The 202600-nt window shown below is 42.3% G+C and overlaps 7 protein-coding genes, 1 long non-coding RNA gene, 1 other non-coding gene and 2 pseudogenes across 21 annotated transcripts; 3 read left to right on the top strand and 8 right to left on the bottom strand.

The window, feature by feature from the left end:
- Window positions 1-237: 237 nt before the first annotated feature.
- LOC118678673 lies at window positions 238-332 on the bottom strand (annotated as a pseudogene).
- Window positions 333-5693: 5361 nt separating this feature from the next.
- Window positions 5694-27423, bottom strand: ZCCHC8 (zinc finger CCHC-type containing 8). 8 transcript variants are annotated; one of them, XM_036353586.1, is made up of 14 exons: window positions 25785-27421; window positions 24477-24519; window positions 22382-22456; window positions 20456-20561; window positions 19034-19111; window positions 14868-14971; window positions 14686-14751; window positions 14060-14120; window positions 13460-13602; window positions 12909-13051; window positions 10097-10218; window positions 9050-9136; window positions 8678-8789; window positions 5694-7422 (listed from the first exon to the last, which is right to left on the bottom strand). In XM_036353586.1, the coding sequence occupies exons 1-14, from the start codon at window positions 25981-25983 to the stop codon at window positions 6641-6643; spliced, it is 2121 nt and encodes a 706-aa protein (XP_036209479.1). In that variant the 5' UTR covers window positions 25984-27421; the 3' UTR covers window positions 5694-6640. The 8 variants fall into 8 exon arrangements, with proteins under 8 accessions (XP_036209479.1, XP_036209486.1, XP_036209484.1 ...); XM_036353593.1 differs by having other exon boundaries at window positions 24477-24514; window positions 25785-25887; XM_036353591.1 differs by lacking the exons at window positions 24477-24519; window positions 25785-27421 and adding exons at window positions 21658-21753; window positions 24842-25738.
- On the bottom strand, window positions 6292-6419 carry LOC118678666 (annotated as a pseudogene).
- A 1801-nt stretch (window positions 27424-29224) lies between the features above and the next one.
- RSRC2 (arginine and serine rich coiled-coil 2) lies at window positions 29225-46854 on the bottom strand. Of its 2 annotated transcripts, none has more exons than XM_036353713.1 (10): window positions 46699-46854; window positions 41542-41698; window positions 40354-40397; window positions 37757-37968; window positions 36553-36756; window positions 34930-35052; window positions 32491-32570; window positions 31821-32053; window positions 30961-31050; window positions 29225-30183 (listed from the first exon to the last, which is right to left on the bottom strand). In XM_036353713.1, the coding sequence occupies exons 1-10, from the start codon at window positions 46702-46704 to the stop codon at window positions 30004-30006; spliced, it is 1329 nt and encodes a 442-aa protein (XP_036209606.1). In that variant the 5' UTR covers window positions 46705-46854; the 3' UTR covers window positions 29225-30003. The 2 variants fall into 2 exon arrangements, with proteins under 2 accessions (XP_036209606.1, XP_036209607.1); XM_036353714.1 differs by having other exon boundaries at window positions 37757-37947.
- Window positions 46855-47053: 199 nt separating this feature from the next.
- On the top strand, window positions 47054-112025 carry KNTC1 (kinetochore associated 1). Of its 3 annotated transcripts, none has more exons than XM_036354010.1 (64): window positions 47054-47192; window positions 50510-50678; window positions 54558-54678; window positions 56622-56737; window positions 57091-57169; window positions 58242-58319; window positions 59715-59749; window positions 59992-60102; window positions 61210-61303; window positions 61642-61694; window positions 61920-62035; window positions 62464-62515; window positions 63265-63363; window positions 65404-65447; window positions 65554-65619; window positions 65718-65793; window positions 65910-66035; window positions 66125-66214; window positions 66592-66645; window positions 68972-69033; window positions 72824-72935; window positions 73961-74104; window positions 74297-74353; window positions 74444-74545; window positions 76429-76545; window positions 76632-76775; window positions 77306-77404; window positions 78173-78276; window positions 78431-78530; window positions 79426-79560; window positions 80094-80213; window positions 81283-81355; window positions 81937-82004; window positions 82569-82843; window positions 83217-83389; window positions 83823-83920; window positions 84883-85021; window positions 85247-85303; window positions 86228-86394; window positions 87391-87495; window positions 88358-88486; window positions 89563-89679; window positions 91034-91143; window positions 92587-92794; window positions 94198-94287; window positions 95631-95802; window positions 95889-95947; window positions 96075-96291; window positions 98647-98720; window positions 98998-99208; window positions 99328-99437; window positions 102027-102073; window positions 103311-103389; window positions 104479-104597; window positions 104997-105132; window positions 105517-105612; window positions 105977-106033; window positions 107072-107126; window positions 107210-107273; window positions 107810-107939; window positions 109297-109386; window positions 109807-109952; window positions 110733-110823; window positions 111804-112025. In XM_036354010.1, exons 2-64 carry the CDS (start codon window positions 50550-50552, stop codon window positions 111822-111824), a joined length of 6618 nt encoding a protein of 2205 aa, XP_036209903.1. In that variant the 5' UTR covers window positions 47054-47192; window positions 50510-50549; the 3' UTR covers window positions 111825-112025. The 3 variants fall into 3 exon arrangements, with proteins under 3 accessions (XP_036209903.1, XP_036209900.1, XP_036209902.1); XM_036354007.1 differs by having other exon boundaries at window positions 76426-76545; XM_036354009.1 differs by lacking the exon at window positions 47054-47192 and adding an exon at window positions 49277-49299 and having other exon boundaries at window positions 50515-50678; window positions 76426-76545.
- On the bottom strand, window positions 54024-54130 carry LOC118678671. Its single transcript, XR_004974965.1, has one exon. It is a non-coding gene; the product is annotated as a U6 spliceosomal RNA (small nuclear RNA).
- Window positions 109991-119927, bottom strand: LOC118678380. Its single transcript, XR_004974876.1, has 2 exons — window positions 119745-119927; window positions 109991-110350 (listed from the first exon to the last, which is right to left on the bottom strand). It is a non-coding gene; the product is annotated as an uncharacterized LOC118678380 (long non-coding RNA).
- Window positions 119928-131773: 11846 nt separating this feature from the next.
- On the bottom strand, window positions 131774-134083 carry HCAR2 (hydroxycarboxylic acid receptor 2). The gene has a single exon (XM_036354103.1). The coding sequence runs from the start codon at window positions 133973-133975 to the stop codon at window positions 132863-132865; it is 1113 nt and encodes a 370-aa protein (XP_036209996.1). The 5' UTR covers window positions 133976-134083; the 3' UTR covers window positions 131774-132862.
- Window positions 134084-142296: 8213 nt separating this feature from the next.
- Window positions 142297-144333, bottom strand: HCAR1 (hydroxycarboxylic acid receptor 1). Its single transcript, XM_036354350.1, has one exon. The coding sequence runs from the start codon at window positions 143862-143864 to the stop codon at window positions 142845-142847; it is 1020 nt and encodes a 339-aa protein (XP_036210243.1). The 5' UTR covers window positions 143865-144333; the 3' UTR covers window positions 142297-142844.
- Window positions 144334-158212: 13879 nt separating this feature from the next.
- On the top strand, window positions 158213-169284 carry DENR (density regulated re-initiation and release factor). 2 transcript variants are annotated; one of them, XM_036353913.1, is made up of 8 exons: window positions 158213-158366; window positions 159129-159243; window positions 162313-162332; window positions 163022-163106; window positions 163989-164072; window positions 166887-167003; window positions 168743-168882; window positions 168987-169284. In XM_036353913.1, the coding sequence occupies exons 2-8, from the start codon at window positions 159138-159140 to the stop codon at window positions 169029-169031; spliced, it is 597 nt and encodes a 198-aa protein (XP_036209806.1). In that variant the 5' UTR covers window positions 158213-158366; window positions 159129-159137; the 3' UTR covers window positions 169032-169284. The 2 variants fall into 2 exon arrangements, with proteins under 2 accessions (XP_036209806.1, XP_036209807.1); XM_036353914.1 differs by lacking the exon at window positions 158213-158366 and adding an exon at window positions 159378-159539.
- A 2717-nt stretch (window positions 169285-172001) lies between these two features.
- Window positions 172002-197543, top strand: CCDC62 (coiled-coil domain containing 62). 2 transcript variants are annotated; one of them, XM_036354245.1, is made up of 13 exons: window positions 172002-172527; window positions 176060-176252; window positions 176838-177004; window positions 180246-180347; window positions 182780-182951; window positions 184924-185025; window positions 186680-186768; window positions 187129-187244; window positions 187834-188553; window positions 191140-191287; window positions 191741-191866; window positions 195444-195533; window positions 196951-197543. In XM_036354245.1, exons 1-12 carry the CDS (start codon window positions 172492-172494, stop codon window positions 195489-195491), a joined length of 2019 nt encoding a protein of 672 aa, XP_036210138.1. In that variant the 5' UTR covers window positions 172002-172491; the 3' UTR covers window positions 195492-195533; window positions 196951-197543. The 2 variants fall into 2 exon arrangements, with proteins under 2 accessions (XP_036210138.1, XP_036210139.1); XM_036354246.1 differs by lacking the exon at window positions 180246-180347.
- The last annotated feature ends 5057 nt before the right edge of the window (window positions 197544-202600 follow it).

Here is a 202600-nt window from a genome sequence, read left to right as displayed (position 1 = left end):
TTGGTATTTTTGCCCCAGTCATTCTTTCTACACTTTAAAAAATTATCTCAAACTTTAAAAAATCTAAAAAAAGATTCAGAAAGAAAACCTAAAATATAGTGAGATTGGGGCACAGGAAGTGCCCAAATTTGGACAGGAATTAGTAAAATCATCTACATGAAAAGAAACTTAGTTGTAAGGGGATAGTTTTACTCAGCACATTTAAATCATGGGGAGAGAAGTAATTTTCCGTTTTTTAAAATAATGCTTCACCAATTTGCATGTCATCCTTGCAGGGGCCATGCTAATCTCTATTGTTTCAATTTTAGAATATGTGCTGCTGAAGTGAGCACAAAAATAATTTTTCAATATCAGCTTTAATCAATAACCACATTATTGGATATCAGATGGTGAATTTGCAAAACAAAAATGATTTTGCAAAATAGATCATCACACCAAAATGGCCAATTGATAAAGGAAAAGATTCAAAGATTTGACTCCTAACAATTTGACACATCTGTACCTCAAAAGCCATCATAAATAAGTAAAAATATACATGACAAATCAAAAACATAAGTTTACAGTGTACTTAACAAAAGGTATATATTTTTAATAGCTCCTTTAAGTAAACAAATAGAACAATGAGCAAAGGATATAAAGCCAAGTCACAGAAGAAATAACAATTGCAATAAAAACATATTCAATCTGATAATATAGTAATGCGTCCTATATACATTTGCACAAATATTCAAACATTTGCCTTTTAAAATGTTTGATGCAGCAATCATTGATGTATCTCTCTCTCCCTCTCCCAACCTCTCTGAAATCAATAAAAATCTATTTAAAAATAAATAAAATGTTCACTGCAGCATTGTTAACAAAATATTGTAAACAATCATATATAATAAAAGGCTAATATGCAAATTGTCCCTACGGACTGGAGTTCGACCAACTGGGAGTTAGATGTGTGCTGAATACCAGGAGGTGGCAGGCAGCAGTGGAGGTGCTGCCGGCCCAATGGGAGCGGCACCATGGTGGGATGGTGGAGCAGGTGAGTGGGCGGTGCCAGGCCAAGGTGGGTGCAAGCGGGCACCCCGATCGCCCCACCGGTCACCCCAATCGCCCCGCCGGTTGCCCCACAGATCAGCCCCGATTGCCGGTCAGGCCTAGGGACCCTACCAATGCATGAATTTCATGCACTGGGCCTCTAGTATTGAATAAAATGTTGTATGCTATTATGCAGCCATTAAAAATAATAGATTCGTCCAGCCAACATGGCTCAATGGTTGAGCATCTATCTATGAACTAGGAGGTCATGGTTTGATTTCTGGTCAGGGAACATGCCCGGGTTGCGGGCTCCATCCCCAGTGGGTGTGGAGGCCAATCAATGAATCTCATCATTGATGTTTCTCTCTCTCCCTTCCTCTCTGAAATCAATAAAAGTATTAAAAAAAAAAAAAAAAAAAAAGGATTTCAGCCCTACTGGTCTGGCTGTGGTTGAGCATCAACCTATGAACCAGCAGATTATGGTTCAATTCCCAGTCAGGGTACATGCCCAGGTTGCAGGTTCGATCCTCAGTGGAGGGCTTGCAGGAGGTAGCTGAGCAAATGATTCTCTCTTATCATTGATGTTTCTATCTCTTCCTAAAATCAATAAAAAATGTATTTTAAAAAAATAGATTTCAAATACTGACAAGGAAAGTGTAGCATAATCTCACTTTTATTAAAACACATACTTATAAGACTTATATATACAAAATACTAAAAAAAATTCTTAGTATTTGCTCAGAAAAAGTTATACCAAACTGTGAACATCGAGCAAGGGGAACTGAAACTTGTGATTTTATATATATAAAGGACTTTTACTTGTTTGTTTACATTTATGAAACAAATATATATATATATATATTACATTTATATTCAGCAACAAAATCAAGAATTTCCATTTTGGGGAAGAAATAAACATTTTGGGTTTAGAAAATGTCTTGCTGAGAAAATAAATTTGACAAGTAACTATTTGGGTGTCCTATCTATGGGTTATTTTCCTTCAAATGCATGGCTTTGTTACTCCTTCCACTTATAATTTAAAAAGCATTTTAAGTAAAGAAAAATAAAACATTTTCACCTTAATTTACTCTTTAAATGGTTATAAAAGGGTATAAATTAATTGCAAATGAAAATGCACTAAAAGTGGGACCTAAAGCCTAGACATTTAACACCAGCTAATGGGAGGGTATGAGATGTGAATTTTACAGAAACGCTGTTTTCTAAATTATAAAACCCATAGATTCAAATCCAAGTGTGAATTACAAAGACGTGCTCTACAACACTATAAGGAAGGATTTCTTTTTACTCTAATTTAATCTTATAGCCTCATTCTCTGCCCCCTACCCCAATGCAGTTATTTCTTTTGGAGACAAAAAGGAAAAAAAAGATCCTGTTTTTTGGACAGCTGCACTTTTGATATTCCAATATTCTAGCTAGATTGCTGGAGACTTACAAAGCATGCTTGTTCATAGACTTCTGATTTATTAAGAATACAGTCATGGCTCTGTAATTGAACACTATAAACACTTTAACAAAATAATTTAATCCTAAACATTTAAAAGTGAATTTACACCACTAATTCCAACAAATCTATTAAGTTGAAGGAAAAAATAATTCTAAATGCTGAAGAAAAACACAGCTTGTGTGGACATGGGTTCTTGAGAACAGAGTCACGCCTTACAAGCTACTTGGGTAGTCACAATTGTTACAACACCCTTGTTTGTTTTACCTTCTAATGACAATCTACACAGCAGGAGACAGAAGGGACAAATGATTCCAGCAGAGAACCTGAAGAACAGAACCAACGAGGAGGAAGGCTCTGGTTGGTAGAAAGTAGACTGAATCTTTGAGCACTTAGAGAAATGCAATCTTTTGAAAAAAGAAGTCCGCCATTTGGTAGTTCAGCAAGGCTTTCTACTTACCTGTGCAAGGAGGTGGCAAAGAGCTGGCTTTGTTTTAGCAGCCTATGTATTACAGCTCACATTCCTTTCACCCCAAGGCAAAGATTAGAAACTGGTCCCCGCCCCTGAGCCAAGTCCATCCTGAAGTACAAGTGTTTGGTTATGACCTCACCTACCACACCTGGAGCCCTGTCACAGCATGGACAAGTCTAAACAGTACCTTGTTCCTCCATCCAACATTCTTCATATACTCAAATACAGCCAAGAGAATAAGTTTTAAAAATGGGGCACCTTCGGAAGGCAACTACTTCCCATTTTTCTGGGCCCCCTTCTATAAAATGTCTCCTCTCTCCAATTTATTCTGAATTCTGCTTCAGGATTTCTCTTCCTAAAACTCCTCTTGGATATTTTCAGTTAGGTCACTGCACTGATAAATCTTTAGGTCATTTTCCCTAATAAAATTCAAACTCCATAGTAAAGCATCAAGAGTTCTTACATCAGTGAACTTTTCTACATCAGTCTTTTTTTCTACCATCCTACAATTCTTGAGTGTCTGCTCGTTTTTGTTTTTAATGATTTTTAAAAATTGTTTTACAGAGAGAGGAAGGGAGAGGGAGAGAAACATCTATGTAAGAGAAACATTTCCATATGGGACTAAACCCGAGACGCAGGTACACTAGTATGGCCTGACCAGGAGTCGAACTGGCAACCTTTCGGTGCACAGTGACACTCAACCGAGCCACTCCAGGCCCAGCAAGTATCTGCTTGTTTTAATCAGGTGATTTCCTGTACATTTTGATGCTCATTGTCTATGGAAATCCTCCTACCTACGCTTTTAAGGATTAGCTCAAAGGCTCTCTCTTGACAGGAGTCTTCAAATACCCTCCAAATGAACTTAAACCCATGGCCCTGTGAATTTGAAGCCAGTCCTCCCTAAGTGCTTCTCCCATCACCCTAAAATAACCCAGGTACCTTCCCTCCTCACATGGCCACTTAGTGAATCTCGGAACTAAGAAGTATTTTCTCCCACTAGTGTAGAAGCTCCTTAAAGCAGAGTCTATCACTGCCTCAATATGTAATTGAATGAATCAAGAATTAGAAGCCAATTTTTGGAGAAACCAGGGCTTTTGGCAAGGAGGCAGGACAATGGTTGTAAGAGGATGGATGTGGCGATCAGAGCGGTCTAAACTTAGATTTACTAGGTTATTTACCAGCTGTGTGTCTTAGGCATTTCCTCTAAAAAAATGAAGTTTACAAAACATGCCTAATATGGTGATTGCGTAAATGGGGTAAAGCACAAACATACCTTAACATTTCATCTGTGGCATATGCTAAGGAGATAATTGTTAGATATCTCTGTTGTTCAGATTCTGCTAATGCAATACTTAAAGGGACATTTAGCCCCGGTTGGTGTGGCTCAGTTGCCAGTCAGGACACATGCCCTGGCTTGATCCCCGGTGCGGGGGTGCAGGGGCAGCTGATTGATGTTTCTCTCTCCCTTCCTTCTAAAATCAAAACTTTTTAAAAAATATATTTTTATTGATTTCATAGAGAAAGAGAGAGGGAGAGAGAGCTAGAAACATCAATGATGAGAATCATTGATCGGCTGCCTCCTGCATGCCCCATACTGGGGACGGAGCCCACAACCTTGGCATATGCCCTGACTGGGAATCGAACCATGACCTCCTGGTTCACAGGTTGACGCTCAAACAGAGCCACGCCGGCCAGGCAAAACTTTTTTTTTTTTTAAAGGCACATTTAGACAACCACTTCTGCGATTTAGGGCAGCAATCGCCAACCAGTGGTCCACGGACCACTGGTGGTCCATGAGGTCTGAAAGGTTGGCGACCGCTGTTTTAGGGAACAGGCAAATCTCTGGTTGAAGACTGGCCTCTCCATCACTGCTGCTTGGATGTTGACGAGTACTTTAACCTCTATGCCCCTGAAATTTCCTTATGTTACATACATAACGTGGTGACAATATACTTCTCCGATAGAATTACTGAGTAATAAAGATCATAGAAGAGGTTACTTTTATGTACTTCAACTCCTAGAGAAAAAAGCCCAAAGTATTTAACATTTTATTCAATTTCTACCATGTTCTGTGAGGGCTTTGAAAATAAATTTTCCTCTTTCATATATAATTTCCTTTTCCCTTTACTGTTTATAGAACAACTGGATGACTGAAGTTGTCAAAATGAAAACTAAAGCCAGAATGGTTCTATTTTACTCCCTCTGCTGGCCTAAGAGCAGGATAGTACCAGGTGGGGCAAAAGTAGGTTTACAGTGTATGTGAGTTTATTCCTGTATTATTATTTATTAATTATTGGATTATTTTTCATACAAACTGTAAACCTACTTTTGCCCCACCCTGTACTACTTGAGAATAATAGTTCAAGATCACTTAAATATTTATTTTCATGAACTTGACTATAAAGATGTAATAGTATTGCACATAAAGACAAAAACCCCCTGCAAAAAACAGATTCAGATCCTGGTGGGGTACCTCAGTTGATTAGAGTGTTGTCTCCATATGCCAAGGTTGCAAGTTTGGTCCCCGGTCAGGGGACACACAAGAAGCAACCAATGACTGTGTAAATAAGTGAAACAACAATTCGATATTTCTCTCTCTCTAAAATCAATAAATTAAAAAAAAAAGGGGGGGGGGGACACACACCCATTGTTTCAGCTCTTATAGACCTGATAATTAAAAGCAATTTTTTTATGTCTACTTTCTACTTTTAACTATTATTTATCCTGGGGTTCAAGTCCAGAAATTATTATCATTTTTTTTTTTGGTACAAAGGCTAGTTGCCCTCCATTATTTTCAAAATGATTAAGATTCTGCTCCTTTATATTTAAGGTTGAAAACCACTGAAAACACCCAAATTTTCCAATTTCTTATATTTCCTTTGCTTTTTCTTCCATTTATAGTTCCACTAATTTTTACAACCACATAATTTAGTTCCAAATTTACAGGGTTTTATTTACTAATTTAACTGTGAATCACCTTTTTGTATTCAAAGTCTTAGATTATGATTTGAAAACTAATTTATTAAACCTTTGTACACAAAGATGATCGATCATACCTGTGTCGCAAGCTTATATGAAGAATGAAGTTATAAAAAAATAAAAGGGTCATTAAAATTGATGTATGTAAATCACTTACAAAAATACCCCAAGTGGGATAAAGCTGCTCATCCCTGATTTTTCTCATTTGGTTGTTGAAGTTGAAATGTGAATTTAAAATGGTTAGAATTTTTTCTTTAAAAAAGTGATCTATTAAACTTATATACAAGATAATTAGCAAAATGTAGAAAGGGAAAACAATGTACAAAAGACGATAAAAACCATCACTCTGCACGGACACTCACAACCCAAAAATAGTATAAGCAAACTACCTCTAAAGCTCTATACTTACATTCCCCCACGTTTTTAAACTGATAAGAACAGATACTACACTTGATCTTAGCCAAAAGGCCGAGAAGCGATCCCCCACGTTTTTAGTAGTGAGAATAAAATACGGTAAACCAGCGAGCCCGATCTTTCCATTCATTAAAAACAGGCCTGACTTTAAGCCACAAATAAGCCTCGGACAGATTTTTAAACATGGGAGGGACAAACAGGAAGACGGTTCATCTGTCCACTTAGTACTAGTGACCAGGACACAAAGGTGTAGATCATGAACTAGGTCTTGGTGCTGTGTCAAGCAGTTACTCAGAAGTCTTCTTGTTTTTCTGCTGGTTTCGGGGTGAGTTCTTTAACAAGTTTCTTATCCTGAGGTACATTCCAGTCGATTCTGCCATATTCTCAAATTCAAATGGCATTATTCCAGTTGCGAACTTGCTCATATCAGGGATAGGACTGTGAGTTTTAGTGGCTGTGGAAGGACTGGGGTCCAGGGGCAGGAGCTTCTGGCTGCCTCCGTTCCTGATGTCACCGTTCGATACCACACTGCCGTCATCGAGAGGCGCACCTTCAGAGCCTCCCTCGGCAGACTCCTCCTTGTCCTGCCGACAAAGCAATGTCGCGTCGGACTCTGGACTCTCTGGATGTTCAACTTCTGATTTCTTTGCACAAGTGTCCTGTTCCTCGGGCTCAGGCTCATCTGGCACCTGCTTTTCAGATGGTTTTCCCTCTGGGACAGGCAGCTCTAGCTCGTTTGGACAAGGGGAAGAGGCAACCGAATTTCCAGTTAAAGGTGTGTCAACAGGCATGTCAGAATCGCTGTTGATGCTCTCAGCCTGCTCCAGGGCTGCCCATATCCGCCTCTGCTGCTCTTCGAGTTCTTCCAGAGTCAGTGTGTCCTCCTCCGTGGGCGCAGGTGCTGTCCTGGTCTGTGGTGAGTCACTGGGAGTCAGTGGTGGGGTGCCCTTGGGGAGCGGAGGAATGAAGGTGGGCGAAGTTCCCCGTGGTAGTGGAGGAGTGTCAGGGGGCAATGGTGGCTGAAACCGAGTAGCATTCCCACTCGGAGATACATGCAGGGCCTCCGCATCTGCAATAAGAAAGGCAAGAAACTTTCAATTGTCAGAGCACTTGGCTGTACTAACATGTATTACTTGAACTTGGGGAGAGTCAGAGATTCAATGGCCAAAAATAACTGGCTTGAAGGGGAAAACCCTGTGGATTCTCATACATGACGTTCACCTCATCCTCAAGCCACCTGAAAACAGGGACACCTGCAGGGGAAGCTGCGGGACCTTCCAGTGCCAGGAACATTAACCAACCCCTTGGCAAATGTTTTCATGCTGTTACATCATGTTAGAGCTAGACACTACAAACAACAGCATGGAGATACAGGATAATTTCTAGGTTGTCTCCTGTAGCTGAAGATGGAATTCGCGAAAGAATGCAGTAGAATGCTTGGCTGGAATTGTAGGCTGGCTGGACTGCTGAGTGTGTGGAAGGCAGGAGGAAACACAGGTAGGCAGACGCGGCAGAGACAGCCCTCGGGCTTATTTCTAATTCTGTGTCTCTAGTCAAGACTATTTGCCTGATCGGTGGGTTCATATAGCTAACTGGTCACTGGTCATCACCAGATGGCTGTCCCCCACACACAGCAGATCCAATCTGTGCAAAACAAAGGATCTTCTTTCAAAATTTGGACTCTTCTCCAATTTGCTATTCTCGCTAATGGCAGCACAAGTAGTATCTGGCTAAAGACTCCAAAACTGAACCCTGCTGACCATCTGAGAGTCCTCCTTTCCTTCTGCCGCACCCAGGTCCTTGGCTCTCCAGGGTCCACCCTTTCCTGAAGATTGTCATAGTCACTACATTATTTCAGGCCATTCCTGTTTGTCACTTCAATAAATTCAATAAAAATTAGAAACAAGACAAAAAACCACACAACACAGTTGGGAAGAATAACTGGGGAAGCTTGGCTTGGCTCTGCCTACCTCCTTGGACCAAGCTGCCACTGCTGGTCTCCGAGCACTGCCCCATCCGAGGGGCCAGGCCAGATGCAGGACTGCTGGGGCGCAGGGGGGGGTGGGGGTGGGGGGAAGAGAAGGTGATGAGGCATCTAGGTCTGCCTAACTCAGGAACCCAGCACACTGGCCCATGCATCTCTCAGACCAAGTATGTCTTCCAACCCAGCTTTTACCGCTGACAGTGGTGATGCTCGGATCTCCACGAATAAAATGTACTATTTAGCTGGTGCTCACAAAGAGCTTCTTCTTTCTTACGGAACTCAGGAGCATGCGAATCTGTTCCACCTTCTCAATAAAATCACAAGACGAGGTGAGACCTACCCGAGTCGAGCTCCATGTCCGCAGGGGAACCCGAGCTGCTCCCCTTCTGCTTCTTGGGACTGCAAGGGCTGGACCGGGACGAAGACCTCTTGGAGCCAGACCTCACACTCGGCTAACAGAGGAACCAAACCAGTTACAGCGGGCAGACAAGAAATGAAACTTCACCCATCCCTTCACTTAAACATGACGCAGAAAACCAATCCAGAGTCAAGTCCATGTCACTGGCGAATCAGCTACCTTCTCCTTTTGATTCACCAGGAAACAGCAAGAGCTTTTATACAGAGCAAGCGAGGCAATAAGATGCTAATGCATTACAGAATCCCACAGCCACATGCAATACGTTTCTATAGAAGACTCTGAAAGTCTCTTTACCGCTTGGAAGTTTGAAGTAAGGTAACTGGCAAACACGTCCTTCTGCTGATAGGCCTGCATTGGTATAGAACCAAACATCCTCCATTCCTAACGACGAGAAGAGAAGGAAGGAATAAGTGTGTACCTAGGAAACGCCATGCTTTGAGATTTCTGTTCAAAGAAGGTAAAGTGGAGGTATCAAATTACATTTCTGCTTCATACGTGACTTTTCCTTTTTTGGGGAATTAATGAAAATAATGGTGCATCGAAGGAAAAAAACCCCTCAACTCTGCCTACAGAACAGTCAGGACTGAATACTAAGAGCTACTTGACAAAAATCACTTGGCCCCAAAATGTCCTGCTTACTACAGGTAGAAGTTATAAGCAGTACCAACAAGGGCTCTTATCCGACCTGGCTGGCTCAACCCTCCCCCGACTGCTCACTGCTCATTCCTCCTGACACATTTATTTGTGCTGTTTTCTATCTTCTGTTCTTTCCCTTTCAAAACTGATTACTTCTCTTTAAGGTCCCACGTTTCTCATCACCAATAGCACATTCAACAGTGACTGTTACTAAGAATCACTCAGGGCTCTTGTCAAACCTGTAGATTCCAGAGACTGAGTCCATTACGTCTAAGGGACTCAGAATGTGCATTTCCTATGAGGCCGCAAGGGGATTCCCATGTGGGCCAGGTCTTGGATCCACTTTCAGAGGCTCTGATGGCTTGTGCAAGGCAATTCAGCCCTTAATTTAGCCCATGCATTTTTTAAATTAAAATACTACTGCTACCATCACCACCACAAGAGTTAATTGTTGAATTTTGAAACGTAAGAGTTGGAAAAAAAGTGTAGAAATCATTCTCATATAAGATGAAAAATTTTACTTTGAAAAAGAAAAACACCACCATTTTTTTAAGGTATATAAGATTTCACTTAAGATTCTAGTCAACATAAAGAAAATTTAAAAGTTGAACACATTTACTCCTTTATGTAACAGTAATTGCTAAATAAAGCTAACATTTTGAACAATTTACACAGCTCATAAGAATAAAGAAACAATACACTTACATCTGGAATTCCTTTGGGAGTAGATATATTAAAACCTGGATAGTTTACCAATTTCGAGAGATCATAAGTGACATTTTGATTGTGTTGTATTTCTCCAGATTCTGTTTCCCCATCAGCAGCATCTATTACAGACCATCAAAAGGGTTAATATTGCTAGATGCCAATATAAATCTCTCTCCAGACCAAAAGCAGACCTGGAGGGTGCTTACCTTCATGGCAAGAGCATTATTCTGAGAAGGACCTTAATTACAGTATGTCCAAACCACTAGGTCAAAACTGTTCAACAACATGCATGTGTTACTTTGATAAAATATTTAATATCTGGCAAATCTGGTTCTTCTACGGGTTGCTTAAGTCTATTTTGCACCTGGCTGGAGTGGCTCATTTGGTTGAGTGTCGTCCTGCATACCAAGAGGTTGCTGGCTCAATTCCCCTTGTCAGGGCACAGGCCTGGGTTTCAGGGTCGATTCCTGGTCTGGTCTGGCCTCTTGATGTTTCTCGTTATTTTTCCCTCCATTTCCTTTCCCCTCTCTCTATTATCAATAAAAACATATCCTCAGGTGAGGATTTTAAAAAATAAAAAATAGCCTGGCCGGTGTAGCTCAGTGGCTGAGCGTCAAACCAAGAGGCCACTGGTTCGATTCCTGGTCCGGGCACATGACCAGATTGCGGGCTTGATCCCCTGTGTGGGGCATGCGGGAGGCAGCTGATTGATGATGTTTCTCAGTCATCGATGTTTCTATTTCTCTCTCTCTCTCTAAAAGTCAATAATATATATTTTAAAAAAAAGAAAATAAAAATAAAGAGATTTTATACACATGGGATAAAATAACATTAGACCATTGTCAATTGAGATGGAGTAGCCATTTTATCTCTTCTAGACCAGCCGTGGGCAAACTACAGCCCTCGGGCCGGATCCGGCCCGTTTGAAATGAATAAAACTGGAAAAAAAAAAAAAGACCGTACCCTTTTATGTAATGATGTTTACTTTGAATTTATATTAGTTCACACAAACACTCGATCCATGCTTTTGTTCCGGCCCTCCGGTCCAGTTTAAGAACCCATTGTGGCCCTCGAGTCAAAAAGTTTGCCCACCCCTGGTCTAGACAAATGAAAATAAATAAATAAATAAATAAATACATAAATACATAAATAAATAAATAGATTTAAGAAACTCTGAATTAACCACAGCCTTTTGTCCAAAGAATCGCTACCCAAACAAATAAGCTAAAAAAGAAAAGAGTTTGAATATTAGCATGACCTGAAGATTTATTAAAAGGACTGTGCTAAATACCTCTTTGGTATTGTGATAAATTTTCAAAAAATACTTTTATTTTTAATTGCCTAAGTAATATATAGAAACATTTTCATTTAAAAATATTTAGAGCATTAGAGATAAAACTAAAATCTGTATCCATCCTTTTTCCTGTCTCAGTTATTGATAAGCACTGTTATGCTTGAATAAGCACTGACTATTGGTTCAGACATTTGCATTTTATAAAAAAAGATTTATTTACTAGCTACCATGTGCCAGGCTGGCACTGTGCCACATGCTGGGGATATATTGAATACAATGGATATGGTTTTAGCAATTGTAAACCTTACCATCTAGTTGGGAAAATATATACCACTCAAGTAAAACAGAAATAAATATAAACGGTGACAGGGTCTGCAGGAAGCACACAGGGCACAGTGAGAAAAACTGGAGGACAGTGGGTGAATGAGGTGGTCGGGGAAGGCATCTATGTGGCTAAACCCTAAAATCTAGATGGCTCTTGGTCAAGATCTTTTAAAAATATTTTACATAAATAAGTCCTTAGAGAAAACACAGGATTGTTTCATCCACGTGGATTTCTTTCTTTTCACAACATGAGATCAATGATGTCGCAGTGTGTAAGCAATCCAGAAACTTGCTTTCCACTTGGCATTGCACAGAGATTTTGCCATGTCGGCTCATACAGGTTTATTCCACTATAAATATTGTAGGGATTCCACAGACCAGATCTACTGGGGTTTATTTAGCCATTCTCCTGTGGGGCCTTCATGTTGTTTTTAATTTTTACTATCATGTTCAATGCAAAAATATATACACACCCAAGTCCCCTATGCACAAGTGTGAATATTTTTAGAGTAGATATCTAAGAGAGGAATTCTAGATTATAAGAGGCGCTATATATATATATATATATATATATATATATATATATATATATACACACACACACATACATACACACACACACACACACATATATATATATATATATTTTTTAAATATTTTATTGTTTTTTTACAGAGAGGAAGGGAGAGGGATAGAGAGTTAGAAACATCGATGAGAGAGAAACACCGATCAGCTGCCTCCTGCACACTCCCCACTGGGGATGTGCCCGCAACCCAGGTACATGCCCTTGACCAGAATCGAACCTGGGATCCTTGAGTCCGCAGGCCGACACTCTATCCACTGAGCCAAACCAGTTAGGGCGATGCCATATATATTTTAACTTTTATAGATCTCCTGGCATTGGTGGGTATATCTGTTACCATTCCTGAGAAAGGCAAGAACTTAGGGGCACTAGCTGGAGAGTTGGTACTCTGGCCTAGGCAGTCATTGAACAGGTCTAGATAACCATCCGACAATTCACAGTGAGACTTTAGTTCCTTCTTTGCAAAGCAAAGAAAATGCCATCATGTTACTTTTTGTTGTTGTTAACTCAGCACACACTAAAGAAGACATTCCTATCACATCTTATTGATTCCTTTAATTTTAAAAAAATAGATGGCACTGAAGTTGACTTATCTAACCTGATATTACCTTTTCCATCATAGAGCGCAAGCCCTGAATTCTCCAGTTCAGCCTCTTTGAGCCATCCTGGTGGGTATCCTAGCTGGCGCATTCGATATATGAACGGTGGCAGGCTCTTATCTGTCACACCAAGTGCATCCTGAAGTTCCTCACTAAGTATAAAGAAAAAGGGAAGATGAAATACTTTGTTTGGATGAAAACACACACTATTCCAATGTTTTAAAAGAATTCTTACATTACACAGCATGTGGCATGGTGTCTATCAAATATACACAAGGTGTCCCAAAAATACATATACACACGACGTCTGTAGATTCTATTACATTTTGAAAATGAAATGTATTTTAATAAACACCACCTTTATAATTATTCAAAGTGTATGTATACATTTTGACCTTGTAGTTAAGATTTCAATGAACGTTTTCAAATGACTTGATGTATATTATCTAGAGCCTTGCTAGAGAAAACTTACATAATGATAATTACCCTAAATACACAATGTCTCAAATACGTACTGGGGAAACAGAAATGGCATTCTATGGGAAACTGACAACAAGTACCTAATAACGCCTGGCTTGAATCTTCCAAACCTTTCTTCGACTTCGTCTGCATGGTACCGCTGCTGAAAGTTCTGATTGTTCGCTTCACCACAGGCATCCAAGTACTCTTTTCTCTTTTCGCTTATTCGAGCATTATTTCGAGGCTGAATCGTAATGTATTTGAAAAGAATGGTATCAAGCACTTCAGAAATATTTCAGAAATTAAATAAATCTAAGCCCTTTGCTTAGGTCAAGCAGATTATTTTAGTTCTTAATGTATAAGGAACAAGTATAAAAGAGGCTGGATATTTTAGAAAAATAAGCCAGAAAGAGAAGCAGTCACTTTAATGTTTTATTACCTCAGTATTACCATTAACATAAAATCAAGTTTTAAAAATATTGTCTAAAATTAACTAATAATCTTCCATTCATTTCAAATACAGAGCACTGTAATCAAGTTTTAAAACAATCTAATGCCTTAGAATTTAAGTAAATTTTTCAAAATCCAAGACCACAGGAAATTAAAGAGGAAGTTTCTTCATATCACACAATGCCATAAATATGTTGAAACACTAGAAAGCTCTGGTTCAAAGATATTTTTTTCATGGGAAAAAACTTTACCATTGAGCAATCTTTCATTTGATGTTCTTCGGAACCACAATTGAAACAGTGAGGCCTTGGCCTATTTGGTCAAAAAACAAAGATTTTCACAATGTGAGTGAAACTATAAAAGCAAATCAATAAAATACTAGATGACAGCAAAGTGTACCAGAACTTAGAAAGTGCACTGATCACAGATTACTAAAATCTGCAATGGGTACACTTTCAGCTCCCGTACTTGGTGATTTAAACAGCAGCACTTTTAACCAAGAACTGGATGCTCCTGCTTGATCTGTTACCTCTGAGTTTTGCCAGTGGTTCGTACCAAAAGCACCAAGGCAAACAGATCATATTCCTTTAGGCCACATGGAAAGGGGCAGATGGTTTTAAGGCAGCAATCACAGTGACAGCAACAATTTAAACCTTTCCACCCACCCAGACACACTAGGCATGAACCAATGAATTCCAATCAATACCAATTTAAACATTTAATACAGTCTCTATATTAAAATTATAGCTTCATCTGTAATTTATTTACAGTAAGCCAGCAATAAAGAATATTAACTTTTCAAGCTAAAGGAGTTTATGATTTGTGTTTGTTTTTTTTTAAAGCAGAAAACAAAATAAAAACAACTCCCCACACAAACCTTTTGGCCTTTACTTGTATTTCTTGCCCTTCTAGAGAAACAATGTGGCTGAAGACTTGCTGGTACCTTTAGTAAATTTTATTAAGGAATGGTTATCATTGTCTGCAAAATTTGGTAAAACTTTTAAAAGGTGAACTTAATGGCAAGATGAATAAAAGATCTTCATTCACTATGTAGGATACTTGGGTATTTCCCATCCTTCGGTAAGCTGAGGGTTTTCATTTAGTAGCGGTTGCCCCAATTTATCAAGGCAAAAATTAGTAAAATACAGGACACTTCCTACAACCTGCAGAAAACAAGTCAAAAAATATTGCTATTGAAGCAGGAAAAAGAAGACATTGAGTAATGTAAGACTATGATTAATTGTTTTAACGATTTATTTTGGATGAAGTTATTAGAAATAATCAACTCCCTCGTTAAAGGAGCCAGATTTTGATGTGTAAGTAAAAGCTACATGTTTATATTTCCCTATGCCTCCACGATTATTGAGCATTTTCTCTTTGAATCATACTATCAGCTGTACCCTCTCCAGACTTAAAAAATAAAAACTTGCTCACAACTCTCACTTTTCCTTCCAATTCCCCATTTCTCTGTTTCCCTTACAACAAGACCCTCAGAAAAGTTGTCTGTATATTGATTCCATTTCCTTTCCTCCCAGTCTTTTCTTTTCCCTCCATTTTTTTTTTTTTTTGGGGGGGGGGAAATCTCATATAGAAAAGTTGAAGAAATGGTATAATGAACACTCATGTACCCTCCATCTAGATTTAACAATTGTTAATTGACATTTTATTTTATTTTATTTATTTATTTTTAAAAAATATATTTTATTGATCTTTTACAGAGAGGAAAGGAGAGGGATACTTAGAAACATCGACGAGAGAGAAACATCGATCAACTGCCTCCTGCACACCCCCCACTGGGGATGTGCCTGCCACCAAGGTACATGCCCTTGACCGGAATCGAACCTGGGACCTCTCAGTCCGCAGGCCAACGCTCTATCCACTGAGCCAAACCGGTTTCGGCATTAATTGACATTTTAGTACGCACATCTGTTTTCTCTCTCACACACATACTCTCATTATTTTTTCAGATTTACTTTTTACTGAGCCGTGTAAACAATGTAAGTCACCACCACTATCATCACAGTATAAGCCATTATTTTATCTGGCCTGAGATGAGTACAATAACTTCCTAGTTTCCAGTTTCCGATTTTTATACTTCACCCCTACGTAATTCAGTATGGGCCTTCTAAGAATAAGAACATTCTCTTATAAACCATCTCTCTACATTCTGTAAGGCCACCCCTTAGTCCCCCTCTATGTGATTCCAGACCTGTGTTATGAAATATAATTTAAATGATGGTAACCCCCAATGTCGTCTGACTGCTCCTAGACTCCGACCTTGTATATGCCAGTGCCAACTTGACAGCCCTCACTGGACATGTAAGAGGCTTCTCAAACTCACCTATTTAAAACCGCACTAGCACCCTATCCTCTCTATACCTGCTCCTCCCTCCAGCCTTTCCCATCACAGAACAGGCAACAACTTTCTTCCAGTTGCCAAGGACAAAAGCTGGAGTCATTACGACTACCCTCATTCTCATATTCTACATCCAGTTCATCAAAGTATTTGATCAGTTCTACTTTCAAAGCATCTCCAGGTTAGAAGTCACTTCTTATCGCCATCATCATCATCTTGGTCTAAGCTATTTCATCTCACCTGCGGTAAATGCATTAACTTCCTAACTGGTTTCCAGCTTTCATATGCAACCAGCTACAGACTCTTCCACAGAGAGCCAGTTCTTTTATAAATTCAAGTTATATCACATCCCATTTCTACTTAAAATCCTCCAATGGCTTCTCATCTTACTCAGAGTAGAATCTGAAGTCCTCACTGTGGCCTGGAAGGCAATGTAAGGATCTAGATCAGTGGTTCTCAACGTTCCTAATGCCGCGACCCTTTAATACAGTTCCTCATGTTGTGGTGACCCCCAACCATAACATTATTTTCGTTGCTACTTTATAACTGTAATTTTGCTACTGTTATGAATCGTAATGTAAATATCTGATATGCAGGATGTATTCAGGCGACCCCTGTGAAAGGGTCGTTTGACCCCCAAAGGGGTCGCGACCCACAGGTTGAGAACCACTGATCTAGATCATCTGCTGTGCAGTCAGAAGCATGGATGAAAAGCCTGACTTCACCACTTCCTAGCTAAGGGGCTACTGGCAAGTTACTTAGTGCCCATATCTGTTTCCTCATCTGTAAAATGAAAAGAACGACAGTATCCTTAGGAGGAACATCTGCAGTGAGCTTAGAATAGACAGTACTGGCTATGTACAGTGGGCAATGTATGCGTGCTTCTGCCCGGGGCTTTCCACTTCCTTCTACTGCCTGGAACTCTCCTCTCTCAAACTGCAGTGAGGCTCACTCCCTCAAATTACTCACGTCTTGGTTTAGAGAGGCTCAACCAAGTACTCACTACACAAACCAAATACCCCTCAGGTACTAACTCCTTAGCCTGCTTTATTTTCCTTCAGAGCATTGCCTTCCCCACTATAATGCCATGTTCTCTCAATCTAAGTTCTGTGTTCTAAGTTCTGTGTTCTTACAACTGTATTTATACCAGTTGATTCCAATCCTATCAATCTCTATTACAAATGTTAGGGCGTTTCTTATCTTCATTCCAGGGAGTAAAGATTATGTAGCTTAAGCATGATTGTTCGTAGTTAAAGTGATTAATTACCTGCCTGGCACTTAGTTAAGAGGTTTTATTCCCTCCCTAACTTCAGGGGAAAATCCCTACCTGGGGAAACAACCTTTCTCAGAGAGGAGACCTTGGTTAAAACACATAGTGCCAAGAAGGTGAGCAAACATATTAAGAACAGTATGCCATATGTGCCAGGTCCCTTGAAACAGCAAGCATGGACCGGCTCCCGGCAGAGGGCAAGGACTTTGCCTTTCTTAAAATTTTATTACTATGTCCCTGAAACCTACAACAGTCCATAGTACAAAGGAGCATTTAGTAAATATTTATTAGTATTTATTAAAGAACAACGTTAGCCCAGCCAGCCTGGCTCAGTGGTTGAGCCTCTCTAAACCAAGACGTGAGTAATTTGAGGGAGTGAGCCTCACTGCAGTTTGAGAGAGGAGAGTTCCAGGCAGTAGGTCAGGGTTCAATTCCCAGTCAGGGCACATACCTAGATTGTGGGCTAGATCTCCAGTTGGGGGCGTGAAAGAGGCAGACGATCAATGATTCTCATCACTGATGTTTCTATCTCTCTCTCCCTCTCTCTGAAATCAATAAAAATATATTCAAAATAAAATAAAGAATCAAATTAACAAATGTGTACAATTCCCATTTTCCAGGCAGGTGCCACTAAATCCCAGAATCTCAGTTTAGAAGAGAAATGAAAAGTGATCTGGTTCAGAAATCTTTCTTTAAAGTGCCCGATAGCATCTCAGTCTTTGACTCCAGTACCATGGAATTCGCTTTTTTTTAAAAAATGAGACAAACCACTTTGTTTTTTACAAGCCTGATAGAAATTCCTACGTACTAAACGTTTAGTTGAAATGTGCCTTTGTTCTCAATCCAACCACTGCCCTAGTTCTGCCACTTGGCACTGCATAGGATGACCTAAAATGACACCTTTGCAAATAACAGCCTTCATTGCATTTGTAGAGATGTGACCTCCCTTGTAAATCTTTTCAATGAGATGTGTGGGCTCTTCATCACCCCAGCAGCCCCATGTTTTTAAAGCTGTGGTTGATCAATGGGACACAGTACTTCATAAACAGGAAAACTAGTCTTCCTCTCATAGAACCCAGGCTTACATCATCATCTTAAAAAAATTGTAAGTTGCAAAAAAATCACACCAGTGCATCGCATTGACATTGCTCAATTCCGCACAGGTACTGAAAAGGCCTAAACATAGGTTCGTCCCTGTTAAGCTTCTTCTATTTAAAATGTTTTCAATTTCATATCTGCCATCTGTGATATTAACTATGTACCCCTCTCAGCTTCAACCATCTGTAAGTTCAACAGCATGTTTTCTATACCTTCCTCCAAGTTCTTGAAAATAAACACAGAGAGGTCGGTCAGGATGAATCAAGTCCTCCAGGCAATGTTGACTGTGCCTCCAGGTCACAGTAAAATAGTCATTAAAAAGCAAACTATAGTATTTAAAAGTTGGAAGTCCACACGGTTGTTTGTAACAAATGTAATGAAAGAATGTGTGACCGTCTGATGACATGTGACTATCCACATTATCATTTAAATGCTGCCCAACTGACACAGGATAGGAAATATGTACCTTCAGAATTCCAAAGCTAAAATGTCCAAACTTACACTAAAAGCTTCCTTGTTGTTTTCAATGGTACAGGATTCTTCTACTTTATGGTCCTCTTCTAGCATAACACTGGATGGCTGACACAAAGAAAAACACACATTACAAACGGTAACCAAGTTTCAACTTTAAAACTCAAATATTAGCAATTTGGACACACCCACTTTATTTTCTAATACATACAAAATGGTATCATATGGTATATAAAAGTTTGAATTCACTTGGTCATACTAGGGTGAGTTAAGTTAAGCTAGGTAGGAATGCTTATGAAAGAAATTTCACAAGTAGGGAAATTAAAAAAGATATACAAACTGTCTTCTGAAGCATTAGCATATACTATGACTTTCGTGTTAATAAAGTTATGGAACTTTCAACATTTGAACTGATAAGGCAGACTTTCGTTTCTCTTGAAATCAGATAACCAGAAAGATTAAAATATGTAAATTTATATTACTAGGCAATTCTACTATCATCTTCACTGACCTCAAGCCACCAAAATATTCTCAAGTGTACCTTGAATCAAAACGTTAATATTATTTAGTGTTTTCTTATTGTTAACTGTATTTCCCATTTCTTGAATCTTCAAAAATTGTATATAGCCCGCCTGGTGTGGTTCGGTGGTTGAGTGAACCAGGAGGTCACGGTTCAATTTCCGGTCAGGGCACATGCCTGAGTTGTGGGCTTGATCCCCAGTAGCGGGGGTGAAGGAGGCAGCTGATCAATGATTCTCTTATCATTGATGTTTCTATCTCGCTCTCCCTCTCCCTTCTCTGAAATCAATAAAAATATTTATTTAAAAAATTGTATATAGGTGAAAACTAAAGGTGATTTTAAATTTAATCAGAATACTGTTCTCTAACTTCAGATAGACAGCTCAAGATCCTTATCTGAGAGACTCACCTTAATTTCTAATTTTAAAAAGGCCCCGCAAACATAATTCTGATCTTTTAAACATAAATTCATGCTCTAATATTCACAGAGTAAAATGTCTCCCATTTATTTGGGCATGCTATTTATTTAACGTGTGTGTGCGGGGGGGGGGGGGGGGGGGGAGAAAGGATGGCACATGTTGGCTTTAGGGAAAAAGAATCCATATTCTATAAACTTAAGAAATACAGATTTTGGAGGAGCCTAAAATTAGTTTTCTACACAAATCCCCATGTCCAAGTTAGAAAATGAAAGAAAAGCCTTCAACTTTTCATACCGTCAGGTCTGAATCTGACTCCCATGAGAAAAGGAGCCACGATCCAAAAGAAAGCCCATGGCTGCTGGGCGGACCACAGAGAAAGCAGCCAGGTGAAAGACTGGTGGGGAACAGACCATCTTCATCATTTTGGCTTTGATTTAAGAGGATCCTGGTGGCCTAATAATGAGCAGTGAAAAGCATAATCTACTAATCTGAAAGTCTCTTAAGTTTGAAATACCTGGGGCAAAAGATTAAAGGAAGTCTTTTCCACATCATTTTTCTGCTGTTCCTCAAATCTTTTTACTAAATTTGATACAAATTCCTCTATTTCTTGATGATATTGCCTGCATGAGAGCACAAAATGGTCAGAATTCAGAAAGAGTAAAACAAGGAACAGACTGAAGTCAAGATTATGCCGCGTGTCATTTTGTTACTTTGTGTTTCAGGTTTATCAAATCATTAACTCTGTAACACTCAGGATCTATAGTTGGTGCCAAGTTCACGAAACAATTATGATAACCCAACATAGTGCTTGGCTCATCTGCGCTAAGAATAAACGGACTTTTAAATAAGTTTCATGTATTAAACTTCTAAATACATAATACATGCAAGTAGTTCCATATCCAAAAGAAGTGAAAGGGTTACACAATGAAATGCCTCCTTCCCACCCTGTCTGTTAGCCACCTATTTCTGCCACACAAAGGCAACCTATGCATTCGGTTCTTCCGCATCCTCCTCCCAGAGATTCCCTATGCACACATAAGGAAATACAATGCATAAATATTAAACTTGAAAAATAAAACAAAAACGCAATGCCAGCAAAACTACTGAGGTCTACTTCCTCCAGCTTTCCAGCTCAAGAACCACATTCATAAAACTTCTTCAGTCTCATGCGGGAGGTCCCGAAGGAACCCAGCTTAGGCTGCAGTTGGGCAGCCAACTTCCTCTTCTGATTCAAGGATCTGTTAAGTCTCTTTAGCTCTGACATTCTAAGATTTCTGCAGGTGGGTGGTGTGCAAGTTAGACTGCCGCAAGCTAGAGTAGATGCTGATTTTAATCTGAAGGTGACAATGGTGTTAGAGCCCAACTGTGCTGGGCATCTGGCTGCTGCTACACTCACCATCCAGCTTCCCCTCCTCTCAGACCCTCAGGTTCCTCTTCTGCTGAGACAAAGAAGGTAATGGACCTGCCCCACAGGTACCATTCTATGTATGGTTCCCTTTACCTTCTTCACTTTACCCAGCACATAAGAGAACGTGATTAAGTGACATGGGACGGGGCAAGCAACTGTCTGAAATGTCTAGAACCAATCTTTGAGGAAGGGCCTCAAACCATTTCAGAGCACTAGCAAGCACTGCAGGAATGCAGTCATACTAGACTCAAGCATGCTGAAAGGCTTTCTGCAAAGGTCTAGTTTTGATATTAAAAAATATATCATGCCTGGTCGGTGTGGTTCAAGAGCTGAGCATCGATCTATGAACCAGCCAATCAGTGATTCTCTCTCATCATTGATGTTTCTTCTCTCTCCTTTCCCTTCTGAAATCAATAAAAATATATTAAATAAATATATATGTAATGTAGGGAAGCTTTGAAGATAGCCAACAGGGAAGACTGTTACCTGACGTGGCAAGATAAATGGCTAACATTATTGTTGCGGTGGTAGTGTTTTTTTTAATTAGGCAGTGGTTCTCACCATTCCTAATGCCACGACCCTTTAATACAGTTCCTCATGTTGTGGTGATCCCCAATCATAAAATTATTTTCGTTGCCACTTCATAACTGTAATTTTGCTACTGTTATGAATCATCATGTAAATATCTGATATGCAGGATGTATTTTCATTGTTCGCGACCCACAGGTTGAGAACCTGAATTCTTACAGGTGATCACTTCGCGACCTAGGAGGTGGTCACTATTAATATCGTGTTTTCCAGTGAGGAAACTGGTATGCAGAGAGGGTCAGTGACCTGCCCAGGTTCAGATATGCAGAAAGAAAGAAACCAAATTCAAGTTTACATGATTCCAACGTCCTCGCTCTTCATCAGGATTCCATAAATTTTAAGAATAAGGATGGGAGAAGTACAAATGAAAACAGCATTCTTATAGAAGACATTGTTTCATAAGCACATGAATTCATTATATTTAGAAAAGGGAAAATGACTTACTTTGAAATAACATTGTTCATAAATAGAATCTGTAACAAAGGTCCATCTAACTTAGTGTTGTTCACCAATATTCCACTAAAACAGAAGTTAAAACACATTCTTAGAAGAGTTAAAGCAAAACTTGCATACATACATATATAAACACATGACCTATATAATTCCCAAGTACCAAAGATAATAGTTTCCGTATAAGACCAGGAACACAGTTTTCTCAGGAAAAACCTGTTTCACCATTTACCTACTTTAATGGTTTTCCACAGAGGTATCCCTTACATAACATGTCTTTAAAATGTATCACAAAAAATTAAAAACCAGTTAACCTTTCAGTTTTCAACGACAAAGTTTCTTTACCTGATGGCTGTTTCTTTGTAAATTAGGGAGGAGGAGGGAAGGGAAGGGATGGGTAAACCAGCAGATTACAAGAATATATTTCTAAAAGAATCAGAGTGAATTTGCCTTAGAACTATATAGGAAAAATACACACTTTATAAATAAATGGATAGGTTATTTTCGGAGGGCAGAGCACATTGCACTAAATATCTCAAATCCAAGATTGTAAAGTCGAGATGGAAAAAGCATACTGTTCTGGATTTCACTTTCAAATACTGCAAAACAAAGTGAAAAAAAAGCAACCTGGAAAACTGCAATATATCCCGTCGGGAACCTGGGACCAGTTGAATCTCTGATTCCTTCTCACCTGCCTCATATTTCTATATGAAATACATCAGTCTGTATTTGGAATTGTTCTCATCAAGTAGAGAGATAAATTTAAAATATAAAGTTGTTTTAACTTGAGCAAACTTCAGTTTATAAAAGATACATCCTATGTGTAAAACCCCATGTAACTGCATGGTCTTTGGTTGGAGCCCAGCTTGAACAATCAGCTATAAAGCCGGTCAGTTGAGGAAATGTGAGTAGGTACTGGGCTGGGAATGTTATCAAGGAAATCATGATAATTACAAGGTGTGATAATGGTGGTGTGGTTATGCTCGAAAAAGTATTTTTTTTTTTTTAAAGATACATGCTAAAATATTTGGGGTGAAATGTGCGCATGGGATTAGAAAAAAATATGGCAAAATAGTCACTGGGAATGTAAGTGATCAAAAATGGGTATTGATTCTTCTTTTCATGTTCTTTGAAATGTCTCATAATATAAAGTAAAAACCAAACAAACGCAATGTTAATTGGATAAATAGAGAAACTTCTGATCCAAACCAAGAGACTTGGGGTACAAATTTCCCCTAAATAATTTTATTTCTTTTTCTTCCTTGGTTTTCTGTAGAATGCTTTATCAGACACTATGGAGGGCACTAATTCTAAAAATAAATTCCTTTTTCACTATTTTAATGTTTACTTTTTATAAATTGGCATAACCCATGACACCGTAGTCATCTGAACACAGGTGATTATAATCCACTTTAAAATGCTTAATGTTTAAATAATCAACTCTATTGGAAAACGTGCTTATCTAAAGTATATTTTAATATATAAAAATTATGATTTTTGAGGAATTGTAGTTATAGTCAATAGTTAATAACTAACCAAAAATTAGTTTAAATCCATAAAGTGTGCTCACATAGATGAATAAAAGTAGGGCACAGGGAAGTTATTCTGAAAGGCATCTAAATTCTAAAATTTTAAACTTCTAGTCACCAGGGAAGCCAGTTAGTTACTCCAGCAGATACCATGCATCCGGCAGCCCAAAATTCCGAAAGCCTGAAAATATTTGTACTTTAACTAATATTTTAGATTAATACTGTAATTTTAATTCTGATTTCCCAGAAACATTTGTTGACTAACCAGCTGGGTTGACAATGTGCCTGTTCTGATCATTGAGTCAAAATGTTCTGGATTGTTCCACAAATATTTTCGCCCAGTAAGTCAGTTCAATGCAATTATGAGAATGTCAAGTGTTACCCCCATAAGTTAAAAAAAAAAAAAAAAAGGATTATTCTGATTTGAGTAGGCTGAACATATAAAAATGATACAAAAATCCTAAACACCCTTTTTATAAAGAAACTATGATTAGATATTAACATCAGGATTAAAAAGAAAAAAGGACTACTATGGTGTAATTTCAAGATCTCATTCATACCTTGGTCGAGTCAGAATGTTCAGTTTTCTTTTAAGTTCTTGATGTTATTACGTGTTAAGGAGTATAAGCCCTCATTAAACATTCATAAAGGTCATAAAATTCAACTACTAACTCTCACTTTTGGTGACAGAATGTTATACGGTTAAAAGACACTTTGAACTACTTTGAAGATGACACGGTTACTGAGCTTCTTTAGATTAATACTGGAATTAACACTGGAATGTTGTTGCAGGGTCAGGCATTTGGACCTGAAAATTCAAGTACAGTTTTCATTCCGTCCAACACAGACATTGCAAAGGCACCGTGCCCTGAAGCTGGGAGGAGGCTCACAGGCGGGGCCGTCCCCCCCACAGCTCAACACTCACCCACTCAGGAAGACGGCCCAAGGCCAAGGCATCCTGACATGCGAAACAGTAAACGCGGCACAACGAACTGGTAACGACTTTTGTATCTTGAAATTTTTCATAGTAACACATTGAAGAAAAAGGCATCATGAAAAAAAAAAATCAGACTTCGGAACCTTAACAGATAATTTACCAACCGCTTTTAGGGATCTTAAAATTCCAAAAGGAAAAAAACCCCACCCGAACCAAAATTACATATATATATATATATAACCAGTACAGTTTCTTAAAAAATCCCTAAGACCGTAAACAAACACACTAACAAGTCTTGCTAGAAAGGCTGTCATCATGGTAAATAAAGCCAAATGGAAACATTTGGCGCCTTTTCCCTACAGGTTTGCAACGCACCTTCACTTCGGAAGCGATTTCAAAGTGGAAGAACTTGAACATGAATCCCCAATCTCACTCAGGCCATTAACCATGTCGCTTTGCACCCCACGACTCCTCAAGGCCCCCAAACTCTACAGCTTGGGACCACTAGCTCTGCATAGGCACACGCACAAATAAGTAAAAAATACATGAGGTCTACGCCGAAGTCTCACTACCCGACATCCCCCAATACACAACGGTAACAGGACCGCAGTAACTAACCGGGCTGCAAAGAAAATGAAAGCGGGCGACTCCAGAAAGTCTACCATCGAGCAGTGGCGAGAGTCCGAAATGACCCTAAAAACCGGCCCCGGACCGGGTGACGCGAGAAGCGAGTCCGGATGCGGGTCGCCGGGAGGTCGGCGCCGAGGCCCCGGGGCAGCTGACGCAACCCGAACCCCCGCTTCCCAGCCCGCCCGAGGGGGCGAGACCAATTTACACCGGGTTCCGGCCCCGTGGAATCTCCGCCCGCGTCCCGAGGGGCACGGCCCCCACCCCACGCCCGGGCGCCGGGCCCAGCGGGCGGGAAGGATATTCTCGGCGCGGAGCCGCTCGATCGTTTCCTCGCTCTGCCGGAGCCGCTCCCGCGGCCCCGTGTCGCCAACCCCGTTCTCGTCCTCCTCGTCGCCGTCGCCGTCCTTGAAGCGCGTGTGAACGGGCTTTGGGAGCGACTCCTCTGGGTGGTCAAACGCCTCGAACAGCTCCAAATCCCCAAAATCCACCTCTGCCGCCATTTTGGGCTGTGGGAGAGATTCGAGAAGAGGAGCTGGACACCCGGGCCGGGGTCAAAGGTCGTAGGGCGGCACCTCTCTCGAGGGCGCTAAGCCACCCAGTAGGGTTTTCTTTAAACGTAGGCCCCGGAAGCGGCACAAGGGGCGGGCCAGTCCCGAGAGACTGCAACTACCAAAATGCAATGGCGTCCCTCATACCCACTTCCGAGGTTGCTGGAGAGCATGGCATGCTGGGACATGTAGTTTCTGACTGACTGTTAACTCATTGTTTGCATTGCATACTGGGATTGCTCCTTATTAAACGTTAACAAAGCTAGAGTAAATCAGAATGTGTTGAAACAATATGGGTTGTCCTTGTTATGCATCTAAGGCTGAAAAGTCGGAACACATTCTGGTGTGCATGCCAAACAACTATGGTACTCCAGTTTTGCCACGGACTATCTTTGTAATCTTGTATAGTCATTTCCGCTTATTGGGCTTGTTTTACTTTTTCATGAAGAACTAGCTAGCTAGTCCTGGCCAGGTGGGTAGGTTGGTTGGAGCCTGGTTCATACCTAAGTTGTGGGGTCTATCCCTGGTCAGGGTGTAGATGGGAAGCAACTGATGGATATTTCTCACATCAATGTCTTTCTCTTTGTCTCCCCCCCCCCCCACTTTCCTCTCTAAAATCAAACTTATCCTCAGGTGAGGATAAAATAAACTAGCAAAACTATTTTAGATGTCTTGTGCTCAAAAACGGGGATCACATACTAATCCTGACAAGCTCAGGGGAGGCTTGGGAGACCTAAACTACATAAAATGAGCTGAAATTAAAACTTAAAAAAAAAAAAGACCCAGGGATTGAGGATATTTTTTCCCATTGATTTTTAGAGTGGAAGGGATGCAGAAATGGGGGGTGGGGGTGGGGAGTGAGGAAAAGAGATACGTCAATGTGTTAGACATCCATTGATTGCTTCCCAATGCACCCAGACCAGGGCTGGGGATTGAATCAGCAACCGAGGTATGTGTCCTTGACGGGGAAACTTAACGCATGAACCTTCCACTGAGCCAAACCAGCCAGGGCTGAAAATAAAACTTCCTAAAGGTTATTTACGGCATGTAGTCTTGTCCTGGACTGGTATCATTTTGTGACAAAGGTCAATCTTTACCTTAACTGTGCCTGTCTTTTTTTTTTGGATAATGTACCTTTGGAATGTCAGGGTTAATTTTTTTCCAAATTCCTCAGGGCACCATCTCCCAGGAGACCACAGAGCTCCTCATTGTTATTGTTGTTAATTATCCTATACCCACTTAAGTAAAAGATGTCTCAATTCAAGACCTATAGTCAAGGCATATATAAGCAGCAACCAATGAATGCATAAACACATGGAACAACAAATCATTGTTTCTCTTTCTGCTCTCTAAAATCAGTAAGAAGTTTTATCCCAGCTGGTGTGGCTCAGCAGTTGAGCATCAACCCATGAATCAAGGGGTTGCAGGTTGGATTCCCAATTAGGTCATGGGTCAGGGCACATGCTGGGTTTCTGGCTCGATCCCAGTAGGGGGCAGCCAATCACTGTTCCTCAAATCCATCTTTCTCTCTATCCCTCTCCCTTCCTCTAAAATAAAAAACTTTTAAAATTACATTTAAGTATGTAAATCTTTTGGCCGACCAAACTCTTGATTAACCAGGAATGATATATAAACAACTTATTTCCATCTCTTCCCAACTACTTCTTAAATGGTATTTAAGTTTTCTAAACTTAAAGTAAAATTCATCCAATAAAACCTCATCTTAATTTGCCGTTTTCCTCAACACCTATACACAGCTATGAAATCCTACCCTACCTTCCAAGTTAGCCTCAAACCCACTTGCTCTCACACTGTTCATCATACATTGTGCCTCAGTGTGGTTTAGTTTTACTGTCCTGCTTCCCCCTCAAGTATCTCCTGGACAGCAATCCTATCCTGTTGCTTACAAAGGTAAAAAGCCATCACGGAGCACAGGCCTTGAAATGTAAAGCACAGTAACATACAGAAAAAAAGGGGTAGCAAAAGGTTTAATAAAATCAAATCTACCGAGTATGCCTCCCATATACACGTATTTCCAATTGTGTGAAGCAGTTAACTGGCCTCCCAACCCTGGACTCCAATAATTGCTTCTTAAAATTTAATTATACAACTGACAATTACTAATCTACCTCCCTCTAGATCTGCAATTGGATATGGTTGCCCATGGCTACATATGGCTGGTCCCAATTAGGATGTTAAGACAAAATACACACTGGATTTAAAACACTTAAGTATGAAAATATGTAAAATCTTAACTAAAAATACTGATTACCTACTGAATTAGTTTAGATGTTGTAATAGTTTCATTTGTTTAAACTTGGATACTAATTTTTAAAACGCTGCACTAGATGAGTGCAAGATGGACCATGTCATTCATTAAATGGCAAGCTCCTAAAATGCTGTAGAGCAGTGGTCGCCAACCTTTCGGACCGCATGGACCACCAGTGGTCCATTGACCACCGGGTGGCGACCGCTGCTGTAGAGAAATACAGGAAGCAGTCAGTTACTGTGTGCTTTTATATCCACTATGCCTTAAAGCTTATGAAAATTTTTAATGAAATTAGAGAAGGTATACATAAAACTGAAAAATGTTCCTCTGTGATGCCAAAATAAAAAATCATTGTCATTGATTTTGTCACTGAAGCATGAAACCATTTCTCCACAGAACGGTTATACTCTGGGAAAACTAATTTAAACATTTACCAAAATCCACTAAAAATCTTATAATACAACCACTTGATTTTCCTGTATCACAAAAACATGCCTAACAAGCAAGTTGATCAGACTTAGTAACTCTGGTTTTTAAACATATTGTCCCTAACTGGTCTTGCTCAGTGGATAGAGCGTCAGCCTGTAGACTCAAGAGACCCAGGTTCAATTCTGGTCAAGGACACATGCCTGGGTTGTAGCTTGATCCCCAGTCGAGGGCGTGCAGGAGGCAGCCAATCAATGATTCTCATCATTGATACCTCTCTCTCCCTTCCTCTCTGAAATCAGTAAAAATATATTTTAGAAAATAATAAAGGTTTAAATTTTACCACTATTCACAGTATTGTGCTACTACATTGTGGCAATCTTTCCCAGAGGATTTTTCTAGGGAAAGCTAATGAATTACAAGTTCTGTAGTCCCCTCCCATCACCAAATTTTTAGTACTTTACTTTCTAATGGATAATGAGCAAAGGGAATACAATGAACTTGTTATAAGGCACTTTATTAAAATAAAAGTGCTTACATCCCTTTAAAGTATTAATCTATTTCCTGAATAACATACGGAATATTTAACAAATACTATACACCAATTCTGGCCCTTATAATAGTAGGAAAACAGTATTATTTTAATAAGTTTACTTGCTCCCAACTTCCTTTTACATTTTTGCTCACTATGGTACTGCCAAAAAAATTAAAAAAAAGAATTTTTAGCCAGTGTTTTCTAATAGAAATTGCAAAATGCTACAGAAACCATAAATTCAAATAATTCCAGGTAACTGAAATTACCACCAGTTTTGAGAAAACCATTTTTATTTTCATCACCACCCAGCTTATTTGTGCTGGTATGTACCAAAGGCCAGATCTTCTAAAGAACATCTACATAACATTTCTTTCATGTTTCAAGAGATGAAAATAACTGTACAAGGTTAAGTACAAAAGTACACAAGACAGCGGACACGAAAAAATCCATGTATGAGATTTTTATCCCACCTGCAGCTTTTATATATATTTTGAAAGTAGAATCCATGAACTAAAAAATATTGTCCTTCTATAGTCCTGTCAAGTTTAATGGAAGTGGGTTTAACCTAATTACAACACTAACACCAGTATCACTGATCTGATATTTACAAAAAAATCGTTATTTTTCAATAAATTAAAGTCAATGCAACACCCATGCAAGCTAGAATGCTAGCTGTTTGGTGAACAAGGACCTGACATCAGAACCAGAAGTTTAGAAAGTTCCAAACATTAAGCGATCTTTTTCAAACTGCATCCATTCCTCGCATTGATGATGTAAAACCCAATCCCATTCCTCTTTGTGTATGGGTCTGTGACCTTGCCATTTCATACTGAGCATCTAGATTCCTAAATACTTCTTCCTGTTGCTTCAAAGTCTTGTAACTTTCTTCATCAACTGAGCTACATCCAGCTTCATCTTCACTCTAAACAGACAGAAAAGTATTATTAAAATGAATTTAATAGGAATAAAAAGTGCTTCTTTCACTTGACAGTGCAGGTAAATTACATTTTTTGGATACATATTTGACTTCAATTACTTAGCTTCCTTCCTTCCTTCCTTCATTCCTTCAGCATATGTGTTCCTTCTAGGTATTGGGATGTAACAAAAATCAACTTTAAGTGGATGGGCATGATGAAGAACGGGCAGCACATGCCAGACAGTGTAAACAGCTAGCTCAGTGCAGCTTAATATCCCTTTAATGAAAAACTAATTTCCTTAATAATGGCCAATGTCTGAGCATTGGGGAACTTTCCATGAAATCTAACACTGTACTTGTATTACCCTTAACTCAGCAAAAACTCAATGTTCTAAAAAAGATAAAAAAGCTTCTTTTAAAACTTTAAATATCAAAAGGGTCCTATTCCACCAGGTAGCATTAACCTTAAAATGAGAAGTGTTTATTCTTTTTAAGCAAATCCATTATTCCTTTTCATAAGCAGAAGCTTATGAACTCAATGTTCACCTAAGGTACAAATACACAGTAATAATCAATAAACCTGTTAATTTAAGTAAAATAAATTTGTGTCGTCAACCAGTGATAACAATATTTTAGTTAATTCTGTAAAATTAATGTGGAGAACATAAACAAACAAGAAAAGTACCCAGAGTTGATACATCACTGAAATAACTTTGAAGTTGAGAATCAATGTTACCCTGAAAATATGTTAGTATGATTTTAATAGAAAGTATATATACTCACCTTAATACCCATTAGTTTCCTAAATTTGACATTTTGGTCCTTGTTTCCAAAATTCAACTTTTCCCATATTTCAGCAGACTGGGATTTGTCCTATTAAGAGATGGTGAACTTTTAGGATATGCAAAATTTAAATACCTTTTACTAGGGTATTAAATCTTTCCATAATATAGTATAAGTAAAAGGAACAATAGCATTTACGACATTCTATCAATGGAATTTATAATTATACTAGAGGTGCGGTGCACAAATTCGTGCACCAGTGGGGTCCCTTGGCCTGGCCTGCGACATCGGGCCAAAATCGGCTCTCTGACATCCCCCAAGGGGTCCCAGATTGCGAGAGGGCGCAGGCCAGGCCGAGGGTCCCCACTGGTGCACGTTGGGGCTCGGGAGGGACTGCAGGAGGGCTCCAGGGCGTGTCCGGCCCATCTCGCTCAGTCCCAATTGGCCAGACCCCAGCAGCAAGCTAACCTACTGGTCGGAGTGTCTGCCCCCTGGTGGTAAATGAACGTCATAGCGAACGGTTGAAGGCCTTAGCATATCATTAGCATATTAAGCTTTGAATGGTTGACTGGACACTTAGCATATTAGGCTTTTGTTATATAGGATTAAGATTTCTATTATAGAATGAAGCAAAAAAAATTAAGTACATCATAAAAAATAAATATATAACACTATTGGCTTGCTTTGAAAGCCTGACCTAGATGATGCATTTTCCTCCAGTAATAACTATGGCAAATTTAACTATTCTAATCAGGTTCTCAGAAGAAAAATCCAGACTAATTTTTTCCAATTCATATTTGTTTTCTTAAGCAATTGCTAATTAGGAATAAATGACAGAAGAGGGGAATAGAAGAACTTACCCCTTCTTTCTTGCCTTGCCAAAGCATTTTCCTTTTTTTCTCTTGTTCAGCAAATTTCATTGGATTCACAGCTGCTGGGTTATAATAGCTAGGTACAGCTATTCCGGTTTCTGCCAAAGCTTTAGCTTGCAGGGCTGCCATCTGAGCTGCCATTGCTATCTGAGGAGTTACCTGCGTTCCCGATGCCAACAGGGCAGCCACATTGAGAACAGAACCCCCAGTAGCTGCAGCTGCTGCAAGATGAAAGAAGTATGACTGGGCATTAGGTTACAAAGCAGAAACATTCACCAACATTCATGGAATGTATTTGTTGATATATACATATATTTCTATATATGACCCCCTATATATACTATAACTTCATTTACTTCTTGAAAAAGAAAAGAATTCTGCAAATAGTAAAAAGTTCGTTTCAAGGAAATGAACTTCGGTGCTTGTATCTAAACTTATAAACACAATAAAAACTTTTATTTGTATGGTTCTTCAGTTTACAAAATTATTTCAGACATTTCACAAACATTTAAAAATACTAAAACAAATATTACGCACATTTAACAGATACTAAACAGAAAGACTTCTAATTACATTTTTCTGTCAGTCCAGAATACAAGTTTAAAAAGTTCTCTAAATTACTAGCATTATTCCCACAAATGGTAAGTGTTAAAAGTACCTGCAGCTATTTCTTGTTGTTTCTGTTTTTCAACCATTTCCTTTTCTCGTTGTTCTTGTAACTTCTTTGCCCTTTCCAACCTGTCAGAGACCATGTAAATCAATTTAAAATGATATAAAACCAATATTTATCTTTGTACTTCTCTGAATGTGCACAAGTAGACACAAAACACTTCTAGAATTTTAAGTTTAACACTTTCCCAAGTTGAAATCTACACGTGGGAAAAAAGGGTAACCAGGAATCACTGTTCAGATGCTATCAGTCACAGGTAAATATTTTAAAACTGGTTTTAAACATTTTTAAATTCACTAAATAGCCCAAAACTGGAATAATTTTCACACATAGTTCCCACAGAGTATTGTTTAAAAATTAAAATTATTCAGTTTTTTTCAGTGCTGGTTACAGAAATAAGGGTAAAATGATATCTTACCAATAACATTGAAAGCTGAGTAAGTCTTAGAGTATGTTAAGTAGTAAGTAAACAAGGCTTACAGATTTACCAAATGCTTCTTGGGGGAGGCTGATATAGAATAAGGCCAATCTACATGCAGACAATGATTTTTGCATTTAAATAGACTTTATTATATAGCCTTCAAATTAATAAAAATAAAACAACCCAACCTCCTCCCAATACAGGCACACAAATACAAACTGCTATCCTCTATAATCTAATAAAAGGGGGGTAAAAAACCTCAGTATTAGGAAATCACTTTTAGCAACTGAAAGAATTTATCATTAGCAAAGGAACTGGAAACATGAAATGCAAATTCATCCCCCCAAAATAAAAACATATTTCTGGCTCACATTAAATTCACTAATCAATACACACACTAAATGTGCTGCCAAGTCAGTACCTGCCCTAAATGGAAAATCCTAAGTAATATTATCTTCATAATGAGTTCCCGAAAGAGAAACCCTTTTCTTTGAAAAATTCCTTGATTTACTAATTACAAGTTAAAGGCCACCCCTTTTCCCTTGGAGTGTGTTATTATCAAGGGGCGAGGAATGTGGTATTATCAAGTAGTAAGACATAGTGGTAGTTGAGTTGTAGATAATTTTTTAAGTAAAACAAAACACAAAACAAAAAAACAACACAAAAAAACCCACCTTTTAGAAGGTAGTAAGTTTCAATTTTAATAAATCCAAAAATTAAACAATAAATGTGTAGTAAATAAATGTTGACTTAAAAAAATACTGGTCAGAGTTAATGGACCAATTCTTTTTTTTTTTTTTAAATATATTTTATTGATTTTTTTTACAGAGAGGAAGGGAGAGAGATAGAGAGTTAGAAACATCAATGAGAGAGAAACATCGATCAGCTGCCTCCTGCACATCTCCTACTGGGGATATGTCCGCAACCCAGGTACATGCCCTTGACCGGAATCAAACCTGGGACCTTTCAGTCCGCAGGCCGACGCTCTATCCACTGAGCCAAACCGGTTTCGGCTGGACCAATTCTTTATAAATCAGTTCAAATGTTGTAAATTATTTCCTAATTCTGTTGATCTTAGTTTTGAATGAAAATATGCTTGAATACTATTGATTGCACATTTAAAATGGCCACTGCAAGTCTGGAATAAACACCATTCACTAAGGTGAATGGAGTGAAGAAGGGGTGAGCTCACACCTTTGCTGCTGCTGCTGCTCAGCTGGAGTTTCTGCCAGGCTGGGTTCACAGGGCAGCAGCCCATCAGGTTACATTTGATAACTGTATTTTTGTAATGGAAAAAAAATACAAACTCAATTTCATAAGGAAAAAAAGTCAAAATCAAAAGAGTATAGTTTTCAGAATATGGGAAAACCTGCAAAATAAGGACTTGGATTTTACTTTATGTTGTGACTATTGATGAGGCAGTTCTTTTAATGGTTTTGCAGATTTCAGTAAGACAGTCCTGCTGTGTGTGGTCCCAACACACCTTTGAACCATTAGAAAATGGAAAAATACAATGGTCTCCCTATGCTCTCAGGAGTAAAATTTACAATATCAAGTTAATTGGTTTATAATAAGGAAATCATTGACAAAATTCTTACTGTTTCAGAGATTCTTTTCTTGAAGAAGAAAAACAAACAAAAAAACCCACAAAGCAGTTTGAGGCAAACTCAACCAAGTTCTGAAATCCGATTTAAGATTTAAAAAAAAAATTTCAATTCCAAACTAAAAATATTTAAGAGTCTAGAGTTGAGAAAAGTTAATCATGAAGGGAAAAAGCGGAACCCTTGTAGAATCTTTCCACTGTTGTGCAATAAGTAAATGTTTAGAGTAAGAAGTTAACTACTTACTTAGTTCTAGATCACAGAGGTGCGACAGCATTCATGGCTATATTTAACTATTTCCATTATTCTCTGACTGAAAGCTTTCATTTTGTCCACACAATTGAGCATCTACTTCAAGTTGAAAAGGGGAGAAAAATGGATCAAATAAAAAGAAAATAAACACACCTTCTAGCTAAAGCTTCTTGTGCATCCATTGCTGTGTTTCTGCCTCTGAAGGGAGGTGGACTAGGAGTTCCACTTAAACTTCTGCTAAATCTTCTTGGTTTTTCAATTCTCTTCTTTCTATCTCTGTAATAAATCATATTTTCCATGTCTCAGTATGGCCCAGTAATAACTTCAATTATATTTACATGGTTCAACAAAAATAAAACTGCATAGGAAATATATTTTGAACCCTTTGCTTTCTGCCCGTTCTACATCTTCCACAGATATCCTAAGTTCCTTGTGTATATGGCTAGTTTCCAAGTTCATTTAACCGGCCCTGTATAGATGGACATTTAGCTTAATTCCAATCTTGCTGCCGTTACACCCAATGTTGCAAAGACTAGCCATGTATATTAGTCATTTTATACTTGTGTAGGTCAATATATAGAATGCCTAATAGTAAGATGGATAGGTTAAATGTTCCTAGCCTTTTAACCTACAATGAATGAATGTGCAGATGTTTTTAAAAATACAAAGCATGAATCACTATAACAAAGAATTAGACAGATAAAAGACAGGCATTGATCAGAATAAAAAGTATCAATAGTCAAAACTAGAAATACCATAAATAACGATCTGAATTCCCCAAATGGCAATTTAAAAAATTAATGGTCAAATTACCACATACCTTAGATTCATTCACTAAATCTTACAACTGTTAAAGCTCAAATGAGTAAACCACTACAAAAACTGATTATAAATGGATAAACTGATCAAACAAGTAATAAACCAAGTTATTGTAATAAGCTCAAGTCCACTTTTATCTATATTTCCATCTATTAGATGGATGTAAACAATAAAATTAACAAAGTTTTTCCATTACTTTAGTAACAGTATCTGTGACTATATAGTACACTGTAATATTCTTATGTAAATGAGAACATATCCCCTGAATATTAATGCCCCCCCATATGCCTTATTGTCCTGTCTCAACAAATTAAAGCCTCCTCTCAATCATGACAGGTTTGAATTAAGGTCATCTTTAAAAAAATTTAATTTATTGGGGTTACACTGGTTAATAACGTAAGTCTTAATTAAGTGTACAATTCTATAAAGCATAATCTACGCTCATCTTTTTGGGTATCTGAGATAGTATATACAGCACTGTGGGTTAAGCGCATACACTGACTTTGCATTCAGACACATTTGGGAACTGGTCTGGGCTTTATCATTTAATAACTGTTTAATTTTGGGCTTCTGGGCAAGTTATTCAACCTCTCTAAGTCTAATGAGCCTAGCCCACAAAACAGTTGTTTTGAGAATCAGATGAGCTAATACACAGAAAGAACTATGCCGTAATATATACCACAGAGTAGGGATGCAAGAAGCTATTGTGATTATAACACGAGCACAATGAATTCAGTGTATCAAACAACTAAAATAACTTTAAATGGGACTATTCACACCTGCTTCACAACAATCTGGTCAAATTAGACTATGAAAGAATGCCACATAAATATGATCTGTTCTTTCTCAGGATGTGATTACGTATTCTGTAAATTCTGACCCACAATTTAAATATTCTCAGGTTGATAGAGCCTGTGAAGGGCTTATTTGAATTTAACCAAGATGGTGAATACCCACCGACTTCTACTCCTTGTCCTACTCCTGCTTCTACTCCTATGTCTGTGTCTTGATCTTGAGCGGGAACGAGATCGGATTCGGCGTTTTCTTTCCCTGCTTCTGGATCGTGATTTCTTCCTCTCTCTGCTTCTGGATCTTGACTTCTTCCGCTCCCTACTCCGGGATCGAGACTTCTTCCGCTCCCTGCTTCTACTACGATGACGCCTAAAATTAAAGCACAGAAATTTGTAGTTAGAAGTGTGTCTTTTCAATTTATAGATGTTACAAGTTATCTGTAGTGTATGCAGTCAAGATACAATAAACTACACTGTAATGCGTACAGAAAAGATAGTTTGAGGTTTTCAATGAAAAGTTACAATAAAAAAATTAACCTTTGTTCTTAATGTCTCTTAGCAAACACAGTACAACTATAACACGTCAAAAAAGCAAAGCATCCTACCCAACTTAAGATTTAATAGTTCAGCCAGAACCGGTTTGGCTCAGTGGATAGAGCATCGGCCTGCGGACTGAAAGGTCCCAGGTTCGATTCCGGTCAAGGGCATGTACCTGGGTTGCGGGCACATCCCCAGTAGGAGATGTGCAGGAGGCAGCTGATTTATGTTTCTCTCTCATCGATGTTTCTAACTCTCTATCTCTCTCCCTTCCTCTCTATAAAAAAATCAATAAAATGTATTAAAAAAAAGATTTAATAGTTTAAAACCTATTTATAAATACTAAAGTATTTATAAAATTTAAGAACATAATCATGTTATATTACTACTGAAAAATTTTGACTGAATCTACCATATATTCCCCACAGAAATCTACAAACAAATTACTCGATTCTTAAAACAAAAACCAAAAATTCCACAAATTGGAGCCATGATCCAGTATCTCAAAAATCTCTGCATTTTCATCTATACCACAAGAGGAACATCTAGATTAGACTTTAGGAGCAAATAAATCCTGTGTCAGCAATGTAAAAAGATTGTTATATTGTTTAAATTATATAAACATAGTTTAGCAATATAATTTTTTTCACTGCAAAAGATAGCCCAAAAGATTTCTATTAGTGGACATCAATGGACAGGAATAGTCAAGTTAGGGGAAAAAAAAAAAATCAATGTTCTAATTAGTATTTTGGGGGGTAGTGCTGGGTAATGAGAAGCTTTATGCAATTTAGGGAGCTCTTTAGAAGGTACTTATAAACACCAGAACTAGTTACCTTTCACGAGACCTAGATCTTGAGTGACTTCTGCCTCTTGATGACTTTCTTTCTTTGCGTTTGTGTCTGTCCTCACCATTTTCAGATGAATTTAGTCGCTCTCTTCCCTTATCAGAAGAGTGTTCTTTGTCATTATGTTCGTCAGACTTGTGTTTCTTAGAGGATTTATCTTTGGATTCATGTCTTCTTGCCTGTTTAAGAAGAAGTTGGTTCTTTCAGGAAAATAGTGCAACAAAGAAAGTTAGTATGGGTATCAGTAAACAAAAATGTTGTGATGCAACATTAGTAACCTTAGGAGTATGTGGCAAATTTTAAAAATGACCTAGTTTCACATCACCCACATGTTGCAGGTATATTACTAATTTTACCTTCTTTATAAACCCCCCAAAGGCAGTTTCCTCCCCCAAATATTTTCAATACCACAATTAAAACAATTTTCAACGTTGAAAATATGAACGCCTAATGTTTTTTTAATCTAAAATAAGGGAAGTACACATGTATCAAAATTTTTGAAAAATTTCCAACAAACCTTTTAAATGAACAGACCAAATATATACACCAACTTCTAAATCCAGAATATGTAATATTATTTGACATTTAAATAGTTAACAATAATAAAGATAAGGACACATAGAAATGCACCAGAAAATGCATTTCAAGTTAGGTAGCTAAATAAAATTAATTTTTCTAAGTATTAATATTTTCTGCAATTTCAAGTTACTTTACGCAGAGCTGAAGTGTCCTTTTTATAGCTATATTGCAATATCCTTTCTAAAAGACGTCTCTTGATTTTTCTCCCAATGTCTAAAACTGTGAGGCAATCACTTTTCATCTTGCAATATCCCAACAGGCTTGGAGTTCTATTACATTTCATGTACCTAGGATAGAAAATGGCAACCGTATCCGTTTTAATTTTTATGCAATCAAACTAGATATAACAATTAATCCCCATACCATAACACAATACATACTTCTCCCGTTATTTTGAAAGATTAAAAACCAAGGCTTTTGTTTTCACAACATTATGCATTCAGAGACTGAGCTAAAATAGTATGATCAAGTCTCCATCCTATACTCACAAACTTAGTTAGAAGTGTAAAACATCATATATTTCCCCACATTAATATTTGTCAAATCCATCTTGTGGCTAAAGCTTAAAATCCTGGACATCTCAGAATCACAATTTTAATGCTCAAAGGAAACTCAGACCCTCTAATTCCTCTTACTTTATGTATAACAAAACTAAAATCTAGTCACAAAGCTATACAGCAGCAGAGCTGAAACCAGGCCCCATGTTCTCCTGATGCTCAGCCCACTGCTTTTCTATGATAGGACACTTATTTCATGTTTCCCAAAATAGGCTGTGTTATTTCTTTACACTCAAGATTAATTTGAAAACAAACATTTGGCCAAACATTTTAGAACATGCATGATGATATATCTGAAAATGATGACAGTATTTATTATTTTGCAGAAAAATAAGAGACCTGGAGACACAGCTAAATTTTAGTTTCATTGCCAGTTCTCTAAAATGAGCTTATAAAAAATATTCCCTTGATTTTGCCATACAGCAGCAAACTGTAAAGGTGTTTAAACTTCCAAAGGTTTTAGAGTTTATTTCAAACCAGTTTTTCACTTGTAACATTACTATTAATTTTTTAAAAAAAACCATTAAAACCCTTAACTGATTTAAGATATACTTAAGGGAAATAGGAGTTTGAATGACTAATAGTTACCTTATCATGAAGTAGGCTTATTATTTTGCTATCTGAGTCTGCAGCGTCTTCAGTTCAGTCTCTTCGCGCATTAGCACGCTGAGTATGATTTATTATAGAAATGTTATCATGTGAGCTAAACAAAATAGTCATTTTCACAAAAACTCTCCTAAATTAAAAACTTAACAGAGCTTCCATTAGGGGAAGAGGTGAAGTCCCTGCCCATGTTTGTTTTAGGACCCTTGCCCAGCCCCCATAAGACTCTGCACTTTTTGGCCGCTACTTCTGCTATCCCTGTTGGCTCGCTCTGTCTTCTCAGGTGGGTTAACTCCTTTACAATAGAGCTGCTGCCTTTCTTTTTCCTCAAGTTTTGCTGTCACCGCCACTTTCCTAGCTGTCCCTCACCGATGCTCTTACTTCAAAATTCAATACCACTATTACAGAAACAGAACTACAGTTAACTAATGAAAAGAGGACTCTTGTTATCTTCCATAAAGAAAAAGTAGCCCACAGACATCTAGTGCACTGCTATTTAAAAATCCTGCATGGTTATCAGGCATAAGGAGACTCGGGACCTCAGATTAATGGAAGCTCTGTGTGACAGGCCTAAAAATCCAATTATATTCTTCATATGAAATTTTTATTGTGAATACTTTCACAGCATAATAAAATTAATAGTTTTTGAATGAACTTTTCATATAAACAACTATCTTCTTGAAAAACGATGAATCCAAATCATGCTTATTTTATAATTCAATTAAACCTTTTAAATGTCAAGTTTTGGTACTTACCTTGACAATATCACATATTCACACACAAAAATTTCTACCAGATATTTTACAAGTACTTTAAACTGCCTATTCACTACAAAGTGTTAATTACCTCTTTGCTTCTGCTCCGGCTCCTGTGTTTTCTTCCTTCATTATCTGTGAAGACACAAATATTCACCATAAACAAAGATACAGAATCATCTCAAACACAAATTTCAAAACTCATATAAAGAACAATTTCCAGTCCATTTGACTTACTAGTAGTCTCTTTCAGAAACTATTTTTTTTTATAGCAGAGTAGGGTTATTCTATCACATTAATACTGTACATATTTAGGACATATCAAGCAATACAAACAAACCAGAATATAATCAAGAGACAGAAGCAAAAAAAAAAAAAAAGTTCCATGACAAGTAAAAAAGACATTGTCTTTTAGACTCAAAATCGTTTATAATATGGACACAAAGGATAAAGAACTAGAGCTCAAACCTTAAAACCTGTAACTCATTACTATTCTACTTCTCTTAACCTCTTTATTAAATAGTAATACTTTTTTAAAAATAGCAAAAAATCATGCTATCTACAATGCATCAGTCTAGTTTTTTTAAATAATTGAATAAGGTGCATTTCTAAATGCCAAACTTCTTGCTTCAGAAATACTCTAACATTAAATAAAAATAAAAAAAGTGAAGTCCTGGCCGGGTAGCTCAGTTGGTTAAAGCATCATCCCAATTTGCCAAGGTTGTGGGTTCGATCCCCAGTCAGGGCACATACAAGAATCAAGCCAATGAATGCATACATGGTTGGAATAACAAACCGATGTGTTTCTTTCTCTCTCTCTCTCTCTCTCTCTCTCTCTCTCTCTCTCTCTCACTCACTCAAAAAATCAATTTAAAAAACCACACACCAAAAAACAAAGCCCAAGGCTAAAAATGTTCTTGTAACTTACAACAAAGGATATTAAATAAGTCTAGAATAATATACCTCTGTCCAGACTACTACATCTTTCAACATATTTTGCCATTGTTGAAAAAATGAAACTTAAACATCATAGTTAACAAGTAGTCACTATGACACAAATTTAAACTACACTGTAGCCTTTGGACAAGTAAGAAAATTTCTAAATTAGAATATTTGTATTGCTCATAACTGAAAAGGTCTCCAGAAAAATCACCAATGGATTTTCATTATCCATCTCTAAACTGGGGAGAACACATTACTTGTATCAACAAACAGTTTGTCATATACATGTTAACCGATTATGCCGGTAGTATTTACTACCATTTTCAGCAATTCATACCTGACTTCCGTTTTCTTTCTCTTGACCTTGATCGTGATCTTGAATAATGATGTTTTGAGGCTCTAGGAGAAACAGATACATCTGACTGCTCTTTTTTCTTATCGCTATCTGGGGATGTCTTTTCTGGGGCTAGTCCATCTCGCTCTGTATCACTAGCCTAAAAGTTTAAAGGAAAATGATTGTAAGTTCTTAATTACATTTAAAATATTACCAATTTCTTAAAGAGAGGGTGGGTAGCCCAGTCGGCATATCTCAGTAGTTGAGCGTCAAACTATGACCAAGACGTCACGGTTCGATTCCTGGTCAGGGCACATGCCCAGGTTGCAGGCTCAATCCCCAGTGTGGGGCGTGCAGGAGGCAGCCAATCAACAATTCTATCATTGATGTTTCTATCTCTCTCCCTCTCCCTTACTCTCTGAGCTAAATTAAAAAAAAAAAAAAAAAAAAGGAGGGGAGGGAAGATAAATACGCATGAATAAATCAAAATGATTAACCCAGTACCAAAGGCATATGCAATTAGACTGTATTTTTAAAAAATATATATTTTATTGGTTTTTACAGAGAGGAAGGGAAAGGGATAGTTAGAAACATCAATGAGAGAGAAACATCGATCAGCTGCCTCCTGCACACTCCCTACTGGGGATGTGCCCGTAACCAAGGCACATGCCCTTGACCAGAATGGAACCCGGGACCTCTCAGTCCGCAGGCCGACGCTCTATCCACTGAGTCAAACTGGTTAGGGCTAGACTAATGTATTTTTAATCATTTTTTTAACTTTCAAAATAAGGGGAAGAGAAGGGCTCCAACTATTTCCAATGAACATTCAAAAGAGAAAATGTAGTCCATTTAAAATTTGTGAACTCAATTAGCCAACTTTAACAATACCTTTAAATGAGCTGTTCAAGAGACTTCCATACCCATACTGTCTTAACCCTTTGCGGTCCAATTTTATTTTTGGAATTCAAACAGTCAGGTCCAAATTAATTGACGGGATTGAATGTTGAAGTTATCTGTCTCACTAGACCTCAGCTCGACGTTGGACCTGCTCCTAGCGCAGGGGTGGGCAAACATTTTGACTCGAGGGCCACAATGGGCTCTTAAACTGGACCGGAGGGCCGGAACAAAAGCATGGATGGAGTGTTTGTGTGAACTAATATAAATTCAAAGTAAACATCATTACATAAAAGGGTACGGTCTTTTTTTTTTTCTGTCCTAGCGTCTGGTCTGTCGAGTCAGCCTCCACGTTGGACCGAAAAGGGTTAAAATAGCAGAGAGAATACTCTGGAAAAGAGTAACAGAAAATTAACTTACCTATCTGAGAACCCAATCTTAATTCCATTAACCCTCTTTAATGAAAACAGCCCCTTGGCACAGTGCTGCTGCAAAATAAGGTCTGCCTCTCCTCACATATGCTATGGAAACATTAAATTGTTTTTCTGCTTTAAAGCAGTTTTTAAGTTATCACAATATAAGAAAATTTACAACATTAGTCAAGTTAACTGCACATACTCTTTCCTAGAGACCCCATATACCTCAAACTAGATTCTGTCATCTAAATATCACTTTGTTGTCCAGTTTACAGAAGGCAATTTCACCTGCCTTGCGTATAACTACATAGTACTTAGCAAAGAAATAAATGAATTCTAGTTATTTGTTTTCTGTTAAAAAATATTTCTGGGGCTCTGCTGAATAGTGTGGTCCAAATTACAAATAACCTGAGGACCACCATAAAGGAAGAAATTGATATAAATGAGTCAGATTAATATGCCTGGTGAGTTGATTACTTAGGACAGGGGTTGGCAAAATATGACTCTTGAGCTAAGAATGACTTGTGTATTTTTTAAAAATGTTTTTATTGATTTCAGAGAGGAAGCGAGGGGGAGCTAGAAACATCAATGATGGAAGAGAATCATTGAGCGGCTGCCTCTCACAAGCCCCTTCTGGGGATCGAGCCCGCAACCCGGCTGTTTGCCCTTGACGGGAATGGAACCCAGGATCCTTCAGTCTGCAGGCAGACACGCTCTATCCACTGAGCCAAACCTGTTTCACATTTTTAAAAGGATTGTCAAAAGGAGTGAACAAACAAGTCAACCAGCAAAGAATATGACAGAGATTCTATGTGGCCCACAATGCCTAAAATATTTATGATCTTGCCCTTTACAGAAGAAAGCCGAATTGGATAAATGGGGGATCATTATAAAATATCAGCAGGAATAAAACATAACAAAATTCTCCCCTTAGGAAGGTTAGTTCAGAAAATAAACTTTAAGTAAATCTAGAAGGGTATTTTAATAAATGAGGTATGAGAGGTTGCATTATTTCAACAATTGTTTACTGAGTATAAAAATGTACCAAACTCCATGCTAGACTCCAGGAATAAAATTATAAATTAAAAAGGAAGGATTTACAGGCTAGTTGGGATTAAATACATAAATTATGTGTTAAGCCTCTAACAATGGTACCCAAAAAACCCCAGCAAGAAACACAAGGACCCTGGTCAGATAGCTTGGTTGGTTAAGAGCATCGTTGTGATATGCCAAGGCTGCAGGTTCCATCTCTGGTCAGGGCACATACAGGAAACAACCAATGAATGAATAAATAAAGAAGTGGAACAATAAATCGATGTTTCTCTCTAAAAATCAATCAATAAAATAAAAAATTTTTATGCTGAAAGGCTTCCATCCCTTAGAATCGAGCTCAACTTTCTCATTTTAAAAATGAGATCCAGCAACATTAGCTGACTCATCTGATGATACTCCTGTGTCCTATTTTGTTTAAAAAATAAATAAAGATGATACTCCTCACTGTCTACTATTAACAAATGGTGCTGTATCAAACAATTAAAGATTCTGATTTTCACAACATTGGTCCTTTTATAAAAAATTTTTGTTCTCCTGGTTATTCTTAAGGACTCTTTCAGATACATCTCTGATGTACTAAGTGTTGATAAAACTTACACTTTGTAAGTAAGAAACTGCAAAAACCGGGAGCACTGCTGTCACTTCTCCCAGTGCCTGATACACCAAGAGCGCATTCCAGAACCACTGGCACAGCTCACTTTTGCAGTTATCATGACCAGAACTGAAAACCACCTTTCTAGGGAAAAGCCAACATCTAGGCAGGCAATAAAAGTTTTCTGGGTTTATTTAGCAATACATGCTTAACATCACGAAAGACTGGCTTTTAAAGGAAGTCCAATGCCCTTGGCTTGAGGAAAGGCACCTGGTCTTACAGGCTGCCTAATGACACCCAACAGCCATTTCCATCTGTAAACACACCACAGGTCAACAAACCACCCCATCACTCAACAGACAGGCATGATAGGCAGCGGTTTAGCTCACGCAGAACTTTTATTTACTCAAGCATATTTTAAACTAGCATAATGAAACCACCCCCCCCAACCAATTGAATATTGAAATTTCTCTAACAATTTATAACCTTTTACCCTACTAAGTTTGGTTCAGTGGATGGAGCTTCAGCCGGCAGACTGGGTCCCAGGTTTGATTCCAACCAGGAGCACATGCCTCCTTCAGTTGCAGGCTCAATCCCTGGCCCCGGATGGGGGCGTGCAGGAGGCATATGATGTGTTTCTCTCTCGATCTCTCCCCGTCTCTTCCACTATCTCTAAAGCTCAAGGGAAAAGTATCCCCGGTGAGAATGGAAAAAAAAAAAAAAAAAAAAACCTTTTTAAATTTCTAAGCTTTTAATTTAGCAGGGACTTCTATATAAACACCTTAAACTGCAAAACTGCCCTGTACTCCAGCATTTGCTCTAGTGGAAGGCCACCATTGTTTCTTGAAATTTACATTTGGTTTAAAACTCTAGTAACGCTCAAGACATAGCGTACACACATTTTTTCCAGTGCAAAGAAGATAGTTGGATTTAATACTGGGCCACTTCTCCAGGAATTATGTCTTTTTATTGAAGGAGGAACTGCAGAAACACGTTTGAGTTGATTTCATTTTTAAAAAGATGAGACCAGGTGAAATACAGTAAGAGGCCCAAAACAAAAAACAAAGGAAAACAGTAAATCGATTAGTTGCATAAAATACAAAATAGCCTGCCAACTGTTTGAAACCTTATTCTTTATATATATATATATAAATATATTGCAAATTCAAACAATTCAGTGTGTGTGTGTGGGGGGACCATCCTTACTAATTACTGATAGCTCAACTAATAGGAACAGTAAACTACATATTTTTCATTATGCTTACCAGTACTATTTCTTTTCGAAAATGAGAAAATCTTTTTAGTCACTGGAAAAGAATGCAAAATGCCTGCATTTTTCTTTTAACGGGATTAAGTAAAAATGAAGTAATTACACAATACTGTAACGAGATCCATCGGGTTCGCGCGTCTTAAGCCCAAAGCAGGCTTAATGTTTAGAAGAGATCACTTAAGAGCTTTATTTTTTAAAATTTAAGGTTAAATAGGACACCAAGGAGTGTTCTATTTAACGGAACGACCCAAAGATAGGGCTTGATTATAATGCTTCAGCAAGACTTCAAACCGATTATATCATGAGCCGCTCGGGAAACGGAGCATCAATCAGAATCCGTCGTTCCAAAGCCTTTTCTAATGAAGTCGAATTTTCACTCCCTTCCACCAACATCTTCCCCAGTGAGGAATAAACGAAGGTTTACACAGACGAAACGCTTACTAAAACTATGCAACTAGAATCATCTTATTGAACGGAAGCAAAAAAACAAAAAACAAACAAAAAAAACGCTACAAGACTGCTTTTTTCACCTTTCTATCCCTTCTAGACCTTACTTGACCAAGTATTTTTCAGACGACCGGATCACTTTTCTCTCTGCCCCATCGCGAACGTATTCCCAAGTCCTTAATGAAACTCCATGTAAATCAATGACCCGGGGGATTAAGCTTAACTGAAAGCAGTTCTGAGGGCCGAAAGGGAAAAATAAAAGGGAAGAGGAAAGTTCTGGAAAAAGACACTCCCTGCAGCTCCCCACCCCCACAGACACCGCGTTAGTCCCCCTCCCAGAGGCCGGCAGCCATGATGGCGGGCGCAGAAGAAGGCCGCGGCGCCATTTTGTCCACACACGCGCGGACAACAGCTCCGGCAGCCGTTCGCGCACTCTTTGAGAGAAGCCGGAAAATATCCCTGGCTTCCAACTCAGATTCGGCACCTACCTCCATAGTCAGAGTCCTGGCCGCTAAAGCGGCTCCTCTACTTGCCGCTCTCAACAGTACTAGTCGCCCTGACGCTTCGCCACAGACTGAACAACTCGGGCAAAAAGACCCGGATGGCACAAAGGGGAAGAGGCCCGGCGTTCCGCACAGCTTGCTGGGAGTAAAGAGGGTGGTGATAAGACTCGCTATAGCAACGCTGTGATCGGGGCAGTGATTGGTTGCTTTTTGGAAGGGGGCGTGGAAAGCCTGGAAGGAGGGCGGAGCCACTAGAGGGCTCAGCCTGGCGACCGGAAAGGGTGGGATTTAGGGTGGGGCGACTTCCTATTTCGATTCTACAGCAATCTTGGCCTTGTCCGGCCGCCGTAAGAGGGGTTGGGCTTGGTCTTCTCCCGCCAATTTAAAGTCGGGCTAAAACCTGAAGACATTAAGGGCGGTTGGAGTCCAAAAGAGCGGCCCAGAAACTGAGTGTTCCGCTTTAGTTTCTCCAATTGCAGGTGAGGATTGTGTGTGTGTGTGTGTGTGTGTGTGTGTGTGTGGAGGGGGGGTTGTCGCGCTGCTGTAGGGACTGGGTGTGGGTCCAGGTCGAAGTAGCAGCGCTCTCAGCACAGTGTGGGGTGTTTTCCCTTCCAGACTCTGGTGGGAGAGGTTAGAGTCGGCTCTTGCTGGTCCCGGCGTCCAGCCGACGTTGATGCACGTTGGTCTGATTGGTACCGTTTCATTTCGCGGATCTGTTCTCCAGCCAGCAGCCAAAGTGCTCCCACGTCATTAGTTAAATCGTATCACTCAGTTTGCTTACTGTCTTCTCCCTTGCCCTGAGGATAAACCCAACCTGGAAGTCGAGGATGCGTTTCGCTCCCGCACTGTTCCATTCTCGCCCCCAAACTCGTCCCAGCCTCTGAGACTTGGCAACTAATAGTTGGCTTCTTGCTGTTCGGGTCTCAGCTTAGATTTCATCTCCTTCCCTTTCCAAACAGGTCCTCCTTAAGGGACCCTCCCCATCCCTTAGCACCGTTTTGTTTACTTGATACACTTGACCTGTTTGTAATTGTTTGTGCGTTTGTTTATTTTTTCGTAGGGAGGGAGTGTAACAGGTCATAGCAGGCGGAGATTGGTGTTTTCTTGTCTCGCTGCATCATTTACTCGCTTTAGGTGACCGTGGCCGTTTATTCAATCTCATCTGTAAAATGGGCTGTTGTGTTGACTAAATGAATAAAGCATTCCAAACTATCTTGTATACTCAATACGTGTTAACTATTTTATTTATGACCTTCCTACAAGAATATACACTTCATGTGGCTCAATGGTTGAGCATCAACCTGGAGGTCACCATTGGATTCCTGGTCAGGGCACCTGCCTGGGTTGTGGGCTCTGGTCCCCAGTAGGGGGCGTACAGGAGACAGCCGATCAATGATTCTCATAAATGATAGTTCTCTCTCTCCCTTCTCCCTCCCTCCTCCTCCCCTCCCTTCCTCTCAAACATCAATAAGAACATATTTTTACAAAAAGAATATACACTTCATAATGATAAAACCCTTTTCTGCCATCACTATTTTTACAGATGTGGGACACTGAGACCCATAAAAGTATTCACTCTACTAGTATCCTTCCACGCCTGTCTTTATCTCCCAACTCCCACCGGAACACCAGCCACTAAAACTATGGGCTATCCTGACAAGCTTTCTTTCTGTGCCCTTGCTTACGCTCTGAGTAAGAACTCTTCTGTACATTTAAAGAGCTCCTCTAACAAACACTCACTGTTGTCCACCTGAAACTAATATGACTTTGTTAACTCTAATTGAAAAATAGCCCTAGCTGGTTTTGCTCAGTGGATAGAGTGTCAGCCTGCGGACTGAAGGGTCCCCGGGTTGCAGGCTTGATCCCTGGGGCACTCAGGAAGCAGCCAATCAATGATTCTCTCTCACCATTGATGTTTCTATCTCTCTCCCTCTCCCTTCCTCTCTGAAATCAATAAAAATGTATTTAAAAGAAACAAAAAAACCTGACCTTAAATTATTACTGCTTCCACCAATAGCAATAATAAATTCGCTAACCCTTTAAATTGAGAGCTTGTTTGGAGGTTCTAGCAGGGGAGCGCAGCTACTCGTATACCCTTGACCAAAGACCGGTCCTCTCCTGGGGGGGGGGGGGTGGGGGTCGTCCTCTTCGACCGAGCGCGCAGCTTCGGGAGGGACGCACATGGATCCGTGAGGGAGGAGGGGGACACCCGCCCAGCCAGCCAGATCAGCCGAATCAACCCTGGCGATCAATGGGGTGACAGATGTCGCAGCCAGATCGCCCTCACGTCCAACACTGAGTGCTTTCCATGAACCAAGAGTTATTTTTTTTTAATAATATATTTTATTGATTTTTTTACAGAGAGGAAGGGAGAGGGAGAGTTAGAAACATCGATGAGAGAGGAACATTGATCAGCTGCCTTCTGCACACTCCCTACTGGGTATGTGCCCGCAACCAAGGTATATGCCCTTGACTGGAATCGAACCTGGGACCCTTGAGTCCGCAGGCCGATGCTCCATCCACTGAGCCAAACCGGTTAGGGCCCAAGAATTATTTTGTGAACATTTAAAACTCATAACCTTTCAGGTAGGTACAACTATATTCCTATTCTATAGGTTAGCAAATTGAGAAACAAAGATTAAGTTGCTTGCTAAAGGACAAGTAAATATGGAAGAGCGCGTAGTTTAAATAAAAATTTTCCTTCCCTGTGCTGTACTTGCCATAGATTTTAAAACATATTCTGATGTGTATCAACATAATTGTAATTAGCCGGACTGGCGTGGCTCTGGTTGAGAGTCAACCTATGAACCAGGAGGTCACGGTTTGATTCCCGGTCAGGGCACATGCCCGGGTTGCGGTCTTGATCCCCAGTGTGGGGTGTGCAGGAGGCAGCCAATCAATGATTATCTTTCATCACTGATGTTTTTTCCTCTCACTTTCTGAAATCAATAAAAAAATATATATTAAAAAAACACAATTGTAATTATTTGTTTATTGTTCCCCAGCAGTCTTAAAGTCTTAATCCAGAGATTGTTTTTCATTTTTCATCTTAGTATTCTGCTCTGACTCAGACCGCACATTAAATGAGTTATATAAATCTTTGTTGAGATGGTTATATGACTAAGGTTACAGATATACTCTTTGATTCAGCCAGAAACCTAATCCAGGTTTTTCTTCTTTCCCAGTATTGTTCATTTTTGTAAGATACTGGAAACATAAATGGGCATTTATTTATTACTATTTTTTAAATCTCATCTGTCTTCTATGATATAGATTACCCCATTTTTTAAAAATATATTTTTATTGATTTCAGAGAGGGAGCAATAGAAACGTCAATGATGAGACACAATCATTGATCAGCTGCCTCCGGCATGACCCCCACTGGGGATCGAGTGGGCAGTCCACGCATGTGCCTTGACCAGAATCGAACCCTGACCTTCTGATTCATAAGTCAACGCTCAACCACTGAGCCACACTGGCTGAGATAATGGACATTTTTTTAAAGTTCATCTGGAACCTTACCATCCTAAGATATCCCATACAATCTGACTTCAGAGCTTTTATTGATTTTTTTGCTCTACTGCTTAAAGGTTTATTTCAAATGAAACCTTGTTATAATTTCAAGCCAGGCACACAAAATGCTAGAAACTCTAGGATGACATTGATAAGATTAGAATTGTTATTTTTCCTAAACCAATATGTGCTTATCTGGTAATAATCATAGCCTTTTCATTTCCCAATAAACTGGATCTGTTAAACAATAAAAACTGGTGTCTAATTTTGCGTATTGTCATAGGGAAGGCAGTGATTCTCGAATCAAAAACAGTCTCAGAAACATGTGGAATGAGATTGAGCTGCTAACAAGTGATGATACAGGAAGTGGGTACCTAGGTGTTGGATCAAGAAAAGAACATGGAACTGCTTTATATCAAGTAGATTTACTAGCCAAGATCTCTTCCGAAAAGGTAATGATTCTGATGCTATTATTCACATAATTTTGCTGAGTGTTTCTTTTTTTTTTTTTTAAATATATTTTATTGATTTTTCACAGAGAGGAAGGGAGAGAGACAGAGAGCCAGAAACATCGATGAGAGAGGAACATCGATCAGCTGCCTCCTGCACACCTCCCACTGGGGATGTGCCCGCAACCCAGGCACACGCCCCCGACCGGAATCGAACCCGGGACCCCTCGGTCCACAAGCCGACGCTCTATCCACTGAGCCAAACCGGTTTCGGCTGCTGAGTGTTTGATAGGCCAGTCGATACCTGGTAAATGTTTTGTGAGTGAATATAGCACCCTCTCAGGCAATCGAGGTTCAGTTTCACATTATTGGAAATTTCCATCTGAATTCCCCTAATATCTTTTTAAAAAAATATATTTTATTGATTTTTTTATAGAGAGGAAGGGAGAGGAATAGAGAGTTAGAAACATCGATGAGAGAGAAACATCAATCAGCTGCCTCCTGCACACTCCCTACTGGGGATGTGCCCGCAACCAAGGTACATGCCCTTGACCGGAATCAAACCTGGGACCCTTCAGTCCTAAGGCTGATACTCTGTCCACTGAGCCAAACCAGCTAGGTTCCCCTTATATCTTAAGATTTGTATTTTCAAACAGAACTTTTCCTAGATCAGGAAGGAGGAAATAGAACTGTCTTTGTTCTCACATGACATGACTGTCCATGTAGAAAATCTGAAAAAATCAACAAAGAAAACTGGAATAAGTGATTATAGCATGGTTGCAGGATATAAGGTTAATATGCAAAAGTCAGCAGCTCTCCCTGGTACCAGCAATGAACAAGTGGAATTTTAAATAAAAATACAATCAAATGAAATCTGTGACCTTGGATTAGGCAAAGCCATTTTAGATAAGATGTTAAAAGCACAAACAATGGAGAAAGAGATAAATTGCACCTTAGATGTATATTACTAAGTGAAAGAAGCCAATCTGAAAAGGCTACATTCTCCGTGATTCCAACTAGACTGTATGACATACTGAGTAAGGAGAAGACAGAAAAAGATCAGTGGTTTCCAGGTATTGGGGTTGGGAAGGAGGGATGAATAGTCACAGAACAAGATTTTTAGGGCAGTGAAAATACTAAGACCGTACCCTTTTATATAATGATGTTTACTTTGAATTTATATTAGTTCACACAAACACTCGATCCATGCTTTTGTTCCGGCCCTCCGGTCCAGTTTAAGAACCCATTGTGGCCCTCGAGTCAAAAAATTTGCCCACCCCTGGTCTAGACACACAGAATGTACAACACCAAGAGTGAACTATAACGGAAACCATGTACTTGGGGTGATTATGTTGTGTCAATGTAGCTTCATCCTTTGTAACAAATGTATCATTCTGGTGAGAGATGCTGATAGTGGAGTCTATGGATGTGTGGGAGCTGGGGGTATATGGGAAATCAGTTTCGCTGTGAACTTAAAACTGCTCTGAAAAAATAATCTTAAAAAAGAGTTAGCCCTAACCGGTTTGGCTCAGTGGATAGAGCATCCGCCTGCGGACTGAAAGGTCCCAGGTTCTATTCCAGTCAAGGGCACATCCCCAGTAGGAGGTGTATGGGAGGCAGCTGATCGATGTTTCTTTCTCATCAATGTTTCTAACTCTCTATCCCTCTCCCTCTCTGTAAAAAATCAATAAAAATATATTTTTTTAAAAAAAGAGTTAAACAGTTCAAGCAGAGAGAACAGCATGGATTCATCCCTAGAAGGTGAAAGCACAGTTCATGTTTTGCAGTGCCTTTGTGTAACTTTTCACTAGTCGAAGAAGCAAGTAAAAGAGCATAAGGGGTCAGAATGAGGTGGAGTTTTCAAGAATTACACCTGGAGAAGGTGACCAATGAAGTAGGCATAAAATGAACCGATTAGCCTAAAACTGAGCTGTGGAAGAATATAGTTAGCGTTTATGAAGCATGCTGTATGCAAGGCTGTCTTCTAAGCCCTTTACATGAGTTAATTTCACCTCCAAACAAGCCAGTGTTGTAGATATTATTAAAGGGTGTCCCAAAATTCACGCAAGAAGTAATTTTGATAGAAAAACAGGTTTATAATTAAAAATTATAAATTTTTTATTGATTCATAAAGTATACAGTATAGGGTTATGTATGGAATAGCATATCAGGTAAATGGCCTCCACGGCTTTGCTGGCACATATGTACTCTTTTGTTGAAATTTTCCATTACCGAAATGCAGCTGCTCAGACAGTAACAGTTAATGATGCTCGCTATCGCGACATGATAATCCAGTTTTTTGTGCCTAAATTGCAAGATATGGATGTGGACGACATGTGGTTTCAACAAGATGGTGCCACATGCTATACAGCCCGAGAAACAATTCAGTTACTGCATGAGTCATTTTCTGGTCGTGTAATTTCCCGTTTTGGTGATCAGAATTGGCCGCCCAGATCATGCGATTTAATGCCGTTGGACTTTTTCTTTGGGGTTTTTTGAAGTCTAAGGTTTATGCCAACAAGCCCACGACCACCCACGCCTTGAAGGAGGAAATTGAGCGCTGTATCAACGAAATTCAGCCACATTTATGCAAAACGGTCATGGAAAATTTCAACAAAAGAGTGCATATGTGCCAGCAAAGCCGTAAAAGCCATTTACCCGATATGCTATTCCATACATAACCCTATACTGTATACTTTATGAATCAATAAAAAATTTACAATTTTTAATTATAAACCTGTGTTTTCTATCAAAATTACTTCTTGCATAAATTTTGGGACACCCTTTATTGTCCCTATTTTACAGGAGCGTCAGTTGAGACATTTGTCCAGAGTACTCAGCTTTTTCAATCACCAAACTGTCCAACTGCTTCAGGGTACATATGTGTGGGAAGCTTTAATCAACAGAAGCTGAAAACAGGAGACTCATATTTGGCTTGCATAGTGCTTTTTAAAATGTTGACTTAGCTGCCAGTGTTTAAAAGTCAGAACATTTCACATAAAGATGCAGCTTTTCTTTTTTTAAAAAAATATATTTTATTGATTTTTTACAGAGAGGAAGGGAGAGGGATAGAGAGTTAGAAACATCCATGAGAGAGAAACATCCATCAGCTGCCTCCTGCACACCCCCTACTGGGGATGTGCCCACAACCAAGGTACATGCCCTTGACTGGGACTCTTCAGTCCACAGGCCAACGCTCTAGCCACTGAGCTAAACTGGTCAGAGCGATGCAGCTTTTCTTGATAAATTGGAAGATGTGGCCATGCCAGGCATCCCAAGGGGCTTTAATCTGGCTGATTTTGCTTTCTCTCTCTCTCTCTTTCTCTCTCTCTCTCTCTCTCTCTCTTTTCTTTACTGGAACGCTTCACGAATTTGCAGGTCATCCTTGCACAGGGGCCATGTTAATCTTCTCTGTATGGTTCCACTTTTAGTATGTGTGCTGCCAAAGCAAGCACTGATGTTGCTCTCTTTGTTTGTGTGGGCATGTACTCTCCAGTTCACAATACACCGCAGTCCCCCTCCCTATCATGTCCCAGACCTTGAGACTTTATGCCAATCCTGGTTTGTTTATGTTGATGCCTGCTGGCTCCTATTGGCCTGAGATCAACCCGTAGGGAACCAAGGCTTGTGTTTAGGAAACCTTTGCCCTTTCCTAGCAATCCTGGACTATTTCCCTATTTTGTAATCTGGGTGGATTCAAGATACACTGTACAAAGAAAAAACTTGACCAATTAGACACATGGGCTAAAAAATAAAAATTAAAAAAAAATAGGCCTGTCAGGTTTTAAACTTGGGTACTTGGGACTATGATGCTACTGTTGATCAGTATTGTTAAACATGTATAAAAATATCTTATTTTACTCATGCTTTTCCTTCCCACAGGCCTCATTAAATCCAAAGATACAAGCATGCAGCTTAAGTGATGGGTTTATCATTATAGCCGACCAGTCAGTGATACTGCTTGACAGTATTTGTAGATCGCTTCAGTTGCACCTTATATTTGGTAAGTTTAACATACTGTAAAACAATAAAATAAATTGGAAGCCATGTATTTGCTACCAATTTCTACTGCAATGCCATTTCTTTATTACCTCTAAGACTCGAAATTGGACTAATTTCAAAACATTAATCTTGAGTGCCTTTTTTGTGCTGAGTTATTAGACTCAAAAGATATTGGGGTGAGCCCTTCTCAGTAGGTCTAAGGCAGCGGTTCTCAAACTGTGGGTCGCAACCCCTTGGGCGGTCGAACGACCCTTTCACAGGGGTCGCCTAAGACCATCCTGCATAGCAGATATTTACCTTACGATTCATAACAGTAGCAACATTATTACAGTTATGAAGTAGCAACGAAAATAATTTTATGGTTGGGTCACAACATGAGGAACTGTATTTAAAGGGCCAGAAGGTTGAGAACCACTGGTCTAAGGGGAAACATACAGGTAAAGCTACAATTTACTTTACTGGCATGGCTTTTGTATTAGAATACAGTAGGAAACAGTTGAGCCCAGTTGTGTTCAGGTACCTGAATCTTGCTCATAATTTCAGTATCATCAACAGGTATTTGAATATTTTTAGAATGTGTAGCACTATAAAAAGCTTTTTCAATACTTATGAGTTCTTTGAGTTAAAGATATGCAAATATGGACTTAAGAGTAAATTAAGAGATAAGTGATTGTGCGGGAGAACAGGTGAAAATATTGTGAAAGCTTTTTCTGAAAATTTGAGAGGAAGATAATGGTTGAAGTGTTTGCATAAGAACTGAGACGACTGAAAAGAAATCCAGGTATGCCTGTGAGAACACAGTCTTGATTACACTATGGAGGCAAGATGCTCCTATCTTTGTGGGATCTTACCATTTCTACCCTGGTCCACAAAATTCACAATTTCACCAATGAAGTCATGGGCTGTGTTAGTGTCTGATACATTTGTAGAAGGTACTTCTACTGAGCCCGGCTGATGTCCCTCAGGGGCTGAGGGTTAATCTATAAACCAGGAGGTCACGGTTCAATTCCTGGGCAGGTTTGTGGGCTTGATCCGCTGGTGGGGGCGGGCGTGCAGGAGGTAGCCTATCGATGATTCATTGATGTTTCTCTCTCTCTCTCCCTTCCTCTCTGAAATCAATAAAAATATATATTATTTTAAAAGATACTGCTACTGAATAATTTCAATTCTTTTTTTTAAAAAAATATATTTCTTTATTGATTTCAGAGAGGAAGGGAGGAGAGAGATAGAAACATCAATGATGAGAGAGTATCATTGATTGGCTGCCTCCTGCACACCCCGCACTGGGGATGGAGCCTGCAATCCAGGCATGTGCCCTTGGCCGGAATCGAACCTGGGACCCTTCAGTCCGCAGGCCGATGCTCTATCCACTGAGCCAAGCCGGCTAGGGTAATTTCAATTCTTAAGCAGTTTACATGCTACTGCTTTTATTCCTTCCCGTTCCCCTCTCAGCCTCCATTTCACTCCCTTAGGCCTCTGGCTGTTGCACAAACAAGAACTTCACCTCCTTCAAGTCTTTGTTCATATCTCACGTGAGCACTCTAATTAATACTGCACTGTGCAAGACTCCTCTGAGCTCTTTCCCTGTTCTACTTTTTCTTTTTTCCCAGAGGATTTATCACCATCTTACATGCCACATAATTTTATTATGCTCATTGTTTATCATCGTTATTATTGCCTTAAGATTTGAGCTCCATGAAGATGAGACTCACATTCTCAGCTGTGCAGAAGGCCTAGAACAATGCTTAGCACAGAAGCAGTTCAGTAAATATTTGTTGACTGATGAAGAGTCAGTAGCATTCTTTTCTACTTTGATTATAAATTTTTAAAAAAATATTTAAACAAAGCTTGAACAGTTGACTTGTAATGACAGAATGAATAATTTTTTGTTTTGAAAATAAACATTTTCAAAGGTAGCTAGTAACTTCAATTTCAAATTTTCAGATACGCAAGTGGATGTAGTTGGCTTATGTCAAGAAGGACAGTTCCTGTTGGTTGGGGAGAGGAGTGGCAACTTACATTTTATCCATGTGACATCCAAGCAGACATTGCTCACTAACGTAAGACCCTATTTTGTTTTTCATTTCTTTTATCTAAATTCTAAATGATCTCTTAGACAACTAAAAACTTGAGCAAAGCATGACTTAATTTGTGTTTTAAATTAAAAGAATAATGTTGCTCTATATTAAATTTAAGAATCATGCCTTAGAAACATATGAAGTAAATGCCAAATTGTAAAATTAAGCTTTGCAAATATCCTTAGTGTGCTTGTTCAAATGGTTTCTCATTTTAATACTAAAATGTTTGGCAGAGTTATTGCTAATGATAATCGATAGCTCTGTGATTTTAAAGAATATAATTCTTGATTATATTTTTCTGGGCTTAATCTTACATGAAATTAATTTGCAAATAGGCTTTTGTTCAGAAAGCTAATGATGAAGATCAGTGTACCTACCGAACTCTTGTTATTGAGAAAGATGGTTCAAGTGAAGGTAAGTTTTTTGAAATTTTTTATGTCTTTTAATACCCAATCAAAAAATCAGATTTATAGTAAATGAATTATGTAAATTCATTATTATGTTAGCTGTACAGTGTTAAATTTTCTAGTGATGTGATCAATATCATTGTAAGAAACAAACTTTTATTGTGGTTTCTTTCAGAGACTTAAATGTACTTTTCCTAATATAATATTCTAAACTAATTTTTAGTTTCGACAGTTCAATAGATCAGTAAGGAGACATTATATTCTTTAAAAAAAATTTTTGTGGGTTCCAGCATATTTGTCATAGTTCCATTTCAACAAATGTTAACTGAACCTTAATTAATTAATTAATTAATTTTAAAATATATTTTATTGATTTTTTTACAAAGAGGAAGGGAGAGGGATAGAGAGTTAGAAACATCGATGAGAGAGAAACATTGATCAGCTAGCTGCCTCCTGCACACCCCCTGCTGGGGATGTGCTCGCAACCAAGGTACATGCCCTTGACTGGAATCGAATGAACCTGGGACCTTTCAGTCCGCAGGCCAACGCTCTATCCACTAAGCCAAACTGGTTAGGGCTAACTTATTTTTATATATCTGAGGTTTTTTTGTTTTTTCTTTCTAGGAAGTGAAGTTTGCTTTATAAAAGCTTCACAGGCCAAAACCGGTTTGGCTCAGTGGATAGAGCGTCGGCCTGCGGACTGAAAGGTCCCAGGTTCGATTCCGGTCAAGGGCATGTACCTGGGTTGCGGGCACATCCCCAGTAGGAGATGTGCAGGAGGCAGATGATCGATGTTTCTCTCTCATCGATGTTTCTAGCTCTCTATCTCTCTCCCTTCCTCTCTGTAAAAAATCAATAAAATATATTTTAAAAAAAAAAAAAAAAAAAAAAAAGCTTCACAGGAGCTAACACTGTTTTTTGCAGTTCTTTGTAATTAAGTTTTATCTGTATTATTATTATTATTTGATGATTAGAATTTAAATGATCAAATTAACATATTTTTAAGCTGGGTTCAGATCCTGGCTTAAACTTTATATTCACGTACTTTTAGAGAAACTGGATTGGTTTTATTTTAATAGGTACCTATTATATGCTGCTGCTTACAAACAATGGATTTTTTTATATTACAAACATTCAGCTTGTAAAAATTCAGCAAGGTAAGTAATGTATTGTTTTCTTATTATTGATTTGCGGCAATATTTCTTACTAGTCCTCCAGGTGAATTTTTAAATGTTCTCTTTAAGAATATTATTTTAGTTCAATTATATTCTATATGATTCTGAATATACCTTTTATGTATTTGTAATATACTTATTCTGCACTGTTAGGGCTGCAACAGAATCTGAAGAAATATAATTTGTTTATAGCCTTCAAGGAGATTACAGCTTAGTTGGAGAGACAAGACATACATTAGCGTATTGATAAATGCTTTTTTAATTTTTTAATTACTTGTAAGCATTTACTGAACTTCCCTCCCTCCATGTGACTTCAAGCTGAACGTGGCCTTCACCGTGACAGGCTGCTGTGGGAGCCGCCCCCCCCCCCCCCCCCCCCCCCCCCCGGCTTTGTAGTAGCTGATCGAATCACTTCATTGATAGGAGCAGCTCCTGCCTTGTTTTTGGCCGCATTTACAGGGCTGCTCACTGACCAAGGTCCACACTTTCCCAAGGTTGACAGTGGGCAGAAGCTCTGGCTCCTCTTTAAGTCGTATTGCCTCATCCCAACTTTCCCAGAGTAACTTGGGTGATATTTGTTGAAGTTGATCCTGTGATGATGATGCAAGCCAGCAGCGTAAACTCGGCCACCTGGCTGCTCATGGTGCTTGCCAACGGGGCCACAGCTGTGGCTCACATGGCCCCAAGGTGTCCAGGTCTTCCTCAGTCTGGATAGCACGTTGGTGGCCGAGATGCAAGAGGGAGCGATAAATGCTTTTTGATGGAATGAATGAACTCAGAAACAGTAATGACTAAATAAGTATTAACAATATAGTTAACAAAACTAACTTAACAGTAACTCACTATGTGCTAAGTGAATAGTGTGGACCATACATCCCTCTGAGTTAAGAGAGATTGAAGAATGTTTTGGGGCATGTATTCAACAAATATATATTTTTAAACCTACTATGTGCCAAAAATGTGCAACGTCTGGGGAATACAACAAGTTTTAAGGTACATACCTCTCCAGTTCAACGAAAGAGGAGTCAAATAAAGTAGCTCTTCCAAAACGTGCAAAGTGATGACTTCACAGGTAGGACTTCAGAGCTTGAATAGGACAGTTGGAGCCTATTTTAATAGAAGACCCTTTCAATAGGAACGGGAAGGAAGGGAACGTGTAGGAACCGTAAGGCAGTCTGGTAGGTGCTCTGAGCACGAGTCACAGTTTATATCGTTGGTCAAGGGCAAAACTGAAAAGTCACCACTGTCGTATTAATTTCTGACCAGTGTTTTTCTCACTAGACTGCATGTAATTTCACTTTGACCCAAAAGGGGCGACTTGTATGTGCTGTATAGGTTAATACTACAAGTTTAGCCTGCTTTCTCTTTTTCATACAGCGATTGAAAATGTAGACTTCAATAAAGCAAAAAAGGTAAGAAAATAAAATTGCCTTATCTTCTTAAAACTTAGACTTCATGAAAATTGAGGAGTGTTTCTGGATATAATTTTCTACTGGTTGAACTTTTGGGAATTAGCATCATATAACATATTAATAACATTTCCGTTTTTATAAAAATATAATTCATTGGTTTAAAAAGATTTTTTATCAATCTTTTCAAGGCATTTGGACTGTGGAGCCTATGTATAACATTCTTATTTTTTTAAATTTTGCAGTTACAAGGACAAATCAAGTCCAGTTTCATTTCTACTGAGAAGTATCATACTCTTGGTTGTCTGAGTCTTGTGGCTGGAGATTTAGCAAGCAAAATCCCTATGATCATTGGGGTAATAATTCTTTTTATAAAATGTTTGTTTTTTGTTTCCGAAATGTTTTTTCATTAAAACATTGTTTTGGTTAAATTACAAATTGATTTGTGATGTGTACCAGTAACAGAAATAGGAATTATAAAATTAAGTTCACAAAATTAATAAGTAAACCTGAGTTTCTATATTGAAAAAATACTGCATCTTTATTTTCATAAATCTCTACCTGAAATTTATGATTTCTTTTAATTATGAATGTAGACAAAAACAACAAATAAAACCTCTACTATTATATTTAAGGAGTAGGCAAAGATTCAGAGTAATTACAGCATTTAACAACATTTTTTTTTTTAAATATATTTTATTGATTTTTTACAGAGAGGAAAGGAGAGAGATAGAGAGTTAGAAACATCGATGAGAGAGAAACATCGATCAGCTGCCTCCTGCACACCTCCTACTGGGGATATGCCCGCAACCCAGGTACATGCCCTTGACCGGAATCAAACCTGGGACCTTTCAGTCCGCAGGCCGACGCTCTATCCACTGAGCCAAACCGGTTAGGGCACATTTAACAACATTTTTACTTGCCAAGTTTACATGCAAAGTTAAAGTTTACCCCATGGCCAGCTAGTGTGGTTCAGTGGTTGAGCGTCCACCTATGAACTAAGTCCTAGTTCAGGAGTTCACAGTTCGATTCCTGGTCAGGGGACGAGTTGCAGACTCCATCCCCAGTTGGGGGCGTGCAGGAGGCAGCTGATCAATGATTCTCTCTCATCACTGATGTTTCTATCTCTCTCTCTCCCTCTCTCTTCCTCTCTGAAATCAATAAAAATATATTAAAAACATAAAATAAAGTTTAGCTCATGGCTTTAGAGTGAGCTGCCTGAATATACATACTCCTTATTAAATATTCATGCGAACACAACAGATACCAACAGCTCACTGTCCTTTTCATTCTGTCCTGTTGAAAACAGAGAGAGGAACTACAAGATGAAAGCGAGTTGGGTTTGAATATATAAGTATATATTTTGAAATTAGTAATGTGTGCAACTTAGGTGTTTCCACTTTGAGAAGAATGCAGCTCTAAGAATGAAATTTGCGACTGACGTACTGTTGTCACTTCTGTAGGGAACTGGTAATTGCGCAATCTCTAAATGGGAGCCAGATCCGCTCAAGAAAGAAATGACAGTTACGAATGTTATTGATGCAGAGATTATTAAAGGTAAAATAAGTTAATTAAACTACTTTTGGTAATTATTAGTGAGTTCTAATGTTCATGTCAATATTCTGAGTCTGGCTTTTGGGTCCTTGACCAAACCTCTCTTTGAAACGAGGCAGATTAAATTGATAATTTTCCACATACATGACTTTTTCTTGATATGTTGCCTTTGTTACTCTTTTTTTTTGGAGGTTTTATATTTTATTGATCATCTAAAAAATATAGAAACAGGACTAAATGAGAATGGGAACTTTTTGTCCATAAATAGTACTTTACTATTTAAACATAACGATATGTAAGGCAGACTATAATCCTTGTACACCTTGCTTTCTCTTTTGTAGGTGCAAAGAAGTTCCAGCTGATAGATAATCTGCTTTTTGTTCTTGATGCTGATGTATGTTTTCGACATTTCTCCTTTCATGTTTCCCCTTCGTATTGTGTTTAATACCAAAAATGTTGTCAGACTTACAAAGACACTGACCTTAGCCAGTGTGGATGAAATACTGTCTTGTGTATTATGATATATATATATATATATATATATATATATATATATATATCCTGAAATGGAAATCTTTAGTCATTAAGAAGATGTCTCAATGAAATGTCTCTCTTGCAGAATGTGCTGAGCTTATGGGATATTTACACTCTAATTCCTGTATGGAACTGGCCCTCTCTTCACGTAGAAGAGTTCCTTCTTACCACCGAAGCAGATTCGCCTTCTTCAGTCACACGGTACGTTGTGATGCTGATAGGGCTTGCCCTTCTGTTAGGACCAGGTTTCTTGCCCGGTTCTGATCTCATCATTCACTATATATCGCATTCTAAGTAGCACTGTGAACAGACCGACAGGGTAAAGACCATGTCATTGTTGGCCAAGCTTATTGAGAACAGGCAATATGAACCTTTAAGTGATTGTGTTAGAGTGTCTGTCCAAAATAAATAAGCCAACGGGCAAGCAAAGGAAGTTTGCATCTTGCTTGAGTTATGCATCCAGATTAAAATGACTCATAAAAAAGAAGAGTGTCAGTCTTCTGTACCATAATGTGTAGAAATCAAGTTCATTGTCATCTGTGTATGAATTTTAAATTTTATGCAGAATGTCACTTTGACTTAGCTTACAAATCTTATGTGATTCACTTAACCCTTCTTTTCTCTTTTAGGCAAGGGATTACAAATCTCAAATTAGTAGCTCTGACATCTACTAATAAGAAGGTACTAGAAAATTTGTTTCATGTTGTGTTTTCATATTATGTGTTAGAAGTAGCATTAATATAAAAGTAGTTGTTAGGTGATGCTCACGACATATTAGCTCTTAGTTCATGCAGACCCCTCACAAATCAGAAACAACCCTGCAAGAGTTCTTTTTTTCCTGTTTAAAAAATATGGATATAAATCCCGGTTCTACATTTTAGTTGGGGCATTTTAGGAATAAAATGTCCACAAGAGAATGTTTATTAAAGTGACTCCTGCCCAGCCAGGGTGGCTCAGTGGTTGAGCATCAACCTATGAGCCAGGAGGTCACAGTTCAATTTCTGGTCAGGGCACTTTCCTTGGTTATGGCTCGATCCCCAGTAGAGGGCGTGCAAGAGGCAGCTGATCCATGATTCTCTCATTGATGTTCCTATCTCTTCCTCTCCCTTCCTCTCTGAAATCAATAAAAATATATTTAAAAATAAAGTGACTCTTACATAGTTCTGACACTGAAGGATTACATTCACCTTAAATACAGATTGTAGAATGGACTTGAGCTATGTGGATTTTCATTCTTCAGATTTGGAAGATGGGATAGAACATAATTTTATATGTAACATTCACGTAATACAGTAACAGACTCAAAATTAGTTTTCCCATGTTGCTCTGTACCAAGTGTTTTCATTGTGTCCTTGATTGTGAAGTGCTGCCTTGTGCTCGGAGGTTTATGTTGACCTACTAAATTAATTGCTCTACTTTTTTTTTCCCAGATGAAAAATTTCATGGTCTATTCATTACCTATGATGGAAATACTGTACTCTTTGGAAGTATCTGGTGTTTCTTCTCTGGTCCAAACAGGAATTAGCACAGTAAGTTGATGTACATTTTGAACTACTTTATATTTAAAAAATTAAGAATAAGCTAAGCCTGAGTGGAATTTAGTGGAATACCTGAGTAGATCACAGGTTTATAACTATATTTATTGTTATCATATATCCTCAAATACATTTGCCCAAGGTCAGTCTTCATTTAAAAAAAAAGAACAGAAAATTAATCAAATAAAATATCAGTCAACTGCACATTCCACCTTTTTGTGTCTTCACAAGAAATTTAGATGATAACAAGGCAGGGAGATATTGTTTTTATTTAATTTTTAACTGTGATCTTTAAAAACATTTTTAATTGCCCACATCATGACCTATCACCCCTAAGTACTTCAGCAGGTATCTCCTAAGAATAAAGACATTCTTCTGCAACACAGTTATCACACTTACAAAATTTAACTATTATGAATTATACCATCCAAATTCAAATTTTATCAATTGTGGCAAAGCTATTTTTTTTTAAGCTATATTTTTTTCTGATCCAGAATCCAACCAAGCATCATGTATCGGATTTTGTTGTCATGGTCACATGGTAGCCTACTTAAATCTGAACCTTTCCCTAATCTTTTTTTTGTCTCCCACGATATTGCTATTTTTTGAGTCCTAGGCTGCTGTGTTATAGAATATCCCTCTATTTTTTAAAATATATTTTATTGATTTTTTACAGGGAGGAAGGGAGAGGGATAGAGAGTTAGAAACATCGATGAGAGAGAAACATTGATCAGCTGCCTCCTGCACACCCCCCATTGGGAATGTGCCCACAACCAAAGTACATGCCCTTGACTGGAATCGAACCTGGGACCCTTGAGTCTGCAGGCTGACGCTCTATCCACTGAGCCAAACCGGCCAGGGCAGAATATCCCTCTATTTCAGGGGTTCTCAACCTGTGGGTCACGACCCCTTTGGGGGTCGAACGACCCATTCACAGGGGTCGCCTAAGACCATCGGAAAACACATATAATTACATATTGTTTTTGTGATTAATCACTATGCTTTAATTATGTTCAATTTGTAACAATGAAATTGGGGGCTACCACAACATGAGGAACTGTATTAAAGGGTTGTGGCATTAGGAAGGTTGAGAACCACTGCTCTATTTGGATTTGTTTGTTCCATCATGATTGGGTTCATGCTAATCTTTTTTGGCAAGAACACTGCATAGGTAACATTGTGTCCTAGCTGCATTACATTAAGGGGCTCATGTCTGTCTGTCCTGCTTTGGTGTTGTTACATTTGATGACATGGTTAAGGCGACGATGCCAGATTTCCATTGTAAAGGTACCTTTCGCCCTTTGTATGTAGTAAGTTGTTTTTGTGGTGTTATTTTGAGACTACGGGAATATTCTTTTTTTTAAAAAAATACATTTTATTGATTTTTTACAGAGAGGAAGGGAGAGGGATAGAGAGTTAGAAACATCGATGAGAGAGAAGCATCGATCAGCTGCCTCCTGCACACCTCCTACTGGGGATGTGCCCGCAACCAAGGTACATGCCCTTGACCGGAATCGAACCTGGGACCCTTGAGTCCGCAGGCTGACGCTCTATCCACTGAGCCAAACCAGTTAGGGCTACGGGAATATCCTTTTCCCCAACAGTTTTCCCAGTGATTTTAGAATTCCATTGATAGATAACTTTTGCCTAAACCAGTTGTTACTCTAGTAACTATAAAATGAATTAATTCTGACCCCACCCAGTTTGGTTCCGTGGATAGAGCATAGGCCTGCAGACCGAATGGTCCTGGGATCGATTCTAGTCGAGGGCACGTACCTCAGTTGCAGGATCTTCCCCCGGCCTTGGTCAGAGCTTGTGCAGCAGGCAACCAATCGATGTGTTTCTTTCACATCGATATTTCTTTGTCTTTCCCTCTCTCTTCCACTCTCTCTAAAAATCAATGGGAAAATATTCTCGGGTGTAACTAAAAAATAATAATAAAAATTTTAAAAAATGAGAAAACTCCTGTTACTATTTTGAAAAATGAACTAATTCTGTACATTAATTTTAAACATGTTTTTGTTATTGTTGTAGGATACCATTTACCTTCTGGAGGGAATTTGCAAAAATGATCCAGAGTAGGTCATGCTTTTTTCAGCAGATAAGTTGTTAAATAACAGCTAAGTTAAATTTTACTTATGAATATGAATGACAAATGCACTTAGAGTGGAAACTTTTTTTCAGGCTCTCTGAAGACTCCGTCTCTGTCTTAGTACTCAGATGTCTTACAGAAGCTTTACCAGAAAACAGGTAACTTCTCATTTTCTTTTAACCCTTATCCCTTAATGAAAAACTTAAATCCCGCGATTAATAAAAATGTTACCAAAATTTTTTCCTCCGCTTCACAGATTGAGTCGGTTACTTCACAAACACAAATTTGCTGAAGCCGAGAGCTTTGCCATTCAGTTTGGGCTGGATGTTGAGGTAATCACTCGTGAATTTATTTGTTCATTGAAAAACATTTTTTTTTCATGTACCAGATGCTAGAGAGACAGCATTTTTGGCTTCAAGGTACTCGATGTGGCGTGTTTATATTACAGCTTGTTTACAAGGTAAAATCAAATGATATATTGGAGAAACTCGCTTTGAGTTCTGTGGACACCAGTGAGCAGACCGAATGGCAGAAACTGGTAGATGAGGCTAAGGAGACTCTACGGAAAATCCAGGTGTGTTTTCCCTGCCATGTGTTCGGTGTCTGGATTGACAGATGGGTCAACATTAGGTCACCTTACTATGTCTGGCATTTATGCAACAGGACGATGACTTTGTGGTGAATTACTGCTTGGAGGCTCAGTGGATAACCTATGAAACAACCCAGGAAATGCTAAATTATGCCAAAACCAGGGTACGTTTTCATAACATTTAAAACATGTTTGTCTTATGCAAAACAAGTAATTTCAAAAATAACGAGTTCTTTTTCTATCATAGGCCTTTTAAAAAGTGTATTTTTGCTGTTGACTGTTCTTCTCAGTGACCTTTGAACACCACTGCTAGTTATATTCCTTAAAATCCAGGTGTAACAGATGGGCAAAATGTTGTGAGCTTCTTTCATAGAACACATTGCTTTTTAAGATAGGTCATTTCTTTATTGTTCACTATTTATTTCAAAGTTTGATGCAATTTTATTTTTAGAGAGAATTTTTCCTTTAATTCACAAAAATACTCATCTTTCATGAAAAACCTAACAGCAGATATTCTAACTGTGTTTCTTGTTCATCTTAGCTTTTGAAAAAAGAAGACAGAACTGTTCTTGTCTATTCTTATGGCTTAAAAGAGGTAATTACATTATATTTATGGATTAATTTTCGAGTGAATATACTGTACAGTCAGGCACCACTTAATGGTCTGAGAAATGTGTCCTTAGGTGATGTGGTCATTGTGCGAAGACCACAGAGTGCACGTACACAAACCTGGATGGTACAGGAGCATTTGAGCTCTTGCTCCCTGGCATACGTCATCAGTTTGGCTCAAATAAATTCTTAAAAAATTAAAAACACACACACCACAAAACCCTAGGTGCGGTACAGTGTACTATATCGTATAGCCTGGCCTGTTGCTCCTAGACTACACCCTGTGCAGCATGTTACTGTTCTGAATACTGGAGGCCGTCTTAACAGCAACAGTGAATATTTACGCCGTATTTAAACATAGAAAATGTGCAGTAAAAATACTGTATAAAAGATAAAAACCAGTACCTCTATAGGGCACTTTCCATGGGTGAAACCTGCAGGATTGGGGGTTGCTCTGGATGAGTCAGTGAGTGAATGGTGATGGGTATGAGAGCCTAGGACCCTACTGTCCACCACTGTGGACTTTAGAAACACTGCACAGTTGGGCTACATTAGAGTATAAAACAACATGAGATGAAATCAAGCAAAAGAAAAAAACGATGCAGTCAAGAGCTGCAGCAAACACAGCATGGATGAGGCTGCTGCTGCAGAATGTGGCGTACTGCTTTACAGAAAACTTTTTTTCCCTTTTTCTTGAACTTATTGGGGTGACACTAGTTAACAAAATTATACAGGTTTCAGGTGCACAATTCCACATCACATCATCTGTACACTGTATTGTGTATGTGTGCTTAAGTCGAATCTCCATCACCATTTATGCCCCCTATGCCCACCTCCAGCTCCCCCCACCCTTCCTTCCTCACACTGTTGCCCATGTCCTTGAGTTTTTCCTCTTTTTTTCCCCCTCAATGCCTCCACCACCACCCCACTGAGCCTCCCAAGCCCCCCACCCCATAGCTGTCAGCCTGCTCTCTATCCATGCGTCTGTCTCTCTTCGGCTTGTTAATACATTTTGTTCATTAGATTGCACATATGGGAGAGATCATATAGTACTTGTCTTTCTCTGACTGGCTTATTTCATTTAACATAATCTTCAGGTCTCTCCATGCTGTCGCAAAAAGTAAGATTTATTTATTTATTTATTTTTTTACGGCCAAGCAGTATTCCATTGTGTAAATGTACCGCAGGTTTTGAACTACTCATCTACTGATGGGCACTTGGTGCAGCAAACTTTTGTTTTAATGTTTCATTGATTTTTAGAAAGAGGGAGGGAGAGGGATAAATAGAAACATCGATGAGAGAGAGGAACATCATTGAATGGCTGCCTCTGCACTCCCCGCACTGGAGATTTGAGTCCGCATCCCGGGCATGTGTCCTGACTGGGAATCGAACTGGCAACCTCTTGGTTCCAGGGTTGATGCTCAACCGCTGAGCCACACCAGCCGGGTGCCAGCTGTTTTTAGATAAGTAGAAAGAGTACACTAAAATAACAATAAAAAGTAAGTATAGTAAATACATAAACTAGAAACAGTCATTTATTATCATCACGTATTATACAGAACACATGTACTATATTTCCATGTGCCTGGCAGTGCAGTAGATTTCTTTCCACCAGCATCACCACCAGTATGTGGGTAGTGGGTTGCACTATGATGTCACTAGGCTGTAGGAATTTTTCAGTTCCATCATAATCTTACAGGACCACCATCATATGTGTGGTCTGTCATTGACTGAAACATTATGCAGCTCATGACTGTATATTTTTCAATTAGAGATAGGCCTGTAGTATTTTTCAAGAGTAACTTTAATAACCAAATAGAGGGTTATTTTGAAGTCAAATGAAATTATTTAGATAAATCATTTTTTGCATAGTGCCTGGCACCTGTTAAGCCTGCAAATAAATGTCAACTGTAACGATGATTGTTATGATACAAAAAGTGTGTGTGTGTGTGTGTGTGTGTGTGTGTGTGTGTGTGTACATGTGCATATATACTTTTTTAACTCTCAAAGTAAATTTTTGGTATAATCTAGCTAGGTTCTACCCTGAGGGCATTTATAAATTAGTGGAAAACTAATTGCTTTTGAAGGCACCCACAATTAACGTGCAAATGGCTTCCTCTCCTTTGCAGTTTTATTGTATTGAATGTGATTGGAAATGTTTCCTTTATTCCAACTCTTTTTTGTTTTGTGTTGAAAGGCAGTCATACTTATGGGAATCGACAGGATGAGGCTTGTGTAAGCCTTCTCCAACAGAAGGTCTAATTTTAATATTACTGCACACAGCATGCAGATGATCTGTTATTCCTTTTTAGGTTCTAAGGGCTCATGAAAAATTGACTACTTTTTATGGAGCATTTGGACCAGAAAAATTCAGGTGTGTGCATTCCTCCTTTTTAATGTTTAGATAGTGAATTAGATTTAAATTTGGAATGTCATAAGAGATACAATATTGCTACGAATGAATTATGTTTCTGAGGATGGAAAATATTTGTCCCTGCTAAGCTTTAGGCAGTTCCTACATCATGTGTGGGAATTGCTACATTGGATAGGCAAATTTAAATGCATATAGCTTTTGCCTTAGCAATTTCACACCTGGAAATAGATTTTATTAGATGTACTAATGTGTGCACCAAGAATACTAAAGATCACACAAGTGTGTTTATCAGGATAAGTGAAAATGAAGGGAAGATTTATTTTTTCGGGAGAAACTAAGATGGCGGCATAGGTAAACACCGGGAAATTGTCGCCTCACACAACAATTGAAAATTACCGCAAAGGACTGAGCAAACATCATCCAGAACAACAGGAAGGCTGGCTGAGTGTAAATTCTACAACTAGAAGGAAAGAAAAGCACGCTGAGAGCCAGAGGCGCTGCGGAGGTGAAGTGCAGAGGTACGGCGGCTCGCGCCCGCGAGGAAAGGGGGTGGCACCTGAGGACGCGGCTGTCTTTTTGAATCACAAGCTCCTGACTGCTCTGAACTCCGGTTCCGGGAAGTCTCTGGGGACCCAGGACTCATACGGGGAGAAGCTAGTCTGTCCGGCAGCGGGCGAACTTGAAGGCGGCTTTCCCTCAGAGGTGCTTGCAGCAATTAGCGGGTCACTGAGACCCGCGACTCCGGGCGGAGAATCAGCCATAGCTCCTTGATCCGCCCTTGGATTCCCTGAGAACCCGCCCCACCCAGGCTGCAGCAGAGGCTTTTGCATGTGAATGTACCTAACTGCAGCCGAGCCAGGCAGACCGCTCCTTGATCCGCCCTCGGATTCCCTGAGACCCCGCCCCACCCAGGCTGTGGCAGAGGCTTTTGCATGTGAATGTACCTAACTGCAGCCTAGCCAGGCAGACCCGGAACTTCCAAGAGAAGGCCCAAGGCCCCGCAGAGGCTTGCATTGCTTCACAGCTGAGCCTCTTCGTGGCTCCTGCTGTGTCGCCTCAGGCAGAGGTTGAATTAGCACCTCCTTAGATCCAGGAGCCACTGTACCCAGTGGTCAGAGGGGGACCATCCAGACTGCAACTCCTCAGATCCATAAGGGACACACTCAGGGAGCAGACTCAGTGAGCACCAAAGCCCCACTGAAGCAAGTCTTGCCCCAGAAGGGTGTCTTCAGCACAGAAGTTCTCCCACTTTAGACACAGCTGATTCTCACAGCCAATTGGCCTGGAGGTCAATTCCTCCCAGTGATTCTACAACAACCAAGGCACCAAGAGTGCACCAAGAGTGTCCACCCCAGGTAACTGGGGAGGCTGAGCTACTGGGCCCTACAGGACACCTGGCGCACAGGGCCACTCTATCAACACAGGGAAGCTGCCAAAATGCGGAGACAAAGAAACAGGTCACAAATGGCAGAAATGGAGGAAAGCAAACGATTGGATATAGAGTTCAAGGCCACGTTTATAAGGTTTTTCAAGAATTTTATGGAAACCGCCGATAAATTTAATGAATCCCTCAATAAGTATAGTGAGACCATGGAGGACATGAAAAAGGACCAACTAGAAATTAAGCATACACTGACTGAAATAAAGAATAATTTACAGAGATCCAGCAGCAGACAAGAGGATCCCAAGAATCAAGTCAAAGATTTGAAATACAAAGAAACAAAAAATACCCAACCGAAAAAGAAAAAAGAAAAGAGATTCCAAAAATATGAAGATAGTGTAAGGAACCTCTGGGACAACTTCAAGCGTACCAACATCAGAATTATAGGGGTACCAGAAGAAGAGAGAGGGCAAGATATTGAAAACCTTTTTGAAGAAATAATGACAGAAAACTTCCCCTACCTGGTGAAAGAAATGGACTTACAAGTCCAGGAAGCGCAGAGAACCCCAAACAAAAGGAATCCAAAGAGGACCACACCAAGACACATCATAATTAAAATGCCAAGAGCAAAAGATAAAGAGAGAATCTTAAAAGCAGCAAGAGAAAGACAGTCAGTTACCTACAAGGGAGTACCCATACGACTGTCAGCTGATTTCTCAACAGAAACCATGCAGGCCAGAAGAGAGTGGCAAGAAATATTCAAAGTGATGAATAGCAAGAACCTGCAACCAAGATTACTTTATCCAGCAAAGCTATCATTCAGAATAGAAGGTCAGATAAAGAGCTTCACGGATAAGAAAAAGCTAAAGGAGTTCATCACCACCAAACCAGCATTATATGAAATGCTGAAAGGTATTCTTTAAGAAGAGGAAGAAGAAAAAGGAACTCTTACCATTTGCCACAGCATGGATGGAACTGGAGAGCGGATAAATACCACATGATCTCACTCATTTGTGGAATATAATGAACAACATAAGCTGATGAACAAGGACTGATCCAGAGACGGAGAGGCATTGATTGGACTGTCGGGACTTGGAGGGAAGGTAGGGGAGGGTGGGGGTAAGGGGGAAAGATCAACCAAAGGACTTATATGCAAGCATATAGGCCTAATCAATGGACATGGACAACGGGGGGGTAAGGGCATGAGCGGGGGGGGGGGGGGGTAGAGGGTAACGTGGGGACAAGGACACATATGTAATATCTTAATAAAAAATATATATATAAAAAAAAAAAGATTTATTTTTTCCTTGTGGCTAGTCATTTATTCCAATACTCTCATTAAATGACGTACATTTTCACTGCCAATTGAAAGGTTCCCTTAATCACGTGGTAAAAATCTCACAGGTATTTAAGTCTATCTCTGGGCTTTAGTTGTATTCAATTGATCTCATCTCCCTATTCACTCACTAGTATCAAATAGTTTTAACTTAGGTCATTTTTATTTTTATTTTTCAGGATTTGGAAGGCTATTTTCTCATGGTTGTACTTTTTTTTTCTTTTGTATGACATTTGAAATCAGAATCAGCTTACGCAGTTTACAGAAATCTTATTTTTATTTTAATTGGGAATATGCTGAACCTAACATCAATTTCGGGAGAAACAGCATCTTTACAATATTGAATCTTCCTAGTTAAGGACAGTATGTGTCTTTCTACTCATTCTCTCCTGTTTTTTTTATGTTCCTGAGTGGTATCGATTCACTCGTCTTTATATAAATTTTGTACTTTTTTTGTTTAAATTTTATTTTATCTTTTTTTCTCTACTGTTACAAATGGGACTTTTTCCCCTCATATTTTCAAAAGAATATAGAGAAGTATTAAAATTAATTTTTACCCAGCTGCCTTACTGAATTTATTATTCATGGCAATATTTCAATTGCTCTGTTCTTTCCAAGTATATAATTATATATTTGAATAATGATAATTTTGCCTCATTTTTCCCCCTTGCCTAAGGTGATTGACTGATGCTTATAAAATAATAAATAACAGTGGTTAATAGGTATTCTTGTACCTGACATTAGTGGAAATGCTTGTATGAATTTTTTTAAGTATAGATAGTATATAAAGAAAACTCTCATTCCTTTAAAAATTAAAAATGGTGGCTTGTGTATTTAGTCATTATCTCAGAAAGGACTTGCAAGAAGAGACATAACTTCCAGGGACGATACAGGAGGCTCATAGGTCAGAGATAAGAAGGAAATTTACTTTTCACTGTTTAATCTTTGGAACTTTTTAATAACTTTTGGGGAGGGGGAAAACTAGTTAAAATGCATAGTGATATCCACTTGTAACTAATAACCTTAATATATTTTTTAAACTAGTAACTTTTTTCCTCTCTTTGACTTTGCAGTGGTAGTTCTTGGATTGAATTTCTGAATAATGAAGATGACCTTAAGGATATTTTTTTGCAGCTACGAGAAGGAAACCTTGTTTGTGCACAGTACCTTTGGCTTAGACATCGGGTAAAACGTTTTGCTTTTTTTTTTTTCTTAATGGCTTTATAACCCCTAAGATAGGTGATTGAATCAGTGCTGGGAACTAATAGGGTGGCAAATGCAACTTGGCAATGGGATGTTTTCACATTGATAAAATATGACCTTTCCCAGAGTAAACTATTCTGTGATGATATTAACTCAGGGGAAATATTATAAAGATACTAGAGGCCCGGTACACGAATTCATACACAGGTGGGGTCCCTCAGCCTTCCCGGCAATCGAGGCCCATCAGGGCCGGCTGGCTGTGGGGAGGGACTGCGGGAGGTTGGCTGGCCACAGGTAGTTAGCTGTGGGAGTGCAATGACCACGGGGGGGCAGATCCTGCATTGAGCATCTGCCCCCTGGTGGTCAGTGCACATCATCGTGACCGATCAACCAGTCGTAATGGTCCCTTAGGCTTTTATATATATAAATAATAGGAGCTTACTTTATCTCATCAGTCAGAGTCTAATTAACTCCTAAACTTAGCTCAAAAGCAACATTTGATTAAGTGATTTATTGATGGGCTTTTTAAAAACATTGATCTTTATTGTTGAAGGTATTACAGATTTCCCCTTTTTCCTCCACTACCCCCCGACCATGGGCTTTCTTCTGTAACACTGGTAGAGAAGGTATTCCTATTGCAGACCAGACTGTGGTAAAGGGAAAATTGTTGGCATATAAAGTTCGGTCCAAAAAGGAGTTTTCTGGGTGTGATGTCATCAGTGGACACATTGCTAGGATCTGTATTGTCACCTCCAATTACATTTTCCTTGGAAGGCCACCCTTACCAGTTCCTCTGCCACTTAATTTGTTATTTGGAATTTTCTGTCATAAGATTCATGAAATTTGTGGCTCCCAGCTCAAATCATTTGTCTAGAGTAAATCACCTTTGATGCTCGTCAAAATAGTAAAACAATTCTTGAAATGACTTCCTAAGAGGCCTTTCCTTTTGGGGAGGCTGTCAGTTTCATTGGCAAATAAACCTTAATTTCTCACTCTGTGTGGTTTAGGCAAACTTGGAAAGCAGGTTTGACGTGAAAATGCTTGAGAACTTGCTCAACTCGATTTCTGCACCAGGCTCCCTGCAGAAGCTCTGTCCCTGGCTTCAAAAGGACGTGATCCCGTTTGTAAGAAGGGTTGTACCGGACGGACAGGTGAGTCGCCTTTACTATTTCCACTTTTGGTGACTCAGTTTTATTTTTTACATCAGATCATTGAACATTAAGTCACATAACACCAGTTAGTTCATTTTACTGTCTCTTTTGAAAGATTATCATGGATGTTTTAAGTTATTTTGGTGATGAAGTAATTGAGTATTATAGTTTTAAATAATATATCTATTCCAGAAAATTCTTGCAAAATGGTTGGAGCAAGCAGCCAGGAACCTTGAATTAACTGATAAGGTAATTTGTATAATTAGCATTGAAAATGCATTTAAGACTCTCCCAATGGCATAAATCATTACTTTTAATGGTTTGTAAAATTTTTTAAAGGCAAACTGGCCAGAGAATGGACTTCAATTGGCAGAGGTATTTTTTACAGCAGAAAAACCGGATGAGATGGGATTGGTGTCCTCCTGGCATTGGATTTCCTTGGTATGACATGGAAAACAGACTTAGTGATAAAACATTCATTCATTTTAAAGCGTTTGTCTCTATGTACTAGAAATATACCCATTTCTGCAATTTTTTGTTTTCTTTTCTTTGGATGGGTACTTTTAAAATCCACAAAAAGGAAAATTTCCCTTTTTTTTTCTTCCTGCTTTTTGTGTTATAATTTCAACCTATATTAATGCACTCTTTTTCTCTATTGAACGAACCAAAAGGGAAACAATATATATTTTACTTCTTATTTATTTTAGAGAGAAGAGAGGAAGGGAGAGAGAGAGGAAAAAAAATTGATTTGTTGTTCACTTATTAATGCATTCATTGGTTGATTCCTGTATGTACCCTTTTAGGGGAATCGAACCCACAACCTTAGTGTAGCAGGATGATACTCTAACCAATTGAGCTACCCGGCCAGGGCCAGAAACAATATATAAACATACTCCTAAGTAGTATACTGGGGATTTTCTACACTAGAAGCATTTCACATTGCTTTACAAAACAAACCTCACTAATGCATTAGGATTTGTTTTTAAAGGCTATGTCCATCAGATTTACTTCTTAACTAGTGAGCTGCTCCCAGTTCTGAATGCTTATCTTAGACATTTCAGCAGCCTGTATGGCTTAAGTACCAATGAATTTTTTAAATGAAAATTGAAAAAAATCTGGGACTTTCCGGCTGTCTGAAAAATTAAGCAATGCTGAAAGGAAACTAAGATCCGGAATACTGATGTTAATTTGAATTTAATTAACTGAATTTATTGTTTGGCTTCTAAATTTCTTAAGTTTATTTCTTTTCCCCTTCTGGTCTAAAAACTAGAAAGCATACATTATATTGGGGCGGGGGGGGCGGGAAGAGTACATTCTTGTCTTTTGAAAATTTGTTGGTATGCCATAATTTCGTTTATAAACATATGTGACATCTCAGCTTAATTTCAACTCTGAAGTATTAAGTACTTAAGTATCAGAGGTATGACCTTACTTGAGGTTAAAATGTATGTTATGAAATTGAATTCTTTAAATTTGTGGAGCCCCAAAATAATAAATGTTCTCCTACTTTCTGATATAGCAGGTTCTTGTTAATTATACTTATTAATTATATACTGTTAAAAATAAAACGGGAATTTTTTATATGTTTCAAGCAGTGTATTGATGTATAAATCAACATATATATAGTGGTCATTATAATATATTTTTCTGTAGAAGAGCACTTTCTTTTTGCTATAAAACACTATTTTGTCTTTTCCCTGTTAATTGCCTTTTACCAATATTGAAAAGTCTGGTCCTTATAAAAGTCTGGTCCTTATATAACTTTAAAAAATGTCTGGTCACACTCTAGCTGGTTTGGCTCAGTGGATAGTGCATCGGCCTGTGGACTGAAGAGTCTTTGGGTATGATTCCGGTCAAAGACACATGCCCAGGTTGTGGGCTCAATCCCCAGTAGGGGGAGTGCAGGAGGCAGCCGATCAATGATTTTCTCTCATCATTGATGTTTCTATCTTTCTCTCCCTCTCCCTTCTTTCTCTGAAATCAATAAAAAATGTATAGTTAATAAAAAAAAAAGTTTGGTCATGATCAATACAGATAGGACATTGAGGGCCATCTAAATGATGTTTATGTACCTAAGTATATTACACTAATAATAATTTTCTATATTTTTATGAAAGAAAATTTCAGATTTCTGTCAGATTCTGATCTGTTCATTTGTACTAGTCAATTAGTTAAAATCCTACAATATTTAAAGGCATAATTTGCAGGTTTCCTCTTATGTACATAATCATGGCAATTTCACATTTTGTATAAAATAATTCTGACCTTTTTGCATATTTCCCTCACACTTTTATTTCGTATCCTTAACACCTTTATTTCAGAAGGATTATGAAAACACGGAGGAAGTGTGTCAGCTGAGGACCCTGGTAAATAACTTGCGAGAGTTGATCACATTGCACAGGAAATACAACTGCAACTTGGCCCTCTCTGATTTTGAGAAGGTAAAGGTCTAGGTTTATCCATGTTACTTTGTACCGTAGCCAGGATGAGTAACGTTTGCGTTTATACCGTCTTCTTTGGCATCCAGGAGAATACCACCACCATTGTGTTCCGAATGTTCGATAAAGTGTTGGCGCCAGAACTTATTCCTTCCATCTTAGAGAAGTTCATAAGAGTTTACATGAGGGAACATGACTTGCAAGAGGAGGAACTCCTCCTCCTGTACATAGAGGTAACTTCTTCTTACGTCCAGTCTGATTTCTTGCATCTCTGCAGTGTATGCTTGCATTCAATTTTAATACGATGTATTATTAAATCCTTTGAGTTAAACATTTAATGCTTTACCGTTAGGATTTGTGCAGATTATTGATTAAGAATGTGGGTTAACTCTGTTATTGATTGACTGGTAATCTTGAACAAAACAGGATAATATTAGGGCTTTCTGCAAATGGTTATTGTGAGATAATAGGAGCATGAGCTCTGTAAATATTAGCAGTTATTTTTTTTGTAGACATTAATGAGGTGCAGTAATCTTATGTATAGATTCTTCAAGAACGTTTCCTTCCTAAGTTTTCTGTACCATGTAGAACTGAAGGCCAAGGTTTTAGCAATTTTGTATTTTTTTGCCATTGCTAAGTAGAAGTTTTTGTTTTTTTCACACATCCATAAAAGTTATTTATATCTGTCTGTGTGTTTTACTTTTTTGTTGTTGTTTTAGTCAGAGTTTTAAATTTAAAAATACACGTGCTTATCCCTCGTTAGGACTTATTGAAGAGATGCAGCTCAAAGTCCACGTCACTCTTTGAGACGGCGTGGGAAGCAAAAGCCATGGCGGTCATAGGGTGTTTGTCTGACACAGACGTGAGTACGTGGTGACCGCGCAGTTTCCTTTTCAGCACTGCAGCTTTTCTGAACACTTACTTTCTCGTCACAAGAGAATTTGTGTAGAATGGAAAAGGAATAGGAATAATTACAAAACCACCCATAATTCTATTTTTTTAATTATGAAAATTAAAAGGGAACATTTTTATTCCCATCCAAGAAGAACCACCATAGACAATTGGATGCGTGTGGTTTCTCAAACATAGAGAAATTTGAAAAATACATTACAATCTGCCTTTATTTCTACTTCACTGTTATTAAGCACCATTATAAAATATGAATAAAAAAACTCATGAAAAAATATTTTTAAACACAGTCTGTAGAAAGTAATAGAGTTATATGACTTAATTTCCAGCAGAGAGAATATTTTTTTATATTTTATTGATTTTTTACAGAGAGGAAGGGAGAGAGATAGAGAGTTAGAAACATCGATGAGAGAGAAACATCGATCAGCTGCCTCCTGCACATCTCCTACTGGGGATGCGCCCGCAACCCAGGCACATGCCCTTGACTGGAATCGAACCTGGGACCTTTCAGTCTGCAGGCCGACGCTCTATCCATTGAGCCAAACCGGTTTGGCGAGAATATTTTTTTAAATATTAGCATTGCCCTTTGTGTGTGAAAATCGGAAGAAAGGTATACTTTTGCAGTCATACAGTAGATGACGGACCTCTGCTGTAGAGAAGGCAATGTCATTAATTTGCATGACCTCCCAGGCAACTCACTGCCCTGTGTGTGTCTCTGCAGCTCATATTCGACGCTGTGCTTAAGATAATGTACGCAGCCGTGGTTCCCTGGAGTGCAGCGGTGGAGCAGCTGGTGAAACAGCACTTGGAAATGGACCACCCCAAGTAAGATTGCAGCCCACCAAGCAGCTTCGTTGGTGTTGGATAAACCTCGTGTGTTGAGTTGACAGTCATTTCTGGTGTTCTGCCCTTTACCGTGTCCTCCTGGTAGTTCATAAAAGAAAATAACCCATGTTAATACCAATAAATTTACATTTAGGGTCAAGTTATTACAGGAGAGTTACAAACTAATGGAAATGAAAAAACTTTTACGAGGCTACGGAATAAGGGAGGTGAACCTCTTAAACAAGGAAATAATGGTAAGTACAATGAGGAGTCTTTGGACCCCGTTTCTAGGGCAATCTGGGAAATTTAATGAGAATTTCACGTTCTTCAAGGTAATAGTTAGGTTCTCCACTAACTTGCTTTTGTCAAACAGAACATTAATAGGGCATTTAATTGTTTATTGGAGTAGAGAGGACAACAGATGGTAAATTAAGAAACTAAATGAGTATATCAAATCATCACATTATACACCTTAGATATATATTATGATTTTTCACTTATACCCCAATAAAGCTGGGGGAGGGGGAGTTGGGCAGGACTGTCATAAAAGTCAGAATGTAGCCCTAACCGGTTTGGCTCAGTGGATAGAGCATCAGCCTGCGGACTAAAGGGTCCCAGGTTCCATTCCGGTCAAGGGCATGTACCTTGGTGGCGGGCACATCCCCAGTAGAGGGCGTGCAGGAGACAGCTTACCCATGTTTCTAACTATCCCTCTCCCTTCCTCTCTGTGGAAAAATCAATAAAATATATTTAAAATAAAAAAGTCAGAATGTAAATTATTTTTTAATGTTTTTCTTACAGCTTAGTTTTTTGCTGCCTTATCTTAATTTATTTTTTTTAATTTTATTTTTTAAATATATTGATTTTACAGAGAGGAAGGGAGAGTGATAGAGAGTTAGAAACATCAATGAGAGAGAAACTGATCAGCTGCCTCCCACACGGCCCCCACTGGGGAGGAGCCCGCAACCATGCCCTTGACCAGAATCAAACCCGGGACCCTTCAGTCCGAGGGCCGATGTTCTATACACTAAGTCAAACAGGTTAGGACACTGCCTTATTTTAATGAATACTTTATCTTTCAAAGGGATGGTTTTTGGGTTCTCTGAGATTTTGTAACAAAGAAATTAATGTGTATATTGTCTGTTTCAGAGAGTGGTCAGATACATTCTCAAACAAGATGTCCCATCCTCCTTAGAAGACGCTTTGAAGGTGGCCCAAGCCTACATGTTGCCTCCTGATGAAATCTACAGTCTGAGGGTTATAGACCTGATAGATAGAGACCAGGTGTGGATGTGTTATAGTGTCCTTTCTTCCGTGTGGCTTCTTTGTTAGCAAAACCCTTAAAAACTCAAAACAACCAAATTATCTACATAGATTAACACAAGATAAAATTATACCAAGATAAAAACACTGAATGTTAGGTTGACCATGTTTTTCATATCTGTAGGTTCTGTAAAAGTGTTTTGTGAATAGCTAATGGGTTTTCACACTCTACTACTTAACAAAACTCAGATTCACGTCTTACATTTTCTGTGCTACCCTTTGATTCCAGAAGAGGATATGGGCTTTTTATTTTTATTCAGAAGTGTCGTTATTTTTCTATAATTCAATAAGCATAGAATTACAAAGTACAAAGAGTGGCATTTTAATTTAATTTCTTTGTTTGCTATCATCAACAGAATGTTCATGTTTTTATCTTACCATAATCTAGTTTTCAAAATATCCTTTTTTCTTTAAATAGAAAATGAGAAGTAAGTCCCACTGTTTTTTGCACAAAGGTGTCAGCTGTTTTTTCTTCCTGCAAACACTGTGTATAGGGTGAGGACTGTGTCCTTTTGCTGCGGTCTCTGCCCCCAGAGGAAGCTAAGAAGACTGCAGAAAGGGTCATTATATGGGCACGACTGGCAATGCAAGAAAAACCAGATGATTCTAAAGAGGTGAGATTTTCACTGAATAAAATGTAGGTAAATCTAATTTTTATGGAGAGGAAGCAATAGGGTAAAAGTACAAATGTGAATATCTGCTTTTCTCACTGCTAGAATGGCCTAATATAAAAATTCCTGTGTCAATGCACTACGTAGAAAAAAAGCCTGCTGGCCAGTGTGGCTCAGTGGTTGAGCATCAACCCATGAACCAAGAGGTCACCAGTTGGATTCCAGATCAGGGCACATGCCTGGGTTGTGGGCTCAATCCCCAGTAGAGGGCAGGCAGGAGGCAGCCAATTGATGTTTCCTTCTCTCTCTCTCTCTCTAAAACTCAATAAAAAACATTTTTTTAAAAAGAAAAAAAGCCATTTCAATAATAAAATGTTAAGTTGGTATAAATTCAAAAAAAAATTAAAATTTAAAAAAATAAGGAAAAAAGCCACATAGGGCTGCTTTGGAGCTTTGGCTTGAGCCCACACTAAATGAATTAGGATTAATTGAAGTCTTTGTTTACTTAGGAGTTTCCCATCATGCCTTGCAGTATAAGCAATTTTCCTCATTGTATGAGACATAGTCATTACTATCAAATGTCAGCCACAGAAACAGCGTAAATATAAATTATCTTAGAAGGTTGAAACTTAGAAACCCTTTCAAGAGAGCCAGTTCACTTCTTTATAGAGATAAGGAACCCAATACCTAATTTATCCAGGGTAGCTGAGTTTTTTAAACCTTTAGCGATAGATACCTCCTAACCTGTCTCAGCAGTTCACATAATCTTTTTACTTTTAGGGAAATGAGGTGTTTGTTTTTTGTGGAGGGGGGCATTTCTTGGTTCCCCAGCTCTAGGAGAGGGAAAGGAAAAGGTAACTGGCGGGGGTGGGGGGGGGTGGGGGAGCAGGGGGGGGGGAAGAAGAGCGAGACCTGAAATGCGGAAATGCACTGGGAGTGCTCCTGAGAGGGACTTTGCAGCAATTTTTTATGGTTTTTTTCTGATCCCATAGTTTTCCTGTGTTTGTTATGTGTGTGTACTACCAAAGCGGCAAAGAAGGACGTAGGTTTCATTTTGCATCTTTCTTTTTAGGACAAGGCCTGGAGAATGTCTGTAGTGAAGACATCAGTAGACATTCTTAAAGTACTGTGCGACATTCAGAAAGGTAATGTCTACTGTCCCCTCACCTTGGCTTTGTTCTAAAGTTCATCCTTTTCAGAAGGAGCGTCAGCGCCAATCTTATCCTGACCCACAGTTGTTCTGCTCTGACGGTTTTTGCTGACCCCACCCGCTTTTCTTCGTGAAAAGTCTTCCTTGCCTTATTCTGTTGATTTGTAGCGTAAGAATAGATGCATCTAAAATCAGCTTTTCATTTGTTATGTTTCAGGGAGCTATTTCATGCTAGACTAGATTTCTTTGGTGCCTTGCACTTTTTATTCATATTTCTTCTTATCATTTGGTTATGATGGGGCGGGGGAACCTATTTAACCTTGAACTTAAATAAAATGATTAACAAAGGAACTCGGGCAGAAAAAAGCTACAATTTATTTCATAAAAATTGCCATTTCTCTTGTAACCTATAAGCTTCTCTTTTGTACCTTCTGAAAGAATAATTAGATTTCTTTTTGAACTTAAGTTGTCTTAAATCAGCATCTCAATAGACCTAGCTAATTAAAATTTGGCTTTTATAAATTCTGATAATGTGGGAATTTGGATGTCTGCAATAACTAAAATTTTTAATTACAGACAATCTGCAGAAGAAGGATGAGTGTGAAGACATGTTGAATCTATTTAAAACTGTTGCCAGCTTACAGGTAAAGGTGTTGAGCTGTACTGAACATTATTACTGGACTAATCAGTGCCTTTGACATAGATGGTCAGCCCCTCCTTTAAGTTTTCTGCACGGGCCTTCAGAGACTGGATATACTGTCTACTCTTTCATAGTGTCTTAAATATTTTTCTATATGGTTTTATTTTAGACAACTCAGCTTTCTTAAAAATTAATATTTGTTACCTTTGAATTGATTAACTGTCCTAAGATATGAGCTTTGAAAACAATTTTATTTTGGCTCCAGGGCCTTCCTAATGTAAAAGATTGTATAAATAAAAGGACTTTCAAAGTTAAGGGATAAGTTTTATCAAATTGAAAAAAGTAGAGGATCTCTTTGTGAAAGCTTAAATTAACGCTGGCAGATTGAACTCTCACAGTACAGCTCTTGGAATCCCAAGGGACCCTGGAACCCTCTCTGGGAGTCCATGAGATAAAAACTACATTGACAGCAACAATAAGGGATTGTCTGGGGTGTTTTGTTCCCGGTGCTTTTTACAACGGATGGACTAAACAGACTTGGGGCTTTGTCTTGCTTTCCTTGCGGCAGGAGAACTTTGAGGTCTTTCTTGCATTTGAAGATTACAGCAATCACTCCCTGGTAGCAGAGCTCCGTGAACAGTACATCAAAGCTCAAGAAGTCGCGCAGGCAAAGCACAAACCCAGGGGCACTGCAGAGCCGGCGGCCAAGAAGAGCCTGAGCACCCAGTCCAAGCTGCACCGACAGGCCCTGGCCCTGCAGGTGTCCGAGCAAGAGCTGGAGGCGGAGCTGACCTTGAGGGCCCTGGGCGACGGGAAGGTGGGAACGGCGCTGAAAAAATGCAGGTGCGTCCAGCTCCGCACCCCGCAGCTCCTCGGCGGGAGCGTTTGCTTCGTTTACTCCCACGGTGGTCGGGGAGGGCCAGTGATACTTTCCTTTCCACCACCGTGGTTCTCGGTTTCCCACCCTGCGAGCCTAGTTTGGGTTTCTGGGCCCGGAGGTGGTAGCATAGAAGACAACTGACTAACACTGCATAGTTAGGCAGCCTCACCTTGCATCTGACAGCTAACAGTATCCTAAACAAGTTGAGAAACAAAATGAACTATAGACCATGAAGTCATTTTAAAAGTTGGTGGTGGTTGTATATTGATCCAAGAAAGGCAAGTGCATTTACCTTCGATAAGTGTTCTAACTTCCAACTCTTCCTTCCTTCCGAAGAGACTTGTTTAAGTATCACTGCAACACGGACACTGGGAAGCTGCTGTTTCTGACGTGTCAGAAGCTTTGTCAGATGTTGGCTAATGACGTTCCGATGACGGCACCGGTGGGACTGAGCCTTCCTTCCGAAATACATGACCTCGCGTGCCAAGCTGCCACCATCTGCAGTCCAGGTGACAAGATTTGTCCTACACAGAGTTTGAGCTTCTGTGGTTCATGTCCTACTTAGCTCCCAGACACTGCCCCTTTACATTGGACATTGCGGTCACGAGAGAAGAGGTCGGTCTTATCTCCATTTTACAAAGGGATGATTATGATCCATTCTCTGTGGGGATTCTTAAAACATCACCAAATAGTAACGATGTCATTTCGGACCATGATGATGTTCACTTTCCTGGACTGTGAAATTCCTTGCCCCACCCCCATACCTGGTCTTGCTTTCCAGCCAAGCTTAAGAAAACCTGTGACGTGTGTTACTTAGGGTTATGTGGGAACCTCTCTGCTTTGTGGCCTTCCTTAGAATTTTTGAGTCGTGGTTGTTAACAGGTTGTCAGTATTCTAAATAAGTGAACTATTAGTTAATGATTTCTCTTGATTGTCTTTCAGATTTCCTCCTAGATGCTCTGGAACTGTGTAAATACACGCTAATGGCCGTCGAGCTTTCCAGACAATGCCAGATGGACGACGGGGGGATCCTGATGAAAGTAAATGCTTTTTGAATTTTCTCCTTAAGCCAAAGCTCTGCCACTCCACACGCACCACTTTTAAGTCACATGCATCGTCTACACAAATACTGATTTGTCTCTTGTATTTTCTTATTCTGGACCAGTGGGCATGAAGCCACTTCTCTTTTCCAGTCACATTTATTGCCTCTAATTTGCACAGTCTTAGGAAATATTGAGCCTCAGACAAGGCACCTCTGAGCATTGTCCTTATCTTAGGCTAACAGTTTAATTTAAAATGGCATTGTTGCCCTAGCCAGTTTTGCTCAGTGGATAGAGTGTCAGCCTGCAGACCAAAAGGTCCTGGGTTCAATTCCAGTCCAGGGCATATATCTCAGTTGCAGACTTCTCCCTGGCCGGGGCCCTGGTCAGGAATGTGCAGGAAGCAACCAATCGATGTGTTTCTCTCACATTGATATTTCTCTCTGTCTTTCCCACTTTCTTCCATTCTCTCTGAAAATCAATGGAAAAATATCCTCGGGTGAGAATTTTAAAATTAAATAAATAAATAAATAAATAAATAAATAAATAAAATGGCATTGTCAGCCTGGCCAGTGTGGCTCAGTGGTTGAGCATCAACCTATGAACCAGGAGGTCACAGTTCAATTCCCGGTCAAGGCACATGCTCGGGTTGCGGGTCAGATCCCCAGTGGGGGGCTTGCAGGAGGCAGCTGATCAATGATTCTCTCTCATCATTGATGTTTCTATCTCTCTCCTTCTCCCTTTCTCTCTGAAATCAGTAAAAATATATTTTAAATAGATATTAAAATAAAATGGCATTGTGATAAGCCATCGACCAGAAGGAACAGACTATGTAGTCATATCTGACCATCAAACTGCATTTGACTCTAATATCCCTGATTCTGGATTCTACTTGGTGAGGATAGTTTTGTGTGCTTTGGAGTTTCCTTATGGGCATCTTTTCTGTGCAATTTGGTCTTCAGACTTCTTTTGGAACACACAAAGACCCATATGAAGAGTGGTCCTACAGCGACTTCTTCAGTGAGGATGGGATCGTTCTGGAGTCGCAGATGGTGCTCCCTGTGATTTACGAGCTGATCTCATCATTGGTCCCTCTAGCTGGTAAATCTCATTCGTGGCCTTACTGTCTGTGTATCTCTGCTTTATTGACGGGAGTTTAAACTATAGAGGTTTGGAACTAGAACTACAACATGGTAATGTAGATGAACCTCCCTGGCATCATGCTGAGCAAAAGAAGCCAGACACAAAAGAATGTCTCTGTGATGTGCATATGTGCTCCACGAGAGAGTTATTTTCTTGATTTTTATTTAATCTATTCTCTTGTAGAAAGCAAGAGACATCCCCTGGATTCTACGAGTTTACCATACTGCTCCGTCAGTGAAGGTATTTGACATCAGAAATGCGCGACCTTTGTATGATGATTTTGTAAATATACCAATGTAGAAATTCCTTGGAATCCTGAATATGACTCTGACTTCATGTTCTTAATATAGTTATTTATTTACTAGAGGCCCTGAGCACGAAATGCGTGCATGGGTACGGTCCCTATGCCTGGCCTGCGATCAGGGCCATGATCAGGGCCATCTTCCCTGGCTGCCAGCAGCCAGCCCTGCCCCTACCTCCTCCTAGTTCCCGGTTCGCCATGGGGTGATCAGAGCCTGCCTGGGGAGAGGGTTGGGGAGAGGGACCAAGAGGTTGGCCATTCCCGTCTGCTCACCGGCCCCGCCTCTGCTGTGGGTCACCCTCTGTGTGTTGGGCGACCGGCAGGGTGGCGGCGTTGGCCTGGTGCCGCCTGCATCCCCTGCCACCCACCCCCTTTTGGGCGATGGGAGCTTGCTGGCCGGGGAAAGGAACCAAGAGGTGGTCAGTGAACCTCATAGTGACTGGTCAAGCGATCATTCTGGTCGTTCTGCTGTTGGGGTCAATTTGCATATTACCCTTTTATTATATAGGATTACTGTTACATTGTTATTCTTTCAAAGGGTCAGAAAACTATGTGATTAGCTTTATAGCCTTAAGTTTTTGAAGCTGTTCATAAATTTTGGTTTTCCAAGTGGAGAAATGGTTTCCTCAGGTAATGATTTAAGCATCTCAAAATAGGCAGGTCACAATCAAAATACCTCATTATCTAGCGGACTTTAAGATTTTCTGGCGTAAATCAAACCTCATTGTTAACTCTCTCATTTACTAAGTTGGAGACCATTATTGCAATGAGGAAGTAATTCTGTCCCTCAAAACAATTTCTAATAATATGATCTAATTTGTTTAAAAATACCTAAATATTAAAATACTTTTATCATTTCACAGGAGACGGCCTTACTTTTTTACCCTGTATAAATTCCATCTCCGCCCTGCTTCAGAGCCTGCAGGAATCGAGCCAGTGGGAGCTGGCCCTGAGATTTGTCGTTCTTTCATTTGGTACCTGTCTTCAGTACTCTGTGTCAAACTTCATGGATGCCAGTTTGAGTGAAAAGGTACAGTTTGAGAACAAATACTTTGGGTGACACAGAAACACTGCCAAACAAAGGCATTTGGGGTCCACATTTTCCTATTTGGCTCTATAACAAGGAAATCAATAATTCGTCAGATTTAAGAAACATTTGTTGAGTATCCCTAAGAATCAGGTGGTGGTCAGATCCTTGCACACATTTCATATTCAATCTTTGCAACAACCCCAAGACTCTCCATTTTCCACATGAGGAAACCTCCGAGGCCAGGGATCCTATGAGGCCAAAACTCTCGTCTGCTGTTCGTTCTGTTGTGGCCCAAACTATACTTATTACCTGACAGCATCGGGGAACAGATTCTAGAAGACCAACTGCCTGTTCGTAACTTGCCTTTGGAGCTGGTCTCAGGGGATTGCGATCATTGCTACTACTCTGTTGCTATTTATTAAATAACAACTCTTGAAAAATGAATTTCATTGAAGTCTAGCTTTCAAAATTAAAATGCACACGTTTGAAGTTTATCAGCCAATTTATTCGCCTTGTCAACAACACCACAATCAAGATATAGGCTAAAAAGTAAAGATATAGACTCAAAGGTATAGACAGATTTAAGAATCTAGATATTTGAGCCCAGCCAGTGTGGGTCAATGGTGAAGTGTTGACCTTAGAACCAGGAGGTCATGGTTCAATTCTCTTTCAGGGCACATGCCCAGCTTTCGGGCACAATCCCCAGTGTGGGGCATTCAGGAGGTAGCTAATCAATGATTCTCTCTCATCATTGATGTTTCTATCTCTCTCTCTCCCTTCCTCTCTGAAATCAATAAAAATATATTTTAAAGAAAGGAAGAAAGAAAATCTAGATATTTGAAAAGGTTCCTTTTTGCCCTTTCCTAGTCAGTTCTCCCCCAGCCCCAGCTCTCTGTCATTATAGATTAATTGCCTGTGCTTTTTGCATATATTGATGAAAGTTTTCACAATGATGCATAGAAGTGGACCTAACAAGTTTTTGTTCTTTTCTAAAAGCTGTTTGGAGAGGCCATGTTAGTTAATTCAAGGAAAGTTATGGTGGCATTGAAAGAGAAAGCCATTACGTTTGTCAGGGGAAATGCTACAACACTGTTGCACAAAGTGAGTATTTGTTCTTGGTAAGCTGTTTTTTTTTCGGGTGTTTTTTTTTCTCTCTCTCTCTTCTGGTTGCTTCCGCTGTCTCGGGTTAAGAGTGAAGAGGGAGCCCAGCCCACATGGCTCAGTGGTTGAGGTCACAGTTTGATTCCCGGTCAGGGCACATGCCCAGGTTGCAAGCTCGATGCCAGTGTGGGGTGTGCAGCAGACAGCCAATCAACGATTCTCTTTCATCATTGATGTTTCTATCTCTCTCTGCCATTCCCCTCCTCTGAAATCAATAAAAATGTATATATTTTTTAAAAAGAGTGAAGAGGGGGAGGGGATTTGAAGAAAGTGATGAGATAGTCATTCAAAAGAAAAGGTAAGGTTACTGTGCCATAAAGAACACAATCCTTTTTTTGTTTGTTAATTCTCACCCAAGGATATTTTTTTATTGATTTTTAGAGAGAGTGGAAGGGAGGGAGAGAGAGACAGAGAAACATCGATGTGAGAGAGACACATCAATTTGGTTGTCTCCTGCATGCACTCTGACTAGGGCCAGGGATCGAGCCTGCAACTGAGGTTCATGCCCTTGACCAGAATCGAACCCAGGACGCTTCAGTCCGCAGGCCGATGCTCTATCCCCTGAGCTAAAACTGGCCAGTGCTAGAACACAATTCTTATAGTTGCTTTCCTTAAACTTATACTATTGATAAAGGATATTAAAACTAAACAAACACGTTGGAACTGTGTTACAATAACTAACCTTGTGTGAAACGCTTGTTCTTTAATAGGGTCTATAATTAAGTTTAATGACGAGCTTTTAGAGCCCATTTTCTCTTTTGATTGTGAAGAATTTGCTTCTCTGGGTGCTTTCTTCCCATAGGTATTCAATTGTCGCCTGGTGGATCTTGACTTGGCATTGAGCTACTGCACTCTCTTACCCCAAAAAGACGTGTTTGAAAGTCTCTGGAAGCTCATCGATAAAGCATGGCAGAACTACGACAAAATTTTGGTATGACCTGGGAGCGCACACCGTTAATACTTAAAATATTGAAGATTTAGCCCAGCCGGCATAGCTCAGTGGTTGGGCATCAATCTGTGAACCAGGAGGTCACGGTTCGATTCCCAGTCAGGGCACATGCCCGGGTTGCAGGCTCGATCCCCAGTGTGGGCGTGCAGGAGGCGGCCGATCGATGATTCTCTTCATTGAGTTTCTGTCTCTCTCCCTCTCCCTTCCTCTCTGAAGTCAATAAAAATAGATTTTTAAAAAATATTGAAGCCGAAACCGGTTTGGCTCAGTGGATAGAGCATCGGCCTGCGGACTGAGAGGTCCCAGGTTCGATTCCGGTCAAGGGCATGTACCTGGGTTGCGGGCACATCCCCAGTGGAAGATGTGCAGGAGGCGGCTGATCGATGTTTCTCTCCCATCGATGTTTCTAACTCTCTATCTCTCTCCCTTCCTCTCTGTATAAAATCAATAAAATATATTTAAAAAAAAAATATTGAAGATTTAGGGGGAAAAGAAGTTGGCTTTGCCATCAGATCTTAAGATTTCACAGAAGGAATGTCATACTACCTCACTTGGTTTCTACGAGCTTTTGCTTGTCTAGTGGCACTTTGGTGAATGTACGCAGGTCCTAAGCATTGCTAAACCAAAAGAATTACAATGTTTTATTTCTTAAAATCTGTATGCAGCCATAGACCTCATTTCTTATGTTTACTCTAGTGTATTTTAATCCTTTGAGCTATGACCTTGTTCTTTTTTGTAGGACAAAGTTTAATGGGTGCAACATTTCTCTTTGATGTGTGTGTGTTTTAAAATTTGCCCTGGGGAAGGGGGAGTTGCTTTTGCAGGATAACTACAACTTGGTCTTTTCTTACGAAGGAAAGCCAGGCTAAATTGATGGCATCATGCCAAAAGCTGAATGACCCGAATGTTGTATAAGCAATGACTGTGTACAGAGCATTCTATAGCATGTCACATTATTAGCCCAAAGAAAGGTTATGATTTTTATTGTTGGTTTTCATCTAAAAGGTGTTGGAACATATTCTGTGTGCAGTTGAATTTTACTTGTTTTCATTTTTTAGGCAATATCTCTGGTGGGCTCTCAGCTGGCCAGTCTCTATCACGAAACAGAAATGGAGCTCAGATTTCGTGAACTCAGTACTGATGCCCAGTGGGGTATTCGCCTTGGTAAACTTGGTGTAAGTATTCTCTGTGGTACCGAAAATTCCATACATTCTAATATCTACCCCAGTGATGGCGAACCTATGACACGCATGTCAGAGGTGACACGCGAACTCATATTTTTGGTTGATTTTTCTTTGTTAAATGGTATTTAAATATATAAAATAAATATCAAAAATATAAGTCTGTTTTACTATGGTTGCAAATATCAAAAAATTTCTATATGTGACACGGCATCAGAGTTAAGTTAGGGTTTTTCAAAATGCTGACATGCCGAGCTCAAAAGGTTCGCCGTCACTGATCTACCCAGTTAGAAAACTTCAAAGATCTCATTCTTTACTTTTGGGGAGAGAAATATATATATATATAATGTGTGTGTGTGTGTATGTATATATGGTATATATGTATATGTATGTTTTATATGTGTGTACGTATATATTAAGTACACTCACTGGTGCTTTCAAAGAAGTAGAGGCCTTTTGTCTCATTTTCTTTTCTCTATATTTTTAAGGAAATTAAAAGAGGCTTGACATCATTTTCATCTGTTTACCTTTCTCATTTATAGGAATCTGTCTAGCATTAATTGACATTTATACTATTTCAGGCCTAGCCTTTAGCCTTATACTTTTGTGCTGCTATTACCTGGTTTAAGATAATATTAAATGTATGTACAGGTGCAGTAAGCTTTAAGAACTCCAACTAGGGAAAAGTAAATGGCCCTTATTTTTACTTTTCAAACACAAACAAAATCCTGTTTTCTGTACTATAAATGTAAAATGTTTTATTTAATTTGCAAATAGTTGACCTACCAAGAATGTAACCACTACAGAAATGGTATGTGTTTTGGGGTGTAACTCCTGTGCAGTCATGGGACTTGTTGTTGCTAACATCCAAACTTACCGATGAAGAGGCAAGAGTTAGTGTGACTGAGAGAGATTTAGGATCCACCGCAAAATATACCTGAAGTCTCCGAATGGTGGCCAAGTTGGGTAGTGCGCTAAAAAAAACAAGTGGGGGAGTCTCAGAAAAATGCTTTTCTATTAAAAAAAAAAGATAGCCGAAACCGGTTTGGCTCAGTGGATAGAGCGTCGGCTTGCGGACTGAAAGGTCCCAGGTTCGATTCCGGTCAAGGGCATGTACCTGGGTTGCGGGCACATCCCCAGTGGGGATATGCAGGAGGCGGCTGATCGATGTTTCTCTCTCATCGATGTTTCTAACTCTCTTTCTCTCTCCCTTCCTCTCTGTAAAAAATCAATAAAATATATTTAAAAAAAAAAAAAAAAGATAGTAAAAAGGCACAGCACAATGGTGCCCTTATTCTAATACATTTCAGTTTAGTGGAGTTTTTTGTTTTGCTCTTTTTATTTCTAGATTTCTTTTCAGCCGGTTTTCAGGCAACATTTTCTCACCAAGAAAGACCTCATTAAAGCTCTTGTGGAGAATACAGATATGGACACAAGCCTCCTTCTGGAATATTGCAGGTAACTCTTAAAACTTGAATGGTATTTTTGCTGTTAGCCATACAAACTGTGGCAATCCTTACCGTGAGAACACAGTGGTAGGGATGGTTGTTACTGTGGTCCCCAGACCTCTGATGTTTCTCTTCCCCCCGACCCCCGCCACCCCAGTTTGGGGATCCAGCCCAAAACCCAGGCATGTACCCTGACTGGGAATCAAACCGTGACTTCCCGGTTGGTAGGTCAGCACTCAGCCACTGAGCCACAGAGGCTAGGCCTGATGTTTTCTTTTGCTCGTCCTCAAACTGAATAAATCCAGGATTAAATCCTGAGATAACACCTTTTTAAGTGTTTTCCCAAACTCCCCTCATGATAAGCATCACCTAGGACACATGACTTAAAAAATACAGATTCCTGGGCCCCTCCCTGGTGTTTCTCCAGCAGGTCTGGGCAAAGGCCCAGGAATCTGATCCTTAATAGGAGCTGCAGATGACTCCCACAGTCAGGGAAGTTTGGGAGTATTCTTTTGAGCAATTAAACTTCTAACTCAGATCAATTTAGGAGCAAGGTAATCTTAAATAAAAAAAATCAGTGAAAAGTAGGATTTAGGGAGAATTTTAAAAAATAGTTTAATAAGTGAATGAAAAAAATTAAAGATTAAATGTTACTTACAGATAAAATTTACTGTGATGAGTAGGAATAGATGATTGGTAATTTATATCTTAGATGTTTTCTAATAGAATGACCTATTTCCTGGCACATTACTAGTTTCAAAGAGCTTTCACACATCTCTTAATTTTTACAGTTTTTATTGCATATTATCGTCAATTTACATATCTCTTGCCTAGATAGAATTCAGTCTCATCTTGAGCATGAATACCTTCAGTTTTAAGAAGAGCTGTGCGCTCTCTCTGGTTCCAGAGACCCTGCTAATAGCCACAAAAATGATCTTGGACCACAGCCTTCCAGACATATTGGTCATTTGAGGGGTCCTGGTGCCAACAGGCCTCCCCAGGCCCCAAGATGGCGGAAGAGCAAGAATAACCTTTGATCTTTTTTTAAAGGCAATAGTTAACTCCGGTGACAGGTAGATTAGCTGATTGATTATAAGACTGAACAACAGGCCCTAACCGGTTTGGCTCAGTGGATAGAGCATCAGCCTGCGGACTGAAAGGTCCCAGGTTTGATTCCGGTCAAGGGCGTGTACCTTGGTTGCAGGCACATCCCCAGTAGGAGGTGTGCAGGAGGCAGCTGATCGATGTTTCTCTCTCATCGATTTTTCTAGCTCTCTATCCCTCTCTCTTCCTCCCTGTAAAAAATCAATAAAATATATTAAAAAAAAAAAAAGACTGGACAACAGGAGGGTTAGATTTCAGCAATAGGAGCAGGGACTTAAGTTTTCGGAGATATTTGTATGGAAACGTGTGCATTTGCAGGGATTGGTGTGTAACCGAATACTTCTCTTAGCACCTTTCAGCTGAACTGTGATGCAGCTCTTCAGCTGTTCATTGAAACTCTGCTCCACAACACGAACGCCAGCCACAGCCAGGGGGACGCGAGCTCGGCCTCCACAACGCAGCAGCACGCCAGGCTCCTGGCCAAAGCCCTGGAAATGGTGCCGTTACTGACGAGCACCAAAGACTTGGTCATCAGTCTTAGTGGGATCCTCCATAAGGTAGGGTTGTGGTGAAGTGAATGTGGTCTTAGTGGCATTCTCTCTAAGGGAGAGGGCTGGTGGAAGGAGCACATCAGGTCATTTTAAATGCCCCTCTCCCCTTAATTAATTAGCTACATAGGACCAAATTGGAAATGTAAGCCCTGTGTTATTTTAATAATTTTTACTTTTGAAGTAATTTTAGATTTTTAATATAGCTTAATACAGCAGTTTTTTAAAAAGTAGATACAGCCTTTTGTTCAGATTTTAATAAATAGCACCTATCCTTTGAAAAACTAGAGAGAAAGGTATAAACCTAAAAAGTGAAAAATTTTAACCCTACTTCCATAGATAAAAATGTTAATAGCTTGGTGACTATCTTACACTAAATATATTATCCTGTTACTCTCTTTTTTCACTTACTATATTGTTATTAAATGTCAGTAAATCTCCATCTATCTCATTTTTGACAAATACATATTTGTTATTCCACAATAGGAATGAAATCTGTGTTTTATCAGGCCTCTATAGATGAACGTTTACATTATTTGTAAATTTTTTTTTTACTATAAATTGTTACAATGAATATCTTCATGCATACATGTTTGCCTTCTTGTTTAATTATTTTTGTTAGGAGATCTGAGAGTTGGAATTTTTAGGTCAAGAGGTAGTTTGGTGGTGGGATGAAGTTCGAAGGAAGGGGAAATAAGATTCTAAGAAATACTTCAGTTTTATATTTTGCTTGCACTTCAGCCAAAAATTATATATAACTTGCTCAAAATTTCTAGGTACCATAGAGATCATCTTCCCACTTTGTTCAGTGTTATTCATGTGCCTTGGGTTGGCATTTAAAAAATGAAGAAAAAAAACTAATGATGTGTAAGTAGGAACAAAGAACAAAGAGAATATTCCCTTTTAATAAACATATAGATGCCACCCAATTAATTATTCATGTCTGTATATGATTAGAGCTGGAATGGAACCCTTGGAGACATTTGCTTAGAGGCCACACTCTAGTTATGTCATTTCCAAGAAAAGGTCAGTTTCCTTCTATTTTAATTTTCCCATCATAAATGGAAGAAATAGAATTTTAATATTAAAATCTTTCAAAATTATAAAATTTTAATATGTTTATCTTTTTAGGGTTTTAGGCCTGTACGAATCTCTTTCTGTATTAAAACAACATTGCTTTATCCAGCTTTTCAAAAAAGGCATTTTGAGACATTTTAAAGCATGTATGTTTATCCTAACAGAACTAATTTTAGAAGTGAGAAAATGTTTTTTAAAGAATAATCTAATTTACCATTGCTGTGCACTGAGATTTTGTATTTGCAGTCTCTGTACTAATGAACATAACTGAATAAAACCAGCTACCAGCCAGGTACCATCTTCTCTGGTTTTGATATATTTTTGTTTTTATATAGTTGGATCCCTATGACTATGAAATGGTTGAAGTTGTCCTGAAAGTTATCGAAAGAGCCGATGAAAAAATAACCAACATTAATATTAACCAGGTATAATAAATATATTTTTTAATTATCTTTTTATCTTTATTTGGATCCTTAAAAAATTAGTTATCCGATGTCTTACTGGGCGGTCTTTTGAGGTTCCTTAAAACTCCAAGTTTTATTCTAGTTCCTTTTCTTTAAAAGGGATACAGAAATAAAAAGTTTTTTCGTGCTTCCCATATTTTCATCATTTACCTTAATTCAGTTTTTGCTGTACTGAGGCGATTTAAATCTAAGAGAACGAAGTCAGTAACAGACTGATTTGGAAAAATTAAGGCAAAACTATTTGTTATGGCGGCGGGTAGGTCAGGTATGCGGTACCTACATTTGAGTCAGCTTTTCTCTATTAGTAGGTGGGTTAGGACTCACTCATTCTATTTCTGTACTTTCAGTAACTTCTTAGTTTTTTTTCTGAATTTTAATCATAGAAGCTTTTATATCTTCTTTTTAAATTGGATTTTTAAAAAATTAGAATGAGTTGATTCAAAAGGTAGTTTATATAAGTCTGAGAAATATGAGGTCTAAACCAAAGAGAAGTAAAGGATATAGAGGATTACTTTTAGATCTACTGCCTCTATATTTAAAATGAAATCAAGTGTTTTGGAGATAGCTCTCAAACTATTTGAAGAGAGCATAGGGAACACTCTCCTTTACCAAACATCCTACCAGCAACAGGCTTCCATGGATTTACATGGTATAATTTTTTTCATGACCAGATTAATTATGGTTTAGAACAGTGATGGTGAACCTATGACACGCATGTCAGAGGTGACACGCGAACTCAATTTTTTGGTTGATTTTTCTTTGTTAAATGGCGTTTAAATATATAAAATAAATATCAAAAATATAAATCTTTGTTTTACTATGGTTGCAAATATCAAAAAATTTCTATATGTGAGACGGCACCAGAGTTAAGTTAGGGTTTTTCAAAATGCTGACACGCCGAGCTCAAAAGGTTCGCCATCACTAGTTTAGAAGAATAACATTAAAGGTAAAACTACAAAAGATTTCCATCATCTTGATGAAAACAGTACCATCTCAGAAACAGAAATCTATGATGGTATAGAGTTAGGTGATTTTTTTTTAATGTCAGAGAGGGAAGGAAAGAGGGAGGGAGAGAGAGAGAGAGAGAGAGAGGAAAACATCAGTGATGAGAGAGAATCATTGATCAGCTGCCTCCTGCATGCCCCTCACTGGGACCAAGCCCACAATGAAACCAGGACCTCCTAGTTCATACATAGGTTGACGCTCAACCACTGAGCTACACCAGCCAGTCAAGAGGTAGATGATTTTTAAAACACTTAGGGTTAATTTAATCTCAAAGGAAAATGCTTTCTCTTGTGATACAGGCCTTGAGTCTTCTAAAGCACCTGAAGTCCTACAGGAGAATTTCCCCCCCAGTGGACCTCGAGTATCAGTATATGTTGGAGCATGTGATAACGTTGCCATCGGCCGCCCAAACCAGACTGCCTTTTCACCTAATATTTTTTGGCACAGCACAGAACTTCTGGAAAATCCTCTGTATGTTCTTTAACTTCTTACGAATTTCACTGAGTAGCCAACACTTTCTTCTTAAGCCAATCCCACCGTCCTTGTTTCCTTTCCAGCCACGGAGCTCAGTGAGGAGTCCTTCCCGACACTGCTGCTCATTTCCAAGCTGATGAAGGTAACAGGTGCCAGCTCTGTAAGGCGTTTCCTTACCCTTTCATTAGTCGGAGCCTGCGGAGAGGACTTTATGCTGCTTTCTTTCACCCATCAACCAGCCTTAACTTTTCTTTTTTTCTCCTTTGAAGTTTTCTTTGGACACTCTGTATGTGTCTGTCGCCAAGCATGTCTTTGAAAAAAAACTGAAGCCAAAACTAGTGAAGTCACCACAAGCGAAGTCCTCAACATTGATTAACAAGGAAATAACTAAGATTGCTCAGACCATCGAATCCTACTTACTGTCGATAGTCAACCCGGAGTGGGCGGTAGCTATTGCCTTCAGTCTTGCCCAGGATATCCCAGAAGGTAGGGGTTCTTCCTTTAACTGCTCTTAGAATGGCCAGCTGTGTTGCTTTGTGAACTTTCAGTAAAAAACAAAAAACAAAACTATGTTTATAGCTTTGAGGAGAAGCAATATGATAATTCAAAAAAGTTTGTGCCCTCTCTCTTCACTTGTTTTACTGCTGGATGTTAAAATGGCCCCAGTCGGGGAAGTAAGGCTCCTTGCTGCTTGCTCAGGGCGTGTGGATACAGGCTCCCCCTCGACGGTGGGAATATGAATTGATGCTTAACTTCCCACTATCCAGTCATACTTCCAATAATGAGTCCTTAGATAGTCTCACCTAATCAAACAGGTACACAAACACAAGTACTCGTTGCCATGGTTTTTTGTTGTAACAAAAGTTGAAAAAAACTAATTTTAAAAAATGTTCATTGATCAGAAAGTAGTTTAAAAAATAGCACATTCTTTTTTTTTTTCTGTTTACCAGATTATTTATTCACTTGATTCTTAGATTCACTTGTTAATAGATGCATATTTGTTGTTCATAATTTGTATCTTTACCTTTTTCTTCTTCTTCCTCTTCTTAAAGGATACCTTTCAGCATTTCATATAATACTGGTTTGGTGGTGATGAACTCCTTTAGCTTTTCCTTATCTGTGAAGCTCTTTATCTGACCTTCAATTCTGAATGATAGCTTTGCTGGATAAAGTAATCTTGGTTGTAGGTTCTTGGTATTCATCACTTTGAGTATTTCTTGCCACTCCCTTCTGGCATGCAAAGTTTCTGTTGAGAAATCAGCTGACAGTCATATGAGTACTCCCTTGTAGGTAACTGAGTTTCTTTCTCTTGCTGCTTTTAAGATTCTCTCTTTGTCTTTTGCTCTTGGCATTTTAATTATGATGTGTCTTGGTGTGGTCCTCTTTGGATTCCTTTTGTTTGGGGTTTTCTGCGCTTCCTGGACTTGTAAGTCTATTTCTTTCACCAGGTGGGGGAAGTTTTCTGTCATTATTTCTTCAAATAGGTTTTCAATATCTTGGTCTCTCTTATCTTCTGGCACCCCTATAATTCTGATGTTGGTACGCTTGAAGCTGTCCCAGAGGCTCCTTACACTATCTTCATATTTTCGGATTCTTTTTTCATTTTGCTTTTCTGATTGGGTGTTTTTTGCTTCTTCGCATTTCAAATCTTTGCCTTGATTCTTGCGGTCCTCTGGTCTGCTGTTGGGAGTCTGTATAGTATTCTTTATTTCAGTCAGTGTATGCTTAATTTTTAGTTGGTTCTTTATCATAACATCGAAGGTCTCATTAGATTTCTTGAGGATCTCAGTAACTTTATCGGCGGCTTCTAGACAGTTCTTGAGAGACCTTAAAAGTGTGGTTCTGAACTCAATATCCTCCATTGACAGTTTTGTCCTGTTTCTTTGTCTCCGCATTTTTTATGCTTTCTTGGTGCACCCCCTAGTGGTCTTTGTGCGCAGTCTTGTTGTAGTTAAGCCTTGATTGTTGTAGTTAATACTAGGGGGATTTGACCTCCGGGCCAACTGGCTGTCGAGCACATTCTTAGGATAGAGTGCTATGTAGGTGATTTGGAAAGATGTCCAAATGTTATATATGTATACATATATTTTTTCCTTTTTATTGAATTTATTGGGGTGACACTGGATAACAAAATTATACAGATTTCATATGCACAATTCCACATCACATCATCTGTACACTGTATTGTGTGTCCACCCCAAGTCAACTCTCTTTCCATCACCATTAATCCCTCCCATACTCTTCTCCACCTCTCCCTAGCCCCTCCGCCTCGAACAATCACCACACTGTTGTCTGTGCCCATAACTTTTTCTTTAAAATTTTTTACTCAATCCTTCGATCCCCCAACTCCACGCCCTCCCCCCCTCCCAGACAGTTGTCAGCCTGGTCTCTATCTGTGAGCCTCTCTATTTTGCATGTTAGTTTATTGTGTTCATTAGATTCCAGAAATGAGTGAGATCATGTGGCGTTTGTCTTTCTCTGACTGGCTTATTTCACTTAGCATAATACACTCCAGATCCATCCATGCTGTCGCAAAGGGCCAAGATGTATATTAAGTGAGAACAGAAAATTGTACTATGTGTATGATCTTATCCCTTTTGGGTTAAAATGTGTGTGCGCCCACACAGGAGACTTGGGAGGAACATAAGGCTCAGAAATAGAAATGGAAGCTGAAGAAGGGGCCTCTGGGTTTGCTTCCTAGTTGGCACTTTTCTGTCCTGTTTAGCTTGTTCTTTACTGTGAGCATGCATTTTTATAACTAAAAAAAAAACCACTTGCTAATTTGACTAAAATACATTGTTTTGAAAGGATTAAGATCTGCTCTCTTCTTTATCTTTTCAGGTTCCTTCAAGATGTCCACTTTGAAATTCTGCCTGTATTTAACTGAGAAATGGCTACAGAATATCCCACCTAAGGTGTGTCTGAACGCTAAAATCGAAGGCTCCTCTTTCTTTTTTATTTAAATTGTGCTCACCTTGCATGCCTCCTCATCCTGCCCTGGTGGTAAGCTTTTCCCAGGGTTTCCCAAGGTTGGGTGCCTAAAATGGAAAAAGAGATTGAGGCCTTTGTATTGGATCCTTAAGGATGTGACTAAGGCAGGGCCCTCCCTCCCAGGATTGGTAAATAGGCTAGTCTGTGTCTCCCTTGAGACGTAGAAAGCAAGCGCTTCTCTGTGCTTGGGAATTTTTAAAGGATGAAACGCGTGAGAAAGCCGAGGCTCTGTTGAAGAAGCTCCGCATTCAGTACCGGCGATCAGGCACAGAGGCCGTGCTCATAGCCCACAAGCTGGACGCGGCAGAGTATCTGAGGGGGATTGGGAAACCAGCACATCTCATCGTCAGTCTGTACGGACATCCTAGCATCAGCCTCCGAACTCAGAATGCCTCTGGCAAGGACTATCCCGGTGAGGACAGCACCCTTGCTATCTTGTCGTCCAAGGAGAGCCATCATTTTGATTCCCAGTTCTCTTGCATTGAGAATGTGGACTTTTCTTTTTTTAATTCTTCATCTTGAATATTTTAGATATTCACGCAGCAGCTAAAGAAATAGCCGAAGTCAATGAAATTAATCTGGAAAAAGTGTGGGACATGTTGCTGAAAAAATGGCTGTGCCCATCCACAAAACCGGGCGAAGTAAGTTTGTCCTCAAGAGCATCCTTCATATCTGTTGTCTCACACTGGGAGAGCCTTCTAATTAGGAGCACAGAATCTTAAAAGAAGAAACCTTTGTTCAGTTTTGTACCTCCTAGTATCTGATGGGTTTTAATGACGTTGTTTACTTTTTTAAAAATACGTGTATTTTTAATGATTTCAGAGAGAAAGGGAGAAAGATGAAAATAAAATCAGTGATGAGAGAGAATCATTGACTGGCAGCCTCCTGACCGCCCCACATTGGGGATCGAGCGCACAACCCGGGAGGGGCCCTGGTTGGGAATCGAGCCGTGACCTCCTGGTTCGTAGGTGGACGCTCACCCACTGAGCCACGCCGGCTGGGCCACTTTTTCTTTCAGCTTAAATATTGTTTTGCAACTGTTTTACCTTTCAGCTGGTGATTCCAGGTGAGTATAGGTATAACGGAAGTGGCCTGTTCTTACACTCAGATTCACGGATTTACTTTATTCTGAAGTAATTTCAGTCATACAGAAAAGTTGCAGCAGTAGGAAAGAATTCCTGTCTATCCCTCACCCAGCTCCATCAGAGTTCAACGTTTTGCCATATTTGCTTTATTACTCTCCCCATAATGTATATATTCATAATATTTTTCTGAACCATTTGAGAGTAAATTGTGTACGTCTTCCCCCTTTACCCTTTAATAGTTACGAGCACATTTCCTAAGAACAAGGCTTTTCTCTTAACCACAGTATAATTATCAAAGTCAGATAATTTAATATTGACATAATACTGATACAATACAAACAGACTTGAATCTATAGTCCATGTTATAATTTAACCATTTGTCCCAATAATGTTCTTTATAGCAAGTTTTCCTCCTGGGACCAGGATCAAGTTCAGGATTATGTGCAACATTTATTTGTTACATTTGTAATCTCTTTTAATCTAGAACAGTTCCATAACTTTTCCTTGTTGTTGGTGACACTGACATTTTTAAAGAAAAGAATCCAGTTATTTCCTAAGCTGCTCCTCAATTTGGATTTGTATAATGCCTTCTTATTATAAGATTCGAATTATGCATTTTGGGCCAGAGTACTACCTAAACGATACTATGTCCTTCTCAGGGTATGACATTTGGCCCAGATGTCTGTTTGCCCTAATAGGTGAGGTTAATTTACTTAACCTTGGCTAGATCATCAGCCTATGGACTGAAGGGTTCCGGGTTCGATTCTGGTCAAGGGCACATACCCAGGTTTCGGACTTGATCCCCAGTGGGGGGAGTGCAGGAGGCAGCTGATCAATGATTCTCATCATTGATGTTTCTATCTCACTCTCCCTCTCTCTTCCTCTCTGACATCAATGAAAATATTTTTTAAAATAAAGTGTAACGGGAATAAACCTATTTTAAAAAAAAATTAGATACCTTAGTGAAAATATTGTCTATTTCTCTATTACACAGTTACTATGTTTCCTTTTGTAATTATTAGAGGGAGGTACTTTGAAACAGTATATTTTGTTTCTCTTCAAACTCCTCCCCCACCACGCATATGCCCCAATTTGACATCTATTGATAATTCTTTTTTTATGATTTATCTTTGTTTTTGGAAGTATTACAGATGTCCTCTTCCCCCACCCCATTGACTCCTGCCACCTCACTCTGCCCCTTCCCCAGGCCTTCACCGCACTATTGTCTATGTCCATGAATTCTCACTTGAACCTATATTAACTCTGACGGACACTGTTTTGGAAGGATGCAGGCCAGTTTGGTTTGTAAAGTTCTTATCGTGGGTTTGCCAATGTCAGCTTTTTTTAGAAATAATATCATTAAATCTAAATTTATGGAGGGATTCAGCAATCCAAATGCAGAAATGTCTGTACTGTTTCCTCTAAGTATTTACCAAGAACAAAATCTGTGCTTCAGGGGGCACAGAGGAGTCAGAGGCACCTTCAGAGTGCAGGGTTGACTCAGGAACCAGAATGGTTTAACCTACACATTTGGAGTTCTAAACCGAAAAGTTCCTCAAGGCCAGGAACTTGGTTCGAACACAGCACCTAAAACATTGCTTTGTAAATCCCATGAAAATATACTGAATTAGTGAGCGACTCATTTGAAATTCAGAGTCCTTTTAAAAATTACCCAATGGCTGTAGCTTCAGGAGGACGGGAGGGTAGGTTTTGTTTACTCAGGGAACCTATGTGCCCAGAACGATGCCTGGCACCTAGTGAGTGCTCAGTAAATATTTTCTTTCCTTTTTTTGGTATAATGCTTTATTATTGAAAGTAGTATACATGTCTCCTTTCCCCCCCCTTGACCCCCTCCAAACCCCCCCCCACACACACACACACATCCCACTCCCCCCGCACCGGACCTCACTCCCCATGGTCTGTGCCCATCGGCCATGCATATATGTGCAAATATTTTCTTGACTGAATGAATGTTAGTAAACCCATTTTCTAAGCAAGAAAAAATAGTGAATTGTACTGAAATTTCTTGCATGTAGACAATTTTTATATTGGGTTTTTCATCTAATAGATTTTCCACAATTTTATCTAGCTCAACAAACTTTATTAAGTCTTGACTTTTTTTTCTCCTTTTTTACTTTCTCAAAGAACCCATCAGAAATATTTGAACTTCAAGAAGATGAAGCACTGCGAAGGTATTCTTTCTTTGCATATATTTACCCATATCCTCTTGCCCAGTCGGAATCTTACTAGTAAATTTGTCAGAGGTCGGTTTTGAAAACCCTTTCCTGATAGAGCTTGGATCAGTCTCTGCGAAGAATCAATTCTTTGATATATGGCTGTGAGCAGGTATAAGTATCTGCAGCGCAAATAAATAAGCAGCAGCCAAGATTCAGAATTTCTGAACGAGTTCCTACTAATGTCGAGGCCTCTTAGAACACCTTTAGCAGAGACTGCCCCTCAGGCAAAGGAAAACTTCCAGTTCGCTGAGACCTAGGCCCAAGCCCCCTTTATGTTCTCTCCGCCTGGTGAGCTGGGCTGGCTCAGTCATGGGCCACCAGGGTTTCTTCCCCCTTCCAACCTGAGACAGACCAGAGAAGGCACATCGGTCTCACCCAGTGTGCTCTGCCTGATTGGTCACGACTTGCTCTCCTGGGAAGACTCTCTGGGCCGGAATCAGAAAGAATGTGGTAACCCATTAGCGCTGCTTGGCGCAGGCGTGGGAGAGGGAGAGGGCGTGGTGACACACAGGCTAGCTTCCTGCCATTCCTGGTCTAGGCCACAAGTAGGTCAGGTCCCTCAGGAAGCCCTGCATCAGCCCTGGAGGTCTGAGAGAGGACGTGGAAGGACCAGCCCAAGGAAAGAATCTCTCCTGGTTCGGACAGAGCTGGCCTGCCCCCCTCCTGGCCTCCTTGCCTCTGGACTTCACTGAGTGCTTGCATAGTGTTGGGGGTGGAGGCACCTTTGGCTAAGTATGAGGCAGGTCCTAGGACGTCTGACTAAATTAGCCACAGGGAAGTCGTGGAAACAACTCGGAGAGAGAGAATCCCTAGAAAGGAGCCCAAAGGGGATTTTTCCTTCATGCCAATTGTGTAACTTCCAGCCTTTTCCCGCTGAAAGCTCCACGCCCCCTACACGCGCCCAGTACGCCGGTGCCACTGATCCCATCCTGTGACTGAAAACAAAATCGTCCATGTGCAGTAGTTGGTGTATTTTGCAGCTATGGTTTGTGTTAATTTCTTACATAGAATTTAAATGATCAGAGATCAACTAGCCATTTGATGGATGAGAAGACTGTTTATTGTGTTATCATCTAGGTAAAAGGGGAAGCAAAAATGGCCTTGACCCATAACCCTTCAGATCTCTGTTTGGGATGCCTAATGACTTTCTCTGTGTATCTAAATATAACAACTTTTAAACAACTTTTTTCAGAGTCCTGTATCTCCTCCAGTCTCGTCCGATTGATTATAGTTCAAGAATGCTGTTTATATTTGCAACATCAGCTACAACTGTAAGTCCTGGGAACTTAGTCAAAACTCATGTCCTGCATCTCAGCTTAATATTTTTCTCTGCATACTTGCCATGCTCAATATCATTAACAGGTGATTAAGATAATGCTCACTTGTGTACTTATTCAAAGTATGCCTTACTTTGTAATATCTGCCAAACTCCATGTAGTGCTGGCTTCTGTAACATCCCGCTTAGCAAACCGAATAGTGTGCCAGTTCCCACAGGTTATCTACACTCAGGGTTGCTAACTCCCTGGTTGGTCAGCATTCCTGATAGCAAGGGGCCAACCAGAGAAAACTCCACCTTGGCCTTGGGGCCCTGCGCAACCGGCTTCCCCTCCAGTCACGCACTGAATTTGAGCTGAAACGACCCATCCCTTTTGCTTCTCCTAAAGGCAGCAGGGCCTCTTTGCTTTCAGGCTTGAGCATGTAGAAATGTGCGGAGGCCATTGGACCCCAGGGAGACAAAGGGGTAGCTAGAAGGATAGGAGGAAGGAGAGGGGGAACGTGTGAGAAGCTGAGGGTGTGTCCTTGACAGTGAGAGGGAATTTTCCCCTTTTTTCATGCATATCAGTTATTATTTCAGGCAAAAATGGCTTTCCAGGAAAAGTGGCTCACGCTTTCCCCTGAAAAAACCATCACGCTGCAGTATGCCTGACGCACACTTCCTATTTTGTCAGACAGAATATTCATGAGTTCATTTTAATTAATTAATATTCAAATGTGAGCTCTTAATCTATTCAAGAGTTGAGGTTTAATCAGATTAATTTTTACTGCTTCATCAAACCCTCTTGAGTGGAGGTCATCGCTCATGTTCGGTGCTGCCACTGCGGGCTGCCGCCACAGGGGGGCGTCCCTTCCTTGATTTGAACCAGCAGTGTTATTAGGAGAACAGCTTTGACCGTTCCCTCCTGAATGAGTTCGAGGAACACTCCTCAGGGTTCCATGGACCACACTTTGCCCACTACTGACTCCCTCAGAACGGAGATTGACTTTAAATGTTTTTAAAATGACGTTGCTTGTGTTACCTGAGTTTTGACTCAGGCACAGCATGCAAACATGCAACTCCCCAAACATGTTTGGTTTTACAGACATTAGATATGGGTCAGTTAACCTTTGCCCACAGAACACGGGCTCTTCAGTGTCTCCTGTATTTGGCTGACAAGGAAACTATAGAATCGCTCTTCAAAAAGCCCATCGAAGAAGTCAAGTAAGTAGACTTTTTAAATCGCGCTAAGAAATAGGCAACAACAAGAAGAAACAGCAGCAGGTCGTTGTTTGGGAGGGTAGCTGGCAGGGCTGTGGTTTGGAAGAGGGCATTCGCGAGGCGTGGAAACGGACCTTGGGTGTCCTTGACATGGTGGCAACAGGGAAACAGGCCTGTGAGAAGCTCTCCTTCCCCTCGCTCCTGCGAGACCTTTAGACACTGAATGTTTTCTGCCTCTTGCTCACACTGATGTCTTCCTAATATTATATTCAGTGGATCTTTTCAGAAACCTAGAATAGGCATTTACAAACAAACAGGCCTAATTTATCCAGATGGTGGCTTTTATTTTACGTGTAAACATGGCCTAAGAGAATGTTTACTGTGAATGCCTCTGTTTTCCAGGTCTTACTTGAAATGTATAACTTTCCTGGCGTCTTTTGAGATGTTGAATATCCCCATCACCTATGAATTATTTTGCAACAGTCCTAAGGAAGGCATGATTAAGGGTCTGTGGAAAAACCACAGCCACGAGTCCATGGTATGTACACCGAGTCACCCGTCACCTCAGCTTCCTGAAAGACAAAACCAGAGGAACTATTCCCGGGCCAGTCTGCCGCTGGGAGAGCTTTTCTTCTGTCCTGTCCTGGCGGGTGACGGGGCGACTTGGGCGTCTTACCTCTCTTCCTGAAGGCCAAGGCCATCCCCCTCACGAGAAAGCGTCCTTCCCCAGGCCTGTCTCTCCTCGTCTGGACGAGAGAAGAGATGGCCCTGGGTAGGAGGGGGTAGAGCTTCACCTCCTCCTCGTTGTCTGTGGGAAGTTAGTGTCCGAGGCAGCCGGAGCCCAGGTGGGTCGGATGCCTTTGGCAGAGGTGGTTTGATTATCAGGTGCCGGAGAGCAGTACGACTTTTCTCTCTCCTGTAGGCAGTGAGACTGGTGACTGAGCTTTGTTTAGAATACAAAATCTATGACCTGCAGCTGTGGAACGGACTCTTGCAAAAGCTTCTTGGCTTCAACATGGTAAGACTTGGTGCCCTCCCCTGCAGTGTCGTTTCCAGCTCTGGCCCGGCGGCGCTTCAGCCGCTGCCGGCGGTGCTCGCTACTGAACGGATGCATGCTGCAAACGTCACCCTCCCTGGCTCAGGACTTCCTGTGAGGCCAGGGAAAGTGCAGACTCAGAATGATGCAGATCTCCCAGGAAACAGGGAGGGGGGGCTCCCTGGCCTGGTTTGATGTTCGTGGATGTGTAAGCGCACTGCTCCGGCGGTTCTCAGGGAAGATGAATTTGACTGATACTCCCTTTGAAAGAATCCGGTATCTCATGTGGAAATTTTCTGTTTTGGTGATCTTTGGAACATTTTGTTTTTTGTTTATTTTCCCACAGATTCCTTATCTAAGGAAAGTTTTAACAGCCATTTCTAGCATCCATTCTTTGTGGCAGGTATGTAATTTTTTTTTTAAGTAAGTTTTATAGAATTTAATCTCTATACTCTCTGGCCTGGTGACTCCTGGGCACGCCCGGTTAGTGATTGTCTCCTTAATAAAGGACAGAGCTGATCTGCTGTGGGAGGATGTTCCTGACAGTGGTGCTCACACTCGGAACACTCAGCTCCGATGTCACCTCCTCCAGGACCTCACTGTCCCCAGTTCTCCAGGCCCCGTGCGTCACACCTCAAAGCGCTGACTCACCTGTGATGGTTGTCAGAGCACCATTTACCCTAATTACACGTTCGACCACCCCTCGTGGACTTTGAAGATCTTTAAAGTCAGAGACCACGTCATTTTTTTCTAAATTTCATAAGTTGTGCACCCACATCATCATTATCACATAAAAATATATAATGCATTGGTGTCGTCCAGATTGTTACATATCAACACATATAGATCTCATTTTTTTTTTAATTAAGATACACACACACACACACACACACACACACACTAGCCAGTTTGGCTTAGTGGATAGAGCCTCAGACCACGGGCTGAAGGGTGCCGGGTTCAATACCAGTCAAGGGCACGTACCTCGGTTGCAGGCTTGGTCCCTGGCCCTGGTCAAGGCACATGCAGGAAGCAACCAATCAATGTGTCTCTCACATTGATGTTGCTCTCTCTCTGCCTCTCCCCCTCCCTTCCACTCTCTCTAAAAAGCAATGGAAAAATATCCTCAAGTGAGAATTAACAATAAAAAAAAATTTATAATTCACATGTAAAATTCACCCTTTTAAATGTACAACTAAGTAGGGTTTTGGGGTTTTTTTGTTTGTTTGCTTGCTTTTGAGAGAGAAATGTTAATTTGTTGTAACTAAGCTACCCGGCCAGGGCTGCTGAAAAATTATCCTACAGTCTAATCACCTCAAACACAGAGGTATCAGTTGAGGACTTTGGTTGAGCATCCAGCATGTGAGCTCGGGGTGTGCGTGTTGTGACTGCCCAGTAGCCTCTGCTAGCCCAGGCGTGCGTTCTGACACACGTGTTCCCACAGGTGCCCTACTTCAGCAAGGCCTGGCAGCGTGTGGTCCAGGTCCCGCTGCTTTCAGGTAATGTCCCCTCCTCTGGGCCATGGAGGGTCGCGTTTTGTGGTTGTGCATGTGTCTACATTTTTTTGTTTGTTTATTTTCAGCCTCTTGTCCTTTAAGCCCCAGCCAGTTATCAGATTGTTGTGAGAGTCTCATTGCTATTCTCGAGTAAGTGAAATATTTGTTTTCCTACCAAAAAAAAAAAAAAAATCCCATTTATTGCTTGTGAAATTCCTTTTTAATAGATATCTGTTACGGGGTAGTTTCTTTTTCTTGGGAAGGTAAACATACCACTTGCTTTTAAATTAAATATCTCTTATTTTTATAATATCTACTTTCCATGTGTGGTACCACTGGTAACCGGATATGCTATTGGTCCCCAGTTTCAGTGTGAGTATAGAGTACCGTTTGTGACTACCCTGAGTGACAGACACAGTGTTGTCTCATAGGATGTTTGTCTTTATGTGGAGGCTTTCAGACATAATCATAGCAGCAGCCAGTGGTCTGCATTCCTGTGGGTAGATCCTTTGACTGCAGGAAGAACGCCATAGCAGACATGAGTTGCTCGCTGCTAAGCAGGTGTTATGCACAGCACTTCAGTGTCTTAAGATTACTGAAAGCATAGGCAAGTAACAAGTGGGGAACACTAGAAACAAGGGACTCGGACAGTGTCATCTCGTGACTAATCGTGCGCTCTCTCCAAGATGTCCCGTTTCGGATGATCTCGACATGGTTGGAGTCGCCAGGCAGTATGTCCAGTTAGAGCTTCCAGCTTTTGCGTTAGCCTGTCTCATGCTCCTGCCCCACTCAGAGAAAAGACACCAGCATATCAAGGTATCCGGGAAAGTATGCTCTGGGGCTGCCAAAGAAATGGAAGGTCTTAGAACTGCATGTCCCCGAGAAAGGTTGCGTGTTCTTTTCACCAAACCAGCAGAGCAGGGGCACATCAGTGTGGACAGGGCAGGATTGTGGGGTGGGGGTAGGGGTGGGGGGTTAGTGGAAGGTAAGACTGGAAGCTAGATGGAGGCTAGTCTGAGGGAAGTCTTAAGAGTGCATCTTTGTCAGTAGGGAACAGTCAGTTTTCCCAGAAGAGTAAAGTGAAATACTTCAGAAGGAATAATCCATTTCAGCTTGACTGGAGGAAAGAGGTGTCAAGAAATGAAACTCTAGGAGGGTGAGTGGGCAATGGGGGATAAGGACACATATGTAATACCTTAATCAATAAAGAAAAGGGAAAAAAAGAAATGAAACTCTGGGGAAGCTAGTATCTCGCTAAATCCATGCGCAGCAACCTTGTGGAGAGGCCAGGAAAGCGTGAGGGGATCAATCCCCAAAGTAGGTGGTAGCCATGAATGAAAATGAACTGGAGGAGAAGACTACCAGGAGGGCAGCTTGGCTTTGTGATTGGAGGAGGGAGGTAGAAGAGAGCGGAGAGTCAGGTCTGTGTGTGGGTGCCACAAAGGGAGCCGCAAGGACTCTAAGGACAAAACTTAAAAAAAAAAAAATAACTTTTGCCATTTTCTCAGTGGTTAGACCACCGGCCCTCGGACTGTAGGGTCCCAGGTTCGATTCCATTCAAGGGCATGTACTTCAGTTGCAGATTCAATCTCTGTCTGGCCTGGTTCGGGGAGTGTGCGGCAGGCAACCAGTCAGTGTGTCTCTCACATCACTGTTTCTCTCTCTGTCTCTCCCCCTCCCTTCCACTCTCTCTAAAAAATCAATGGAAAAATATCCTCAGGTGAGGACAAACCAAACCAAACAAAAAAACTCTCATTCCCGCTGTAACACAGAACAAGTAGAACAAAGCATCTGGAAATGTTTCATTTGTTGTTTGTTCTGATCGTTTTATTTTTTTCAAAGCCGTCTGTGCTTATCTTTGACTGTGTGCTTTCCTGACTATTCATAACCTCATCTGTTGCTGCTCTTCTGAGTGCTAGTATTTAAATAGATTCCTTTTGGCACTTAGAATGACAACATGCCTATTATTAAACAGCTCTTACGGTTGGAATGGGCATTTTTGTAAAATGCTTCTTACCTTATTTCAATAATTTTTGGTTGACAGAGACATTTTTTCCTATAATAGAAATCCTTTAAGATATTTCAAATTTAAAAAGGGAATACTTTACAGATTGGACAGACATGAGTAGTAATTATGCTTTTCCGTCAACTATGTTTTGATTTGTTTCTCTAGACCTTTCTGAACTCGTGCAGCCCTCAGGTCATTTTACAGCAATTGGAGGAGCATATGAGTACTGGCCAGCTGGCAGGGTTTTCACATCAAGTAAGAGAAAATTTCATCTCCTTTTTGTTATGAAAAATTAGGTATTAGAAGGTAATCATTTTCCTGAAACCTGGATGAAGCGAAAAATTACTGTCTCAATCTTTTCATTAATACATACTATTCATTTGCTTTTATTAAAACCTATACATTTTTTTAATAGCAGGGACCCTGGCTATCTTGTTTATTGCTGTGCTTTTTTAAAAGTCCCAAAGTGCTTAACCACAATTACTTCCTACTTATTTATTGTATATAGTACTGAAATGGGCCAACGCAGTCCCCGTCCCCCCGGCCCACCCCCTCACAAAGGAGTGCGTTACATCACGATGACAGTCTCACTCCTGCTTGTCAGAAATGTTTCAGAATTAACTAGGACTTGGCATTTAACACGTTGTTAATATGACGATACCTGTCATTCTATAGATTCAAAATCTGGTCCTGAATAATATCAGAAATAAGAAGGAGTTTGGGATTTTGGCAAAGACAAAATACTTTCAAGTGTTGAAACTGCACCTGATAAACACCAACAACATCACTGACCTGGTAAACTATTTGGCAAATGAAGTAAGGTAAGTCAATTAAAAAAAAAACAAAGCTTACCATAGAATGTCCTTAATTGTATCTTTAATTTGGAGGAAAACATCAAACAATTATAGAGCTGTTTGGTTGTAACTCAAGGCTCCAAACGTTACCTTGTGGCGTTACTACCCGTACCCAGAAGTCAATTGTCTTGTAGCCCATCCCTTGGAACATGCACTGGGAATCAGACAAACAAGCTGCCTGAGCCTCCAAAGTAGGTGTCTCTCAGCTCCGCTCTGAAACCCTGCATGACCGCTTTAGTTCTTAGCGTTTGCTCAGAGTCGATGGCTCATGTATCATAATGTTGGCCAAGCTTGGTTATCTAATTTTCCAGCATCCACAAGTTTGGAAACAACAAGCTTCTCCTGGGATAAGGTTGGGAGCAGATCTGTAAAGTGAAAAGGAGAGAGAAGAAACGGGGTGACCCTGAAGAAAGGCAAGGGATTAACATGCCTCCTGGGCCTATCCCTCCCTCCGCCTAGCTGTGCTGATCACATGGGAGGCGTGCCTCTCTCCTGACCACAGCACGGATCTCTTTCTGCTTGTGTATCGCTGGGGTCCAACCATAATCACTTGCTGTCATTTGTGAGCGAGCGTTATTTTTGATGCGTGATCTGTATAGAGCCGGCTGCACGTATTTCAGACATGCAATCGGATGAGTTTTGACATATGTCTACACCGGTGACGCCCTCACCACAATCCCGTTAGCGAGCATAGTTCCCACCCCCAAAGCTTTCCTCGTGCCCTTCTTTTTCTCTCTGATGCTGTAGCGTAGATGAAGCGTCCGTCTTTATAAGTGAGTACTCAAAGCACCGTGGGAACCCCGTGCCCGCAGACGCCGCGCCCTGTGAGATTCTGAAGGTAAAGCTGCCCGCAGTTACCTGCACTCTCACCAGCCTGACGCCATTTCTATTTCCAGGGTCTTGACATTGAGCCAGACTTGTTCTGGAGATCACTGTGTTTTCACATGTGACTGCATATATTTTTTATATTTTACTTTTTTTATAAGAGAGTCCCAGGCCAGCAATGAAGAGGCCATGGCTCTCCTCTGAGCTCTGCACCAAGCGGCCATGTGGCCTCTAGCCAGTCACTGACCCTGGGCCAGCTCTGGCTGTACACCTGGGCCGCCTGCTCTCCAGCTTCCTCCTAAAGTCTTGCTTTTCAAACTGAAGCAAGTGAGACACTACATTTCCAAAGGCCTTGGTTAATGTGGTGCTTGAGTATCAATTGCTTTTACTTCTCCTTTTTTAGTTACCTAAGACATAAGTGTTCCCTAAGGAAAAAAGAGAAATTTGCAAGAGCAAAAAAAACAAAGTTCTTAATCTCTTGAAATCTCACTACCAAGAGAGAGTATCACTGTTAACATTTTGGTATATATTCTTCCCAATGTCTTTATATATAAAATATGCATGTAAATTACTTCTGCTTCTCTTTTGAATTTAAATACAAGGTAAATATTTTTATTCTGATCATGAATTAGTAGTTTTAGTAAACCTAAATATTGTGGGGGGTTTTCTGTCCTTTGGTCCAAAATAGACATATTAAAATAAGCCGACGTGTTCTTAACTTTCATTAATAACTTCCAAGTCTGTTGTGCTCAGTGGCATAAAATTGCTTTTTTCAAAAAGGGAGAAAATGAATTTAGGAGATGAATTTGTGGCCCTTAAAAATAGGTTTTTCTATAGTCCTATTCATCTGAACTGCTCAAGAATGTTATGTGTTGATTTTTAGCAATACAGTTAAACCTTAAGTTCTTTAGTTTATCTGAGCATTTTCTATTTAAAAAAAAACAACACCTAAATGACACTCATAAAAATACTTCTGTGTTTCTTCCCATTTAGATGTTTCTTAATGGATCATAGTCAGTCATCAAACCTTTCTCAGGAAGAGCCAGAGGAAGTTTGGAGCCCGCTATCAACTGACCATATTTATTACGGTTGTTAAAATTGTGCAATCTCTGTGTTATAGCTGCTGTCAAATATCTGACAAGTGATGCTAAGACACTTGGTAGTTTGTCCCATAAAAAAGTTATATCCTGAGTTAATAAATCTTTTATTTGCCAAGTTACTTGTATAACTTAGACAATTTTTCTTACCATATATGAAGGAAATAAAAATGCAAAGATATTTTGCTCCCTGCAGAAGAAAAGCAAGTACTTATAGCCTATTTCTTCCTCATATAAAAATAAGAATGTCAGTATTTTTTTTTTTTTTCAGAGAGGAAGAGAGGAGAGAGAGAAACATCAGTGATGAGAGAGAATCATCCATCAGCTGCCTGCTGCAGGCCCCCTACTGGGGGGCAAGCCTGCAACCTGGGCATGAGCCCTGACCTGGTTCATAGGTGGACACTCAACCACTGAGGCACACCAGCCAGGCCAGAATGTCATTCTAACTAATGTTATTCTAGTAAACATGTATATAATTTTTTGCCTTAGCCAGTTTAGCTCAGTGGATAGCCAAGGGGTCCCAGGTCTGATTCCAGTCAAGGGGTCAAGGGCAGGTACCTCAATTGCAAGCTCCTCCCCAACCCGGGCCCTGGTCAGGGCACGTGCAGGAGGCAGCCAATCTATGTGTTTCTTTCACGTTGTTATTTCTCTCTGTCTTTCCCTCTCTCTAAAAAATCAATGGAAAACTATCCTCGGGTGAGGATTTTTTTTTAAGTATATAATTTTTGCTGCAGATGCAGAGTATGTCAGTTCGTGGCCAGACAGGAAAATAGAAAACACTCCAGATAATTCAAGTGGAGATGGATTGAATGCCAGAAATTGGTTCCAAAGTTGTTAAAAGAACCAAAAGGCCAAAAGGGGGATGGAGGGAGGCCACTTGGGAGGCACAAGGGAAAGGGCTATTAGTCGAAGGTCAGGGAGCTGCCCCTTCCTGCCCCTGTGTTGGAGCCTCCAGCCCCCATTCTCCACGGAGCTGGTGGAGCCCGCTGCTCCACTCGGAGGCTGAGTCGCCTCCTCCAGTACTGCTGCGGCATCACCGCCGCAGCCCGCAGCCCTCCTCGGGCATCCTCCACTGTGGCTGCCTCTGCCAAGCCACTACTGAAGGGAAGTACCTCTGTGCTTTCACCAACCTCTGATCTCGTGCCAGTGCCAAGAAACGACGGTACAGAGCAGGAAGCCGTCTGGCCGGGAGTGTGGGGCGTGGCGTGTGCAGGCTGTAAGCGCCAAGTAGGAGGATGGCCCAGAAGGGCAGCGTGGTGCCGAAAGCCAGCAGACACGGCCGGGCACAAAAATAATCGTAGCTCTTATTCCGCCTTCGTCATCTGTTGCTACGCTTGTGAATAACTTGATGGTACGAGAATTGGTTGGCCTTTTTGTGCCAGTTGATAAAATACTTGTTTCTATGTCAGCATCATGATTGAAAGCATGGGTTTTGGAATAAAACACGTCTGGATTTGAATATGGTGCTATCCTGTACCAGCTGTGTGAACCCTGGCAAGTTACAGAATTTCCCAAAGCCCGATGCCCCACTCGTAAAGCCTCCTAGTTGCAGGCGGTGTAAGTGGCCGTTCACCTGCTCTCTCCCAGACATGCATAGACTGCACCACTATTTCCCGCAAAGCTTTCCCACACTTGCAATGATTTCCTTAAGGTACATTCCCAGGAGCATGTTTACCAGATCAAAGGACATGAAGACCATTTTTAAGGCTCTAGATCAGTGATGGGAACCTTTGAGCTCAGCGTGTCAGCATTTTGAAAAACCCTAACTTAACTCTGGTGCTGTGTCACATACAGAAATTTTTTGATATTTGCAACCATAGTAAAACAAAGATTACATTTTTGATATTTATTTTATATATTTAAATGCCATTTAACAAAGAAAAATCAACCAAAAAAATGAGTTCGCGTGTCACCTCTGACACGCGTGTCACAGGTTCGCCATCACTGCTCTAGATGCAAACTGCCACTGCGTGCATGTCAAGAGGCCTTGGCAAATGTCCGCTGTCCTGCACCCATCCTCTCCAATGCGAAGCGATCTTACTTTTAAAAACTTTTTGCTGCCCGGCCGGCTTGGCTCAGTAATTGAGCATTGACCTATGAACCAGAAGGTCACGGTTCGATTCTTGGTCAGGGCACATGCCCAGGTGGTGGGCGCATCCTCTGTGTACAGCGTGATCAATGATTTTTCTCTCATCATTGATGTTTCTACCTCTCTCTTTCCCTTCCTCTCTGAAATCAATAGAAGTTTTTAAAAATTTTAAAATCTTTTTGTTGATTTGCTGGGTAACAGTGGTGTCTCACTATTTAGGATTGTATTTCTTTGATGTTTACGTAATTGAACCTTAAGAATAGTAAATGTGAGGCTGACATTGCAAGCAGAGCCCATAGTTGTATCCTTGGGCATAAATGTGCAAGGAATGGAAGGGTCAAGGGGTGGCACTAGACCGTCACAAATGGAAATGAGCCGCCTGCCAAACCGTCTCAAGCTCAGCCAAAATGGTTCTTTTCCAGTCCTAACACCCGTGTGCTTGCTCAGAATACAGACCTCAGGGCAGGGGTGGGGAACCTTTTTTCTGCCAAGGGCCACTTGGATATAACATCATTTGGGGGCCATGCAAAATTATCAGCTTAAAAATTAGCCTGCTAGTCAACCAAGGACCTTGTATGCATATATGCATGGCCCATGGACACAGACAATGGGGCAGTGAGGTCCTGGGGTGGGGGGCGGGGGTGGGCTGAAAGGGGTCAATGGGGGGAAAAAAGGAGACATGTAATACTTTCAACAATAAAGAACTATTTAAAAATAATTAACAACTAACAAAAAAAATTAGCCTGCTATATATGGTCAAACATTTAATTAACTCACCGCTAATGCCTTGGCAGGACCAGACCAAATGATTTCACGGCCTTAGATGGCCTGCGGGCCAGGTGTTCCCCACCCTTGTCATAGGTAAAGAGTTAGCTTCTGGTATGCCAGAGAAGTAATTTTAAAAAAAATGCTTTGAAATTGATTTCAGAGAGGGAGGGAGAGGGAGAGAGAAAACCATCAATGATGAAAATCATCAATCGGCTGCCTCCTGCACACCCCCCACCAGGGATCAATCCCACAACCAGGGCATGTGCCCTGACCAGGAATCCACAACCTCTGGGTTCATAGGTCAACACTCAACCACTTAACCACACTGGCTGGGTGAGAAGTAATTTTTTGAAAAATAATATATTTGAATTTATTTTAAGATAAGGTCATTTGAAGTTCATATATACAATTAGCCAGATCTATTGTTATATTTATTACACCATTTTTATTAGCTATGATCATTTTTCTAAATTATTCCACTCTTGTCTCCATACTATTGCCGAAATATATTTTTAATACATAAGCCAGCCTAGCCGGTTTGGCTCAGTGGATAGAGCATCGGCCTGTGGACTGAAGGGTCCCAGGTTTGATTCCAGTCAAAGGCGCTTACCTCGATTGCAGGCTTGACCGCCAGCCCTGGTTTGGGTGCATGCAGGAGGCAACCAGTCAATGTGTCTTCTCTCATCATTGATGTTTCTATCTCTCTCCCTCTTCCTTCTTCTCTGAAATCAATATATATACTAGAGGCCCGGTGCACAAAATTCATGCAAGAGTAGGCCTTCCTGCCTTAGCCGGTTTGGCTCAGTGGATAGAGTGTTGGCCTGTGGACTGAAGAGTCAAAGGTTTGATTCTGGCCAAGGGCACATGCCCAGGTTACAGACTCAATCCCCAGTAGAGGCGTGTGCCAGAGGCAGCCAATCAATGATTCTCTCTCATCATTGATGTTTCTATCTCTCTCTCCCTCTCACTTCCTCTCTGAAATAATGAGAGAGAGAGAGAGTAGGCGTTCCTTCCCCCAGCTGCCGGCACCACCTTCCCTCTGGCACCCAGGACCTGTGCTTCCCTCCAGCCCTGGCTTTCGTCCAGAAGGACATCTGGAATGATATCCAGTCTAATTTGCATATTACCCTTTTAGTATTATAGATATAAAAAGAGATAAGCCAAATATCCTCAATGCCTGACCTCACACTTTTCATTGGCTCCCCATTTCACTTGGCATAAAACCCAAACTGCCGGCTAAGGCCCATGGGCCCCCTTGTTCCAATTAGAAACAGGATGTGTCCTAAGAAGATGAAATATTAAAAAGGCCCTTCTCTCGGTGGACCTCCAAAAAGGTATTCCCTATGGAGGGTCCCTTTTTTTAAAAAGCACTGTGTTTAAAAGCTGGCCCTTGACAACTCTGCTACCTGCCCATGTGTGCTGTGGCTTAGGATGTCCTGCATGAGCCTGCCCCGCCCGTCTCTCTAACCTCAGTGCCTGCCGCTCCCCCTTCCCCTGACCAGCCTTCCCAACCAGCCCAACCAACTTGCTATGACATTGACACTCCTTTGCAATACCACCCAAAGTTATCTTTGCTGACTTGTTGATTACATCACTATTCATCATTTTGTCCCCAGTTCCTGGAACAGCACCTCACATACTAGGCTCTTAACAAATATGTATGAGCTAGGGGGATTTTGACTACGCGTGATCAGGGTGAAATATTTTCCTTGAATGTGTCATGATCCCATGAACTATTGACAGCACCTCCTTACACACAGACAAAAGGGGAAGTGAGCAACACCAAAATAAGTGAAGGCACTATATTTAATTTTCATGACTCACGCATTTCATCATCTCTTGTTTTGAATGAGGTGGCTAGATGTCCATGCCTGTGACTACTTAGAGGAGAGAATTGTATTAGTAGGATATGCAGTCTTTTTTGTACGGCTTCTCGGGGGCCCAGAGATTTGGAAGCTATGTTTATTGTAAACACATTGGATGCCTCCCTTGAGCAGTTTTTGACATGTTTTTGAGTAAGAGAAAAAGACTAATTTTGGTGATTATGTCTATCCGGTTGGGGAAGCCACCAGGTTCTTTTTTAGTGGATGCTGGTGTCATAGGTACCTTAGACCAGTGGGTACCTTTTCATGCTTATGCTGCTGTATAATAATGATCCTTATCAAAATCTAGAACATTCTAGGACCCCAGACGACTTACCTCGTACCCCTTCCTTGGAGCATACTCTCTCCAAAGGTAACCACTTTTGCGACCTTTATCATCATAGATTATTACATTTTCCATGGTTTTTAACTTTCTATAAATGGGCTGACCTAGAGTCTGAATTCATTACTCAACATTAAAAGATTCATCTATGAGTATTCAACTATTGACTGCTCATCATTAAAAAAGCAATTAAGCCGAAACCGGTTTGGTTCAGTGGATAGAGTGTCGGCCTGCGGACTGAAAGGTCCCAGGTTCGATTCTGGTCAAGGGCATGTACCTGGGTTGCGGGCACATCCCCAGTAGGAGATGTGCAGGAGGCAGCTGATTGATGTTTCTCTCTCATCGATGTTTCTAACTCTCTATCGATCTCCCTTCCTCTCTGTAAAACATCAATAAAATATATTTTTTTAAAAAAAGCAATTAAATGAGTAATGAGATGTTTTTTCATTTAAATCAAACACAAATTTGGGGAACATCATAAATGTGGTCAGATTACATACATAACATTAAAAATCTAAATATAAAAGAATAAATAAATAAATAATGAAAGATTCATCTATGCTATTTTGTGTAGCAGTTCATTTTTTTAAAATATGTTTTTACTGGTTTCAGAGAGGAAGGGAGAGGGAGAAAGAGAGGGAAACATCAATGATATCAATGATGAGAGAGAATCATCACTGCCTCCTGCACGCCCTCCACTGGGGATCAGGCTGCAACCCTGGCTTGTGCCCTGACTGGGAATCAAACCATGACCTCCTGGTTCATGGGTTGGCACACAACCACTGAGCTACACCAGCCAGGATGTCAATTCTTTTAATTCTACCCATTCTTATGGGAAACCTTACAGTATTCTTTTTGTTTTTTGTTTTGTTGTTAATCCTCACCCGAGGATATTTTTTCCATTGATTTTAGAGAGTGTGGAAGGGAGGGAGGGGAAGACAGAAAAAAACACACATTGATGTAAGAGAGACACATTGATTGGTTGCCTCCTACACCTGTCCAACTGGAGGCTGGAGATCAAATCTGCAACCCAGGTACATGCCATTGACTAATAATCGAACCCGAGACCCTTCAGTCCACGGGCCAATGCTCTAACCACTGAGCACACAGGCCAGGGCACCCATTCATTCTTTATATTATATTTACTCAATATCCAAATTCCTTAAACTGCTTAAGAGACTCTCTCATTTATATGGCTATGCGTATACGTATGAAGCATTAGGATAGTCTTTGTACAGTATTAAAAGAGATCGTGCAATAAACCAGGAGGAATCGAATTATCGCATTATCACAAAACCAAGGTTGCCAACTCATTTCCCCCCCAATGTTTTAAATATAGATTTGGTTCTTATTTAAGTCTCAAAAGGATATATTACTCATAACCCATACTATATTTCATAACTCAAAAGGAGAAGTGGTAATTTACAAAATTTCTTCCCCTCGTCCTCAACCCGTAATGTCACAAGTCCTGTAGTTGATGTTTTGGTCACATGGAGCCAGAATATCTAGGAAAACTTTCCTCATCAAATGATATGAAAGCATTTGCTGGTGCTTCTCTCTCTCTTGATTGATTGAATGATTGATTGATTGGTTGGTTTTAGGGGGGTGAAGAGAGAAACATCGGTTTGTTGCTTCACTTATTTTTGCATTCATTGGTTGCTTTTTTTTTTTTAAGGGAGGGAGGGAGAGAGAGAGAAACATCTATGTGAGAGAGACACATTGACTGGTTGCCAAACCTGCCCCGACTGGGGGCTGGGGTACATGCCCTTGACTGGAATCGAAACTGGGACCCTCAGTCCACAGGCCAACACTCTATCCACTGAGCCAAACCAGCGAGGGCCCAATCTCTTGTGTATTTTAATTATCCCCTTGAGTCTATAGAAAAGCTAAGGAAGTAACAGATTTCAAAGTACATAGAGTAGCTGGAGGGAAAAATCTCAGAGAACAAGGTTTTATGCCTCTTTCCTCTTCCTTTCCTTGCAGCTGGCCCCCAGCAGGGCCCGCGCCCCCCCGCCAGGCGGTTGGCCTGGGTTAGACTTCACTCAGTGTCCTCATCCCCGGGGCCTCTGAAAGTCAGCAGGGTTTTGCATTTTGTTTCTTCTTTTATTTTAGCCCATTTACTCATTGTTTTGGAAATACCTCACATTCCAGGCGAGTCAAGTCTTCTGGGATAAACAGCTCACCTCTTTCTAGACAAGACCCATTGACTATTCTGAATTCCCAGCTGAGTGGAAAAAACCACCACCAAGATGTGAAGACAAGAGAGGAATGCCATTCCACAGCCCCAAGAGAGTCTCAGAGGAACCAACCTCCGCTCATTGTCGTGGCGGACACTTCCCTGCCCCCTTTACCTGCAAACATCGCACCTTAATGAGCACAGATAAAGGATCTGTTTCCCTTCATCCATCCGCCCTGGAACAGGTTTTTACCGAGGCGACTTCAGTCATTTATTTCCATAGTTTACACATTACACAACGACTTACGCCTAACTGCCAAGAAACACAGTGAGAGCAAGATCAAATCCAACCCTTCAAGTACTAATCCCTAACATTAACCTTTACATGTCCTCAAAAAACCCCACCCAGCCCCATCACCCCTTCCTGAAACCTTTCTGTGTGCGTGTAGAGCAGGAGCCGCATAGGCAGGGCTCTCCGGAACCACGAAGAGGTGAGGGACAGGCGAAGTGGAGAGAGAACCACCCTTTCTCTGCTTCCCCCCAGTCACAGCTGCGTGATACAGGAAAGTCACCCCGACTTTGAAAAGGGAAGCGCTCACCTCCACCACGGAGAACTGACACCTCGCACAGAGAAAGGGCGGCTTTTCTACAATGTTTGGTGGCATCTCGGTGTTCAACGTGAAGTTCTCGAATCCCAAGGGAAGCCACACACGCTCTCAATGGTGTGGCCAGAGGTTCCATCTTGCCTGTAGTTCTCAGAGCCGACAAGCCTATAATTATTTCAGTATTGCACCTAAAGCAAGTCCACCCTGATTTTGTAATCCTAAGACTGGCTATAGACACAACAGGGAGGCTGAGACTGGGCTTCATTTGGGAACCGCCCCCCCCCCTCACACACACACACACACACACACACACACACACACACACACACCATGTCTAACCCTGAGAATTAACTACTATTGAGAATTCTTCTACATGAGCTATTTATAAACTGAAATGTCTTTGCCTTCCTTTTACAGAACCTTGAAGTCCATATCAATTAGGCTGCAAGTAACAGAAAACCCCACTAGAAATGGTTGTGAGAAAAGAAGGCATTTACTTACTACATTGCATCATCAGAAGTACAGAGATCCCATTCCCAGAGCGCGCCAAAAGCCACGTTCTTTCCGTCTTTCTGCGCCGCCATCCTTTCATCTGCTTGCCTCTTCACACTACCAAGGGGCTCAGCTGCTCCAAACATTACACCCTTGGGCAAAAATTCCTCAAGGTCCTTTTAAAAAAATATTGAGGTGCAATTTACATGACATCAAATGAACCATTTTTAAAGTGAACAATTCAGTGGCATTTAGTCCATTCACAATGTTTGCAACCACCACTTCTATCCAGTTCCAAACAGTTTCATCACCCCCAATGGAGCCCCCATACTCACCAAGCAGTTACGCCCCATTCCCTCTTCCCTGATCCGGGGACTAATCTGGTTTCTGTCTCTCAGGATTTACCTGTTCTGAACATTTCGTATCATTGGAATCATAAAACATGGGGCCTTTCATGTGGCTTTGTTTGCTTAGCATTCTTTCAAGGTCCACCTACATTGTAGGATGTGTCAACACTTCATTCCTTTTTATAATATTCCATTGTATGGATCCACCACATTTAAAAAATATTTTTTTAAATTGATTTAGAGAGGAAGGGAGAGGGAGAGAGAGAGACAGAAACATCAATGATGAGAGAGAATCATTGATTGGCTGCCTCCTGCACGCCCCACACTGGGGATCAAGCCTGCAACCAGGGCATATGTCCTGACCAGGAATCAAAGCGTGACCTCCTGGTTCATGGGTCCATGCTCAACCACTGAGCCACGCCTGCCGGGTTCATCATTAATGTTTCTATCTCTCTCTCTCCCTCTCCCTTCCTCTCTGAAATCAATAAAAATATATATTTTTTAAAAATGTGTGTTAGGAGGATATAGCATAATCCATTCCATCTTCCCCTTTTTCTTTAGATGGGCATTTGCTTTGTTGCTCCCCCCTCCTCGCCACCCCCCCCACACACACACACACACATGAGCTCCAATAAATATCCTTATCCTTAACTAGTGGTCCTTTTATTTCTTTGGGACAGATTCCCAGAAGTGGGATTAATGAGTCAAAGGGTTTGTTTAGTTTCAATTGTAGCAGATGTTGCCAGATTGCTTTCCGCAATGGCTGCAAACCTTCACATGTGTGAGCGAGCGTGCCCTTTCCTCCATATTCCTGGCAGCATTTGCTGTTGCCGCTTGTTTTTGTCCGTGTCACTCATGGATGCGTAGGGAGGTCCCATTGCTTCTTCCATTGGCACTTTCCTGACTTTGGTTGGACGTGAGGGTCTTTTAGTATGTGCACTGGCCATTTGGTGGTGGCTGCCTATCGATGGTCTATTTATAGGCTAAGTCCATTTCTGTATCAGTTGTTTGTCTTGTTCAGGTCAGTCCGTAAAAGCTCTTTATATAGTGTCCATTGGCCTTTGGCTGAATTGCTCAGAAGTGATTGAGAGCACTGGCTCTGGGGCCGGCGGCCAAGGGTCACTCAGAACTCCGCCCCGGACCCGCGATGTGACCTCAGCAAGTCCATTAAGCTGGTTATGCCTCCGTGGGCTCACCTATAGGTCGTCGCCGTCACCCTCATCCTCGCCATCCCTACTTCGTCGTGTTTGTTCTGGACATACATGACTTGGTACCTGGAATGTACAGACCACGGTGCCCAGCGCACAGTACGTTCCTCAGCGGCAGTTGTGACTGTTATTTATGTTACAAATCTTTTTCCAGCGCCACCATTTGAGCCGGCCTTATTTATGGCATCGTTTGTCACACAAAACGTTTTAATGTTGACATAGTCAAATATGTCCATCTTTTCTTCCCCAGTTCCTGGGTTCCCAGGCTTGGTTGCGAGAGCTCCCCCCCTTGGTTACGTGATGAATTTCCTTCCTCTGATCAGCAGAGGCACAGTCCTGCCCCTAAGCGCACAGTCACCCCGACTGCTCCGTCCATTTCTCGTCTTCTCCTTCACCCAATAAGATGAGAACTTTAGAACACTTTTTTATTTTAAAAAAATTTTTTTTTAAATTGACTTGAGGCAGAGAGAGAAACATGGATTTTTAAAAACTTATTTGTATTGATTTCAGAGAGGAAGGGAGAGGGAGGGGGAGATAGAAACATCCATGATGAGAGAGAATCATTGATCAGCTGCCTCCTGCACGGCCCCTCCTGGGGATCAAGCCCACAACCCAGGCATGTGCCCTGATGGGGAATCGAACTGTGACCTCCTGGTTCTTAGGTCCACGCTCAACCCCTGGGCCACGCCAGCCAGGCAAGAGAAACATGGTTTGTTGTTGCACTTGTGGATGCGTTCATTGGTTGACTCTTGGATGTGCCCCGACCAGGGAATCAAACCCGCAACCTTGGTGCATCCAGACGATGCGCTAACCAACTGAGCACCCAGTCAGGGTGGCTAGTCTTTTCTTCAATCAGTTCCCTCCGATCGCTCTATCATTTTGCTCTTTGTTTTGAGACGTTTCTAGCACTGGATTTAATTTGGATCTCAGTAGAGACCCTGCTCTCCTTTAACTGAATTTCTTAAGTTCAAGAAATCGTGTGGTGTTGCTGAAGAAGTCCTGTGCCGTCTCTGGCTTTCCTCCCGTGCGCTGGTGTCTGGCTATTTCAGTTCGACGGCAGAGTGTTCTGAGAGCTGCCTCTGGGCGCCTGCGCCTCCTCCCTGGGCTGCTATGGGCTTGGTCAGCTGCCTGGGCGCAGGGGTAGTTGCGGGGCCTTCCTACCGTGTGGAAGCCACACTCAGCTTCCACCCCATGGCTTGTGGTATGGGGGGGGGGTCTGCTTTACTCACAACACTGCTGATGCCAAATGTGGGGGTGTCCCCCTACACACCAACCAGTTCTCCAGCTCTCTGGTTAAAAATGGCCGTCCTGCCCTAACCGGTTTGGCTCAGTCGAACTGCGGACTGAAGGGTCCCAGGTTCGATTCCGGTCAAGGAATCGATGTACCTTGGTTGTGGGCACATCCCCAGTAGGGGGTGTGCAGGAGGCAGCTGATAGATGTTTCTCTCTTTCCCTCTCCCTCTCCCTTCCTCTCTGTAAAAAATCAATAAAATATATATATTTTTTAAAATGGCCGTTCTGCTTGGCCAGTGTGGCTCAGTGGTTGAGTGTTGACCTATGAACCAGGAGGTCATGGTTTGATTCCCTGTCAGGGCACATGCCTGTGTTGTGGGCTCGGTCCCCAGCGGGGGCATGAAGAAGGCAACTGATCAATGATTCTCTGTCATCATTGATATTTCTCTCTCCTCTCCCTCTCCCTTCCTCTCTGACATCAAAAACAGTTTTTTTAAAAAGGGCAGCCTGCCCTGGCCATTATGGCTCAGTGGTTGGAGCTTCTGCCGGTGCACCAAAGGGTCTCCAGTTCAATTCCTAGTCAAGGGTGCATACTCCTGTTTCAGATTCAATCCCCAGGCCCAGTTGGCACACACGCAGGATGCAAACAATCAATGTGTCTGTCTCACATCAATGTATCTCTCTCTCTTCCCCCTTCCCTGCCTTCTACCCTCTCAAAAAATCAATAGAAAAAAATATCCTTGGGTGAGGGTTTAAAAAAAAAGGTGTCCTACAATTCAGTTTAATTGTAACACTAATTACCCAGAGTTAGCATCAGATCCCACAGGTGAGGGGCTCAGCCCCACAAGAGTATCCCCCCCCCACCCCCCCACCCCCATCCCTCCTACCCCCTGCTTCAGACGCCAGTTGCAAGCCCCTGGGTTGCCACCTGTACTCCTGACCGACCGACCGGCTATAACCAGGGGCTTCCATATCCGATCACTTGCTAGAACGGCTCCTAGAACTCAGGACCCTGCTTTCCTCCTATTACTGATTCATTAGTTGGGATGCAAACGCACAGGTGCGTAGGCGGGGTCTGGGCGGGTCCCTAGCACTGAAGCCTCTATGCTGGGGAGTTGGGGTGCTGACTGACTCCCATGGCTTTGGGGTTTGTAATGGAGATTTCGTTATGTAAGCAGGAGTGATGAAATCATTGGCAATTGGTGGTTCCACTCAATGTCCAGCCCCTCTCACCTCTCTGGAGGTCCGGGGTGGGGCCCGCAAGTTCCACCTCTCCATCCATGCCCTGGTCTTCCTGGCCACCAGCCCCCATCCTGAAGCTCTGGGGGCCCCAGTGCTCCCAGTCATCTCATCAGCATATAACGGGCATGTCTCTCAGGGGATTCCAGGGGCTTTAGGATTCCACCTATGAGTGAGGTCATATGGCATTTGCCTTTCTCTGATTGGCTTACTTCACTGAGCATAATACTCCCCATGTTCATCAATGTGGTCACAAAGGGTAAGATTTCCTTTTTTACTGCTGCATAGTATTCCATGGTGTAAATGTACCATAGTTTTTTTTATCCACTCATCTACTGATGGGCACTTGGGCTGTTTCCAGATCTTAGCTATGTATAAATAACGCGGCTATGTGTCTGGCACAAGATATCCAATAAAATAAGTGGCAAAAAAAAAGGTGAATTTTATAGTATGTGAATTATACCTCAAATATATATCAGGAGCTGAAAGAGCTAGAAGGGCCCTAGCTGGTTTGGCTCAGTGGATAGAGCATTGACCTGTGGACTGAAGGGTTCCGGGTTCGATTCTGGTCAGGGGCACATGGCTGGGTTGCAGGCTCAATCCGCAGTGGAGGATATGCAGGAGGCGGCCGATCAATGTTTCTCTCTCATCACTGATGTTTCTAACCCTCTCCCCCTCTCCCTTCCTCTCTGAAATCAATAAAAATATATATATTTTTAAAAGCTAGAAGGGTCCCTAGGCCTCTTTCATCCTCTCTGTGTCCCTGGCACCTAGCGGTAAATGAGGAAAAGCTCACATTTCATTCTAGGAATGTCTGAATCCAAAGTTCATTCTCTTGCCTCTGCCATACCACGTTGGTATCATGTAGCCTGGTGGCAAGAGGCCACACTAAGTTTGAACTTTATTCTTTTTAAAAAAAAAAAAATATTTTATTGATCTTTTACAGAGAGGAAGGGAGAGGGATAGAGAGAAACATCGATGAGAGAGAAACATCGATCAGCTGCCTCCTGCACATCTCCCACTGGGGATGTGCCTGCAACTCAGGTACATGCCCTTGACCGGAATCGAACCTGGGACCCTTCAGTCCGCAGGCCGATGCTCTATCCACGGAGCCAAACCGGTCAGGACTGAACTTTATTCTTTTGATAATTAAAGGTTTTTGAGGTAGGAAAAGAGGCATAATTCAATTTTTTTTTTGTTTTAGAAATACAATTCTTAGGAGTTTTACATGAAAATTCTCTGTTAGAAGTAATAACAGTGGATAAAAATATTGAGAAAGGTTTTTTTCTGGATTGACTAATAATTTTAGTAGTTTTGTGAAAATATTTTTTTGAGCCCTGGCTGGTGTGGCTCAGTTGGTTGGGCATTGTCTCATGCACTGAAAGTTGCCGGTTCAATTCCCCATCAGGGCACATGCATGGATTGCAGACTTTTTCCCCAGTAGGGGGCGTGCAGGAGGCAGCCGATCTATGTTGTGCTCTCACATCGATGTTTCTCTCTCTCTCCCCCTCTCCCTTCCTCTCTCTCTAAAAATCAAATATAAATATATATAAAAATTTGTGCACTCGGGGAGTCCCTCAGCCCGGCCTGTGCCCTCTCGCAGTCTGGGACCCCTCGGGGGATGTCCACCTGCTGGCCTAAGCTGGCAGTCAGACATCCCTCTGGCAGCCTGGGAGCCCTCGGGGGATGTCCACTTGCCAGCAGGGAGCAGGCCTAAGCTGCAGTCGGACATCCTTAGCGCTGCTGAGGAGGCGGGGAAGGCTCCCGCCACCACCGCTGTACTGGCAGCCATCAGCCTGGCTTGTGGCTGAGCAGAGCTCCCCCTGTGGGAGCACACTGACCACCAGGGGGCAGCTCCTGCATTGAGCGTCTGACCCCTGGTGGTCAGTGTGTGTCATAGTGACCAGTCATTCCCAGTCATTCTGCTGTTAGGGTCAATTTGCATATTACCCTTTTATTATATAGGAGATTTTATATATATATATATATGACTGAAATGTCAGCCTCTCTGGGAACCCCAGAGAGCAGTATAATATTTTTCTCTCATTCCATTTTTTAAAAGTAGTCATGTTAGTGCGATGTTTCTCTCTCTCTCTCTCTCCCCATCCTTTCCACTCTCTCTAAAAATCAATGGAAAGATATCCTCAGGTGAAGATTTTTAAAAATTCAGTTTAATATTGGTACTTACTTTCTCACGTGGTTTATTATTAGAACAAGGGCGGCTTTACCCAGAGGGTGACATGTTAGAGAAAGCTTTTGCCTGAAATCTGCCTTGAAATCCTGCCCGAGTCCATGGGCAGTGGCTTTTGGGGAGATGACTTACCTCCCAAGATAAAGGCTCTTTCAAGCCTTACAGGTCCTGCCTACACTAACTGTGTTCCACCACCTAGACACAATCTAGTCCCTCGTTTTCTGCTTTCCAGGCACAATCATTGACTTCCCATTCAAAATTTTATTTATTTAATTTTATCTTCTAATTACAGTTTACAATAAATAAATAAAATCCATCCCCCCCCCCCATCCACAAAAAAGGGGTATGTCAGTGAATTCTGAGGCTGGTTTCACCGGTGAACACAAGGGAGACGGGGAGAGAGAAGGAGCAGGTGGGCAATGTTTGCCGATGGAAAGTCAGCCTGCCCTGCACGCTGCGCTTCTCCTTTTCCTGCAGTTGCATTTCTCCGCTGTGCAGCACCGCAGGCCTCCTGTGAAATTCTGCTTGGATTTATAGGTGATAAGTGGCTCTAAATAAACACGTACAGTGTTCCAGCCCAGCTCTCAAACCACTGGCCGATGGAGGCGAACAGGGTGGGATGCAGGTAGGGTTACAGCTGTGAGGATGGGAAGCACAGAGTTTACTCTTATATTATTATTAATTAGTGATTGTATTGTTTTCCATATGAACAACAGTAAACTTACTTTTTTTTTTTTTTAAATCCTCACCCGAGGATATTTTTCTATTGAATTTTAGAGAGAATGGAAGAGAGAGGGAAAGACAGAGAGAAACATCAATGTGAGAGAAACACACACATTGATTTGTTGCCTCCCGCACGCACGAGCCCTAACCAGGGCCTGGGCTGGGAAGGAGCCTGCAACTGAGGTACTTGCCCTTGATCAGAATCAAACCCAGGACCCTTCAGTCCACAGGCGGACACTCACTGAGCCAAACTGGCCAGGGCAGGAACCTTAGTATTGTCCCACCCTGTATAAGGAAGATGATTAGATGCTATTAGTCTTTTTTAAAAAAACAACAACTTGTTTTTAATCCTCATCCAATGATATTTTTTCCATTGATCTTTAGAGAGAGATCAATAAAAATCTTATCTAATAAAGAGGGAATATGCAAATTTCCATACGGTGTAATGGTCAAGATGGCTGCGCCCACAGCGGAGGCTGAGTTCCCTTAACTAGCTTTAACGAGCAATTAGCAGGGACCTGAGGCTGCATGGCACTGGGCCAGGGCAGGGGACCTGAGGCTGCGCCCACTGCCTGGAAGGGGCTGGCTGGGTCTGAATCTAGCTCAATGGGGGTGGGGCCGGCTGGGTCTGGGTCTTGTGCAATTTCGAGGTGCACATGGGTGGGCGGGGACTTGACTCTGATTCCCATGGCACGCCCCAGACTCTGACAGGAGGAAGATTTTCATATACATTTTACTAATTTTCTTTCATCTCTGACACTTCTATTATAAAGGGCAAATAGCAATATTAAAATATTTCCTCTAATTATTTCCCTTTTAATGTGCGTGAATTTCGTGCACTGGGTCACTAGTGTGTATATATATAGCGTTGCAGAGAGTTGAAACCCGGCTTCTATCCCATTTCCCTCCCTCCTCCAGAAATGGTCTGTATCCTGTAGTTACTGTCCATCCTTCTCAGCCATGACTTCTGTTCTATGACATACTGATGCTTCCAAAAGCACCATGGTATCTATATTAGCATGACTGAGTCAGTTACATAAATGTTGCCATGTTGCATGTATCTTTCTGCACCTTGTTTTTTGCTCTAGATCAGTGGTTCTCAACCTTGGCTGCACGTTAGAATCACCTGGGAATCTTTTTAAAATCCTGATTTCTGGGCCTCATCCTCCGGAAATCCTGTTTCTTTGTGATGCGGTGGGGCCACAACATTAGTAACAAAGAAACGGAATTTCCGGAGGATGAGGCCCAGAAATCAGGATTTTCAAAAGATTCCCAGGTGATTCTAATGGGCAGCCAAGGTTGAGAACCACTGGTCTAGATGCCAAGCTCAAGATGCAGTCCTATCGGTACAAGTTTACTTTTCTCCATTGGTGCAGTATTGCATTGACTGCCTGTGTTACTCTGTGTCTAACCCCCTACTGGTGGACACTTAGGTTTTCTGGTTTCCACTATTGCAACCAATGTTGCATGAACACCCTAACCCGCCTCCTTGTGAGATGGTAGCTTCTTTGGAAAGACAAGGAGCACCTTCCACAAGAAAGAAAGGGGCCATCGCCAGTTAGCTTTGGGGAAGGGAAGCAAATATTCATAGAGCGCAAGGCACTAGGCCAAGCCCCTTAAGCACATGATCTCAGCCTGGGCCTGGGAGGTACCTGCGGGTCTAATGGTTGGGCAGCCTGGGAAGTTCCAGAAATAGTGACCACCGAAGGGGTCCAGGTACCCACCCTACTTTTTTCAGTTCACGTTGCCCATCTCTCACTTGGCCTTTTTTCAGAAGTTTAAGGCATTTGTACTCCTGGCACATCACCTACGGGTTGTAGGACGTCGGGCAAATTATTCCAACTCTCCGGGCCTCAGAGTTCCTCATCCCTGAAACGGAAATAGCCCCTTTCAATACCCTTTGACGTTGCCGAAAGGGCGAAATGAGGTCGTCTGTGTAAAACACCCAGCACAGCGACAGCAGATCGAACGGGGGTGAGGGATGGGGCGTCTTTCGGTGGTGAGTCTATCTTTGCATCGTGTTGCTTTACCAAAAGCAAAAATGGACCATCACTACCATTTTCCTACCGAAGCTTCATATTCCGAAGTGCGGAACAGAAACCCACGGTTTTTCAACCTGAGGGCAGCGTGGGTCTGTTGGTCTCTCATCTTCTCCCAGTTGTATTGGGAATGTCATACTCTCCTCCCAATACCCACTGAGGGCTGTAAATCCATCCCCCCCTGGGTATGGCTGGAGTGCTGAGCGTATCAGTATTTGTTAAGATCCCAGGGGTACTAGCCTTTTTAAAAAAATATATATTTTATTGATTTTTACAGAGAGGAAGGGAGAGGGATAGAGAGCTAGAAACATTGATGAGAGAGACATATTGACCAGCTGCTTCCCACACGCCCCCTACAGGGGATAGAGCCTGCAACCAAGGTTGATGCCCTTGACCCGAATCGAACCTGGGACCCTTCAGCCTGAGGGCCAATGTTCTATCCACTGAGCCAACTGGTTAGGCCTCCCCCCCCCCTTTTTTTAAACAAATAATTTATTGATTTTTAGAGAGAGAGGCAGGGAGAGAGAGAGAGAGAAACATCGATGAGATAGAATCATCAATCGGCTGCCTCCTGCACGCCCCCTACTGGGGATCGAGCCCACCACCTGTGCATGAACCCTTGACCGGAAATCGAACTGTGACTTCCTGGTGCACGGGACAACGCCCAACCACTGAGCGCACCAGCCAGGGCCAGAAGCATAGCCTCTCAGCTGTCAGGGCCGTGGGATTGTGGACTCTGGGTCAGGCCTGATGCTTGTAAACCCCCCTTCTCCGGGAACACAGAGGGTGGCCAAATGTTCAATTTGAGCCCAAAGAAAATCCAGCGCTGCTTGCAAAATAGTCATGTTTCATTTGTCATTAAAGACAGGCAACCTAACGGACAGAGCTTCAGGAGCAGGTACTGCACGCAGCCAAGTCCACCCGCGAGCATTTGCCACAAATGTATTAAGCCACGTGCAGATAACAGGACTTTCATCCTCCAGCAAGCCTTTCTGGGGGGCTTTGGGACTCACAGATGAGAGTCCACGCCTGAGTGGATTTGGGGCAATGTCAACCCCAGGCTCCCTGAAGGTCGACGGGTCACCTCTTCGTTCTCCTGGGACCATCGTTTTATAACACGGCAGGAATTTTGCCAGCGCGAGAGTTGAGATGGACTCTGATAAAAGCCCACACATGCGGTTTAAGTCGATGAAACAAAAGGTGAGCTGAAATGTTGTCAGAGGAATGCCTGGCAGAGAGCATGTTTTTACACAAACAATCGTTTAAAAATACCCTTTCCCCCGGCTGCTGTGTGACCGTGGTCTTGACTCTTTTTCATGAAGAGTGATTTGAGTTCCATCAGATTCTCTGCTCTGGGAATCTGGCCTGAGAGACACAGGTATTGAGGGCGGAGTCACGTTCCTGGCTAAGAGCCGGGGCGATGGGCCGGGAGCTGGTCGCCTGCAGCTGCCCCAGCCTGGCTTCCCTCTCCCTTATGTTCTGTGAGGTACGCCACCATCTTTCCAGGATGTGAACTTGGTTTCAGTTATTTGCATCCTTACCGGCCCTGGAATTAAACAATGATAAAAAGGCATCTTCCGCCAGGCCAGTGTTGCTCAGTGGTTGAATGTCAACCCGTGAACCAGGAGGTCACCGTTCCATTCCAGTCAAGGGCATATGCCTGGATCACAGGCTCCATCACCAATGGGGGTCATGCTGGAGGCAGCCAGTCAATGATTCTCTCTCATCATTGATGCTTCTATCTCTCTCTCTCGCCCCTTCTCTCTCTAAAAACATATAAAAACGTATTTTTTTAAAAAGCAAATGGAATGAATGAGCAAATGCACAAATGTGAGTTGTTGCGAACAGGTTGGCACGGCTCTACCTGGCTCCCTGCTGACTCACCCGCAGGGGGTGAGGGATCCCTACTCCCCCCCAAGCGCCCCCAGCCGCCCCCCCCCCCCCCCCCCCCGCCTCCTCTCTGCCATGTCTTTCTTCCTCTTCAGGTGACCCCTGCTTTTAACTTTCTACCCCTAGGAGCTGATTGGAGAACCAGATAAACAAAGTGCTCTGAAAACGTGCAATTCAAGGGAGATTGACTGCCATTCAGCTGGGAGCCTGCATATCTGCATATCTTATCTGCCTCCCAGTCAGGGCATGAGAGCAAACCTGTCTTGCTGAAGAATCGAGAAGCTGGAAATGAAGGCGTAACAGAAACTTGGACGCACCACCGCCTCAAACCGGACATCTCCCTTCCGCGGCAGCAGGGGAACCGAAACGACTCCACGGGAAGCTCTGTCTTCCCCCTTCTATGCAAACCCCAAACAACTCCACGGGAAGCTCTGTCTTCCCCCTTCTATGCAAACACCAGTCCGGCCTGATTCCTTTTTTTTTTTTTTTTCATTTTATTTTTAAGTTTTTATTGATTTTGTTGGGGGAAGAGGGGGGAAAGATTGGTTAATATACACAAATAAGTTGTTAACATACACAAATAAGAAGAGCAATATTCACTGAAATCTAAACAAACGCAAGGGCAATCTGTTCTTGCACTCCTGTCTGCAACTATCCTTCCGAACGGAGTGGTTTTTTTTTACTTATGCCCTGGCCTGCCTGCCCTGGCCCCAATGCATGTGGAATTTTAACTTCGCCGTCTCAGCGTCCTCGGCCTTCTCACATTACAGGAGACGATATTTTTCTACCAGGACACAGTTCACAACCCATAAAGGTCCCTGCTTGAGCAAGCATTCCCATTTCTGTGACCTGTCACCCAGACACATGCAAGCCCAGACTGTGTCCCACTTCCAAGTTGTATGGACGGGGTGGATTTCTCACAAGTACAGAAACACACGCAAATGAGCCGGGAGGCATCCTCCCGCGGCAACCAGCCGGCATCTCCCTTTTAATGACAAAAGCAAACAGGTGGGAGCAGCTCTTTTCCCTGAAGCCTTTTTAACGGCTCAGCCTTCCAATGTGTGTCAACAGGGAGGAATGGATTAATTGCCGGCTGCAGCACAAATGCCTGTTTCCTTCCCTTAGTAACACTGTCTCTCTCGGGCTAAGCCCCTTCTTATCGCAGCGGGGACCTGGGATGGTAACCGAAGTTCATGAGTCTGTCTAGTCCAGTTCTGCTAAAGCTTGGCTGCAAGATGAATTGGTCCCAAGGAGCCCCAGGTGGTCGAGGCCTTGGGAAACGATGCCTGGGCTCCCGCCAGGAGCGGCAACTCCTCTCAATCACTTCGTTCTCCTTTCCCCAGCCGGAGCCGGAGCCGGGAACAGGCCAGGCACGGGCCCCAGGAGCTGAGAACCAGCCAAGCCTCAGGCAGGCGAAGGGCAGACGCCCCATGAATCACAGGTGCCGACCGATCGGCGTCTCTGTGGCTCCCACTTCGCTGGGCAGGGAACCTGGACAGTTTTGCCGCCTTCAGTTCCGCGGGTGTCCAGGATGGAGCGGAAGTTTCGCTCTCCGTTCCTCCGAGATGTCTGCCGTCCCTGCAGCAAGCGGCCCACTCCACCCACACCGATCCTCTGAGTCAGGTCCTCCGGGCCGGGCCGGGCCCAGAAACCGCAAGCCGTGCTTCATGGTGTTCCTCTGGGCACCGGCCGCACGGCACGGTTTCTCCAGAGACGTTGGTTCTTGGTGACAGTCTCCCTCCTTAGCTGCTTAGCGAGAGGCTGCAGTCAGGTAAGAGGGGCTCCACGGCTCCCCGGATTCGGCCATCAGAGCGCCCGGGACGCTCCTGGACGCACTCAGGTCCCCCGTGAGCTCGATGCTTGTGCTCCGATTATTATCCGGCTCCTCCGGCTTCTTCTTGCGGAAGCAGCGGTGGATCAAGGCGGAGAAGAAGTTGGGGAAAGACGGGCTGGAGAAATAGTACACCAGAGGGTCCAGCATGCTGTTCATGTAGGTGAAGCTGAGGGTGATGAAGAACGCCAGGTCCACTGAGCGGTAGATGCCGCAGGTCTCTTCCGTCACGTGGTTGTCCATCGTGTGCAGGAGCCAGAAGATTCGGATGCGCACGGCCACGCTGGGCAGGAAGCAGATGACGAAGACGATGGCCACCACCATGATGAAGGTGATGGCCCTCTTGATCTTGGTGTGCCGGTCCATCTGCCGCTGCCGCAGGCTCCAGACGATGCGGATGGAGCAGAACAGGATGATGCCCAGGGGCAGGAAGAACTCCAGGAGGAACATGGCGTCGTGCCAGCGGAAGGTATTGCAGATGCTGAAGCTGCTGCACAGGTAGGCGTCGTGGTTCTTGACCAGCATCTTCTTGTACAGGAGGTGCACCGTCAGGCCGATGGTGAGGGCCCACAGGAAGCAGGAGACGATGGCCGCCTTCCGGTTGGAGATCTTGTTGAGGGCGTGGTGGGGGTGGACCACCCGGAAGTACCTGTCCACGGCCACCACGGTGAGGAAGATGATGCTCCCTTGGCGGTTCATGGCCAGCATGAAGAGCATCAGCCGGCAGGGGACGTCCCCAAACTTCCAGTCCCACTTCCTCATGTAGTTGTCCATCAGGAACGGCAGGCAGATGATCAGGAGGAAGTCGGCCACGGCCAAGTTGAATAGGAAGATCCGGCTGGACTTCCAGGACTTGAGGTGGAAGCAGAAGATCCACAGGGCCAGGCCATTGCCCAGGAGCCCAAACACAAACTCCAGCCCCAACACGGGCGGCAGGACTTTGGCGATGAATTCATCCCGGAACACACAGCAGTTCTTGTTGTCGATGGGCAGAAAGTGAGTCTCCCGGTCGTGTGGGTGGTGCGGCTGCATGAGGGGTGGCGGCCGGCCGGCCGGCTGGCTCTTGGCACAGGGAGCGCCTCACCTAGGCTGTGCTCACGGAGGGAGGTGTGTGTCTGTGTGGAGGATGTGAGCTTCGCCGCCCGCCTTTATGTCACGTCGGGGTGTTGAAATAGATGACTGAATGGTTACCAGGAAACTACGAAATCGCTAAAAAAAAAAAAAAAAAAAAAAAAAAAAGCCGGCAAGGCTCTTAGGCAACCGGCTGTTTGCATAAATAAGTAATAAAAATCCCCTGGGCCGACAGGAACCCACAAAACGTTCTAAATGTAAAGGATGGGTTTGGGCAAGCCGCCCGTCGTGGGGAGTGACGGAGCCGCACAGGGCATCCCTCTGCAAGCCTGTCTGCTGCCTGCTCAGTGCGGGAGACGGATTCCCTGCCGTGGGGTCGGCTCACGCCCATAGCGACAACGACTCACTGGGCTAAGCAGCCTGGTTTTCCAGAAACATTAAGAACAGGGAGGCACTGTTCGCAGGCACGTGGGTTAGGGAGCAGCAGGTGTGTGGTATCTTTTGGAGACGCCGAGAACACAGTCATTGTCTATTTCACGAGGACACGTGACGTGGGTGTTATGTCCCCCAGGCCCATCTTCTCGGCCCAAGCAATGGGTTGGCTTCTCCAGAACTCTGCAATGAATTTCTACTTTTGCAAAAGAAAAGAAAAAAAAAAAAGCAACTTGAGAGCAGCATAAAATTTCCTAAGACAGTGGGAGCCTTGCCAGGGATATGTTACAACCAGCCGAGGTTTTTTGTTCGTGTTAGATTTTGATACGCTTTCCTGCTCAAGTGATTTATGTCGAAGTACGTGATTTTTTAAAACATTAGCAAGCTTTGTTTGTGAGAGCAGTTTGAGCTTCTCAGCCAAATCGAGCAGAAAGTGCAGGGAGTTCCTGTGTACCCCCGTCTCCCCCGCTTAGCATGTGATATTTTAAAAGCCCCCTCTTTTTTTTTTTTTTTTAATAATTGAACTCAGAGTGACAGGACCTAAGAGGACTTTGAACTCTTGCTTCGAAGCCGGTCACCGTTTCACGCGTCATTTCTTTGCTTTTCGGTATAATTGGGTGTAAGGCTGCAGAACATTTCTACCCGTGACATTTGGGTCTGTCAACTTCTTGCTTTGCTACAAGTTTCTAAATTGCTTCTACTTGGAGTTAGAAATAGGAAAGTTGCCCAGCTGGTGGTGGCTCAGGGGTTAAGCATTGACCTATGAACCAGGAGGTCACGGTTTGATTTCCAGTCAGAACACAGGCCTGGGTTGCAGGCTCAATCCCCAGTGTGGGGCGTGCAGGAGGCAGTCAATCAATGATATATATATATATATATATATATATATATATATATATATATATAAAAATAGGAAAGTTGTTTTTTCAGTTGCACGCCCAGGTTCAATAGTAGAGGTTGGTAGACTCTCGATAGTGGATTAGTCAGGATGATCTAATACTAGACTCCCAGGAACCAGACACACTTGATGATGAAGACGATGATAAAGGTGATGTTTGCACCAATGTTACTGGGAGCTTCCAATGTGTCAGACCCCACGCTCGGTGCCTTAAATACACTCTCTTGTCTTATCTCACCTGCGGTGCGGAAGGTAGGGACTATTACTGACTCAGGTTTCAAAATGAGGAAAGTGTGGCTCAGAGAGGTTGGTCATGTATTCAAGGCTACCCAGCCAATAAGAGCAGAGCGTGGGCCCTGGCTGGTTTGGCTCAGTGGATAGAGCGTCGGACTGAGGGGTCCTGGGTTCCATTCCGGTCAAGGGCACATGCCCAGGTTGTGGGCTCCATCCCCAGTGGAGGGCATGCATGAGGCAGCCGATCAATGATTCTCTCTCATCATTGATGTTTCTCTCTCCCTCTCTGAAATCAATAAAAATATATTTAAAGAAAAAAGAAAAGAGCAGAGGGTGGGTGTGGATCGGCCCTGGCATCGAAGCCTGTGTCCTGACCATAGCACACGCTGCCTCGTCCGCGAGGCTGCGCTGGACTGAGGTTGCGTTCGCTGTGTTGGCGTCTTAGTCTCCCGGGAAATGATTGGCATTTGCTTCCCGGCCTTGCTGCCTGTGGCCATCCCAGATGTGGACTTGTCAGTGATGCTCGTACAGTCATCCTAAGGGTCTTGGTTAACCACAAATCAGAGAAACCAACCAGTACGTTATTTCTGGGAGCGAAAGTTTGCAAGGGACCCTCCCTTTCTACATTTTACAATTCTATGATATTTGTGTAGGTTTTTGCTTTTTATTGATTGATTTCAGAGACAGAGAGAGAAAGAAAAAAATCAATTCGTTGTCGTGGACAAAATTAGACAAGAATAACCGATATTGTTAAGCTTGAAAAAGAGAGAAAAGCTGGGGAGGCCGGTGGCTCTGGCTTCGTCCTGAACCAGCTCCGAACCCCACCGCTTCCTCACCTGCAAATGACAGGATGCACTTCATTCAAGCTTCCTCCCAAGTTCTCACGTCCTAGCATTCCAAACCAGGGATTTGTCAATCGGCGGGCGTGCCGCAGGCTGTCAAACACGCAGTACCTGCCCCTGCCGCCAGGGGCGCTGCCCTCTCTTCACCTTAGGTTGTCAGATTAAAACATGGCAACAGCCAACACAACGATAGCTGTCCGGTGTGAACGAAACAAAATTATACCTTCTTATTTTTTTAATTTTTGTCAGATCAGCAAAAGACTCCCTTCCTGGTGTGCCACAGAGTTTCAGTCATTAGTTGATGTGTGCACGAGAGGAAAAAGGGTGGAAACCGCTGTTCTAAACCAAAGCTGAGGGTACGCGGGCAGAATGTCAACTCGGCCCCCGCCCCCCATTCGGACTGGGGGCCTGCGGCGGCGTTCCTGGCCTCCCTTCGCCGCGGGCATGTTTTGTCTTGCGTGCACCCTCCACTTACGGATTTGTTCTTTTCCTTACCAGCGCATGAGCTGTACAGAAACTGGTTCTAATGAATCATGTCGACAGCCACGGCAGTGGCTCCGCGGGGATTTGAGGAAAGTTCACTTATCACCCATGACTTGCACGGTGAACTTGAGTCTCCGTGCCTAGTGATCGTATTACAGCTTGAATGTGTGCCAACGGACTGGGTGGAACTAATTTTTTTTTTTTAATTAAGAATAATAGGGCCCTAGCCGCTGGGCTCAATGGTTAGAGCGTCCGCCCGCGGGTTTGATTCCTGGTCAAGGGCACATACCTGCGTTTCTCTCCCTCTCTCTTTCAAATAAATGAATAAATAAGTAAATAAATAATGCTGGGACAATCGGATAGCCACATGCAAAAGAGTGAAGTTGGGCCCCTTCCCTGCACTGTACCCCAAAATTAACACAAAATGCACCAAGGCCCTCTGGAGTGCAGGCTGACACTCTATTAACCAAGCCGCACCGGCCAGGGTGAGACTTTTACTTCTTTTTTTTTTTTTTTTAATATATTTTTTATTGATTTTTTACAGAGAGGAAGGGAGAGAGATAGAGAGTTAGAAACATCGATGAGAGAGAAACATCGATCAGCTGCCTCCTGCACATCTCCCACTGGGGATATGCCCGCAACCCAGGCACATGCCCTTGACCGGAATCGAACCTGGGACCCTTCAGTCCGCAGGCCGACGCTCTATCCACTGAGCCAAACCAGTTTCGGCGAGACTTTTACTTCTTACTTTATATATTTGTGTCTGAATTTTGAACAAAAACCATACATATGCCTTCTGTAATCAAATACATTGCATTATTATTATTATTATTTTAAAGAATGAAAACTGGCCCGACCAGCGTGGCTCAGTAGTTGAGCATCGACCTATCGGAATTCGATTCCCGGACTGGGCATATGCCCAGGTGTGAGCTCATCCCCAGTAGGGGGCGTGCAGGAGGCAGCCGATGAATGATTCTCTCTCATCATTGATGTTTCTCTCTCCCTCCCTCTCCCTTCCTCTCTGAAATCAGTAAAAAGATATATTTTTTAAAAAGAACGAAATCTAAAAGGCTATTCACGAATCTCCGGCCCCTTCTCTCCTGCATGGCTCTCACGTTGCTGCGGCCCAGGCTGGGCTTCCTGCTCCTGGCCCAGGGGTTTCCCGCAGTTCCCCGCTCTGCTTCCCGCCTCCCTGCGCTCTAACTGCCTTACCTTTCCCCACCGAGTCATCTGCTGGCCTCCCTCCTTCCCATCCCTCAGGCCTCAGCTCATGAGTCACTTCCTCTGAGAAGCCTCCCCCCACCTAAGCCAGGATTAAGGGCTGGGTTCTCCTGTAGAGCCCATGTCACCCACATTCATCACAGTTACCCTGCAAGGAGAGCTTATTTTTTCCCCCTTCGTTTCTACAGTAGAACCCATGGGGTCCGGAGCTATGTTTTCCATTGTGTTTCTACTGTGCCTGATACTGAGCTGGTGCCTAAAAAGTGTTCCCTGAAAGAGGGAATGAATGAATGAATGAATGAATGAACCTTCACAAGAAATAAAACATTGACCCCTTCCCACTCCTACTGTCTCATCACTGAATGCTAATATGTATTAGGCCCATATGTGAGGCCATCTGTTTATTCCACCTCAATAACTATCTATCTATCTATCTATCTTCTATCTTGCTAGCCACCAATCCATCCATATAAAATTTAGGACCCCAGTTTTATGGATGAGCTCAGGAGGGTCCTTTGTTTAGTTTAATGCTCTGCTGTCACCACCTTAAAATTCTTAATATTATTTTGAACAAGGGGCCTTACATTTTCATTTTGCATGGGGCCCGCCCGGCACAGCGTGGAGCTGGTCCCGCGGCCATTGATGCACTCACTGCCGCGATGGGGTCCTGACTCATTGGAAACCTCCGTGGAACAGAAGGGCTGAAAGGCAAGCAGGCTGAGACCATGCGTGGCCACGTGCCCACTGTGTTCTAGAACCTTCAACAGTCGGCTTTGACCCCTCGTTCTAATCTGCTCTCAGCAGCCCCTGCGACTTCAGACCTCATTAACCCTTCAAAATATATTTTTATTTTAAAATTACAGTTGACATATTATATTAGTAAACCTTGTGACTAGGCATTTATGTAACTTATGAAATAATCACCTGATAAACATAATACCCGTCTGAAACTGTGCATAGTTGTTACAATATTACTGACTATATTCCTAGCCTGTACTTCACACCCCCATGACTATCCTGTAACCACCAATTTGTACTTCTTTTTTTAAAATCTGCACCTGAAGACATTTTCCATTGATTTTTAGAAAGAGTGGAAGTGAGGGAGGTGGGTGAAAGAGAGAAAGAGAGAGAGAGAGAGACAAGGAAGTGAGAGAGACACATTGATTGGTTGCCTCCTGCATGTGCCCTGACCCGGGCGGGGGATCAAGCCTGCAGCCGAGGTACGTGCCCTTAACTGGGAATCAAACCCGAGACCCTTCCGTCCTGGGGCCGATGCTCTAACCACTGAGCAACCAGCCAGGGCTCCAATTTGTACTTCTTAATCCCTTCACCTTTTTCACCCATCCCTCCAAACCCCGCTTCCACTTGGCAACCGTTAAAATGTTCTCTGTATCTATGAGCCTGTTTCTGTTCTGCTTGTTTGTTTATTTTGGTTTTTAGATTCCACACGTAAGTGAAATCATCTGGCATTTGTCTTTGACTTAGTTCACGCAGCGCAATAGCCTCCAGGTCCATCCATGTTGCTGCAGATGGTGAGATTTCATTCTTTTTTATGGCGGAGTCATATCCCATTGTATATATGCACCACTTCTTTATCCATCCATTCATCTAGTGATGGACACTGAGGTTGCTACCATATCTTGGCTATTGTCAATAATGCTGGGATGCATATGTCTTTTCAATTTGGTGTTTTAGGTTTCTTTGGATAAATACCCAGAAAGTGGAATTGTTGTGTCCTTGTCGCTTGTTATAGCTTTTGTTTTAAAGTCTATTTTTTAATCCTTTCACTTTTACTAAAGGGGAAGGAAGGCCATTCTGAGAATAGACCAGAACTGGAATCTTTTACACTATCAGCACCAATAAAAGGTACCTTTTATTTTTTTCATACAATTTCCATAGAATATATGATCTAATACTCGCGTTTATGTGACTTCCTAAAAGACCCTAAGTAAGAGGAACAAAGTTTCTTCTAAGTTGATTACATTTCCCTATTCCAGGTAGTTTAAACCATCTGTCAACAAAGTTTCCTCCTCTTCCTTTCAATTTCCGAAGACCTTTTTTATTTTTTAAGAGAGAGAGAGAGAGAGAGAGAGAGAGAGAGAGAGACAAGAGAGAGATAGACTTGTTTTTCCACTTACCCCTGTATTCATTGGTTGATTCATGTATGTACCCTGACCTGGGATCGAGCCCACAACCTTGGGGAATCGGGACAACACTCTAACCACCTGAGCTCCCCGGCCAGGGCCTGAAAAAACGATTCTTGATAAGATTTGGTTTTCGTCACATTCTCTGGACTTAAAAAGGGAAGCAAAATTAGAGTCGAGTCTGCCTTTGGGTTTTTGTTTGATTTTTCTTTTATTTGCTCTTGCTGTTTTGCAGTGAGAACCTCTGCCCACCGTGAGCTTTTGAATTGGTTAGACTTTTTTTCCTGTGCAGGGTAAAATCTTATGAGTCATTGAACATAGCGTCAGGCACATGGGACACGAACTTGCTTTAGGAACCCATTTTTATTGACATGAAGCAATCATGGAGCAGCCCGGGAGAGAATGAGAACTAAGAATAGAATTAAAAGCAGAAGTGTGGGTTTTCACAAATTCCTATCAGGAGGGGTATATGGGTCTTTGATGCTGATAAGACTCCTGGCCTTCACTCCACCCCAAGTGGCTGGAGAGTGGAAGAATTCTGGTTGTGGCTATGCAGCAGCTACTTAGGGGGGCTCTGAACCTCAAGGGAAATGATGTATGTGCCTCCATTTCATTATGTGTAAAGTATCTATATATAAAAGCCTAAGCTTCCGGCTGACTGTTCGACCAGTAGCTATGACATACAATGACCACCAGAGGGCAGATGCTCAATGCACAGGCATGGAAACATGGAACAGACTGATGAATCTCAGAAGGAAGGGGAGAGGGGGGAAGGGGGAGGGGGAAAGCAGAAGAAATTAGCCCCCCCCCCCCCGCCCCTGTGCACCGATGGGGCCCCTCAGCCTGGCCTGTGGGGATCAGGCTCAAACCGGCTCTCCAATATCCCCCAAGGGGTCCCTGATTGCGAGAGGATGCAGGCCAGGCCAAGGGACTCTGGCGTTAACATAAAAAGCCATAATATTGAATCCTGACTGCCACACAGTGTGCTTAATGTTTTCCATGCACTTATTCATTCAGGTAGTTATCGAACAACTACTATGTGTGGCCACTCATCTAAGCACTGGGACTGTAACAGTGAGCAAAGGCCCCATGCCTCAGGGTCTTAAATGTGTTGAATCTGCCCAAGGACCTTTTGAAGTCACTATCATGCCATCTCTACCCCTGCTTGAGGGGTGAGGAAATGAAAGCTGAACGTGGTTAAGTAAAATCTGCCCCCACATCACACCTCTAGTAAGTGGTTGAGTTGGGATTCATGCTTTTGCTTCCTACAGCTCACGCGAAGGCCATGCCTCTGAGATCGCCGGCAGGGGTGTTTGGAGAGCGAAAAGCTGGTAAGGAAGATCCCTAGGTGCAGCGAGCACCCTGGGGGTGTGAGAAAGTGGAGATGAAGGTGCCTGAGAACGACTCTCACTGCCCCGTGACTTGAGAATGGAGCTGATGTTGGCTTGGGGTCGGTCCTTGATCCAGATCAGAGCAGCCTGTGAGTTTATAAGTGACACTTGACCCCAACCCGCCTTGGTGTTTGTGCAGAACCCTCCGTGAGAGGAAAACACTGCTGTTTACAGGACCCGGTCTACGAACTGTACTGAAAGGGTGAGGGTCATTAACCTCTCTGCCTCACCCCCCCCCCCAAAAAAAAAAAAACCCTTGCTGTCCTATTGGAGTTGACTAACGACCTTCCCGGTAAAAGGGACATAGCATGGTGTCTGGCACACAATGTGAATTCAGTAAAGGCCGGAGGACAAACGAGTAATTTCAACTCATACTCACACAACAAGCAGGTAGAGGCAGTCACAGGGCACTTGGCACCCCCCAAAGCCAGTGGGATTTTCTTCAAGCACTCAGCTCCCCCCGGAAAAACCAGGGCAGGTACACATACCCCACAGCATGTCCTTTGAAATGCAAAGGCTGCAGAAAACATGGGGGGCTCCCAGGAGGTCAGAGCGGATGGTTTTGCTGTCCTTCTTCTTGGGCTACTGAGAAGTCCAGAAATGAACAGAGGGTCCCTCCCCCCACCCACACTCCCCCTTCCTCCTCCCTCCCGTGAAGACGAAAAGCATCGGAATCAAGACATCCCAATCTGCAGAGCCTCACTCGGCCCGACAGAAAGGTACTGACTTAGTCCTGTTGCTCTTTTCCAAGACAAGTAAGGGTTTTAGGGCAAAGGATAGGAAATACTGATAAGTCATCAAGTTCACTGACTCCCCGGGGGAGAGAGAGAACAAGACAGGTTCAAACACTTGTGCCTACTTCCTCCACCGGTTAATATGACACAGGAGCCAAGCCCTTCCTAACCTCCCCAGACGCCCCCCCCCCCCCCCCCCACACACACCCTCCACCCAGCATACACAGGCCCCTGATACACACACAATGTCCTGTCACTGTAATCAACCCACTCACTTCTCAGCCGGCACCTTCCCAAAACGCACAGTGGCCTGAACTTGGTCTCCAGCAGAGTGAGGGGGCGACGGCCCTTCCAAAGCCCCCTCCATACCCCTTAGCAGGGAGTCCTTCTGAGTCGCCACCCTGTCCTTTTTTGTTCATCTGTCTGTCCGTCCGTCTGTCTGAGCGCCGGTTCACGGCAGGCAAGGTTGGCTCTGCACGTGGTTGGCCACGCCGCCGCCGGTGCAGCTCTGGCGGCAGAGATTGGAAATGGGCATCTCCTCCCGCCTCTGCGCCCCGGGGCGGCCCGCACGCTTGGGCCTCAGGCTGCGCACCTTGAGCTTCGCGTAGATCTTGGGGAACGAGGGGCTGGAGAAGTAATACACCAGGGGGTCCAGCATGCTGTTCATGTAGGTGAGGCTGAGGGTCACGTGGAGGGCCGTGTGCACCGCGGGGTCGCAGACGCTGGAGGGCACGGTGCAGAGGAAGTAGAGCCGCGCCGACACGCTGGGCAGGTAGCAGGTGATGAACACGGCGGCCACCACGGCGATGAAGCGCGTGGCCTTCCGCATGCGCGCCTGCCGGGCCAGCTGCTGCCGCCGCCGCAGGCTCCAGACGACCCGGGCGGAGCAGAACAGGATGATGCCCAGCGGCAGGAAGAACTCCAGCTGGAACATGATGTCGTGCCAGCCGTTGGCCGACTCCATGATGAAGCTCTCGCAGGACTCGGCCCCGCCCTGCGCGCACAGGTGGTTTTCCAGCAGCAGGTACAGCGTGCCCACGATGACCACGGCCCAGAGCGCGCAGGCCACGCCGGCCGCCGTGCGGTTGGAGATGGCGTTGGCCACGTGGTGCGGGTGCACCACCTTGAAGTAGCGGTCCACGGCCACCACGGTGAGGAAGACGATGCTGCCGGCCCGGTTCATGGCCAGCATGAAGAGCACCAGCCGGCAGGGCGCGTCCCCGAAGGCCCAGCGCCGGTCCCGGCGGTAGTAGTCGGTCCGAAAGGGCAGGCAGACCATGAGGAGGAAGTCGGCCACCGCCAGGTTGAACAGGTAGATGGTGCTGGGCTTCCAGGTCTTCATGCAGAAGCAGAAGCCGCACAGGGCCATGCCGTTGCCCAGGGCGCCCAGCACGAAGAACAGGACCAGCAGCGGCGGCATCACCTGCGAGATGGGGTCCCCCTGGATGAGGCAGCACGACCCGTTGTCCATGGCGGACGGTCGGCGGGCGGGCGAGTGAGTGCTCCGGAGTCTCCCGGGGCTCCCGCAGAGACGCAGATGTTTATCTGAAAGCCGCCACTCCCCTGCTGGTTTTTCTAACTTCCTCAACCCCGGGATGCAGGTGCCCACCGAGCGCACAGGTGGGTGGTGGATGCAGCCGCTGCACACGCGGACCGACGGAGAACTGCACCTTCAGCCGGGAAACCGGAGCCTCAGGGAGGTCCCGACTCCAGAGCGCGGGTCACGAGCTGCCCGTCTCCCCGAGAGCCCGAGCGCGTGGCCCCGCAAGGCTTTGGGACGTGGCCATGGGTGGGAAGCGGCGGGCAGGCCCCGCGCGGTTCATGCTGGAGAGGAATCGGGAGACGCGTTCTCCTTGCAAGCCTCGCTCAGCTCTTGCTCCGCGCGGGCGCTGCGCCGGAGCGCGCAAAGCTGGCTGCCCGGGAGGCACCAAAAGAGCTTGTTTGTCCTCCCTCCCTCCCTTCGGAGGAGGAATACAAACATTTCCCGGAGGGAGCCCTCCCGTCCGTCCGGGGCCTCCGCTTTGCTTCCCTCCCTAACCTTTGCCTGACTGCCCCCGTCCTCTCACTCATCCCAGGGGGCCCTCGGGGGCGCTGCCCAAAACCAGAGAGGCAAAACCAGGGAGGCGCAGGGCCATTTCCTGTGCCCACGCCCGAAAACGTTGCCCTCAAAACCCAGAAGGGTCGGCAGAGGAAAGACGCGGTCAAAGCCACACTTGTGGGCCGTTTAAAAAGTGTTTTCTTTGCAGTGCGTGGGCCTTCCCTCCCCTCCACTCGCCACCTCCTACCCTTTGCCTCCCTCCCTGGACACAAGTGACCCGGTTGCACAACCAGCAAGACCGTGACATGAGCCCAAGCCACTTCTCGGAGGTCTGTCTCCATGGCACAGCCTGTGTGGGAGCCGGGCCTCCCTCTGCTGTTTGCAGAAGAGGGTTTGGCTCCCAGCTTCCCGCTGGCTGCTCCGCAGAACCAAACTCCGGGATATATATATGTTTTTTATTTGGCGGGGGCGCCTGAGGGCTGGGGCAGTTGGTCAAGAGAGGTCTACCTCTAAAATACCCGTGGGTAAAATTAGACTGCGCTGCAGCCGGAGTCTTTGCTAAAATTTCCGTCCCTTTGGTCTTTGAGATCATCTATCTGCCCTGTGCCTTCGGCTCCCAGTGTAGGGAAGGGGTGAGGAGAGGGAGCCAGCGAGGGAATGCCTGCCGTGTGCCAGAGGCAGATAGAATTCTTCCCCCTGAATCCCAGACGCCCCATCAGCCTTCTCTACAGCCGCCGGCCTCGCTTGGACCCCTGCCACCTCCCAGCTGAGGAAAGGGCTGCATTTCCCAACTGGTTTCCTCTCCTCTGGTCCGTTCCCTGTAATGCCTCTCCCACACGCGGCACTGGGATTTTTCTAAAGTACAGATGTTATCATATCCCTTTCCACGCCCCCTCCTCCCCCCTCCCCCCCAAAAGCCAGCATGAGCTCCCTTGCATTGGCTAAGGTGACAGCTACATGGCCTTGTGGGCCATAGCTGGTTCGAAACCAGTTTGATGTGGCCCACATGTTTTAAAAACCTGGGCTGTCCTATGAGAACCTGTATTTCCAGCCTCTTTTGGGAAACGGTGAGATCTGGCTACACTGGGCCAACATGCCCACAGAGTAACAAAGAGCTTCAGCTGAGAGAGCTGCCCCCTTTAGACAGGCCCTTTTGCCACAGTCCCCACCACTCCCTATTACCGGGTCAACTTCATTCATTCACAGACCTGGTCTCTGTGGGATTTGGCCCTTGGTTAAAGGTCACACCAGGCCCTTCAGAGGTGGTATCTTTCCAATATCTTTCTCCTGCCCCTTTCCTGCTCACTTTGGTCGCCTCGTCACTTCTACTAAATCAGTGTGTCCATCAAACATCTACAGTTAGCTCTCCCACTGACCCAAGCGGGCTTGGAGACAAAGTCTGTGATCTTGGCGGAAGGGGCATAGACAAAGGATCTGGGTGCCTCGTCCTGCTTTTCATAGGAGCTCCCAGCAGCCTCTTTCACTCTGGGGCGTGGTGATTCTGTGAGAGGGTGTTGACTAATGGGGTGACTGTTACAGGCTGTAACACCCCAAGAGGAGGCCAGGTGGGTAACTCGGAATGCCTTAATAGGGTCAGCAAATGGAAACTCTTCTTTTTTAAAAAAAATATGTTTTTGTTTATTTCAGGGAGGAAGGGACAGAGAAGAGAGAAAGATCAATGGCACACTGGGGATCGATGGAGCCCGCAGCCCAGGCATGTGCCCCGACGGGAATCAAACCCAGGACCCTTCAGTCCGCAGGCCGACGCTCTATCCACTGCTCCACGCTGGCCAGGGCTGGAAACTGTTTTTTAAAAATATATATATTTTATTGATTTTTTACAGAGAGGAAGGGAGAGGGATAGTGAGTTAGAAACATCAATGAGAGAAAAACATTGATCAGCTGCCTCCTGCACACCCCCCACTGGGGATGTGCCCACAACCAAGGCACATGCCCTTGACCAGAATTGAACCCGGGACCCTTCAGTCCGCAGGCCGAAGCTCTATCCACTGCTCCACACCGGCCAGGGCTGGAAACTCTTCTTGATTCTCTGTTAGCAGAAGCTGTTGAGATTCTCGGAAACACCAGTGCTTCCCCTTTCCTGTGGAACGCCTGCTTTTTTCCCCCTCATCCTTTCCTGCTGGTTCAGTCACCTTCCCTTTCTCTTTGACTGTAGAATTAGCTAGAAGGCAGAGGATTAAGGAAGAAAAGGTTGGTTTCTGTTTCTTTGAAAGTCTATTGTTGATAACGTCTGGAAATCTTTTTTTTTTTTGCTTAGAATCTGAAACTGCTCTTAAAAATAGTCTTAAAAAATTTATACCAGGTTTTATTACTGATCTTATTTTGACTTCTAGCTATTAATGATATTACCTGATGCAAAAATAGAGGCTTTATTGATTTATTGAAACTAATATAATATTTGATACCAACTACACTTAAATCTTAAAAATTAAACTGAAATTTGAAAAATAAAAGTAAACAAAAATGGTTATTTAGTGGAACTCTGAGGTTTTTTTTATTCATTTTTTTTAATTTTAATATTTTTTAAAGAGAGGGGAAGGGAGAGGGAAAGAGATAGAAACATCGATGAGAGAGAAACATCATCTATCGGCCGCCTCCTGCATGCCCATAGGGGACCAAGACCACAATCTGTGCATGACCCCTGACCAGGAATCGAACCGGCGGCCTCTTGGTTCCTGGGCCGATGCTCAAATGCTCCATTGCTCTACCACTGAGCAACACCAGCCAGGGCTCTTTCATTTTTATTTTATTTATTTATTTTTAAATATATTTTTATTGATTTCAGAGAGGAAGGGAGAGGGACAGAGAGATAGAAACATCAATGATGAAAGTGAATCATTGATTGGCTGCCTCCTGCACACCCCCCACTGGGGATCCAGCCTACAACCTGGGCAAGTGCCCTAACCAGGAATCAAACTGTGACCTTCTGGTTCATAGGTCAACACTCAACCACTGAGCCACACCAGCCAGGGCTCATTTATTTTTATTTTTAATTTTTATTTTGAGAGGACATTTATTAAAGCTGGGGACAGTGAAACAAGACAGAGCCTAGGACAGAAGAAGCAACAGGAGAGGGACTAGGCTGCTGGCTGCTTTGGTTTATTAAGATGTCAGAGAAAAGGGGCCGTGAGGACAGGTTCAGGGGGCTAGCCCGGGGTGGGCTGCCACTGCCCACTGCTCCCTGGGTGCAGGTCTTGTGGGGTCCCTTGGAGCTTAGGAGATGCACGCCTGTGGGGGGAGCAGAGGAGAAAGGTCGAGGCATGCCCTGGGAGGGAGAGCCCGCCCCAGTAGAACTGCCTGCCACGGTGGGAATGTTCTGGAATAGACGTGGAGCTTTTGAGCACTTGGAATGGGGCTAGTGGGAACTGAATTTTCAACATGATCTCATTTTAATTAATTTAAAATTTAAAGGCCACCTATGGTTTGTGGCCAACATCAAGGAAGCCCCTGATGCCACCTCCTCTGCCCCAAGCCTTCTGGGATCTCCCTCTCTGGTCTGGGTCAGGGTCAGGCCCTCCCCTCTGTGCGTTCCTGCCACCCCGTGTTGTAAAGGCTTACTCCTGCGTCCTCCTCCAGCCCCCCAGCCACCGGTCTCTGGGAAGACCAGCATGGGGTCTGATTTAGCTTTGCGTGCCCAGAGCACAGCCCAGCGCTGGCCTCGAGGGGGCGCTCGGTAAGTATGTGTTGAGTAAATGAATGAACTAGTGAGCACGAGTCGATGACTCCAGACCTCAGCAGCTGACTTCTTCTCCTGGCTGCGAGGAGACACCAGCCAACAGGATGGGCAGATCGCAAGACGTGAGACACACCTGCCAGGCTGATCCGGCGTGATCGTGGGCCCTGCCGTGCCACCTGCTCCGATGCCTCCTAAGATAATGTCACTTTCCATGTGACAGGGCAGGAAGTGAATTTTCCTGCGGGGGCGCCCAGCAGGTGTAGGCGGAGCTGTGTGTGGTCACGCATTGGAGAGACACACCCCTCCTGTGGGTTTCTCCTTTCTTCTCTCACTGCTGCCCCACGCGGAACACTTCCGATGCCAGATGTGGGGGATGTCCTCCCCCTCCAAGCATTCCCTGGGACACCGTGTGGGGGTCCTCCAGTTCAATTCCGGCATGAACTGGAGTTAGCCCAGGCCCCACAGGTGAAGGGCCCCGTCCCATGACACTGCCCCCCACTTCCGGTGCCAATCGCGAACGAGTCCCAGGTCACCCGTAACCTCTGTCCCTCTTGGCTACCATTCGAGGTCCCCCTGACCTCCCTCCGCAGATTCCGCCATATGTTAGAACAGCCCACAGATCTCAGGGAAACCCTCCCTTACGTGTATCAGTCTGTTCTATAATGAAGGATGTGATGAAGCGTACAGGTGAGCACTGGATGAAGAGGTGTGTTGGGTGAGTTCTGGAAGGGTCCCAAGCACAGGACTTCTGTCCCCATGGAGTTGGGGTGTGTCACCTTCCCAGCACCTCCATATGTGCACCAACCCAGAACCTCTCTGAACCCCCTACTTTGGGGACTTTTATGGAGGCCTCATCGCATAGGTGTGACCCACCACTAACTCCATTTCCAGGCCTTCTCCCCTCTCTGGAGAATGGGGGGTGGGGCTGAAAATTCCAAGCTTCTGATCATGGCTTGGTCTTTGTGGTGACCAGCCCTCATCCAGGAGCCCACCAAGAATCACCTCATTAGGACAAAAGATGCTCCAGGAAATTCCTAGGGACTTAAGAGCTCTTTATCTGCCCTGGCCGGGGTGGCTCAGTGGGTTGAGAATTGTCCCATGCACTGAGAGGTTGCTGGTTCAATTCCCGGTCAGGGCACATGCCTGGGTTGTAGGCTCCATTCCCAGTAGGGAGTGTGCAGGAGGCAGCTTCTCATTGATGTTTCTCTCTCTCCCTTTCTCTCTCTCTCTCTCTCTCTCTCTCTCTCTCTCTCTCTCATAAAAATGTGTTTTTAAAAAAAGAGCTCTAGGGAGGTGGGTGGGAAGAGATCAACCAAACAACTTATATGCATACTAGTCTATGCATAACCCATGGACACAGACAATAGGGTGGTGGGGGCCTGGGGTGGAGAATGGGGACGGGCTATAAGGGATTAATAGGAGGAAAAAAGGGGACATATGCAATACTTGCAACAATAAAGATTTTTAAAAATAATTATATATATGTATGTATATATATATTTTTAATGGCAACCAAACGAATCCATAACAACCAGAAAGAGGCAAAAAAAAAAAAAAAAAAAAGTTCTGTATCAGGAATCTGGAAAATACATGTATTTCTTACTATTTCACTGGTAGAAACCCAGGGGCTTTGCTTTCCAAAATGCCCCTGCCCAGGGGCCTGAGTATGTGACTGTATTAGCTTCCTGTGGCTGCTGTAGCAAGTTACCAGAAGCTCGGAGACTTGAAGCAACGTTTCTTTTCTGTTTTAGAAACCAGAGGTCAGATGTGAAAGTGTCAGCAGGGTCGTGCTCCCCCCAGGGGCTCTAAGGAAGAGCTCATTCCTGCCGTTTCCAACTTGTGGTGGCTGCCGGCATTCCTTGGCTTGTGGCTGCACCACTCCAGTCTTTGCCTCTGTGGTCACATGGCCTTCTCTCTGCCTCTTAAAAGGACACTTTTCATTGAATCTAGGGGCCAGAGATAATCCAGACAGATCTCATCTCAGGATGATGGATTTAATTACATCTAAGTACAAAACTCATTTTCCAAACAAAGTCATGTTCACAGTTTTGGGGGGATAAGGCTGTGGACATACCTTTTGGTGCAGCAGCAACCATTCAACCCACTATGGCAACCTTTTCATGGTCAGTGTTTGAGTCCTACCCAACTATTTAAAAATGCTTTCTCCAGGAGGGAGTAAGCACTACTAACTGAATTTAAGGTCTAAATAATTCGCCATATTTTTTTGCCTGTTTCTGTTCAGTAGAGTTGCAGTCCAGGAAAAACTGGGGCCCAAAAGTGAAGGGGAGGGACGGGAGTTGCTTCACAGTGTGAACGGGGATCACCCTGACCTGACACGAACTGTGACGGGAAACTTTCTCGCTATTTCAAAATGAGTCTTGAAAATTGCAAACGATGGTTTTTTTCTCTCCATATAAAATGCAAGAAAAATTAAAAAGAGGGGAAAAAAGAGGGGGGACTATAGATTCAAAGAGGTTTAAGAGCTATATTAACCAAATGTTTGTACTCTGACTCAAACAACTCCATTTGACATGTGGGGAAATCCCAGCACTGATGGCTAAGTAGGAATAGTAAGGAATTATTGCTAATTATTCTAAGTGTGATAATGGCATTTCGGCGATGCTTAAGGAAAGAGCCCTTATCTTTTAGAAATAAATGCTGAAATATGTGTAGATGAAATTGTACGATATTTGGTGTGTGATTCAAAGGAGTCCAACAGGAGAGAAGGGCAGAAATACAAAAAGAGAGGTTATGAGGTTTTTTTTGGTGTTTTTAAAAAATATGTTTTTATTGATTTCAGAGGGAGGAAGGGAGGGTAGAGAGAACTAGAAACATCAATGATGAGAGAATCGGCTGCCTCCTGCACGCCCCTACTGGGGATCAAGCTGGCAACATGGGCATGTGCCCTGACCTGGAATGGAGCCAGGTCATGGTTCCTGGTACATGGGATGATGCTCAACCAACTGAGCCCCCCAGGTGAGTGGTTATGAGTTTTTTATTGTGATGGCTGGATGATGGGAGCAAGGACATGCATTGCTCTACCCTCTTTACTTGTATATATTGCCCATAATAAAAAAATTATTTAAAATTAAAAGTCACTTAAATCTTTACCAGTGAAGAATGAGATAAATAAATTACTATCTATTTATTATAAAGAATAATAGCATTCAGCCCTGGCCGGTTTGGCTCAGTGGATAGAGTGTCGGCCTGCAGACTGAAGGGTCCCAGGTTTGATTCCAGTCAAGGGCACATGCCCAGGTTACGGGCTTGATCCCCAGTAGGGGGCATGCAGGAGGCAGGCGATCAATGATTCTCTCACATCTCTTGGGCGGTGATAGTGGGATTACTATCATCTCTCTCTGATGTTTCTATCTTTTTCTCCCTCTCCCTTCCTCTCTAAAATCAATAAAAATATATATTTTTTAAAAAAGAATAATAGCATTCACTTGCATAATCCTCCCTGTGGGCCGGGCCCTGTTCTAAGCATCTCATCTATCTATACAGAATGAGACTGAGTTCTAAGTACTGACCCAGAAAGATGTCTAAGATATCTTGTTAAGTGAAAACACACACACACACACACACACACACACACACACACACACCTGCGTGCTCATTTTTGGAAGTTAAAAAATAATATATATGCCCTCATGCCATGCTGGTGGGAATGTAAACTGGTTCAGCTGCTATGGAAAACAGTTTGGCAGTTCTGTGTAGAATTGCACGTGACCCAGCAATTCCACTTGTAGGCATGTACCCCCAGGAATTAAAAATAGGACTCAAAACAGTACTTGTACACGGATGCTCACAGCAGCACTATCCACAATGGTCGTGTGATGGTGTAGTTTATGTGTCAGCTTGGCTGGGCCACGGTGCCCAGATATTTGGTCCAGTGTTATTCTGGCTGTTTCCGTGAGGGTGTCTTCTGGATGAGATTAATGTTTACGTTGGTGGGCGTTGGGGAGAGTGGGTTGCCCGCTACATGCTGGAGAGCCTCCTCCAATCCGTTCAAGGCCTTGGTGAAGACTGGCCTCTCCCTAGTGAGAAAGTTCCGCCAGCGCCTGGCCTGGGAGTCTGACTGATTCTTCCCGGGGTCTCCAGCTGCCAGCCTACCCTGCAGATGCGGGGCATGCCAGTCTTCACGATCACATAAGCCACGTCCTTGAAACCTCTTTTGGTTCTGTTTCTCTGAAGAGCCCTGACTAATACGAGTGGAAACAACACCTGTGTTTATCAACAGATGACTAGGGAAGCAAGCTGCGTTTATACCTACAATGCAATATGATTCCGCCATAAAAAGGGAGGAGGTACTGATTCATGCTACAAAATATAAGAACCTCGAAAACATTCTAAGTGAAAGAAGCCAGACACGAAAGGTGGCATATTGTATGATTCCATTTACCTGAAACATCCCAGAATAAAATCATAGGGACAGAGAGTAGATCAGTGGCCGAAACCGGTTTGGCTCAGTGGATAGAGTGTCGGTCTGTGGATTGAAGGATCCCAGGTTCGATTCCAGTCAAGGGCATGTACCTGGGTTGCGGGCACATCCCCAGTGGGACATGTGCAGGAGGCAGCTGATCGATGTTTCTCTCTCATCGTTGTTTCTAACTCTCTATCTCTCTCCCTTCCTCTCTGTAAAAAAATCAATAAAAAAAAAAAGAAAGTAGATCAGTGATCGCCAGGGACTAGAAAAAGGGCACCTTGGGGAGTGTGACTGAGCAAGGACTGGTTTCACTGCAAAAGTGACAAAGTTCCTGCCCCTTCATGATACAATTGTATCATCTTTGTAAATTAATCTCCTTTTTATACTGAATATTTATGGGCCTTTTGTGGCAGAACTGGTTATGTCCCTTGCCAGTCCTGCGTTGCAAGAAGAGCAATGACCTTACTAAGCATCTGCTTGTTGGAGAAGCAGAACAGGTTCGTTTTCATGAGCCTGGGTCACGCCTGCGCCTTCCTTATCGTCTCCGTCCCCTGATCCTTCTCCCTTTGGGCAGGGCGTCTGGGATCAAGAGCTCAGATGAAGGAGTAGTTTATGCTGTTTTTGTCTTCCCAGCATCCATGTGCCCTCTTTTTGGCATCAACACCCTGATTTCCTTTGGTGACTCATCCATCCCTGAGTTTTCTCCATGGCTGAGATTGGGAGACTTTGGCTTCATCCCCTGGCTCAGGAATGGGCATGTGACCTGGCCTGGCAAAATCAGAGCCTCCCATCCCAATGGCCACTGTGATTGGCTCAGGAATGGGCATGTGACCTGGCCTGGCAAAATCAGAGCCTCCCATCCCAATGGCCACTGTGATTGGCTCAGGGATGAGCATGTGACCTGGCCTGACAAATCAGAGCCTCCCATCCCAATGGCCACTGTGACTGGCTCAGGGATGGGCATGTGACCTGGCCTGACAAATCAGAGCCTCCCATCCCAATGGCCACTGTGACTGGCTCAGGGATGAGCACGTGACCTGGCCTGACAAATCAGAGCCTCCCATCCCGATGGCCACTGTGATTGGCTCAGGGATGGGCATGTGACCTGGCCTTGCAAAATCAGAGCCTCCCATCCCGATGGCCACTGTGATTGGCTCAGGGATGGGCATGTGACCTGGCCTGGCAAAATCAGAGCCTCCCATCCCGATGGCCACTGTGACTGGCTCAGGAATGAGCACAGGACTGAAAGGCTAATGATTCACTGTCTTAGTCCATCTTGGCTGTTCTAACAACATACCATAAACTGCGTGGCTTCTAAACAACCAAAATTTATTTCTCACAGCCCTGGAGGCTGGGAAGGCCAAGGTCAAGGTGGGGGCCAATTCATTTTCCGGGGAGAACCCGCTTCCCTGCCTGCTGTCTGCTCGCTGTGTCCTCGCAGACAGAAGGGGAAGGGAGTTCCTTTTATAAGGGCAGGAATCCCACTATCACCGCCCAAGGGCCCCATCTCGTGCTATCACATTGGAGGTTAGGGTTTCAGCCTAAGTCGTCTGGGTTCATTCAGTCTAAGGCAGATACCAACCCGAGTTGTTTGCTGGAAATGTGGAAAGCTCATCTCTCTTCTGGGGTTGCTAACCAAGTAGAAAACAACCCCAATATTTTGTAATGTGATGAAACCACAGGGAAGAAGCCAAGAGTTGAAAAAATAAAAGAGAGTTTTCTTTCAAAGAAATTTAAAATTTGAAGTAATTTCAAACATACAGAAAAGCTGTGAGCATAGTACAAAGTTAGCGCCATACACTGACCCGGAATTTCCAAGCATAAGCACGTCTCACATTTGCTGAAATGTGAAATTTTCATGCATCCAATACATTTCATTAAATTGTTTTATAAACCAAGTTTGAACATCCAAGGCTCAAGAGAAAGGTGTCATCTTATTCTTGAGAAAGATATTCTTGAAGGATATCTATCCTTTCAAGAGAGAAAAGTGATACAACTCTCTTCTCAGAAAAAGATTACACATTTTTAATTTAGACCAGAGATAACAAATGGATGTATTCGTTTTGCAGGTAACTCATATAGCTTGGGATAATTGAGCCCAATTTACTTAGCAGTCCTCGTTCATGGGTGTCTCCATCCATGAATGTATGGTATGTGTCTGGTGCTTTATTGCTAATATGAAAGTACTAGAATTTGAAATGTTATTTATGCAAACAAATGAGACAGATTGAAGGTTAGCCCTATTTCTCTCTGTACGTTTCTCTCTGGGCCAGGCCTTGTTCTAAAAACTCCAAAGTCTTGGGTAGGAGAGGAAGGAATGAAATGACATCTTTTTTTAAAAAAATGTTTTTATTGATTATTTTTATAGAGGGAAGAAGAGAGAGAGAGGGAAACATCCATTGCCTGCCTCCTGCACTCCCCCTACTGGGAATTGAGTCTGTGACCTCTCGGTGCATGGGTTGATGCTCAACCAACTGAGCCACACCAGCCAGGGCAAAATGACTGCCCATTTAATCTGCCATAGTCCATAGCAACCTACTTACATATGAATTGCAATTAGTTGTGAAAATGATAAATTATTATGTTATTTTACATCTTTGCAGTCATTTGGTGGTTTTATTAAACTGTAGATTTGTTTCTGATATTGTGCTCTGTGAGGGCATAGTATCCACTGTGTGTGTTATAATGGAGAAAATGGGAAACATTGGGCTACAACAGGTCTTTTTTTGTTAATCTTCACCCAAAGACATTTTTGTTCCCACTGATTTATTTTATTTTATTTTATTTTATTTTTTAGAGAGAGAGAGTGGAAGGGAAGGGAGAGACAGAGAGGGAGAAACATCAGTGAGAGAGATTGACCAGAATAGGGCTAGAACAGGTCTTAATAAACCTCTGTCAGGGCTGCCCCAGCCCTAACCCCTTGTGTCCATCAGAACTAATCTGAAAGTGACATTCCAATTAAAACCGGCTTAAACAAAAGTGGGAAATTGTTGACTTTTATATCTGGAAGATCCAGAGTTAGAGCTGAGCTCAGATGTGCTGAAATCAGGGGTCAAACGGTCTCTCTCCCAGCTCTTCTCTCCTTCTTGTGGACTCAGTTCCCAAGCCACATGGTGGCAAGGCGGCTGCCAGCATCCTTGAGACTCAAATCCAATGGGAAAGAGCCTCTTTTCTAGAAGCGCCTTCAACACGTGCGGGGATTTACTCTGATTGATCTGCCCTTGAATCAGTCAATCCATCCATCACCGTTACCACCATGACACCAGGTGCTGTCCCCAAAAGTGGGGAAAACAACCGCCCTCTCATTCTTGAGAAAACAGATGATGGTGTACAAGGTGGCATGTGTGGTGATGAGTCACTTCTCATCCCAGGAGCCAGGGAAGCTGGTTTTCTTTGAGAGGGGACTTCTCAGAAAGCGTCCGCGTGCCGCTTCCTCCCGCGCTTCCCCTGAACGGCGCGGGTCTTGCAACATTACTTCCCCATCCTCCTTCGGCCTCCCCGTTGTCCCCTTCCTTCAGGCATGCTTTGCTTGACAGCATGTTTCACTCTTGTCTTAAAGGAAACATCTGACTTTCTGGAAGCATCGTTTAGAAATGTGTTCTGCAGTATAATCGAAAACGCTCCTGCGGTTAATTTAGCCAGATAGCGCGTGCGTGTATGTGCGTGCGTGTGTGTGTGTGTGTGTGTGTGTGTGTGTGTGTGTGTTTCACAACAGGAAGCCCCAGAAGCCAGACAGTTAGGGGCTGTCGGGGACACAGGCTATTTATATGTCCCAGTCCATAATCCTTTGCACATTTTCCTTTATTCTCAGGCCTCTCTTGTTGCAAGATGGCTGTGGTACTCCCTCCTGGCTATGTTCATGATCCTGGCAGGAGGAAGGGAGACAGGCCAAGGCTTTATTTATTTATTTCTGTGATCCTCACCCAAGAATATGCTTATGGATTTTAGAGAGAGGGGAAGGGAGAGGGAGAGAAAGAAGCATCGATGTGAGAGAGAAGCATCGGTCAGTTGCCTTCTGTACACACCTGACCGGGAATCGAACCCACAACCTTTTGGTGTATGGGGGACGACGCTCCAACCAGCTGTGCCACACGGGCCAGGGCATCAAGGGGTTTTTGTAAGGATGAAATCAACTAACATGTCTAAGACCATTTAGTGAGAGTAGAGACGTCCCTTGCTCACGGCATCCCCCAGTGCCTAGCACAGTGCCTGGAGCATAGTGGGAATCTGAGAAAGTTTTGTGGAATGAGTCCCCCTGGACTCTGCATGCCCCAAAGAGCAGGTTCTTGGCACATAGTGGGAAGTGGGTGTCAATAAATGGAAGCTGTTATTATTGCTGGGAGCTATTATTATCGGAACCAAACATGCTTGGGAACAAGATCTTCTTTCACTGATGTCATGCAGAAACGACTCTTTTTGTGAGGGGGAAACTCCTCTTTTATTGAAGAAAGATGTCAGAGTGGAGGCCATGGTCCCTGGTGGAAACTATTATGCCAGATGGCTTCATGGACACACAGAGTTGTTTTGTTTTTTTAAAAATATACATTTTTATTGATTTCAGAGAGGAAGGGTGAGGGATCAAGAAATAGAAACATCGCACTAGCAGCTAGGGCCTAGCTGGTTTGGCTCAGTGGATAGAGCATCGGCCTGCGGACTGAAGATCCTGGGGTTCGATTCCAGTCAAGGCCACATGCTTGGGTTGCAGGCTCAATCCCCAATAGGGGATGTGCAGGAGGCAGCCAATCAATGATTCTCTCTCATCATTGATGTTTCTCTCCCTTTCTCCCTCTCCCTTCCTCTCTGAAATCAATATATTAAAAAAGAGAGAGAGATGGAAACATCAATGATGAGAGAGAATCCCCGACTGGCCGCCTCTTGCACGGCCCCACACTGGGGATCGAACCCACAACCTGGGCATGTGCCTCCAGGAACACATAACCCTGACCTCCTGGTCCATACGTCATTGCTCAACCCCTGAGCCACACCTGCCGGACACAAGGTAAGTTCTGGGCAGAGAATTTGAGGATGCTGCTGCTGATGGTGGTGGCGAATGACGTTGGCAGCGAAGGAGGAGAATGAGTTGGTGGGTAAAGCAAACCAGAAAAGAACCCCCTCCACCCTCTACGAAGCACATCTTGGTCCCCATTCTTTCCTGCAAAGGTGGCAGCGTTATTCCCAGGGAAAGCCTGAGATGAGATCAATTCCAGGGTACGACACACGCAAGGATCGGTGCACAAGAAGAAGGCGATGAAAACAGTCGTGAGAATGTGGCCGAGGAGAAAAACCTGAACAGCGCTGGCATCATCTTTTCAACAGTAATTCTGCCAACGTAGGGAACAGGGCTGAGATGTAACGAAAACGTTTTTCCCAGCTGCAGTCTCCTGGCGGAGGGCTGATTCATCCAACAGGCGTCCTGGAGGACGCATCCCAGACTGCGCGGCCCGTTCACCCGGCGTCACTGCGGACTTCGACGCACGTTTCCGATCGGCCTCCCCGCGCCCGCTCAGGCCGCCCGCCACCCGACCTCTCTCGCGGGTCACGAGCACCGCCTACTGGTTATCGGACCCTCGGCGGCTCGGCCCCGCCCCCGAACGCCACGCGCATGCTCCGCACGTCCTCCACGCCTCCCCGGCTTCTCGCGACAGCCACCCAGCGGCGGCCTGAGTCTCGCGATAAAGGCTCATTGTCTCGCGGGACCGCGCCGGCAGACGGGCTCTCGAGTGGCCCGGGCCGGAGAAGAGGAGTCGCATGTGTCGTTTCAGCTGGCGGTAGTGGCGGGAGCGGAGGCGTCGGCGGCTGTACGACCGCCCGGGTAAACGGTCCCCCGTGATCTTTCCCACTTGGGAGAATCGCGTGTAGAGAGCGTGTGGGGCGGGGGGAAGCTAAGGTGCTGCGCCCGGCGGAAGGGGCCGGGCGTCTCCACATCCCCGCCCACATGGGCCCCTCGGTTGTCCCCGGGATTAGCCCCTTGGCTCCCGGTCCCCGCTCTCCCACCTGGACCGCCCTTGTCACCCCAGTTCCCTTACTTTCTGCGCCTCCTCGGCTCTCCTGCCCTATTTTCTCTCCCGAGACTCTGGTCTCCCCGCCCTCTCCCACTCCCATCCCGGCTCCTGACTCCCTTGGCGTGTAGCTGCCCCCACACCCTGCCCTCGGGGCACCTCCGGGGACCCACCCCTTCTTTGTGGGGCCTTTGGGTGGCCTTTATTGCCGCGGGTTTGCACCCCTACCTAGTCACCCCAGACCTTTTGCCCTCCCGGTCTCCACCGAAGTTGCCCTGCCCGTTCTTCCCCCCATTCTTTCCTCTTGGACGAGTGCCCTCTGCCCCCCAGGCGCTTGCTTCCCCGTAGGCCTGATAAAGACGGTGTGCCCTGTGTCCGCCCGGAGCGGCTCGCGTTTTGTGAATCCTAATGGCAGCTTGTATCCTCATCATCCACTTGACAGCGGGGAGATGAAACGGACTTGGGGTTCGGGTTATTCCTGGTGGGGGACGAGGCAGGGCCACACCCGGGCACGGCTGCCCCGGGGTCGCGGCCCGCGGTCGTGCAGATGTGTGTTCTTTTCCCCCGGCTTACAGGTCTGTGAGATGGCTGCTGACAGTTCCGAATCCGGGGGCCATGACTGCAAAGGAGACTCCAGGAGCAATACCAAGTTAGATGCCGATTACCCCCTCCGGGTCCTTTACTGCGGAGGCAAGTGTGCCGCAGCGTTTTTTGTTGTTTTTGTTGTTGTGTTTTTTGCTTACTGTGTGTGTATGCCTTGTGATCATCGTTTCACGTTTGGTTCCCTTCCTCCTTTTTCCATCGGTCTTCGTCGCGGGGTGCATCCTTCATTTGAGACGGGAGAGATGAACACATTTTCCCCACCTGTGCGGGGCTTGTGCCTTGTTACCTGGCCCCCCGGCGAAGCGAACAGTCCTGTTGGAAGAGAGACATGCAGATAGACGGTTTCAGCCGGATGTTACTGGCTAGTCTCGCTGTTAAAGGAGGTCGCTTCTCGGATATGACAGGGACGCGGGGAGGAAAAAGCTTGGTGCACGCCTGTAGGCGCGAACAGCTTTGTGCGAGTGTAGCAGAGGGAGGGTGTCAGGAGCGAGGAGGAGGAGGAGGGGGTTTCAGCGATGTGTGTGGAAGGACAGTCTTGGGACAGGGTTCTTGGTTTGATTAAAAATAGCCCTGGCCGGTTTGGCTCAGTGGATAGAGCCTCGGGCTGCAGACCAAAGGGTCCCCGGGTTCTATTCCCGTCAGGGGCGTGTACCTTGGTTGCAGGCTTCTCCCTGGCCCGGGCCCTGGTTGGGGCTCCTGCAGGAGGCAACCAATCAATGTGTTTGTTTCTCTCACATCCATGTTTCTCTGTCTTTCCCTCTCTCTCTCCCTCCCTCTCTCTTCCACTCTCCCTAAAGATCAATGGAAAAATATCCTCGGGTGAGGATTAACAAATATATATATATTAGCCTAAATCAGGATTCCCTCCTTTGAATATTTGCCTCATTTTCAATACAGAAATATTTGTGAATTGGAAATGCTCTAATTTTTTAAAAAATATATATATTTTATTGATTTCAGAGAGGAAGGGAGAGAGATAGAGAGTTAGAAACATGGATGAGAGAGAAACATCGATCAGCTGCCTCCTGCACACCCTCTACTGGGGATGTGCCCGCAACCCAGGTACATGCCCTTGACTGGAATCAAACCCGGGACCTTTCAGTCCGTAGGCCGACGCTCTATCCACTGAGCCAAACCAGTTAGGGCGGAAATGCTCTAACTTTATTAGCATCTTCGAAAGTCTCAGAAAACTTTGAAGGTACAAGACAGTAAAAGGGCAAGTAAACACTAATTTTTTTTTTTAACATATTTTATTGATTTTTTACAGAGAGGAAGAGAGAGAGATAGAGAGTTAGAAACATCGATGAGAGAGAAACATCAATCAGCTGCCTCCTGCACATCCCCCACTGGGGAAGCGCCCACAACCCAGGTACATGCCCCTGACCGGAATCGAACCCGGGACCCTTCAGTCCGCAGGCCGACGCTCCATCCACTGAGCCAAACCGGTTTCGGCTAAACACTAATTTTTTAAAGTATATTTGACCAGTTATTATGTGCCTAGCAATGTTTTAGGTGCTGGGGACTGCATAGGGAGTAAGTCAGAAAAGATCCTTGTTTTCATGGACCTACATTCTGTGAGTGGAATAGAGACCTCCTCCCCTGGAGTTCAAGGACTGTAGAAGGAGAGGCGATGTTACTGAGTTAAAAAGTTGTATCAACTCATCCTTTATTGAATATCTTTGACTAGAGGCCCGATGCACAAAATCCATGCAAGAGTAGGCCTTCGCAGCCCTGGCGGCAGCTGCCTCGGCCCTCGCAGCCTCAGCTTCATCCAGAAGGTTGTCTGGAAGATCATCCGCTGTTCGGCCATCTGGTTGATTTGCATATTACCCTTTTATTATTATAGATAGTGCCTGGTGGGTGTGGCTCAGGGGTAGAGCGTCAACCTATGAACCAGGAGGTCATGGTTCGATTCCCGGTCAGGGTTTCGGGCTCCATCCCTGGTGGGGGGCGTGCAGGAGGCAGCCAATCAGTGATTCTCTCTCATCATGGATGTTTCTCTGTCTCCCTCTCCCTTCCTCTCTCTGACATCAATAAAAACATTTAAAAAGTACCTTTGATAGTAATTTAAAATTAGTGTAAAATACCTCAGTAAGAGAGTAGGCGGGGGAACTTCTTGTAGTGTTGGCTGAGTTTTGTTATATATGTGTTTTACTGGGTTATATTGTTTGACTTTAGAGTCATGGCCAGAGTTTGCATCCTGACTCCAGCATCACCAGCTACCTGACCGTGGGCAAGTTAACAAACTTCACTGAGGGCTAGAGGCTTATTTCATGAGGCCTATAAAATAAGTCAGATGATTCGTATCAAGCTTCTGGTACAGCAACTAAGACAAGAATGTATGTACGGCCTAACGGGTTTGGCTCAGTGGATAGAGCGTCGGCCTGCGGACTGAAGGGTCCCAGGTTCGATTCCGGTCAAGGGCATGTACCTTGGTTGTGGGCACATCCCCAGTGGCAGGTGTGCAGGAGGCAGCTGATCGATGTTTATCTCTCATTGATGTTTCTGACTATCTCTCTCCCTACCTCTCTGTAAAAAAATCATTAAAATATATTAAAAAAAGAATGTATTACGATAAATGCTAACTATTATTATTATTATTATTATTATTATTATTATTAGAAAAGTATACTTGTGTAGTTAAGAGCTATTCTTTATATCCTGTTTCATCAAATCTGGAATTCTTTATTTTATAAGATGTACCATTATTTTAGGTTCCACTAAGAAAGAAAAAATGGTCAGATTGACACAGCATAACTATAAGATCATCCCCATATAATGTCAGGTTGTTCCACTTAGTGATGTGACATTTGAAGGTGACTGTGAGATTTTTGCCTTGAAAAGTTAGTTTACAAATAGTAAGTGATTTGTAGAGGGAAATTGATTTTATTTTATTATTTTTAGTAATAGGAAAAGGAGAAAGTATATTGCAAAGAAATGGTAGCAAAGTGCCACTGAAATTTATAAGTGTGATATTAACCATGTGCCTTTTGCCTCAAACAAGCAAGGCATGATGGTAGCATTTGAAAAGTAGTACAGAAAAAATATAGAAAAAAGTACAAATGAGGCATTTTGTCAATTTTAAATTAAAGTTATGATGAGTGCTGTGTGTGTGTGTATTTAAATTTCTAAATCTTTTTCTCTCCATTTCCCCAGTGTGTTCATTACCAACAGAGGTAAGTTCTTTTAAAATTCTTTTAATTTCTGTATTTGAGATCATTGATTTTACAGCTATCTTGAGAAATTTTTTCTTATTTTTCATTTTCTATCATTTAGTAGTAGATTTTCAACCTTTTAATAGACAAACTTGGTTTAGAATAATTTTATGGAATTACAAATTAATCTTTAGATTTTGAGTCTCATGTGTACATCTTTTGCACTTAGCCATACAGTTTGGGTTTTTGCATGGCACTCATGAATAGTCAGTCAGCTAATAAAACAAGAGTAACTTTAAAGCCAAAATTTGACATGCAAGCAGAGGAAAGCATGAATTATGTGTAAGACTTCTGTTAATAAGCTTCTAAGTCAGGCTCTGTGGGCAAGCCATGAAAATAATGAGGCACCCATGTGCCCAGAGCAAGAAGTAGATGTACTTGTTTTTGTTTGTTCCCTTTCTAATGGCCCTTCTGTTTGATGGAAAAGAAAGAAATTACTACAGTGAGGAGCTGCCTAATTTCTTTTTATTTCTGATTTCTTATGGGGTGTTTCCTGGTTGAATATAGATTTCCTGTGGATAAGACAGCAGGTGGAAGTAGTTAGTTTTATCATTCTTTATGTAGCAAGTACTGGGAATGCTTTTAAATGAAAATATATTGGTTGATTGAAAATGTTTTGTTGTAACTCTGTTTATTCTTTTCCCACCCAGTACTGTGAATATATGCCTGATGTTGCTAAATGTAGACAGTGGTTAGAGAAGAATTTTCCAAATGAGTTCGCAAAACTTACAGTAGGTATGAACATTTTTTTTCTTTCATCAAAACTTGTATACCCAAACAAATGCACATAAGGTATTATTTTAAAGATACAAAAAGTCTTCTTTTAGTAGGATAATTACAGAATTATAACCTATACTTATGAACTTTAAAACTATCTTAAGTTCTTGGGTTAAAATTCCTTATATCAAATCACACACTGCTTCCTGTGTCTTCTGTCTCTGAGACAGCGTATGTTAAAAATACCACCTTTTTTATATAAAGAAGAGTAAATGATTTAGGGGCAAAAATATATTTTCACTCAGTCATTTAACAAATTATTTCTGTGAGCATACTATATGCTACACCCTGTTTCAAATGATGAGGATAAAGCAGCAAACAAAAGATGTGTTTGGAAATTATATTCTCGAAGGGGAGACAAATAAAATAAGTAAAATGAGACAAATGACATAATTATGTTAAGTAGTGATAAACAGGGAACAGGGAGATAATAATTATTGGGGAAGGCCTTGGCTGATGTGAGTCAGTGGTTAGAGCATCGACCTGTGCACTGAAGAGTCTCTAGTTCGATCCGCGGTCAAGGGCATGTACCTGGGCTGCAGGTTCGATCCCCAGTCCTGGTCAGGCCATGCGAGAGGTAACCAATCGATGTGTCTCTCTCACATCAATGCCTCTCTTCTCTCTCTCTCTCCGTCTCTCCCCTGTTCCCCTTCCCTCCATTCTACTTTCTCTAAAAATCAATGGAAAAAATATCCTCGGGTGAGGCTTAACAAAAATAATAGTCACGCTCAATTGTTGTAAAATTGATTATTTTTGTATGGGGTTGCTCAAAGGTGATTTGATTTTTTTACATTAGTAGGAAGTGATGTTAATGCTTTTGAAATTTGTTTTTACATCTAGAAAATTCACCCAAACAAGAAGCTGGAATTAGTGAGGGTCAAGGACCAGCAGGAGAAGAGGAAGAAAAGAAAAAACAAAAGAGAGGTGAGACCTAACTCCACGATTTGATGGACACAAACTTCCCTTCCCTCTGCCAGTGGAAATCGGTGATGAAAGCATTTCCAACATCAGTAACGCCCGCCTGTAATTGTAATTCATGAATATCATTCAGAGGGGTACAGAATCTTGTTTTCAGGGGGGAATTGGATCCGGAATGATTTGTGGCTTTATCAGCAAATTAGACCTAAGAAAACATGCTTTATTTGCCGTATACATATGTAAAAAGCAACCAGCCAACTTGATGATGTGAAAACTTTGTTGCCTTATTAAACTATCTGTGTATCCTATTTAATTAGAGCGAGAACATTTATATAAATTTTTTCTTATTCTGACAGCTCAGTTGACAGTTTTTTTACTGATGTTGCATATACCTGTCTGTCTCTCCTCTGGATCCTGTCCCTTCCTGTTTCTTCTTCCTTAATTATTCTCCCCGTGACTAAAATTAGCCTATAGATATTTTTAGGACTTTGCATCTTTTCAAAAAATTTCCAAAGAGCCCATGTCTTTCTTTGCCTTATCCCCCTGCTTCCCTTCTTAGCCATTCGCTTCCTGTTCACTGCCCAGTCTGTCCTAACCTAACTTTCATGCTACTGAAACCCTCTAATAAAGGTCAGTAATTGCTAAATAATGATAAGAGCATTTGAGGACTCCTTTCTTGAAGTGCTGTACTTCCTTGGTTTCTGTGACGTTCTTTTTCATCCTATCACTCTTCCTCAGTCTTCTGTGCAGACTTCTCCCTTCTGTCCCTCAGTTGATGTTTCCCTGGATTCTGTCTTCTGCCCTCTGACCTTTCATTCTGCTTGTTCTCCTAGGGCCGTGGTCGGCAAACTGCGGCTTGTGAGCCACATGCGGCTCTTTGGCCCCTTGAGTGTGGCTCTTCCACCAAATTTCCACGTGTGGGCGTGCATACAATGCGATTGAAACTTCGTGGCCCATGCGCAGAAGTCGGTTTTCGGCCTGGGCGAGTCTATTTTGAAGAAGTACTGTTGATATTTGGCTCTGTTGACTAATGAGTTTGCCGACCACTGTCCTAGGGTGATTGTTCGACGTTCGTAACTTGGACACTTAGAAGTCCCCAATCTGTATCTCTGGTCCTGGCCCATGTCTCTACATGGGGAATGTGCATGGTGCCATAGGCGCCTCAGATGCAGGATTTCCAAAGTAAACTTTCTAAGTCCCAAATCTGTGTCTTTTGTTTCCCCTATTTTAGTTAATGACAGCACAGTTTACCCAGTCATCTGAGCCAGAAATCTGAGACCCATCTTAGGTTCTCTCGTTTTGTCCCTTTAGTCAGTTCTAAATTCTGTTACATTTCTCTCTTACTTACTGTCTTTATCCTGTGCCTAGTGGCCGTTGCTATTGCCATTGCTTTGGTTTAGATTTTGATTAATTTCTGCCTGAACTAATGCAGGCTCCGTGGCCTCCCAATCAGCCTAACTCTTCACAGACCCACCCTCCACACTGTAGGGTGATCTTGACAAAACATAAATCTGGTCGTCTTACTCCTGCACATTCAGTGGCTTATCTCCTTCAATGTAAAATCAAATTACAAGCTTGATGTACTGTTCCTTTAATGACTGATACAGAACTTTTTGCTTTTCCGGCTTTATCTGCTGCATATCCATAGTGTGCTTCATCAAGACAGGTGTAGCTCTCAGATATAATGCCTTTTCTTACCTCTGAACTCGTTCCTTTTCCTGGAATGTTCTTTCTTAAACCTCTCCAGCCAGGACAATTCCTTATTCTGCAGGAGCTTAGATGCCACTTCCACTAGGAAATCTATTCTGTCCTTCAGAAGCAGGGTTAGCCGCTCCTCTTCGAAGCTGTGGTAGTGTCATATTTATGGATCCTATCTCATAATAAAAGCATAAAATGCTAATTAGACTGGACATCCTCCTGGACGACTTTCCAGCTGAAGCCGAGGCTGCAAGGGAAGCCTGGGTCCCGGGTGCCTTCCGGCGGCTGGAGGGGAAGCCGGTGCTGGCAGCCGGGGGAAGGAAGGCCTACTCTTGCATGAATTTTGTGCATTGGCCTCTAGGTATAGTATACTAGAGGCCTGGTAGGGTCCCTAGGCCTGGCCGGCGATCAGGGCTGATTGGGCCTTCCTTCCCTCGGCTGCCAGCTGCAGACTGGGGCCTTTCATCATTCCATGCCGTCCCCTGGTGGTCAGCGCATGTCATAGCAATGGTCAAACTCCCAGTGGGTGTAACTCCTGGTCAGTCGAACTCCTTAGGGGACAGTTTGCATATTAGCCTTTTATTATATAGGATTATTTAGAATAGCAGGTTGCTGTAAAGATTTAACATTTCTATTTTTATATATTTTTTTATTGATTTCTGAGAGGAAGGGAGAGGGAGCGATAGAAACATCAATGATGAGAGAGAATCATTGATTGGCTGCCTCCTGCATGTCCCACACTGGGGATCGAGCCCAAAACCCAGGCATGTGTCCTGACCCGGAATTGAACCATGACCTCCTGGTTCATAGGTCGACACTCAACCACTGAGCCATGCTGGCTGGGCTAGATTTAACTTTTCTTGTTGCACTTGACTAGACTTGAGAATCCTTGAAGGGGCTGTGTTCTGTTCGTTTTGTGTCCTTAGTTCAGTGGTTGGCACATATTACTTAAATATCTATTAAATGAATACTCATGCACGTGTTCATTAATTTTGTATTAGAACAAGCAACTGTAGAAATAAAATTTGGTACCTTTTGAAAGTTAACAACTTTAAAGACAGTATTCTCTAACTATGTTGAAAGTGAAACAACTAATGCTAAGTTCTTCCTTAATAAATAAAGGTGGAAGGGGTCAAATAAAACAAAAAAAGAAGACTGTACCACAAAAGGTTACGATAGCCAAAATTCCCAGAGCAAAGAAGAAATACGTAACAAGGGTGTGTGGCCTTGCAACTTTTGGTGAGTTTAATCTTAAGTGTGTTTTTTGTTTTATTTCATTTATTTTAATTAGCCAATTTAAACCAATCTGATACAAGGTTTATTTTTTAACTTCACTTGTCCTAGGTCAGTGGTCGGCACACTGCGGGTCGCGAGCCACATGCGGCTCTTTGGCCCCTTGAGTGTGGCTCTTCCTAAGCCTTAGGAGTACCCTAATTAAGTTAATAACAATGTACCTACCTATATAGTTTAAGTTTAAAAAATTTGGCTCTCAAAAGAAATTTCATTCGTTGTACTGTTATTTGGCTCTGTTGACTAATTGAGTTTGCTGACCACTGTCCTAGGTTATAGAAAGTAAATGACATTAATTAAATTTCTGCTATTAGTCTTTGAATAACCTTACATTAGCTTTGTTTAGGGAGGCAAAAATACAAATTACTTACTTTTCTTATTGAGACCTAATATATTGATTTTTAATTACAGTTTTCCATGTGTTTGAAGGAAACCTCTTTTTATTTCCTTCCAGAGCAATTATTAGGACACACAGAGTTTCTTTTAAAAGACAATTTTCTTTCTTTTTTTACACCAAGCAACAAATGTAACAAACAGTTGCTTTTTGATCTTAAGTGTGTTTAAAGCATGTGAACTCTCTATATATTTCTCTTTCTAAAAATCTGGAATCATAAAAATTTCATGGGTCTGTTTTTGCTAAGAAGATACAGGATAAGATTCTGCATTTGTTACTATAGCTTCAAAATCAAATTTGGAAGACATTTTAATGTCTTTTGCAGAGAAGAACTGGTTTAACTTTTTCCTCTCCAGAATTCCTACATGGGCACATTTTATGTAGAATGAAGAGGGCAAGGATAGGGTTCCTTTTGACGCCCACCAGTGAGTGCTGCTCCTTTGGCCCTGTAACTTGGAGGGTTGCAAAATGACTCGTCCCCTCTGGGAATGACAGTAGAGGGTGAGGGAAGGTGGTGGTGGCAGAAGGTCCTGCGGGGAGGCCTTGAATGAATAGTGAAACTGCAAATCAAGGTCCCTTTGTGTGACAACACAGATTGGAAAACAATCACTGGACCACATTACAAATATTAGGTTTATTTCTCTGCTGTAAATTATCTTTTTTTTTTTTTTTAAGAGATACAGAAGAATAAAGAAAGGGATATAAACAAAAGAACTTCATTGTACTCAGAAGTGTATATGTAATGGAATTCATGTGTTCCTGGATTTATTTATTTATTTGTTTGTTTATTATTATTTTTTAAACCTTCATCCAAGGATATTTTTGCATTGATTTTTTTAGAGAGGGGGAAAGACAAAGAGAAATATCTATGTGGGAGAAACACATTGATTGGTTGCCTTCTGCATGCACCCTGACCAGGGCCCTGGCTGGGGAGGAGCCTGCAACCGAGGTACATGCCCTTGACTGGAATTGAACCCGGGACTCTGGTCTGCAGGCCTACACTCTATCCACTGAGCCAAACCAGCTAGGGCCCTGGATTTATTTTGATCTTACTATATGAGTCATGAATATTATGGGTGATGGTATTTTTATGTACAGAGGCTGTATGTTTACCTTGAATTGTTGCATTAAGACCACTGCCTGTGATGGTGATTATTGTTCTGAAAGGAATATGAAACCCATGAATGCAATCTGTTTTATGAATTTAAAATGCAGATTAAATTTCAAAATGGAAAAATGTCCTTGACACACAATTCTGATTATACTTTTGTTGTTTCTTTTCTTAAAATAACAGAAATTGATCTTAAAGAAGCACAAAGATTTTTTGCTCAAAAATTCTCCTGTGGTGCCTCAGTGACAGGGGAGGATGAGATCATCATTCAGGGAGACTTTACAGACGACATCATTGATGTCATTCAGGAAAAATGGCCAGAGGTGAGTCTATGGACCATACACATCTGTAGAAATACGTTACTATGGCAGGTTGCTTTCATGTTATTTTCTATCACAACTCATGAGATGTAATTTGTGTTTTATAGGTGGATGATGATAGTATTGAAGATCTTGGAGAAGTGAAGAAGTGATTTTGAGAATTTGTCTGTATTTAATGGTCTGAACTGAGAGTTGGCCAAAGGGGGAGAGGCCTTTTGAAAAGAAAAAATATTTATCCTACAGTAAAACTGTGGACTACCCTCGCCCTTGGCATTTTCACTGTTCTGTACAAGGCTGCTTGTGTTTTGTTTTGTTTTTTTATTGCCAAAGTCCTATAAACAGGGGAGACTGTCATGCTTATGCATGAAATAGAATTTAGTCAAATAAAAATTTTTGGTCACTTGGTCCTGACTTCTCTTTCTGTCTTTTAAACTTTTTATTTTTGGAAAAACACTGTAGACTTTTTGTGGGAAGTTTATTTTGTGTATCATTTTCCAAATGGTCGTGATTTAATCTGGTTTAAAGCTGAGTGACGTTTTAAAGAATTGTAATTGGGCTTCATCCCCAGGCATAATCATCTCCTTGCTTCTTCGGTGTGATAGTTCTGAGATGCCTGAGCATCTGATAGATTTGTGGTTGAATGGGCTTCATTGTTACCAACCAAGTCCACTTTGTGGGCCCGTAAACATACTGCTGGTTGGAGTTGTTCAGGCTACTCTGAATATTATTCATCAAGTATATGACAAGCCTTAAAACCATCTGCACTGTTTGACCTAGTAACCACTTCTTTGACATTATCCTAAAGGTATGTCTTATGTTCATCAAGATGTTACTCCTACTGTCAAAAAAACTGCAAATGATATAAATGAACAATTGGGAGATAGTTAAAGAAATGATGGTGCATTCATATAGTAGACTATTACACCTGTATTTTAAAATATTTTCCAAGAATACTTGGAAACATGTTTAATAATGTTAAGTAGGGGGCAGACCCCAAACCCGTTTCATACATTGTCATCGTTCTGAGTGGAAGGCCATTTACAGAGGCCTTGTTCTGGCTATCTGAGTGTAAACTCCTGCTAACCAGTTGCAGATATTATAAACCCATGTTCAATATATTGTCTGGGAAATAGCAACTGAAACATGTTTTTCTCACAAGAGAAACACCATTATAATGAATGCACTAAACAAATTTAAACTTTTGTTTTTATAAAGGTCTTAAGCCAGGTGCTACAAGTTGAAGACTGGTGGTATTTTAATTGCTATAGATTCTTTTAATAAATTTAGAACCTATTGTTTATTGCCATGCAAATTACAATCTTGAATGTTTTTATAAATAATTAAAATCTTAGAATGTGTAGTAAAGATGTAAATTTAAAAAAGAAATTCTGCATTAACTGTGAATTTTACTAAATATGATTATCTGATGAAGCAAATTCATCCATCGAGACCATGCGGTGTGTGTTATGTATGCTGTTGGTGCTGGAAGATGTCTGTATGCCTATATCAACACATGTGACTTCATGTAAAGATTCTTAATGTTCACAGTTCTTGGCAAATGCAGTTTCAATCCATATATAGTCAGCAGTGGATGTTACTGCAGGAAAATGCAGGATTAAAATTGTCCTTGTGTATAACATGTGTGAATGTGTTTCTTTGACCTGAATTTAAAATAGAGTATATTTTAATCTCTGATTAAAATGAAGTAGTAGAACAAGGCATGACTTTAATTCATACATTCTATTTATGTGTGTTTTGTGGAATGTTTTCACAGTCTAGTATTTTTAGCAAAAAGAATACTAACCCTTAAACAGCCTACCTCATAATATGTGTAGGAGATTTGTCATGATTAAGCGGGCAACTTCAAATGCAAATATAGTTTTGATATACATTATTTTAAAAATATGTATTTATTGATTTGAGAGAGAAACATCCATCAGCTGCTTCCTTCATGTGCCCTGACCGGGAATTGAACTGGTGACCTTTTGGTGCGTGAATGATGCTCAGCCAACTGAGCCACACCGACCAGGGCTGGATAAGCTATTTTTAATAACTTGTCAGAATTTTCTTTCTTGATTTTAAATTCTAAGACATTGTCTTGGTTCTCCTAAAACATGAGTCTATCCTATGAAGGCAAGTGTCACCCAGATCAGTGAAGCTTGAAAACAAACTGTAATTTTGTTTTTCCATTTCAGATTTTATAAACACAATGGTGTGTTTTGCTAATTCACAATCAAAAAATAAAGTTGAAATACTATAAGACTATTTGGTAACTTGTCTTGGCAGCAGTGCCAGCGTATGGGTTAAGCAGTAGGGGGTGGGTGACCAGGGATTAAATGTATTATTTACTTGTAAGGGATAAGTATTTTTTCATAGTTCATTTTCTATATAACATGAAGAGTAAAAGGGGGAAGAAGGGAGGACTATGAAACAACACGTGAAAAGGTTTAGGTTCAACCCAGAATGTGGTAAATTTTGTCATGATAAAGTTGCAAGATTCTCATTGCTGTTCAAGAGCTACATCCAGAGTCTAAACAATTTTTTTTAATTGCGATTTTTTTTAAACTCGATGACTATTTATTTAAATATATTTTATTGATTTTTTACAGAGAGGAAGGGAGAGGGATAGAGAATTAGAAACATCAATCAGCTGCCTCCTGCACACTCCCTACTGGGGATGTGCCCGCAACCAAGGTACATGCATTTGACCGGAATTGAACCTGGGACCCTTGAGTCCGCAGGCTGATGCTCTATCCACTGAGCCAAAACAGTTAGGGCTTAATTGGGATTCTCAGTTTAGAGCTGTCTGCTGGGCGGCCAACAAGTATTGGCTACCAGGGCTGGTGTCTTCCTCCATCCATGTACTCGTTTGAATGCCAGATACTGTTCTCAGTGGCAGTTATACGCAGCAGCTAAAAAGCTCGCAGTTCAGTGGGGCCAGACTCAGGGTGGGCAAACTTTTTGACTGGAGGGCCACGATGGGTTCCTAAACTGGACCGGAGGGCCGGAACAAAAGCATGGATGGAGTGTTTGTGTGAACTAATACATGTTAACACTGCTGCTGGTGAAGGAGCGGAAGGGAGAGCAAGAGAACCCTCCGCTCTTTCGGCTCCGCCGGCCGGATAGAACAGCCGAAGGTCCGGCCCGCGGGCCGTAGTTTGCCCACGGCAGGGCCAGAGGGAACTAGGTGAGCAACTCAAATGTCATAACCCAGGGTCATGGGAACAGAAAGTTTAATTTTCGTCCTTTATTAACCTGTTTTGCGGGCCGTATATTCTGAGATTAATCATTCTTGAGTCCCAGGCCCGGATTCGGAAGCATGAAGCGTCGTGAGAGCGGTGTCCGCACGTGGTCTGGTGGGAGCCAGCTTCCCGCATCTGGTTGCGCTGCTACCGAGGTATCGCGAGAGCCCGGGGGCGGCCCCGCCCCTGGCGCGTGAGGTCGTCCTGGCAGGCGGTTTGGGAGGCGCGCGCTTGGGCCGGCTGCGCCGAGGGCGCGGGGCTCCCGGGCTCTGGGCTTCCCCCCACCCCCACCGCTGTGGGCAGACGCGCTATGGCGTTTCCAAGGTGACGCTGCGCAGAGCGACTTTCTCCGGGGGCGGAGAAAACACCTATGAACCCTTCAGTGACCTTCCTCGCCGGGCGCCAGGTGAGCGGCCTGGCACCACCGGCAAGCAGACCTCGGGCACAGGGTGCATTTTGGCCGAACTCGGGTGGCCTTTGGGGCACGGTTTCCGCTTCAGATTTAAAATAAGGGAAACTGGAGGGATGGAGTGTCATATCCCGTTTCCTTATCTCAAAAGAAACCTGTTGTCCAACCCAGGCGTTAAGACCAGTGGTGGGACCAGGTGCTCACTTCTTTCTTTCTTTTTTTTTTTAAAATATATTATTATTTTTAAAAAAAATATTTTATTGATTTTTTTACAGAGAAGAAGGGAGAGGGATAGAGAGCCAGAAACATCAATGAGAGAGATCCAATCAGCTGTCTTCTGCACGCCCCCCAGTGGGGATGTGCCCGAAACCAAGGTACGTGCCCTTAACCGGATCAAACTTGGGACCCCTGAGTCCGCAGGCCTACGCTCTATCCACTGAGCACAACCGGTTCGGCTGCTCACTTCTTTTTTAAGAGAGAGAGAGAGAGAGAGAGAGAGAGAGAGAGAACATGTATGTGAGAGAGAAACACGGCCCCCCCTCCCCCAACCTGGGATGAGCCGGCAAGCCCGTCTGTGCCCTGACGGGCAATCAAACCGGAACCGGAAACCTGTGGATGCATGGACGATGCCCTACCAACTGAGTCACACGGGCCACAGGGCAGGTGTTCACTTCTTAATGATGACAGTGGGCATTTGTAGAGCGGCTTCTCTAGGCCACCTCCCTTCCTGTCCTTAACTTATACACAGTAACCTGCCAGTGGGGGAGCACTCTGCAACTCTGGTTTACAAAAAAAAAAAAAAAAAAAAAGCATTGAAAGTGAACTTGCTCTAGGTTTGCATTAATCGGTATGCGATGGGGTGAACTTTTTTTGTATACTTGGCCTGTTGCCTGTTTTCCGGTACTAGAATATATGCTCCTTGCTGTATCCCCAACCACTTGGTGCTCAGTAAATATTTGTTGAACAAATAAATGAATGAATGAATGGCTTACCAAAGACTGAAATTCAGGTCTTGTGATTCGGAATCCCTTAACTCCAAATTCCTTTTCTTATGTGTTTAGTTACTAGTAACTGTAATCCATTCGTTGTTTCTGTTTATTTACAAATTGTATTTTTCAGAAAGCAGGAATGATGTACATGGCCTCCACTAACTTTTCAAGATAGAATTCTTTATTTTTTAAATTGATTTCAGAGAGGAAGGGAGAGGGAGAGAGAGATAGAAACATTAATGATGAGAGGGAATCATTGATCAGCTACCTGGTGAGGACTGAGCCCACATCCCAGGCATGTGCCCTTGACCAGAATTGGACCTGGGACCCTTCAGTCTGCAGGCTGATGCTCTATCCACTGAGCCAAACTGGCTAGGGCAAGATAGAATTATTATTTTTTTAAATACTAGAGGCCTGGTGCATGAAATTTGTGCACTCGGGGGAGGGGGGAGTCTCTCAGTCCAGCCTGCACCTTCTCACAGTCTGGGAACCCTCAGGGGATGTCCAACTGATGGCTTAGGCCCTCTCCCCACGGACACCCTTAGTGCTGCCACAGAGGCAGGAGAGGCTCCCGCCACCGCCGCTGCGCTTGCCAGCTGTGAGCCTGGGTTCTGGCTGAGCATTGCTCCCCCTGTGGTAGCTCACTGACCACCAGGGGGCAGCTTCTGCATTGAGCATCTCCCCCCTGGTGGTCAGTGCGCATCATAGTGACCGGTTGTTCTACCTTTCAGTTGATTTGCATATTAACCTTTTATTATATAGGATATTTTTTATTGATTTCAGAGAGGAAGGGAGAGGGAGAGAGACATAAACATCAATGGTGATAAAGAATCATTGATCCGCTGCCTCCTGCATGCCCCACATTGGGGATCAAACCCACAACCCAGGCATGTGCCCTGACCATGCCTGGTTCATAGGTGACCTCCTGGTTCGAACCGTGACCTCTTGATTCATAGGTCGATGCTCAACCACTGAGCCACACCACCTGGTTTCAAGATAGAGTTCTTTTTTTTTTTTTAAATATATTTTATTGATTTTTTACAGAGAGGAAGGGAGAGAGATAGAGAGTTAGAAACATCGATGAGAGAGAAACATCGATCAGCCGCCTCCTGCACATCCCCCACTGGGGATGCGCCCGCAACCCAGGCACATGCCCTTGTCCGGAATCGAACCTGGGACCCTTCAGTCCATAGGCCGACGCTCTATCCACTGAGCCAAACCGGTTTCAAGATAGAATTCTTAAAGTAATACATTTAGCTCTTTATCTCATTGATGGGAACAGTACCATATTTTGAAATGTAACTTAAAATCTTAATAGCTAATGCTTGTTGAGTGCCTGTGATGTGCCAAGTACTATGAAGTACTTTACAGAGCTTCTCTTGCCCCTGAGTAATCCACACAACTCTAAGAATAATCAGTGCTGTTGTTGCCATTTTATAGGGAAGGAAACTAAGGCTTAAAGTTAAGGAACTAGTCCAAGATTATAGAGCCACCCAGTGGCTAGTTCTGGACCCCCACTTAGGTCAGACCAACTTTCCTGCACTAGATTTTAAAATGATGTATGCTTAAAAGGGAATTACTGTAGATAATTTTGGTAGGTATGAAAATGGCATTATGGTTATATAAAAATGTTCATTTTAAGAGATGCATACTGAAGTATGTATGAGTGAAATGTATTTTTTTCATCAACAACAAAAAGGGGAAAAAAATGAAACAGATGTGGCAAAATCTTGATAATGGCAGGACCTGGGTTCTGAGCATAGGGGAGTTTAGTGTGCTGTTCTCTGTCTTCTGTGTATGTTTGAAAACTTTCCTTTATAAGATTTGTTTTTTTATTAGGTATGTTGAGTTTGGATTAGTCCCAATGTTAAATTGATACAGTGAGTTTATATAGATGTGTTAAGTGCTATGAAGATTATTTACTTTTAACCAGTAATTATTTCATGTTTCTCTTTACTTGATTGCTCCAGAATTGCTGGAGCAGGTGAGGGATAATATTGTTGGTTGTTACAAGAAAAGGGTTGACAGCAAAGAAAAATGCAGAGATGGGTTCATTTGTAATTTAGCCACTTAAAAAATTTTTTTAAAAATATGTTTTTATTGATTTCAGAGAGAAGAAGGGAGAGGGAGAGAGATAGAAACATCATTGATGAGAGAAAATCTTCCACCGGCTGCCTCTTGCACACCCCTACCGGGGATCAAGCCTGCAACCTGGGCATGTGCCCCGACCATGAATTGAACGGTGACCTCCTGTTTCATGAGTCAACACTCAACCCCTGAGCCCCACCAGCCGGGCCAGCCCCACTTTTTGAGTGGTGTGTGTGGTATGACAAAATGATAGAAGCAGTGAACAGTAGGTGTGATCTTGGTTTAAATATACATAATTTTGATGCCACATTATAAAGAGCAAATAAAACTTAGCTAACATCACTACCTTGAATTGGCAGCACAAGAAGATATAGTTATTTGGAAAATAGGCTTTGGCTGATTTATCCTATTGATGAGTTTTATTTTGTGTGAAAACCACTTTCTGTGATTAGAACATCGGGTCAGAGGTTGAGATTTCCACTATCGAGAAACAACGGAAAGAGCTGCAGCTGCTCATTGGAGAACTGAAAGATCGAGACAAAGAGCTCAATGAAATGGTTGCAGTACACCAGAGACAACTTCTGTCGTGGGAGGAGGATCGGCAGAAGGTGTTGACTTTGGAAGAGCGTTGCAGCAAATTGGAAGGTCAGAAATGCGTGCAGCCACGACTGGTACTAGTATGCACTTCTGTAGGCTCCACCTGAAAAGGGCTCACGGCACCCTCTGCCCTGGAGTTCAGTGTCAATGACAGTAGGAGGACCGTGAATACCCACAATCAAACAGACAAATACAATGTGAATTGAAGTCAGATGAACAAAGTGCTTACATGTGGAAAGAGTGCTGAGTAGAGCTCCCGTTAACACTGTGTGTTAGGAGTGAACCTTTAGAAATTGTGTTTTGTTTTTAACTTATTGATTGATTTGAGAGAGAGAGAGAGAGAGAGAAACATTGATGTGAGAGAAACATTGACTAGTTGCCTCCTGCACACACCCGACTCGCAACCTGGGTATGTGCCCTGACTGGGAATTGAACCTGCCACCTTTTGGTGTATGGGATGACACTCCAGACAACTAAGCCATACTGGCTGGAGCTATAATACAAACTTTTAAAAGAAGAATTATCTTTAAAAATTTTTTTTAGCACAATTACTTTTTAACGATGTATTGGAAAAGAATGCATTTTAAGCTTCAGCTCTGACCACAAATAAGTGACTGGTGAAATTTCCCTCAGGTGAACTACATAAAAGAACTGAAATAATCCGGTCACTCACAAAGAAGGTAAAAACGCTAGAATCTAGTCAGACGGAATGCCAGACAGCTCTGCAGAAGACTCAGCTCCAGCTTCAGGAAATGGCTCAGAAGGCAACCCATTCCTCTCTCCTCTCTGAAGACCTGGAGGTGGGTTTGATTTTGTGATCAGCCTCACTAGCCCAAATTATGGTTGTGTTTCAGTTATTGACTATTTACTGGTATATTTCAGTGGTTCCATTAAAAATGCATGTGCGTGTGTGTGAAAGTATAGCTGTGCATCGTCCTAGTCTTGTACTCATTGTACTGCTCTGTTAGCTGTCTGTCCTGCAGATGAAGCTACATGACAACCCTTTTCTAACTGTTGGGCCATTTGGTTCAATAACATCTATCATTTTATCAACAATGGATTATTTTGGAAAGCCTTTCTCAAAGTCCGAGAGCAGTATCACCAAGTTTTGGGCACTTCAAAGAACTGTGTCTTATCTGATCTGATAAACAGATATCTAACCCATGTTAGAGGCATATTAGAAATAAAATCTGTAAGATTGATGAACTGGGTAGTCATCAGTTATCTCAGCCGTGGGCAAACTCCGGCCCGCGGGCCGCATCCGGCCCGTTTGAAATGAATAAAACTAAAAAAAAAAAAGACCGTACCCTTTTATGTAATGATGTTTACTTTGAATTTATATTAGTTCACACAAACACTCCATCCATGCTTTTGTTCCGGCCCTCCGGTCCAGTTTAAGAACCCATTGTGGCCCTTGAGTCAAAAAGTTTGCCCACCCCTGAGTTATCTTTTTAAAGATTTTTTTATTGATTTCTACAGAGAGAAGAAGGGAGAAAGAGAGAGAAAGGTAGATGAAGGGGAAACACCAATCAGCTGTCTTCTGTATGACCCCACTGAGGACTGGGCCCACAACCTCTCGGTTCATTGGTTGATGCTCAACCACTGGGCAACACTGGCCTGGTATCAGACATTTTTTTTTGAGCTCATGCTTTATGAGAGGCACAGAGAGAAAGCCATTTTTTATTCCATCCTTCACATTCTTCTTGTTTCATAGTGATGATATTCAGTATAGATCTTGGTAATACAATGGGACTTAATAATTTACAATAATAGTATAGCTTTTATCGTATGCCTCTTTTCTTTTTTCAGATTACTATAGTAGAGAGTTTGTAATTACAAACTAAGTAAAAACTCTTCTAGAATCTATTGATATGTTCAATTTAAAAATGGAAGTATTTCAGTCCTAGCCAGTTTGGCTCAGTGGATAGACTGCCGGCCTGTGGACTGAAGCGTCACGGGTTCAGTTCCATTCAAGGGCACATGCCCAGATTGCAGGATCAATCCCCAGTGTGGGGCATGCAGGAGGCAGCCAACCGATGATTCTCTCTCATCAGTGATATTTCTATCTCTCCCTCCCTCTCCTATCCTCTCTGAAATCAATAAAAAGATATTTTTTACAAAAGGAAGTATTTCCGTCAGCTCAGGCTGCCATAACAAGATGCCATAGATTGGGGGGATTAACGAACAGAAGTTTTTTTCCTCACAGTTCTGGCAGAGAGAAGTCCCATATCAGGGTGTCTGCCAGCAGAGTCAGTTTCCTGGGAGGGCTCTCTTCTTGGTCTATAGACAGCCACCTTCTTGCTGTGTTGGGAACAGAGAGAATGAGCAAGCTCTCTGGTATCTTATAAGGATATTAATCCCATGATGGGGTCCTGCTCTCATGACCTCTAATTCTAATTATCTCTCAAAGGCTCATCTCCAAATATCACCACTTTGGAGTTTAGGGCTAATGCATTATGGGGGCTGCATAGCTGGAAGATATTTCTAAATTAATAAACTATTTTTAGAGCAGTTTTAGGTTCACAGGAAAATAGAGTGGACTGTACAGAGATTTCTCATACACCTCCCACCTCCCACCCCATTATGGACATTTTTACCATGGTGGTGCATTTATCACAATCAGTATATACATACAGGACATATCATTATCACCAAAAGGGTTTTGACAAATGTATAATGACACATATCCAGCATTGTATCGTATGGAAAAGTTTCACTCCCTGAAAGCTCTCTGTGCTCCATCCCTCCCTCTCAGAGCCCCTCGCTACCACTGATCTTTTCACTGCCCCCATAATTTTGCCTTTTCCAGAATGTCATATGGTTAAAATGTATGGTTAGAATTGTAGTCTTTTCACATGGAGGAAACTTAACTGTACTTAGTAATATGCAGTTAAGTTTCCACCATGAAGATATCTTTTTAAAAGCCTGGTTATTTTTTTTTCCTAACCAGTAAATACATCATGTACACTAAGCATGTCAAACTCAAAGGCTAACACGGGCCAAATAAACAAGGTTTAAGTTTATGTGGGCCGCAAAAAAACAAAAGCTCCAATTTTCATAGAAACGTAGGTTTATTTCAATAGAGACATGCTGAATACAAAGGGCTGAAATAAATGAAACATTATTAACATAAAATAATAGAACATTTTAATAAAAATTAATATTTTTTTCTTGAACATTAACTTACAAGACACTGAATAATTGCACAAATTAATAAGTGTAATGCAATAAACCTATTTTTCTTGTTCTCTGAAAGTGAAATATTTCCTGTTGCGCATACCAAACAGGTCAATACAAGAATAATGACATGGCCATCGGCTGCTAAAATATTCGCTGCTAGTATTAGTGGAGAGAAATGGTGCGCCTGCGCATAAGGTGCGTAAGGGAAATAAATGCAACACGATTATAGTAATCCGTCATTAGCGAACATTGTAGTTCATTATTAATAATTATGTATAACAGGATATTGTCAAAATTAAGTTATGAAATTTTTATTAAAATGTTTTTGCATACCGTTATATTGGCTGGGCCACAAAAATATTCATTGTGGGCCACATGTGGCCCATGGGCCGCGAGTTTGACATGCTTGATATATACAATAGTTATATCAGCTATAGTTCTGTGGTTTAAAAAAAATCTGGCATGTGGCAGTACCCCAACACAGAGTAAAAAATAATGCACAGAAGTTCACTACTACTTTATTTTAGCAAAGGAAGTCTGTTTTCATTCATTCATTTTCTTCTTTCTTGCCAACCTAGAATTATACATAAAAGACATTAGGGAGTAGACATGTTTATAAACATGTTTATAAACATAATTCAGTAGAGCAAACACTTGTATTGAGAGGATGCTAGAGGTAATGGAGAAATAGATGTTTGTATTCCTTTTGATGACTTCTTACTTAAGCCCATTTTGTTACAAAAAAAAAAGTTAAAGAAAAAAATAACAAAATAGAAGGATGAACACAGAGTGTGGCTGCTGACAGTAATGAAAGCTTTTCGATGGCTCATACATTAGCATTTATGTGTTGTTCCCTTGCAGGCTAGAAACGAAAATCTCAGCAATACGTTAGTGGAACTTTCTGCTCAGGTAGGACAGCTACAGGCTCGAGAACAGTCTCTCACTACAATGATAAAGCTAAAGGTAACTCAGAATAATACGATCTCCATCTGCTGGGGTGCTTTGTAGTTTATAAAGTACTAGAGGCCCGGTGCATGAAAATTCATGCACTGGAGGTGGGAGCCCTCAACCTGGCTTGCCCCCTCTCACAGTCGGGGAGCCCTCAGGGGCAGGAGGCGACCCCGCGATCAGGGAAAGGCGATGCCCCCATCACACCTCTGCTGCTGCCACTGCTGGCAGCGCAAACCTCAGCCGGCCCTGGTTACCTGAGCCTCAGGCTGGCCCTGGGCAGCTGGGCAGCCACCATCCGAGGCTTGCCTGTGCCTTGGGCCGGCCCTAGGCGGCTGGGGGGCTGAGGCCGGGTCCAGCTGGACTGTGCGCCTGCCGCCTGCCCCCACCCGGCTGGGCTTAGGGGACTGGGTGCTGCCATCTTGTGGCTGTGGGCACTGCCATCTTTGTGATGGAGTAACAGTTAATTTGCATATTTCCTCTTTATTAGATAGGATAGTCACATACACAATCTTACTTAAGTCCATAGCTATGCAGATTGATAGAGCTACCATTTCAGAAATGAGAGAAGCGAGTTTGAAATGATGTCCTCAAGGCATTGGGAGAGGAGGCAAGACTCCACTTTTGGTTTCTGTCTCCAAGTCCCATTCCATGGTCTAGCTCTAGCATGCCTGGATTAACCCGGATTAACTCGTTTTCTTCCGAGGGATCCATTGTTAGGTCTTATGGCAATCAGAATGCTTGTTAATTTTTTTTTTTTTTTAATTCTCACCCAATGATATTTTTTCCATTGATTTTCAGAAAAAGTAGAAGGGGGTGGGTAGAGAAAGAGAGAGAGAGAGACACATCAATTGGTTGCTTCCCACATGCGCCCCGATCAGGGACATGGATCCAACCTGCAACCCAGGCACGTGCCCTTGATCAGGAATTAAACCTGAAACCGTTTGTTCCACAGGCTGTGGCTCTAACCACTTATCAAACCAGCCAGAGCTTGTTAATTTTTTTTTAATGGAGAGAAAAATGTTAGCAATCAAGCAGTTTTATATATTTACTAGAGGCCCGATGCACGAAATTGGTGCAAGAGGAGGCCTTCCTTCCCCTGGCTGCCGGCACTGGCTTCCCTATGGCACCCGGGACCCGGGCTTCCCTCTGGCTGCTGGCACCCAGGACCTTGGCTTCCCTTGCAGCCCTGGCTTTGTACGGAATGTTGCCCGGAAGGATGTTCGGTCTAATTAGCATATGAAGCTTTTATTATTATAGATAGTGACTAACATGTCATGAGCAGTGATTGATAAACAGTCTCTTTTGCCATAACACACATGTTTGACAACTGGCAAGTGGGGGAATGATGTTGGTAGCGTGGGACAATCTTGCTAATTCATATGTGATTTCCCCCTCCCCCAGAATATTAATATTTTGAAGTGATCAGGGCCAAGTTTTCTTAATATTAAAGAGAAAACTATTAAAAGCTCCAGAATTTCTTAAGTTAAGTAATGGCCAGCTTCATGGCTTCAACAACCACTGTGGGTTCCGTCATAGCAAACTCTGGGCAGAGCTGTGAGTGCTAATGATGCTGCTGAAAAGGCTTGGCCAGCTAATGCGTCTGTGTTGGCATTTGCTGAACTGTGTTCGTGTACTTAATAGGGATGTTGGGATTTGCTAACGTTGGTCTGATCACAAAGTTCCATCAGCTATTGAATGGTCTGCCCAGCCCTTTCCTTCTCCATGAGTCCTCCTAGTGTGAGGTGTGTAGGCTGTGAGGTTTTTCATGAACATGCATAAGATGCTGGAGCAGAAAGCTGTGACCTTAGGCAGGAATAAAACCTGCTAATAGTTATCCCATTTGAGTCGGAGGGAAAGAACTCTTACTATTTTTATACTTTTAGGTATTGTTTGAATTGCTTTTCAGCCAGCAGATATCCTCTTTTTGTAATTAAAAAATTACCTCAACAGTAAGAGGTTCTGATCTGGGTAGGTTTGGGAGAAGGTCTTGGAGTCTGTCATTTTAGCAGCTGAAAAGAAGGGGAGGAAGAGTGGGGCCCCTGGGATTTATCTGTGATTCAAAGAAAGGGCCCCCTCAAGGGCCACCAGCCCTCCTGTTATTGCAGTTTTCCAGGGAGTTGAGTTGTCTGGTTCTAAGCTTTTCTGAGACAGTAAGCTAGGGTGGGTGACACTGGGTTCTGGGGCCAGCTGGTTGGTGCAAATGGGAGTTCCATCACTAACTAGTTGTGTAACCATGGGCAATTTACTATTGACTCATGGGTCACCTGAGGATAAATATAGCCCCTATCTCGGAGAGTTACCGTGTGGATACAATGAGTTAACACGTGAAAAGTGCATAGGCTGAAACCTGGCACACAATGACTTCTTAATACCAAGTGTAATCTTCATATTGATTAGTGGGAATTTAAAAATCTTCTGTAATAGTTTCCAAATGTGGTTTTTAGGACAAAGATATTATTGAGGCAGTCAATCACATTGCAGACTGTTCGGGGAAATTTAAATTGCTAGAGCAAGCCTTGCGCGACGCCAAGATGGTGGAGACATGTATCGTGAAAGAAAAGCAAGACTATAAGCAGAAATTGAAGACCTTTAAGATTGAAATCAATAAACTAAAAGGTAAGGAAGAGATATAAATGTAAGCATTTTATTCTGGGAATATATTCCTTCATTCAGGTTTACCGAATCTTAAGATCAAGAGTAGATCTGTTGCTGGCTAGGCCCCACCATGAAATGTTCATCTCATATGCCATTTCTGTGCTATGAGATATATAGCAGAGTTGGGGAAACTGCATAATGCATGATATTTGTTACATAATCCTGCCTTGGCTGCACCAGTCAGTCAGTACTGCTGATACTGCTCGGTAACAAGCAAGGACAGTATCTCAGTGGCAGGCAGCAGTGAGTCTTTGTTACACTCATGAGGCAGGAAGCTGATGAGGCCACGCTGCTCATCTGGGCTAGTTCCACTTCGTGTACATCATCTCTTCACCGTAGGCATTTCCTCCCACGGGGAAGGCAGAAGTGTCAGAGAGGAAGCAGAAATGTGAGGACCTGACACTTCCCCCTCACTCTACTGAGCAGAGCAAGTCACGTGGCTCAACCCGAAGTCAGGTGGTGGAGAAATATCCTCTGCTTCTCATGGGAGGATTTGCAAGCAACTGTGGGAGGCAGGCAGGGAGCAGTGAGGAATTGCCGCGAACGGCACGATCTGCCAAGAGTGACTTTTGGAGCATGTTTTATTTTTAAAGGTTCCTTTGCGTTCTCCTTTTCTATTTTCATTCTCACAGTAGCTCCATGATTCATTTCTTTCTGAGTAATATTACTTGAGGTTTTATAATGAAATGAAGGGTAGGTATACCAAATAGGTTAGTATACATACTTGAATATGGACATAGGTGACAGAGTCAAAATTTAAATGTGTCTTCAGAGGCTGTGGAGGTGGATCTGCTTTCCGCTGGCCTTTCCCCACTGTGGGCAGAGGCACTATCATTTTATACATAGTCACCGCCTTAGACACGAAGACCAACGCCCACTGTGGAACAAGCCCCTTAGAGTGACAGAGCCCTGGGGGGTGGAGGCCACCCTCCCTCTATCCTTGTGGTGTGCCCACAGCACCTCATGAGGCTGCGAGTTGCTGTTGAGATTGTGTGACTGTTGTGGCTGATTGAACTTAGACGACTCGGTCTTGTTCTGAGGATGTTCTGACTTGTGGCAGGTCATAGTTTTGTTTCCATTTGTGGCTCCAGCTAGAACCACGACCATAAGGCAGGCCTTGGCAGCAGGGCGGACTCAGTCTCCGTTGTTTGGATCTGCAGTTAATAGCACAGCCCCTGGGGTACATGGTGGCATTTGATAAGTATTTATTGGATACTGTGTATACCAAGGTAAAATATTTACGGAAAAAGCCTGTTTTAGTGTTAGTATGCCTTATTTTATAAATTGAATATTTATTAAAACTTTAAAAAAGAAGAAAAACAGGACAATAGATAGTGGACTAGAGAGTGAGGGAAATAGAAACTCAGTTTGGGTGGACTTGGAAGGCATCTTTGAGGAGAACGTGTGAGCTGAAACCTGGATGATGGGAAGAACTGGCATGTGAGGATCTGGGCCAGGAACCTTCCAGGCAGAAGGAACAGCACGTGCAAAAGCCCTAGTGGGTTTTGAGGTTGGAACACCTTCAAGGAACAGAAAGAAAGAAGAAGGAGAGTGACAGGCAGGGCCAGTCCAGGCCAGGAGGACTTATCATTAGGAGTTTGGATTTCAACCTAAGTATGGCAGGAGGCTTTTAACAGGGGTAATATGAGCAGATTTTTATTTTGAAAAGGTTGCCCTCATTGCACTGTGGACAGCAGGCACGGTTCCAGCAGGGAGACCAGTCAGGTGAGAGGTAGCAAAGCCTTGGCCAGGGTCATTGCCAGTGATACCATGAGCTGCTGCAGATGGGGCATATTTTGGCTGTAGGTTTAACAGGACTTTCTGTTCATTGGAAAGGGTGCTGAGGACATGAGACGTAGTCATAATGTGTGTCTTCTTCTAGGAACTAGTGTTTATTTGAGAACTTTTTTGTTTGTTTGTTCTATTTGTGAAGAGGATCTAAATGAAAAGACAACAGAGAATAATGAACAACGAGAAGAGATCATTCGCCTCAAGCAAGAGAAGAGTTGCCTGCACGATGAATTGGTTTTTACTGGTAAAAATAGTTTAAATGACTGAATAGGATACTAAACTTTTTACGATACTACTATGGCAGGCTAAAGGAATTATAGTCTCTCAAAGTCACTTTTTCTTTTTTTTTTTTTAAAGCACCCTTTGAGGGGTGGGGAGGGACCAGGCAGGGAATTTTAAAACTGTTACAATACCTCCCAGTTAACCCTGTTTCCTCTTTTGTAAAATGAGCTGCCCTCCCTTCCAGCTTAAGCCTGTGACTGTACTTCTCACTAAAAATTCATTAAGAAAGACTTATGAATTGAAGAAGGAAGATTGTTTATACTTGTGCTAATACTATATAAAAATTAATAATTCCACATTTTTTCAGTTTTGCAAGTAGATTACCTGTAATTTATTAAGGTTGGAAAAATAGTAACGTGTTTTGTTACATCAGTATGATCCTAAAAATAATGCTGGAGATAAATTTTTAATGATTTAAAAGCAAGTTTGTCAGTAAGGTTTAACTTCACCCCTTCTGGTAAACAAAAATTTCATTCTCTCCTCTCCATATTCTGCCATACTTTATTCCCTCCCTACCTACCCCAGAATCTCATTTTCCAGTGGTGAAAATTTCTCCTTTCTCTGCTCCCAGTTGAGAATCACTAATATATAGATCTTATTCGTATCCCTGCCAGCCAGGAGGATTTTATTAGGCTTTCATTTTGGTAGCATGTATTAGAGAAATCATAGATATGGAGGTAAAATTCCAACTAGAAATAAAATTAAATGTTTTTGTCTACTCACACCTACCCTCAATGCCCTTCATTCTAGGAAGAGAATACATTCCTATAAAGTAAAGGGGGCAAAATGCAGCATTTTATTTAAAATTTTTCAAATAAAATTGAATTCTTAATTTGAATCTAATGTGGAAAATACGTTTCTACCAGTAGAGGTCACTATTTCCATTATTAGGATTGCTGTCTCAAAGTAATGTCTTTTTAAAAAATATATATTTGTATTGATTTAAAAGAGGAAGGGAGAGGGAGAGAGAGCTAGAAACATCAATGATGAGAGAGAATTTGTATTGATTGGCTGTCTCCTGCACACCCCTAACTAGGGATCGAGTCGGCAACCTGGGCATGTGCCCTTGACCGGAATCAAACTTGGACCCTTCAGTCTGCAGGCCAACGTTCTAGCCAGTGAGCCAAACTGGCTAGGGCTCAAAGTAATGTCTTATATTGCTAAAGATACATATATAGCTAGGTAGCTATATTTAAGATGTATTTATAGCTTCAGAACTGAATTCAATCAATCTTTGGATCAGTATTTGTGTGCCAGGCACTCTGCTATTTGCTAAGAAACTCATAGGCCCAGAAAATTTAGTACCAAACAAATGCTATGAATGAAATGCTGTGGGATGTCAGGGGAAGAAAAACACACTTGCAGGGTATTCTGACAGTCTCTTTTCTTTTTGATTCACCAATTTTTACTCTTATATTCTGTTATGATTTCCTAAGTAAAATATATGGAATTTGTTAGATAATACTATAATAAACCCATTTCTTGACATAATTTAAAAGATTATTTGCTAGGCTGATTTCTTAAACATCTTTTCTCAAAATATTTTTTTGGACGTGAAGAGGTTTGTGTTAATGTGGCTGATGAAAAGTGTTTTAATAATACTTTTTCTTCAATAGCAGAGAGAGAGAAAAGGAAAGATGAGTTGCTTGATATTGCGAAGTCAAAGCAAGAACGAACAAATGCAGAACTGCATAGTCTGAGACAGGTATGTCCCCAGGTACATTTCTTCTACAGTTATCAGGTGGGACATGTTTAAAAACAAACATCAAATTAGGAAATGTGCACGTCTGCTGGTTTTGTTTATGGTGCTTTTGGAATCCCAGCTACATTAGCTGTATTTTATATTCATTGTAGCAGATAGGGTCTTGTTTACAGTCATTAAAAGTTAGGAAACAAGTTAGACTAACAAATCTCAGTGCTGACACAGGAAAAAAACCAAAGCACAAGCTTTTAACTTCTCTCCAGTCACTGTCTGATCTGTTTTAACACTTGAAAGTGCCCAATTGTTGGCCCGATTTGGTTTTATGGTTACACTTTTATACTGACTTATCAATATCTACTGCAGATTTACGTAAAACAACAGAGTGATCTACAGTTTTTGAATTTCAATGTGGAAAATTCTCAGGAGTTAATACACATATATAACTCAAAGATGGAGGAATCCAAGGCCCTGGAGTCCAGGTAACCACAGGAAGAGGCTGTTAATGTAATCTTGTACTTTATTCCATCTTTTAGTCATATTTTTAAGTACTTGCTGTGGGCCAGCATCTACTGCTATTCCCTATGTCGTAGGGAATAAATCTATGTGAGTTAATAATAAACATTTTAATCCCAGGGTGTGGTGAGACCAGAGCTTAGAATTTTAGGCATGACCCTAATTTAGCCATTTGAGAAAAGAAAATCAGTAAACATTATTTGTGTGTCTGTTGTGTAGAAGGCTTTGAGTTAAAGTAGAAACTACAGGGATGAGTCATTTGTTCATTCAGCACTCAAAATACTATAGGCATGGGGCTAGGATACGCGCAAATAATGATACATAGGACAGGGTACTGGCCCAAAAGGAGTCATGCAAAGAACGTTGTGCATAGCTGCTGGAGGAGCTCGGCGAGCTGAGGGCGAGCCTGCTCTTACCTCGATTTTCCTGTTTCTTTGTTAATAGGCAAATGGGTCTTATTAGAATGTGGCTCAACTAATGAGGTTTGGGTGAACTATTGAAAATGACAGTATTGAGTGTATCTTATAACTTCCGTTTTTTGTGACGCCACCGTAGCAGAGACATGTGTTTATCTGACCTTGAAAATTACCACCCAAAAGTCGATATTAAGGAGAAATATCAGAAGTCACTGGTTAAGGACCAAAAATTTGAGACCATGTTTGTTCAGCAAAATAGGTCGGACAAGAGCTCTTGTGAAGTGTGCAAAGAGAAGAAGCTCCAGGTTAATACTTCATTTGGGGGAAAAAGTGTCATTGCTGTTTCATCTCTGTTTGCAAAAGACTTAACGGAGAAACAAAAGTCTTGGTCTCTGGGAGGAAAACTCCAGTTTGAACCCGAAAATAAAAGTACATTGTGCCAGAGCCACGCAAAATCCCCCAAAGGTAATGGTCTCGGGATTCAGATGGAAGAGAACCAGCTCTCAGACACACTGGCTTCACCTGATGAGAAGCCCTGGCATGATGTCAGCGTTTACCTGGGCCTGGCTGACTGCTCCGGTTCAAAACGGCCCGAGAAGCTGGACGCCGAATGCCAAGACCCCCTGGACAGATCGGGCTTCTCCTGTTGCCAGAGAAGCGAAGCCTGTCCGGGCGAGAACGACACATGTGAGCTCAGGTGCTGCCACCCGAGCAACTTCATCGTCGAGGCCCCGGGCCAGATGTCCGACGTGGAGTGGGTGAGCATCTTCAAGCCTTCCAAACTGCAGAGAATCGTTCGCCACAAGTCCGTGTGCACTTGTGCGGAAGGTGCCAGTGGAACAAAGCACAACTCCACGAGGTCAGTGAGGTTTCATGTTCGCAGCAGGCGGTGCAGTAGCCGCCTCATATCTGCATGTGAGTAATATTTGAGGCAACACGTTTCCTCTGCATTGCGGCAGAGGCTGCTGAGTTTTTGATTGTGTGGAAACTGAACTTGATTCCAGTGAAAAACCTGCACCTAGCACAGCCTTTGAGGCAAAGGTTTTGGTTCAAAACAAAGCCGGTTGTTGTGGGTCGGGCAGATACTTTTTTTAAAAAAAATATTTTATTGATTTTTTACAGAGAGGAAGGGAGAGGGATAGAGAGTTAGAAACATCGATGAGAGAGAAACGCCGATCAGCTGCCTCCTGCACACCCCCACTGGGGATGTGCCCGCAACCCAGGTACATGCCGTTGACCAGAATCGAACCTGGGACCCTTGAGTCCACAGGCTGACGCTCTGTCCACGGAGCCAAACCGGTTAGGGCCAGATATGGTTTTTAAAAAATATTTTTATTGATTTCAGAGAGGAAGGGAGAGGGCGAGATAGAAACAGCAATGATGAGAGAGAACCATTGATTGGCTGCCTCCTCCACGCCCCAGACTGGGGATTGAACCTGCAACCAGGGCATGTGCCCTGGCCGGAAACGAACTGTGACCTGCTGGTTCATAGGTCGATGTTCAACCACTGAGCCATGCTGGGTGGGTGGGAAGATGTGTTTTATTTAATAACAAAGAGGTGAGTCACTTTGTGCTGCTCTGGGAGGGTTTGGCTGGATAAGCTGTGTCTCTGTGTCCAGACCAAACGCATTGCCTGGATCCCAGGTAACATCCTTCTCCAGGGTTGCGCGCCCCCCCCCCCCCCCAACACATACTCACATACCCAACTGCTCCTGCCTCTGCGTTCACTGTACATTTTCCAAACTTTCTTACTCTTTAAAATCTGCAAGAGAACGAATACCTATATGTAACAGGCTGGAAAAGCTATGAAAGAAAATGGGTTAGTTATTAGCATAAGCTGCATATGTGTTATTAGCTGATATGCATTACTCAGACTCATCATATTGTCAGGATGGCTGAATTTTTTGGTTAAGTGATGCTATAATAATGTCAGCTATTTTCAAATAAAACCTACCTGGTAAGCCTTAAATCACAGAAAAGACAGAGTTTCTATATTGAGGCCTTTGACTTTCATAGGACTTTATGACTACATTTTGTTTCTAGAACTTGCATTATGTGGGTTGTCCTTTGGCTCTTTTAGAAGCCTGAGTCGTTGAACAATCATGCGCATAGGTATTCCATCAGTTGCAAAATTTTAAAAAATTGGTTGTCATACTAAGTGCTATGTGATCATACTTGTTTTTTGTTGTTATTGTTAATCCTCACCCGAGGATATTTTTCCATTGATTCTTAGAGAGAGTGGAAGGGAGAGGGAGAGACAGAGAGAAACATCTACGTGAGGGAGACACATCGATTGGGTTGGTTGCCTCCGGCACATGCCCCGACCAGGACCAGGAATCTAGTCTGCAACGAAGGCACGTGCCCTTGACCAGAATCGAACCCGGGACCCTTCAGTCTGCAGGCCGATGCTCCATCCACTGAGCCAAACCAGCCAGGGTCATACTTGGTTTTTAAAGGTCTTCTTTAGATAATGGTATCTATGGGTAGGGCACCACTGCAGACTTCACTACCCAACAAGAACACCCATATGCTAAGTGAAAAGCAGCGTCAGATGGTTTTAAGAGCAAAGTGGAAATATATTAAGTTTAACGTATGCAAGAAAATTAAAATTTAAATCTGGAGTTTTCTTTCGAGACCATTTTGACCTCCCTGGTATGAAATAATCAGGAGTGACTCCTTGTTCGGCCAGCAGAGGCACATGCCGGGCATCGCATGACAAGTACGTGATGAAGTAGAAAAGATAATTCTATTTGCCTGCTTTTCCTTAGATTGTGAGAACTTGTGACCCACTTTATTATCTGAGTGCTCACATCTGTACACCATTCCATTTGGCAGCTAGAGGTTAGCCGTGGAGGGAGAAGCCAGGGCAGCCTGCTCTCACCTAGTTACAGGTTACATTCGGAGGAGGGGCCATCGCCTCCCATCCGAGCCACGGCAGTTTTCGTTATCAACTCGAATAACATACCTAGAAGCTTAGCTGCGTGTGTCTGTTCTCTGATTTGGAGAAACTATAGAATTAATGAGCCACAGCCATGCCATTCTACTTACACAAAAGGACCTTTATACACCATTGACAGAAATCGGTCTCACAAACCAAAACACTAAAATTTTCAGAAATTATACTGTTAATTCTCCCCCTTTTTGGTTCATCCTGTCTCTGAGCCTTCTTTTCTTTTTTTTGCTGGGGGAGGAGAGAAATTCTTTATTCTATAGTTACCCTTTAACTAAGAATCTTGTTTTAATTCTTATTGCAAAGGGTATGCATTAATTTATAATATTTTTCTCAAATGGTCTATTCAGATCTATAGTGTTCTACTTACAACTTCATTAAAGAAGAGAAACAACTTTTTCTTTGTCCTGTCGAGATACTTTTAAGCATAAGAGTATTGGTACATGTTCGCTACCGTTTCAAGATGTCTGTTTCCGTTTGGTTTCTTATTCGCAGCGAGCTCATTGCCATCCAGCATTCCCACTGTGTGGGTGCTGCCATAAGAGAGGAGGAGAAGTTGCTGGAGACAGAGTCCCCTTCTGAGAAAAGGAATTCACCTAGGATTTTGTTCGGGTGCAAAGATGCAGCGTTGCCCAGTGAAAAGGTTTGTATTTCACTTAGAAAAGCCCGGCGTATTCCTGCGAGTATCCTACATATCAGCTTTAGGCAAGATGCCCCTCAGGCTCTCCAAGCTGAGATTGACATATCAACTTTAGTTCATTATTTTATTTATTTATTTATTTATTTATTTATTTATTTATTATTATTATTTTTTAATTCATCATTATTTTAAACACACAAAAAATGAAGACTGTAACATGCAAAGAGATGAAGTGTTACAGATAAGGTGTAAATTCCACATTCTCCCATTCTCCATGCACCCCCACCCCCCAGCTAACGCCTATTCTGAAGTTGCTTCCATGTTTGTTTTTATACTTTTATTCTATAAAGGTATTTATGTAAAAGCATTGGTACTTTTACTAGGTAAAAGTATATACTTAAACATTTAAATATGCTTCTTCATATCATGGATGCTGACATGGCATTGTCTTCCCAGGACGATTTTTCTCCCACCAGCAAGCTTCAGCGTTTGCTGGCAGAATCTCGCCAGATGGTCACGGACCTGGAGTTGAGCACTCTGCTCCCCATCAGCTCTGAGAATGCCAACGGCGCTGCCAAGAAGGTAGGTGCTTCCTCTTCTCTTGGCCCCACGTGTAGGGCCTGAACGCTCCACCGAGTCCTCCTGCACCGCGTCGCTGGCCAGGCAGTGAGCAAGTGTCTTTATGTCTCGGGGGGGGGGGGGGGGGCGGGGGCAGCACGCTGGTTTTGAGGACGAAAATGTCACACTCTAATGTCACTGCACCCAAACTTCCTCTTTCTAATTACTTGGGGATTTAAGAAAGCACACCTTATTATAGAAAATTTAAGTACACACGATGTAGAAGGAATTCTGGAATCTCAGACCTCCAGCAGCCAGCACTTCCTGTCATTTTTGTTTGGTCTCCCCGTCCATACACGTTTTCTCCTAGATATCATATCATTTTACTCATAAATACTTCAAGTACCTCTAACACAAGGACTTTCTAAAAGCAAGCATAAGGGAAGTACCGCAGTAAACACGGCACTTCGCCTTGAAAAAGACATGAAGTTTGCGTGTCAGAGAGGTTCCAGCTGGAGATTGATTGGGAAATGGGAGAAGAAGGGGTATCAGATGCAGAGGGGTAGCAGCAGATGTGGGTGTGGGTGTGGGTGTGTGCGTGTGCGTGTGCATGTGCGTGTGTGTGTATTCCTGCATGGCATGGCTCAATCCAGCTGGGTGCATTTCACCTTGTGTTTCTCGTGGGCAAAAATCACATGTGAACAAATGCAAACTTCACCCTGGGCTCAGATTTGTTCCCCGATATACCAGATGTGTTGGAGCAAACTCCTGTTTTCAAAGCAAGTGTCGCAGCAGAACTGCTGTGTTTCAGTATAATCGCTGACAGACTCCTTCTCATCCCCAGCCTCAGGCTCTTGTCTCAGCCTCTTCTTTATTTTTATTTTATTATTTTTTTAATCCTCACCCGAAGATATTTTTTCCATTGATTTTTAGAGAGAGTGGAAGAGAGAAGGAAAGACAGAGAAATATTGATGTGAGAGAAACACATTGATTGGTTGCCTCCTGCATGCACCCTGACCAGGGTCCAGGCCAGGGAGGAGCCTGCAACCAAGTTACATGCCCTTGACCGGAATAGAACCCAGGACCCTTTGGTCCATAGGCCGAAGCTTTATGCACTGAGCCACACCAGCTAGGGCTCAGCCTCTTCTTTAGGGCCTGTTGTTGAATTCCTATCAGAGACATAATCTGTAGCTCCCTCACTTTTGACCTCATAGTGCAGGATGTGTATGTGTGTGGGGGTATGTCTCCATCAGAGCATGCGTCTCAGCACCTGATCACCGACTCCATGGCTCCCTGCTCATCCCTGAGCCCCTTAGTACCCCTCTTACTCAGGTGGCATCCCCAGGTATAGCACAGGGCCCATTACACAGGATGCTCAGGAAAGACCCTGACGGAATTGGTAGGAAAAGTGAAGGAAAGAGGCTAAACAGTGACCTCAGGTATAGAGGGAAAATCACTGAAGCTGATGGAGGTTGGTTAAACTTGGCTTAAGAGAATTTTTGGGCTAGACAGACCCAGAAGAGATACCTAATCTCAACCTTTCATTTTACAGGTGAGGAAAGTGACTAAATCTCTTACTTAACATCCCACAGCTAGAATCAGATAATCATTTAGTTGGGAAGAATATTGGCTCTGGATGTAATGTGTGTTCCAGTGGATTAAGTGATTCTGGGGATGTTGGGAGAACAATGAGCAAAAACCCACTTGACAGTGAACTTTACAGACTCCTCCCCTCTGATCTCTCTCTCTCTCTTTTTAATTTTGAGAGAGAGAGAGAGTTAGTTTTGTTGTTCCACTTATTTATGCATTCGTTGGTTGATTCTTATAAGTGCCCGGACTGGGAATTGAACCCTCATCCTTGTCGTATCGGAATGACACTGACCGAGCTACCCAGCCAGGGCCCCTCTGGTCGTTTTTTTGCAATAGGGGAGCATTCTGAGCAGCCTTTCTGCTTCTCCAGGTTTTGCCATCTGCTGCTAGAGACAAAGGTCTCACTTCAAAGCCTGCCTCTGAAGCAGGCACGCTCATCCTTTGCTGGGGGAGCACAAGTCATTCCATCCTTCAGGCAGGGACCGGCTCTGTTTCCTCAAAGTCGCAGGAGAACTGAGCCTTTGGGGAGCCCCTCCTACAGACACACCTGCATGTGTGACAAGTAATCTCCCACAGCAGGATTGCTTTATAACAGCAAAGGTTAGGAGATAGCCCGGTGTCCACTCGCAGGAACATTGCTTACCTGTGAAACAGACGGGAAGATCTGGGTGGGGAAATATTTCCAGGGTATATTTTTAAGTGAAAAGAAGCAAGATACTGAAAGGCTCATATGGTATTCACCACGTTTACGAAAGGGGATGGGGATAAGAATATACATGATTTTTCTTTTCAAACCACATCAGTGTATTAACTATTGAAAAAATATACCAATAACTTAAAAACAGAGAAAAAAGGAAAGACTATAACACAGCACAGCTGACCCCGTCCCCTTCCCCCATGGCAGCTTCCTAGCAGCTGAGGTGTGGGGGTGGGGAGGGACTTGGCCTGAGGCTGGACTTGGCGGTTTGACTGGTACAGGGGACTGGATGTCCTCATTACTAGTTTGAGACCTTTCGTATCATCCCTTTTTTAAAAAAAACATATTTTATTGATTTTTAAAAATATATATTTTATTGATTTTTTTACAGAGAGGAAGGGAGAGAGATAGAGAGTTAGAAACATCGATGAGAGAGAGACATCGATCAGCTGCCTCCTGCACACTCCCCACCGGGGATGTGCCCACCATTAAGGTACATGCCCTTGACCGGAATCGAACCTGGGACCCTTGAGTCCGCAGCCCGATGCTCTAGCCACTGAGCCAAACCAGTTAGGGCGGTATCATCCCTTTTTGTGTGGCGGGCTGCTGAAGCCTATGGATCCCTTTTAGAATCGTGTTTTTAAGTGAATAAAATCAAATCCATCAGATTGTAAGATACAGAGGAAGGCTGTTTGAGTGGAGAGGGCAGCGTGGGTCAAGCAGGGAGGTCTGGAAGCGCCGAGGGGAATGCTGTTGAGGCTCAAACAGAGGCCCGTGGGGAGGAGGAAGCAGCTGCGAAGGGGGCTTACCCGACAAGCTGAAGTTCATCACCTGTGTCTGCCTCTGTCTTTCCAGGTATCATCCTTCTCGTTCCTCCTTTTTTCTCTTAAAAAAAAAAAATCCCCCCAAACACCTAACAATGCTGACTAAGCCCTCAGTGGGCACTCAAGTGAATGAGAACAGTTAGGGTGGTAGATTCTTTTGATGACCATTATCTTCATTAAGGGCTCACCACCGAGTCTATATGGAGGCTGACAAAGAGCCAGGTATCTTTGGGCGTTAGCCAGAGTTCAGCCCCAACACGTGTGGTAAACAAACAGCATCCCTGCTCCACCATGAGACAAAGGGCCCCACACACGAATAGGAAATCAGTAGGTCCTTGTCGGATGGCTGGTGGTGGAATGAAATTCCTTCATTGTATTTCGTTACTTCCCTGAGGTCTTTTCAAGGAACACCTGCTGTATTTGAATATTGTCTTCTTAAGTATCTTCTCGTTTTTCTATCCTGGTTACTAATTTGGGAGTTGTTTTGTAGAACTTAGAAGCCTCAGAAGAGTCAGCTCAAAAGAACGGCTCTCAGTAATAGAAGAAAACAAAAGTCCACTTCAATATTCAATATTCGTGGGTAAGTCACCTTGCTTATCTCGACTTCTATCTCAATGGAGATTTAATGAGTAACTTGGGAACGCTGATAAGGTGGAGTTAAGGCTTAACGTTTGTTTGACCTGCAATTCTTTCTCTTTGGTTTGACCTATTTATACATACCTTCTAAATTTAATCAGGGTAAAATGTCAGTTACTTGTATAAGAAGTGGAGATAAAAAAAAGTTCTTGTTCTCAATACCTAGAATTTTAAATTGAAGGCAGTGACCACATAGAGCATTCAAAATCAGAATGTAAATGAACAGCCCTAACTGATTTGGCTCAGTGGATAGAGCGTTGGCCTGTGGACTGAAAGGTCCCAGGTTCGATTCTGGTCAAGGGCATGTACCTTGGTTGTGGGCACATCCCCAGTAGGGGGTGTGCAGGAGGCAGCTGATGGATGTTTCTCTCTCATCGATGTTTCTAACTCTCTATCCCTCTCCCTTCCTCTCTGTAAAATATCAATAAAATATATTTAAAAACAGAAGAATGTAAATGAACATTTCATCTGAATATCTGGGATGAAGTCTTTTCATGGAGTTTCAAGTTGTAGAGAAAGGTTTATTGACCCAGTAAGCACTTTCTCAGTTTGTGTTTCCTGCTATCAAATCTTTTTTTTTTTAATATATTTTATTGATTTTTTACAGAGAGGAAGGGAGAGAGATAGAGAGCTAGAAACATCGATGAGAGAGAAACATCGATCAGCTGCCTCCGGCACATCCCCTACTGGGGATGTGCCCGCAACCCAGGTACATGCCCTTGACCGGAATCGAACCTGGGACCTTTCAGTCCGCAGGCCGATGCTCTATCCACTGAGCCAAACCGGTTTTGGCTTTTTTTTTTTTTTTTTTCCTGCTATCAAATCTTCACATCACATGCAGTTTCTGTAGAACCCAGTTTAGGTTAGAAGGTAGTCATCATTGTAGTTGTTTTTGATGTAAGCATAAGAGCATTAAAAAAAACTGTGAAAGCAGAAAGCTTTAGTAGTCCTCTCCCTTTCTTCCTCTCTCCTATCCCTCCTCTCTCTCTGCTGAGAAGTTTCCATATTTGTAATATTTTGCATGACCTTATGTTGATGAAAATTAAGATACATTTAATTCTTTTAAAATATATTTTTATTGATTTCAGAGAGAAAGGGAGAGGGAGATAGAAACATCAATGATGAGAGAGAATCATTGATTGGCTGCCTCCTGCACATCCCCTACTGGGGATTGAGTCCGCAACCCTGGCATGTGCCCTTGACCAGAATTGAACCTAGGACCCTTCAGTCTGCAGGCCAACGCTCTATCCAGTGAGCCAAACCGGCCAAGGCAGGATACATTTAATTTTTTAGACACTGGGAGTTCCTAGCACACAATCCAGCATCATTGATTTTATTAACTCTGTATTTCCTTCCTACAGAAGCTGGTCTCTCATCTATGCAGAAGGTAGGAAGCAGACATCAATACCTAGTACTTAACCTTGAAAACAAAAAGAGGATTGTAATCCCCGCAGAAGCAGTGATTTCACACCAAAGGGGAGCAGAAACTGAAAGTCAATTTTTAAACACCTGTATTTTGTTTGTTTTCAAGTTAACAATTTGCATGTGTCAAATATTTTTCACGTGTAAGAAATTAGAACTTATTCTCTATTGGAGATACACAAACTTGGGATTATGCTAAAAGAGAAAAAGACCCCCCTGCATTATAACCAGTAGCTTATTAGAAGTCAGCTCCAACTATATGAGAAATAGCATTCTCTTTTCTTGTGGTTTCAGCTCTGGACATGGCTGTGTAAACAGACATAAAATGATATGTAGTTGTCTCATCGGCTCACACAAACAACAGCTTGCCGAAAGATCAAGTTTTATATGCATTTAAAAAAATATATATTAAAGTCTAAAACACTTCCATTTTAACTTGTAATTTATTTTTTTTTTTAAATATACTATGTGCTTCTCTGTTCTTCTGTGAGAATTGATCAGCTTCAGTCAATAAAAATATTTTTAATAATAATTTTCTTTGGGTTCTTTTTATCATTCAGGAGTGAAATGAGGAAGGTTGGTCACGAGAAGCCAAACCTAGCACATTCCCTTCCTCAGGAATGGGGTGGGCCTTTCAAGCATTTCAGACTCAGAGTTCTGCTGTGCTGTGTAAATGCCCCTCTGTTCAGGGGTTCCAGGGCCACGTCAGAGGTGACTTCCAGGAGAACGGAGGAGCCACCCCATGGAGCCTTTTGAATGAGAGTGCTGAAAAGAGAAATGGGTGAGGTTTGGCTGTGCTCTGTACAAATGCTTGCTTTTCCCCTCAGGCTAGGCTGGTTGGTCTAGCATCTAAGAAAGGGATCATTGATTCTGAACTATCGCCCCCAAGTCAGAAACCTATGTGCAGAGACTGCCTTCCTATCTGAGAATCAAATGTTAATCTCCTCTTCATGATGCGATCACATTTCTCTTTAGGCCACGTGTCAACCTGCCTGTGAAAAGAACACTGATTAGCTTCTAAGGAGGAAAATGTCGGGAATGAAAAGATTTGAAAAGTCAAAAGTTATTTTGTGGCTAAAGTTAGTATTTTTATTTTGAGAGTATGTCGATTAAAGCTGGGAAGTGAAACAAAGGAAGGGCATAAGATAGAAAAGGCAAGAGGATAGCAACTGGAGTGAGTATAGGCGGAGCTGCTCTGGCCCTTTAAGAAGAACGTCTCAGAGGCAGAAGAAATGAGCCCCAGGGCTGCGTGGACTCAGGAAACCAGTTACAGAAGCAAAGGAGGCCCTGGAGACAGGTTCAGGGGTTAGCCCGGGGCGTGCTGCCACTGCCCACTGCTCCCCTGGTTGCAATTGGAGTTCCTTAGAGTTTAGGAGAAAGAAAGCAAAGACACATGTTTGTCCGTTTGTTTTTCTTTTTGTGGCTAAAGTTATTTAAATGTGAGCAATGTCTGTTAAAGAGAAGCAGCCTCAGCATGTTTAAAATAATTGCAGGATAGAACTAGATTTTAGCATTTATATTTTATATCATTCATATCCTTTATCTTAAGAGGAGGCAACTAAATTATACTATAACTTGCCTGCCAGAAATTCTCTCAGCCATCAGAAGAGACTGATAAAAGGGTATTTTTAGGATTTGTGGGAACAGATCATTTCAACAAATAGAAATATCCCCGAAGAAGTAAATTCTGAATCAAAATAGTACCAAACCCAAAACAGTCTTACCTAAAAAGTGCTAGTAGAATGCATAAAATAATTGAGAGGCTCCGTGGGGTAAGGTTGGCTCATTTCAGGAACATGGCTGAGGTTTGAACCCTTATGCATGCCATGGCTACTCGATCCTGTAGTTTTCCTCGGTGGCCTTGACCTGAGATTCCACCCCCCGCCTTTGAGATACCTGCAGTTACATAGTGGTTTTGAAGTAGTACACCTTGGTTTCCCTGAACCATTTGAGATCGATTTTGTGAGCATCCATTTCAGGAAGGTTCATCATTCTAGGCCTTAAACAGAATAATCTTAGCAACCACTTTATAAGGGATAGAAAACAGTGATAAGATTGGATTGAGAAACCAGGCATATTAATCGGGACCACAGCTGACCAGGCAGGCTAAAAACCAGCATGGTCTTTGAGAGTTTATCAAATGAAGAGGGCACATCCATCAGGATGATTTCTGGGTTCTCAGCCAAATGCATGTTTAGGAGATCTAACAAAAAACGGAAATGATTTGAGCAAAGTACTGCTTTGCTGGCCACTGGAGGAGACACACAACTGAGCAGAGCAGACTCCAGCTGTTTACAGCCTGGTGGGGGAGAGAGACCTTAATGAAATAATCACAAATAGGTCATGGAAACTGCTAAGTGCTATGAAATAAAGCTTTGAGCACCGTGACAGCATGCAGCCGGGGCATAGCGCAAGGGCGGAGGGTTGAGAGAAGGCTTTCCAGAGGAGGTGACATCTGAACTAAGAGATGAAAGATGAGCAGGCAAACAGAAGAGGAAGAGCATTCCAGACGGTATGTTCAAAGGCCCCGAGGTGGAAGGAGTGTGCCTGCATACTTTCGGGCTCAGTGGACCAGGATGGAGTAAGATGAAGCTGAGTAGAGAGGCGGGGCGTCACGTGTCAATGAGGCAGTGTGGGGGTTGCAGCACCGTCATTTTAATAAGCAATGATGTCACCTCTACTGTTTGCCTCCTGGGATTTTTCTGGAAACAAGATCTAATTCATATCACAAATGCTTGGCCTTTGTAATTCCCCGGGTGGAGCCTTAAACAGCCCTGGAGACACACCAAAGCGTGGTGCCCTGATTCTGATGATAAGGAGACTCTCCGCCCATCAGCTACAGAACCAGCACTCCCTGAAGATGTTCCCACAGATGAACCTGGACAAACTATGAGTGAGGAAGCTGTGTCCTTGTGCTCCCAGGAATGCTCTTCCATAAAACCAAGCCAAATGCAGGTGTGTAGCAAGTTATCGGGGGTTATTTACTCACTTTCCAGCCCTTCATTGCACACACATTTTTGAACGTTGCTATGTGCTGGGCACCCGGCTAGGCACTGAGGGTATAAAACTGAGGAAGATAATGGTCCTTGCCCTGTAGTAGCTCAACATCTTGCCTACAAGCAGATAATTTAGAATTCATTAGAGATGCTGAAGCCAAGTACTGTGCAATCCCAACAAGTGTTCAGCACAGTGCCTAGCACATTAATAAAGGTTTATTTACAAAAACAGGCGGTTAGTCCACAAAGTGACTGACCCTGATTAGTCATAGTCTGGTAGTTGGCTGCTAATATTAAGTCACTATGGCAGATGATCTAGATCAGGGGTGGGCAACCCCTGGCACACGTGCCAAACATGGCACACCAGTAACTTCTGCTGGCACGCGAAACCCTCTCTTATAATCTTCCATTTACAATTTTTGTGAACATTTGAATGACTTAAATGTTAAATTACAAGGAACTGGCGAGATACTTGATGTTATGTTTGGTTACATAAAGGCTTTTGAAAAGAAACTGGAAGTCTTTAAGAGGGATGTGAATGGTGAGAGATTTAGATATTTCCCAAACCTCAAGAGGCACATCAAAGGCCTCCCAAAAGATGACAGAACAGTCAAAGCCTTCAAGAGCTATTTTTAAACATCATCGAGTCAACTATTGAGCAGTTCTTCTCAAGATCTGTGAAATTCAGAGAACTGGAAGAGACAGCAAAATTCATGAGGTTTCCAGACAGCATGAAACTGGAGGAACTAAACTTACAAATGTTTTCATGGATAGACATGGCTGACTTTGAAATGCAGTTGATTGAATTTCAGAGTAGCTCAATTTGGAAGCAGAAATTTATTGACCTTAGAGTTGACTTGGAAAACATTGAAAAAAAGCGATTAGAGACAGGAGTACCACAGAGAAGTGTCGAAAACGAACTATTGAGGACTTGGAATGCCATTCCAGAAAATTTTTTCTGTTTAACTTTGCAACAGAGTTACTCTCCATGTTTGCATCCACATACGCTTGTGAATCTTTGTTCTCAGTGATGAAGTTTGTTAAGTCTCGTAATAGGAGTAGCCTGATGGATGAAAGTAGTAGCTTGTACATACTTCTGAAGGTCACGAAATATAAACCTGATGTAAAATCTGTCATCAGTGATGCAGCAGCAAAAGTCCCACTGATAATATCAAACGGAGTCATAAAGTTTTCTGTCGGACTATCAGTATACATGTATACATTAAAAAATAAATGTATTTTTCATCATCATATACTGTGTTTTTGTCACTCGAATGAATTTTATTATTTCTTCAAGGTTCTTCACATACGTACACCTTAAGAGATATCAAGTAGGCGTAACATGTTCTCAAAAAATTAGGGTTGGCAGGCAGAAGAATTTTGAGTCAGAGATTTTGCTGGTTTTGGCACGCACTCACAAAAAGATTGCCCATCCTGGTCTAGACCCAGAGGGGTTGTCGTTTGATTTAAAGTAGATGCTGCCTGGCTGGTGTGGTCCAGTGGTTGAGCATTGATGTATGAACTAGGAACTCATATTCAATTCCCATTTGGGGCATATGCCTGAGTTGTGGGCTCTATCCACAGTGGGGTGGGGGTGGGAAGGCTGGCATGCAGAAAGCTGCTGATCAATGATTTTGTCTCATCATTAATGTTTCTATTCTTCCTCTCTGAAATCAATAAAAATATATTTTTAAAGAATGATTAAAAGCAGATGCTGTGTGAAGTGTGAAGTTCACTGGAGAACTGATTTGTTGGATGTGGAGCAGGAGTCTCAGAAACATTTGGTGTGGGAGCCAGCAACCTCTGTGTGTGGGGGGGTGTCTTTATTTCATCACAGCTATGGACTGGGGCGCCAAGGATTAAAATGAGATAATACATGTAAAGGGTTTAGTCCAGTGCTGTAGCAAATAATAAGCACTCAATAACTATTAGCTATTGTCATTTTTGTTGTTATTCTGGTAGAGAAACCTTCCAGGGATTGGAATTAGGTAAAGCATGGTTAGTTTCTCTCTAGTGGAGTGAGAGGAGAGCCCTGTCAAATACCATTTTCAGGAACTGTGTCTGCTCCAGGAACGTAGCTTCCAGAAAGTGTGGAGGAGACAGCGGTGAAGGTTATGGAGGGATCCCTTTCCCTCTTCAAGGGGAGTCCTTGGCAGCTGTATTGGGTAATTTCACACCTAAATTCTGATAGGAAAGTTGGAGGTAACAAACAATAACAACCATTTGAGAACACATACTTGGGATAGCTGTTTGTTTTTTAACTTCAAGTCTTGTGATTGATAATTTAAAGAGCAAAATCAATACAAGGACTTTTTAATTTTTAATCCTCACCTGAATATATGCTTAGAGAAAGGAAGGGAGAGAGAGAGAGACAGAGGTTGCCTTCCAGATGTGCCCCCACCAGGGATCAAACCCGAAACCCAGGCATGTGTCCTGACCAGAAATTGAACCTGCAAACCTTTTGGTGCACAGAATGAGATGCTCAACCAACTGAGCCGCTGGGGCGGGCCAATATTTTTAAAAGTCCCACACCACCTCCAGGGGCATCTCTTTGATGCGCTTCGATGGTCCATCACTGTGTTTTGTTCAAATC

The sequence above is a fragment of the Myotis myotis genome, unplaced genomic scaffold (genome assembly GCF_014108235.1).
Source record: "Myotis myotis isolate mMyoMyo1 unplaced genomic scaffold, mMyoMyo1.p scaffold_m19_p_20, whole genome shotgun sequence".
In the NCBI taxonomy this organism is placed as follows: Eukaryota; Metazoa; Chordata; class Mammalia; order Chiroptera; family Vespertilionidae; genus Myotis; species Myotis myotis.
The sequence above is the reverse complement of the archived record's forward strand: the minus strand, read 5'-3'. Positions and strand labels throughout refer to the sequence as shown.

Excerpts from the sequence above, each read along its gene's own strand:
- KNTC1 (XM_036354007.1), top strand. The coding sequence starts at position 50,550 with ATGTGGAATGAGATTGAGCTGCTAACAAGTGATGATACAGGAAGTGGG. Across the intron at positions 65,794-65,909 it reads AGTTTGGGCTGGATGTTGAG|CTTGTTTACAAGGTAAAATC; the intron begins GTAATCACTCGT and ends TTTATATTACAG. Across the intron at positions 102,074-103,310 it reads GAAGATGAAGCACTGCGAAG|AGTCCTGTATCTCCTCCAGT; the intron begins GTATTCTTTCTT and ends AACTTTTTTCAG.
- DENR (XM_036353913.1), top strand. The coding sequence starts at position 159,138 with ATGGCTGCTGACAGTTCCGAATCCGGGGGCCATGACTGCAAAGGAGAC. Across the intron at positions 159,244-162,312 it reads CCGGGTCCTTTACTGCGGAG|TGTGTTCATTACCAACAGAG; the intron begins GCAAGTGTGCCG and ends CCATTTCCCCAG. Across the intron at positions 168,883-168,986 it reads TTCAGGAAAAATGGCCAGAG|GTGGATGATGATAGTATTGA; the intron begins GTGAGTCTATGG and ends TGTGTTTTATAG.
- HCAR1 (XM_036354350.1), bottom strand. The coding sequence starts at position 143,864 with ATGGACAACGGGTCGTGCTGCCTCATCCAGGGGGACCCCATCTCGCAG.
- RSRC2 (XM_036353713.1), bottom strand. Across the intron at positions 35,053-36,552 it reads AGGACAAGGAGTAGAAGTCG|AGATAGAAAGAAGAGAATTG; the intron begins GTGGGTATTCAC and ends GATTTATTACAG. Across the intron at positions 30,184-30,960 it reads GGAAACTAATGGGTATTAAG|AGTGAAGATGAAGCTGGATG; the intron begins GTGAGTATATAT and ends CTGTCTGTTTAG.
- HCAR2 (XM_036354103.1), bottom strand. The coding sequence starts at position 133,975 with ATGCAGCCGCACCACCCACACGACCGGGAGACTCACTTTCTGCCCATC.
- CCDC62 (XM_036354245.1), top strand. The coding sequence starts at position 172,492 with ATGAACCCTTCAGTGACCTTCCTCGCCGGGCGCCAG. Across the intron at positions 180,348-182,779 it reads CTACAATGATAAAGCTAAAG|GACAAAGATATTATTGAGGC; the intron begins GTAACTCAGAAT and ends TGTGGTTTTTAG. Across the intron at positions 185,026-186,679 it reads CGATGAATTGGTTTTTACTG|CAGAGAGAGAGAAAAGGAAA; the intron begins GTAAAAATAGTT and ends TTTCTTCAATAG.
- ZCCHC8 (XM_036353586.1), bottom strand. The coding sequence starts at position 25,983 with ATGGCGGCAGAGGTGGATTTTGGGGATTTGGAGCTGTTCGAGGCGTTT. Across the intron at positions 9,137-10,096 it reads CTCCCAAAGGAATTCCAGAT|GAATGGAGGATGTTTGGTTC; the intron begins GTAAGTGTATTG and ends TCTCGTCGTTAG. Across the intron at positions 8,790-9,049 it reads TTACTTCAAACTTCCAAGCG|CCGAGTGTGAGGTCTGGCTC; the intron begins GTAAAGAGACTT and ends TTCCTCTGTTAG.